Source organism: Prionailurus viverrinus, chromosome B1 (assembly GCF_022837055.1).
Source record: "Prionailurus viverrinus isolate Anna chromosome B1, UM_Priviv_1.0, whole genome shotgun sequence".
Lineage (NCBI taxonomy): Eukaryota > Metazoa > Chordata > Mammalia > Carnivora > Felidae > Prionailurus > Prionailurus viverrinus.
The window spans coordinates 200,017,048-200,302,597 of record NC_062564.1 but is presented as its reverse complement, the minus strand read 5'-3'; the positions used below and the strand labels follow the sequence as shown (position 1 = coordinate 200,302,597).

Here is a 285,550-nt window from a genome sequence, read left to right as displayed (position 1 = left end):
CCTTGCCACCACCATTCTACTGTTTCTATGAGTTTGAGTTTTTTTTTCCTTTTAGATTCCACGTACAAATCGTACCACATGGGATTTGTCTTTCTCTGACTTATTTCACTTAGCAGAATCCCTCTAGGTTCATCCATGTTACCATAAATGACAGACTTCATTTTCATGGCTGAAAACGATTCCATTTTATATATATATACCACATCTTCCTTATCCATTCATCTCTCTCAGACACTGAGGTTGTTTCCATACCTTGGCTACTGAATAATGCTGCAATAAACACGGGAATCCAGGTATCTGATACTCTCTAATTTCATTTCCTTCGGATACATACCTAAAGGTGGGATTTCTGGGTTGTATGATTGGTCTATTGTTAATTTTTTGAGGAACCGCCATACTGTTTTCCATAACAGCTGCCCCAATTTATAGTCCCACCAACAGTGTACAAGCGTTCCATTTTCTCCAGAAAAAAAGGGAGGAAATTCTAACACGCGCTACAACATGAATGAACCTTGAAGATATCACGCTAAGGGAATTACGCCAGTACAAAAGGATAAACCCTGTATGATTCCACTTCCATGAGGTCTCCATAGAGAGGAGAATGGTGGGTGCCAGCAGTGGGGGAATGGGGGGGGGGTTAGTATTTGACGGGCACAAAGTTTGGGTCTGGGGAGACGAACAAGTTCTGGATCATGGTGATGGTGGCACAACAATGCGAGTGTACTTAATGCCACGGAAGTGTATACCGAAAAACAATTAAAGTGGTGAACTCCAATATATACCGATCTGTGACATCTTGTATAGCTACTTAGAGCAATCAGTCCTTAGGAAATATGTCAAAATACAGGAAAAAAATTATGCACGGCTATATTCATCGGCCAACTGTTTATTGGAAACAACTTAAATGTACAAAAATTGGGCACTAGTTAAGAAATGATGGAACATCCACACTAGGGGTTATGCCTCCATTAAGAATGAGATTTACAGGGGCACCTGGGTGGCTCAGTCGGTTACATGTCCCACTCTTGATTTGGGTTCAGGTCATGGTCTCACAGTGGTGAGATCAAGCCCCACTCTGGGGCTCTGCACTGGGTGTGGAGCCTGCTTAAAGTTCTCTCTTCCCCTCTCCCGGTGACCCTCCCTCCACTCTCTCTCTCTCTCAAAAACAATAGAATAATATGTAAGATCATTTATTATACAAACAGGACACAAATTGTATATGTAAACTGCTGCTAAGCTCATAAAGAAAAAAAATAGACTATTATGAAGCAATAGGCCAGGGCACCCGCCCAGCTCAGTCAGTACAGCGCTCTGTTCTTAATCTTGGGGTTGTGAGTTCCAGTCCCACCTTGGGTGTAGAGATTGCTTAAATAAACACATTAAAAAAATAATAATAAAGAAGGAAATAAGCCAAAATATTAACTTCAGCCCTCTGAGTGGTGGAATGATGCAAAGGAACTTTTTGGCATTTTATACGTTTATGTTCTCTCCAAGTTTCCTGCAGTATGAATGTGTTCCTCTGATGACAGTGGGTGGAATGAGGTAATGACGGGAGCAAGAAGTATGGGGAGGCTGCTGTGTCCTGGGGCAAGCCATTTCCAGATTTATCCGGTGGTAAGGGAACTTGGTCTAAATTGGCATCAGGATTTTGTGCGCAGAGAAATACATTACGGGCCACGGGAAAGGAGGCTCCCAAACGTCCACCCAGTGAGTGGAAGATGAGGTGGGCGTGGCCAGGAAGGAGACACGGGCGTGGTCTGGAGGAGGAGGTGGGCACGGCCAGGAATGAGACGTGGGCGTGGTCTGGACGGGGAGGTGGGCGTGGCCAGGAGGGAGACACGGGGGTGGTCTGGAGGTGGTGTGGGCGTGGCCAGGAAGAAGATGTGGGCGTGACCAGGAAGGAGCCATGGGCGTGCTCTGGAAGGGGTGGGCGTGGCCTGGAAGGGGAGGTGGGCGTGGCCAGGAAGGAGGCATGGGAGTGATCTGGCCGGTGAGCGTGGTGGTCAATGCTGGGCCAAAGATGCGCCTTAATGAGCCCTTCTAGGCAATATTCAAAGCGGAAGCACTCCCACAGATACCTTTGTCCTATGGTGGACAGGCCAGGCTGGATACTTATGGAAAGTCAGGAAAGCTGCTGAAGGTAGAGTCGATTAAGAAGGGCTTTTCAGAACTCTGTAAGTTATTGAAATAACCAGTGGGGCTTTTTATGCTGTAGACTCAGGGTTAGGATGAAGAGCAGGTTTTCCAGGGACTGTTGAAAGTGAGAGGGCTGACGTGACCATTCTGGCCATGAAAGCTGCTCAGGAGGTATTATGAACGTTACCTATTAAATCAACAAATATTTACTGAGCGCCTACCGTATATTGACGCTGCTCTAGGCTCCGCAGACACATTCGTGAACAAAACAAACACCCTGCCCCCGGGGAGCTTACATCCCAGTAGGAACAAATGACGGTAAACGTAAGAAATACGTCCAAAGGGAGCTGCACACTGACTGCGGGCCGGGTACCACCCCCGTGACGGAGATGAGGAAACTCGGATGTCTGTCTTCTCCGCTCTGCTTCGCCTCCCCACCTGTCAATACTGTCCTCGCTAGACTCCAACAGCAGCATTCAAATGATAAAGAAAGGGCCTAATGCTTGGAATATTGCCCATGGCCTACTCGAGCACCAGCACACGGCGGGCACATGGCACGCTTTTTATTGAATATATCAATGCACCGAACGCCCACTGATGCAAATGAATGCATCAATCAATCAGTGAAAGGATGAGGATTCTAGAAAGAAAACTGTACCCGGAAGAGGAGCTTGTCAGTATGAGGACCTACTGTGCCCACGTAAGACCCCACCCTAGCCCTGCACATTCAGAGTCACAGAGACAGGTTACCTGCCCTGCCCCTGGGCTCCCTCTGCGCGTAGAGAACCAGGGCTCGTGTCCTGTCTGTCCGCTCCTACCATCCCCTTCTCGGGTGTCCCCGTGGCAGTCCTGAGCGGCCCAGCGAACTGAACCCTGGAGAATTTTCCCAGGGATCCAGGCCTGTCTGTGGCGATGGTGGCTAATGGCGATGCCTCAGACTGGCTTTTTGGGCATCCTTATCTAACAAGACAGAAGTCCCTTCTGATTGGGTTTGTTTATGGGTTTCTACCTGGGCCTACAAATTGCTCTCAAAAAATTCGGGGCCTGATGAGGTCCTAGGGCCCACTGGGTTTAAATCCCGTCTTGGACGGAAGCTGATTAAGAGCGGCCTCAGGTCCTCTGGAGGGGGCTGGAAGGTAAATGGCGGCACAGCAGACCCTCCCCTCACCCCTACCCTGAAGGCACCCCACCTCCTCCCTGCCCAGTTGACAGCACGAATTTAAGCCCTGAGACCTGGCGACGCTGTTCTGCTTACAACAACCCTGACGGCTGGTGAGCCGGTGCTTGGAGGAGTCATAAATTAGGCCTGGAATTCTCAGGATAAATGTCTTCAGGATTTATTCCTGTAGCTGCTCTCATGAGGGCTGGTTTCAGAGTAATCACAAGGCCCAGGGGAAATGATCCTGCACATTTTTTTTTTTCTGGAGACGGGGCGCCGGGAGGAATCTACGCGCACCCTCGCCAAAGCTCACCAGAAAGAAAGGCGCCCTCCCGAAGGGATGGAAACTTCTGATCCGGGGGGCGAGCCCACGTTGGGGAGGCCGATGTGTGGGGTGTTCTGGTCAAGCTCCCTGGCTAAAGCTGTTACTCTGCCAGCTTCCGTTTCAGGACCTTGCTCTGGCCATGACAGATGCAGTCAGTGCAAAGGGCCTGGGGTTTGGAAGTCAGCTGGGGGACCCTGAGCAGCTTCCTCACCTCTCTGAGCCGCAAAGCCTTCACGTGTAAAATGGCAGCTCAATAAATGGGAAGTCAGCCCGCTCATGTTTGCGGGCTTGTACCGGTCTGCTCAGACGGCCTTATCATAATACCAGACGGGAGGTTTAAATAACAGACATGTCTTCTCTCATAGTCTGGAGGCCAGAAGTCTGGATCAGCTGTGGGCAGGTTGGATTCTCCCGAGGCCTCCCTCCCTGGCATGTAGATGCCGTCTTCTCCCCCTGTGTCCTCACACGGTCGTCCTTCCGTGTTTCTGCGTCCTGATCTTCTACAAGGACACCAGTCACGTTGGATCAAAGCTCACAGTAATGACCTCATTTAACCTGAAATACCTCTTGCAATACCCCCTCTTCAAATACAGGCACATTTTGAGGTGTTAGGGGTTCGGACTTCAGCGTACGGGTTTCAGGGGACACCCTTCAGCCCCTAGCAGGTGTTCACTGAATTGTCTCGTCCACTTTCTCGAGGGCCTTAGGCCATTCGCCCGAGCAGCTACACCACCAGATGCTCTGAAAGATGCGTTTCCAGGAAAAGGAAAGAGGACCCGTGTTCGTTGAGCACCTTACTATGTGTCGGACACTGTGTCCCATGCTTCACGTACATGTCTTTGAGGGGAACCCAGTGTGTGAAGGAAGGGCTTTCTCCCCCGTGTCCCACTGGGAGTGGACAACGGAAAGTCCACCACGGGATAGGCGCTTGGTTTTGATGAACTCCCAGGCCCCTAACGCTCTGGGAAAATGGGTTTCCTTTCAAATTATTCATTCATCCAAGAAATATACATTGAGTTCCTACTCTGGCCAGGCATTGTTGTAGGCCAATGGCATGCCAAAATCTCTGCGGTGGGGATTATATTCTAGTGGAAGGAGACAGACTTAGTAAGTGAATCATATGCTAGGGGAGCAGGTGCTAAGGGGGAGAATTGTGTGAGTAAAGGAGATTGGCAGTGACTTCCAGGGCAGCTGAGGGAATTATACCCTAGATATGGGGCACCTGAGGATGACATCTGAGCAGGACTTGGGGTGGGAAGGGAGTTAGCCAAGCAGAAATTCAAAGGAAGAGAGTTTCTGGCACAGGAAATGGCCAGTGCAAAGGCCCTGAGGCCAGGGCCTGCCTGATGTGATCTGGGCAATGGCAGAGAGGCCTGTATGGCTGGGCAGACAGCAACGTGGAGTCACAGGGGGAGGGTGTGGAGAGGCAATGAGGTCCTCGTCAGGCCTTTTGCCTTTCCCCTCAGAGAAATGGAAAAACATCGGAGGGTGAGAATTAATGAGAGGAAGAGTCAGAGTTGGCGAAATTCAGAAAAACGGGATGAAAGATCATGTCAAGAGCTCCCCCACAAGACTGTCTGCTGGCGGATCTCTGAGCAGCGACTGCTTTCAGTGTTAGGTCTCTATCCCATCCGCGGGGAAGCCAGAGGCCAGATTAAACACCGGAATATCAGCATTTAAGATCTTTCCCAATTTAAGCTAGCATCAACGGGTGAGAACGGTGGTATCGGTGTGGATTAACAGAGTCCTGATAAATGGTTTACAGAAAAAAAAAAAAAAAAGTCACGCCACAGCAGATGGGAACCACGGTGGTGGCTAAATGCTGGGTTCCGGGGGCGCCCGGGTGGCTCAGTCGGTTGAGCGACCGACTCCGGCTCAGGTCATGATCTTGCAGTCTGTGGGTTCGAGCCCCGCATTGGGCTCTGTGCTGACAGCTCGGAGCCCGGAGCCTGCTTCCGATTCTGTGTCTCCCTCTCTCTCTGCCCCTCCCCCACTCATGCTCTGTCTCACTCTGTCAAAAATAAATAAACGTTTTTTAAAAAAGTATTAAATGCTGGGTTCTGGAGGCTGACTGCCAGAATCCCTCCCCGTGTAACTTCATGCCATGTGGCTTTGCAGATACGATCTCCTTGTTTATAAAGATAGATTTACACACGTATGTACAGCTCTAGGCATAGAACGAAAGGTCGGGAAGGATGCTCAGCAAACCAGGAAGGTGTTCATCCAGGGTGGAGGGTAACAGGACTGTGCTGCCCTCGGGCCTCCTCTCCGCGAACCCCAGAGCCTTGAGACTAACGAGTTCTTTCGACTCCCAGCCTGAGTCCCCAACCCCCATCCCTGCCCTCCTCCCAGCCCTCCCCCCCCCACACCCTGCACGCCCAGCGGTTCCTCTGCAAACAGATAAGGAGACTGCGTTCTCCAGATGTTTCCAGGGAGCAGTGGGTGGTAAACTGGGTGATTTACAGCAACAGACTTTTCAGATGGCCTAATGAAGGCGTTTGCCCCAAAGGCTGGGCAATAATGAAGGTGAGCAGATCCCGGGCAGTCAGGTGCAGCAGCCCAGCGGTGCAGGAGGTTCGGGAGGTGGCCTCGGTCAAGGCCTCCACACACAGCAGGTAAAGACCCAGCAGGACTGAAGGCTGCCCTCCCGCCCAGCTGCCAGTCGTGCCCACCCCAGGAACCGGGAACCGGCAAACAGCACCCTCGGCCCACAGGAATCGGACTCCTAGGAAAAAGTGGAAAATGGACAGGAGAGTCAGCTCGCGGGAACTAGCCGATTTTGTGCATCTTGGACTTCAGCACCCAGACAAACACGCTCCCGGTGACTCACTTCAGACAGGAGCCCCGGATCCTGGTGTGTGTGTGGCTCAGGCAGGGTTTCCACAAGCATCTGCGTTAGTGGCCATTATGGGCTGAGTTGTGTCCCTGCCCAGGCCCCAAATTCACCTACTGAAGTCTTAACTCTCAGTAAGTACCTCGAGTTTTAAAGAGCTATCTAGGGTCAAATAAGATCTTTGCGGGGGTGGGGGTCCTAATCCAATAGAAGCAGCATTTTGGTTGTTTTTTTCTTTTTTAGCCATTTATTTGTTGTTGATTTATTTTGAGAGACAGAGGGGAGGGGCACAGAGATGGGGACAGAGAGAGGGAGAGAGGGAGAATCCCAAGAAGGCCCTGAGGGAGCGCAGAGACCCACACGGGTCTGGAACCCATGAACCCACGGACCCTTGAGATCATGACCTGAGCCGAAATCAAGAGTTGGTGGCTTAATCGATTGAACCACCCAGGCGCCCCAGGACCGGCATTTAGTTATGGCAGCCCTAGCCAACTCAGATTTTAAGTTTTGGAGATTGCCAAGTAGAGAAATCCAGATTTCCATTTTCTCTTTAAAAATTGGAAGCTCTGGGGCGCCTGGGTGGCGCAGTCGGTTAAGCGTCCGACTTCAGCCAGGTCACGATCTCGCGGTCCGTGAGTTCCAGCCCCGCATCAGGCTCTGGGCTGATGGCTCAGAGCCTGGAGCCTGTTTCCGATGCTGTGTCTCCCTCTCTCTCTGCCCCTCCCCCATTCATGCTCTGTCTCTCTCTGTCCCAAAAATAAATAAAAACATTGAAAAAAAAATTAAAAAAAAAAATTGGAAGCTCTGGGGCACCTGGGTGGGTCAGTCAGCTAAGCGCCTGACTCTTGATCTCAGCTCCAGTCTTGATCTCAGGGTCGTGAGTTCATGCCCAGTGTGGAGCCTACATTAAAACATAATAATAATAGGGGAGCCTGGGTGGCTCAGTCAGTTGAGCCTCCGACTTTGGCTCAGGTCCTGATCTCACACTTTGTGGGTTCAAGCCCCACGTCAGGCTCTGGGCTGACAGCTTGGAGCCCGGAGCCTGCTTCGGATTCTGTGTCTCCCTCTTCTCTCTCTGTCCCTCCCCCTGCTCATGCTCTGTCTCTGTCTCTGTCTCTTTCTCTCTCAAAAATAAACACTAAAAATTTTGTAATTCACATTAAAAAATTGATAATAAAATAATAAAAATTGGAGGTCGTGGACAAAAATCCGAAGTTGTGGCCTCCCTGGGCCGACATTCCCTGCTGGTTGAAACTGGCACGCGCTGTCCGCTGTGGACAGGCCACTGTCCCCACCAGCCTCACTCGCTGACCCTTATTTTCTGGCCCCGGTCTGTACCTGCGTCTGCAACCCTAAATATGAGACAGCGAATCCTGGCCGCAACCCTCGGGACAGAGTCTCCATTAAACACAGGGGCCCCAGGCCGTTCAGCGAGTGAGACATGAGACTTAGTGGCACGGTTTCCTGCCTATCCAAGAGAGTTAGCACTGATAATAATTTCTCTTACGGCTGCTATTTAACACCTGCTATGTGCCCCCCCGCGTTAAGTACTTTGTGCAGATTGTCTTATTTAATCCTGAGAACAACCCAATGAAGGCTTAACGTTATCCCTGTTTTTACAGATGAGGAGACTGAGACCCAGACCTAATCAGTGACCTGCCCAGAGTCACGCAGCTATAAAGAACAGTTAACCGGGGCCACTTTCTCACCATGTTCTTATTTGTAAAGAGATGGGCCTTTGACCTAAGGAAGCGGCCTGAAATGGAGGCAGGAGGCAGAAAGCCTCTACTCCAGGGAGGCCTCGACTCTAAGTTGATGTAGATGTCCGCGAGGCACCTGCCATGCACAAGTGGACACGATGATGGCCTGGGGTGGCTTCTTGCAGGTCCATTGGGAGGATCAAAGAGCACCGGGTATTTCCAACGGGAAAAGTTTACTAAGGAAAGAGACCCCATTCTGCAGCCCCCATGCAAGCAAAACAAACAATAGGAAAAAACCAAGATTAAAAAAAAAATCACACCCCTCCCCCCCCCCCCCCCCCCCCCCCGTCTCTCCGCCCCTCCCCTGCGCGTGCTCTGTCTCTCTCTGTCTCTCAATGATAAATAAATGTTAAAAAAATTAAATATTTTAAAAAGTCAGGGGAGGGTCAGGCCCTTTACTCTGGGGCTTCCGGCTCCACCAACCAGGCTGCGCCTTCCTCGGGGTCTCCGCCACCGGGCTCTTCAAGGGCACGAGTACAGAAGCCGGGGATGGGGCCAGAGAACCGGGGTCTGCGCGTGGCGCAGGGTGCCTCCGTCTGAGCCTCTGTTTCTCGGCTGCAGAAGGGAGCTGGTGGCTCGGGCCCCCCACTGCTCTGACAAGGACCCCCTCTGATCCTGCAGTCTCCGAGGCCCACCTGGGCCAAGACTCTGTGGCTTCTCTCGGGGTTCGAGGAGCCGAAACGAAACGGAGAGTTGTGGGAAGGACTAGAAGCCAAGGGTCCCCACGGGCCACCAGGCGCAGCCCCCGCTTCCGGGTGGGGGGGGCAGGGTGCCCGTGAGGCCCCGTTTCTCGGAGGGAGGGTCCCTCTGTGGTTTGGCAGGACCACCTGTCGCAGGCCCACCCTCAGCCCGGCATTAGGTCTGCACGACCAGCACCCGAAGCCCCCGGATCCCGCCCCTGCTCGCCCCCGCCTCCCCCTCCCCCACAGTGACAACAATAAAGAAGACAGCTGCTAATATTTGCTGTGTGCTTGCGAGGCTGAGCCCCCTGTTACGAACCGGTCCCCTGAGGCACAGCAAGTCTAAGTGACGTGTCCAAGGTCACCCCACGGCGACAGCCAGGATTTGAAGCCAGACATTCTGGCTCTCATGCTGTCTTCTTCCTCCTCTGCCTGGGGACCCTTTCAGTTCACGTTCAAGCTCCATCTCCTCTCGGAGGCCTCTCCCGGACACCTCCAGCCATGGCATGCCTGTTCTCCAGCCCCCACGCTTCGAGCGTCTACGACACCCCGGGGCACTTTACACGTCAGGTCGCTACCCAGCACCCAGAGTCTCCATCATTATCCCCATTTAACGGTGGGGACCTGAGTCTTCGGGACATTTAAGTGACTTGATCGAGGCTGCAGGGCTAATCGATGCTAGAGGCAGGATTGGAAGTCAGGCCCACCTGACTCCAAAGCCCTCGGTCTGCTACCGTTGTGTGTCGCATGCCTCCCCAGTGCTGCAGCCCTCACTTGTCATACTGCGGCACAGCTCACCTCTACGGGACTGCCTTTGGGGGTAGAGCTCATATCTGACCCGTCCTCGGTGCCAGGAGCCAGCCCTGGATCTGGAAAGACCCAGCCTGGGGATCTGGGCACCAGATGCCCATGGCGAGGGTGCCAAGTGAGATGGAGCTCAGCGATGCTCACGTAGCCAGCTTCATTCATTCATTCATTCATTCATTCCACTGGCAAAGGTTCGTTGAGTGCCCACTGTTCTGGACACTGGGAAAAGAGTGGAGAAGAAAACAGAAACATCCCTGCTCCTCAAGGAGCTTGCAGTCTTCTGGGCAGAGTCAGGTAACGAAAAAAGAGAGAGCTATGTCAGCTGGGGGGGGGGGGGGTGGCGGTGAGTTCTGTGAAGCGAAATAAGGCAGCGAGGTGATGGATGCAGGCAGGGGGCTCGCTGTTTCATATCAGGGCCAGAGAAGGCCTTCTGATCAGGGCGTGTTTGAGCAGAGACTTGAAGGGAGTGCCACACGGGGGGATGGGGAATTCTGGCCAGAAAGCAGCAGTGAAACGACATCTGAAGCCAGAGCAGATGTCAGCCGCTGTCGCTGTCGGGTTGGAGAGAGCGGGGACAGTTCCCGGCGATGTGCATCAGCATGGGGTTGGGAAGAAGGTCACCGAGCCTGGAACACACTGAGCTGAGAGGAAGTGGGTCCCTTCTTCACCCAGAGATGTTAGGGGCCTTTTACGGGCTGGTGCACCTTCCAGGCTCAGGAGTGGGGCAGCACACACAGTGCTCCCAAGCGTATCTGACCCCCCAGCTTTGTGGGGAGGAATAACATACCCCGGAGAAACGTTCCTCGGAAAACACATTGGGAGTATGGAAAAGCGATCGTCTGTAGGAGCTGTTTTCCGAGCTAGAAAGGAGGATGTGGCCTCGAACTCGAGAGCTGTGGTCCTGGGGAAACCGACCCCCTCCACAGGTAGGTGCACCTTTCGGCTTCCTGAGCAGCTGCCCTTGAAGGAGCTTGGAGGCCCAACAGCGCCTGTGACCGTGGGCCAGTGCCTCGACTTCCCCAAGCCTCACTGTGACAGCACTTCCTCCACAGGAGCTTTGTGACTCCAGGGACTCAGGCAGTGGGAAGGTGTCAGGGAAATTGTAAGTGCGGAGCAAGTTCGAGGCAGTCCCGCCTCTCGACAGGGGCTTGAGATAGTAACTTTCTCAAAATACATTTGCATGTGACCAGGGAATCTGGAAGGGCAAAAGCTTAGTCAAAAGAGTGACCATAAGGACAAAAAATTGACTGAAGGCAGTCATAACGGTGAATAACAAGAACATTGAAAAACAACAAAAGTGGGGCACCCGGCTGGTTCAGTCCGTAAAGCATGCGACTCTTGGTCTCAGGGGTGTGAGGAAGGAAGGAAGGGAGGGAGGAAGGAAGGAAGGAAGGAAGGGAGGGAGGGAGGAGGAAAGGAAGGAAGGAAGGGAGGAAAGAAGGAAGGAAGGAAGGGAGGAAAGAAGGAAGGAAGGAAGGGAGGGAGGAAGGGAGGGAGAAAAGAGAGAAAGAAATTTTTAAGTGACTCTCCAGGGGCACCTGCGTGGCTCAGTCGGTTGAGCATCCGACTTTGGCTCAGGTCATGATCTCAGTTCCTGAGTTCGAGCCCCATGTTGGGCTCTGCACTGACAGCTCAGAGCTTGGATCCTGCTTCAGATTCTCTCTCTCTCTCTCTCTCTCTGACCCTCCTCTGCTCAAGCTCTGTCTCTCAAAAATAATTAAACGTTAAAAAAATTTTTAAGTGACTCTTCAATAGTCTGCCTGGCCTGTTTACAAATATGTCCCTTATCAGTGACCCTGCAGGGTAACATTAGCATCTTTATTTTACAGATGGGGAAACCAAGCCTCAGAGAGATTAAGTAACCGTCCAAGGACACACAGCAGGCAAGAACACCACTGGGAAGATATTCACTCATTCAAGAAATATCTGCTTCCTGCTTTCCTGTCCTATTCTCTGATGTCCCCCCTCCCAGTGGGGGCCCCACCACTGCCGGGAAGTGGCATGTGTGATGATACCGAGATGGAGAAAGTGCTGACGGGCCAGACTTAGGCCCAGAGGAAAGAAAGGAGAGCTGCCTGGAGGAGGCGAGGCAGACAGCGAGCTTTGAAAAGGAGTAATTCATGAGAGGGAGAAGGGCATCCCAGAGCAAAGGAATGGCTTGACACCCAGGGGAGAGACAGCAGCCTGGGGGCTTCGGGTCACATCTGTCTTCTGTCCTAAAGCACACCCGTTGCTAGTGCCTGGACAGCGAGGGGTCCCTGGGGCAAATGGGCTCACTTTTCCTACCTTTGAAAACGGACTAGAGCTCTCACTCCAGTTCTGCCACACAGGAGCAATGTGACCTCCACACACACACACACACACACACACACACACACCTCATTCTGTGACTCAGTTTCCCCAGAGAAGGCATTGGTTTTGGACGACGGTTTTCAAAGTGCGGCCCCCAGTCCAGCAGCGTCACCCGGGCGCTTATCAGAAACACAGATTCTCAGGCCTCACCCTAGGTCTGCTGTGGAATCAGGAACTCTTGTGTTTTGACAAACCCTGCAGGGGGGCGGGGGGGCGAGGATTCTGATGCCTGCGGGGGGGGGGGGGGGGGTTCTGATGGGAACCACTTGATGCGTGCTACCCCCCCCCCCCAAGGAGGAGCGGGACCCTCCGGGGACAGCAGCAGTAGCCAAGCCAGGGAGCCTGTTAGAAACGCAGAGTCCCAGCACCCCACCCCCACCCCACCGCCCTGGGCTCCCAGCATCAGAATTGCATCTCAGGAGAGTCCCAGGGGGTTCGCGCGCATATTAACATTTGAAAAGTGCAGTCCCAGAGCTAGGGGACACCTCGTGGCAGCTGTAAAACCCCATCAGGCCCTCTTGGGAAAATCTCCCAACCTTTTATTTCTCTTTCTGCGAAAACTTCCAGGCAGGAGGGAAGCCCGTCAGGCTCAATTAGGGCCTCGGGTCCCTTTGATCCTTTCCAATCTCCTGATAAGAACAGGGGGGGCGGGGGAGGGGCAGGAGTGCTGAGGCAACACCCCCCCCACCCCCCACCAAGGGGAAGGCGCTTTCCTCCAGGAGGCAGGAAGCCCAGCAAAGTCTTCTGCCAGCCCCCCCACCCCCAACCCCCGCCCGGAATGTCCCCTGACGGAGCCTCTGGAATTGGGAAGAAATTCGGTGCAAATTCCACGGCCGGTCCCAAGCCAGCGCGAAAACGCCAGAACAGCGCCGTGTGGCGCGGCCCCCGGCTCGAAATCGAGTTCAAAACAATTACCAGCCGACATGTGTTTCCTATGAACAGTGCAAGTGTTAAAACGGATTTAATTTTCTTTTGTAAATAAAGAGGCCCCTCCAGACCGGCCAGTTTATCTCCCTGGGACAGATGAAAGTGTTTCATCAGCCAGTAGCCTCTGCCCGCCGCAGAGGTGGGGGGCAGCTATCTGGACCCCATGTGTTTTCTGTCTTGTAATCCAAAATCATCCTTCCCATGTGGGACTGTTCGGGTGCCGTGGGGCCTTTTCTCCAAGCCTTCCTTCTAGCTATCTAAAAATGCCAGCCCCATTCTTTCTTTTCTCGTCTTTTCTTTTTTGCCTTAAACATATTAGTGATTCATAAACAGTAAAATTAGTCTGCTAGAGGCTAGTGGAGGTATTCATCCCAATGGCGCCTGCTTTCCTGGGTTAGTAGTTAAAATAAATCATTGCTGTCACAATGGAATTCGGGCCTAAAAATCACCTGTAGGAATCCCCACCCCCTCCCGCTCCACCTCCCCCAGGCCCCCCAGAGCATCCAGGATCAAAGCTGCCTTCTCCACTCCAGCTGAGGGGGGTAAAGGAGCCGGGAGGAGGGAGGGGTGGAGAAGGGGAAGACGAGGCACAGGAGGAAAAGCCCCAGAAGTTACACCAAACCAGGAAATGAATGTCTCCGCTCTATTGTTGAAGCTGGAAGGCACAGAAGTGTGAGCCCAATTGATGATATTAGTGTTTCTAAAGCGAAATATGATTAACCACTTCATTATGTAAAGTTATGTTTCCACTTAACCTCCTCGCGCTGGCATCCAGAACTCTCGTTTTGGGTTAGGGTTGTTTTTTTTTTTTTTTAACTGCAAATGTAATAAATTCCAACATGCCCAAACTTCCTGACTTCCACTGTCCGCCGCTGGTGTCTCTGGAAACCTCAGCAGTGGGAGATAAGTCGTCCAGGCAAGTAAGCTTTTCATCTTCGGAGCACTTAAGTTAATTACATGGAGGCTGGTGGGGGCCCCCGAGCCGGTTCTGCGCGCAGCCCTCCCGAAGGCAGACATCATAGGATCCAGATGCAAACCCTTGGCAGCTTAAGCCCAACAAATTTCCTTTGTCAAGAAATGCAAACAGCCAAACATCGCAGCCTAGGCTACTTCAGTGAGCGGGCCCCCTCCTGGGGCGCTGGGCCTGCGGGACAGAGGCCAGAAGCGCCGACAGAAACCATTACAAGAGCTCGAGTGGTCGGGCCCTAGCCGGTTCCCAGGCGTAGGATGACTTTGCTTTATTTTATTTGGGATCAAAGTGGCTCGGGCATCCTCTCATCCGACCCCGGGTATTTTGATGACTTGGGGATCCATCCCAGGAGTGGAAATGCCAGGAGGAGGCATGGGGGCTTCCTCCCCCACCCCGCTGACTTCCCAAGTCAGTTTCTGTACCCTTCTCCTCTTTCTGGAGCCTTCCAGATCTGTCCTGCCTTAAATAGGCCCCTTAAGTAGACACCTCCCACCCTCCTCCCTGTTCCCTGTCCCCTCTGGGCACCGCACACCCCACCCTTATCATTTAGCATCTTTGTTGTGGGGCCAAACTTCTTCCCTGGCTTCAAGGTCTGTGTTCCACCGGAGAGAAATTTGTGATCCTGTGTCCCCTCCTCTGCAGGGTGGCTTGGACAGGGTGGGTAAATCTGTCTGGTTCGGGGGGGGGGGGGTAGTCCAATGGGCAGTGTGAGTAAGCCACGTTCACAAACACCGCTTTTATGAGCTACAAAACTGGTCTTCTGACTTCAGCGGATCCACAGCCCAAGGGCAGAGCAGAGGGGTGGGTTTGATCAGCTTCCTGCTGTGGGTTGCATCGTGTTTCCCAAAAAGGCGCGTTCAAATCCTAACCCCCGGTACCTGTGAATGTGACCTCACTTATCATCACTCAGAAATAAGGTATTTGCAGAGGTAATCAAGGGAAAATGAAAGCATACTGCATTACGGTGGGCTCTAAGCCCGATGGCTGGTGTCCTCAGAAGAGAGAAATTTGGGCACACGGGGAGAAGACCGTGTAAAGATGGAGGCCGAGAGGGGACTGGGGCGGCTACAAGCCAGGAACACCAAAGATTGCTAACAACAACCAAAAGCTGGAAGAGACAGGACAGATTCCCCCGCGGGCGTCTTCAGAGGGAGCGCGGCCCCGACCACACCTTGACTTTGGACGTCCAGCCTCCGGAATAAGGAATAAATGTCTGTCGTTTTAAGCCACGTAGTTTATGGTACTTGGTTACAGTGGGCCCAGGAAGCCAAGACACCTCTTAAAACCTGGCACTAATCACCTGTTTTCCCATCCAGACTCAGAGCACGGTGAGTTGGAGGGCGAGCTGTGTCTTCCTCCGCTTTGCCTGCTCTCTCCCCGGCGCACAGTAGGGCTTTGCCTGCTCTCTCCCCGGCGCACGGTAGGGCTTTGCCTGATCTCTCCCCGGTGCACGGTAAGGTTTTGCCTGCTCTCTCCCTGGCGCACAGTAGGGCTTTGCCTGAGCTCTTCCCCGCCCCCATTGGGCTTTGCCTGCTCTCTTCCTGGCACACAGTAGTGCCTTTCTGTACGAGCAGTGAGGCCTGCAAACACTCAGCTTGTCCTATGGGCTACATCCCTGCCTGGCCGCCCTGCTAGCCTCCCATGTCCCCTCACTGGCCACCCAGGCTCCCTTCTCCGTGCCCCGCCACCCTGCACCCCTGACAGCTCCTGAAACGGGGTCAGGTTTTAGTCTTCCAGAGCTGCTTTCCTTCCCTGCAGCCCACTCCTCTTCAGGCCCGGCCGGCTCCCACCAGCTTTCGAGACTCAACCCAAAGTTCCCTTCCCCAAGGCTCTGAGAGGTTCCCCGATGCCCTGCAGCCCAGCTTGAGGTGTGGGGGGGGGGAACCCCTCTGTGTCCCCACAGCCCCTCCCATGGCACCTGTCACACTTCTGTCACTGCTCATCTGCATTGCCCGTCACTCCCATTACCTGAAGGCAGGTGTCAGGAGTCACACAGCCTCCTCGAGTTGAATGAACAAATGACTGATAAGTAAACCCGGCCCAGCAGCCTTGGCCCAATCTACACGCGAAACCCAGCTTTCCCTCAAAGACCACAGCCCCCCAGCTAGGAACAGAAACAGGAAGGAAACCCCCAGCATGGCCTCTGTCCCCTAAAAGGGCAAAAATAAAGAAAGACCAAAAACCCGTTAGGTTGGCCCATGTAAGCCAGACTCGGAACCTATCGCTTTTAAGCCCCTGCCTTCAGTGTGTGCACATAAGAAATCATATTTTGTCTGTTTGGAGAACATTTCCTCTCTTTATGGGCTTTCAAAGCCGCCTTATCAGCCTGTATTTTTGATGCCTTGCTTTCTTCTGAGGGGACCTTGTTGGCGGCAGGAAAACAGATACGATTAATTAATTCCTTGAAGGGACCCACGCGCTGGAGAATGTCATAACATTGACACTGGGAGGAAACTTCCTGATGCAGCTTGGTGCTGCATTTACAGGAGATCGCCGAGCCCCGGAACGAAGAGTTTTCTAAAATTTCCACAGCCACGAACTTAGCATTTCCCTGATGAGCACAAGCCATCGGAAGGGGAGTCAGAGCGAGCTGTGTTTTCTTGGCACGAAAGTCTTACTCTCACACCGGATTCTTGCCGAGCCCCCAAGAGGCTGCTCTCTGCTGTTCCCTCTGCCTGAAACCCTGCTCCCGACCTGCCTTGGCCGGGACACTGCTTCTGCAGGTCTCAGCTGCCTCTGATCCCATCCTAGCTCAGCTACCCCTGTGGGCTCGTGTGTGAAGGTCCCTTAGGTGAAGTAGGTGTGTCTGCCCTGGCCACCCTGTACCCCAGCACACAGCACAGCGCCTCGCACAGAGGGGGCTGTCAATATCCAGAAAGATGGACAGCTTGAGCTCCCCACAGCCCCCGTTTTAGTGAAGGGCGCAAACCAAGGGCGCAAAGCAGCCATTCAGATTTGGCAGCTCTAACAGAGGCCCGGAATAATAGAAGCTTAGCAAGACTGAGACTCATTTCTCTCTTCTCAGGGATCCAAGCTCCCTCTTATTGCTCCCCCTTACCAGGAAACTCCCACCTCATGGCCCAAGATGGTGCCCCTGGCTCCTGCCCTCACATTCACTCTCCAGCCAGTGAGAAGAAAGGGGCAGAGGAAGGTATGCCCCCACACTTCAGGGCGTGCCCTGGCAGCTGCACACAATGCTCGCACCCCATTGGCCAAGACTTGACCACACGGCCATTCCTGTCTACGAGGGAGTCTGAGAAAGGAATCACTGGGTGGTCACGTGCCCAGCTAAGACCTCAGTTACTATAGAAGAAGGTCAGAGTGGATACAAGGGGACAGTGGGCCAGTTGTGCCTCCCCTAGAACCATCCTGAGCAGCCTCCCTGTCTGGCCTCACAGACACTGCCCATCACTGCATCCTTGACTTTGCCTTTTACCTCCCGGAAGTATTTTTGCTCTGCCTCACCTGCCCCCGACTGTGGCCTCAGACCCGGCCCCTGTACTCCTCGAATGGAATGCTGCAGCGGCCCCTCCCCTCTCCAGCCCACCACCCCCACAGGGCCACACCTGTCCCCAGTCTAGCCTCCAGATCTGAGTAACTGTCTAGTAAAACCCTGTGGTAGACGGTCTGGAAGGATCTATCACAAGTGAAAATTCCCAGAGCGCCTGAGTGGCTCAGTCGGTTGAGCGACCAACTTTGTCTCAGGTCATGATCTCGAGGTTTGTGAGTTCGAGCCCCGCGTCGGGCTCTGTGCTGACAGCTCAGAGCCCGGAACCTACTTGGGATTCTGTGTCTCCTTCTCTCTCTGCCCTCCCCCACTTGCGCTCTCTATCAAAAATAAATAAATGTAAAAAAAAAATTAATAAAAAAAAAAAGTGAAAATTCCTATGGTCTCTCACCCAGCAATTCTCTGTCTGGGAATCGATCCTACCCTTGTCTGCCTCTGCTCTAGCTGCTATGACAAAATGCCATAAACAGGCTTATAAGCAGTACATATTTACTGCTCACAGTTCTGGAGGCTGAAGTCCAGGATCAAGGTGCTAGTAGGGTCGGGTGAGGGACCCTCTTCTGGGCTGCGGACGGATGACTTCTTGCTGTGCCCTCCCATGGTGGAAGGGAGGGAGCTCTGAGCCCCTCTTTTATAAATTGAGATTTACTGATCTCAGTCGTGGGGGCCGTATCCTCATAAACTAAGTATCACCTCCCAAAGGCCCCACCTGCTAATACCATCACCTTGTGGATTAGGATTTCAACATACGAATTGAATTGCGGAGGCAGGGGTTGGGGGAGACGCATTCAGACGGGAGCAACCGTGTTGCTGGTGAATGTATCCCACAGCACAAATGGAATGATGGAAATAACCCAACAGCCACCAATCTGGGATTGTGAATTAATCATGGCACACCAGTACATTGAAACCCCACACTGCGACTTAAAGAGACAGAGACAGAGAGAGAGAGAGACAGAGAGAGAGGGAGAAGCATCTTGTGTTCTGATACGGAAAGATCTTCAAGATATGCTGTTAGAAAATAGGGGCGCCTGGGTGGCTCAGTCAGTTAAGCGTCCGACTTCAGCTCAGGTCATAATCTCACGGTTCTTGGGTTCAAGCCCCGCATCGGGCTCTGGGCTGACAGCCTGGCGCCTGCTTCGGATTCTGTGTCTCCCTCTCTCTCTGCCCCTCCCCTGCTTGCCCTCTGTGTCTCTCTCTCAAAAATAAGTAAACATTAAAAAAATATGGTTTAAAAAGTTATACTATTAGAAAATAGATTCATGGTTGCCAGAGAGTCGGGGGGCAAGAGGCAATGGGAGTAACCGCCAACTGATAGGGGGCTCCTTTCGGGGGTGATGAAAGTCTTCTGGGATTAGACAGCAGTCATGGTTACACATCTAAGTGGATACAGTCGACTCTTAACACGGGGTAACTGCACGGGTTTTTCAGTAAATACGGTACAGCACTATAAATGTGTTTTCTCTTCCTGATGATTTTCTTTTTTCATTTTCCGAGTAACACCTTTTCTGTAGCTTACTTTGTGGCAAGGATACGATATATAATACATATAACATGCAAAACACGTGTTAATAAATGTGTTTATGTTACCAGTAAGGCTTCCGGCAGTTAAGTTTCGGGGGAGTTCAAAGTTATTAGCAAACTTTCAACTGCACGATGGGTCGGTGCCCCTCATCCCCGAGTTGTTTGAGGGTCAGCCTTATACTCAAAACCCACTGGGGGCGGCCGGGTGGCTCAGTTGGTTAAACGTCCCGACTCTTGATTTGGGCTCAGGTCGTGATCTCATAGTTTGTGTGTTCCAGCCCCGCCTCGGGCTCTGTGCCGACGGTGCGGAGCCTGCTTGGGACCGTCTCTTCCCTCCGCCCTCAGAATACGTAAATGTTTAAATAAATAAATAACAAAATAAATACCCCCTAGACTGTACACTTTAAAAGGGTGAGTTTTTCGGTCTCCGATGAAAAAGGCCAGGTACGGATCGGGCCAGAATATTTTGCATGACGAGGGAAAACAGGAATCTTTACTGACAGTTGTCTGTGTGCCTTTCAACCCTGCGAGGCTGCCCAAAACCTAACCCAGGAGACGGACGGGGAAGGGGTGATGACGCTTTGGACTTGGACCTTGCAGTTGACATGGGAACGCGTCGAGACTTTGGGGGGCCTTTGGGATGGAATGAATGCATTTTGCACAAGCGAGGGGCCGGGTGTCATGCTGTGGTCCGAATGTCTGTGTCCCCCCCAGAACTCATATATTGAGACCTAACCCCAAGGGGGTGATATTAAGGGGGGGGGGGGCTTTGGGAGGTGATTAGCTCATGAAGTTGGACCCCCGTGATTGAGATGACTGCCTTCTAGAGATTAGTGGGATGCTGTTATGGGAGCCCCAATAGACTAGGACGGGTAGGGACCACAAGAAGGTACAAGGCAGGGGAGGGGGGAGGTTCTGGGGTGCGGGGTTCACAAGTGTGTTCAAGAAGCAATAATAGCACACTGCATACTTACGTGCACCTTGCAGTCAGATCTCAATAAAAAGTTAAAAAAAAAATAAAGCCTATGTGTATGACCAACATGCTTACACGTACTAAAAACATAAAGTGGACAAGGAGACGGGAAGACAAAGAAAGGAAGCCGGATGCATGGGGTGATGAGGTCCTGGCTGCGGTGTTTTCCTTTCACTATCCTTTTATACCACGAGGATCCCCTTACCTCTTTCGGTATTTAAGAAGGGGCCAGGCCAGAAGGAGGAGGGGCAGTGAGGGATGAGCCACCTCTCCGGCCCGTGGAGTGATGGGCAAAGGGCAGGGATGTCTACTGGGCACGTGTGCTCGCCTGATCACATCCTGTCCGCAGCACGATAGAAGTTGGTTAGCCCCATCTTACAGAGAAGGACACCGAGGCTCAGAGAGAGAAAATAATTTTCCCAAGTTTCAGCAAATGAGTGCAGCTACCAGAATTCAAACCCAGGTCTGTCTGGCCCCCAGGCCAGATTAAAATTAATTTAATTTTATTTTTTATTGGAGAGAGAAAGAAAGAGAGAGAGAGAGAGAGCATGAGCGGGGAAGAGGGGCAGGGTGGGAGGAGAGAGAGAAAATCCCAAGCACTGATCCCAAGCCCTGAGCGCGGAGCCCAACACGGGGCTCGATCCCCAAACCCTGGGATCGTGACCTGAGCTGAAATCAAGAGTCGGCACCCCTGGGGGGCGCTCCTCTATCCAAAGCTAACCCACTTCATCCCCCGCAGCCCATCTCATGTTCCCCTATTCTGCACAAGGCACCCAGGGAAGGGGATGGGATTCTGGGGGTCACACCGCCCACTCAGGGGACCCAGAGCCAGGCTCCTGCTCCTGACTCAACAGCAAACGTTTCTCCTTCAGCAAATATTTTGTGAGCATCTGTTCTAGGTGCTGCTGTAGGTACTGGGGGTGCAGGGTTAAGTCACGCAGACAGACCCCTGCCCTTGGGAGGCTGCCGTTCTAATGTTGAGAGATGAACAGTGGACAAGTGAGCAACCAGAACAGGGAGCAAGCGAAACAGAACCAGTGCTCTGATGGAAAATGGAGCAAGCTTGGGAGGGATGGGGTCCGGCTGTGTCTGTCAGGCGGCCAGGGAAGGCTCCCCTAATGGCTGTGACTTCTAGCAAGGGCCACCATGACAGTAAGCAATGTGGGTCTCTGGGAATGATCATTCTAGACAGATGGAAGAACACGTGCAAAGGCCCTGAGGTGAGAATGGCTTTGATGTGTTTGACGAAGAGCAAAGAAGACAAGGTGGCCAGAGCAGACTGGCAGGAGCTGAGAAAGACGGAGCCAGGGTCTAAATTTGTCACCCTGAGGCCATGGGCGGGATCTTGGATTTTATTACGTGAGACACAGGCCACTGGGTTTAGAGCACAGGAATGACAAGGGTTGAAAGTTGCCTGAAGGGGAGCGTGTTAGTTTCTGGAGGCCAGAAGTCCAAACTCCAGGTGTTGGCTGCGTTCATTCCTTCTGAAGGCTTCTAGGAAGGATCTGTCCCAAGCCTCTCTCCAGCTTCTGGTGGTTTCCCACAGTCCGTCGCATAACCTTGCCTTGTGGACGCATCACTGCAATCTCGACCTCCGCCTTCACATTGACTTTCCCTCTGTGTGTCTTTCCCTTCTTTTCTGTGGATGCCCTTCATTGGCTTTGGAGTATACCTGGATAATCCAGGAAGATCTCATCTCAAGAGCGTTAATTTTTCTTTTTAATTTTAAGTAGGCTCCACGCCAAATATGGGGCTCGAACTCAAGACCTCAGGATCGAGAGTCACGTGCTCTATGGACTGAGCCAGCCAGGTGCCCCGCAAGATCCTTTAATCACATTTAAAAAATATCTTTTGTGATGTTTTTTTCTGGGAGAGAGAGAGGGAGACACAGAATCCGAGGCAGGCTCCAGGCTCTGAGCTGTCGGCCTGACGCAGGGCTCGAACACACAAACCGTGAGATCACGACCTGAGCCAAAGTCGGATGCCTAACTGACTGAGCCACCCAGGCGCCCTTCCTTCAATTACATTTGTAAAGGCCCTTTTCACAAATGAGGCCACATTCACAGGTTTGGGGTAGACATATCTTTTGGGAGGGCACCATTCAACCTCCCCCCAACGGCCAGGGTGCACACAGGGAGACCAGTTAAGGGCACTGATGGTGGCCTGGACTAGACTGGGAAAAGCAGTCACGGCAGGTTTAAGAGGCATCGGGAGGTGGGATTCAAAGCACGTAGAAACGACCAGGTGCAGAGAGTTGAGGAGGATGTTAAGGGGCACCATCAGGTTTTGGCTTACACAACTGAGTGCATCATGATAAAAAAAAAAAAACAAAAAAACCATTTTATCCAATTCCATACTGCAAAACCTACCCTCTTCCCCAGACCCAATCACCCCAGTTCCAAAGAGGAATGAACCCAATCTCTTTAAAGCTGGGTCTGGTCCCCACAGACATTTTCTAAGGCTCCAGGGCTCCGGGAAACACAAGAAGACCTTCATGTGATTGCTAAGTGATTGCTTTCCAACTATGAAAGTAATTAAGAAATGGCACCAATTTCCCTAAGTGTAATGTAATTAAATCCACTGGCTTGGAAAATCATTTGCGATAAACTGAAACAGCGAAAGATCAGACCGTGGGGAATTAGGGAAACATCTGACAGGAGGGACACAGTGTTCTCTGGGGCTTTTCCCCCGGAGGGGTGGCCTTGCGAGGCTCAGAAGGCGGCTGGCAAAGGACGGACGGAGCTGGAGCGTGGGGAAGGCCAGACACCTGGCTGTCAGGGCCCCGTCAGGGCAGAGCCAGGGGTGTGTCACCTGCGGGCCTGATGGTTGGGGGGGGGGGGGGGGCGGGGAGGGTCGAGAGTGGGAGCCCAGGCCACGAAGCATTACCATAGGAAGTGAAGGCAGGTCACGGAGCAGGGTGGTGGGTCGGGCTCAAGGAATGAAGTTGCACCGTGAAGAGAAGCAGGTGAAACAGGGCCAAGAAATGAGATCCGGCTGAGCAGGTCAAGGGTAAGGCTTTGGCCAAAAGGCAGAGGTCAAAGGTCTCTATTTAAATGATTCAGGGGGCACCTGGGTGGTGCAGTCGGTTAAGCATCCGACTTCAGCCAGGTCACGATCTCGCGGTCCGTGGGTTCCAGCCCCGCGTCGGGCTCTGGGCTGATGGCTCAGAGCCTGGAGCCCGCTTCCGATTCTGTGTCTCCCTTTCTCTCTGCTCCTGCCCCGTTCATGTTCTGTCTCTCTCTGTCCCAAAAATAAATAAACGTTGAAAAAAAAATTTTTTAAATGATTCGGCAGGCAGGGATGCCTGGGTGGCTCAGTGGGTTAAGCGTCAGGCTCCCGATTTCAGCTCAAGTCACGATCTCACGGTTCATGAGATCGGGCCCCACGTCAGGCTCTGCGCTGAGCGCGAGGAGCCTGCTTGCGATTCTCTCTTTCCCTCTCCCCCAAAATTAATAGAAAGAGAGAAAATAAATGATTCTACCCACAGGTATGGAGCCTGATGGTTGTGGGAGTCAGAGGGCCCAATGGGCAGATTTCTAATATATACTGTAATTCGTACTCTTCTTTAGTGGTGGGAGGGAAGTTAGAAAGGAGTTTTGAGTCAGGCAGAGAGCTCTGGGTTCTCATCCTAACTCTCCTACTTTCTTATCCCGAGCAGCAGAGAATAAGGCTTATCCTTATTGCTAAGCTCTGGGCCTCTGCCTTCTCTTCCACAAGAGAATAATCATCATTTCTAACGAGCCTGCTATTAGCAAAGTATGTACATGACGTACACGACGTGCTTTAGAAACCGCCAGGCCCTTGCGAGGTCCACTGGGATCCCTGACAAAGAGCCAGCCCTCCCCAGTCCTGGCCACCTGCCTCCAGCTGGGTCATCCCCTCCCTCACCACATCAGCCCCCTGCATCCACTGGTGCCCGCCCCCCCTTGCCTTGACCCAAGCACCTACATTTGGACCCTCGGTGTCCAAATAAAAAAAAAAATTAGAGACCCTCCCTCGTGGGGTATTGTAAGGATCCAAAGAGCTAAGGCATGACACAGCGTTAGGGCAGAGCCCCGCACAGAACTCTGTGAGCCTGAGGCGGTGCGCACCTATTATCATCATTACGGTGCTTGAAACCAGCAAGAGAAAAGAAGTAACAAACACGCCCACCTAACAGTAACTATCGTTCACCCCTGGAGAATAACCTTTAAAAAAAAATGCACTTAGTTCTTCCTGTTGTTGTTCATTTTCAGGGTGCACAGTTTTGGGGACCGATTTGTTGGAGAACAATGTGCCACGAGCGACTTCACATATGCTCCCACGCTTTCTTGCACATCGGCCTCTCCCGTGCGTCCGTCAGGGCTGGTACCATCGCCCCGCTGGGCCACCACAGAGCTACTCCGTGGGTCGCTGGGAAAGCTGGTCTCCACACCTCCTTTCCAACCAGCTCCCACCCCCCGCCCTCTGGCCCGGGTTCCCTGCTCTCCGGTCCTCCCCCCCCCCCCCCAACGGATTTCCAGGAAGGTGAAATACAGTTGTAAACACATCACCTCACTCTGGCTCTCACGCCCCTGGAGGGGCTCCCCAGCGCTTGACAATTGCAATCGGGTCTCCTCACCCTGGCCTGAGAAGCCCTTCGCGAAATGTCACTACAGTGCTGCTGTGGCTCCTGAATCTCCTCGTCCTGTGCTGCATGCCACCGCAAGCGCCCTCCTCACTCTCGCCGTCCCCCGTCCCCACGTGTCTCAGCTCTGCCCGTCTTTCGGAACCCGACCCAAGTTGATTCCCACCCGCTTCCCCCAAAGCCTTGTCTGCTGCCCCACAGCATCGCCCGGGACCACCATCGGCCGGGAGGAAGCCAGACTCCACGGGAACCAAGGTGGCCTAACCAACATAGAAGTTCAGTGGCTGTCGCCTAACAGATGAGCTGAGACGGATGATCCGGGGGTGGGAGCGGAGCCCTTCGGTCTTCTGGCACCGGCTTCTTGGGGCCCCGCCCTGCCAGTCCTGCCGCGGGCACCCCTCTTCAGAGTCTGACGGGGTCACTAGAGCTCCAGGTGCCCACTTCTCCGTTCCCGCAGGAGATGGGAAGACAAGTGCGAGTTTCTGGAAGAACCACACGAGGCTTAGTAGCCAGAACGTGTTTGCTGGGTCACCTAGGTGCGAAGGAGGCTGTACAAGGTAGAAATGTGCCCGTTATTAAGAAGAAGGGAGAAAGGACACTGACAGCTCAGCCTCCCGCGGCCTCCCTGAGCCAGAAAGAACAGCTCCTTCCCCAGAGCTCACCCTGCATCGAGTGCTTACTCCAGGAGGCAGCAGGGGATAAGGAAAGAGACAGGCTTTGGAGTCAAACAGACCTGCATTTAGATCCTGGCTAGTTGCTCTCTGGCTGGCTGATTTAGGGGAGTTGCTTAAACTTTCTCAATCCCTGTGCCTTAGCAGGCAGGCAGGCAGGCAGGAAGGAAGGAAGGAAGGAAGGAAAGAAGGAGGGAGGAAGGAAAGGAAGAAGGGAGGAAAGGAAGGAAGGAAGGGAGGAAGGAGGGAGGGAAGGTGGGAAGGAAGGAGGGAAGGACAAAGGAAGGAAGGACAAAGGAAGGAAGGAGAGAGGGAGGGAGGCAAGAGGGAGGGAGGGAGAGAGGGAGGAAAGAGACAGGCCCCTGAAATATCGTAGAACAGTAGGAGCTTGACTAACAATGACGGATTCCAGGCGCCTCTGGTTTACAGGGTCACCTACACCCGCACGTTCTATCTTCCGAGAGACGTGAGGGCTTCCAAGCCCAGGCACCCGGCATACGGTGAAGGGCTATTATTGATATTTGCTGCGTTCAGTTGAGTCCGTTTGGCCTGCCCCTTCTCCGGGGTTCAGTCTGATCCTGCCTTGGCCAGTGAACCTGTGGCCCCTGGGGTGTTGGGCGAGGCTGACCCAGTGGGTTGTGGGGGGGGGGGGGGGGTTACCTCCCAAGGTTGAGAATGACTGCTCCAGAAATAAAGCCCCTTCCACCTCAGACCTGTAAGCGCTGAACCCAGTGCCGAGCAAGGGCTCGATAAACGTTAGCTCTTACCGCCGTGGTGGTCGTGTTTGCTGGAGCTACTGTTGCTGGTGACGCATGACCTTCTAAGCCACAGTGGCATTCAATCACCATCTTCCTTTACTCATGGTTCGGGGGGTCAGGAATTCGGGCACAGTGGGTCTGTTCCCCAACATCTGGGCCTCGGCCGGGAGACTCGAACAAGGCGGCTTGAAGCCTGGAACCATCTTCCAGGGTCCTCACCTCCCTGTCTGGCCTCTGAAGCTGCCTGTCGCTGTGCTGTTGGCTGGGACACGTGTGGCCTCTCCCCGTGGACCAGGTTGGGCTTCCCGACAGCATGGTGGCCGTTTCCAAGTGACAGTGACCCAGGATAGCGAAGCAGGTGCCCATGGCATTCTTATGCTCTGAGGATCGTCCAGCCCGGGAAGGCAGAGTGTCACTTCCAGCAGGGTCACCAGCCCACCCAGGGTCAGAGGGAGGGAATGGAGACCCCAGCACTCAGCGGGAGGGGTCCCTCGTCAGGACACGTGGGATGGGGGTACTTTTGCAGCCGTCCTCAGCTACTCTATCGGCCACCACAACAACCACAGTCCAGTAGCAACAATAGCAATAGTCCGTAGGTAGCAGTGAGACTCAGTCCCTCCCAAGCCGGTCGTGTGTCAAAGTGACAGAACATACTGGGTTCCCCGGGCCTGGGGCCAGGTCACCCCATGGGGAGGTGCAGATTTTCTGCTGTCGTGCGTCCCGGGGCTCAAGGAGGGCCGGCCTTCCCTGCAGACACTTCTGCACCCGTGCGAGGCATCCGGTCAGGGTCAGGGACCACAGGGGCCAGACCAGCAATGTGTCCGGGCCGTCTTTTTTAACGGACGAGCCAAGGGCCTCTTAAACTTCAGCTTCCTGGATGACTGTCCTTTGAAGCTGCCCACGGCGGTTTGCGTCTCTCTGGGATCCCGTTGCGACTCTCCCCCAGTGAGCTATTTGGTTGGTGATATGGCTGGAAAGAGCCACAGGGAGACGCGCAGTATCTTTCTTCCCTAACTTCCCAGCCCTCGAAGGAAAGACCATGTTTGGTTTGAAAACAGAACAGCTTTATCACCAACCAGGACCCTGGATGAAATCTTTCCCCCTAAAGCTGAATAAACAGCCCCGGGCTCTGCTCACGCCCCGCCCCGTTCTCAGCTTCGAAACCCACTTATCTAGCTCCTGCCTTCTACCCTGGGCCTGCCCTGAGCCCCAGAACAACCCCAGGGGCTGGGGGAACCTGCATTCTGCTCCATTTCCTCCTTATAGGAGGAAAAGAGGGACTGGATTCAAGTCTCCTCCTACCCCAGGGCCTCAGTCTTCTTGTCTGCAAAGTGGGGATGATATTGCTTGCCTCGCCACACTGTACCAGGGTTGAATGAGATCATTTTAGCGGAAAGTGCTGGCATAGTGGAGGCTCAAAGCCCTGCCTGGGTCTGGAGAGACCAGGGCAGTTTGGGATCCAGGGTCAAGCCTGGTTCAAAACCCATGACCACCACCATACGCAAGTACATGCTGGGAACCTTGGGTAAGTTCATCAACCTCTCTGAGACACAGCCACTCGAGCTTGTAAATAATCTTGTGATAAAGACATTGCTGTGGAGATTAACACGGCGCTGAGCACGTGCCCATGCCCAGGCTCTTAATAAATGCTGGTTACTTGTTTCTATTATTTATTTATTTATTTATTTATTTATTTTTAATTTTTTTTTTCAACGTTTATTTATTTTTGGGACAGAGAGAGATAGAGCATGAACGGGGGAAGGGCAGAGAGAGAGGGAGACACAGAATCGGAAACAGGCTCCAGGCTCGGAGCCATCAGCCCAGAGCCCGACGTGGGGCTCGAACTCCCACACCGCGAGATCGTGACCTGGCTGAAGTTGGACGCCTAACCGACTGCACCACCCAGGCGCCCCCTTTTCCTTTTTTTTTTTTTTTTTTAATTTTTTTTATTTCTATTATTTATTAACCCACTACGTTTCCAGGCAAGGACAAGGTCTTATAATTTGTGTATTCCCAACGTTTCAGGTACACACAGCGAAGTTCCTCCTCATCGTGTCTGTAGGCGGTTTTTGGTTCATGTCCCTTTTTTTTTTTTTTTTTCATCGATTGAAATTGTCATTGGAGTCGTCGTAGATTCACATCGGTTGTAAGGAAGAACAGGGAGATCCCTGGTGCATTTCTGCCCCACATTCTACCAAACTATAATATAATGTCATAACTAGGACGTTGACATCGAATCGATGCCACCCACCAATCTTATTCAGATTTTCCAGTTTTACTCACACCCATTTCAGTGTCTGGGTGTGTTAAGTTTTGTATCATTTTATTACCTGTGCAGGTTTACGTATCCACCACCACAGCCAAGATAACACTACCAAACCCACCCACGGGGGGGAATCCCACCATTTGAAAGCTAGAAAGGACCCTAAGTTGGCTTTATGGGTCAACATGGCGTCTGGATTATGAGAGCCCAGTGATCCGCCCTCCTGGGTTCAAATCCCAGCTCTGTCGTTCTTCACCGCAGTATGACCCTGGCCAGGGCGGGGCGGCTCTTTTGTCTCCGTTTTCTCCTCTGTGAAATGGGAAAACAACAGCTCCCAGCAGTCAAGAAAACATTGCGTAAATGCAAGCTGTGAGGATAGCTTTGGGAAGTTGGCGATAGAGGCCCCAGAAGCAAAGATACTTGGCCAAGGTCACACGCCAAGCTGGAGGCATTGCGGCAATATTCTTCAGCTGGACCGGACCAACGGGCTGGCGAGCTTGTATCGTCTGCTCCAGAGCCTTCTTTCCATGGTTGATCACAGGCGGGCAGCGGAGCCCGGGGGGTCCAGCAGCAGGCCCGGGAGGCGGCCTTCCTGGGCAGGCATCCCTGCCATGGCATCAGACCAAGACAAGTGCCCCGGGTTTCCCCGCCTCCCTTGAACCTCATCTGCAGAGTGGGGTAGGGAAGGATTCCAGACCCACAGCCAGTCGGTGTGAGGCTATTCGTGTGCAGCCAGTCCCTTTACTAAGTAGTGGCATCGTCTTAACCATTTTTTTTTTTTTTAATTAAAATAATTGTACAGCACTCTGGGCTAGGATGGTCAGGGCAGCAAGCATGTTGAATCACAAAACTGGGTAAGGGAGTCACTTCTCTTAGAACCTTAATAGTGAAACTAAAGACTCTCGCATGAGGGACCAGGCCGGCACCTTATTCCACGCCCCCCCCTCCTGCCCCCCCACCCCCAGCAGAACTTCCTTCTTTTTGTGGCTGGATTAACTCCTGAATACCAAAAACTTCTGATCCTGTACTTTGAACCTGTTGTTAAAATGTCATTTCCAAACAAACACGGGTTACTATCTTTTCTTCTCTCTCTCTCTCTCTCTCTCTCTTTTTTTTCTTCTCCCCAAGATCAAAGAAGGCATTTGGGCCTTTAAGATAACATTCATCCGAAGAGCGATGGTAATATATGAGATTAATGAAAATTAACATAATCCCTCTGAATAGAAGAGAGCTTGCGTTCAGTCGGTTGTCCTGCCGTTAATTATGCGTTAGGTGGTGATAAATGCTTTAAATCAAGCGATGCCTTAAAAACCATTTAAATGATTTTCACCTAATTAGTTTCCCCGGCCTTGTTCTGAGCCTGGGGGATCCCTCCCTGCAGGGCCTGCCCCCCTCCTTTGGATACGTGACGCGTCAGGGGATCAAGGAACCCTGAGCTCCACAAGGAACATTTTCTGGCTTCCGTCGGCTCTGACCCACCCCGGTGGGCCCAGGGTTGCGATTTATTTTTTTCTTATTGGCTTTGCAGATCCGAGATCAAAAGGCAATTTATCAGTTTCTGTCTTCCTTCAGCCTCTTCCAGCCAGACTTCATGACAAGACCCTATCGGCCTTAGAGTTGAGGAGGCCCCGGCCCCGAGGGGAACACAGAGAAAGAGAGAAGGCCCCACGAACGGTCACTGTCAGATTAGGGGGCGGAAACTGCTGCGTGGCACCCAGCCGGCCTCGGGAGGGCGGCGGGCCTGAGGCTGGACGGGAGGAATGCGGGTCTGTGCAAAGCAGAGCCCCAGGGGTCAGACTCAAGAAAGGCTTCCCCACTCTGCTTCCCCCTCTGAAGTTGAAATATCATCTCTGTCTCTTAAAGAACCTGGTTAAAGAGGGAGAGACTGGAAGGGTGGGAGGGTAGCAAAGCCTGCCGGAGAACCAGGGTCTGTCGCTGGAGGCATGGGTGCACCCAGAGCTCGGCACTGTGGGACAAGCTTGGAAGTCAAATGGCCTCCTCCTCCTGGGAGACCCCGGGATTGAAATGCAGCCTGTTCTAGCTGAAGTTTGTCCCCGCCACCCCAGGTGTATCCTCAGTCACCGCCCCTCTCTCTTGCCAGGAAATAGGACATTGGCACACAATTCAGGGGGAGGCCTGGCCCTCAGCAGCGGGTAGGGGGTAGGCCCCTGGACCTCCGGGAGCCTGCTACCCTCCTCTGGGCAAGAGGAGGTGAGTCACCGTGAAGCACTCAGGCCTGATGCGACTCTCGGATCCAAAGAGCAATCCCAGTCAAGGCCCGGGGTCTCCACCGCATCCGCGCAGGCCCGGGAGCCTTCTGTCTCCACCGGGCCGAAAACCCACCAGGCCGGCCGCCCCCTCCCCCCGAGACTGTAACCTCTTGCCCCCCACTCGGAAGCCAGAAGATAACAAAAAAGAAAATGAAACAAAATACCTTCAATAGATACCCCTTCTGTCTTTAAAAAAAAAAAAAAAAAAAAGTGGGGGGAGGGGGGGAAGCCGGTTCATATTTGAAGTTCGAATCTTGGTGGACACTCCCCTTCTCCCACCCCGAACCGCCCTCCCACGCACAAAGCAGAAGGTTGCAGAACCCCCGAAGTTGCAATTCTTCGGACGTTTTTGGAACACGTCTGTTAATGATTTGTGATCCCGGGGACTTATTTTGAATTAATTCCTTTTTTAAAGGGCAGTTTGGTCTCCCAATAAGGGGCAGACCCCGAATGCCACAGCCGCTGCCTTTGTGCTAAATGAACTTTTTAGAGGTTCCAGATGGCGCCTGGCACAGGCCAGAAGGAAGCCAGCCAGAGAGGTCAATTCCCGGGGACAAGCTCCCTGGATGATCCCACCACGTCCCCGCGGCAGGAAGTGGTGCCCTCCTGAGCGAGGCATTTCAGAAATGCCTTTGAGACGAGAGGCCTGGGCCCCCACGGGAGAAGGCAGAAGGCGACCCAGTCCCTCCGGCTCATCAGACACCCCGCTCTGCAAAGCGAAACGCTTCCCAAAAGGCCCTTCCTTACTCATTCTCCCCCGTCCCCTTTCTTTATGGTGGCAAATCATACGTAACAGCGTTTCCCATTTGAACCGTGAACGAGTGGCCCGAATTGTGGACACACTGTTGTGCAACCATCCCCACCACCCATCGCCAGGACCCCTCGTCGCGGCCAAGCTGGAACTCTCTCCCCATTAAACACGAACCCCCCACACCTGGTGACCACCCTCCTGTTTTCTGCCTCTATGAGTTTTGACAACTCTAGAGACCTCGTGTGAGCAGAATCATACACTGTCTTCCGGTGACCGGCTGATTTCACTCAGCACGATGTCCTCAAGAGTCATCGGTGTTACAGCGTGCGACAGGACTCCCTTCCTTTTTTGAGGCTGAATAGCCTTCCGCAGTATGGAGGGGCCACGCTGAGTCTAGCCACTCATCCATCCACGGACACCTGGGTCATTTCCAGCTTTTGGCTGTGGCGAACCATGCTGCTAGGAACATGGCATACAAATGCCCGTTCAAGTCCCAGCTTTCGATTCTTTAGGGGGTGTACCCAGAAACAGAGTTGCTGGATCATGTAGTAATTCTGTTTGTGATTTTTCTTTCTTTTTTTTTTTTTTTTTTTTTTGAGGAGCCGCCATATTGTCTTCTACAGTGGCGGCACCGTCTTTCATTCCCACCATTGGTGCTCATGGATCCAGTTCCTCCACGTTTTCGCCAACACTTGTTATTTTCTGTGTTGGGGCGTAGTCGCCGTCCTCATGGGAATGGGGTGACCTGTCCTTGTGGTTTCGATTTGCATTTCCCTGGTGGTTGGTGATGTTGAGCATCTTTCCATTGTCCATCGGCCATTTGTGGATCTTTGGCGAGATGTCCCCGTAAGTCCTTTGCACGTTTTTTAATTGAGTTGTGTGTTTTGCTGTTGAGTCATACAAGCTCCTCTATGTATTTGGACATGATCAGTTGCGTGGCTTGCAGATGCTCTCTTCAGTTCACGGGTTGCCTTTTCCCTCTGTGGATAGCGTCCTTTGAGGCACCCAAGTTTCCCATTTTTATGCAATCCAATGTATCCGGTTTTTTTCTCTCGTTTTGTGCGCTCTTCGCTCATTCTTGCTTCCGCGTCTTTACCTGTTTCCGGCCCTAGGATGTTTTTCCGTCACCTCTTAGTCGGGCTAATTCCTGCTGACTGTCAAGTCTCAATGCAAGGGCCACCTTCTCCGGGATCCTTAAGTCACCTCTTGCAGGAGAGCGCCAGGGTGCGACACGTACCAGCGCATGCCCTCACTGGGTCAGGCCCCTGAGATTTCGGGTTGAGGAGTCACCTCGTCACCGCCCAGCCTCGCAGCTGAGTGTGTCTGACTAAGAAGGTCGCTGTGTGCTGGCAGGCTTCAGACTCTTCTCCCAGTTCTACCCAATTTACTTAATGGGAGGCGGGGACGAGTGAAGCCCGGTCCCTGAAGGGGGGGCGGGGTGAGACTGAGAAGCAAGGCGAAGGTTCAGGCAGGGGACACCGGTGAAAAGCCTGAGTTAAGGACACGAGTGACAAAGCAGGGGGTGACGAGCAGGGCCCACTCTCTTCACAAGAAAGGTAAGTTGTAAGTGACAAAGTGGCAGGAGAAAAGACAGAAAAAAACTTACTTGGTTCCGGAGTCAGACACGTCTGGGTTCAATTCCTCCCTTGGCCACCTGAAGAAGTCACTTCATTTCTCGGGGCCTTGGTTTCTTCACTTGGAAAGCAGGAAACTAATAACTACCAAAAATGAATGAATGAACCAACGAACAAGTGAATGAATGAACAACCTTGCTGGAAGAACAGAATGAAACCTGTTGCCCCCACAGTAATGGATGTTATTATTATTACCACTGTTTTAAACAAGCTCTATAAATTCTGAAGTTCTGTATGTGGTCATCTTGGTCCATTCAAGCTGCTATAACAAAATACTACCCACTGGGCGGCTTATAAATAGTAAACATTTCTTTCTTTTTTAAATTTTTTTTATTTAAAAATTTTTTTAATGCTTTTATTTATTTTTGAGACAGAGAGGAACAGAGCATGAACGGGGGAGGGGCAGAGAGAGAGAGGGAGACACAGAATCGGAAGCAGGCTCCAGGCTCTGAGCCATCAGCCCAGAGCCCGACGCGGGGCTCGAACTCATGGACTGCGTGATCGTGACCTGAGCCAAAATCAGATGCTCAACCGACTGAGCCACCCAGGCGCCCCAGTAAACATTTCTTTCTCACAGTGCTGGAAGTCAGCAAAGCCAAGATCAAGGCTCTGGCAGATTCAGTGTCTGGTGAGACCCACTTCCTGGTCTCTCCCTGCGTCCACATGTGGCGGGAGGGGGCTCTCTACCCCTCACCTCCCTCATATACAATATGTTGTGCTAGTTTTGGTCTACTTTCTGCTTTCCTGTCCTGCCATTTCAATATAAGCACCATCAGAGTGCAGATTTCTGGTGTTATATTCACTATTCCCCCAATATATAGAAGAGCTCCCAATATGCAGTAGACATGCAGTAAATATCTTTTGAATGAATGGACGAGTGGGTCAAATAAAGAACGAATGAACCATTCGAGAAAGACGCTTGTCATTGGGCAGATCCTGAGCTGCCTTCTCTGGAAAGCAACGACACAGAAAAGCTATGAATTGACACAGGTGAAGCCTCTGTTCAAAAGAACACCAGAAATTCATCCTCTGGATGTGGCGAACACGTTGGACCTTCTGGCTGGCCCAATCCCATTGCCTGTGGGTGGTGATTTGGGGTCCTAGGTCCATCGGATGGCTCATCCCCAACTGACCTGCTTAATTCTCCTCTTTTAGAGCATGACAGTAGCACCCCCAAAGTGCTGAGCCGTCCTGGGTCAAGAAACTAGGTGGGCACTGTATTTGGACACGGATATGCTTAGAGGCATTGTTTTATACTCCCTACAACCCAGAAGGAGAAGCACTAGGTGTAAGGATCCAACATTTTCTGAGAAGAATGTACTTATCATGGACATTCAGTTGATTTGAGGACAGCAGTTGAGGACAGCAGTTGATAGGAGGCCGGTGAGTCTCTCTCTATAATGTACATCCCCTGCAATAAAACAGTAGCTTAATGTGCAAATAAAACACTTAACAACTCAATGTGCAGTGAGGGGCATGCCTCGAGGTTGACCGTGACATTCTGGAGAGGTTTCGTAGGAATTCTATATTTAACAATGACGAAAATCCAGAAAGAACTTGTAGTTCACCGTTTTTCCAGGTTTTCGCCGCATCTCAGAAAACATGGGCAGGAGGGCTTCTGTAGAATTTCCCCTTCCTGCCTGGGAAAACTCTTCCTTCCTGGCTTCCTTTGCCTCGCCTTGCAGAGCAAGACACTTTGAACTTGAAAAGTGCTCATCAGAATCAAATTCTTCTGTGCCAAATTTGTCCAGGTCAGTTATGACGCAGTTTCTTTCCATTTAAATCAAAGCTGAATCGACGTGTTGGTGCTTAACTTCAACTGACGCCTTTGAGGACATCATTGTCACCCATGCTGGGGAGTACGCAGTTAGTCCTTCAACAGACCCAAGGGCCAGGCCCCTTTCGCAACAACACATGGATACAAGGCTTTCGTGATCGTCACAGTCACGGACATTCTCGTGGGACTTGACCGGCGGCACGGAGCTCTCTCTTGCAATGCCGCCTGGGATGTCCACACGCCCAGAGGGAAGCCAGGCAGAAGCTAGCTCTGCCCATTTTGCAATTAGTAATTCAAGCTGATTCAGGTTTACCATGCACCTGCTACATGCCAGGTAGGTCCCTGCCTCAAGGAGTTCACTCGTGGTCCAGAACAAACATGGCGACGTGGAAAATGGCGAGGCAGTGCCATAGAGAAGAGCCAGCATTGGCTGAGCACTTGTGTGCGTGGGCACCGTTCCAAGCACGGTACCCAGATCCTCTCATTTAATCCTCATGACAGACTTGAGAGCTGGGTTCCGTTAGGACCATCTCCACCTGGCAGCTGAGGAGAGAGACTCAGTGAAGTCACTTGAAAGTCACTATTCAACTTCTGGAGGTCAGATCTGGAGCCCACACTCCCCTGGACTCTAGCAACACCTCTGATGTGGGAAGCGCTGGATGGTGTGGCCTCCGAAAAGGCAGCTACCCCAGCATCAGTAGGAGACTGGGATCCTACTGGGACTGGGAGGGGACATTAAGGGAAGCCTCCTGGAGGTGGGAGTCCTGAGCAGAATTATGGGGACGGAGGAGGGGTCGAGGGAGGAAAGCCACTTGGCATCTGCACCGCGTCAGGGTTCCACGGAGAAACAGAACCAACGGCAGACACACAGAGGGAGAGAGAGAAGAAGATTTATTCTGAGAAATTGGCTTTGGTGACCGAGAAGTCTCACTGTCTCCCATCTTTGAGCTGGAGACCCAGGAAAGCTGGTGGCAGAATTCAGTCCTCGTCCAAAGGCACAAGAAGCAGGCGAGCCAAAGGCATAAACCCTAGTCCAAGGGCAGGAGAAGATGGGCTGAGATGTCTGTCCTAGGTCAGTGAGCCAGGAGAGAAAGCCAGGGGTGAATTCTTTCGTCCTCTTCCATTTTGGTCGATTCAAGCCCTCAAGGGAGCGGATGATACCCACTCACACTGGGGACTGGGATCTGCTTTACTTAGTCACTGATTCACACACTTAACCTCACCTGGAAACGCGCTCATAGACATCCCAGAAACAATGTTTAATCCAGGCTCCTCCTGGTCCACTCAAGTGGACACTTACAAGTAACCATCACATTGGGGCGCCTGGGTGGCTCAGTGGGCTCAGCGTCCAGCTTCAGCTCAGGTCATGATCTCGTGGTTCGTGAGTTCGAGCCCCACATCGGGTTCGCTGCTGTCAGTGCAGAACCCGCTTCGGGTCCTCCGTCCCCGTCTCTGCCCCTCCCCGGCTTGTGCTCTCCCCAAAATAAAGAAATATTTAAAAAAAAAAAAAAGTAACTATCCCCACATGGTTGTCACCCTTTCTACTGTAAACCCTACTGCTCAGAGGCAGATAGGGGCAGAGGGATAACATGTGCCTGGGTCTGTTCTCCGGAATTTTCCCACTCCTTAGTTATGTGACTTCGGGCTAATGGCCCAAGGCTAATCGTGGCCTTGGATTAGGCAACAGTTGCTTAGAGAGAACACCACAAACAACCAGAGGAAAAAATAAATGGACTTCCCCCCAGTTAAAATTTTGGTCTCAAAGGACACTAATGACAAAGGGGAATGAGAATGGAAGAAAATACTTGCAAATCATTTAGGGGCTAAGAGTCCAGTGTCCGGAATACACAGGGAACTCTTGTAACTCAACAGGGAAAAACGACCACCTTTTAGAAACAAACTAACTGTTGCAGTAGGAAAAGACACATTCAGGAAGACGCCTGCCCTGATGAATCAGAAAATGCCAGAAGTGTGAGACTATTACTTCTGCCCTCATTATAATGTTAAAATCCCCCTCCGGGGCTCTGGAGATGAATCCTCAGGATCTTCTTATTTGTACAAATAATGTGACCTTGTGAGGCTATCCCCCCCCCCCCCCCCCCCCCGTGTAGTCTCCCTTCTAGAACTCACCAGTGAGCAGCCCCCTTACGATCTGGTAACAATCGTACACTTTATTTTTTTTATGTTTATTTATTTCTGAGAGAGAGAGAGAGTAGGAGCCGCTGGGGATGGGGGGAGCAAAGAGAGAGGGAGAGAGAGAATCTCCAGCAGGCTCCAGGCTCTGAGCTGTCAGCACAGAGCCTGATGCGGGGCTCGAACTCACCACCTGTGAGATCACGACCTGAGCCAAGGTCGGATGCTTAACCGACTGAGCCACCCAGGCGCCCCAACAATTGTACACTCTAAAATGGGGAAGTTCATGTTTTGTGAATTCTATCTCAATAAAGCTTCCTCTAAAAACAAATGTGAGAAACGGACGTGAAAGACAGGTCAATTACGACGAAGTTTTGGGATGACGGTGGGGTGGTCCGGAGCCGACAACCAAGAAAGAATTCTCGAAGACGTCTTTGATGCAAAAAGCACACGGACAGGACCCGTGGGCAGGACGGGCTGCCCTGGGGTCGTGACAGGTAACTCATTATATCCCCTCAGTTGGGAGGGGGTCAGGGATAGAGTCTGTAAGGAGTTTTGGAAACAAGGTTTCCAGGACCTTGAGGGGCCAGCTGTTGCCAGGGAATCGCCGCCATTCGTTACCATTTAAGGAAACCTCAGTCATGAGCCCCCTCAGATGTATATCAGGGGGCCAGAAGCTTGGAGTAGAATTGCCAGTGTGTATCTTGGGGGAGTTGAGATAAAGGAAGTCGACTTACAGATCTTCAAGGTTGGGACAACGTGAAGCCAAGATTTTCTTCTGCCACTAGCAAAGTTCATCGTTGAGGCAGCTGAGCCCCTAGAGGCAGGTCACTCTGCGGGTCTCAAGGACTTGTCAATGGGCGGCAGGAAGTAAGGGAATTTTTCATTAGTTTCCCACATCACCATGGGAAGCACTTCAGCCCCCTTCCGGAAGTGTCCGAGGGATATCACACATATTCCACCTGGGGTGGGGGTGGGGGTGGGGGTGCCAGCCCGTATTTTGCCCTCAGCTTGCCCCACGCCCCCTCATCAAATTACAATCTAGTGTCATCAGGGCAATGGCAAGTCACACAGGGGAAGGGACAGTGGAGTGTAGGGCCAGCAAGAGGACGGGGAGCATGTCTTGAGTGGGTGATGCCCGGGATGAATGTCAAACGACGTGCAGGCGGCTGTCCCGTGGCGGGAACAGCCTAAGCCAAGACGTGGCCAGCTGTGTAGTGTGGCCAGAGTGGGGAGGCTACACCAGGAAAGCCAGAATGAGGCTCTCAAGGGGGCTGCCCCTCTGCTGAGACCAGAAACGTATCGTCCAGCCACTGATCTATCTATCCTCTTACTCGTGATTTGCATTCAATTATTTGGGTGACTTTGCAACCAGGGGGTTTCCTGCTTGACTACGGCTCCAGGCGGCAGCGGACGGGCCCAGCGGCCAGGCCAGCACATGCTCGGAGGGGGTTTCTGGAACTTTCGTTGCCGTCTTAACCGTGGTTTAGGCTCTCGCCGGTTGCCCTGCAGCCCAGGGCACCGCACACAGCAGATCTGGATATGCCCCACGGAGCATCATTAAAGCCCCATCAAGGGGGACGCTCATTCAAATGCAGGAATCCAGCCACAGATGCCCAGGGCTCCCAAATGTAGAGGCAGGAAGTGAAATGCAAATGAGATGTAATCACAATGCAGATGCAGAATTCTCTAATTCAAGCCGACTGCCTCTCCAAGGTCAAGATTCCTCTGTCCCTAGACTGTATAGCCACCTCCTGTAGAGCCAGTTGAGGGGGGAGCAGGGGGCGGTGAAATACCCGGGACCTGTTCATGCAGAACAGATCTGTCTCCTAAACAAACACCAATCAGCAGAACAGCCCAAAGTCAAGTAGACTGACCTCACAATAAACTTAAATAAATTGTTGTGTTTGGGCGCGTGGGTGGGGGGCTCTCCCCGCGCTGTTTCTTTCCGGAGGAAGAAAAGGCAGCCCAGGAAGGTCCCGCCTTACTGGATTTTTGGCCAAGGCCACCGTCCATAGCCTGAACTTCCGGTTGAGGGACCCCGTGGTCTGACAACCCCAGGAAGCCGCCCTCTGCCTCCGCCCTGGGGAGCAGCCAAGGTGCTGGGCTTAGTTCAGAAAAACGGGGCACAGTCACCTGCTTTGGCCCATCCCCTCCCACTCAGGTGTCTTGAGGGCTGTCCAGTGCGGCCGGACATCCAAGGCTGCAAGAATCTGGCCCTGGTCGTAGCATTCAGCCCTTGCCGAGTGCACGTCCCCAGTGTGGTCAGGGGAGAGCACCCACGGGGTAGCCGGGGCCCTGTGGGCTGGGGTGGGGTTTGAGGAGAGACAGGCTCAGGAAGAGGTTTAAGGGGCTGGGCGTGGCTCCACAGGGCCCCCCTGCACCCCACACAGACTTCACCTAATACTGGAAATAGTGCCACCTTTCTACACGTTTTCTTCTAGAATCCTCATACCCACCCAGGAAGTGGCTGCAAGGAGATTCCAACCCGGGTCTGTCTAACCCTATAGCCCGTCTCCTAGCCATTAATGTGATGCCACCTGTTTGCGTGGCCGACAGGCCCAGTCTGCGTGGGCCTCGGGGGATTTCCAGGGCTAAAACTGGTTGTCCCGGACAAACTGGGTGGCAGTTCACTGTGACAGGTGAGCTCCCTCCGCCCAAAGATGTCCACACTCTAATCCCAGGAATCCGTGAACGGCCCACAGGGACTTTGCAGATGTGATTAAGCTCAAGGTCTTGAGATGGGGAGGTCCTCCCAGATTTTCAGGGCGGACCCAATGGAATCACAAGTGTCCTTATAAATGGGAGGCCAGAGGTTAGTGAGAAAAAGGCAATGCAGCAACAGAAGTGTGGGAGTGTGGAGTGATGTAATTGTGGCTTTGAGGGAGGGAGGGGCCCCGAGCCGAGGAATGGGGGTGGCCTCCAGGACCTGGCAAAGGCAAGGAACAGATTCTCCCCCAGGAACCTCCAGGAAGGAACTAACCCTGCCCTCAGCTTGACTTGAACCCAATGAGACCCGCGTCGCCCTTCTGACATCCAGAACTGCGAGAGAGTAAATCCGTGGTCATCTTTTAACAGGAAGCTAACAGTCACCCCGGCAGCCTCCAGGCACTGGCTTTGCCACCGCGTTTTATTCTCTTTTTCCAGGAGGAGGGACAAATATTTGCTAAGCCTGTACAGTGTCAGGCCCCAGGAGAGACCTCACTCTTCTCTCTCACGTCGGCTCATAAGTTCCTCGGGACAACGGGTGTGGCACGTATTACTGTTCTGAATCTCCATTTACAGACAGAGAAATGAGGCAGGAACCATTGAAGCGAGCCTCAGGCCCAGCTCCCCAATTCCGCTCCTGAGCCCAACCCTAGAACTTGGGGCCCTGCTCCTCGCGGACCTGTCCTGTCCATTCATTCATTCATTCATTCATTCAACAAACACCAGGTGAGCAACTTCCCAGTGTCAGAAAGGCCCCAGACACTGGGGATTCAGAGATGAACAGGACGTGAGCTTCGTCCCCAGGAAGCGTATGGTGTAAGAGGCAGGTGGTCTCCAAAGTGGCAACGAAGCAATGTAAGAAAAATGCCTAAGAATTTCTCCTTTGATGTATTGTTATCTAACAGCAGGACCTGGGAAATCAGGCCAGCCTGTGTCTGCTGTCTGGGTTGATGGCAGTGCCCAGGAGCTCACGGAGTCTGGTGAGTCCACGCGAGCATGCAGCTGAGAAGGGAGAGTCTCACCCGGCGGGAGGTGGGGGGTCCAAACAGTCCCCACTCCCCCACTAGCCTGTTCAGTGTCCCCACGCTCTTCTCTCCCCGGTAAAGCGTGTTTGTGTTACGGAACCAGGCTGGTACGCTGTGGGAAAAGTCAAGCGGCACTCGGAGATCTTGGTGGATCGGAGATTTATTTAACACCAGCGGGCTCAGAGGAGACCGCTTCTCCAAAGATCTGAGCCTCGAATGCCCGTGGGGAGGGTAATTTATAGTCGTCAGCTTCCATATCTGTGGGGGGCTCGCATGCGCAGCAAACAAAGGAAGAAGAACACGGAAGAGGGGTCTCTAAGCTGGAGGCCGGACCTGGTTTTAGCCCCATCAGCCATCTTCGGCGAGCTTTATTCACTTCTCCAACATTCGCAACTTTATGTTACCTCACTAGTTACGTGAACGCTTATGGACACATGGCTGAACCAAATTTCTGCAAAGCAACCACGGATTAAAGGAAATACTAAGCATGTAAACTTCTCCTCCTCCAAGTGTGAGCTGTTTGTCATTTCTTCAGTAAAAATCCTGACATCTCATCCGAAGCAATGGCACTGAGAGAGAAAGAGAGACAGAGAGAGACACAGAGACAGAGAATTCATCGAGAAAGTGAGCTAAGTATGGATTCGCCCCCACTATCATTAACGACAAACTTCCTTGAATGGTAACGTATTGTGCCTGGAGATGTTAGCTACAGATCATCTGAAATAAGAGATCTTTTTAAAAAAAATTTTTTTTTAAATTTATTTATTTGAGAGAGAGAGAGCAAGCAAAGTATGGTCAGAGAGAGAGGGGGGAGAGAGAGAATCCCAAGCAGGCTCTGCACTGTCAGTGCAGAGCCTGACATGGGGCTTGAACTTACCAACAGTGAGATCACGACCTGAGCCAAAATCAAGAGTCAGACGCTTAATCGACTGAGCCACCCAGGCACCCCACGAGATCTTTTTTTTTTTTTAAAGCACTCAAAAGATTATCATTAATTTTCATTTGGGTACTGTGGATGAGTCAAATAAATATGTATATTTTTAAAATCTTGTTTGGTATTTTCAAAACCCCATTTTGAGAAGCCTATTATGTGTAAGCTTTATAGCATTTGCTATATTTATAGTCATTACACATGTATAATTTATAAATATACATATGAACTGCATGCTGTATGACTGTGGAGTACATTCTTTGGGGGGTAAACAATAATAAGAGAGAGAGAGAGAGAGAGAGAGAGAGATAACAGTGATAGGGGATAAACGACCTGTCAACCATGAAGCTGACAGACTGTTACAGGTGCCGGTTTCGCATTGCCAGTTGCCTTCTCTCTACCTGTCTTTTCTTCCTTACTGAGAGAACACATTTTCTATTTCCAGGTGATAGTGTGGCTGCTAGAGACACACACGGCCTCTTTTGCCTTTAGAGGTGACCGTGCGACACCCTTCTGGCCAACGGCCTGTGCTCTGGGTATCTATCTCAGAGCAGAAAACCAACCCCAAACCTAGTGACTTCATACACCAACCATCATCTATCTCCTTTATAAACTGCATGTGGGTCAGGCTCATGTTGTAGCAGCTCAGTGGGGCTGGGGGATCCATTTCCAAGATGGCTTGCTCCCATGGCTGGCAAGTTGGTGCCGGCTGTGTCTGGCGACTATAGGCTGGAGGCTTCTCTGCCTCCTCCCAGCCTGGGGGCTAGGTTCCAAGACCTAGGGTTCCAAGAGAAAGGGAATAAGAGCCATCACTTCCTTAAAGTCTCAATCTGGAAGATAGAAGCCTCCTTTGAGAGCTCAAGTGGCCCTGAGCTCACTCAGAGTTAAGGGAAGAGGACACAGGCCCTTCATTTCAATGAGGAGAGTGACAAAGAATTCCTGGCCATCTTTAATCTGCCATTATGTGTGAAGAGCGCTGGCCAGGGATTTCTGGGGAAGCTTCTACTTCCTTCTCTACTGATGCTTCCTTCTTCCTTTTCCTGCACTTCACCTGGGAGATTGGGGCTGGACCTCACAGCCCGTAACCAGGAAGCGACTGCTTGTAACCAGGAAGCGACTGCCTGTAACCAGGAAGCAACCAGCCTGTAACCAGAAAGTGGCAGCCTGTAACCAGGAAGTGACCATCCCACAACCAGGAAGTGACCAGACCAGAACCAGGAAGCGACCATCCCACAACCAGGAAGCGACCAGCCCGCAACCAGGAAGTGACAGCCTGTAACCAAGAAGCAACCAGCCTGCAACCAGGAAGTGACCAGCCCGGAACCAGGAAGTGAGTGGGTGAATGGCGGCCGCACACTAGAAGTGGGAAGCAGGAAGACAGAAGGAGCCAGAATGCCCCAGAGCATCACTGAGCCGCTGCACCAGCCGGGACCACCCATTTCTAGACTCCCCGTGAGATGAAAAAGCATCAAGCAGTCCTTGGTTGAGCCCCTCTAGTGACATTCTGTTACAGACAGCCAAACAGGATTCCTAAGTCAGGGCTCAGGCCTCGAGGGGCACAGGCATGAAGGGATGTGTGAGTCCGGACAGGTGGCAAGAATGGCAGCGATTTCCAGTGTGAGAATCTCCACAGCCAGAGCGTCCGTACCTGAGAGTACAGCCCTGTGACAGCCACCTGCCAGGACCCCTTGCCACTTGGTCCCCAAGAGCCTGCACGTCGGCCGACGAAGTGATGCATCATCGCCTGCACCCCCGTGGTGCCCCTGCCCCCGTGGTCCCCACCCCAGCCCATTTTAGCGGAATATGCGCTGGGCCAGGAGCCACTAGGGAAAGGGAAAGAATGGGAACTAGGCACCGACCAGGAACCAGACCTGGGGCTCTGTGTTTCATGCTTGTTATCATCTCATTTAACTCTTGAAACCTCCCTGAGATACGGATACATGTCCCTACTTCGCAGGGGCGGGGGGTGGGCTGGGAGGAGGGAGGGGAGGCTCAGGGAGGTGAGCAGCGTAGCCAAGGTCACATAGCCGGTGGGGGAGGTAGCTTGGCATGGAATTGAGGCCGGTCTGTGTCCCTTCAAAGTGTGTGGTCAGTCCACTCACCCAATCTGCGCCCAGGAGCCTCGCATTCAACCCCCAGCCCAGACACCCGCACTCCAGGAGGCTTAAATAATTTCTTTCATTCCCCGAGCCTCAGTTAATGCATCCCTGAGATGGGAGCATTCTGCAGGATGAAGAGGAGCTCTCAAAGGAGGCCTCTATCTTCAGCATCCTTGGATCTTATGCAACTTTGGATAACATCAAGGTTCATAAAAACAAAACATCATCAAATGAGCTTGTAATAAAATTCCAGAGCAGTATGTCGTGGGGCAAGGACTGTAAATCCACAGGATGTTAAGGCCAAGTTGAATACGATTTACAAGAATATGGTTCAAATATCACAAGGTCAAAACAATTTCGAGCTTTCCAGTATTTACAAACATACCTCACTTCATAAACCTTTCCAATCCACGCTGCACAATATATACAGGACCGTTTTAAAATGACTCTATTTAATTTGATGTGGCTTTAAGTGAGGTCTGTTAGAAATGTGCTACTAATTTTGGACTTTTGTGTTTAGGGGAAAATGCGATTGAAGCTTAATCCAATTTTCTAACACCCGAAAACAGCTACAAGGAAATAGACAGGCACGAAGGAACAATGGCAGAGTTTGCCTCAGTAAAGGCTTGACTTGCCACTAACTTGCCCTGCTGGAATGTTCCATACCAATAAAAGGTTAGCCCTGCAGGCATGAGGGGAAGTCAAGCCATGAAGGTAACTCCTATTGGGGCCGGGAGCTTAGGAAGAAAACTCATCGTAGTTTTTACGGCTGCATCAGGCTCCTGACCCGCTTGCCCAGGCACAGCCAGAGGAGGCTATGAGCTTCTAGGAGAATCTTGCCGCACGTTGCATGTGGTGCAGCAGCAACCATGGCGGCCAAGGGCAAGAGGAAATGGACAGAGGAGATGTCTAGATACATGGCCCTAAGGAGACACTGCTCATTCTCCAAGATCAACAGAGCATTCGAAGGTTCCCACGAACCTGAGGGAATCTGAGGGAACACGGAGAGGCCCCAGTCAGAAGGAAGAGGCCACAGAATGCAGGGTCTTTGAGAACAGAGGGAAATAGTCAAGACCGTTTGCCACGAGTGCCCAGACGATGCCCCAGAAGGCCAACAGGGCCCAGCTGCCCCTCATTAGATCCCCCACAGGAGCCCAGGGGCCAGGTCAGGCCAAAGTGGACATGTCTATCGCAGAGCCAAGCACGACGGGGTCATGGAAACCTCATCCCATCCTTGTGGATGCCAAGAGAAAAGGATGAACCCTGAAAGTTTGAGCACTCACCTCAAAGAGACTCTGTGACCCCAGGAGACTTAATTGTGGGAGAGACTGAGATGCCGTGACTATCAGACTATAGGTTCCTCTCTTTTTTCTGTTGGTGCCCAGCCTCACAGGTTGGGTCATTCACAGAAAATGCAGAAGGTACCTTCTCTTACCTGTTTGAGGTGTGGGGCGTAAGTATGCGACCCTAGTCTACTTAGTATTATTATCGATCTATCTTAGTAGCTCCGTTCTGTTAAAAAGTCCTCTCTCCAAAAGGACGACTCCTATGAAAACTCATTTTTAATTTTTTTTTTTTTTGAGAGAGAGAGAGAGAGAGCAGGGGAAGGCGCAGAGAGAAAGAATCCCAAGCAGGCTCCTTGCTGTCAGCGTGGAGCCTGACACGGGGCTCGATCTCACAAACCGTGAGATCATGATAATGGAGGAAAGAATTCTAGCTGACAAACTGAATTTTCTCTCAAGGCCAGAGACTCATTGTCTCTAGAGTGTCTCTAGAGTGGAGACTCATTGGTGTTCTAAGCAGGGGGGTGGCTGAAGGGATTTGTGATTGAGGAAAATCTGGAGGTAGGAAGGGGAAGGGACGAGAATCGAGGCCCGGAGCCTAGGGTGTAAAATGGTCCAGAAGAACCATGGCCAGGATGTGGCCTCGGGCAGCAGCCATGCAGAAGACAGCGAAGAAGGAGGGCACGATGTAGTCAAACACCAGTCTTGCCTCTGTCACTTGCTTAGCAACTGCCCTGGGGCAGGAACTGTAACCTCTCTGAACCTTGTCTCTTCTTCTGTCCAGTGGGGGTAGTAATCCTACCTAGGGGTGCTAGGAGCATTGAATGAGGTCACAGCTAACGCGCCCAGCATGATGGGCCCCCGGCCACGAGCCCCCCCACCTAAGCAGTGACCTGGCTTTCAAACAGCTAGGATGGCTAAGAGAGGTACACCTGTCTCCACTGCTGTTAGGAAAACAACCAGAAAGCCTCCAACTTCCGGTTGGAGGTGGGATTACATTTGAAAGGGCAAGGCCAGGCTCTGCAAAGCACAAGAGAATTTCATTACACGTCTATAAAAAGGCACTCCAAAACAAAATCCTCGGCACGAGGGGCCACGGCCAACCACATCCAGATGTGTCGTGAGAATGTGCCTCTGAGGGATTAGGTGACAGCCAACGTCATTACTGTCCCCCTCCACTTACTGTGAGAAGTCAGGCCGCCTCCCAGGCCCTCACCTGGAGGGAATAGACACCCCTGATGTGACAGGGCTGCTGGGAGGAAGGGTAGGAAAGGGTAGGAATCCCGGTGTGGAGGCGCCCAGATGACCTTGGCAGGTAATCATCCGAAGCCTCCATTTTCTCACCTGATACACGGGCATAGTCCTCCCCGAGTCACAAAATCTATTCATCCTTTCAAGTCTGAAGAATGGAACCTGTCTCTGCCAGGTATCAGTCTCAGCACTAGCTACTAGGAGTGGGCAACCGAAACACAACAGACGCAGTGACAGTGGCCCCCGTCATGGATCTCGAGATCATCCACGAGAAGAGTGCTGCCTCCCCGGTACGGAGTCTGGTTAGGACGACTGACTGAATGCGTGACCTTTAGCAAGTCACTTTACTTCATCTTTCACCCCTCAATTTCCTCATCGGTACAGGAAGGATAACACTAGTTCATCCGCTGGTAAGAACTCCTAGAGGTTAAATGTGGAAGGCTCTTGGAACAGGTGTCTATGTGTCCTTTCTCTGGGTCTTACTTTTTCGTTGGGGGAGGGTGTCTACACAGCCTGGCCCCAGTCTCCTTTTCTAGTATTTCCCCACCGTGTACAGTCACCCCAAATCTAGCGACACCAGGCTACTCCCAGGCACTAACCCTGCCCACACCCTGATCTCAGACTTTGAGTCTCCAAAACTGAGAAAATAATATTTCTGTTCTTTAAGCCTCCCAGACTGTGATACTTTGTTAGGGCAGTCCAAGCAAATTAATATAAATCCACATATAGAACTTTTTAATTATTTTTTATGGTATTGCATCATTCACATCACTGGCCAACTTGGAGGGTTGTTTTTTTTTTTTTTTTGCATGTTTGTCTTTTGTTTTTTACTTAGCAATGTATCATGGACAGCACTCCAGATAATTACATAAAAATCTAATTTTTAAAAGGTCGATGTCCCCCAAAGGCGTGTATCATAACCTATTCAACCTTATTCCAGTGCTGATGGACTTTCAGATTGCTTGCAGGTTTTTGCCACCACAAACATGCGACAGTAAACATCCTGTTCCTATAGCCTTACATTCTAGGGTTTTCATTTCTGCGGGACGGATTCCCAGAAGTGGGATTGCAGGATCAAAGACAACATATGTTTCCAAATGTTAATAGATACTTACAGATTACATTCCCAAGAGGCTTTGGCAACTCGCAGGGACCCGAATGTTAACTCCTGGCCCAGCGAACAAAATGCCATATCAGAAAAGACTTTCCTCCCCCTCCGTCCTAACTGAGTTAACCCAGCCAGCTGTCTGGAGAGGAGCCCTCCTCCTCTGAGGCCAGCTGGTCAGGTTTCCAGACGGTACGGAGGCAGGCTGATGGGGCCTGAGTCTCCGCTGAGTGCCATGGGCAGGCCACTCAACTTTACCGAACCTGGTTCCTGTTCCGTAACGGACAGGATCCTTGCCTAACTCGCTCTGCAAGCACTCGGCGGGAGACAGCAGATGCAGACGGGCCATGTCGTGCGTTGGGAACAGTCGTTCCGCTCACTGAGCTGAAGGACTGCAGAGGCCATCCACGTCTTGGACCATTTGAGGGCCTGGCGTTGTAGGGGCCAGGCCCCATCCGTCCTCCCTCCCCACTCATTGGGCACACCCTGCCGTTCCTGCGAGGCCGAGGCCCTCCCGTGTCCCTCCGTGTCCTCTCCGCCTCCTTCTCCCTTCCCACCTACACCTCATGGAATCCTCCTGAAGCCTGGGCTGCCATGCTGGGCGCTGGTCTGTACAAACCAAACAGCTCTCCTCCCGGTTACAGAGTTGGGGATTCTGCCTCATTAGTTCAGCAAAATCGTGGTAACAATGGCTCATATTTGTTGAGTGCTTACCAGGTGCCAGGTACTTGAGCTTGGTGTGTGTTTTTTTATGTGTTCCTCACAATAACCGTTGATATCTTAATTTACAGGCGAGGAAACTGGGGGCTTAGCAACAGGCTTGGCATCCTTTACCTCCCGCTGCCTTGGTTAATGTCCTGTGAATTTCACCAGCCAGGGGACCTGCTGAAGCCTAGGCATCTGTGTGCCTGGGGACCAGGCAGCTCCTTTCTGGCCACCAAGTTCCAAACAGAATCTCTGGCTGTCCTCCAGAGAGGAGGTGATGAGGGGAATGGCCCTGCCCCGGGGGCGGTCAGGGAAAACTTCCAAGGAAAGTGAGACTCAAGGGACAAGGTAGCAGGAACATTGTTTCTAGAAGAGTTGGGCAAGAGCAAAGGCCCAGAGGTCCTCAGGAGAGGCCCACGACCCCGCGGCTGCCCGGGCACACACTAAAACCGCCCCAGCGTTCCTAGAAGGCTGTTCTGATTCCTCGGAATCCCACTCCTGGAGCCTGGAATTAGAATTATGGTCACGGCTGAGTCTGACATCTGCTCAAGCCAATTCGTTATCATTAGGAAATGAATCCCTAATGAATTTCTGCCACCATTAAGTCTGATTTACAGTAACGGTAATCACCCTTGGAAACACACGCTTTATCCCTTTAATTAATAATCCCCACTTATCAGCAAACCTAATGATCACGGGCCAAAAAAATGGAGGACAGCCTCCCACCTCCAGCGCGGCTTCCCTGTCGCACCTTTGGGAAGGGGAGAAGGGTCGGGTCCCTGGAGAGGGCCTGGGAACCCCGTGGCTGCTCGTTTCTCTGCAGCCTCATCCCTGCCCAGACATTTCTATGCTGCACTCAGGGTTCCTGCCTGGACTTCAGCAGAGCCTCTCTGCTCAAAACCCTACAGCGTTGCACCTGTGTGCTTGGGACAGTGCCCCAGCTCTCTGCACCCCTGTTCACCCTAAAACCTCCCCCTGCGCCTTTCTCCCACACAGCTGGCACCCCTGCTCGCCCTCTGCCTCTTCTCCCAGGCACCCCGGGGGGAACCTTGTGCTACCTGTTAACCTCTTTCTGAAACGACCTTCCTCCCTTCTGTCGCCTCACACGTGCCCACGGCCCTCCCCCATCCTCCTGCTACACCTGGAGGCAGTCTGTACCCAAAGGATCCGTCTGTGCTTCTGGGGAGGCAGGTGGATAAGTCAGGGAGCAGTCTGAACATAACAGAAGAAGCCACCATCAACACGTGTGACATACACAGGCAACTGAGGGGAGGAACCAGGGAGAGTCTCCAAGATGAGGGAGGCCTGAACTAGGTATTGAAAAGCGAATTTTAGGGACGCCTGGATGGCTCAGTCGGTTGAGCATCCTACTTCGGTTCAAGTCACGATCTCACGGTTCATGAGTTCGCGCCCCTCGCTGGGCTCCGCGCTGACCGTGCGGAGCCTGCTTGTGATCCTCGTTCTCTCCCTCTCTCTCTCTCTCTGACTCTCCTCCCCCTCCCCCACCAAAATAAATACACTTAAAAGAAAGAGGGGCGCCTGGGTGGCGCAGTCGGTTAAGCGTCCGACTTCAGCCAGGTCACGATCTCGCGGTCCGTGAGTTCGAGCCCCACGTCGGGCTCTGGGCTGATGGCTCAGAGCCTGGAGCCTGTTTCCGATTCTGTGTCTCCCTCTCTCTCTGCCCCTCCCCCGTTCATGCTCTGTCTCTCTCTCTGTCCCAAAAATAAATAAACGTTGAAAAAAAAAATTAAAAAAAAAAAAAAAAAAAGAAAGAAAAGCAAATTTTACATTGACATCGTACCCACCATTTATCACGCGTTCGCAGGCGCTGAGCCTACAGGATCCCATATAAATGTCACATCCGTGCTGAGAGGCGTTACCACCCTCATTGCACAGCGACAAGACCGAAGTCCAGAACCATACAATGGGCCTGTGAGTGACAGAGCTGGATCCTGGCCCCGGAGTGCCCATCCCAAGGCGCACACTTCTGACAGAGCTACGTTTCACAGCGTATGAACGGCGCCCTTCATTCCGAAGCAGGACGTGGTTCCGCACTGCCTTCCTCCCCCCGTGGCTCACACACACGCAGATCGCATCAGATGGCTCACTGGGGTCCACCAGGAAGCCAGAGCCACCAGCAGCCATGTGCCCCCACCCGCTCCGAGGGCCACTACAGATTCCGTATCTTGGTTGACTTGGTCTTAGTCTGCTCTGGCTACCATGAGAATACCATAGTCTGGAGCACTTTAACCACAGACTTTTATGTCTCACAGTTCTGGAAGCCCGACATTAGGGGGCCATCACGGTGGGATTTGGGGTAAGGACTCTTTCTTTGGCTTGTAGGCAGCCTCCTCCTCTCTCACTCCTCACATGGCAGAGAAAGAGGGGAAAGCGAGCTGTGTGGCGCTCCTGTAATAAATACACTCATCGAACCTTAATTGCTTCCGAAGGCCCCATGTCCAAATGCCATCACACCGGGGGTGAGGGCTTCAACACAGCAATTTGGGGGTGGCGGGCGCGGGGCAGGGGGACACAGGTCAGTCCACAGCCCGCCCGTGGCCAGTGACCGTGTGGCTCACCCCTGGGAAAAAATTCATGAGTTGAAGAATGGTGGGCCTGGACTGGAGAGCCATTTGCCTGGTTCAAATGCGGGCTCAACGCCTTCCAGCCCCGAGATGCTGAGGAAAGTCCCCCGTGCCTCGGACTGTCCCCAGCTGTGGGACAGCAGCTGTGTCTACCTCGTAGAGTCCCGGTGGGGACTAGATGAGTGGAAACATGGATGATGTTTGCACGGTGTTTGGTATTTGAGAAGCATTCAGACAAGCCGGCTGTTACGACAGCAAAAACATCCTGCTTTCAGCGAAAAGCCTGGTAAGACTGAGGGGCGCCTGGGTGGCTCCGTCGGCTAAGCATCCGACCTCGGCTCAGGCCGTGATCTCACGGGGTCCGTGAGTTCGAGCCCCGCGTCGGGCTCTGTGCTGACAGTTCGGAGCCTGGAGCCTGTTTCGGATTCTGTGTCTCCCTCTCTCTCTCTGCCCCTCCCCGACTGATGCTCCGCCTCTGTCTCTTTCAAAAATAAATAAACACTAAAAAACTTAAACCAAAACAAAGAAAAGCCTGGTAAGACTCAAACCTGTGGGGCTGAGAGCTGAAATGGATACAAATATATCTAATGAGAGAGAGAAACAGCAGCCTGGATGGAATTTTAAAATAGTATTGTATTTTTCCCCCTTTCAAAACATTTTTTTTATTTGAGAGACAGAACAAAAGCGAGTGGGGGAGGGGCAGAGAGCAAGGGAGACCGACAGAATCCCAAGCAGGCTCCACGCTCAGCACAGAGCCCCACACGGGGCTCAATCCCGTGACGCTGAGATCGTGACCTGAGCCAAAATGAAGAGTCAGACGCTCAACCGACGGAACCACCCAGGCACCCCCGTATTTTTTCGCTCCGTATTCCGTTTTTCTCCCGGTCCCCAAATGAGCACCCCATGCTGTGTCCTGAAATACTCCAGTTACGGTGGGGAAACCTATTAGGATTCTGTGGGCATGCAAAGCGCTTAGAACGGTGCCCAACACGTGCCCGGCCAAGAGCGCACTGTTCTTTACGAAGCTGTACCCCCAGTAAGGTTATCCGCGAATCCCCACTGCCCAGCACAGTGAGTGAGATCTAGTAGGCGCTCACTAAATACTTGTTGAGCTGAATTACCCCACAAAATGAAAACACAGCTTGGCTCACAAAGGAGGCAATCACTCATATTACATATTAGGCGATTTTTCCAGAGTGCATCATGCCAAATAGTGTACATTCTTTATTATAGCGAGGGCGGCAATGTTCATTAAAGGGTAGCACAGTTTCATTAGAAACCCTTACTTTCAGAATTTTATAACTCAGCCACAAAAATTCACTCCGGGCAAAATGCTAACTTTCGTCTGGAAGTAAATGGGTTTATTTTATAAATTTTTATGCATTTTCCACACATAAACAAATGGCCAGATAAACCATTCTTTAATGGAAGGATTGCAAGAGGAAAACTTGATATTCTGGCGTAAAAAAAGACAAAGACTCAAAAGACCGGCTGGTGGGGGGGGGAGGGGGGGAGGCTGGACTGGAATGTTTCACTGGGTATTTTCATACGATCTTTCCTCTGAGTCTTTTCTTTTCTTTTTTTTTTTTTTAAATTTTTTTTCAACATTTATTTATTTTTGGGACAGAGAGAGACAGAGCATGAACGGGGGAGGGGCCGAGAGAGAGGGAGACACAGCATCGGGAACAGGCTCCAGGCTCCGAGCCATCAGCCCAGAGCCCGACGCGGGGCTCGAACTCACGCGAGATCACTCGAGATCTCGCGAGATCGTGAACTCACGGACCGCGAGATCGTGACCTGGCTGAAGTCGGACGCTCAACCGACTGCGCCACCCAGGCGCCCCTCCTCTGAGTCTTTTCAAACGCCCCTTGCATTATAATGACCACCAGTATGAGGGCTTCATTGGGCCAGCTGCTTTTCTCTTTTCTTTTTTTTTTTTTAATTTTTATTAATGTTCATTCTTGAGAAAGAGAGAGAGAGCGCATGCGCGCGTGCATGAGTGGGGGAGGGGCAGAGAGAGAGGGAGACACAGAATCCGAACCAGGCTCCAGGCTCCGAGCTGTCAGCACCGTTCCCGACGCGGGGCTTGAACTCACAGACCGTGAGATCATGACCTGAGCCGAAGTCAGACACTCAACCTACTGAGCCACCCAGGCGCCCTACAGGCGCCCCGCTTTTAGAGCATTTTAATCATCCCTAACAAGAAGCCCAGTATCTCCTGTCACCTCCAATCTCCTTTTCCCACTTTCCAGCCCCAGCAACCACTAATCCACTTTCTGCACCTGTATATTAGTCTATTCCGGGCATTGTACATAAATGGGAATCATACAATATGTGGGATTTGTTTCTTTCACTTAGCATGATGCTTTCACACACACACCCTTTTTTTTTTTAGGATGCTAGGATGCCATGTTGGGCTATGTTCCGTAGATGTACCTGTAGGTGTGAACCCTCGCCCCTGTGTGGACACCAACTCATCTGGCTTCCTGGAAAAGCAGTCCTGTTTCTCAATCAGAACCTTGGGCCCTGGGGCACCTGGGTGGCTCAGTGGGTTAAGCGTCCGACTTCGGCTCAGGTCATGATCTCACAGCTTGTGGGTTTGAGCCTCGTGACGGGCTCTGTGCTGACAGCTCAGAGCCTGGAGCCTGCCCGGGTTTTCTGTGTCTCCCCCTCTCTCTCTGCCCCTCCCCCACTCATGCTCTGTCTCTCTCGCCTCTCAAAAATAAAGAAACATAATAATAAAAAAAATTTTTTTAAAAAAAATAAAAACTTCGGGCCCTAGCAGGAATGCCTGAACAAGAGTGATAAGCAGACAGTCTCTTTGGTCTAGAGTCTGGGAAAGCACGTGTGCCCTGAGAGCTAACCTACTGTACATAGTCGTCTTAAGTATGTGTATGTTTCATACCCAGGAACCCTCGGGACACCCCAGAGAAATTCTCACTCAGAACTAAAGGACAAGGGATTCTCTGAAGCACCACTGTGGCAGGGGAATTGGAGGTGATCTGAGTGTCCACCCTTCACTGGAAGGATGGGTGAGTGAAATGTGGCAGAAACGTAGCTTGGAGTAGATGGGTGCTCGATGAACCGAATGAGATACAAAGCAATATCCATATTTAGTCCAGTAAGAGCCATGAAAATAAAAAGTCGATAAATGCACCAAACAACACTACATATTTTCCAAATATGCATAAATACAAGGATACCCATTGATTTGGACTGGATGTTTTGGATGTTTGTGTCCCCCTCAAAAAAATCTATACGTTGAAGCCCTAACCCCCAGGGTGATGGTATTTGGAGGCAGGACATTGGGAGGTGATTAGATTTGGATGAGGTCATGAGCATGGATGGGGTCTCATGATGGGACTAGTGTCCTTATAAGAGGAAGAGAGACCAGAGCTCTCTCTCTCTCACTCCACCATGTGAGGTGACATCAAGAAGGCAGTCATCCGCAAGGCAGGAAGGAAGAAGGTCCTCACCAAGAACGCAATCTGCTGGCACCTGGATCCTGGACCCTCCGATTTCCAGAACAGTGAGAAATAAAGGTGTATTGTTTAAGCCACCCCAGTGTGTGGCATTTGTAAAAGCAGCCTGAGCCAACCCAACCCAGACCCCCATCATACATTTATTTGTTTGTTTATATTATTTTTTAAAATATTTTTTTAAAGTTTATTTTATTTTTTGAGAGAGAGAGAGAGAGCATGAGTGGGGAAGGGGCAGAGAAAGAGGGAAAGAGAATCCCAAGCAGGTTCTGCACTGTCAGTGCAGAGCCCCATGTGGGGCTCGAACTCATGAAACTGTGGAGATCATGTCCTGAGCCAAAACCAAAAGCTGGACGCTTATCTGACTGAGCCACCCAGGTGCCCCATCCCATTATACGTTTTAAATTTTTTTTTTTAACGTTTATTTATTTTTGAGACAGAGAGAGACAGAGCATGAACAGGGGAGGGTCAGAGAGAGAGGGAGACACAGAATCTGAAACAGGCTCCAGGCTCTGAGCCGTCAGCACAGAGCCCGACGCGGGGCTCGAACTCACAGACCGTGAGATCATGACCTGAGCCGAAGTCGGACGCTTAACCGACTGAGCCACCCAGGCGCCCCCCATTATACGTTTTAAAGTGATTGTCTGTCATAGGCACGGGGAAGTGGGTGTCAAGGACAGAGCATAGGCACGGAATGAAGATAAAACGAATATGTAGATAAGGCAAGAAAGGAACCTCACATGGAACATGATGAAAGTAAACCACGGATTGAGGAGTGGGATTAACTAAATTCTCTACTTCTGAAGTCTAAAGATAAAACTGGAAGGGGCATTCTTGGCAAGTTGGTGCTTGACCTCTGGCTATGGGTGAAGCCAAAAAATTAAGATCCCCAAAAGCTTCTTCTCATAGAGAAGCTCATGGAATGGGACAGCCCCGTAAGTCCTAGAGATGGGTTCTTGTGGCAGCCCACGTCCAACATAGCCCGTTGGTGGTCCATTCCCTCCCCCACATTCATGCCCCTGGGAGGTCATCTCCCACACAGAATCACAGATGACCCTTTGTAACTAATAGAACACCAAGGCAATGGAAGTGTGTGCTTCCTAAGCTTAGCTAGAAGGCACCACAGCTCCTGCAACGAACGCTCGCTGTCGGGAAAGCCAGCCGCCATGCCATGAGGATGTTCAAGCAGTCCTCTGGAGAGGCCCGCTGGCAGAGGAGCCAGTAGCCAGAAAGAGCGTGCCAGCCGAGCAAGTGAACCACCTTGGAAGCGGACCCTCCAGCCCCACTCGGGCCTTCAGATGATGCAGCCCAGCCAATGCGTAAGTGCAACCACACGGGATCTCAGGGGAGAGCCGTCCCTGGAAGGCCTTCCCGAATTCCCAACCACAGAAGCCCTGAATATAGTAAATGAGTGAGTTATGCCACCCCGTCTGGAGGTAATTTGTTACACAGCCATAACTCGCACACCTCTCCCAGTTCAACCTTGCAAGCCACGCTGTTTACCTTCTGTGGTCTCACTGAGCTTACACCCCTTGTGTTTTTCCTTGTACGTAGTCACATCTTCAGAAGGCTCCTTCTCGTCTCTGGTTCGGAAAGCCAAGGAGAAAGGATTTGTTTGCTGTTAGGCCAGAGATTTGCAAGAAAACCAGGCCCCTCTGATGTGCCCCAGAGAAGGGGGAGCAGAAAAGAAAGGAAAACCCAGGCAGGGACCACAGGGCTAGCTGTCCCTCCCCCCCCCCCCCCCCCCCACCCAGGTCGATCTCCTGTCACCGCTAACCTGGGAAGCTCTCGTTTTATTTAAGGGGGATAGCATTGCCTTCGCCGATCTCTGGGCTTACGTAACGGTAGAAACCGCAGGACTAGATAAAGGAACACCAGGAAGACAGTGTTTCCAGTGAGCAGAAACAGAGCTGAGCCCTGGGGAACCAGGGCCATCAAGGAATTACCTCTGGAGGAGGATCCGGGGAAGGAGACAGGACAGGCCAAGAGGTAGGAACAGGGCCAGCATCCCGGAGGGTCTCGGAACCAAAGGGAAAAGTTTTAAGGAGGATCACCGTGTCACCAACAGGCAAACGAGGAAGAGAACGTATAAAAAAGGAAAGAAGGAGAGTGTGGAGAAGACGACACATGGGGGAACAGATGAGACCCTTCGCAGCTCTGGACCCTAACGACCAGGTCTGTCTCCAACATGAGTCACGCAGGCACCTACCGCCCCGAGGGCGGCAGTCATTTCCCTGGGCCCGTTTCCCATCTTCACTCGCGACGCATCTCTAGAAATTGCTAGGCACGTGGTCCTGTCCGCAGCCTCCATCTCCTCAATTGATGCTCCCTTTTGTTTCTGCCCACTCTGCCTTCGTGTGAACACTGAGATCCCATTGAACAGCCCCCACAAGAGGGATTGCAGGGCGAGTCCGCACAGCACGCTGAGACGTCCCGGAGGAAATGCACAATCATCATCAGCGAGTCGGGGACAATGAGGAGGTGTCCTGTTACATAATTGAGGAGACAATGTCTTTTCTACTCCGTCGGGTTCCCTTTTCACACTAGATTAATCTCAATAAGCATCTGCTTTGAGTAAAGGAAGTTTTGTGATAATTCAACCATGACCTCTGTAAAAAATCCAAATGATTCCACTTTAGTCCCTCGGCCCCGGGATCCTATTGAGATGGTGGTCTTTAGATCACCGTCATCAGCATGTTAACATGAGCTGATTAATCCCATCAACCTAACTACACAGATCGGACACAGCCCAGGGCGATGACATCATTAGCTTCGGACCGCGAGCGCACAGGATCACAGGCCGGGCGGGTCAGCTGGTCCCGCGGGTTATTTGATCCAGTCTCCTTGTTTTGGAGAATTAAAAGCAGACTCCCCCTCCGGCTCCTTCTCTCAGTCCAGGAGACAGGTAAACCTGTCCCCGCTGGGGCGTCGCTGGAACCTCATTTGCAGGGGCCCACGGAGCCTGCATCCTCTGTGACAGCGCGTGGGGCAAGCCACCACACCTCCAGCCGGGAGGTAGGACCCACCACCTCTGGGTCCCCGTGACCAGCGCGATCTCTGCCAGCCTCTCTTTCGCCCCAGTGATTTCCGAACGCGCCGTTCTCACCGGCTGCAATCACACGCTTTGTCCAGAGCAGGAACCGTGAACTAACAACCCGGACACACGGGCCCCTGCCACCAGGCAGCCACCTCTCCCAGCTCCTGGGCCCCAGTGATCTTTTAGGAGTTTAGTCTTCCCATCAGAGATAGACCGGGTGAGGAGGACGATCCAGGAACTCTGCCTTCCCTTACTTGGCCCAGCGGCTCTCAAAGCGGGATTCCGGGACCAGCGGATCACCTCGGAGTTTGTAAGAAACGCCAAGTTCCCAGGCCCCTCCCCAGACCCGCCGACTGAGAGAGCCCGGGGCTGGGGCCCGGCGAGCTGTGTTTCAGTACCCTTCTCAGTACACCTGACCCGTGCCGTTGCCCAAGCGGTGCACAAAGTCCATGGTTACAGGAGGGGCTTAGTGGCACACATTCTGTGGGGTTTGACAAACATGGAATGACGTGCATCCACCGCGGTTGGATCATCCGGAGCTGCGTCCCCGTGGTGATGCGTTACAACAGCCGTGGAAACCCACGCGGGGTCCCCCCGCCCCGCCCCCGCACTGCGGATTGGAAACGGACAGGGCGACACGGCACCGGGCCGGGACCCACACACCCCCTCCTGGGTTTAGAGCTGCTCTGCGCTGCTCCTCGGCCCCCTGCGCCCCACGAGTGCCCTGATTCCTGCCCTCCCAGAGCCTGCGCTCGGCCTTCCTGGGGACCCCGAGAGCTACGACACTCATCTCGGAGGTCACCTTCCTGCTGAAGGAGGCCAGAGTCAGAGTCCCGCGCTGGGGACCAGAGGCCTTCCCTTCCAACGTGCAGATGTAAAGACCCACGGCAACAGTGCGTGGAGACGAGTCGCTGTCGTGTGAGGAGGGACCCGCCAACAAGGGGGAATCCGTCTGTGATCGAACAAACCCATGCAGATGAGAAACCACAGCCCAGAGCCCACTGGGGACGTGCCACACACCAGCCAGCCTGGGCGGCAAGGTCGGAGGCCCTCTCTCAGCCCCGCTCAGCCCCTCTCAGCGCCCCCTCAGGAGGTTCAAGGAGCTTTCTTGGCGACTTTGACCACCAATTAGGGATCTCCTCTTTTCCATGGAAAGTTGTTCACTTTCATTTATGATTTTAAATTATAACTTGGATAGGAAGACAAGAGCTAATTTGGCTTTCCTTTCATTTGGTTTAAGGGGGCTGGAAAACTGTAGCATTAAATGCAGAGACATGGTCCAATTTTCCAACTACACACACACACGCACACACCAGTGTCACAAGACGAGGTGGGGGTTGTGGGGAGACAATCAGGAGGATAAGCAGATCTGCCCCCCCCCCACCCCCCCAGGATGACCCTGCCTCCCAGCCCGGGCCTCGCTACCTCCCCAGCCCTTTCGGAATGCCGTGAGCCCGCTACACACACGTGGCTTAGATTTCTCTTCCTCTGTCTGGTGCAGAGATTTGAACAGAAATATCCCGTGAGAGGAGACGGGTCGGTGCCTACTCCCCCGACTCACGGTTTGCTCCCTTTTCTCCGATTCTAGCAGGGGCCGATGGAGTGGAAGAGGCCCACCTGGGTGTAGGGACAAAACACACTGACTTGGAGGCAGGAGTGCTGGGCTGTAGCCACCAACTTGCTGTGTGATCGAGGGCAAACCGCTTGCCCTCTCTGGGCCTGAGAAGTTTTACATTAGGGAAGGAGAAACTGTATTGTGCTGATAGAACAGTCTGGGTCTGCTCCATAAGATATTCATTCAGCACCCACCACGTGAGGCCCCGAGGCCTGAGACCAGATGTGCTCTTCCAATGAGGACTCATCCTGGGGGGTCAGGGAGGCACCAGGGATGTCTCAGCTTCAGTCTCAGCTTTACCACAGGCCATAATCTTGGGGAGCCCTGTTAAGACTGAAGTATCCGCCCCCCAAATTCATATGTCAAAGTCCTAACTCCCAGAACCTCAGAATGGGATTGTCTTTGGAGACAGGGCCTTAAAGGATGTAACCAAGGTTGAATGAGGTTATAAGGTTACAAGATGCCAGAGAACAGGGATCACGGAGAAGTTTGCGTTCCATTTCTCCCCAAGAAATACACCATCGCGGGGAGAGACACAGAACCCAATAGAACACAATGGCTAGGAGACCGAGCACGTGATTCGGCAGTCCCGTGGCGCTGGGGAAGCAAAAATTGGGGTTCAGGGGAAATCGAGGACGAAGTTTCCTAATACACACCTCAGGCTTCCAGCTGAGACCTTAAAATGTGCCCACGAAAGTAGAGGAAATGACGGAGAAAAATCACCAGAAGGTGGCACCTAGTTTAAAAGGAATCGATTGGATGTTCTCAAATTGGGAAAATATATATAATAGAAAATAAAAGTCTGATAGTTAGGCTAATAAATCTGTCAAAAGACAGAACTGTTGAGCTGGAAAATAGGAGTATACAAATATTCAAACTAAAGCTGATAAAACAAAAAAAAGAATACCCCCCCCCCCCAGAAAACTAAATGTGTATGAGATCGTGCAGAAAATATTTAACTTGTAATTGCAGTCCCAAGAATAGAGGAGGGAAAGAAAACCATTTGATGGTTAACTTAATGTGTCAACTTGACTGGACTCGGGTGACCCACTGTCTGGCCATACGCTGCCCAGGTGTTGGTGGAAAGGTATTTTAACACTTATAGTCGGTTGACTTTGAGTAAAACTGATTGCCCTACATAATGTGGGTGGGCCTCATCCAATCAGTTGAAGGACTTAAGAGCAAAGACTGAGGTCTCCTGAAGAAGGAATGCTGCCTCAAGACTGCAACAAAGAACTTCTGCCTGGAGGCACCTCAATGGCTCAGTCGGTGGAGCATGAGACTCTTGATCTTGAGGTCATGAGTTCAAGCCCCATGTTGGGAGTAGAGTTTACTTAATAAAATGAATATTTTATAAATGTTTTATTTATTTTTGAGAGAGGGAGAGTAAGAGAGTGGGAGGGTCAGAGGGAGAGGGGGACAGAAGATCTGAAGCAGGTTCTGTGCTGACAGCAGTGAGCCCAATACGGGGCCTGAACTCACAAACCGTGAGATCGTGACCTGAGCTGAAGTTGGATGCTCAACTGACTGAGCCACCCAGGCTCCCCCAATATATATATATTATATATATAACATATATATAATATATATATAATATACATACATATATATGTATGTATGTATATATACATACATGTGTATATATATAATATATATTTATTTTATTTATTATATTATATATAAATATATAATATATATAATATATACTATTATATATAATATACTATATATATAATAGTATATATATATATATATATTTTTTTTTTTAAAGGAATTCTGCCTGAGTTTTCAGCCTTTGGACTCAAGACTGCAATATCAACTCTTAACCTAAATCTCCATCCTGCTGGTTGGCCCTACAAATTGTGGACTCATCGGCTCTCACAATCATGCGAGTTAATTCCTTAAAATAAATCCTTTTAAGTACATCTCTATCTATCCATCTAGATAATGAATGTGTGTGTGTGTATGTGTGTGCGTGCATGAAAGACCTACCGATTTTCACTGATCAGAAAAAAAAAAATCCAAAGGGGATTTTTAATTTTATGAAAAAGCTGTTACCATAGTAACATAGGTCTTTCATAAAGAGAAGTGACGTTATACGAACTTTCAAAGGCAACCCATACTCTTCACTTTACACCATTTTGGTTTATGAACGGTTTCACAGAAAGGCTCGACTCTTGGATAGTTGGGGAAGCCTGTGCATACGTAGACTTGTGTTCCCCCCACAGATGGGAGCGGATTCCTTGCCACTATCCACCCACTTAAAATTTGGTTCAGATGTTGAGGCTCACGATGTTACACATTCGCCAGTAGGGAAGAAAAAGGTTTATTAATCACATAATGAGGCTTTGGGGACAGCAGGGCCGGCTCCCCCTAGCAGGTCCAAAAAAGATTGAGAGAGCCAGGAAAAGAGATTGTTTTTGGGTTTTGATGGTGATTAGGGAACAGAGCTGGGATGAGGATTCCCACACATGACTCAGCCTTGTGTGGTTTGAATTTCCCGTCAGCACAGGTGGAGGGAGCAGCCAGACTTTGTTGGCCTGCCCAGAGGTGGGGGCGGAGGGGGGGAAGCGGGGCGGGGGACAGGAAGGGGTGGGACCTGAAGGCTGTGGCCATCAAACACTGTCACCATCAAATGTCGAAACAGGGAGTCAGACTCAAGGACAGCAAATCACAGTCAAACTGAAAAGGCAAAGAGTATAAGCCAAGTAAATAAAATAAACTTCTGGTAACTAAAGGGCAAGAAACTGTATCTTCAAAGGAGCAACAGTAAGACTGACATCGGATTTCTCAACAGAAATGATGGAAGCCAGATGATGGAATGCCATTTTTTAAGTGGCCAACCAAAATTCCACACCCAGTGAAAATGCCACTTTTAAAATGAAGGTAAGCCAATGTTTACAGCAGCGCTATCGACAATGGCCAAATTATGGAAATAGCCCAAGTGTCCACCGACTGATGAATGGATAAAGAAGGCGTGGCATAGATATGTACAATGGAATACTACTTGGCAATGAGAAAGAATGAAATCTTGCCATTTGCAACAACGTGGATGGAACTAGAGTGTATGATGCTGAGTGAAATAAGTCAGTCGGAGAAAGACAGATATCATCTGTTTTCACTCCTATGTGGAATTTAAGAAACACAACCGATGAAGGAATAGAGGAAGGAATAGAGGAAGGGAAGGAAAAATAAGATAAAAACAGAGAGGGAGACAAACCATAAGAGACTCTTAAATACAGAGAACAACCTGAGGGTTGCTGTACGGGAGATGGGCAGGGGGGATGGGCTAAATGCGTGATGGGCATTAAAGAGGGCACTTGTTGGGATGAGCCCTGGGTGTCATATGTAAGAGATAAATCACTGGGTTCCACTCCTGAAGCCAAGACTACACTGTATGTTAGCTAACGTGAAGTTAAATAAATCAAAAATAAATAAAATGAAGGTAAGGGTCACGTGGGTGGCTCAGTCTTGATTTCGACTCAGGTCATGATCTCACGGGTGGTGAGATCGAGCCCCGTCATCAGGCTCCACTGACAGCAAGGAGTCTGCTTGGGATTCTCTCTCTCTGCCTCTCCCTGCCTCGTGCACCCGCTTGCCTAATTGCGCGTATGAGCTCACTTTCAAAAATAAAAAGTAAACATAAAAAAATGACAATATATTCTTCAAGGCAAGATTTATTACTTGAGATATTTCACAATATTAAAGAACCAATTTAACAAAATGATATAAATGATATAAAAAATTGTCTTTATTGCGTGTATTAAGGTTTCTTTTCTCTTAGAAGATGGGTTTCAGAGAGTTCTGCTAATTCTTTTTTTTTAATTTTTTAATGTTGGGGCACCTGGGTGGCTCAGTTGGTTGGGCGTCCGATTTCAGCTCAGGTCGTGATCTCATGGTTTATGAGTTCGAGCCCTGCGTCGGGCTCTGTGCTGACGGCTCAGAGCCTGGAGCCTGTTTCAGATTCTGTGTCTCCCTCTCTCTTTGCCCCTCCCCCACTCACGCTCTGTCTCTCAAAAATAAATAAACATTAAAAAATTTATTTATTTTAATTTTTTAATGTTTATTTATTTTTGAGAGAGAGACAGAGAGAGGAAGAGAGAGTATGAGCAGCGAGGGGCAGAGAAAGAGGGAGACACAGAATCCGAAGCAGGCTCCAGGCTCTGAACTCTCAGCACAGAGCCTGATGTGGGGCCTGAACTCACGAACCGTGAGATCGTGATCTGAGCCGAAGTCAGATGCTTAACTGACTGAGCCACCCAGGTGCCCCAGGTTCTGCTAATTCTAAGTCAAATACAATTACTTCTTCACTGTGAAAATGGTGCCCCCACCCTGGTGTGTTTAGGGTTAAGTTATTGTTAACTTTTCTTTGAATTGTTTGGATATTCCAATAATGAGCCCTTAGTGCTTCATAGAATAGTACTTAGTTGTATCTGGAAAGTACTGGATGAAAGGCTTAATGTAAGGCAGAGCATCTATAAAGGCAATGTAAATTTAAACAGGGTATGGCAGAGTAGGCTTAAACTAAATTAGTGACATTTATGACCCTGCACGGCCAGCCCACTAGTCCACCTGGGTCACAGCCCCCAATCCCCATCACACCCCCAGGCTAGAATTTGGTACTCTTGGACAGTACTCTAATGACCAATCTACGAAAAGCTGACTTAAAATTAGCTATAGATTGTTGTCCCATACTTGGGACAGCTGGCAGCTGGCCAGGAGCATGACTGGAGAGAAAGGACACTTTCTCTGGGAGCGAGTCAGTCCTCAGGGAGCTCTGTTCAAAAGTAGTTTCGGTTTAATCTCCTGATTTCTGCTTCACCACAATAAATACCCTTTTTTAAAAATTGAGGAATAATTGAAATATTACATTGTATCAGTTTCAGGTGTGTAACATAATGACCTGATAGATGTATATATTACAAAATGGTTATCACAATAAGTCTAGTTAACATCTGTCACCATATGTAGTTAAAATTTTCCTTTTCATTTTTTAAAAATATTTATTTATTTATTTATTTAGAGACAGAGACAATGGGGGAGGGGCAGAGAGAGAGAGGGAGAGAAGAATCCTGAGCAGGCTCCGTACTGTCAGCCCAAAGCCTGATGCGGGGCTCGGTCCCATGAACCGTGAGATCATGACCTGAGCCAAAATCAAGAGTCAGATGCTTAACTGACTGAGCCACCCAGGCGCCCCCAAAATTTCCTTTTCTTGTGGTGAGAACTTTTTAAAAAAAATTTTTTTTTAATGTTCATTTATTTTATTTTTGAGAGACAGAGCACAGGTTGGGGAGGGGCAGAGAGAGAGGGAGACACAGAATCCGAAGCAGGCTCCAGGCTCCGAGCTGTCAGCACAGAGTCCGACGCAGGGCTCAAACTCACGAACCGTGAGATCATGACCCGAGCTGAAGTCGGACGCTCAGCCAACTGAGCCACCCAGGTGCCCCGGTGAGAACTTTTAAGATTTACTCTCTTAGCGACTTTCACAAATGCGTACAATATTATTAACTATGGTCACCATACGTACTACGTCCTCATGATTGATTTATTTTATAACTGAAAGTTTGTACCTTTTAATCCCCTTCACTGACTTTGCAACACCACCCCCCACCCCACCCCATGTCCTGCCTCCTTAGCAACCGCCAGTCTGACCTTGTATCTATGAGCTGGATTTTTTTTCTTTTTTATATTCCACATATAAGTGAGATCATACAGTATTTGTCTGTCTCTGACTTATTTCACTTAGCATAATGCCCTCGAGGTCCATCCATGTTGTCATAAATGGCAAGATTTCATTCTTTTTTTATGGCTGAATAATATTTCACTATATATAACATCCTTATCCATTCATCCCTCATTGGACACATGTTGTTCTCAAATCTTGGCTATCGTAAATAATGAAGCAATGCACAAGGAGGTGTATATATGTTTTTGAGTTGGTGTTCTCATCTTCTTCAGGTAAAGTCCTAGGAGCAGACTTCTATTTTTAAATTCTTTGAGGAAGCTCCATACCATTTTCCCTAGTGGCTGTACCAATTTGCATTCCCACCAACCGTGTACAAAGTTTCTTTTTCTTTCCACACCCTTGCCAACACCTATTATTTAAAAATTTTAAATTCGTACACAGATAATGACACAGCCTCAAAATAACAAAACAGAAACTGAAAGAAAGGAGAATCTTGAACAACATGATGGGCGAACATGAGCCAACGAAAATATACAAAGCACTGTAACCATCAACTTCCTGGTACATATTCTTTTCAAGAGCACATGGGATGTTTATAGAAATAAAGCACACGCTGTGCAATAAAGCAAGTCTCAATGAATTCGAAAGGATTATCATCGTACAGATATATTCTCTGACCTCGGTGGAATTAAAGTAGAAATGAAAAACATGCCTGGGAAATCCCTAAATGTTTGGAAATTAAGGTACACTCTTCTGAATAATGCATGAGCCAAAACATAATGGAAATTTTAAAATACATTGAGCTAACGGATAATAAAAAATGACACATTATAAACTTGTAGGGTACAACTCATAGAGTTTACGAGGAAACTTCTAAACTTAGGTACAAATGTTAGAAAAGAAGAAAAAGCTGAAAGTCAACGATCTGAATCAGAAAACAGTTAGCAAACTATCGTGCATCAGGCAAATCTAACCTCCCCCCCAACAAATCTGGTTTTATGAACAAAGTTGGATTGGAACAGAGCGATACTCATTTGCTTCTGTATTATCTGTGGCTGCTTTTTACTATAATGCTACAATTGAATACTTGTAATGGAGACTGTATGGCCTTCAAAGTCTAAAATATTCGTTATCTGGCCCTTTACTGAAAAAATGTGCTGACCTCTAATCTAAGTTTTCGGATCCAAACCTGGAAAGTGAGCAGAAAACTAACCCCCAAGAAAATAAAACAATAAAGACAGAAGCAGAAATTAATTAAATGGAAAGCCAGCATGCAGGAGAAATCAACAAATCCTAAAGTTGATTTTTTCAGATTAATAATACCGATAAATATTGATGAGGAAAAAAGGATAGAAGACACACATTTCCAATATCAAAAAGATAAGGACAAGGCACCACTATGAGAGTATAAGGCAAGCTGCTGAATGGCAAGCAATACATATATTTAAATATATATGTGTATATATATATATATATATATATATATATATATCCTGTAAAATACTCTTCAAAATATATGGATAAATTATTAAGAAAAAGATATCTCCATTTCTTTTATTTTTTTAAATGTTTTTATTTATTTTTGACAAAGAGAGAGAGAGAGACACAGAGCACAGGAAGGGGAGGGGCAGAGAGAGAGGGAGACACAGAATCCGAAGCAGGCTCCAGGCTGTGAGCTGTCAGCACAGACCCCAACGTGAGGCTCGAACTCATGAACTCCAAGATCATGACCTGAGCTGAAGTCGGACACTTAACTGACTGAACCCCCCAGGCTTTTAAAAGGGGAATACATCCAAATGGCCAGTATGCATACATAAAAGTGTTCAACGTCATAAACCATTAAAGAAACGCAACTAAAACCATGGGTTACCAGATACATCCACCAGCATGGCTAAAATGTAAAAAGTGATCATACAAAGTGTGGGCGAGGCTATGGAGAAATTGAAATTCTCTTTAAACAGCTGATGGGAGCGTAAGTTGGTACAAATAATTTGGAAAACTGTTTAATAGAATCGATGCAAGCACACCGTAAGATCAAGCTGTTCACTCCTAAGTATCGACCCAACAGAAATGTGTACGTATGGGCACCAACAGACATTGTCAGGAGTATTTATGGCAGCCTTAACCAGGTGGCCCCAAACTGTGAAAGCACATCTTTCAACCGGAGAAGAGATATACAAGCGTTGGGGTGGCAGAGCCAAACGATAGAATACAGAACAGTAGGAAGAAATAATCAACTATGCCTATACACAGCTACCTAGATGAGTCTCACACATGACGGTAAGTGAAGGAAGCCAGATACCAAAAGAGAACACACGGAATGTTTTCATGTATACACGATTCAGAAGCTAGCAAAACTGACTCTATGGTGACAGAAGTCTGAATAGTGGTTCCCTTTCGTGGGAGATAATGATTGGGAGCAGGCATGGGGGAGACATCTGGGCATCACTTATGCTCTGTATCTTGGGATGAGTGGTGGTTCCAAGGGGGTATGCATTATTTTGTAAAACTTCATACAGCCATGTATTTAAGGCATGTGAAAGTGCTGGGCATATGTTTTTCTCCCATAAAAGTCTGCCAGAAAAGAAATTCAATTCTTAGAAAGGTAGGGTAGTGCTGAAAGAGAAAGATCTGGAGTGGATAGCCCGAGTTCAAATTCTTCCTTGGCCATTTACGACCTGTCTGTCCTTGGACCATAGAGCCTCTCTGCACCTCAGTTTCCTCATCTGTAAAATAGGGATAATACTAGTGTCTAGGCTTAAGGTCATTCTGAGGACTCATGAGTTGATCCATGCAAAATATTTACGATAGTGCAAAATACCTAGCAATATCTCAATAAATATTCCTTTCTCGTTGGTGGTGTTATTATCTTTGTTATTTATCTGATCTGGAGGGCCACACAAAGTTGGGGTGAAAAACAAAGACCCTCATAGGTTTGAGCTCCGCATCAGGCTCTGTGCTGACAGCTCAGAGCCTGAAGCCTGCTTCGGATGCTGTGTCTCTCTCTTTCTGCCCGCCTGCCCCCACCCCCCCGCTCACTCACTCTCTCTCTCTCTCTCAAAAATAAATAAATGTTAAAAAAAAATTTTTTTTTAAAGCAAAGACCTATACTCTTGGGCATTTGTTCCAGAAAAATGAAAACTTACGTTCACACAGACTCCTGTACACAAATGTTCATAGCAGCCTCGTTCATGATAGATAGAATCTAGAAAGTAGATGAAAGTTCCTCCACCTTCAGTGGATGAATATGAATTTGGGGCACCCCCACCTCATGGACCAGCGCTCTGCAGCGAATAGGAACAAGCCGAGGAGGTACACAACAACTTGGGTGAATCTCAAGGAAATCCAGCGGAGTGAGAAAAGCCAACCCCCAATGCATATAAATGTATGTTCCCATTTGCAGAACATTCTCGAAAGGACAAAACTAGAGAGATGGAGAACAGAGTTAGTGGTTGAAGGGGTTAGGGATGGGGGGTGGGGGTAGGAACAAGTGCTCATGTTTGGGTAACATGATGGGTCATTCTGGTGTTGGAGCCAGACTTTATCTTGACTGGGGGTAAATGCACAGACCTGCACATGTGCTACAATTGCACAGAACTACACACACACACACACACACACACACACACGTAAAACTGAGGAAATCTAGATAAAGTTGGTGGATTACATCAATGTCAATGTTCTGGTTGCAACACCTTACACTTGTTTTGCAAGATGTTCCCCCTAGGGAAGACTGGGTAAAGGGTCACGAGATCTCTTTGTATTATTATTATTATTATTATTATTATTTAATTGCTTTAATGTGTATTTATTTTTGACAAAGACAGAGCGTGAGGGGGGCAGGGGCAGAGAGAGAGAGGGAGATACCGAATCCGAAGCAGGCTCCAGGCTCCCAGCTGTCAGCACAGAGCCCCATGTGGGGCTCGAACTCACCGCGAGATCATGACCTGAGCCGAGGTTGGATGCTTAACCCAGGTGCCCCTGTAATATTTTTTTTACAACTGTATGTGAATCTACAGTGATCTCTGATGTCTGTCAGCCAAGCTGTGATGTCCTGCCTCCATCACCCACCAGCTGGGGGGCTTTGGGCAGGTAAACTCCCCAGAGCCTCAGTTTCCCCGTCCGCTAAGTGGAGACAGTCATAGCCAGTCATAGTCACCCCCTAGCATTGTGGTAAAGATACAGTCACTGAGCACAGCGTCTCAAACAACGGATCCTCAACAAACGCCACCTTGCGTAAAATTATCGTTGTTATAAATGAGACGCGTGGGACCAACAGATGAACTGATTTGCCCCAGGTCACCCCCCAATGGGCCACGATTCTGGTCTCTGAAGCTGGGCTCCACTTGGTCACAGGGGAGAGGATCAAAAGTGGGAAATCTGGGGGTGGACACACTGGTTTTCTCCCCCTGACTCTGTGTGTGTGTGTGTTGGGGGAGGGGAGAATTAGGAAAGGGGAGGAGGTGTGTCGGGAGACAAATAGAGGAAGGGGTCAGAGAGCAGGCACCAAAAAATTGCTAAGAAAATCAAAGGGCCGCTGGGAAACAATAGCTTAAGGGGCTATTGTTCTCCTGCCCAAATCCTCTGGCTTGGGCTGAATAGATTTCCCCAGCCATGCACTCCCCTCCCACCAGGGTGCATGCAGGGGTCATCTGGGTTCAAGGATGTGACGGCTGCTCAGGACAGCAAAGAGCACTGCACAAATGTTTGTTGTTGTTGATGAGGAGGAGGAGGACTACGACAACGATTTTGGTGACTGTTGGTTGAAAGGACCCCGTGGCACCATTCCGCATTCGCTACTGCCCTAGCTGGCCCCAACCTGGGCGACTGTCACTCTTCTTGGGACTCCTGTTCCAGGTAAAAAGAAAAAGAGAAGAGAGTCCGTCCAGGATGCCGACACACGAGCTCCCGCCGCTTCCGGGGAAAGTCGTGCAGAAACAACACAGCAGGTGGATTGTTTTCGACGTGGCTGCTTCCTCTCCGATCTCCCTGCGCCTCAGTTTCCTCGCCTGGAAAAGATGCTCTTCCCCGACAACCACGCACTGAGCACCTGCCACGCCTCAGGCTTGGTGCCAGGCTCGCCGCAAAGAGTCCCATGTCCTTACGGCCCGGTGGTCACGTGTCACAAGACACAGGAAGGCTGTGCGGTGTCTGCTGAGGATTCCAGAAACGTCGGGAGCCACAGGGGGAATGCACCCAGAAGGAAATGCAGAAAATCGCAAGCCACCGCTGCCGGAACTTGTATGGACTCCAGTTGCCAAAGCCAACCTTTGAAGACTTACCTTGTCATACTGCTCATTAGGATGAAACCAAATCGCTTCTCCGTGAACCCATAGCTGCTCAGAAACGTAGTAGCACCAAACGGGGCAACAGAATAGAAGTCTCTTAGTCTAGCTTCATGTTCCAGAATGGGAAACTGAGAAGCAGAGAGGGGCAGAGACCTCGGTGGGGACACACAGCATTACCGGTAGCCCCAGGACTCCCCCACCCCTCTCCTGATATGCTTCCTGCTGCACATCTTTCCCCCATTGCTATGATAAAGTCACGATTCAACCAACATTGGTGAGTCTCCTCCCTCCATCGGGGAGGAGGGTAATTGAGGCACGGTCACAGCTTAGCAGGGGCTTGGCTAAAGTAGGTTGTGCTTCCTTAAAAGCCACAACAGTAGAATGGTGGGAGCTGACGTCCCCCCTTCTCGTGGGGCCGGGGCTGGAGTGGATGGGACCATTCTAGGGGCCAGCTACCCTAGGGGAAGTGCAAGGACTTGCAGGCTGCTAAGAAGACTTTCCAACAAAAATGTTGGCGACCCGGAAAAGTCATTTTTGGCTCCCCGCGAGAAAAGCAAACTGCAAAGTCAAAACGAGTGAATGTTTAATTAAATGTCTGCAGAAGGTAGCACCGTGTCAACATCATTAACCTGCTAAATTAATTATTCCTAAAAGTTTCATTACATGGGAAAAATGATTTGGATGTTCTCACTTGGCAAGAATTTCCCAGTGTGCCCAACCAGTCCTAAGAAATCGCAACCGTTTGTAAATCAGGGCCTGGCAGCCAAGTAAAAGCAAAATTAAAATTATGAAAACCCCTTCCAAAATAATGTAATAAAAAGGCTGCATGTAATGTTTGTGACGTTCACCCTTCTTAAGAGTTGGCCATGACCAGGGCCGGGCCCACCAAAACAGAGGTCCCTAACCTCATCGCCTACAAGTTACCGCAACTTGGTACCTTAACTAGCTCGGGGCTGGCGTCAGACCTGCCTGCCAGAAATCCTGGGACAAGTCACTTAGCAACTTTGAGCTTCGGCTTTTCCCCTTCTGAAACACCCAGGGGAGTAATCCCAGTTGCTGGGAGCAGGGAGGAATGCAAAACCCTGCAGGGCCAGGCAGAGAGAGAGGAGTGGGTACTGGCTGGGCATTATCCTACTAGCTTGGCACGCAAAATTTAAGACGGTGCAAAAAAAAACACCCTCAGTATCCAAGATAAATAATATTTTAATGCATTTTTTTTTTTTTTAAGTAAAGTAAGTGGGGAAGAAAAAAGGCAGATGAGCAAAACACCACATCTAAAAGCATGATCTGTCAGGGACTCCGGAGCCAGCCAGCCTGGCGGCACCGTTTCTGCCTCTGGAATCTGGAGCCTCAGTCCGTGGCTGGGTTCCTTCCTCCGTGCTACGGGGCTAGCCATCCCACCCAGCTGGCAGGGTTACAGGACACGGAAATGGGTTCCTAAGGGCTAAAGGATTTAATTTTTTTTTCAACGTTTATTTATTATTGGGACAGAGAGAGACAGAGCATGAACGGGGGAGGGGCAGAGAGAGAGGGAGACACAGAATCGGAAGCAGGCTCCAAGCCATCAGCCCAGAGCCCGACGCGGGGCTCGAGCTCACGGACCGCGAGATCGGGGCTCGAGCTCACGGACCGCGAGATCGTGACCTGGTTGAAGTCGGACGCTTAACCGACTGTGCCACCCAGGCGCCCCAAGGGCTAAGGGATTTAGAAGAGCGCCTAGCCACTAGGCGCTTGCAGTCTATTACGGTGCAAAGAACGTGTGGGAACTTCTCACATTGTAGGAGAAACCCCAGGTCGCACAGTCACAAACAAAAATTGCGTTGGCGCCGGGACCGGGCAAAGGTGCGTTCGGGTTGCGGCCGCAGTGGCCTGCGCTTCAGTCCGGGGACAGCTCACCGGGCGCCGGGGAGTGGGGCCTGGAGAGGCGCGGGGAGCCGGCAGGTGCGCGGAGGGCGCGGAGGGTGGGACGAGGCGGGGCGCCGGGGGCCCGGGCGCAGCGAGGCATCCGGGGCGCGGGGGGCCGGAGTGCGGAGAACCAAACGGGGCGCCGGGGGTCGCTACGCGGGGAAACGGACGGGGCGCTGGGGGGCCAGATGTGGCTCGGGGAGCAGGGGCGCAGGGGGCCAAGGGCGCGGGGGACCAGACGTGGCGCGGGGAGCCAGGAGGAGAGCAGGGGACCAGGAAGGACGCTGGGGACCAGGCGGGGCGCGGGGAACCCGGCGGGGAACCCGGCGGGGAGCCGGGCGGGCGCCGGGGCGCGGGGTTGACGCGTCTTCCCGGGACCCCGCCGCGCGCCCGTCTCCGCCTGTGTCGCGCCCTCGAGGCCGGGCGGCCGAGCGCCCTTCGTCTGCCCTGCGGCGCCTCTCGGCGGCGCTGCCTCTTGATCCCGCGGCCCAGCTCGCCCCCCGCCCGGCCCCCGCCTCACTTCAAAGTGTGCGCGGCCGTCCCGCTCCGGAGGCGGCCCGGTGGGGTCCGTCCCTGCCCCTCCGCGCCCGACATCGAGGGGCCGCGGTTGACCCGGCGGCGGCGGCTGCGGCGGGAGGTGGGGGGACGCCCTCCCCGGAGCCGCGGCACCGAAACGCTGCTGGTCGATTTCAGTCAAGCCGGGCGCGGACCGTCTTCCGTCTCTTCTGGCTGTTTCGGCGCCGGACGGAGTCCTGAGACTGAGCAGAGAGGTTACCCAGTGGGAGTAGATCACCGCACAAACCCTGGCCTGGGCCTGGCTCACAGTTTCAGGGCAGCTGATGTGTGTATGTGGTGTGAGGTGTGTGTAGTGTGTGTGTGTGTGTGTGTGTGTGTGTGTGTGTGTGTGTGTGTTGGGGCACGGGGTTACTGTTCTTTCTCAATGGAGACACGATGGAGCCGAGAGGTGTGGGGCCCAAGCCAGCACCCATGCCCTTCACCTTTTCCAGCCTTTTCCCAACACACTGACCTCCTCTGGGTTCCTCCATCTTTCACATCAGCCCCAATGCTATTCGGTCCCCTGGAAAGCCTCTTCCCTCTGTTTGCTACCTCCTGAGCTCTCATCTCCCCTGAGGCCCCGCCGGCCTCACCCAGAAGGCCTCTGCCTTCCGCCCTTTCTTGGTTCAGCACAGGAGCCCTGGAGCCAGAGTCAGCCGCGCGCGCGCGCGCGCGGAGTCCTAGCCGCGCCCTGCGAACGGGGCCGGAGGGAGGGTAGGGATTGGGTGGGCGATGCGTTGGACCAGGTTCCCCAGATGCGGACCCTGGGGAGAGTTAGTGGGCTAGGGATTGATGAAGGAAGTGGTCCCAGGAGAAAGCACTAGGGGAGTGGAGGAAGCGGAACAGAGCGGAGGAAGAGGGCAGGCAGGGCTCAAGGTCGGGTGAAGGCCGGTCTCAGCCTGATTCTGCCGGGAGACAAGGAAGATGAACCCTCCCGCTCTCCTACCGGGGCATCAGTCTCTGGCTACTTGGGGGGGGGGGGGGGGGGGGCGGGCTGCGCCAGCGGGGGCAGGGCTGGGACAGACGCGTCCTTCTAGGAACTACCTTGGCTGTCACTGCCAGCGGGGAAGTGTCCTCAGCAGTTCAAGGTAGTCCTCGGCAGTGTGACTCTTTAAGCGCGGAGCACACAGAAGCTTGGCTGGGGGGCACACAGAGGCAGTAAAGGGCATCTGGGGAGGAGGGCTCTGGGCAGAGCACCCTCAGCCTCCACCGCAGCAGCTCACAGCTGGTGAGCCACGCCACCGCCCAGAAAACACTGTATCATTGCGGTTTTTAAGGTTTATTTATTTAGTTTGAGAGACAGAGAGGGAGAGCACGAACGGGGAAGGGGCAGAGAGAGGGAGAGAAAATCCCAAGCAGACTCCGTGCCATCAGCCCAGAGCCCCACACAGGGCTTGCTCTCATGAACCGTGAGATCGCAGCCTGAGCCAAAATCAAGGGTCAGACACTCCACAGACTGAGCCACCCTGGCATCCCTATATCGTTCTTTTTATTTCTGTGTCTGCCTCATCCAGCAAACAACTGGCTCCTTGCTATCCAGGGCGGTACTTTATTCCTCGGAGTATCACCAGCCCCGGCACGTAGTAGGTGCTCAGTAAAGGTTGTTGAATGTCACGTGAATGATGCTAGACGGCGATGAGAAAGACTGGAGGGCGGTGTCGTGTTTCAGAGCTCAGCTCTGGAGTTAGACTGCCCTGGAGGGAACTGAGTCACCTTGAGTTACCTGGCCTCTGTGAGCCTCAGTTTCCTCATCCGAAAACAAGAAAGTAATAGAAGCCCGGAGCCTCTTCTTGAAAAGCATTAGGACAGATGCTCAGAATTCTGTTTCCCTGTTTGCAGAAACATAGTACACTCTTGCTACATACACCTCCGGCAGGGGCCGGGACAGCATCCGGTAGTCAACCAAATACTATAATGTGTCTGCAAAGAATCATGTGCATGATCACAGAAAGTAAGAAAAACAAGGGACCACAAATAACCTCACACGAGTTCTGGTAAGATTTTGCCACCAGGGGCGCCTGGGTGGCTCCGTCGGTTGGGCGGCCGGCTTCGGCTCAGGTCATGATCTCGCAGTCCGCGAGTTCGAGCCCCACGTCAGGCTCTGTGCTGACAGCTCGGAGCCTGGAGCCTGCTTCCGATTCTGCATCTCCCTCTCTCTCTGACCCTCCCCTGTTCATGCTCTGTCTCTCTCTGTCTCAAAAATAAATAAACTTAAAAAAAAAAAAAAGAGTATTTGAGAAAGCCAATGGTAAGCATTTTAGCACGGTGCTCAATATACAGTAAGCCCTGGATAGATATTATTAGATGTTACTGGTGATATCATCATTATCATTGGAAAGAATAAACTATCACTGGAAAGAGAAGACTCTAGAGGACCATATTCTGTACTCTTAACCACACCAGTCTTAATACATTTCAATAAACATGCATTGAACATCTACCATCCATCCGGCCCTGTGCCCACACTGTGGATTATGATTGCTCAGTTACTTATTGAGTAGATTGCAAGCTCTTTGAGGGAAGAGCTGTTATCTTGTTTTCCATTTTCTTTCTTAGCATCCAGCACAGAGCCTAGCACAGAGCCTCAATACATATTTGATGAATGGATGAGGAAGGACTTATCTCAGGGAGTTGGAATTCACAACCTAGTAGGAAAAGTGGACAGTGTATTAAATAAATAAAAAGCAGCCGCTAAGTATGAAACTAGCAGCAGGGCGAAAAATGATGAATTAAATTTGGGGTCAAGTTTAGGGATCAAACAAAGTTTCACAGAGTCAAAACGCTTTGACGTGGAGGGATTTGTGAAGCCTTAGGAAATTTTCAAGCGGAAGGCACAGTATGTGCAAAACCAAAGAGATGTGAAAGAACCAGGCAGGTTCTGGGAATGGGGTCCTTCGGGCTCCAACAACAAATAGCAACCTGAGGAAAATTAGTAATGACATAATGATTTCAGGGAGGACCAAAGACACGGGTGCTTTTTGTGGCTTTCGAAAAAGGCAGAGCTACGGACTACGATAATAGATAGGTACAACTTTTCCACAGCTACAAAGAGGGTTGGTCTACCCTATTCCCAAAGCCTTGCAGCCATGTGCGGGTTCCAGACCATTCAACCCTCGAGGCAGCATGATGCTGCAGGAGGAGAGACAGGAGCCTAAGCGGTGGGCCAGCGCCTGCGTTCTGTGGACGTCAGCAGAAGTCCAGGTTCTGGCTGTTACTGGCTGCATGCCCTTGGACAGGCACCCGCCTCTGAACCTCAGTGTCCCCACAATACTTACTGAGCATTGCCTGCGTGCTGACCTTTTATTTCTAGGTACTTAGGACACAGTAGTGAGTGAAACAAAGATCCTTGTCTTCAAGAACCTGAGTTCAGTGAAAGAAAAAAAAATAAACATTATAGATAAGTGGAGTATGTAGTATGCCAAAAAAGCACTACATTTAGGATGTCTAAATTACAAAAAAAGGAAGAAGGAAACAGAAGATAAGAAGCGTTGGAGAGAACGTAGGGTAGGAACCCTTGTGCACTGTTGGTGGGAATGCAAAGCATTGTGTAGGAAACAGTCTGGTGGCTCCTCAAAAAGCTGAGCACAGACTGACCGTCTGATCCAGCAGTTTCATTTTAGGGTAAATACCTAAAATAATTCAAAGAGGGGATTGCAACGTAGTTGCGTAACCATGTTCATAGCAGCCTAACTCACCAAACCCAGCAGATGGAGGCAAGCCAAATGTCGCTAAACATGAATGGATAAACAAAACGTGGTTGGCCCATCCATACAATGGAATATTATTCCGGCTGAAGAAGGAAGGAAATTCTGACACCTGTTACAACATGGGGAACCTTGAAGACGTTGTGCTGAGCGAAATGAGTCCATCACAAGAGGACAAATAGCATATGGTTCCACGTATAGGAGGGACCTAGAGTCATCGCATGTATAGAGGCCGAAAGTCGATGGCGATCACCAGGGGTTGGGCAGGAGAGCAGGGAATGGGAAAGGGAGTGTTGAATAGGGACAGAGTTTCAATTTTGCGAGACAAGGATGCGGACGGTAGTGATGCTTACGTAACAATGTGAATGTACTTAACGCTACTGAAAAGCTGGTTTTCAGAGCACAGATGAGGGCTCGCTGTCTCCTCCACTGGTGTGCTCGAAGGTCTGTGAGGCCCATTCTCAAGCCTGCCACGCATCCCTTAGAATGCAGTAAGCCGTGGCCCAGTGTGGGGCATGGGGACCCCAGGAGAGCGCCGTGTGTGAAGGCCACCCAGTGTGAGTGTTGGGGCTCTGGCTGGATGAGAAAGGCCTCCACCAAAAGGGGGCAGCTCAGTGCCAAGTGTTGGATCCAGGGTGTGAAGGGTAACCCTGTGGAGATGCCAGAGCCCAAGCAGGGAGACGGTCCATGCAGGGAGAATGCCTACCACCAGGTAGCGGAGCCTCGGTGGAGAGAAAAAACATCCTCGAAAGGGAAGGGGTGGCCATGGAGAGGAGGATTCTTTATACACAAGGGGATTGATCAGAGAGGCAAACAATATTAAAGGGAGAAAGATTTCTCACTGTTGGAGAATCAAGTTGTAGATATGGGAAGATCCCTGTGGGTTGCATTGTAGTTCGAGGTGCCGATGTAGTTCGAGGTGTTGAAGTATGGTTTTCAATAGCTACTTAGATACAGAAATAGTTACAGTTGACCCTTGAAAAACGCAGGGGTCAGGGACGCTAACCTTCCCCCTCTGCCGCCTAGTTGAAAACTCCGTGTGTAACTTTTGTCTCCCCCAAACTTAACTACTAATAGCCTACTGTTTACTGGAAGACTTACTAACAACATAAACAATTAACACATATTTTGTAAGCTGTACGCATTATATACCGTATTCTTATACTAAAGTAAGCTAGAAAAAAGAAGATGTTAAGAAAATCATAAGGAAAATACATTTATGGGTACTGTACTATATTTATTTAAAAAAACAAAACAAACAAACGGGGACATTTGGGTGGCTCAGTCGGTTAAGCCTCCGACTTCAGCTCAGGTCATGATCTCATGGTTTGTGGGTTCGAGCCCCGCGTCGGGCTCTGTGCTGACAGCTCGGAGCCTGGAGCCTGCTTCGGATTCTGTGTCTCCCTCTCTCTCTGCCCCTCCCCCTTCACGCTCTGTCTCTCTCTCCTTCAAAAGTAAATAAACATCAAAAAGAATTTTTAAAGATTAAACTAAAAATAAATCACGTATTTAAAAAAAAACAAAACAAAAAACGGCTGTCAGTGGACCCTCACAGTTGTTCAAGGATCAACAGTAAATATAGTAAAATATGTCTGCATACCTGTGTTTGTTATACACACGTATTCCATGCCGCTAAGAGAATGTGAAAGTAATACTACTCCAAAAGCAGCAGACATACAAAACACCCAGATTTTGGCTTCTAAATACCATTTTCAACAAAAGGAAGCAGGGACCCTTGGAGAAATGGGTGATTCCAGGGCGGTGGACTCTGTTTTGTTTTTCCTTCCACCCAGGGCCTGATGGTTGGTCAGTGTGGAGCCCTCTGTAAACCCCCCATCACGGCGTATGGTCACAGTTACTCCTCGGGAAGTGGGAAGATTTGTAAGAAATACATCCTTGACCAGGTCATGCGATTGACCACCCAAGTCCGGGAGCTAGAGATTCCAAGCGGTGAAAGATCAGGAAGATAGAACACAGCCTCTGCCTGAAGCTCAGAGAGGGAAAACCCTGGTGACAGAGGCTGGGTTCCCCCAAGCTTCCTCTTTGGTGCCAGCCACTGTGGCCTCCTTCATCTAAGACTTCCCCAGCCCCTGGGGGCTCAGCTAAGTCTCACAGGGGTGGTGTGTTCCCCTCCAGCTCCAGCTCAGTCATTGCTTCAAAGGCCTTCCTGGAGGGGCGCCTGGGTGGCTCAGTTGGTTAAGCTTCGGACTCTTGGTTTCGGCTCAGGTTGTATCTCACAGTTTGTGAGTTCGAGCTCCACGTCAGGCTCCGTGCTAAAAGTGCCGAGCCTGCTTGGGATTCTCCCTTTCTCTCTCTGACCCTTCCTCGCTTCTCTCTCTGTCTCTCAAAAATAAATAAATAAACTTAAAAAAAAAACAAAACACCTTCCTGGAGATGGGCTTTCTCTCTTGGCCAAGGTGGCCGATGCCACTTGAGCACTCTCCAGTCCCCAGGCTGTTGGCTCCATCCTGAGAACACAAAGCAGTCTTAAAATGTGACTTTTCGGTTCTTGATTTTGCTCGTCTATAAATGTACACCATAAGCAAGATCTCCCATCTCCCCCAATCCAATCCCTTCCTTAGCATCTAAGTACCTTCAGAGCATTAACACCAACAACAAAAAGATGCTTTTCCCCTAGAGCAACTGGAAACATTTGATATCCTTTTAGCCATCGAGAATGGATAGGGTGCAGAGCTTATGAAATAAGTACATGTCACATTTTAAAAATAGTCCTTGTGGGGCGCCTGGGTGGCTCAGTCGGCTGGGCGTCCGACTTCGGCTCAGGTCATGATCTCACGGTTCGTGAGTTCGAGCCCCGCGTCGGGCTCTGTGCTGACGGCTCAGAGCCCGGAGCCTGCTTCCGATTCTGTGTCTCCCTCTCTCTGCCCCTCCCCTGCTTGTGCTCTGTCTCTCTCTCTCAAAAATAAATAAACATTGGGGCGCCTGGGTGGCTCAGTTGGTTAAGTGGCCGACTTCGGCTCAGGTCATGATCTCGCGGTCCGTGAGTTCAAGCCCCGAGTCGGGCTCTGTGCTGACCGCTCAGAGCCTGGAGCCTGTTTCATATTCTGTGTCTCCCTCTCTCTCTGACCCTCCCCCGTTCATGCTCTGTCTCTCTCTGTCTCAAAAGTAAATAAACGTTAAAAAATTTAAAAAAAATAAATAAATAAATAAATAAACATTAAAAAAACTTAAACAATGTTTAAAAAATAAGAATCCTTGTGCCAAGCTAGGAATAAGAGTTCCATTTTGCCAGGTCCTGCCAGGTTACCATTCATTTGGTCGACAAATATTTATTGAGCACTTTCCCTACGGCAGGCACAACTCTAGACACTCAGGGCGTATGTCAGCGAACACAACAGACAATGATCCTGGCATTGACATCCTTGCACAGGTGGTGTGCCTGGTACGCCTTTCTTCTCCCTCTACCTGTGAATTTCTACTTATCCTCCAAGATTCAGTTCAAACCCACCTCCTCTGGAAAGGGTTCCGCATGTGCTCAGGGAAAGTGAATCATTGCTTTCTCTGTGCTGTCGTTACACTTTGTTTATATCTCTTCTAGCACGTTATCACCTTTGTATTCTAAGTAGATTGCATGGGGGGGGGGCAGTTTTAGGTTCACATTTTTAAAAAGTGAGCAGAGGGGCGCCCGGGTGGCTCAGCCGGTCAAGCGTCCGACTTCAGCTCAGGTTAGATCTCACGGCACGATCTCGCGAGATCTCGCGTGATCTCGCGTGAGCTCGAGCCCCGCCGTGCTGACAGCTCAGAGCCTGGAGCCTGCTTCGGATTCTGCGTCTCCCTCTCTCTCTGACCCTCCCCCGTTCATGCTCTGTCTCTCTCTGTCTCAAAAATAAATACCACTTTCCCCTGTTATTAATATCTTACGTTCATGTGGTATGCTAATTGATGCATGAATATAGATGCGTTATTATTAACTAAAGTCTATAGTTTACATTAGGGTTCGCTCTTGGTGTTGTTCATTCCATGGGTTTGAACAAATGTATAATGACATGTATCCATCATGATAGTATCACACAGAGTAGTTTCAGTGCCCTCAACAGCCCCTGTGCTCCACCTGCTCCCCTCTCCCTCCTCCTAACCCCTGTCAACCACTCATCTCCTTCCTGCCTCCATAGTTTTCCAGAATGTCATGTAGCTGGAATCATAGCAGCTCAGCCTTTGCAGATTGGTTTCTTGCACTTGGTAATGTGCATTTAAGGTTCCTTTGGGTGTTTTTGTGCCTTGATAGTTTGTTTCTTTGCAGTGCTGAATAATATTCCATTGTCTGGGATGGACCGTTTCTTTTTCCATTCGCGTACTGAAGGACGTCTTGGTTGCTTCCGTTTTTAGCAATTTTTGAAAACAATCTTTTTGAATGTGTCTTTATTTATTTTGACAGAGAGAGTGTGTGTGCAAGCGGGGGAAGGGCAGAGAAAGAGGCAGAGAGAGAATCCCGAGCGGGTTCCTCGCTGTCAGCGCAGAGCCGGACACAGGGCTCGATCCCACGAGCTGTGAGATCATGACCCGAGCTAACATCAAGAGTGTGATGCCGAACCGACTGAGCCACCCAGGCGCCCCCCAATTTTAGCGATCTTGAACAAAGCTGCTATAAGCATCTGCAGGCTTTTGCGTGGACATAAATTTTCAGCACCTCTGGATAAACACCAAGAAGCACGATTGCTGGGTCATATGGTAAGAGGGTGCGTGGTTTTGTAAGAAGCTGCCAAACTGTCCTCCTAAACGGCTCCACTGTCCTGCGTTCCCGCCAGTGATAAACAGAAGTTCCTTTCTACTCCTTTTAGTTCGTCTGTTAACTCCTCTGTTCCCCACCACTGTTCACCGTCCCCAGACCAGGAGCTACCTGAGCCCAGCGGCCGCGTCTTTGTCCCTGTCCTCAGTGCTTGGTGTGCTGGAATGGTCATGAAATGAATTATTTGTTGAACTTTTTAATTACAGGGCAATCCCTGAAAAGAAGGGTGCGTTCTTCTAGATGCTACTTTGGCAGCGGGGGGGGGGGGGGGTGGGGACTTAAAGACGTATGACGTTGTAGCCTGTGGAAGACTGGACCTCTGTTCTGTATTCTGGGGATACCTTATTAGCTTCACCATGCTACTAAAATCACGTTAAAGTAGTGTTGGGAACTGGAGTCTGATCATAGCGTTCAAGTAACTTACGCTTCATGTTCATTTCCTTTTTCTTTTTGAACTTTAGATCATTACTGGTTTGCTGAAAAACTATTAAGTAATTGACCACCGTGACCAAGGCAGTCACACTTCCCACCTCTCACCTGGATGCCACAACAGTTCCCTAACACGTTTCGGCACCACGAATCCTTTTGCAACCAAAATCTGTTCCCGTTACTCCCTCAGGCCAGAATGAACCCCATCTGGGTCCCTGCTGCCTCCCCCATGAAGCCCCAACCAGTGTCACCTGGGGCCCTACCACAGTATGGCTTCTTTAAGTCTCTAAAGGTGGCACTCGCCTCCATGCACACACTCCCCCCCACCCCAAGAAACTTGGCCCGTGTTGCACCCTCCTACCATCCTGCTGGCACAGAGGTGGGCAAGACAAGCCCCCAGTCCTCTGGGAGTTCTGTCTAGTCTAGCAGAGAAGATAGACACCTGAGCAGATAAGGCCAGCGAAGAGTGATAAGCTGGAACACAAAGACGCACTGGGGACCACAGGTGTCCCAGGAAGACTCCGAACCCACCTTTGAATGGGGAGCGCAAGACAGATTAGACCCCCATTCAGCGAATGTCAGCTTTCCCCTCTCTGTCTGTGGGAGGAAGAATCCTCCCCGCTGGACTTGGCCTTCTGACTGACAATGGAGTATGAGCAGTCGCCATGCTAGCAGAAGCTGTGAATGTGCTCGCCTCCTTCGGTCTCCTGCTTTTCGGCCCCACCGCGAGGAGAACGTCCATCAAGCAGGAGCTGTTCCTTCAGGCAGGGGCCTGGAATGAGACACACAAGCAGACCCGAGCCCACATCCTGGACCAGAGCCTCTTCCACCAACCTGTTGTGAGCACGAAACAAATGTTATTGCTACCTGGGGGTTTGTGATAGTCAGGATTCTCCAGAGAAACAGAATTAGTTAGGATACAGCTATATGTAGATATAGACGTAGATACAGATGAGAGATTTATTATAGGAATTGGCTCACGTGGTTATGGAGGTGAGAAGTCCCAAAATTTGCTACCTGCAAGCGGGACAACCGAGAAAGCTGGTGGGGTCATTCAGTCCAAGTCCAAAGGCCTGAGAACTTGGGAGCTGCTGGTGTAAGTTCCGGACTTCAAAGACCCAAGACCCGGGAGCTCCAAGAGCTGGAAAGATGGACCTCCCAACTCAAGAAGAGAGGGTAAGAACTCGGTCTCCCTTTGCTTTTGTTTTTTTAAGTTTATTTATTTATTTTTGAGAGAGAGAGAGAGAGGGAGAGAGAGAGAGTCCCAAGCAGGCTCCATGCTGTCACCAGACCCTGACGTGGGGCTCGAACCCACAAACCATGAGGCCACATCAAGAGTCAGACGCTCAACTGACTGAGCCACCCAGGCGCCCCCTTCCTTTGCCTGTCTGTTCTATTCAGGCCTTCAGTGGATTGGATGGTGCCTGCCCGCATCAGTGAGGGCAGATCTTTACTCCGTCTACCCAATCAAATGGTAATTTCTTCCAGAGACACCCTCACAGACACATCTAGAAATAATGTTTTACCGGCTATCTGGCATCTCTGAGCCCGGTCAAATTGACACACAAAATTAGCCATCCTGGGGCTGTTTGTTACACGGCATCATCAGCCATTGTGACCAGTACAGAAACCTTCCTAGGGAATGAGGATGGCAGGAAGCGGTATCCAGTTGAAGGTGAAGGAGGGAGTGAGGAGTTTAAGAGAAAACCTGGTCTAGAGCACAGAACTGCAAGTACACTGAATAATTTTCATAACTGACACAGGGTGACTCAACAACTCACTACCAATGAAGGGCACGTGAATGGGAAGGCAGGCTTAAGCTGGTAATGATCAATGTGGTAATCACCCTTAGTATCCAAACCCCCTACTTCTTCCTGGTGATGGCTCATTGCTGGTAGGCCAGTCATGAGTATCCCGTCCCCTAGATTTGTAGCGAGGGAGCTTCCATGTGATCCGGTTCTGGCACTGGAGACCTAATCAGAAATCTTCTCACGGGTTTCTTGGGGGAATCTTTCTCTTTCCTGATAAAAGAAATCAGATGTGGTTAGCGTAGTCTTTCCTTTTCTCTTGGCTTAAACGAGGATGCGATTGCTGGAGTTACAGCAGCCCCCTTGTATCCATGAGGGAATGGCCAAAACATTTCAGAGACATTGGCCCCATTATCTCTGAGCTGCTGAACCAATGCCTTTCACTACTGTAGACATTTTACTATATGAGGAAAATACCTCTCATCTCTGTTTAAGCTACGATAAGGAGGGGTTTGTGTTAAGTATTATGTTCTGTATTTTCTTAGCTAATAAATAGTTAGAGACATTTGCCATAAGCCTGGCACTGTGCTAAGCATTTTATAGCCATTGGGCCACTTAATCTTTGTTTAAAAAAAAAAAAACAGGGGCGCCTGGGTGGCGCAGTCGGTTAAGTGTCCGACTTCAGCCAGGTCACGATCTCGCGGTCCGGTCCGTGGGTTCGAGCCCCGCGTCGGGCTCTGGGCTGATGGCTCAGAGCCTGGAGCCTGTTTCCGATTCTGTGTCTCCCTCTCTCTCTGCTCCTCGCCCGTTCATGCTCTGTCTCTCTCTGTCCCAAAAATAAATAAACGTTGAAAAAAAAATTAAAAAAAAAAAAAAAAAACATGAGAAAGTGGTATTATTGCCAAACTAGAATTTACCCAAAGGCTCGATCTGCTAAATCTCTAGTACTCATTTCTATCCAGACTCCTGAGTGCAAAGCCTAGTCCGTTGGCACTCACCCCAACATGGGAAAACACAAAGTTTTACTCTACTTACGTATGGTCTGGACAAGAAAGTGCCTTGAGAAACAGAATTGGACCCAAGTTCGTCATCTCCCTCCAATAACAAGGGAGAAAGTTAAGAGTTGAAGCTGGAGACAGATTTGAGGATCTTGGGGTTCTGGGGTAATCAACGCATTTCTGAGCTCAATGCAGTTTATGAGCAGATAACTGGGATGAACAGAAGGATTCCCCAAAGGATTCTTGAGGATTCTTCAAGCCTTTCTAGACCCTGAGGGTAGCCAGCCACCTTCTCTAGAAGCCCCAACAGCGGAGAGGGTCAGGTATTACATTGAAAGATCTCTTTGTCACAGTTAGCTAACTGACAACAGTTTAAAACAAATCTCTCCTTAGTGCTGCTATTACCGTCTGCCATTTCACCAGTAAGGTTTTCACCTGTGTTAACAAGCAGACACGCGGGGGGCAGTCTAAGAAGGGGACGAATACTATCAATCATTCACTCCCTTGTGTGGATTAATCTGCTTCCGTCTTCTTTCTAATACTTATGCAAAAAATTGTCAAAGAATGAAAGTTTTATTAGGGGATGCTGAAGAAACGTTGCAGAGTGAGTAAATCTGGGTATGAATGAGCTGTATTCACGGAGGAGTATTCCGAATCCTATGGGTGGGCTTCTCAGAGCTGTACCCAGGTGTGTGCATGCAAACACACACACACACACACACACACACACACACACACACACACACTTTAGGAGACGCAGAGCTTCTGAGGTCCTCTGGGGTAACAAACAAGATTCAGAAGTTCAAGGAGCTAGAACAAGGGGACTAATGTAGCAAGACCAAGTTTAATAAGGGCAGGTGTCAGATGCTGAACATTTGTCCAGAACTGCCCCACACAGGGAGGCGATGGGGGAGGCAAGGCTTAACAGCATCACATGCAACAGAGGCAGGGGCACCTGTGGTCGCCAGCTCTTGTGAGTCAGGAGTAGGCATGGCAGCCAAAAACATTAACGAGCTTCTGAGCCACTTTCATACAAGAACGGTCTTCAGCCCGGGAGACCCAAGAGGCCCATGTGCCAGACCACACCTGAAGTCTGGGGCTCAGTTCCGTGAAGAGACACGGGCGCATGGTGACCGGACAAAAAGCCACGCCACGGGCGAGGGAACGGGGAGAAGGCAGGGCAGAGGTGGGGGCCTCAAAGGAGCAAGAAGGTTGGCAGCCGCTAGAGAGCAGCGAGTGGGTCTGATTCATCTTGGTATTCCTGGTGCCGGGTCCAGAACCAGGGACACATCGGGGGCTGTGTTAAGTATTTGCTCAGTGAACAAACTGGGGCATCCCCAAATGTGAAGGGCTTTCCCAGAAAGGAGAGAGCTCCTCATGCATGGGAGTATCTATGTACAACATGGGAGTCCCTCGTTGGAGATCTTCCAGGAGAGACCCAAGCATCCAATGAGGGCTTCGGAACAGGTGCCAAATTCTTCCACGTCTCTAGAATTTGATTCCGTTAGTCTAGATGTTAAAGCCCTCCCCACGTCTGCCTCTCAGACGTTTATTTCTCTTTTACTACTGGTTTCCAAGGAGAAGGGAGGGAGGAAAGGCAGAAGGAAGATGGCAGAAGCTGCATCTGTGTATCTCCAGAACAGTCATTATTTTCCAGAAGGCGTGTTTCCTGTCTCTGTGGGTAGAAGCCTCTCTTCCCTGACACCTGCGTCGATTCGTTTTGTACCATTTTGTCCCCAAGAGGTACAGAGTCCTCGCCGAACCTCACCTGTCAATAAACACCGGTCGAATGAATGAATGAACGAATGAATGAATCCTGGGTTCTTTATTTAGGCTTTGTCGGGGCTGTGTTTTCTACCCTGGCATGTATTTCTTACAATATTCTCAGGTAGAGTTTGTTTATATTATTCCCTTGGAGGAAAAAGGAAGGCAGATGGGGGTGGGGGTTGGTGGAGGGACCTTCTGGAGAAGAAAAAACTACCCTTGTGGGTCTCAGAAATGTCTGGAGCTTTATGCCTGAAGCTGAAACGCGAGGCCCTATTTACTTTTTCTTTTCTATAAACAGCTATAGGTTTCCTAAAAAACAAACAATACACAGCAAAGCCTCTTGTTAATTTTTAGGGATGAAGTCACATGAGCACGTGTCTGGGATTCTGGGTCTTGATATCTTTTCTTTTACTTGCTTTAGTTCCCAAGGCTTCGGAAAATTATATATTGACCTTGTACCCGGTGTGAGCATTTTTGTTGAGGAAGAGGCCCCTGAGTACTTGAAGAAACTTCCATGAGGGCAGATCTATCCTATTCCCTATCATGATTCTTGCAGCTGGAGCAGTGCCTGACACATAGTGAATACTCGGTAAATACTTGGAGAATGAACAAAATAGTTGCTGTCCGCCTCGATGACGGATATCACATAACGAGCATATTAACGGTATTACTTCATCTACTAACACCCCAGTGATTAAAGTGTTTTTTAAAAATTTTAAAAATTAAAAAAAAATTTTTTTTGATTTTTTAAAAAAATTCTTTTTTAAAAAATTTTAAAAATTGTTTATTTATTTTTTATTTTATTTTATTTTTTTTCAACGTTTATTTATTTTTGGGACAGAGAGAGACAGAGCATGAACGGGGGAGGGGCAGAGAGAGAGGGAGACACAGAATCGGAAACAGGCTCCAGGCTGTCAGCCATTAGCCCAGAGCCCGATGCAGGGCTCGAACTCACGGACCGCGAGATCATGACCTGGCTGAAGTCGGACGCTTAACCGACTGCGCCACCCAGGTGCCCCAAAAATTGTTTATTTATTTTTGAGAGAGAAAGAGAGAGAGAGAGAGAGAGCAGTGGAGGGGCAGAGAGAGAGGGAGACACAGAATCCAAGGCAGGCGTCAGGCTCTGAGCTGTCAGCACAGAGCCCAACACGGGGCTCGAACTCATGAACCATGAGATCACGACCTGAGCCCAATTCGGACGCTTAACCGACTGAGCCACCCAGGTGCCCTGACTTTTTTTTTTTAATGGTTTTTTTTTTTTTTAATTTTTTTTTCAACGTTTATTTTATTTTTGGGACAGAGAGAGACAGAGCATGAACGGGGGCGGGGCAGAGAGAGAGGGAGACACAGAATCGGAAACAGGCTCCAGGCTCTGAGCCATCAGCCCAGAGCCTGACGCGGGGCTCGAACTCACGGGCCGCGAGATCGTGACCTGGCTGAAGTCGGACGCCTAACCGACTGCGCCACCCAGGCGCCCCAATGGTTATTTTATTTTTGAGAGAGAGAGAGAGAATTTGGGGGGAGGGGCAGAGGGCAAGAGGGAGACAGAGGATCTGAAGGGGGCTCTAGGCTGACAGCAGAGAGACCGATGTGGGGCTCGAACTCACGAACTAGGAGATCATGACCCGAGGCGAAGTTGGATGCGTAACTGACGAGCCACCCAGGAGCCCCTGAAGTGTGATTCTGATCTTGAAGACAAAGAAATCAGGTGAAGGAACTGGATAATGGTGGTAGCTGAGTGAGTCAAGAATCAAAACGAGCAGTGCCTGCCTCCAAAGCCAGTGCTCAGTCTTTGTCACAAACTACTTAGGGGACAGTGGCCTGTGGTCGTAGCAAAGCTCATATTGGAGATTTCCTGCTCCCTGTGCAACCCATTCTTGCCTCAGTTGTCGGCTCCAGGTCTCTGGCTACCTTTTCAAATGCTTTTGCGAACCTGGTAGGATCTGAGTGTTAAATAGATGGGTGGACAGAAAGTTAGCTAGCTGAGAGCTGGATGATGGACAGTAAAATCGGAAGGGGGGATAGCTAGGGGTGTAACAAACACAGGGTTCTTCTGTACTTACAGAATCAGCCTGTTTCAGTCCGGCAACACATCCTAACAAAGCAGATTGGCCTCTAAGGGCCAATTCTGCCCCCGCCGCGGCCCCACCCAGGATGCTCAATGCCCTGAAGTCTTGAAAGCGGAGCGTCCTTGCCCACTACAGGTTTTGCCCAGACCTCACTAATTCGGGAAGATGATGCTTCAGCCAGTGGAAAGATACCGAATCCGAGCAAAAACTCCTTCATCGTGCGTTTCCTTTTGCTGTCCGCTCCCTCCCTAAATTTGGAAACTGTTTTGTGTAATTTACAGAATGTGTAGGGGGCCATCGCATGTTCTTGCACCCTGAGCAGGAGCAGAGGTGAGGCAGAGCAGAATGGAGGGGGGAAAAAAAACCCCACCTGTGTATAAATGTGAGCTTTGGGATGCTGGTGTGAAAGGGAGCCAGAAGTGTGATGGGCGGGCAACAGAAGAACGGGGAGACAGGACTCTAGGCGCCAGAGTAACTCCAGCGGCACAAAACGTAAACTGAGCCTGGAGATGCCGGGGTGGGATTGGGGGGCCAAACAGGAGGGGGTGTGGGCGAGAGTGAGTGAAATGGAGAAAAGGAGAGGATGTTGATCTAGCCGGCAAGGCAGACCCGGAAGGGCAGCCCGGTGGGGAGGGCTAGCCAGGCCAGGTGCCCAAGGCGGGGAGAGTCAGGTGCCCCTAAGTCTGTCTCTGGATCCACTTCCGGTCTCGAAGGCAGACTTCTTGCAGTTGCATTCCGTTTCCGGCCGGCCGGCTGGCCCACAGACGCTTCTGGCATGAAGGCTCTTTCCGTGGGGGGGCATTCCAGACAGTGGGGTCGGGCTGCCTGGATTCCATTCTGCTCTACTCCTTGCTAGCTGTGTGACCTTAGGCAAGTGTCTTAACCATTCTGTACCTTGGCTTCTCGTATCTACAACACGGGACTGAGATTACCTACCTCAGAGGGTTGTGTGACTTATGGTCCCTAGAGCGCTTCAAATGGCGTTTGTGAGGAAGGAAGCCATTAAGTGCTCTGTAAGGACTGGTTATTATTGTCATCGTCGTCTTCCGTCTCTAGTAAAGTCGACTAGTCACCCAAGCCAGAAACTTGAGCTGATCTCCTCGTGGGGAATGGGTGCTCCCCTCCCCTCCCACCCTCCATTTCCTGGAACCTACAATCCCCAAGGCTAAGCCAGGCGAAGGGACTAGAACTCAACAGGGAGGAGGCGGTGGGAGCCCAGGGAAGGGGAGGCTAAGGTCTCGCTCTGGAATGATGCTGGGTGAAAGAGCCTCTCCTCCCTTGGTCCGCCCCGCGTGGGTAAGAAGCTGAAGCAAAGGGACCATTTGCACATTTTTCTGGACTCTGTGGGGGATTAACCGGATAAAAGTACGTTCCGTTATGGGGACCATGATGCCTTCCATCTCTAACAGGGGACGGAGCGCTGGTCTGCGCTCATCCGAAATCACCAACAGCGTCCTGCGTGTCCATAGGAGGCATCAGACATATGAAAGTCCTTTGGTTACAATTAGGGAATCTCTTCGGTTAAACGAACACGTTGTTGTAACATATTTGACATTTCCAACGAAACACTTTGGGGCCTGTCGGGGGATATTTGGTAGCCGCTGAATGATTGATATACAGGTTCTTTGTTAAAAACCTTGTGTCGGTTACAGCCACTCCACTTTAAATCTATTTAAAAGAAAAAAAAAAACCCAAAAACCTAACCCACCACAGGCTACTTTGGGGGGGAAAAAAACTTGAAACTGTTCCCACTGATACTTACAATGAGACTTTCATGTTCAAGTTTGAACTTCGAGCTATAAATTGCCTGCCCTTTTAATGAACAATTATTAAAACCAGTGACTGGCTTAAAGGATTCCTAAATTAACCACGAGAAACTTGGCTTTCTTGGGAGGGTCGGGTAGGGTTCCAGGAGGGCGGCCAATTCCTGGTTATTGATAACTTTTGGAATCCCGCTACGCTGGCCTGCCTTATGCCCACGAAGCAAAGCGAGGTGCAGACAAGGAATAGTGGAGACCTAAAAATATATCAACGAGAAGAAATGCGTTGTGAGGAAATTCCAAGCTTTATTAAATGCACTTTCGGTGAAAGAAGCCGTACAGAGAATTTCTTAATAAATTTCGAAGAGGGGAGGTGCTCGGTCGCTGGAGTAGCCTACACAAGCAATTGTGGTATTTGTGGAATGTCAGACCGCAGATTGCCCGAGGTAATCATCCAGCTAGCATCACAATCGTTTCTTAGGATAGACCAAAGTCTAGGACAGCGGTTTGGGGGTGGCTGAGCCTCGCGTCCTTGTGTTGGAGGACGGTGTTAGTGTCCCGGGCTCTCCGGTTTGGAAAGAGCTTGAGCGTGTATCCAACGCTCCCACCCACCAAGATCTGTGGCCCAGAAGAGACACTGTCTTGATATTAAACACCTCAGTGGCTCATTCCGAGGTCCAGTAACACCCACATCCAGGAAATTCTTCTTCAAGTTTAGCCTAAATCCTTCATGCTTCAATGTAAGCTCATTTCCTCTCGTTCTGTCCAAAACAGAAATAGAGAACGGCTGCTTTCCATCCACCGGTTCACACACTTGAGGACTTTATTTCAACCGTCCCCCTGACTCTTCTTCTCTCCTCCAGAATAAATACGCCAGCTCCCAGAAACATTCTCTGAGGCTGACCCAAACCAGGGTAGCCAATTATTTTCTAAAGGCTTCCTTCAGTTCCGACATCGATCCAAGGTACCGTCTCAGCTTTCGCTCTCGAACAGCACACTTTCACTGGTGAGGCCGAGACCCAAAAGTAAAGAAGGCTCCTGCCAATATTTGAAGAGGGCTTTCTAGCACCTACGGCTATCCCAGCACCACCAGCTGTGGAGTTTAATCTATCACCAACCTCAACCTCCTCGCTGCTGCAAGGGCTATATTTGCATCAGTAGCTCTGTGCCACATGCTGTGTTACGCATTTCATATAGATCTTCTCATTTAACGCTTACAACAACCCTGTTGGATGGATATTTTTATCTTTAATTCATAGATACAGAAATATCTTCCAAAGACCTCACTGCTAATAAGTAACCGACTGGGATTTGAACCTGGGGCTCTCTGACTCCGCCTACTTCCTGCTGATCTTGTCTTGTCCCCGGAGAGGAGGCTAATAATACATAAAGTTTAAAACATTGTGTTCTCCGGCGACGTCATTTAAAAACAACACGTGCGGCTCCTGGGTGGCTGAGGTGGTTGCGTTTCTGACTTTTGATTTTGGCTCAGGTCATGATCCCAGGGTCATGGGATTAAGCCCTCACTGGGCTCCATGCTGAGTGTGGAGCCTGCTTGAGATTGTCTCTCTCTCCCTCTGCCCCTCTCCCCTGCTCGTGCTTTCTCTCTTGAAGACAAACAAACAAACAAAATAATAAAAATAAATAAATAAAAGCAGCGAACGCCATTATTGGACTTACTACGTTTACTTATAATTTTCTATGTCAATATGTCTGTGCCGTTAGGCTTTGACCTGTTCCAGGGTAGGGACCTCAGACTGGTTTGTGTCTTTTCAGCATTAAACACAGTGTCACTTACTGAGTAGACACTCAAAAGATGTTTGGAATAGGGCTGCATGACTGGATGGATGGATGGATGGATGGACGGGTGGATGAGACATACACAGATCCACACTTACTCATTACCCCAGTTGTCAAATTCAAAAGTACTTACAGATTCATATGTGAGCCTTTGTATAAATGCCACTCTCCTACCTCTATCCCCACTCTCACAACAAAATTGGTTGTATCCAACGCAGGGGATAGTTGACAGACAAAGACTCTAACCTCACTTTACCCACCAGCTTAATGTGTGATCTTGGACAAGTCACTTGCTTTCCCATCTGAAGTATGGGGAGAGTTGGCCTGGATGATATTTGAGGCCCTTTTCAGTCCTAAATTCCCATAATTCTATGCTATCTACCTACCTCAATCAGACTTATCTAAATAATCGCCAAAACACCACTTCATGCTAGAGAAACACAGTCATAATAAACTAAGCAAAACCAAATGCCCTTCAATATCCTGTTGTGAACTATAAAATGTCCCCCTAAAATCACATTTTCCCCTTGAAACAGGATGTAGGAAAAATATTTTCCTATTAAATCCTTTTAAAGTGCAGGGCAAAGCATTTATTCTGCGATTTGCTGTCCAACCCAATAAAAAGGAGAGGATTCAGTCTTCTTAATTACAGAAGATACTGTCAGAAAAGCGAAGACGGGAGAAATTCAGGTTGGGCACCAAGATGCCATGCCCGTAAAACGGATGCATACGTTTTCTAGAAGAGGTTTCCGAGGCTGCACCGAGCAGTTTCGTTTTGCCATTATGTCGGGGAAGCCAGTAAATGAGTTTTTATGAGGTGATTTATGAAACTCCTGGGGTGGGTGAAGAGAGGGCTGGGGAGGGGTGGCACCAATTTCCAAACCTGGGGTGGGGGTGAGGGAAAAGAGGACTTCGGTGCTGGTAACTGTCGGTTGCACCGCTGTAAGTTGAGTCCCCGGAAACCAGTTAGGCAGAGGGCTAGAAAGGGCTAGGTTTCAGAGGAAAGTTAGCCTGTACTGAGGCTATCTGAAGGGTTGCTACTCGAGTCCGTCCTTTAAGGGCGGCAGGTATGTTTCCCTTATTTCTGTAGAACCTGAGAGTGTTCGTTCTAAGGAGCAGGCCTAGAAACATCGTTTGAGAAATAGGAAAGAACAGGTGTGTCTGTTCATCCAGGAAGACAGCAGGGGGCATCTGCCCAGTTCAACAGCCCCCCCACCTTTCTGTCAGAGCTACCCCCATCCCCGGAGGGGGCAGGATAATGGCCCCCCCAGAGGTGTCCAGACCCTAGTACCTGGTATCCGTGAGTATATCATGCGTGTTACCTCCCATGGCAAGGGGAAATGACTTTGCAGATAGAGCTAAGGCTGTTAATCGGCTGGCCTTCAGATAAAGATGTCATCCTGGGTTATCTGGGCGGGCCCGATGTGATCACTAGGGTCCTTATATCAGATGAGGGACAGGGTACCTGGATGGCTCAGTCGGTGAAGCCTCCGACTTCGGCTCAGGTCATGATCTTGCGGTTCGTGGGCTCGGGCCCTGCGTTGGGCTCTGTGCTGACAGCTCAGAGCCTGGAGCCTGTTTCAGATTCTGTGTCTCCCTCTTTCTGCTCACCACCCCCCAACCCCACTCTCACTCTGTCTCTCTCTCAAAAATAAATAAGCATTAAAAAAAAATTAAATTGGACGAGGGAGGCAGGAGGATCACTGTCAGACTGAGGCAGAATGAGAAAGACCCCACGAGCCATCGCTGGCTCTGAAGATGGAGGAAGGGGCCACCAGCCAAGGAATGTGAGCAGCTTCTAGAAGCTGGAGAAGGCAGAGAATTGGACTATCCCCTGGGACCTTCAAAAAGAAATGCAGCCCTGTCCACACCTTGGCTTTAGTCCAGTGAGACCCGTTTTGGAATTTTGACCTCTAGAACTGTAACACAGCAAATTTGCATTGTTTTAAGCTAGTGAGGTTGTGATGATTTGTTACAGCAGCCGCAGGAAACTATTATACCCCCCAAAGTCTCCAACCAGTGGAGCCTGTCCTGATAACCATGTCTGAACCATGTGACCCTGGGTGCTGAGTCTCAGATGATTGAACCAGGGGTAGATGTGTGTCCCAAGCTGGACTCGTTTCTGTTTGCATGCTCAGAATCTGGGTTGGGGATTGATACAGCTGTGACTAGAAGCACGACATATAAAACTCAGCTGGGGGTGAGGGAGACCCACGATCGGTCACATGAACTAAGAAGCAGAGAAAGATGGTTTGCAGAGATAATTAGACTGAGGGAGAGAGAGGCAGAGAGAGATGGAAAGAGGTCTGGTAGCATTCTGATTTCTAGCTCTCCTCTGAGACGAGGCCCAAGTTTGCAGAACAGACCCCTCACCCAGTCTCCGCGCCCCACAGACATTTGCGAAGGAGCCAACGTCCTCAGCTCAGAAACATCGACAGATCAGCTCCAAACAACTGAAAAATTGTGGACTGGTGGCTGTTACCCAACAACCGGATGACTCATACTGGTTCCACGGGGAGGTGTAAAAGGGATGTAGGAGGAAATCCCTGCTCATAGAATCAGCAGTGGGTAATAGGTTGTCGCGTTCCTCCATTTTTCAGACAAGGCTCAGAGAGGTGATGTAACTTGCCCCAGATTACTTGTGCTCTACTTGTTGCTCCCTGGACTTTTTTTTTTTTTTAAATAGAAATCACTCAGATCTGATAAGGGCCCCTCACGTACCCTACAAAAATTCCTCAGGTGTTAAAACATTCACAGTTATCACTGTCCAGAGAGGCGCACGATGAATGTGTGATGTAGTTGAGGCTGGGGCAGGCCTTACGGCGTCCGGGGGCTACAGGTCAGATACTGATGAGGGTTAACAGAGCACTAACTTCCCATGCTCTCTTCCGACGCCTTTTGTTCATGTGTGTGCACATCTGTGTGGTTCCTGGGGTTCCGGTGGAGGGGCGTCTGTCTCTGCCTGCTGTCCGGGCTCGCCATTCCCACCCAGACTGTGACTCTCAGCTTCAACGATCTTTAGGTAGCCGAGGACCATCCTGAAGAAATAGAGTAAAGGGATCCTGACAGGGGAGTCTTAACTCAGTCTCGGGAAGCTTACTGCTTCCAACGTCAGACTCGACGCACATCACGTTCGGCACTCACTGCCAGCTGCACGGAGTATTCCTGTAGCAGGAAACTATGAGAGCCTCCTGGGAGATCAGAAGGGGAGGGGTCTTTCCCAAGACGCTTGCTGATGGTGGGAAAGACCACAAAGTGAGATCCAGTCAGGTAACCCATGGATCTCACTAGCCCCCAAACACAGAGATCTCTGCCTCCGTCTTCCCACGACTTCCTCATTTCTGTGTGTCTCTTATAAGGAAACTTGCCATTAGATTTAGGGCTGGCCTGGATAATTTAGGATGATTCCCCCCATCTCAAGATCCTTGATTACATCCGCAAAGATGTATCTTTTTCCAGATAATGTAATCATTCAGGGGTTCTGGAAATCAGGATGTGGACTTGTCTTTTGGGGGCCAACATTTAGCTCATCACGGCAGGGGGAGATGATAGAAAGTAGGAGGAAACAGGCCAGTGGGTCAGGGCGAGGGGCTCAGAACCCAAGCCAGTAATTAATTGGGTGGGAATGAGGAATGTGGTCCCTCTTTTTCTATACACTCTGGTTGGGGGAGGGGGGACAGAGGCTGCCCCTAGAAGGGCTGGACCACAACAGCGTTCGGTATTTGCCTCCTGCCTGCCCTCCCTCTTTTTTCTCTCCTGGGAGAGTGTAGAGGGCAAGATGGAGTCCCTCATGTCAAGCAGGGGCCTGCGTCAAGCAATGACACAGCGGCTAAGGGCATCGCGGTTACCAGATGACGCCGAGACGGACACCAGCTGATGACACGCTCAGAACTGATAACCAGCAGAAGCAGAGGAAGTCTGCAGAGGCCCAAGACTGATTAAATCCCTTTAAAAAGAGAGGATTTCGGCAGCGAACTGTCAGACTCCTCAGACACTGACCCCTCAATGTCTGACCACTTCAAACAGGCAGCTGCCCCTGAAGGCTCTGCCTGATTGATCTCTGAAAAGAACAGAGATCCTCGGCTGCTGGGACATAATAAGCAATAAATGCAGACAGCTGACCCCGGACCAGACGGAGCCCTCATTCAACCGCACGCTCACAGACTGACTTGGAGTTTTGGTTCGTTAACTTCCTGCCCACCTCCCGTTCTATCTTGTGTGTCGTGCGACGCGCAAGAAGCGGAGTTGAACGCGCGGCGAAACGCCACCGAGTTTGGAATCCCGAAGCGGCTTTATTGATTATGTTGGCCTTGCTTTATGATTGCATAAAGGCTGCATTGTGGGAAGACCCAACTGGTGGGTGTGCCTTCACAGCACGCTCGTGACAGAGAGCTCCTGGGAGAAATGCTCCTTTGTTGTTGTTGTTGTTGTTGTTGTTGTTGTTGAAATTAATTTTCCTTTTATTGTGGTAAGAATGTTTAACATGAGACGTAGTCACTTAACAGATTCTTAAGTGTAAGCACAGCAGTGTTCACCTTAGGCACGATGTTGTACAGCAGATCCCCAGAATTTACTCATCTTGCTTGACTGAAACTTTATATCCATCAATCAGCAATTCCCCATTCCTTCCCCTCCCCCCGCCCCCCCTCCCCGCTGTCCATGGCAACCATTTTTCTTCTCTTCCCTTCTTTTTAACTATTGTAGATTCCTCATACAAGTGGAATCATGCAGTATTTGTCTTTCTGCAAATGGCTTACTTTGCATCACACAATGTCCTCTAGGTTAATCCCTGTTCTTGCATATCGCAGGTTTTCCTTCCAGTATAAGGCTGAAGAATATTCCAGTGGACATATATACCACATGTTTTGATCCATTCATCCATCAGTGGACATTTAGGTTGCTTCCAAATCTGGGCGATTGTAAATAATGCTGCTATGAATGTGGTAGTACAGTTAGCTCTCTGAGCTCCTGATCTCAATCCTTTTGGATACATACCCAGGAATGGGATCGCTGGATTATATGGTGGCTCTATTTTTAATTTTTTGAGGACCCTCCATACTGTTTTCCATAGTGGTTTCACCAATTTACATCCCCATCGATACCGTACGAGGGTTCCAACTTCTCCATCACCCTGATTTATTAGCTAGGTTCTTCTCTCTTTTTTTAATGTTTATTTTGGAGAGAGACAGAGCATGAGTGGGAGAGGGGCAGAGAGAGAGAGAGAGGGAGACGCAGAATCCGAAGCAGGCCCCAGGCTCTGAGCTGTCAGCACAGAGCCCCACGTGGGGCTCAAACCCACGAGCTGTGAGATCATGACCTGACTCGAAGTCAGATGCTTAACCGACTGAGCCACCCAGGTGCCCCAGCTAGGTTCTTTCTTGAGAACAAAAGTTTATTCTTTGAGCTTCCCATCCCTAGAGTCATGGTCCTTTCTAGAACCCATGAGAAAAAACTTTTTCCAATGAATAATGACGTTCTTTTAAAGTACACTTCCGGGGCACCTGGGTGGCTCAGGCGGTTAAGTGTCCGACTTCTGCTCAGGTCCTGATCTCTCGGTTTGTGGGTTTAAGCCCCGCATCGGGCTCTATGCTGACAGCTCAGAGCCTGGAGCCTGCTTCCGATTCTGTGTCTCCCTCTTTCTCTGCACCCCACCCCCCGTCTCTCTCTCTTTCTGCCTCTCAAAAATGAATAAACATTAAAAATAAATAAATAAAATAAAGTCCACTTCCTAATTTGAAGTTCTCCAAATGCTCTCTTCAGTGTGAATTCTACTGTGGCATGGTGACTCCTCCAGGGTTTCTGTTACTCTAACGCTATTGATTAGATTTAGGCGTAATCTAGAAGTCCTTTCTCTCCACCTTTTACCCACTGGGAGATAACTTTGTAAAATGCATCCAACAGACTTGTTTGGGCAGAGTCTGGATACGGGTTGTATCAATCAGGATAGGCTAATTATTCTGTATGAACAACAAACCACAAATCTCCATCGACAATAAGAACAAAAGTTGACTTCTCAAAGCCAGCACACTTCCTTGGCTGGCTGTGCCCCAGTGTCATCTTTACCCAGGGACCTAGGCTGATGAAACATTGAAACGTCATGGGTCATCATGGCAGAGGGGAAAGAGAGCACGGTGAACCACACGTTATCTCCTAAATTTGTAACACGTGTCACTTGAAATGGCAAAATGGAATCACTTGGCCAAGATAGTCATCAATAAATAGGTCAAGGAGCTGTAATCCTCCCCTAGGGAGGGGCCATGAATATGAGTGAACCATAAAACAAACTTCCACAGAGGGTCTTCAGTTACTGTATGATTGTGGCAAGTCCGTGATCCGATGAACCCAGAAAACTCTGGTCTCCCCATAGTACCCTGCAAGAATTCACACTCCATACGACAAATGCCTACTTACCATCTTTCCTCAGGTAGTGGGGCTTTAAAACCAACCTCTCTAGAGGATGTCACAATGACAAAATCCCAGTGGCTAACAACAGAAGTCTATTTTCTCACACACAGCACGTCTATCATGGGGTGGGCATTTGGATGTGCAATATCCCCCGCACTTGATGGAAGCTGCATTTAATGACTTCTATGAGTCCTTAGATGATTCTAAGATTGTCTACATCTATCCGATTGCGTGGAGGGTGCTGTTATAGGAAGCTGCATTCAAGGATTCCAATATGTCTCACTGTTTGTTGTTGTTGTTGTTTTTTAAGACAAAAGTGCCTTGGGTCGCCTGGGTGGCTCAGTCGGTTGAGCGTCCGACTTTGGCTCAGGCCATGATCTCACAGTCGGTGAGTTTAAGCCCCACGTCGGGCTCTGCGCTGACAGTTCTGAGCCTGGAGCCTGCTTCGGATTCTGTGTCTCCCTCTGTCTCTGCCCCTCCCCCCTCATGCTCTGTCTCTCTCACTCTCAAAAATGAATAAATGTTAAAAAAATTTTTTTAAAAAAAGAAAAAGGTGCCTGGCCTAATGAATGAACCATTACTACTTATGAGACATAATGTACGTACTACATCAAACTGGACAACTTGCGGTTTATTCCCATGACATTCTGTTCTTCCTTTTTTCCCTCTCAGCTTGCCTCTCAGCTTCTCGTTATTGTCAACCTGAAGTCACCTTGCTCTTTGAGGTTAAAAGAGAAAAAAGCACCCCCCCCAAAACGAAAACACGTCAGTGAAATCTCATTATCCCATAAGCCCCATAGCCTCAAGATCACTGTGACTTTTCTATGAATTTTATGCACTTGTAGTCACTTGTGGTTTTAGTGCCTGATGTTTTGAGCTCATTTGGGTGTCATCTCCGCAATCTTCTCTGCTCTTGCAGGTGCAGACAGAAAACTTAGACCTTTGTCCCCACCTTCCCTGCCCCCACAAAAGCCAACTGTCCCCAACTTACTACTCATACAAGGCACTGCTCACTGAAGGTTTGATGTAGCCCAGCCCCTCCCACTGGAAAATCCCTCCCAAGGAACCACTTTTTCCTTTCCAGGCCTCCCCCTAGGATTCTGGCTTCCCCAGCTTTCCCTTAATTCAATCCCGTTCACTTTATTATGCAGAGCGATTTAATTCTCTTTCCTTCTACTCTGCCCCAGGCTTGCCTTTGCATAGCCAAAGATTCATTAATGTCTCCATAAAACAAAGGGCCATTTATGCAATATAGAATCATTGGCAGAGATTTAGTAATTTCTCATTTTCTCCTACTACGTGGGTGTAAGAAAGCTCTATGGAAATTTATTTTCCTCATACAGGAAGGCTGAAATGGCTACAGTTGGGGTTTTAAATAACATTTTCCCTCCTCCTTTCAGGTACACATGACATCGATTTCTCACAAACTTATTTGAAACAAGCTTTTGGTCTCAGAAAGCCTTTCCACACTTAAACATTATTGCGAACCCTAAATAAACTTTGTTTCCATGGGCTTTATCGGTATTTACCACGTTAGAAATTAAAACAAAAACCTATACCATTCTTTGAAACAAAAACAAATCCATTCCATATTAGCATAAATGAGATCCTTTTGCGAAAGAATACATTTCAGAAACAAAAAACCTGAGTGGGAACGGCACGGTTTTGTTTTTTGCAAGCCTCTTTAAAGTCTGGCTTAATACAAGGCAGCTGTTGAGCATTCAACGTTTTCGCCATATGACAAGTCCCACCGCTTCTGGAAAACCCAACCGTGGGCCACGTGTGAGGGAAGGATAGTGGAAAGAGCAGCTTGGTGTCCCAAAGCTAATTTCTACCTTGCTGACCCTGCTGTGTCAACCACTGTTTTCATGCATTCTAGTTGGGCATCGTCTTCAGAAAGCAAACAAACGAACAAAGCAATGAGCCGGTGAATGAAATCTCAACCTTGAGCCTGGATGTAGGATGAACTCATTGGTTAACTTGCATTTAAATTAAATTACTATGGGGGCACCTGGGTGGCTCAGTGGGTTAAGCACCAGACTTCAGCTCAGGTCGTGATCTCACCGTTAGTGGGTTTGAGACCCCCCCTGCCGCCTCTGTGCTGACAGCTCAGAGCCTGGATGGAGCCTGCCTGGGTTTCTGTGTCTCCCTCTCTCTCTGTCCTTCCCCCACTCACGCTCTCTCTCAAAAATAAACATTAACATTTTTTTTTAAAAAAATAACTATGATTTAAGAGGGTATTTAAAAACCGTGCATCAAGGATGCACAGAAACTGGGGACACTTCCGCCCTGGTCTCTATCTGATAAAGTTCCTTCCCGTCCTTCAAATCGACCTGCTCTGAATGACACCTCCTCTACCATAATAATAACATACCTACCATAAATAATACCTACCATAAATAATAACAAGAATGAAAACAGCATTAACAGCATTGATAACTTTTATTGCCGAATCCTAGCCAAGCCACGCCAAAACTTTACACGTGTTACCTCCTTCGATGGTCACAGTAACACTGAGCAAGGTGCTGCCCTGTAATTTTACGGATCAGGAGGCTGCAGGCTGAAAAATAAAGGCCTTTGGCCTCTGGCTGTATGCCTTGCACACCTGCTCTACCCTAGCACTCATTGCATCCGGTAAGTCACCATGCACGTGCTTCTGTCCCCCGCAAGGTGAGTCCTTGAGGTCAAGGGTCAGGCTGGGTTGCCTCCAGGGCTCCCCAGACCCAGGTCCCCCCCCCCCCCCCCCCCCGCGCGCGCGCGCGCGCGCGCGGCCGGCCCAGCCAGTGGAAGAGCCCAGAGAGGGGAGCCAGTCTTCTGGCTTCTCGATCCTCTCGCTCCCTCGGCCCGTCCGCCCCAAGCGGGACCTCTCCCTGCGGCCAAGCCCTTCGAGCTTTGCCGGGAGGCGAAGAGGGCGCGGGGGCGCGCGCCGCAGGATCCGGGCCGCCGCGGTCGCGCGCGGGCAGAGCCCGGAACCTTTCTCCTCTCGCCGCGGTCACCCCGCGGAGGCCGGAACCTTTCTTCTCGCGTCGCGCTGGCGCCGGGCGTGGGGGGGAGGCGTGCGGAGCCGGACCGGTCCCCCGGCGGCCGGGAGGGCGCACGCCGCCGTCGCAAACTGCTGACGTGGGCCGGCCGGGAAGGGGGTCGGGGGTGTGGGTCGCCATGGCGGTGGATATCACGCTGCTGTTCCGGGCCAGCGTCAAGACCGTGAAGACGCGCAACAAAGCCCTGGGAGTGGCGGTGGGCGGCGGGGCTGACGGCAGCCGCGACGAGCTGTTCCGCCGGAGCCCCCGGCCCAAGAGCGACTTCTCCAGCCGGGCGCGGGAAGTGGTGAGCTGGTTGCTATGGAAACGGCGGGCTGGCGAGGGGGGCGGACCCGCGACGTGGACCCCAGACCCCAAACCGGCCCCTGGCCGGTAGTCGCTGTGTGAAGGAGTAGCTTGGAGAAAGTGGTCTGGAGTGGGGGACCGGAGAGCCGACAGCTGTCTTGGGAAAGGAACAGCCTCGTTTCGAGGGATGGGAAGGCATGTTGGGGAACTCGAAAATCTCTTGTCCGCAGAGTTCTCGGGCTGCCTTGCGAGGTATTGAGCCCGCCGTCTCTGCGGACTTGGACTCCGGAGACACTTCCCCACAGGCCTTTGCTTTTCTGTCGCAGCACCGACCCCAGTGTAGTCGCCTCTTCAGTTTGCTCGTCTAGTCCCTCTCTCCTTCCCCTTTCCCCTCCTCTTCCCCTTCCCGGCTCAGTGAGATCAAAGATCACATTCACCTGACCCCCCTCTTCGTCTTGCCTCCCGCTATGGGTTAAGGGCCCAAGCTAGGGATCAGTAGGGACCAGTCTTGATACTGTTTAGGATAGGATACTGTTTAGGTTTAGGATAATCTTTCACAAACACTCTGTTACAGTCCTCTAAACTCCTTTCTCTTTCCTGGACACAGCAGGCTTTCCTTCAGGCGAGGGGAAAACTTCTTGAGGGCGGGAGCAGTGACCTCAGAATCTCCAGTGCCGGACTCCTAGCACTGTTGAGTAAATGGTTTTTGAATAAATGAATGAGTGGACAAATGGTTGTCTTGTCTTCCACACTGAACAGGAAACTCTCTAAGTGGAGAGAGAATATTTTGCCCTGTTCACTGTTGTATCGTTGGCACCAAACTGGATCTGGTGTACGTGGAGCTTGAAGCTTGTACGATTCTGTCTGTCCCCTTTAAGAAATAAAAATACCGAAGCACAAGAAGAGGTTCAGAGCTTTGGAAGGGGCAGGTGAGGGGTCCTGAAAGTTAAACTTCATGAATTTCACGGTGAATCCACTTCTCTTTGGCATGCAGTCCGATCAGATCGATGCCTGGTCCTTTGTAGACACTCAGATAGTTTTAAATGAATCTCTATATGCATGAATTAATGTGTGGCAGCTTAATCAAGGGTCAGAAGGGGGATTGGGCCAGGTGAATACAGGTAGTCCATCAGTAAACATCTACTAAGCACCTGCTTTGTTACAGTGACACAATTTAAAAGGAATGGTGGAGGAGACGGTCACAAAACAAGTATCCTACAGCCTCATAGATACTGTGCAGGGTACAGAGGAGGATGTGGTCCGTTCTCCCTGAGGGCAAAGAAAGGCTTTGGAGAGTTGATGATGCCTGAAACAAATCTTGAAAGAGGAGTAGATGGTTCCAGTGTCAGAAGGTGGAGAATGGCATCTCAAGAGAAGAGATGCACAAAGATGTGGAAATAGGGAACTTTTATGCTCAGTGTATGTGTACTCAGTGCGCGTCTATGTATTAAATCACATAGAAATTAGGCGGTAATGACATTTCAGATTTTTTTTGGAGGAACTTATACTGTCTGACCTCCAGTGAGTGAGGAATATGCCACTTTGCAATGCTATTGAATTGTTTTGATAAGCATGTGAGTGTGGCTGGAATGTGGGAACTTTGCTCTGCAGACAGACAGATGTTATGCAGTAGAGAGTACTAGAGAAGGAGCCAAGAGACCAGGTGGTTGTCTTAACGCTGCAACTATTAGCTGTACGAGGTTATGAAGCAAATTTTGTGGCTTTAGTTTATTTACCTGTAAATGTTCCCCCTTTTTTCCCCTTCAAACGGCAGAAGACTTTTAAACTGCATTGACCCCCTATTTATAGCAGATCAGAAGAGGGGCTTCTCAGGTTGAAATGAGAGGAAAGGACACTAGGACATTCTCCCTCTGCCTCCCCCCAGTTTGGTCCAGGCTCTTCCTGAGGTTCCTCATGTGGAGTTGTTATCTGTGAAGGTCACCGTTTTGGGTGTTGGGCGGGTCCTTTCTAACTCTGAAATCACTGATTTATTAACACCGTGCTGATTTTGGATCGTGTTCAGGAGTAGGAGATACGCAGGTGGTGGGGACAAGACGCACAGTTAGGATGGAACCCTTATTGAGGTTAGGCCTTAGGCCTTTTCCCCGAGGTATAGGAATGTGCTTTAGGCTTTTGAATTAATGAGCCTCAGGGACAGTAACAGGACCCCGGGCTGCTGAATTTCCTGTCCCTGGAGGTAATTAAACAGAGGGATGACTGCTTGTCAGAGATGTTTGAGAGGGTTTGGTTGCACGCCATTGGAAGTTCCATTTCTGAGATTTGAAGATGTGAGTAGGTGTTAAGGCTTGGAGAGTCAGTTAAGTGGGGACATAGGCTGCATTGTTCAGGACTCTTGCCCTTCCTGACATAGGGAAAACATGCTTTTTTTTTTTTTTTTTTTGCATTCTTTTGAGGAATTTTGATTTTATGTTGTAGTTGCTTGGTGTATTACCTCCTGTTCTTGCAACCATTCCCCCTACACCCTCTTCCCCCCAGATTTAGTATAGAGCAGGCGAGGGGGTGTCCTGTGCTCCTGCCACAGTCAGATGTGTCAGAAGGCCGGCTGTTGTTTTGTTTGTCCTGGATTGTTTATACGTCAAAGTCCGGTCAATACCAGGAGCACGTACTCTGGTTCGGGGTTAGCTCTGGTCGTCAGACCTAAGGAACAGTAGCAGGTGATAGTAACATCTCTCATTGAATGCCTTCCTCGAAGCACTCGTGATCGTTTCTAAGATGCACGTTGCCGGCCAATTCTAGTTCTTCTCATTCCTGATGTCAGTTTTCCATCTCTCTGAGTTGTCCTAGAGGTATTATCAAGATCAGTAAAACTGTATTGAAACTAGATTTTTAATTTACCCCATAGGCTGGTTTCGTCATCATTCCTTTAAGTATTTAACTTTTATGCTCAATTTTGTTGAATTCATGTATACTCAATGCCTGTCTACCCATTAAATTACAGACAGTAGTAATAACATTCCTATCTCGGGATGTGGTACTTGTTGTAGCTGAAAAACTCTCAATAATGATGAGTGTGCCACTTTGCGGGGGGAACCTCGCTAACTCATTTAGATTGTGAGGCGAGTGCGGGGGACCTTGGGAGTGGACAGAGCTCTGGGGCTTGGATTCAGAAGACGTAGCTTCAGATCTGGGTTCTGCTACGTAGAACTGGGTGACTTGGGCAAGTCCTCTTACCTGAGTCTCATTTTTCACTTCTATCACATGGGTACGATCATACCCTTCTGAACTCACAGGCTAATTACTGGCATCTTCTGAGACTATGTATCATAGGGAACCATACTGATCATTAGTTCCCCCTTTGCCCCCCCGCCTTCACCCCATGTAGGCCATTCAGATGTTTTCATCAGTGGCTCTAAGCTATATTCCCCAAACCGTTTAGCTTTCCTGTACTTGCCTTTCTTTCTCACAAAAGGGAACCAAGAAAGTTCACAGAGGAATCCGTGAAAATCCTGTGCAGGTACTGAGAGCATCGGTGGTGGAGACAGCAGCATTGCTGGTTAAGGTGGCACTCTTATCAGCAACGGCACATGTGTGGCAAGCAGGCATCCGTTCCTCTCTCTTCCTCCCTGTGACCGTGGAGGCCAGTGCTAATTTCCTAGTAGATCTTAGGGCTCAGAATCCTTTGCAGCACTGTGGCCGAGGCAGCCAATTGTTAGGCCTGACATTCAACTTGAAATCTGCTTGGCCTCCTGCCTGATACAGAGTAAAAACAGAATCTGTATGCTTAAAGCAGAACCATGGACTTTGTCGCTAAGTACTTAAAAGGATCTTGCGTTCACGTTATTCGGGCTTCTCATTTTGTCGGTGAGAGAAGTAATGCCCAGGCAAGTGACATGACTGGCTCAGAGTGATGGTAGCTGAGTCATAGGACTGAGCCAGAGGCAGAAGCCAGGTCCTTTGACCCTCGTGTGACGCTGTTTCCCACACTACATCCCAGCCAGTGGGAAGCACGGACCAGACCCTCAGAAAACCTGTGCTGTTTACTACCAGGTCTGTAGTACAAGCAGGCAGGCCGCAGGCTCTTTCTGGGCCTCAGTTTCCACTGGTTACACTGAGAGCTCAGACTACATGACTGCGATTTCTTGTAAAGCAAAGATGTTGTGATTCCATATAAGTAATAGCGACCCCGGGGCGCCTGGGTGGCTCAGTCGGTTGAGCGTCCGACTTCCGCCAGGTCACGATCTCGCGGTCCGTGAGTTCACGATCTCGCGAGATCTCGAGTGATCTCGCGTGAGTTCGAGCCCCGCGTCGGGCTCTGGGCTGATGGCTCAGAGCCTGGAGCCTGCTTCCAATTCTGTGTCTCCCTCTCTCTCTGCCCCTCCCCCGTTCATGCTCTGTCTCTGTCTCAAAAATAAATAAACAAACAAACAAAAAAATAGCGACCCTGAGCTCTGGAAATTCTGTTTTCAGATAAGGCACGCAGATGAAGTTTTCTTTGTTGATTACATATTGCTTTTGTGAAAGCTACATGTCTTGTTTTCATTTAGAGTTTTTAAGGAACTGATTATCTTGAGTTTCTGGCTGAAAGTCAAAGTTCTTATAGTGGCCCAGAGCCGGCTGCTCTGGTCCCTGCTCCCTCTCTGACCTCACCTCTTCCTCCTCCCCCCTTCCTCTTGCTCACTGTGCTCCAGCTCCCCTGACCCCTTCGCTTTTCTCACTTGAACTGATGGGTTGCTACCTTAGGGCCTTTGTGTTTGTCGTTCCCTCCGTGTGGAACACTTTTCCCCTGGTTCTATGTGGTTTGATCTTCAGGTCTCTGTTCAAATGTTGCCTCAGTGAGACCTTCCTTGACTGCCCTGTATAAAGTAGCTTCCTTCTCCTGTCCCTCACTGTGCTTTATTCTTTTTGTTATCTAATGTGTTGTATCCATTTATTTATTGTGCATCCACTGGAATATAAGCCTCCTGAGAACAAGGACTTTGTGTCGTCTACCCCTGAATCCATGGTTCTAGACAGTACAGGAACACCGGTACTCAATAAATATTTCTTGAATGAATGAAGAAGTGTTAATCTACTGTGTCGCTTTGCTTTCAGTTTTGGAGCTGGTTGATCTCTGTGCACATTCCAGTTCTAGAAATGTGTGATCCGAATATGATCCCTTCATATTACACAATATATATTCACACTTACTCCAGTATCTGGAGTAAACATTAAATAGTTTCTTTTATTATGACTACGATTCAGTTCCTATCTCAAGAAGTTTATAGTCTAGTGGAGAAGCAGACACGTACATAGTACAACAGCTCAGGTATGAGTCACACCTGTAACTTGCTCAGCATTGATTCCCCAGGTTCTCCTTGAGTCCTTTGAAATCACACAGTTGGTCTTGTGTGCCAGTGTAGGGACCCAGACCTTGAGCTGGGAGGGACCACCTGGATTATTATCCAGAGTAGCTGGAAATAGACATTATTCCAAGGATTGCGTGTAATACTTCCTAAACTGGGGATTTCAGTCAAGGGAACATTCTTCTAAGAAGCAGTGTCAGGCAACAGGTGCCGGGGTCATTGGGAACCAGAGATACTGGAGATATGGCGAAACAGGACAGGAATATATCAGGAAACAGTACAGGTTTAGAATGGAGGCTGTAAACAGAACATGCGTTTTTAGAATCCTCTAGATTTTTTTCTTTTTTAGTACAGAAACCTTTTTGCGGATGAAATAAGGAACAGCTTGGGCTGAGGCTGGAGTCAGGGGCTAGGAAGAGAATGGTTTATTAGCCAGCCTGTCACTCTCCCACCCTTTTCTCTTCTCCTTGAGGAGCCCCTTGGGGAGCAAGCCTAACACCCAGCGACACACTGGTTAAAACCACCGCATTGATGTTCTCCAAGGCCTCTTCTAGCTTCAGGATACTGTGCTTTTATGGATCGTGTTAACCGAGTGTGTACTGTAAGCAGAGCTCCGTGCTGGAGACCTGTGGTATTGAGAGCCCCCGTGGGTTGCACCTCTGAGTTTTTTCCAGAACTTAGGACGACTGCAGCTTTTGGAATTCCCTTTATTCAATAATTCATCTACTCCCTCGTCCTCCCTCAACATTGAACACCTAATATGTGTCAGGAATTGTGAGGACACAAAAAGCTCTGGGACCCGTGTCTCAGGCCTTCAGAAATACAGATGAAGGAAAACTAAATCTCCTTGAGGGGCAGTTAGCGGAAGACCAGCCTGGACCTTGAAGGACAAGACCTGTTCCGCCAGACAAAGGAAGGGTGATAAATCACATTCCAGGCAGAGGGAAGAGTGTGAGCAGAGGCACAGAGGCACAACAGCAGGGTGATGGGAGAGCAGAGGCAAGACTGCGGTGGAGGGGCTCTTCCCTGGAAGAGCCCTGGGTGAGGGTCAGGGTGGCGGGAGATGACGCTTCACTGGACTGGATAGAGCAGGGGGGCCGGTTTGGCCCACGGGCCTCATCTGGCCTGCTGCCAGTTTTTTAAATGAAGTTCATGTGTTTATTGTGAGAGAGAGAGAGTGAGAGGGAGCACGGGCACATGGGGGAGGAGCAGAGAGAGGGAGAGAGAGAATCCTGAGCAGGCTCCACACTGTCAGCCCGAGGCCAGATGTGGGGCTCGATGTCATGAGCCATGAGATCACGACCTGAGTGGAAACCAGGAGTACGAGGCTTGCCCGACTGAGCCCCCCGGGCACACCCCCGCCCCCTCTTGCCACCTGTTTTGGCAAATGAGGTTTTATTGCAGTGTGACCACGTGCATTGTGTACATGGAGGCCGTGGATGCTTTGGGGCTAGAGTGCAGGGTTGTAGTGTATATAGGCCTGCAAAGCCCAAAACGTCTTCTCTCTGGCCCTTTAAGGAGAAGTTGGCCCCTCTTGGGTGAGAGCACTGTCAGCCGTGCTGCAAAGTTTGAACTTCGTGCTCTGAGCTACGCAAGCAGGGGCCTGACGTGATCATATTTGTGTTTTAAAATACCCGGCCATATTGAGGATGGGTTTGGAATGTAACAGGACTGACCTAGAAGGGCTAATTAGGTTGCAGGACGTCAGGAGAAAGTGGGGAAGCCAGTGGCAGTAGGATGGACGGACGTGGATGCATAAAGCAGATGCGTAGGAGGTAGTAAGGAGTGGGGTTAGAAAGAGGAAGAAGTCGAATAATTCCCAGCTTTCTGGTTGAAAAGTTAATAGACATCACAGTAATTTTGTGTTGTTTTCAAAGAGTGGAATGCCAGTCATTCAGTTCTAAACAAGAGAGACTACATCCAAGGAGCCTAATGGACTTGGGAGTTTTGTTGAAACAGCAAGTGGTAGATAGGTCCTCAATGGCAGTGCTTTCTGATAAATCTGGGTTGGAGAGCATAGCTGGAACCCAGCGGGGTCCTCCCGCTTCGTCATGTTTCGATCTTGGAGATTATTGAGTCTACAAAATAGGCACCCGGTACTTATGGTCGGTCAGCTGTATTGAGGTGTGCAGTCGACCTCAGACCCAGCAAACGCTGGGCTGGGCCTTGTCGTGGTGAGAAGTGGGAGAAGGCGGGCCAGCCTCACGGGCTGCAGGTGGGAGCCGAGACTTGGTTGGGCTCCTTTCGATGCCAAGTTCTTATGCAGAGTTCTGTTCCTCCCAGTTGTGCCTTCTTCGTTCTTTGAAGAAATTAATCTTGGTGGTGATGATCATATCACATATTACAGAAGCATGGTTCTCAGGGATAGTCAGTTGCTTTTCTCCTTCATCCCAAGAAAACTCTAGAATGGGTTCCCTCTTTCCTCAGTTTCTAGTTGGCAGGTCACCGATAGTTTAGTGTACCTACAAGGACAGGACTGCTGAAACGGGTCCCCTGAGGATGACTTTTTAAAAAATGTTTTATTTATTTTTCGAGACAGAGAGCGCAGGCGGGAAAGGGGCAGAGAGAGAAGGGGACAGAGGATCTGAAGCAGGATCTACACTGACAGGGAGATAGCAAGGAGCCCGATGCCGGGCTTGAACTTGCGAACTACGAGATCATGACCCGAGCTGAAGTTGGACGTTTAACCGACTGAGCCACCCAAATGAGGATGACATTTTTTTTTTTTTAATTTTTTTTTTCAACGTTTATTTATTTTTGGGACAGAGAGAGACAGAGCACGAACGGGGGAGGGGCAGAGAGAGAGGGAGACACAGAATCGGAAACAGGCTCCAGGCTCTGAGCCATCAGCCCAGAGCCTGACGCGGGGCTCGAACTCACGGACCGCGAGATCGTGACCTGGCTGAAGTCGGACGCTTAACCGACTGCGCCACCCAGGCGCCCCGAGGATGACATTTTTAATGAATTCTCCTTTCCAGGTTCTGGCTGTCTTTTATAGGCTTGAGAACTACATCTGTCAATATATTGAGGGCGGAACCGTGTATCAGGACAGGTATCAACCAAGCTCACATCAACTTGTGTAAAAAGTTAATTTGCTAATTTATTTTGACTACTGTAACTAGTACTCAGGAGGATACAAATTTTGGAAAATCAATCCTTTTGGGGCTTCTGCTTTAGGTTAGGAACTCTGTTAAGGACTTTACATGCCTCACCTCATTTATCTTTTATCTTTTGGGGAGGATAGAAATACAATATTATTAAGTGAGTTTGCAATATTGATACATGAATAATATTCTAGAATTCATATAAACTTCGTGTTTGAGGTTTCTTATTACATGGAAATCTACATGGGCTCCCTCTGGTGGGCAGAGTATCAGTGAAATCGACAGTGGTTAATTACAGATTGTATATGAAAAACTTACTCTGTTTAAGACATACAAGGTTTAAAATTGACTTAAAAAGAGGTCCCTTAAGAACCAGTCTAAAAGAAAGTGAATACACCAGAGGAAGGGAAGGGTGGTGGATTGAATGAGCTCCTAGAACTCAGGTAGGAAAAGCCCGCAGCCCAGTTGCAATTTTAAATTCAGTAGTAGTTTTTTCTTCCTGACCTCAAAGTGTGTAAATACTAGACTTTGCTAGCTCCTGCTTGCCACAATCTAATGTTTGGCTATTTGTCAAAGCTTTCTGTTAGAGCACAGAAGCTCTCCTTAACCAAGAGAGTAAATCTTCATTTCACAGTATTGTACACATTCTTGTTCACTTTTTAGTTAGATGATAAGAAACCCCTGGTAAACGAACATTTGCCTTTTATACTCTAAATAGAAGTGACAGGCTGCAGCATATCTTTCTCCAGAATTGAGAAAGGAATCAAAAAGCATAGGTTTTGAATTATAAATACTTTCGGACTTTGTCATTAGTTAACTTTGAGATCTTCGAGAACTCACCTAACCTCTTTTTTTGTTTTTGTTTTTTCTCATTTTTCTTATTTGTTTAATGGGAGTTCTGGCTAGATAATCCTTAAGGACCTTTTTGACAGGATGGTTCCAGGATTCAGTACTCTTCTTTCTGTAAGTCCCAGGATATATCTTAAAATGCAAAAATTTTGCAGTGACAACTGCTCAATCAATGCCTTGTGTTACTTTCCTCTTGAGTTCCTACCTACTCACAATTTTTCATTTCGATGAGAAGATGAGTTTTGTTTTTCACAGCTGGCATTTGGTATGTTTCTACAAATACATTTGATTTGATAGTGATTATATACTCTTCTTATAATGGGATGCTATCAGCAAGATATGTTTTTGACGTTCACTAATTATTTTAAAATCTGACTATGAAAGTAGTAAGTGCTTGGGGCGCCTGGCTGGTGGTGGAGCCTGTGACTCCTGATCTCGGTGTTGTGAATATGAGCCCCGTGTTGGGTGTACAGATTACTTAAACATAAAATCTTTAACAACGAAAAGTAGTACTTGCTCATTAAACAGAATAAAGAAGAGAATAAAGTTCACAGATAATACTCCTGGCCAGGAGTAATAGCCCCTATTACAGTCTTGTATATTTTTCCAGATATTTTTCCCATTAAACAAAAAGAATTTTTCTATACTGGTGTTAGTCTTTTTTGCCCCTTTCTTGCCTTTTTTCCTTAACAGTATTGTGAACATTTTTCTTTTTTTTTTTTTTTAATTTTTTTTTCAACGTTTATTTATTTTTGGGACAGAGAGAGACAGAGCATGAACGGGGGAGGGGCAGAGAGAGAGGGAGACACAGAATCGGAAACAGGCTCCAGGCTCCGAGCCATCAGCCCAGAGCCTGACGCGGGGCTCGAACTCACGGACCGCGAGATCGTGACCTGGCTGAAGTCGGACGCTTAACCGACTGCGCCACCAGGTGCCCCGTGAACATTTTTCTATGTCAGTGTAGATTGTGTTCAATTTATTTGACTGCATAGCCATTAAAAGTAGTTTCACATAACTTACTTACCTGAACCCCTACTGAAATATTTGAGCCACTTTTAGTTTATCATCATTTTATTTTTTATTTTTTTAAACGTTTATTTATTTTGTGCGCACACGTGAGAGAGAGCGAGAGAGAGAGAGAGAGAGAGAGAGAGAGAGCGCGAGAGAGAGAAGGAGCAGGGGAAGGGCAGAGAGGGGGAAAGAGAGAATCCCAAGCAGGCTCCATGCTGTCAGCACAGAGCCCAGTGTGGGGCTTGAACTCATGAACTGTGAGATCTAGACCTGAGCCCAAATTAAGAGTCGATCACTTAACTGACTGAGCCACCCAAGTGCCCCCAGTTTATAACTATATTAAACAAATAGTGTATTTTTACCAAATTTGTTTCAAATTTATAATCTCTTAAAAAGGTAAAAAATACAGGGACACCAGGGTCGCTCAATCGGTTAAGTGTCCAACTCTTTATTTTAGCTCAGGTCATGATCTCACAGTTTGTGGGATTGAGCCCCGTCCACACTGACAGTGGCACCTGCTGGGGATTCTCTCTTCCCCTCTGTCTGCCCCTCCCCTGCTAGCTCCCAAGCACGCTCCATCATTCTTCCTTTCGAAATAAATAAGCAAACATGAAAAAGGTAAAAACTATGTCAATTCACTTGTTGTCTGCTTAATCTTTTCTCAAATAGAAAAAATTCAGTGTCATTTAATGTTTGAATGTCCTAATATTGATACAAGGAATATTAGAGTTTATTATCAGTGCTGGGGAATATAGAAGGGGGTAGCTGATAGGGGTAGTAGGAAAAGCTTTTAAGTGGGAGCAGAGCCATGGAGAACAAGTGAAATTGAGTAGGTGGTGGGTGTGAGCACGTTGTACGTCAGTGACGGGAAACTGGCTGATTGGGCCAGTGGGGCTGCTTTGTCTGGCTGTGAAACAAGCTGGGGGAGGAGGCACTTTCTGGCCCTACCACAGAGGCCCCCAGTGCTTCTGTGCACCACAAACGTACTAAATCAATGGCCAGCCTGTATCTAGTTAATGACCACTTAAAATCCAATGGAAACATGTACAGAAGTAACAAAAAGCATTTCTAGAAGCAATCTTAATGAGAAATGGAAATGTCCCATTTGAAGAAAACTTCAAAATTTTGGGGAGAGATACAGAAGACTTGAATAAACAGAAACACATATTGTGTACTGGAAGAGAAGAAAAAGTGTTATAAAGACATCAATTATTCCTAAATTAATTGGTAGGTTTAGTGCAGCTTTCAACAAAATTCCAACAGAACTGTTTTGAGAGGAGCCTGTAAGTGGTCCTGAAATGCACCTAGAAAAAAAGATGTGAGAATAATTTTGAAGAAGAGTAGGGGTGTGTGTGTGTGTGTGTGTGTGTGTGTGTGTGTGTGTGTGTTGGGGTGGGGATACTGGTTTTGCCAGATAATAAAACATTTTAGAGACAAAAAAATAATATATGTGTTTGTAGATTGATCAGTGAAGCATATTAGGCTAGATGTATAACCTTTGATAAAAGAGGTATTGTAAATCAGTAAGAAAAAGGAGGTTTATTCAGTGATGATTCAGGATAATTGATTAGCACTTTGAAAACAAAGAAAGATTTTTTGTTGTTGTTTTTTGGTCCTTATCTCTTATTGTACATACAATACGTTAAGATATATTTCTAGGGGCGCCTGGGTGGCGCAGTCGGTTAAGTGTCTGACTTCAGCCAGGTCATGATCTCACGGTCCGTGGGTTCGAGCCCCGCGTCGGGCTCTGGGCTGATGGCTCAGAGCCTGGAGCCTGTTTCTGATTCTGTGTCTCCCTCTCTCTCTGCCCCTCCCCCGTTCATGCTCTGTCTCTCTCTGTCCCAAAAATAAATAAACGTTGAGAAAAAAAAAAATTAAAAAAAAAAAGATATATTTCTAGGTGAACTAAAGATTTCATTGTAAAAGCAAAACTGAAGAAAATAAAAATGAGAATGAGGGGCGCCTGGATGGCTCAGTCAGTTAAACATCCAACTTCGGCTTGGGTCACGATCTCATGGCTCGCGGGGTTCGCGTCCCACATCGTGCTCTGTGCTGACAGTGCGGAGCCTGGAGCCTGCTTTGGAGTCTGTGTCGTCCCCCCCTCCCCGCTCGTCCCCTGCTCTCTCTCTCTCAAAAATAAATATTAAAAAAAACTTTTTTTTTTAATGAATGAATATGTTGTCTTCTAGAAGTGTGAGGTCTTTGAGTTTAAAAATTGCCAGCAATAGTTTCAATAATAATAAAGGTGACGATTGTGAAGATGATTGTGATGGCAACTGTCACAAGTACTTTATAAAAGAGACACCGTGGCAGTATTCCCAAGCACAGGGAAGTTATTAGGGAAATACGGCACACTGCAGAGCAGGCCATGCCATGAGTGAAACTGCTGACCATTTTAGGTTAAAAGAGTTACTGCCCAAACCAGATGTAATTAAAACTATGTATATAGAATTAAAAAAAATCCTCTAGGTATGGAAATAGTGATCAGAAGGGAACACACAAAAGGTAACCATGGCTGTTTCTGGGAGACGGGACTCCAGGTGACTTCTTCTGCTTCTATCATCCCGGATTTCTTTAATGAGCACATATTTCTTCTGAAATGAAAAGGAAAGGGCGCCTGGGTGGCTCCGTCGGTTAAGCCTCCAGCTTCAGCTCAGGTCATGATCTCACGGCTCGGCTCGTGGGTTTGAGCCCCACGTCAGGCTCTGTGCTCACAGCTCAGGGCCCGGAGCCTGCTTCCGATTGTGTGTCTTCGTCCTCTCTCTCTGCCCCTCCCCACGCGCACTCTGTCTCTTTCAAAAATAAACATTAAAAAAAGGAGATTAAAAAAGTAAAACAGAAAAAGCAAAATTCCCTGCAGATTAATTTTATTTGCTGTGGTAGGAAATGGAGAAAAATTAGTATCTTTTGATTAGAAAAATCATGAATAAGCAGTATCTGATTATATATTAAATGCAGAGCGGAGGGGGCCCCTATTTAAAGGAAGTCTGCAGTAAAACCTTTTGTAAAGGGAGTAATTTTCCTGTAAGTCAGCTGGATTTTCGATCGGACTTTCTTAACCTGTACGAGAAAATCATCCACAAATGTTGCATTGATGTTTTACCTTTCTGGTTGTCATTCTACAAACTCAGAAGCGGTAATAATAGCTACCACTTGTCGAGCACCTATTCTACCTGGCGCTGTGCTCCCAGGGCTACAGCGTAGTCGACTGTCCTTAAGTTAGGCTCCTTTACTCCTGGAGAGACCAAGGTTCACAAGGTTAAGTGGCCTGCCCAGGATGGTGTCAGCATGTGCGCCGGGTCCCTGGGACTCCCTGCTACGTCTCCAGGCTCTGAATGCTCGGCCGGCTGTGCACACAGGGAGTGCTGTTCCAGGCCTTGGCCTTCCGCAGGTCCGCTCTCCGGAGGTTTTCTCCTTGGCGTGTTGTCATATCATCTGCTGTCTTTAGGAGCACATTTTGGTGCATAAATCATATATATTTGAAAGTCCCTGACTCCCTTGTGGGGGAAATACAGCTGCCTCCAAACCCAACTTTTTTGTTGTTGTTAATTGACAATTACCCAGTGACCATACATCTCTTCTAAGGCAGTGTTGAGGTACGTTTTGGGGGAAAAGAGTAGAAGGTTTATGGTTTTAAATAGTAAAGTCACTGAGAAGGAAGGAGACCCAGTTTTTCCATTACAGATACTTGAAAAATTGCTAATTCCGTTCTTTGGTCTGAGGCACTAGTTAGTGATTTTGTTTCTTCATTCAGTAGTTAGTCCTGTGGAGGACTCCAGAGCTGAGATGGCCTCAGAATTACCCCGGTGAGGCAGGGGGTGAGGCCTCTAAAACCACGGTAGTGGTCAGCCGTTGGATGTGGGCTTGCCCCGGGGAGGCCCCCTAAGGGTGAAGCAGCTTCCTTCTGCTGAGGGCAGTTCCTTAGAGAGACTTAGCTGTGAGCCATCAGCAGGCAGTTCTGGAAGTTGGGGGAATGAGGGCCTCGATCCTGGAGGCACACTTCTGCCACACCATCTTTTAGGGTTGTTGTGAGGAGTGAATGAGATACTGTGTGTTAAGCTGCTCGCAGTGTATCTGGTACCTCATAGATCCTCATTCAAATAAAGCAACTACTTTATGACCAGCTTATATTTGTTGAGTATCTGCCTGTGAGTTAGGAAGGCGTTGAGATTGCTGTTTAGGATAGAAGATGAAAGAGACTTCCATTTGGCCCTCAAATGCTTACACTCTGGAAGGGGGCATTCGAGTCATTCATTCAGTGAATATTTATTGAGCATCTGTTACAGGCTGCACACTGTCTTTCGCACTAGGGATGGAGCAAAGATGAGACGGAATCGCTGCTTTCATGGAGGTTATGTTCTCGTGGGAAACTTACAGTAAACAAGTAAACATATCTAAAATACCTGGGTAGCGATAGGTACACACGTAAGTGTAAGACGCGTTCATAATTCTAGAAGTCCTCAGTTGAGGAACTTCAAGAATTAAAAGGACAGAGATGACTACTTCTGGGTAGGGTTGAGGAGAGACTTCGTGGAGGAGGTGACCTTTAGGTGGGCCTCGAAGGTTTTGCACACGCAGAGGTGGAGAAAGGCAGGACAGAACATGTGACAGAGGCCCCAAGGGAGGGAAAGCACAGGATGGTAAAATCCCCTAGAAAAGCTGAGTTTAACCGAAGGAGTGAGAAATCGGGAATGCAGTGTGCCCTGTCTTGTCCTTTGGCCCTTCCAGATCCATTCTCTACCTTTTCCATGCTGTTCTTGCCCGAGGAGGCTGATTTTTATGGAGTGCTTGGCTGGGCTTCCTTGTTCTCTGGCTTCTGATTGGGTTCAGCCAGGGGGCGGTCCAGCAAGAGATTGGAGGGCTAGGAGAGAGAAGGCTTGACTTTGGATCCATAGTCCTGACTCGGTTTAGGTGTCTGCCCGACAGCCCTAGAATTTTCTCCTTGTGTGTATCAGGCATCTGTGGGGTAGGATGGGGTTAGTCACTAGGCTGGTACCAGCCAGCAACAGACAGGATCGCACTGCAGCCCCACTCAGGGCTGGCCCTGAAAGACAGCGACAAAGGGCATTCCTTCCCCATGGGCAGAACCTTGTACAATTCATCTCTACCTTTCAATTTAAGGTGGTTTTCCTGGGAGATACAGTTTTCTCTCTCTCTCTTCCCCTTTGTAGCTCAACACCGCAGTAGGGAGCAGGCAAGAATTTTAGACTCAGACGCATTTTCTCTTAGTGATTTGGCAGTTCGTACTTCTCTTCCAAATATGACCTGAAAGGTTAGAGGTGGTAAATGGCTCTTATGGCATTTTGACTATAAATCTGAACTGGAAGAGAATCTGTAACCCATTATCAGATTCTGAATCAAGCTGCCTTGTCCTTCTCCTGTTTCGGTTTCAGTGGAAATGTGTGTTTTTATTCTGTCAATGGACAGTTTACATACCTAATATACCTGATATTTAAAGGGAATTATACAATGAATACTTGATGTGAAAGGGACCAGTTAAATACTTTAACTCCAAGGGATTTCATTAAAGTAATAAGGAAATTACATTTAATTTTAAATGGTAGAAAGATTTTTTAATGTTATTGCTATTAAGCATCTATTACGCACACTCAGCCCTTTTTTTTTTTTTTTTTTTTTGCAAATGAATTCCCAAAGCACAATTCATCTTTATACAGGTGGGAAGGAAATACTCTTGCAAAATATGTAGTTTGATGTTGTCTTCTTAGCTGTGGAGAGAAGCATACTTTTCCAAAGAATAGAATGTGATGGTTGATTGGAAACTTTTGGAGTTACAGGCTCTTAGTTCTACCTCTTGAAATAAGAAAATATATATAAATGGGTCCCCAGATGAAGGCGTGGTGGGGTATTTTATAGCCCTAATTGACTCCAGACATAGAGGCTGTGATTTGTAAGCAAGCAGTGACAAGAGGAAGTTAAATCAAAATTAAATTAAGGGAAAGGAGGAAAAAAAAGAGATATCAAGGAGAGGTGATGAATTTTCTGAAAGCTTCTAAATACCTATCTGTGGGTAAGTGGGAAATCTGTGACTATATCTCAGTTATGTCAAAAGATGAAATCTGGAAACATTTCAGTCCTAAAAAAGATCTTTTCTCTTTTTAAAAAGCCTTTTTTCTCTTCATTGCTTGGTACCGTTCACTCAGTACGGGCATATTTGCTTCTATACTTTTCCATGACTCAAACCGGCAACACAAATCAGTGTCTCCCATGATACACATGAAGTGATATTTTGGGAGGATTGGTTTTTCTTTGTTTACATTTTGGGATTTTATTGTTGTTCCAGCTTGTGTAAATAAAATTCTCGGAATGAGAGCCCACCAGACACTGGTCCACGCCGAGCACCATTTTTGCAGCTGTGTCTGTCGGTACCGCCTTTCCTAGCCTCCCCAGCCAGTTAATTCTCAGCCCGAGAGAGGACGGGCGCTGGCTTCTAGTCCCCATCACAGCGCAGAGCGCCGTGTGGAGTTTCACACATATTTGCGAAATGGATGAAGTGAGTAAACGCCTGGTGCTTCCCGCGCTCTCGTCCATTCTCCTCCATGTGGGTTCAGACCCTCGCCAGTTTGAGCCTGAGCCGAGATGATGCAACCATTCTGAGCCCCCCATCTCTCTTGCAGCCCAGCCGCTGTGCAGAGAACGCTGCTTTCATCAGGTTACTTTGCTCAGAAGCATTCAGTACTGCTCACTCCCCACACAGTGAATTTGGTTATTTGGCCAGCGTTCAAAGGCCCTTATAAAGCTGGTACTACCCACTTTTCCATTTTTACACCCTACACTTCCTCGGTCATCCCGCCGGCTTTAAACCAGCCTCCTCCGCTTTCTTGCCTCCTTTTTTGGCTCCTGCTGTTTCTCTTGCTTGGATGGCTCACCCCCCTTCACTTACTCAGATTCTACCCATCTTCAAAGGCACATTCTCTCCTCTCCTAGTCTCTTTCTTCTGAAATCAAAGCATTTGCTCATTAAGCAAGGCACTCTGGCCGTGGCACCTTCGCCGTACCGTTTTGGGTTCTCATTTAATGATCGCATCGTTGCCTAACCTCCCAAGTGCTGTTGCGCCGTCTCCGAACCCTATTGCTTGCTTTTGGGTGTGGGGGATGGAGAAGGAGAGGTGGGACTCTGATTTGACGCTTCTCGGCATTTCACCTCGTGGCACCGCAGCCTTGAGAGGGGGCAGTGACTCGGTCATTGGTTTTGTGTTCCGGGGCCTAGGTCCGTGCCTGGCCCGCAGTGGGGATTCGGTACGTGGAATGTGAGTAAACGCATAGAAGGCATTCTCGAATACGCGTTTACTACTTTGACTGAAAACTAAAGTAATCAACGTAGGTGATTTTCCATCTTTTAAAAGCCATAAAAAACCCAGTTTTTAATTTAGCTTTTTTTTTTTTCGTCATTAACAGTTCTCCCTCCAGCACTTCTTCCTTTTGCCTGCCTCAGCTTTGGACTGAAATGTAAATCAATTTCCTCTAATTCTTTTCCCTGTGAAATTGGAGAGCAGCTGTTTAGTCACCTCCTTATAAATAACCCTTCACCAAGTTAAATTGCCTCTAGGACTTGCTTTCTCCAGATTAAATTATCCCACAGCCTTTTCTTTTTCTCATAAAGGCCTTTTTAAAAAGAAACATTTGTTATTTTTTTATTTCTTTTTCTAGCTCTTTATAAAACTTTATTCTTTTCATAAGGGGCTCACAGGCAACCCCTTACGAGGGCCTGGTGGCTGCCGCCTGGCATGGCGGGCACCCTGAGTCTCTCTCTTAGCTGTGTGTGGGGCACCGTGTTGACGGTTCCCATCGCCTGTCAGGTTTAACTTGCTGCCACTCTCACCCTTTGTTCTGCCTCGTTTTCCTGTGCATTCCTTCAAATGTGCCGCTTGATTTTCTTCCCAGAATCCCTAGCTTACTGTATCAGCAGCCTTATGGCTCCAAGTTACAGACAACCCAGTGCGGATTTGCTTAAACGATCATGGGAGTGTATTGATTTATACACAACACTCGAAAAGTCTCGTGGTATGACCTCACCTCCGGCATGGCTGGACCCAGGGGACACGACAGTGTCACCAAAGGCCTGGCTTTTCTCACCCTCTCTGTTCTGCCGTTCATGGTGTTAGCATCTCGCTTGGGGCACCTCCCAGCTCTTGCTTCACACTGGCCAGAAAGCTGCAGCCCTTGCAGACTTTGCTTCCCGTACTGCTCTACCCCGGGAAGGAGAGGGGCCCGGTCCGTGTAGTATCCGTCAGGATCTTGGAATTGGCTCGCAAGCCTATTTTTAAATCCATCCCTGTCCCCAAGGGGAGAGGACATACTGTTAGTTTGGCTTTTACTTAGGACCCAGCCCTGCAGCTGGAGCAGTGTCCCTTCCACCCGGTTCGTATAGCTGAGAGTAGGGGAAGAATGATTTCCAAGGCAATTCGGGGAGCTCTTTCCAGGAGGAGGAGAGCGGCGGATATGGGTGGCCAACAATAAAGGTACTTGCTCTCGAGATTGTGCCCTTTCACTCCGCCTTAGATTTTTAATATCGCTTGAAATGGAGGGTATCTCTGAGAATGAATTCTTTCATTTCCTCACTCGCTACTTATCGAGCCTCCAGCATACATCACGGATGCAGCCAGGTATCAGGCAGGCAAACGTGAGTGAGACTGGGAGAAACTCATAGTCTAGTGAAAAGAGAGCCCCAGGGGCAAATAATTACAGCACGTGGTGATAATTGCTGTTCTCAAAGTATGTATGGATCTGGAGGTGGAAGTGAAGACCGCTTCACTTGGGAGGGGCTGAAGGGGGAAGGGCTTCCCAGGAGAGGTGAGTCTTGAGCTGAGCCTTGAAGGAGAATAGAACGGGAAGGGAGGGGCATTATCCCGAAGGCCGTGGTGAACTAGAAAAGGTTGGGGCCGGGGACGGACGCGGTCAGGTACGGATTTTGGAAGGATCCTACTGCTGGCCATTGGTGGACTCGGCAGAGGTGAGGAGGAAGACCGCTTGAGCTGGCACCGCCTCCGCGTGTCCTCGAGACGCAGTGAAGGCCCGAGCCGAGCCGGTGACTGTGAGGACAGAGGACAGATCCAAGGTCTGTTTGACAGGATTTGGGACTTGTTAGATGTAGGAGATGAAAACCAGTGGGTCCTAGACTACTTCGAGGTTTTAATTGTGGGTGACTAGGCGGGTGGCCAGAATGAGTGCGGTTTTATAGTTATTTGAGGTGCCTGCTTAAAAGCCAAGGGACACATATTTGGCAGTTGTAAATACAGAAGTGGACCCTGGGGGGGGGGGGGGGAGGTTTCTGAGCCCGAGATGCAGATGGGGAGGCATCAGAGCGTAGGCGGAGGTTGAGGCCTTAAGGAAGGAGCAGAATTGCCGGAGGGGATTTTCATAACGAGAAGAGGGCCCCAGGGGAGTCAGGGAAGTTAGACACGTGGGTCCCTCCAGTAATGGACCTCTTCTTACCTTGGTAAAGGTAGTGTCACCTGAGATGGCTCGTGGCGTGGTGGCTTTGAGCATGGACTCTGGGCTCCCCTACCTACTGGTGGGTGACTTGTGGGTAATGGGAGTAAAGTGGTACCTAATTTTGGAAGATTAAAGGAGCGAAGCACGTTGAAAGTGGTTGGCATGTAGGAAGTGTGATAAAGTATTTGATAAACGCAGAAACTAATAAACGTTGTACATGCTGTGCATTGTGTATCCCTCTCTGTCTCTCCGAGGCAGTTCATCCGAAATCGAAAATTAGTTTGTTTGGACTTAAATCATTTCCTTGTCTGAAAACTCTGGTGGTTCCAGTACAATGATGCAAGTATCAGACTTCTTGAAGATTTTCCAGATTATTTATTGGATTATTTTTTCCATTGGCTGTTAATTTTACCTCTGACTTTGAAGCAGCTTTGTTTCTTCCACACTTGACATATTTTTAAATTGTTCCTGATACCTCATAGCGTACAACTCTCTCTTTCTCTCTCTCTCTCTCTCTCTCTCTCTCTCTCTCTCTCTCTCTAATTTCCTTCCTCAGAGTCTTTGCTAAAGTTCTGGAATGCTCTGTTAGTTGCTCCCCCGCATTTTGGTCAGTTACTGGCATGATACTTTTAATCAGGCTGCTTTTCTCATCCGTCTGTAGGAATTGGCAGTATTTTCAACTCCTCTCCATTATGGTCAGGAATATGAACTTGCTGTCTTTTCTTTTTCCTCTTCCATTTTCCCACGTAAATGTCTTGAACCACTGATTAGATCTGTGTGCCCACAATAACATAAGCAGGCATGAAGCTGAAACCTGATTTAAAGGAGTATGTACACAGTCTGTTACTCTATGAAAGTTTTTTAGAGTCCAGATGAAAATAGAACACTATTCAGGGTGTGAGTATGTTGCCGAATCTCTAACACTCGTTGAACCAGACATCGTGTGTGTTCATTTTTAAATAACCGGGTGGGTCACTTTTTTATTTATTATGAACACAAACACTGATGCTAACAGCCGGCATGTGAAAGGAAAACAGGCAATAGTGATGAAAACCATTTAATGATTAGTGAGGAAACAAATATTGTTTAATGAAAATAAAAACCATGTCTAAAGGGCCTAATGCTGACTTTTGGAAATATAACCGTGTTGCGGTCTGTTGTGTACCCTCTGTCCTGTACAGTAGATATTGTTTAAAATTGCTTGGGAACTGGAGCTTGCAATTGTGAGCCTGGAATGTCCTGCAGATAATTAAGTTGTGGTCAGGCTTTGGAAAAATAAAAAGTTCTCGAACTATGATTTTATAAACATGCTACAATAACATTTCTTTATATTTAACAGTTTCTTATAGAAAGCTGATACTCTCATGAGGCATTGATTAAAGGTAAAACATCAAGAAAGAAAAAATATTAAATTAAAACTTCACTTAGGATGTTGACAGTTGGCTTGTAATATTAAACAGATGTGTATGTTCCTGGGGATATTCTTCTTTCTGAACTGAATTGCTAAGTTGTATTTTTTTTTTAATGACAACTACAAATTTTTGATCAGTTAATAATTTTAAATGCCCTCTCTACAATCTTCTGTATTCTAACTTCATCTGTAGTTTGAGCCCTCTCAATGATATAATGATTGGTGAAACCTTTGCTGCCGCTTCTAAAGTCTTTCATTTTCTTTCTTTCTTCTTTTTCCCCCCTCTTAAAGCTTAACTGGGCTCTTCTGATTTCATGATGCATTCTTGGAGATTGATTCCTTGAAATAATTTTAGGATCATTGGGTGGAATTCTACCCTTTCAGATTTATGTCTATACTTTACTTCCATATAAGTTTCACATTGGTATTTGAGTGCACAAGTTGACCTACATTGTGGTATTGTGTTTGTGTGGTCAATTGTAAACGCTTCGTGAAATGTCCGTATAGCCAGCCCTGCAGATCGGCTTGTACCCCCATGCTGTGGGGCCAAAGAAATGTCAGTGAGGTGGACCGAAAGGAAACCAGGCCATGGAGCCAAAAGAGATCCAGTGAATCTCTTTTTGCTTGTAAGGATTTTGCCATGTTAGACAAATAGCATAGCGTCCAGTAAAGGCAGCGGAGTGGGGTGGGCAGAGTGGAGGGGTGGCTCCAGTGGGTAGGTCGACTTTGGTGAACAGAGGAGGAGTCAGATCGGATTTTGTAGGATGAGTTGAATGTATTTTACATCTTCCAAGATTCTTTAAATCTATGTGTACAACTAGATAAACTGTTCATTGTTGTGTTTGGGCTGATGAAAAAATTTAAATTCTGAAGATCATTTTAATTGTAAGCCTTTGACGTGCGGACATCTTATGTTCTCTGGAAGATATACTTCGCTGGGCAGGAGTCTTTGATTAACCTGGAAGAACAGTGTAGTTGGTTTGGATAGATTTATTTATCTTGGAACTGTGTATTGTTTGCACAGTCTTCTTTTTGGAATCAGTGTTTTTTCTCTGCAGATTCCATTTGGGAAGCTCTGATTTGGAGCCTCAGAATATGGAAGGCATTTCCAATAAACACAAACAAAGGCTCACTGCATTGTCTGAACAAGTACAATGACATATTTTATCATACAAAATTTTATGTAAGCTCAAGAGTAATGAATTCATTTTTAATAGCACATTATTTAAATGTGACTATTTGTTCTTTGTATCTAATAGTATAAATATTTTTAAGTGTCCTATTAAAGTTTGATTTAGGAGCAAAAATATTTTTTCATATAAAAATGTCCACTTTTATATGACAGGATTTGACAAGTATATGTTTCAGTGTATGGTTTTGTTCTCTAACTCATTGTCTTGTTCTTATTTATATTTTGTGTGGTTGTGGAAGGAGGAACAGATTTCTGTGTTCAGTGTCTTAGCAGTTAATGGAATCCCTGCCATATTCTCCTAGAAATTTGAAATTCAAATTATAGTGGCCTTTTGGAAAGAGTTGGGAGCTTGGAGCTATGTGCAAAAATACTGGATAAAGTTTAGCATCATTTGTTACTCTAGAAAGAGCCATCCATTTTAGCTAAGAATCTAAAAAGCAGTAAAATAGATCTACTAAGGTTTGTATCTGTTTTTTTTTTTTTCAGGGCTTTATAATATTTCATTCCAGTTCTCTCCCAAGGTTTTGCTCTAAAGGAGTGTTGTAAATATGTTAAATAGTTCTCTCTAACCAGAATTAATCATAACAGATTGAAGTAGAAAATGCTGTTTCTTCTTACCGTGGTTATTGCATCATAAGATAACTCTCTGTAAATGAGATTCTTTTGTAGATATTTTGGCTTGACTTACCGATCCTAATTTCAGTACTATGCCTGATTTAGCAATAAGCTGCTGTGATCAGCGCCAGTGAATTGTATTAGGCAGGCTTTATTTTCTGTATCAGTGTGGCATTACCATCTTTCCCACCCCCAGGTCAGAAAAGCATGGTTTTATATTCTTTTTCAGTTTCAATGTTTAATAATTCCACCATGGGAAAAGGGACCTTGGGAAGTTTTTCAGGGTAGGTGGTGATTAACAAATGGCACCATTTGGACAACTTTCATCTTTTAAAACCCTCATTCGTTCAGCCCATTTTTCTCTATCCAGTGTTCAGGTCTCCTCTGCTTTACAGATAGTGAGTGTGGTTCTGTTAGGGAGGGGGTTCTGCTGCTCACGGTTGCAGGGTGTTAGTTCTAACAACTGTGAAGTTACTCCTTTGGGAATGGAAGACACTTATTGGTCCCTAGTGGTCTGAAATGGGAAATGCATCTCCTCAAAATTTCCTTAGAACTTGCCATAAAGTTTAACTTTTGATTAGAAACAAAAATGTTAATAATTTAGGTAGGTAGGTTGGCTTATTTAAAGTGTTCCTTGAGCTGCAGTTGAAGTTACTTATTTTCTTAATCTCATTGGAAACAGATGAACGACACATAAAAACTTGAGTACTAGATTAGCACCTGTATTTCAAGCCATTTAGGAAATGGAGGAAAATTCTGTAAACGCTGTGTAAGTACTAAGTAGATTGAGGAAAAGCCGTCAGAAGTTTTCTTCTTTGTCATCTCTTTGTTAGCTTTATCATGCTTAATTTTCATGAAAATAATGTGTTTGTTACTGTGGTCACACCGTGATTTAGCTTTGGCGTATGTATGATATTTTATTGTCCCTGTCCTGGAAAATTATAGCAGTTTTTATGAGGAGTGGTTTGTGGGTTCACACAACCCACTTGGAGTGCCATTTACTATAATTCTCTTCTAAAAGGACCATAAAACATCATGTAAATTGTTTAAAAAAGGAAAGACCTTTTTTGAGAAAGCCTAGGAAGAAATCTTTCCAGGCTTTTGTTCTTATAGTCAGTTTCATGATTTTAAGCTCGCAATTTATTTGAAACATTAATGTCAAAAAGTAAAGTGCATGTGTATGTGAGCAAAATGCTTGTGAGCTAGAGTCGGGAAACTCGGGCATCAACGCAGAATCACACACATCAAATTCAACACGCTATAAGTTTTCAGAATATATTTTCTGTGGCTTTGGAAATGAAATTATGGCAGAAAGGAAGAGAAGGAGGGAGGAACGGAAGAAGAACGGAATTAATTTATAGCATGTCTATCTTGTTTTCAAAAAACCTCTTAAGTTGTTGCGTGTTTATAATCTACATTAAAGCACGGTTTTTGGTAACCGGTCTCGTGAAAGTCATGTTTAAGTTCACAAATAGATTTACCTAAAGAAACTTCCCTCCTTGGCAGTTTTTACCATTTTGGTTGACTTGTTGCTCTCAGTTTTTATATACACCCTTAGGAAGGAAAGTATAAAACACACAGTAACGACGCCGAGTTCTGTCATGGTGTTTTGTACAAGTGCCTTATTCTGATATTATCTTGGTTTTGTGTGTGAGCTCTATGGGGAAAACGACGGAAATTGTTAATAATTTTCTACAGCATTTACGTTGTACTCTGAGCTTCTAGTCATTTAAATACAAATGTATCTTACGGTTAGCAAATTGTTATAAGAAAATCCAAATATATGTGAAATATAAAGGAGAAGCAGCTTTACATAAGCAGCAGTTTTATATAAGGATGTAACAAATATATAATAGATTTCATTTTTTTATTAACCCACTTCTTTAGTACATGTGAGATCGTGGTATTTGCAACAACATTTTATAGGACCACTTGTAGATGATAGCCGTATTCACGTAAATAGTGATATAAACATTTGTCTGTGCAGTTTTCCCTTTTCAAATTAGCGTGTTTTTAAAAACACAAGCCCGTCTGTGTGATTTAGAAACTCCTTGGTTTTTGAGAAGAGGAGGTTATAAGTAGATCGCATTCAGGTCACCTGGCCGGCACAGTCAGTAGAGCGTGTGACTCTTGATCTCGGGGTTGTGAGTTCAAGCCCCCCGTTGGGCGTGGAGATGACTTAAAAGTAGATCACGTTCATGCATCTTACAGAGGGTCAGTAAATTTACTACATGACTGTAAATCTTTTTCTGAGGATACGGACTTCTTGCTTACATACGTAATTTCATGAATTTCAACTTAAGGTTTTAAAAAAATTTTTATTATTAAATTCCTCCTTATCTGTTAAAACACACAAAACTGACTTCCTAAAACATAAAAAAAAAAAAAAAACTTTATGGAATTATTCCTTATCCTACACTGTCGTCTTAATTTTTTGGATATTAGGGTGTTTCTATTGTCATGGGACCACAGGGTAGCTACCTGAAGTGAATTTGGGGAGTAGAAAATGAAGCTGTAATCGGAAAGGAGATTTAAAAAGGTAGAATGTGATACCATACCGTGACGTTACGAAAAGTAGGAATGAAATGAAGAATGTGCTGGCAGCCTGGCTACCGCCGGTCCAGAGCCGTCCTTGGAATATTCTACAGCTTTTCCTGGGGGCAGTGTGGTGGAGTTGGGGGCTCCTTTGACTGAGTCTTGAGCCTGAGAAGCTGCTTTCTGTGGCTAAGTACACGAAGCAAAGAAGACTTTTTGTGGCATTTCAACCCAAGCTGTTGGGTATGCCACAGATTTTCACAATTAAAAATTTCATGTCTAGCTCTACTGAATAAATTGTTTTAATATGAGATGTTTGGAAATAGGGTAGGCACTGCCCTAAAGGGACCTAAAGGGACTCATTTCTCCAAGTTAGGTATTATTTTCCACTCTGAATTTATAATACATTGCTATATAACGACATCGCCAATTGTAAGTGATATAGAATGCTATGTTTAGGTATTTTCCTCTTTTAGATTAGGAAATAGTTTTCCTTTTTGTGTTAGCACGGACAATATATGTCCTAGGCATTTATAGTTATTATATAAAAATGCATAGAATTTGAGTCACGCATGTGTTCTCATGTTTTATACATTATTCAGTTGTAAGAAATCTAAACTTTATGCCTAACAATTTTTGTCCAAAAGTTGATGTTTCCTTGTTTCTGTTTTTCGCTTGAGTCAGGTAGAAAATATTTTTCATCGTCTTTAGATGACCCTAAATCATTTATTATCAAATACCTAAGTTGTTTTTTTTTTCCCCCTGCTTTGGAAATCTCCACCAACATAATCAATTCCTGTCGGAAAAGGGGTACAGTTTTTCAGTTTTTCCCCCAAAACTGCAACTTCAGAAAATATGTAAGAGATGTAGCAATTAACCTACATGCACATTTATAATACTAGAAAATGGGCAGCTAGTTACATTCAAAGACAGGATCTGATAGGCCCAAATTGCTTAAAACATCACAGTTATTGAAGATATACCCCAGGGAATTTGAGAAACCATTTAACAGATGAAAGTACATTTTGAAAAGTCTGACCTTACAGGCAATCATAAAATGAATCAAAACAGTGCTTTTTTCCCCCTGAAATGTACAGAGCCCATCTGTGTCTAATCCAGTAATTATAGACTGTGTTCAATTACCTTTTCAAACTTGGAGCAGACTGGAGACTAGGCAGTGAACAAACATAGGGTTTTGTCTAGACCTCAATTGACCACAGTCTAAAACTTGAATTTATATCTAATTTTATTTTTTGTTTGGCTTGATAGTTCTTAAAGGATTCATTTTTGCTACTTGGTGTTTTACCTTCTTAGATTTGAGATCTTGCATTTTCTCATCACAAAAGCTTTTGTATCAGCAATACCTTATGCTATAATCAGATGTTTGTTTTCTGAATACTAATGCCTGCAAATCAATAATTTGCACTGGAGACAAGACTGCGGGGTGTGGGAGGGGATTATACCCTGAGTAGATTTTTTTTTTTTTTTTTTTTTTTGTAAGTAGCCCTTAAAATATTGCTGCTGACTAGAACTCTTCTTTATGTGCTAGGAAAAATAATTTATTTTCCTCTTCAGCTTAGAAAACTATAGTTAAGGTAATTTTCAGTTGCTTTGCACACTGGATAGGATGTTTTTAAAAATGCATGTAGACTGCTGCTAAAACATCTCTCTTTTATCAAATATGTCTTACAGGTTTTTTTCTCCTTACACATTTTTATTACATTTGCTCATCAGGCTGGTATCCATGGTGAGATTCAGTGCATAGTGTTAAAAACCCCCTTCAAACCATTTCTCTTAATAAGTTTGCTTATGATTTGATGAATCTTTGAGAATTTGAAATGCCATGGCCAGTTCAAAACATTGACATTTTATCTAGGAATCTTGGCCATTCAAGATTCTCTTAAAACACACGATGAACAGAAAGATGAGCAGTTTTGAGAGTGCTTGTGCAGTCGTCAGTGCTCCTTTCCCCCACTACTTGGTATTAAGGTCAGTCACCTTCCAGTGAGCATTGGAAGCACACATTTTGAAGTATTTATTGGATTGTAATCATTGCATATTAGAGCATGAATCTTTCTAGGAACTTTATGGCCATTCCCAGTATGCCACATTCTTTTTTTTTTTTTTTTTTTTTTTTTTTTTAAGTTGTGTTCATTGAGGTTTTGCTGTCCTTGGACGTTTTAAGGAATCTGTCATGGGGGAGAGAAGTAGTTTTACCTGGTGGCCTGGATGTACTTTCTGAGAATTACACTGGGAAAGTGAAACCCAAAGATTACAGACACCTTATGCTTTGTAGATCTAGGAGACCATTGCTCAAGAACAGTAAGTAGGACAGCAACTGCCTCCTTCCCATCCCCATGCTTCTTAGGGTCTTCACAGAAAAGGTGAAAGATTAGTCTTCTTAAGTACGGAATTGAGAGGCCCCTTGGGTCCTCTCATTTACTCCCTCACCCGATTTCAGTAAAAACATTCTTGCTTCTTTGTCTACCCAGTTCCTAGACCTTCATTCCCTCCTAGGTCCTCCTTTCGTACATAACATGTGGGCCCCTGATGCTACTTTCTTCATGGTGCTTAGCGCGGTTTGGATTTTTGTATTTTTTTTTTAAACCTGTTTATGCCATTCCCACTGGACTATGAGCCTCTTCAGATCAAAGGCTGAACGTGTGTTATGTTCTCCCATTGTATTCCAGCATCAGACACAATGCCTGGCTTGTGGCAAGCACTTGCTCCTTGTTGGCTGAATGATAGACTCTCTGCCTTTTGCCCTTTCTCCCTGGCTTGGTCACTGTATCCCTTTTTTTTTTCTTTTTAAGATCATCCAAGCCCCCCCCCCCTTTTTTTTTTTAATTTTAGAGAGAGGGAGGAAGAGAGAGAACCTCAAGGGCTCCACACTCAGCATGGAGCTTGACGCAGGGCTCGATCCCATGACCCTGGGATCATGACCTGAGCCAAAATCAAGAGTGGGATGCTCAACCGACTGAGCCACCTAGGCACCCCACTGCTAGTCTTTCTCTCCCTTTCCTTTTCCTTTTATGCCATTTCATCATATAGGTCTTATTTCCCTAGATGACTCTAGGCGTGGTGATGCCCTGCCCTCCACACCCTCCATTTTCCTTTCAGCCAGCCAATTACTCTTCTTTTAAAAAAATGATCCATTCCTTTGAAACCTTACTGCTCCAAACTACACCTTCTTTTTTATATACTTGCACTTGCCCGGTATTTGTACTTAACCGAACGTAGTCTTGGAGAAATCATGTTTTTTATATTTGAGGACATTGCTTTCTGCTCTGTTGACAAAGGGTTGTGCTATTATGGGGCTCATGTGAGGTCTCAGTATGTGTATAATAGCCAGCGTTTCTTAAAAATGTTCCATTTTGCCATTTTCACTTGATTTTAACAGTCCTTTTAGGAAAGCCTCCCTGTTTTATAGATGAGTAAGAGACATGAGCTTCAGAGAACCCAACTTGACTTGACTGGAACCATAAACCCCAAAGTGGCAGGACAATAATTCAGATCAGGGTTTTGTCACCCTACCCCCCGGTACAGCAAAGTTCTTTGTAAATATTTTGTAAGTTTTATTTTTATATACATTCTGGACCCATAGAAAATTGTGCTAGTTTGTTCATTGGCCAAAATGACACAGCCTGTAATCATGTCTGTTATAACTGCAATGTTGACTGTTAGTTTTCCCTACTTCTTGAGGGCACTGGCCATATCCTGTTTGGTTTTCAGTCTATAGCACGTGGTCATAATAGAAATGCAAAAAAACGTTTGTTGAATGAATATAGTGAATCAAGTGAAAGAAATAAAAGAAATGCAGTCAAAGTATAAATCCTTAACTCGTGTAGTTAACATACCTTATTTTTGTCCGAGTGCTCTACTGGGCACTGGGAGAATAGTTGGGAAGAAAATAGTGCTTGCCTTTGACAAGTATATCATCTACATTTGTTAAAATATTTATTTTTGAGAGAGAGAGAGAGAGAGAGACAGACAGGCAGATAGACAGAACATGAGCAGGGGAGGGGCAGAGAGAGAGGGAGACACAGAATCGGAAGCAGGCTGCAGGCTCTGAGCTCAGCACAGAGCCCGATGTGGGGCTCAAACTCACGAACCTTGAGATCATGACCTGAGCCGAAGTTGGACCCTTAACTGAGCCACCCAGGTGCCCCAACAAGTACATCATCTAAAAGAAAACAATGGGCCAATGTAAAGACATACAGTGAGTGTGGCATACAGAGATGCTGGTCTCTAGTCTGCCTCGATTTCAAGCCCCAGCTTTGGCCCTTTCCGGCCGTGCAACTCAGGCAAGTCATTTCACCTTTGTGTGTGTCAGTCTTCTCCTTGGTAAAATGGGGGTTTTAAGTGCCTGCCTCATAGGGTTGTTACAAAAATAGTTAGGAGTATTGTCCGTTCATAGTAAATGTTCAATAAATATTAGCTTTTATTAATATAGGCCACAGAAGGCCGCTGGGCCACAAAGATAGGCATCCACAAATAAACACATGTAAACATACCTGATTATATATAACAATAATGGCAAAAGTAGTAGAAAACACTAAGGAGTTGCTGGGGTAATTTGGGTGGCCGAAGCTGAGTGAGGTCATTGAATACTGAACAGTGAGTATGGGAGGAGAACATTCCTAAGACAACAGTGCATTCACCCAACAAAACATATGCCGTGTTTCCTGCTTATGCTGCCTTGTGGACGTTTGTGAATTCCACAGGTCAAATTTAGGGAGAAAGGTGCTAAAAAGAGCTCCTTTGGCCAGGTGCCAGGACTCTTCCTGGGGTGCGCCTTCAGAGGGTAAAGGATACAGATTAGAATACCATGGATCGATCCCAAGGAAGAGGGAGTTTTGATTAAATAATCGGTTAAAAATCACACAACAGAGGAAAGACCAGCCGGTTATCATGTAGAGAATAGTTTCAGTGAAGAGTTGAGAAGCCATTTCCTAAGGTATTAAGATTAAATAAAAGGCATTAACATTAAATAAATGGTTGTGTTGAAAAATAGAGACAAAGTGGATCATCCATTCAGGGTCCTTAGTATTGAAAGGTTGGGAGTGAAGGATCCTTAAAAGTTAATAGAAATCGCACCTCAACAACACTTCAGTGTTCTCTCTCTCTCTGTCTCTTTTTACCATAACCAAATAGCTGAAAGAAAGAACATTTTTATTTCTTACTGTAAATCTTTAAAAATGAGAACAATGATAAAATGAATTTGACTCACGAAGTCTGTTTTCCATTGAAGTTGTACTATCTGTTGCCAAGCTTGACAAGTTGATTGCTTAACTTGCGATATTATTTATGCAACTGCTTTCCCATCTGTAGTGAGAAGATTGAGGAACATTGCTCTGATTTGTGTATCTACGAGTCTTCCTGACTCATGGAGAAGCCTTGCAGAAGTAATCGCTCGGTGTACATTTGTGGAACACTTTCGGGGTGCTGCTTGATGCAGTGAAGTCATAGTGTACAGGTCTTGGCCTCGTGGTTTTTGAACTCTGAGGGTTGCCCATCGTTTCTCTTTAGGCTGGATTGTCCCCCGCGGTGGAAGGTGGAATCTTACAGTTTTCCCTCCAGTACTGACTCACATATTTGCATGCTTTTCTCCAAGGTGGAGAGAAATCATGTCATTTGTAAAAGCAATGATTGAACATCAGTCTTTTATAAGAAAAGATAGAACTTTATGGTTGTTTGATCACAGCCAACTGGCACATTATTACTGCATTAGCCAGGAGACCTCCTGACCTCCGGCTTGGCAGTGAAGCTGTTAAGTGTGGGGCCACTTTTTCCCCATTGGAGGATGAAGAATCTTGGTTATTCCTTTTTGTTGGGTGTCTGTTTAAAATGAAGAAATGTGATTTTTAGTAACCGTGGGATTTTGGAGATTTCCAGGGTGCCGTATTTAAGTAATCCAGTGATGGGCTTCGAAAATACTACGAATTCTTTATGTTGCTCCCTGGGGTGTGTCGCCCCAAAAACCAACTATAGCCCAGAGCCAAGAACAGAGAGGGCTGTGACCATTAGGCCCAACTCCCATCAAGCTGACTGAAAGGACTCCTCTACACCTTTAGACTGTTTTCTCCGTCCTTCCTTTAATTGTGGCCCAATAAAGGGTGCTTCCTCCGAGATAAGGTTCTAATCAGGTGTTCGAGCCTACTTCTGTGGAGATCACAGATGCATGCAAAGCCCCTTAGGAGTTCTGGCCACCTAGGCAAAGCTGAGATTTGCGATCCAGGCTAGCGTACCCACGCCCCGCCCCGCCCCGCCCCGCCCCGCCCCCGCCCGCTCTCTACTCAAGGGGCAGGTGCTTCTTGAATGAACACAGAACATAATTTCTGGGAGTTGCTAATGAGAGAAGCAGGAAGGATTTCCTCTGTCCTATCTCCTCTTAGTCTTTGGGAGGCTCTTAAAAATTTTTAACTTAGACTGTTTTCTTCATTTAATTCTGAATTGAATGCATTATGTCCTTTTGATGTGTATATTATCTTATTCCTGGGTTTTATTCTTGAACCCAATTGGAAAGTTTCAAGGCAAACATTTGGTTTTCTGTTAGCCCACAAATTGGGCAATGGTTGTTCAATTATGGTCTTCCGTTGACTTAGGCAGAGTCACATGTTAAAGTATATTTTGTTAGTAGCCCACAAAGCATACCAACCGTCAGTCCTTTGTCATGTCTGACTGTGGGCAGTAATATTATAGTAATAGTAATATTCCCAGATTTCATCTGTGGATTTCTTAAATGTACCGTCCAGAAATTCACTTTAAAATACATCAGTGACAAAACAGCCGAGCATAGAATAGATATTATGTCCTCTGCCCACTTATCCAAAAATTAATAATGGTCTCCCAGTAGACTCAAATGCTTCCCAGAGTACCTTACTCACAAACACGCCCCAAATCTAGAAAAACAAATCCAGTTCAATATTGTGAAGAACTGTTAATAACCGTGGCTGTTTGTAGTGGTTATGCTGATTATCCAATATTAAATGGTTGTGGTACATACCTGTTATTTTTTCTTTGTCCTCAAACCCACCTTTTATCACCAATAGCACCTTCTTCCTTTTGGGAACTGATCCCGCCTCTGACTTCAAACTGGTGGTTTCAGCGGATGCTGCCGTGTTGCCAGGTAACACCCCCTCACCCCCTCCCCTCCAGGTCCCAGACCAGGTTCAAATCAGAGCAGTCGGAATCCCTCCCTAGGAGTTTTTAAAAATTGGAATTAGGAAAGAGACTCATTTTTTGTTCAGAGGCCTAGATTTTAACGAACAAAACTCAGGAGCTGTTTGGTGGCCATGTGTCCATTGCTGAGAATGGAGCTAAAATGCAGAGAAAAAGGACTTAGAAATCAAAGGTGTTTTCAGTCTCTGCTTCCAGTGGTTTCAGAGGCCCGGCTCAGTCGTTGCCTTTCCCGTGTTTTTTTTCATTAAACCAGGGCTTCTCAACTGGGGGCCGTTTTATCTCCTCCTGGGGTTATTTGGTCACGTCTGGAGACATTTTTGGTTGTCCCAGCTAGAGAGCTGTAGCTGGCATCTAGTGGGTAGAGGCCAGGGAGGCTGCTAAACCATCCTGCAGTGTCTGGGACAGCTCCCGTATCACACAGAATTATCTGGCTCAAAAGGTCAGGGGGGCTTACGTTGATAATCCCTGAATTTTAATCCGTCTTGCCAACATGTTGAATAACCTTAGCATCCATTCAGTACCTCTCTCCCCTTCTGCACTTTTTGAAAGTTAGCTAGAATTAGTTTCCTTTCAAGAGAACCTGAACTAACCTGGTGGTATACATAAACCGTGAGTGTAGTTTGGTTATTGTCACACATTTCAGTCCCACATTGAACAGAGTTTCCAGCACATAGCTGACCTCATGTACAGATATCCCATCCCCTGGGCTTAGAGGGACTGTTAATTCAGCTGCCACCCAGGTTCGGATGGACATTATGTTGTCTCTTGGGTTCCTAAACAACATATTCCAAACTCAAACTTTTGAAGCAAAGCCCATTCACTCATGAGTCGCTGTTAGTATTGCATCAAAATTATGCTGCCTTCTCTAAAATACCTCTTGAGGGGCCTCTGGGTGGCTCAGTCGGTTAAGCGTCCGACTTTGGCTCAGGTCACGATCTCATGGTCTGTGGATTCGAGCCCCGTGTCGGGGTCTGTGCTGACAGCTCAGAGCCTGGAGCCTGCTTCGGATTCTGTGTCTCCCTCTCTCTCTCTGCTCCTCCCCCGTTCATGCTCTGTCTCTCTCTGTCTCAAAAATAAATAAACATTTAAAAAACAATAAAATAAAATACCTCTTGAGGTCCACATTCGGCTCATACAGGAGGAATGAAATACCCATTTTTATGAACAGCTATGATGAAAAGAAAAGTTCAGATATGTGGAACTAAACCTAACGCTGTCTTGGAACAGCCTTGATCTAGCATTGCTGGCGGGAGGAACAGCCAGCATCTGTATTTACGTGGGTTGGGCAGCCAAAGTTCCTCTTTGAAACTTTCAGAAAGAAGGTACATTCCGACTCCCGTTCATGGATTTCTCAATGAACAGGCTGATGAGCAGTGTCAGCGATGATCTGAGACTTTGCGCATAGAGAGCCCTGCAGCTTAACACCGAGATTAAGAATCAGATTTAGTAATGGGGCGCCTGGGTGGCTCAGTCGGTTGACCGACTTTGGCTCAGGTCATGATCTTGCAGTTTGTGAGTTCGCGCCCCGGGTCGGGCTCTGTGCTGAGGGCTCAGAGCCTGGAGACTGCCTCGGATTCTGTTGTCTCTTTCTGTCTGCCTCTTCCCCCGCTCATGCTCTGCCTCTCTCTGTCTCTCAAAAACGAATAAATGTTAAAAAAAATTTTTTTTTAAGAATCAGATTTAGTATTAACCTACATTTTACACTAAATCTTTCTTTAAATTTTCTTTGGCCTTTTTTTTTTTTTTTTAAACCATGACTGGGGATTATCTCTCTGTTTCTTTCCCCCTGGCCTCCCCTCAATTGCTCTGTTTAAACTAGAGTTGAACCGTAGAGTATTTTGTGAGGCTGAGTTTCTTTCTCTCTCTTTCCCCTCTCTTTGGCACAGAGTTGACACACAGGCACTCATTAAATATTTGTTCAAAGAATGATGATGATGATCTCATCCAGCCTCGCAGCACTATTATCTGAATTCCAGTAACTCTCCAGTTTTTATTCCCAGCTTAGACTTCTCTTCCCAACTCTCTATTTGATTACCTGCCTGACATCTCTGCTTGGAGGTTTCTAGTAGACACATGCTAGGAATATCCCTGTCTTTGGGCCTTTAGGGAACTTCAGGGGACTTGCTCCCTGGACTTGAAATGCTTTCCCCAGATATCTGTGTGGCTAACTCTGTGGCTAACCTCCCCTCCTTCAAACGTGTCCTTACACATCATCTTCTCAATGCGACCATCCTGACCACCCCGTTACAATTATAATTCACCTCTTTCCCCACGTTCAACCTAGATTTTCCCCATATTCTACCTGATTTCCCTTCACTTACTCTACTACTTTTTTTTTCTCCCCATAACACTTATCACCATTTAACATACCTTATTAACACTGTTTATTATGTTATTTTTAACATACTATGATTATTTATTATCTGTTTGGAGTCTGACTAGATTATAAGCAAAACCATGATCATTCAAATTGGTCTTTTGACTCCCAAGTTCAATTCAGTTTTTGTTACAAACCAGCTCCTCCTTGTTGATTAAAAATTTTTTTTAACGTTTATTCATTTTTCAGAGACAGAGACAGAGCGTGAGCGGGCAAGGGGCAGAGAGAGAGGGAGGCACAGAATCCGAAGCAGGCTCCAGGCTTGGAGCTGTACAGCACAGAGCCCGATGCAGGGCTCGAACTCACGAACCGTGAGATCATGACCTGAGCCAAAGTCAGACGTCTAACTGACTGAGCCACCCGTGTGCCCCAACTCCTTCTTGTTGATTTTAGAATAATGATCCTGACATTTTGGGGTGCACTACTCCCCCCTTCTGTCCCCCCACCCCCACCACCTCCTGAAGTTTTGGACTCAGTCTTTGCTTCAGAGTAATAAACTTCATATATAAAATCTACATAATTAAAGTGATGTTTCATTGTGTTTCTCACTGTAACCCAAAACCCTGGATTTTCAAACTTGGAAGTTGTTTGGTATCATCTAAAGTTAAATATAGGCTATGTAGCATAAACAAGAGGCAAGAAGGGGGGTGGGGGGGGGGTCCAAAGAGAGGCTGTTTTCTTCCAAAGCAGCTTAAATGGGAAGAATGGAAAGGCCACATGACAGACTTAAGACATCTTGAACACACAGAAAACAAAAATCAGTAGTGGTTTAGGATATGAGCTCTGGGTTAAAAGTCCTGAAATCAGGTGCTTTTCCACCTAGGCATTCCTGTGTCTTAAACTCTAGGTGGGGTGTTATTGTGATTGATTTATTTAGTAATGATTCATAATTATCCCAAGCAGTTATGGGAGGCATGCTAGTATTTAAGTGCAAAAACACCCACATTTGGATTCAGAATACCTTGTCTGTCTGTGTTAGGATGGCCAAAGTCATTTGTTCTGAGATCAGCTCTCTGGCACGGTGACTGATGGGTGATGATGGGCATTGCAGTTAAGGAAAGCTTACTATCCAAAGCTGGAGCGTAAGGTGCTGGGAGAGTCCATGTGTGTCTTTCCATTAGTTTCTTTTTTTATTAACCATAGCTTTAAATTTTTCACGTAAAATTGTAAAAATTAACAGAAAGTAAAATTGACCTTTCTGCTATATAGTTCTGTGGATTTTTAACATTACACACACACACACATGCACGCATTCTCTTTTGATGTAACCATTTCATAATCAGGATCCAGGACAGTTTCATCACTCCCCCAAAGCTCCCTCATGTTATCCCTTTGTAGCCACACCTGTCTCCCTGTCCCCCTCTGCCCAACCTGGTCTCCCTTGCTGTAGTTTTGTGTTTGCAAGCATGTTGTGTAAGTGGAATCACATAGTATCTAACTCTTCTAAAATGGGCTTCTTTCAGTTAGCACAGTCCTTTTGAGATTCATTCAAGATGTATGTGTATCTGTCAATAGTTCTTTCTTTATTACTGAGTAGTATTCTATCATATGGAGGTACTGTGGCCATCCATCACCTGTTCAAGGACATTTGGGCTGTTTCTTGTCTTTGGTAATTATGAATAGAGCTGCTACAAATAATTTGTGTACAGGTTTTGGGGTGAGCATAAATTTCATTTTTCTAGGGCAAGTACCCAAAAGTGGGAATGGTAAGTATATGCTTAACGTTATAAGAAAACTACCTGTACGCAAATGTTCTTAGCTGCATTATTCATAATGGTCAAAAAGCGAAAACAATCCAAATGTCCATCAACTGATGAATAGATAAATAAGATACAATTGATATTATTGGCAAGGAAAAGAAATGAAACATTGACCCTTACTACAAAATGGGTGAACCATGAAAACATGCCAGGTGAACGAAGCTGGTCACAAAGGGCCACATATAGTATGATTTCATTCGTAAGAAATGTCCAGAATGGGCAAATCCACAGGGACATAGATTGGTAGACGTTGGGGAGGTAGATTGGTTGCCTGAGGCTGGGAGGGTTTGGGGAGGCATGGGGAGTGACTGCTAATGGGTATGGGGAAAACAAAACACATTTATTGGGGTGATGGTTGTACAACTTGTAAACATACTGGAAACCACTGAACAGCCTACTTTAAATGGGGGAATTATATGCCCTATGAATTCTATCTCGATAGACTGTTACTGAAAACAGTTAACTCCGATCTTGTTTTTCACGGTGGCGATACCGTTTTGTATTATCACCAGCAGTTGTGGGAGTGCCAGGTGTTCCGTATCCTCACCAGCACTTGGTATTTTGGCAGCATTTTTTATTTTAGCAATTTCAGAAAGCGTGTAGTGATAATTCATGTTAATTTGCCTTTCCCTAATGGCTAATGACGCAATACATCTTTCATGTGCCTATTTGCCATCTTTAGTGAGGTGTCTGTACAAGTCTTTTGCCCATTCTAAAATTGAGTACTGTTTTCTTAGTATTAGGCGTGAGAGAGGTCTTTATATGTTCTGGGCACAAGTCCTGTGTCAGATCCATGATTTGCAAGTACGTGTTTTCTCTTAGTCTCCCAATTAGCTTCTCTTTTCACTCTTTTAACGTAAATCCTTTTTGATACATTGCAAGTTCTAGCAGGGCTTCCTTGTCTGTTTACTCCTATATCCTAGTGCCCAATATAATGTCTGACACAAATACCACTCAGTTAATATTTGATGAATGAATGAATGACTACTTTCTTCCTGATTAGCAACAGATATTTTTTTCCTGAGAGATAATAAATATATAAAAAAATAAACCTGATTATATCACTTCCCTGATTAAAAAATTTCCAGTTACCTCTTTAGGAAAAAAAAAAATCTCTAATATAGATTGTGAGCCTGATATGATTCAGCTTGGTTCCTTGAACATTTCATGTTCTCTGCCGCATAGCTTTTACGTATGCTGTTCCCTCTGTCTGAAACACCTTTCCTTCCACTGTCTTTGCCAGGCCAATTCCTTATTTTTATTTATTTCTTAGCACAAACATTGCCTTCAGTCGTTTATTCTAGACCCTGGGAATATAAAAGTGAGTAAGACAGGTGCAATCCTTGTCCTCTTGAGGCTTACTTTTCATGGCCCTCCCCCACCCCAGACTAGGTTGGGCACTTCTATTTTATGCTCAGAGTCTCCCTATGAGTTTGTAGAATTTTAATCGTCTGTAATTATATATGTTCAGTGTTCTTCACCCCACCAGACCATAAACCTTTATGCATTTTTGTTCATTTATCCTTTAAAAGAAATTTGAAAAATTCTTTCCCACAAAAATATGTACACACACACACACACACCTGTATTTCAAGGTGACATCTATAAGTTGTCATTGTAAGTTTAGTTGAAAGGTTATGGTTTCCAGGATATTATAAAACTTGACATTTTAAAGTGAAACTTTGATCACTCGTTTGATCACTCTCTCATACCTCTGTGCAATAAAAATGGGCATGTAAGGGGCGCCTGGGTGGCTCAGTCGGTTAAGCCACCGACTTCGGCTCAGGTCATGATCTCGCGGTCTGTGAGTTCCAGCCCCGCGTCGGGCGCTGTGCTGATGGCTCAGGGCCTGGAGCCCACTTCGGATTCTGTGTCCCTCTGTCTCTGCCCATCCCCTGCTGATGCTCTGTCTCTTTCAAAAATAAATAAAAATTCTTAAAAAAAGCTCTTAAGGCAACAGATGTTTTTAACTAGATCATGTGCAAGTGGGTGAATATAGCTCTTTTCTAGGCTATGACGGTGTCCAGTATCCACTACGTTCTTCCTTTTCATCTCCTACAACATGAGAGCTAAGAAACGTCGCTTGCATAAATAAATGGACAAGAATGGAAGGAGTTTGTTAGGGCACAGCCACTGCACGCAGTTCTTTGAACTTCCTCTGAGTGACATGCCCAGATGCCCCCGGAACTTTAAAAAATAACCTGTCAGATGACAGCTCAGTGCGATCCTTCCTTCATCGAGTTTAGTGAGAAAAGTCGGGTGCCCGGAGAGCTGCAGCGGGTTTTTCGTCTGGTCAGCAGAGCCGCTCCCGGTCTCAGCTCACCCGGCACGTCCGAGTTTCCTCCGCTAGACGTGTTTATGTGCGTGTAGGACGGTGTCCCGTGGTCAGATTCAGGTGCGGTGACGGCTGCGTCCTTCTTGTACGACGTGGGAGAGGTGCTTGTGGGGGGCGCATGGGAAAGCAGAGCCGGGGGCCGTGGGTTTCAGCAGACCCCCAGGCAGGGCCGCCGCGGGAGCGAGTGTGTGCGGACGCCGAGGGCCTGGACACGGGTCCCCCATACAGGTGTGTGCGGGCGTGCCCTGGCAAGTCCCGCCCGTACCCCCAGGGGTGGCCGCCCCCGGCCTCCGGGGACTCGTGTGTGAGCACGTGAGCTGTTTTGTCAGTCATGGTTTCCTCGACTCCGGGCATCTAGTAAAAGAGCCGTATTTTTCTCTCCTGATCCAGGCGAGAGCTTTCATGTAAAATGTTTATGTAAAACTTGACTTCAAATCTGTTAACCTTTCCAGTTTCCTTTGAAAGGACACAAAAGGGACAATGTTTTCGTTCCTGAACAGTATTCTATGCTATGAAATTAATTTTTAGTTTTCAAGAATGAAAATAGTGGTGTTTCCATGTAAGGTTTTTGACCTAGTAAGCTTGAATTTGCTGCTGAAATAATACTTAAGGTATTTTTAGTACTTTTCAACCTAACGTAATTTTCACAGGATTAAAAGCAATAGTGTTGTCATTTGTGTTCTTTGTACGTGCAGTGATTTTGAGTTACCCTGCGGATACTTTGAGGCCTGTTACGGCTGGAGGGTAAGAGCTGTATGTGCGCGCATCAAATAAGTTCGCTGTATCGCTGCTAAGGAACGTGACCTGCAGGTTGGCGGCTTCATCTTTCTGTTAATGTGCAGATTCTTAATGCTCAGTAGTGTCTTGGAGGTTTCTGTTTTTCTGAAGAAAATCTCATACAGATTTTTGATGGCCTCTAACAATGCTACACTTCTCCAGGAAACCTTATCTTCCGTGGAGCGTCTGGTTTTCCGTGAAGTCGTAATTTTGAATCAGAATTTCCAGCTGTTGCATCTAGTTTTATAGAGCCTGAGTTGAGAATCAAAAGCTAGGTTGTGTATTTAAATACCACAAGTAAATGCTATCTTTCTTTTTATAAAACAGTATGGCAATTGTATTTAAGTATTTCCAATTGGCAGAGTTATTGTTCATGATTTGCTCCAGGAAAAACAAGATGAGTAACAGCTGAACAGCTTTAAGGAGCTACGTTACATTGTAATCCTCTGTCAGTGCCCCGTGGCCCCTGCACCCAGGGTGTCGGCACTATGACAGGTAAGATATAAAACGTTAGGACTCAGCAGAGCCTTACAGGCCAATTAACCTGACTCTCCTCTTTCCAGATGAGGAAACTGAAGGCTCACTTCACCCGGTATTACAGCAAATTATCCCTAGGTTGAGCCAAAAAATTGGGATTAGTGATACCACGATAATCGTGTTGTTTACTGTTTTAAATGCAGTCGTTCTGCACAGGCACACAAAGTGAGGCGGGGGGGGGGGGGGGCGAGTACTAATTGGCAGCACTCTTGCTCGACCCCGCCCAGTGCCGGGGCCTGGGGGGCCAGTGAGGGTGAGGCAGAGAGATCCCCTCCTGTCTGGGAGACAGTTTGGCGATGCAGGTCAGGATTTAAAGCTGTTGGTAACTTTTTGCCTTGCCATTCCTCTTTATCTCAGGAATCAGAATCAGATAAAGTTTTGGTATGCAAAAATATTCTGGTATGGTTTAGCAAAAAGATGTTCATTACAGCTTAATTTATCCTTGTGACAAATTAGAGGAAACAGCCTAGTCATTCAGCAATAGAGGAAGTCAAATTATGGTAAATTTAAACAATGAGATGTATATAGCCATGAAAGTAATTTTTAGAAGAAATTTTAATTACATGGGAAAGTGCTCATTATGGTGTCAATTAAAATAAATAGAATATAGACTTGTATACATAATGGTTTCAGTTATAGAAAGGATATGTGCACAAAATGGGTCATAATATATCAAAGCGGTAAAAGCTTATTTCTAGGTGATGATATTATGGGTTGATTTTTTTTTCTTCTTTATATTTTGCATATTTCATAAACCATCCACAACAAGCAGAAAATAAAGTTACAAAACAAGAAATTTGAAATATGGTTGAAGAGGCACATTTTTTTGTAATACCAAGTGATGAAGAACCCACTTTAAAATCCCTTTGAGGATAGGATCATAGGATCGCTGAGGCGGCTGCCCCACCTCTGTCCCTGGGGGCGTGAATCCTAATGGTGGAGGACAGTGCCCCTTCTGGACCATGGACAGCCAGGTGAAATCCACAATAACTGCTGTTTAAATCAACAGTCATTTTATTTGGAAAAAAATAAATTTGAAGAGCCATTTTCCCCCATTGAACGAATATTCCTTTAGTCTTTGATTTAGCAAATGTTTTTGAGTGCCTGGTGCTTGGTTAGTTCTTCTGACTTCACGGTGATGTTCTGCTGCTCGTGATTCTTTTGCTTAGTGATTGTTGAAATTTTCATAAACCTGCTTGCCATAATAGTCTGTTTCACAGGTAACTTGACACGGTTCCTGTTCTCACCTGGCTCAGGTTTAATAATTAAATTGGATTAGCTATGAAATAACGAATGTGTGTGTGTAGAAGCCAGTCGGTGTAATACCTGTGAAGCTGAAAATTCCACTTGAATCGGTGCTGGGCTTGGGGGGATGCAGATTATTGTTACTCTGCAGTACACGGTCAAGCAACTGTGCAAAGTAAATGTTGTTTTTCTGAAAGGTAAGCTTTTCCAGAGCATGATATGGTTTTCTCTGCTTTCAAAAGTCTTTGGAAAAAAAAAAAAATCTATGAATATTTTGAAGTCCTCAATTCCACTTCATAATTTCAAATTAATAACTTCTTAGTATGTAATTTCATACGTTTTATACTACCCCCTAGGAAAAAAAAAGTGTTTACTTCAGATATTTTACATTGATTTCAGTTGGTCTCATTCCACATTACAATTATGGCTTTCCATTCCACAAGGTATGGCTTAGAGTTGTGTTTCAAATTTGAAATGGGTTGTGCATTAATAAAGCTACTGTTTTTAATTTAAAAGAAAAGATCTTTTAAGGAAAGTTTGTTAGGCACTGGGGTAAATTTTTGAAATGTTTGTTTTATGTAAATTCAGGAGAGCCTCAGATTGTCCCCTGGCTGAGCAGTGGCACCTTTTTTCTTCATTTGCGGGTTTGGCCCGGTTGTGCGTTCTGTTTCACATGCTGTATAACCAAGGAATTCTAGAGCTGGTATATGCCGTCTAGGTGAGCTTTCTGTCTTCTTGCAGAAATAGCCCCAGGCCCTGTGAAATAAATGATGTCTGTGGTCAGAGGCCCTCAGAGAGGGAGATTCCCGTCTCCCCGGTGTTCAGCATCTCTCATTGTCCACATCTTTTTCTCTCTTTTTTCCTCATCTGTTATGAAACCAAGATCTTTATCTTAAGACTTAAACTGCCTTGTTATTTGCCTGATATTTGGGAATACTAGCCTATACCTATTTGGACATAAGCTAACTGTTACTGTACTTCCTAAATATCCTGATTGCCTGTGCTGTGTTAGCTGATTGTTTTGTCCCAACAATGGTGTTATGTACTAGTGAATTAACGTTACAGAACTGGATTCCTTGGAGAGATTATTAAGTCTTTGATTTTGGATTGGACCAATGACACGAACAGTCCAAACACATGGACTTACTTTTGTTTAGCAGTACAGTAAATATTAATGGACGATTGGGACTGTGCCAGTCATTGCCGGTCATTGCTGAGCATTGAAGATAAAATAAATGGGTGAGATTGTTTCAAAGTACAGGGAGTCTAGTAGGGAACTTTGCTGATACATTGGCAGTAGTCGGCCATGTGGGGTTTATTATTATTGGGCTTGTTATCTTACTTTGCAAGGAAGTAAGAGAGTTGCTTCAAATCCGTTTGCTTTTTTTTTTTTTTTTTTTTTTTTTTACTCTACGTGATTCCCTCCACTTTTTATTCTTAAAAACAAACAACTTCGAAATTTAGAGAAGATGTGTATAAATAAGTTGTAACTTTATAACGACAAGCAGTATTCACTGAGGTTCTGTGGAGCGAGAGTTAAGTTTGATTTTCCTCGTTAATATCATTAACGTCTTAAGTGACTTTTTCTAACAAGTAGAAAAAAACCCGCAGCATCTGTCCAGTGACAGTAATTAGTAACCATACCTCTTTTTTGACACATATCATATACCTTCAGATGTAAACACCCAGAAATACTTTCTCTGGCTGGGATAGTGTATTGTCTCTCTCTATTCTTGTGTCTCAGAAGGTAGAGTTCATCTTAGTTGACCTCAGTAGGCACAATACGAATTTTGTCCTGGGCATAGTAGATGTATCACAGGACGGTATGACAAGGTGATTCTGAGGACCGGTGGACACATCTTTTACCGGCAGATTTTGTAAGTTCTAGCATGTTAGGCAGTATAGACAGCACTTAAGAACAAAGATTCTGGAGCCACATTCACTGGGTTTTAATCCAGTTACGCTACATGTTAGCTGACTGACATTGGGCACAGTATTTTACTTGTCTGTGCTTCAGTTTCCTCATATGTAAAATAGGGATAATATTATACCTCATAAGGTTGTTGTTGATGAGAATTAACTGAGTTGATATTTTTACGACAGTGTATTTTTATTTTTTATTTGGTTTTTTAAAGTTATTTGGAGAGAGAGAGAGAGAGAGAGAGAGAGAGAGAGAGAGAGAGAGAGAGCATGCATGCATGTGTGCGGGGCGCAGGGAGGGCCAGAGAGAGAGAGAGAATCTCAAGCAGGTTCTGTGCTACCAGTGCAGAGCCTGATGCAGGGCTCAATCTCATGAACCGTGAGATCATGACCTGAGCCCAAATCAAGAGTCAGATGGTTAACCAGCTGAGCCACCCAGGTGCCCCTCCCTATTTGTTTGTTTATTTATTTTTAGGGTTTCTTTTGAGAGAGAGCGCAAGTGAGCATGAGTGGCTGAGGGTAGGGGGGAGAGAGAGAGAGAGAGAGCGCGCGAGGCAAAGAAAGAGAAAGAATCCCAAGCAGGCTCTGTGCTGTCAGTGCAGAGCCGGACTTGGAGCTTGAACACACGAACGGTGAGATCACGACCTGAGCGGAAATCAAGAGTCTGACGCTTAACCAATTGAGCCCCCCGGGCTCCCCTTCGTAGGACAGGTTAAAACTGCCCGGTGCATCATGTTCTGTGAGTGCCGGTGAATGAGTAAATAGATGTTCAATCACCTGTTGATGTTTTTGGTATTTATGACAGAATAATGAAGCAACATTTCTAGTTCTGGGGCCTGGTCAGTCATTGCCGAATAAGTTGAATGATGACTTCATTTTTGTCTAGTTTTCCTTCCCCAACCTCCACGCCCCCCCCCCCCAAAAGTTTTGCTTCATTGATGGTGCATAATAAACATCTTGGAAACTGGAAGTCTGTGCTCTTTGTTGGCATGTTGTCTGATGATCCTGGCACTCCAGCCTGAGCCTCAGAGCTGAGTCAGAGGTCACCCTGTCCTAAACCTGCACCACAGAGGCCTTCTTGTGTCCATCCTGGGGGGCGAGGAGGGGAGTGCCCTGTCTTTCCCGGCTGCCGGGGCTCTCTGGAGCCCGAGGGGGAATCTGGGCCATTATCCTCTTGCGGGTCTGCGATTATCCATTCCTGCAGCCAGTCTGGGTGGTGGCGCAGGGGTGGCGGGCCCAACCGCAGTCCTCAGAAAGTACGCGGCTTGAAACGCTGGCTTTATGGAATTCGTTTCTGTGTAAACCATGAAGAAGCCAGCTCTTAACGTTGGCTAGGCGTCCGCGAAGCGCCCTCAGACACAGGCCGGTTTGCCTCGGCTGGCGGCTGGCGCGGGAGGGAACCTCCTCCCTGCGTCCTGCGCGGGGCGTGTGAGTCCTTGCTCCGCACGGCCTCCCTGCGCCTGTCCTCTCTGCATGCCCCGAGCGCTTCGGCCTCAGAGCACCGCAGTCTGCACACGGCCCCGCGGTTTGCTGTGGCTGGCGACAGGCCTTTCCGGATTCCAGAACCCACGGCGCGGCGGTTGCCGAGCACGGCAAGGGTGAGAAGGCCAGAGTTTCTGCCCGCTGTTGTGTAGGCAGCATCATGGGAGGCTTGGGAGGACACGCCAAGCTGCTGATTGTCAAACAGCACGCTTCTCCCAGGCCCGGCGGCTGCTGCTGCTGCTGCTGCTGCTGCTGCTGCTCCTCCTCCTCCTCCTCCTCCTCCTCCTCCTCCCCCCCTCCTCCCCCTCCCTTCCTCCTCCTCCTCCTCCCCCTCCCCCTCTCCTCCCCCTCCCCCTCTCCTCCCCTCCCCCTCCTCCTCTTCCTCCTCCCCCCTCCCCCTCCTCCCACTCCTCCTCCTCCTCCTCCTCCCACTCCTCCTCCCCCTCCTCCCCCTCCTCCTCCTCCCTCTCCTCCTCCTCCCCCTCCTCCTCCTCCTCCTCCCCCTCCTCCTCCTCCCCCTCCCCCTCCCCCTCCTCCTCCTCCTCCTTCTCCTCCTCCTCCTCCTCCGGAGCGCGGGTTAGCACGGTGGGCCGCGTGGGAGCGTGGACCCTGGATTGGGGACGGGCGAGGCTGCCCAGGGCCAGCAGCGATCACTGGCCACGGGCGAGGCCGCCAGGATGAGCAGAGGGGCCTGCGCCCAGGAGCCACGCAGGCCGCAGAGACTGCCGGCCGAGCCGGCCGATCGGCTGGCGTAGCTCGGTGGGCGGCAGGGAGCAGCATGCAGCGACTGGGCCTCTGGCACCGGGCCTCCTGGTCGAGCCCCGGCTCCCATCGCTGACGCAGCGGCGGCCGCCACGGTATCTGCCCGCGCCGGGTTCCCACGCGGGGACTGACCTGGAGGGGAGAGGCCTCTGCGGGCTTTGGACGCCGCTTCGCCTCGCTGCCCAGGCCGCTGCGTTTCCCCTGACCTCCCTGCTGGCGCTGCTGTTTAAGAAATCGGGCTTCACCTCATCGGTGGCCTTGGGCAGGCCTTCTGACTCTCTGTGTCTTCATTTTGGAATTGAGGATCTTAGCGCTATCTGCTTTACCTTTGTCTCGGGAAGGTAAAGAAGAAACGGAAAAAAAAGGGGGGGGGGAAGAAATCTTGTTTTTGAAAGTGCATATGACAAAGAGGTTTTGGCGAAGCCACGCTTATTTAAAGAGATGTAATTCGGGGCGTCTGGGTGGTTTAGTCGTTGGAGCATCTCACTTGGGCTCAGGTCATGAACTTGTGGATCCCGAGTTCGAGCCCCTTGTAGGGCTCTGTGCCAACAGCTCGGAGCCTGGAGCCTGCTTCTGCTTCTGTGTCTCCCTCTGTCTCTGTTGCTCCCCCACTTACTCTCTCTCTCTCTCTCTCAAAAATAAAGATTAAAAAAAATGTAATTAATCTACAGGATTTCTTGAAATGACGTAATGTGATGGTCACTGATGTTCTCGTTCACCAGCCCAGTGTTTCAGATTTGGGCAGTTTTTAGGTAGCACCACTGTGCTCTGTCATTTTGTTTTGAACTCTTTCATCCATCCATTTTAACTTGTTCTATTCTTTCCGCTAGGGTACTGTGAGACCCTCCTTTAAAATGAAAAATCTTCCTTGTTATAGTAACTCAACAGATTACTTTCCCTAAAAATGAACTTTATTATTGTTTTTTCCTGCTTGTAAATTCACACACGGGTGGGGAAGCTGGAGGTGAACTGGCATGAGGTTACCATTTATTTTTTGCATTTAAATACAGAGTTAAATATACAGGGAAGAAAGACCACAAGAAAGAAGGGCTGTCATCTGTCACGTCTGCGTAAGAGAACATTTAACACCGTTGGCCTGCGGAAAGCCCTTTCCTGGGCATTCGAGGCCTTCGGCTGTTTGCATAGTGCTTGTTGTGTGCCAGGCATTTCTCTGAGCCCTTTGTGGAAAACACCCATTTCATCTTCCCACACCCAGTGAGGTATGTGCTATTAGCTTTTCCCATTTTACAAACGGAGAAACTGAGGCAAAGATAGGTTAAGTATTTGGGAAACAGCTAGTGACTGACTCCAGAGTCCTCTTTCCTGTGCCCTCGTCATCGGTGGTTCTCAGCCCTGCTTCTGGCTTGAAATCCTCTGGAAGCTCGTAGAGGAGGCCAGCGGGGAGAGAAGTACCTCGTACCCTCTTTTCCTGTTTCCGAGGTCCAAGGTCACGCTCCCTCCCTGTTTGTCCAGTCTACCATTCCCCCTTTCCCCCAATTTCATGGCAGATGCAGATGTTTAATGACCTGTTGCGGTTAAGGGCGGACCACTTTATGGTTTAGCTGTGTACAGTGGGGCGCACGGAGGGATGGTACGTCCCACCCGGCACGGCATCTCCCACTCACAAGCACTGGATCGGCAGTTTCTCAGCGGTGATGCAGCGTATCGTTATTCTGCATCAGGGGAGAGCCCGTGTGTGTGCAAAGAGCATGAATAGCTCATTGGACACATGTAATTTTGCATCTGGGGCTAATCTGAGCCTTAGTTTGCTCACCTATAAAATGGGAAGGGGGGTAATATTGTTGTGAAACTACGGAGTGTGCTCTGTCCCGTAGTAGGTTGTTGGAAATAAATGCTCTGTTCTTTTCGTCGTAAATTAAATTCTAGTCACCCATAAAACCGAGATACGAAAGACCGCTTGAAAATACACTGTTCGTTTTCCGTCAGATACAAAAACTCATGGAGCTTCTGGAGCTCAGATGGGCCTCAGGGATCAGGGAATGCAGTCTCGTCCTTTCACAAGCAAGGAAACGAAGCGAGAAGAAGTGACTTGACCAGGAGCACAGTGTGAGCCCAGACGCACGCACGCTTCTTCTGTACCGCATACGTGTACGAGCAGTTGGTTGACAAACGCTTTCTGTTGCCTTGATTGTTGCTACTTTTTACTTCATCACAGTCTGTGTTCTGTGACCTTTCGGAAAAACACTTGGGGCCTGGAATATCTGACCCCCAGGGCGCACTTTCGCCTGTTAGGTAAAGTCCTAAAGGAAGCCACCACGGGACATGGGGTTAAGGAAGTAGGAGAAAGAGTTTATGTTTACCTTGTCAGTTTTTCCTGCAGGAGACAGGGAGGCACCAAGAAAGTACCGGCAGAACCGTGGTGAAAAGCCCACGAGCCTCTTTCCGGTTCTTGTGTTTGCTGTGAAAACGGTGTTGTTACCTCATAAGGTCTCGCTTGTGTGTGGTGAAGAGCAGAGGGGAAAGGGAGGCGTTGCCACTCAAGCGGACACTGGCGTTTTGTTTCTGCTGAACGTCATGTTGTTAAAGCTTCAGAAACGGCATTATGCGCTGAGATGACTTTACGACTGAACATCATTTTCTACCGATACTTGACAATAGATTTGTAGATTTCTGTCCTTGGGGATTACTCGAATTTGAATGAAAAGCGAACCAGTTCATTGCCATGTAACACGTATGTCGAATTTGGGGCCTGCTTGCTAGGGGCGTGTGCAGTCTGCGATGAAGACGCTAAGGTGTGCCGCTTCCTAATGTCAGAATCAAAGTTCCTGATTCCTGTGTCCCATCTCCCCTGCCCGGCCCAGAGCAATCCCCGCTCCCCCCCCCCACCCCCGAAAGAGTTTTTAGAATCACTAAGGTGACCACAATCTGGAGTCCGGTACGGTGGAGACTACCTATTCTTACCATTTATAATTCCTCATCATTTTCTGTCCCATATACAAGACGTCTCGATTCGCTCAAACCCTGGGGAAATTTTTCCTCTGGAGGACTGTGAAATTAGCTATGGACAGTGTGGGGGTAAATGCCTGTGTCTTTTCCCAAAAAGCGGGTTTCTTAGAGAAGATGATAACTGTCTAGCCGGCTTAGCAGAGCCTAAATTCGCATGGAGAAACACCTCTCCAGACCTCGTCAAAGACTTGGATGGTCTGAAAGCAGGAACATTTGTAGTTTGCACTTTACTTGGTGTTCACGATATACTGTACGAGCACTTTGCAGATATTTAATATTGGTTTTTGACATGGCCATCACGATCTTTGTTTCCTGATTCTACACTGAGCTCTTGACCTTTTTTGTGTTTATCTCAACTTTTCCAAAATGCAAAGTCCAAATTAGCATGTTTTAAAAAGTATAGTGGGAACAGAATGTGACTTAACTTTAAAAAATATTCATTATGCAGAAAAAACCTGAAGCCGTGAAATTTAAGTCTCGTGAGAGTTCACCAGATTTCTTCGGAACCTGAGTTTCATAAGCCTTGAAAACTTTGACATCTTACAAACGTTTGAGGGGCTTGTCTTGACCGTCCCTCAGATGCACACATTCTGTCAGGCTGCTGGGGAAGAGAGTGGCTAGGGAGAACGCTGCCCCCTCCCCAGACGTCCCCCACTGGCTTCTAAATCTGAGCGAAACTTCACAGTCAGATGGGGAGAGGAGAATTCAGAATATGTCTCTGTTTTAGTGCGTGAAGTAGAAAGTGATAGTCATCACGGGATGAAGTCTGAGTTCTGATGTGTTGATGGGTCTTCGTATTAAGGCACGGTGAATAGTATTTCCAGTTTCCTAGTGGAAACAAAGTGAGTTCTGCTGGGAGTGGTTCTCCTCATTGTTACTGTTAAATTCTTTGCTCTTTTTATACCGCCTAGATAATGTACAAACACGGTTTGGGTCCTGTGTGTTTCACTTTCTTTTCTTACCAGAAGTGTTCGGTGAGTGTTTTCCCTGAGCAAATCCTTTCCAACAAAGTGTTTAACTTCGTGTGCACACAAATTCAAGAGTCAACTAAACATGTGTTTGATTACTTTATCACAAAGAATGCTACCTCGACTTAAAACAATTCTACTCTGTGGAGAGGGTTCTTTCTGTTCAAAAGAGGGTCCTTATTTCTAAAGAGCAGAGCTCTGATTTTAATTAAATAAGGAGCATTTTATGCAATTTTTTTCTAAAGCTTAAGATTAATTTCTATGGTTACTAGGGATATAAATCTCTAGATTGCTTTAAAACAAAGATTTTTGTTCAGGAGAGAGTTGACAGCTCTTTTTAAGAGAAGCTATTACTTAATTTTACTTTCCTAAGTTTAAACACATAAAAATATTTGTAATGATACCCCAAAGGCATCATAAAAATGTAAAATAATTGTACTCTAAAATATCTAAAATTACAGGAAATAGACCTCATTTTAAAAAATGAACTGGGATTCGTGGCCTGGGAACTGGGGTGTGGCATACTTCAAACCCAGAATCTCTTGTCAGGAGACTTTTTTTTTTTTTTTTTTTAAATAGTAGAAAAGTCTTTTCTGTTGTCAGTCATACAAACTTTAAAATATATTCATTCTATTAGGAAATATTTCCTTGTCATTTTAATACAAATGTAATACTGTATTACAAATATGGGTATTCTTAGATCCCCTTTGAGAGACAGATTTCTGTCTCTAGAATTAGATGGCATCAGTTGACTGTGGATTAACTATATCACAGTTACCCTTTAGACTGTTTTTAATGATTATTTTAAAAGTACATAGCCCAGTTTTCTAAGCAGCTCTGAACAAGGACAGCATAAATGGTTTCTAGTGTTTTACTTACCGAGAGTATACTTTCTCTCTGAGTAGATAACTGTTAACTGATAAATTGTTTCTAGGCTAAAAGTACGTAGTATTTTAATAAACGTAGTGCAACACCTATGGAAGTGCAAATCCCCAACTTTTTAAGTAAATGAATTAATACCCTCTTTCCTACTTTAGTACTGTAGTGTCTGTTTGTTTGTTCGTTTTGCTATTTTCATTTACTAAAGTTGTAATTGGGTCTTGTGTAGTAAAACGTCTTCTGTTTATTAGGAAAAGTAAAATTAGATTCACAAAATATTCAGACTGAAGTTTTGAAAGAAATGGCGTTTTGTATGTAACATGAATGCTGTTGAGACTAGATATGCTTGTAGTTTAAAACATGCCTGATGCAGGAATGCTTTGCATTAAATGAGTTTATATTTTAAGAGCAAAACGGGGGAGAGAGAAAACTACTTTCCCTCCTTTTTTTTTTTTTTTTTTAAGAGAGGAGAAAATTCAGTTGAATGCAGATACTGAAAGTGCTGTAAGCTGTGTGAGCAACGAAAGTAAACACTGATTATTGCAAATGTACATTTGGACCAGTTTACTTTTATCTTTCAAGCGAAACATTTCCCACAGTTTTTGTGGGTTTTTATTTAAGTTGGGAAAACTTTGGAAGTTTGTGTGAAAGTATAAATAAGTTTGTGAAAGTCATGATTAGAGTTTGATAATAAACATGCAAGAAGCAAATTGGGGATCTGTGAAAGTCAGATGTGACATTTAATCATGTTTTCTTCTAAAACACACTGCAGTGAGAGGGGTGTCCATTTCTGTGGGTCTGGAACAAAGACTTTGGCTGTAACTGAAAATAAGGGTTAAGCGTGAGTTTTGCAATATGGATGAAGTTTAACAATTCTTTTAAGAGCCTTAGTGATTGCTATAGGAATCCCAAAGGGTGCCTCTTTCCAACTATAGGCAGAGAAGTTATATATTTATTTATAGACTCCATTTAAAGAACAAAATGCATACTTGTTTGCCAGGAAAATGTAAACAAGTTTTTACAAAATAAGCATTAAATTTTAGCAGATAGTGAGATTCTTAATTTTGCAAGGAGGAAAGAGTTTTTAGTTGGTTTGATGATTGAAATAGACCACAAGCAGAGAGTATAAATAAATAAAAATAATATGTAAAAGCCTTAACCTAAAATATGTTTTCAATGTCCTTGTTAGGGCATTAACCCCACAACTGCAAATTGACATTTTAATTTTAGTTGCTCACACTCCAATTCTTGGGGAAATTTGTTCACTTTTTACTGTAGGGACACTGTAAGTGTAGAAGAATATCACTTTACTAATTATTACATCCAGGCGCTTTTGAAATAGTAATCATCAGATATCGACTAACATGTACTGTAGACTTTTTGAAAGATTCCTTGAACGTTGTAAAGTTTTACTTTCCTTTTCTTCAGGACACTGCCACCCGGGTCCCTTGAAAGTGCGTATGTATGTGTTTGGGTGGACAGTGTTACGTTTTGATGACAATTTTATTGCTTACAAATTGACATGTGGCTTTCACTGAAATTTGTTTCTATGATAAGAAAGGAAATTTTTACGTAGTGGTGTTTCAGATGCTTTTACCTAATGATAAAAACTATTAAGACAGATTTAAATTGTATATACTGGTTTTACTTTTAAAGCATTCACACTGAGTTCTGAATATAATATTCGAATATAAGGCTTAAAAATTTTTGTGTCTAAGTAAAACAGTACATCTTAAAAGCAGGATGAAGAGAGAGGCTTTGATTCTCAAAATCAAGATCTGTATGTAACATATAGCTCGGGATCTAACCATTACTTTTCTAGTTTATTTTATACACAGATTTTTCTCTGGCAAATGATTTATTAGCAACTAATTATGTTATGCCATTTTGAACAGTTATGTAAGAATCAATTTTTATCAGGCTAGTCCCTATTTTATAAAACTTAGCAGTCAGAGATTTTTAGTCTTGTTCTAAATCCAAGAAACCAGTCAATCTTATTTTCGTTTTTTTCAAGCAGAGGATGTTGGAATGTTTTGTGACATTCCTTGAAATGATATTTTCTGCCCTTTTTTTTTTTTTTTTTTGCACATGTACGGAAGTACTTATTCATTCCAAAGGAGATCGTAATGAAGGAAAGGGATCTGTACTTTCTTGGAGGACAGGGAACGATGAAACAACGCCTGGACTGTGCTCGGAACTTGAACGTTTGTATTCCTGCTTGAGGCCAGCACGCTTTGCGTTTTATTCCCATTCACTCCGTTGAAGGATGACTTTGGAGGAAAGGCTGGTGTCTTGTTACCAAGCCGTCTTTCTCAGACCTTCATGATAAAATGCACCCTGAGTCCTTTGCTTTTGTTTTTGCCAGCAGAGAAAAATACATGTTTTAGTGAAGCAAAGCTCTTCCACTTTTGGGGCTTGAGTCTTATCAAGCAGTGTTTTCTGTTGAATGTAAATCATCGGCCTCCATCAGGTGGTATGGAAGTTGAATGTGTGTTCTCCCTTTGTACTGCCCGTCGTTGGTTTCACTCTTCTCCTTGCTGATGTGAAGCAGAAACTGGACGAGGTAGCAGTTTTGATGATGAGATTAGAAGTAGCCAGGCTGACTGTCTCCTGGCTTTTAGAGAACCTTATAAGCTCAGGGCCACCCCTTCCCCTTGTTTAGATATTACTTGCTCTTTTGAGTTTCAGATTACAGGAGCAATTGATCTGCATGACCTATCTTAAGAACTCTAACTTTGCAGTGGAAACTTAAACCAAATGTATATCCTCAAGAGACAAATCATCTTAAAACCAGGCTGTTGTCATTTTGATGTCCTGTACGGCTTGTGGAAGAACAGTGTGGTGCAGGGCACCACCTGGTGGACGGGAACGGTACTTGCTGCCGTGGGTGGAAGATTGGGAGAACTAGCCTGTGCCCCGGGCTTGCGCGTGAGAGGATTTGTGTTGTTCCCGGCTCCTAATTTCTACCCAGGGCCAGGATCCCAGGAGAATGAGAGCGGGAGCAGCTGGTGGGATGTCAGTTTTATGTGCGGTCTTCCCACTCCTGTAGGTGTACGTGCTGGTCCTTGTCATCCTCGCAAACGTTTCCTTCTTATGGTTGATATTATAATTCAAATAAGAAGATGGTTTAAAAAATGTCAGTGGGGCAGCATTTCCTGTTTTTGAGTGCATTTATTTAACCTTCCTAGTAAGAATCTACCTTTGGGCGGGGCCCCTGGGTGGCTCAGTAGGTGAAGCGTCCGACTTTGGCTCCCGTCATGATCTCGCGGTCCGTGAGTTCAAGCCCCGCGTCGGACACCTCGGAGCCTGCTTCGGATTCTGTGGCTCCCTCTCTCTCTGCCCCTCCCCTGCTGATGCTCTGTCTCTCTCTGTCTCAAAATAAATTAAAAAATTTAAAAAAGAAAGCTGCCTTTGGGCTAGAACCTGTTTGTGGCCACACACTTGATGCCCTTCACCTTACGCAGGGAGGGTTGCTTTGATCACCAGCTGTGTGCAGTCGTTGGCTGCTTGTTACACGGGGAGTGTGCCTTTGGTATACACTGAGACATTTGCAAAACCCGTGTGAGAAAACTCCGTAGTTTTTTAAACTTTTAATACATCGTAACCACCTGTTTTAGGAACGGCTGTTCCTTCATGTGTATTTTAGAATGACACATTCTTGATAAAATATATCACTGATTCAGCAGCATTTGCGGAGCTAGGAACCCTGCCAGGCTTTGGGAATCCAAAACGAATCTGACGCAGTTCTTCTTGGACACACGCTTCTAAAAAAGCCTTTTAGGGGCGCCTGGGTGGCGCAGTCGGTTAAGCGTCCGACTTCAGCCAGGTCACGATCTCGCCGTCCGTGAGTTCGAGCCCCGCGTCGGGCTCTGGGCTGATGGCTCGGAGCCTGGAGCCTGCTTCCGATTCTGTGTCTCCCTCTCTCTCTGCCCCTCCCCGTTCATGCTCTGTCTCTCTCTGTCCGAAAAGTAAATAAACGTTGAAAAAAAAAATGTTAAAAAAGCCTTTTAATTTTCACCGCAAAAAGGAGCGAACGTATTCCTGGGATACGGAAGGCACCGCCGTGGAGTGGAGGTGTGTTTTACGTGCTTAGTATTTTCTAGCACGGACTGGCCGGCTTTAGAAGACATTTAGCACGGGCTTTTGGAGCTGCTGATAAGCGAAGCGGACTGCTCCGTCTCGGTGAGTTTGGCGTGGGGCAGGCGGTAAAGGGCTCCCTGGAAGCTCTCCTCCGGTCCTCAGCTCAGGTGTTCACGTCGAAGGGCCCGAGTTTGGGGGCGCAGGCCGGCGAAGTTAAGAGCGGAGGCTTTGGAGTGTCTTTTGGAACACGGACCTCGGCTTTTCACCTTGCTGGCGGTAGGACCTTGGGCAGGTTCCTCGACGACTCTGTGCCTCGGTTTCCTCGGCCGTTCCCCTCTGTTACGCAAATGCAAGGGCTTCACGCGGCGCCTGACACGTGGTAAACACCAAACGTTTAGGACGCTGATGACACGTTGTAAGGCGGGCGTGTGGTGGCCGTCGTGCCGGTGGTCCGTCCCCGGCCCTGGGGGCCCTGGGGCCCGCGCTTCTCCACCCATCCCTCGGTGTGACTGGTCAGCGTTCCCGTGCTGACGACTCCGCAGACGGGCGGCCGGCTGCTGTCTCTGGGCGCCGAGCTGAAATGCTGCCTTCCGCCCGGAAGTCTGCAGAAAGCTTGTACCCTCCGGTGCTTGTGTCTGTTGGTTGAACCGTGTTTCAACACCAGAGGTTCTTGACCTGAGTTCCTGTGGTTCCGAGTTCCTTAACCGAGTTCCTCTGACTCTCAGAATGGAAAGCAGAAAATGGTTTTGTGCCTGTGGGAATATTTATTTCCTTTAGGGAAGAGATCAGATACAGAGCTTCTGCCAGAGTCTCCGAGGCGTCTGTGCCCTTGAGAAAGGTAAGGAGCCATAAAATATTTCATGATTCTTTCTGGAAGGTGGCTCAAGAAGTTAAGAATATAACCCCCCTGCCTGGAAAATGAAACTCGAATTTGAATTTCACAGTTTGTTTTGTAAGCTGTCTGAATAATTTTAGAGATAGGGCTGGGGTTTTAATTCGAGGAACTAAAATATAAACGGAGTGCGTTTTCCTCTTACCCTCTTGTCAAAGTTCTGAAGGGCACAGTGAGAGCCAGGAGAGGTAGGAGTACAGCTCTCCCACTTGCGACGAAGACCTTGAGCCCGTTATTTTGCCCCTCCCCTCTAGAGAGAGGGAACAATAGTGCCCCCCCCCCCCCAGGGTTCTGATGAAGGTCAGGTGGCATCCTTTGCACAAAGTCCTGATAGCTCTTCTCTAATAGCAGGCATTGCATGTGTGTCGTCACCACTTTTGTTGCAAGTTTACCCAGCAACATTTAGGATACGTACAAGCCAGGTACCTCTTTTGTTTCTGGTTTACCTAAATGTTCCTAATTTCTTATGACCAGACTTTCCAAGGTTCTATGCTGAAATCCCTGAGCCAGAAATAGCAATAACCCTAATGAATGAGGATCCCAAGTACATATGCCCTTAGACTCCTGCTGAGCACCCAGGAAAGCATAAAAGGATTGAAAAGAAGCAGGGTTTGGTCATAAGGAACTTTGAAGTTGATCGAGCACCAAAAGGTATCTCCGTGTTTGAGTCAAAAGGACGTTGTCGTCTAACCTTCGCAGCGTGTGGGTGAGGAACCGAGGCCCAGAGCAGTGACCCTGAGGTCCTAGAGCTGGCTCCGGAGCAGGGTCCCCCACCCTGCCCGTCCAGCACACCTGCCCAGAAGCACTCTGTGTTCTCCAAAGGAGCCGAATGGGCACGGGCGGCCTGTGGGGTGCAGGTGTGAACGGCGGTGGCGGCGAAAGCGTGCGGCGAGTCTGGAGACAGCTCTTTGGAAGAGAGCACCTGCACTGAGAAAAAGGAGGAAAGATGCGGAGGAGAGCGTGCTGGGGTGCCGGGGAGGGACACTGGAGGCGCACCCCGCCAGGACACAGGACGGACAGGAAGCTGAGTGCTTGCCAGGACAGAAATGCCGTTTCAGCGGTGCCCGTCGTCCGCTCCGCACCCGGCTGGCGAGGGCTGAGGGTGAGGGGGCTGGCTCCCTGCGCCGGGCCTCTTCTCGTACGGGTGTCTCGCTCACCGCCTGTGATTCTAGCATCTGGCATCCAGTTTGCGCTCTCTTCGTGGCCCCTGAGCTCGAACCAGTCACTTCCTCTGATGCACAGCTGAGGACTCAGCATTCCGTTCTGACTCTGGGGGGACTTGGTGCGAGAAGGTGTGTTCGAACCCGGTGTGGCCTTTTGTGTCGTGTAGGTGTCATGTGCTTTTCACCTCGTGCGCTGGTGTTAGGCTGGACGTGGAGGGGGCCAGAGTCCCGAGGGACGGCGGCACGAGGCCAAGTTCAGCCCTTTTCCCGAGTGGGTTGTGCCCAGGTGAGCTGCCCCTGAGCTGCTTTCCAGAAAGGCTTCTCCAGATGCCCCGCCCTCGTGGAACGGACCCTGGGTCGGGTTGCCTCTGCCACTGCCCTTTGCTCTTTGCCCTGTGTCCCCTTGGCTGCCTTTGCTCCTGCCCGCGGAGGCTGTGGGCGCCGCCCATCACCATGGAGGCGGTTCTCGTTGGCTCTGCGGCCAGACTGTCTGGGACCGCGTTGTGCTATGTCAGCGACCTTTTGTGGAGCCGCGAGCAGTGTGTGCGGCTTCTCTCTGGGCCTCAGTTTCTTTCTCTTTCTTTCACAGGGGGGCAGCCCCCCCCACCCCGAGCGGTGGTACGAGGGTTAAGCAAGTCAGCATGTGCGTCGCAGGCTCCGAGCCTGGTGCCTGGCACAGAGCACGCACCCAGTAAGTGTTAGTTACTAGTCCTCCGATTGTGCTGGGTTTGCACCAAATCCAGGTTTTTTCTTCTTCTGACTCTGCAACTTCCCACTCTCCTTGGTGCTGCAACTTGGTGAGAGGCCATAGCCGTTTAGCGTGGCCCAGGTCTCTACAGCTCCCCTTCCCTTCGCTGCCCCACGCGGTCCCCAGTGCACACCGGCCTGGCCTCGTGGGTGGGACTCAAGCAGGGATGAAGGGGAAGCAGGAGAAGAAAACTTACGACGTTTGGGCAGGTGCTACGTGCCAGACGTGGTGTCAGACCCTCCACGGGCATTACTTTCGTCGATGGCTTGTGGTGGCCTTCAGAGTCCTTCTCTCGTTTGTACGGAGGTCAGGGCCCGAGAAGTAACGTAAGCGCAGCAAGACCGTGTATCGCCAGCGTCAGAGCTGGATGAGAACTCACCTCTGTAGAGTCTGTGCTTGAATTACCGGGACTGGGAGCAACGCAGCACCCGTGCACCCTGCACGCCCTGTCTCTGCACACAGGTCTGTCTGCACACACAAAATACCAGCTCTACACATTGTTTCTCTGCACGCATTGTACGCACACAGTCTCTGAATACGTGCTCTGTGCATAATCTCCGGACCAGACAGGGCTTGGAGGGGATCTGAAAAGCAGTGTGAGGTCATGTAGGAACCTTGGGTTGGAACCCCTCCTGTGTTCGTCGTCCTCCCTCCCTCTCTTCTTTATTACCTCCTTTCTTCCTGTGCCTGGCCCGTTCTGGGTCTTACATATTTGTCAAGGGAACAAATAAAAGAAAGGTTTCCAGGCATACAGAGAAGAAAGTAGTGATGATTAACCAGCACAGGCTTACAAAGCAGGAGCCATACTGCTCCCCGCACCCCCCCCTCCTCCCAGCCTCATTAGTGTCAGTTGCTAGGCAGGTAGGTGAGGAGATCTGCTTTCAGAAGGCACTTAACAAGGTCTCCATGATATTTTGTAGAGGAAACTTTTTTTTTTTTTTTTTTTAATGGACTGAGGATTTGGACTGTTGGGGCATGTGTGACTGGTTGAGCTGGTTGTCCAGCTCAGGGAGCTGGAGGAGACTATAATAATTCCATGCTTTTCCAGCCCCATTTTCATCCCATTTTTAAAATTATTTTTAATTACAGGTGTCTTTAATGGCAGAATGGTCAAGTGGCAAATAACAGGAAGCCAGGGGAAAATAGGAATATAGCGAAGGTGGAGATTAGCAGCACCAGTCGTGAAAGAAATAATGTTAGCTATTAAGTCGTCCTGACCCGGTGACATGAAAGTGAGTACACTCTTCGGTGGTATTAATAGAAACCTAAAGGCTAGAATAAGGGAGGTGATGTTTCTGCTTTCCCCTGCATTTCCTGCTGACACACAGAATATCAAGTCCGTTCTGTGAACTGCATTTGAGTTTTGAGGCCCGTAATTTGCAGCATTCAGAGGAGACTAAAGAAAGCTTGAGCGTCTTGACTACGTTTAGCTTAGAGAAGAGAGAAGACTCACGTAGGGAGTGGAGGGGGGCCCCACGAGCTGAACCTGACTCCGAGGGACAAAAAACTTTGTACTGTTCCAACTAGAACGGGCAACCTGGGAGAGATGGTGAGCCCCCCACCATCAAAGCAGTAAGCGCCTGCCAGGCCCCTTCTGGTCTTGAGAATCCAGGAAGAGAAGAGAGATTTACCTGTTTCGCGCTCTGTGTATCACGTAGCACGCGCGAGGCACAGAGCAAAGCCAGACCGGCCGGGAGTGGACAGTTTGGAAATGGGAATGTTCTAGCAATGCCAAGTGAGTGCAGTTTGGGGCACCGGAAGAGTGAGGATGAGAATGTCTAATTAGATTAAGGTGTGATCGAGAAGATAAGGAGCTGGAGAGAGAAGGTTGGGGCCAGAGGAGTGAGGGGGGAAAGGCTGAGCACGTGATAAGCTGCTGCTGCTGCTGGAGGTTGAAGAGGTCCGAGACCTGTTTACAAGTGAAAGTTGCATTGAGGCCCGTGGGTCATTCAACGTGGTATGGGCTCTTCACGTTCCGACATTAGGTCCTGAGTTCTTCGATGATCTCGCTAACACTAAGAACCTAAGATTTTCTTTTCTTTTTCTTTTTCTTTTTCTTTTCTTGGTTTCTAAATTTCTTAAAGGGATAGAAGCTTAATATTTATCAGAAGCGGTACTTTTCAGGTTGCTAATATGGGAAGTTGGGCCGCCAAATTCATCCCAACAAATGTTAATCATCCTTGTCTCCTTGTTTAACCATCCCTCCCGTCTGCTACTCAGGACCGACAGTAGAACTAGGAACACCAGTCTCTCTCATCTTTCGCGCACACATTTCTCATTCTCCCACTCCCCACGTGTCTGTCTGTCTGTCTGTCTGTGTGTCAACACATGCCGAATTCTGGAAACTACAGTCCAGGGTGGCACTGGTTCTTAGCAAATATCCAGAGTAGGTTATTTAGCTACTGAAGACAGTTTTCTGTAGGTCACAATCGCCTTGAGTCTTCTCAGGAAGTTACCAGACTGGGGATACACAGCACTTTATTTATGGAGCTGACATTTGTATGTTTACAAGTATATATTTATACATGCATATACAATGTATGTAATGTATATAACGTCCAACTAACAGATACAGCATGCCTCAAGGAAGGCTTTTTGCAGAGAAAGTGGGAGCGAACCCAGAATGCCATGTTAATTCCTCCTTGGGCCCAGCACATTTGAGTAGAAGACAGATGAGAAAGAAGACATTCCAGGCAGAGGGAACAGTAGGTGCCAAAGTGCAGAGGCAGAAGAGGAGGCTGCTTCAGGGAAAGGCTTTTTGCCTCCGGAATGTGGGGGTGGTGGTGCAGGAAGTGCCGAGGAGAGGGTGGCCCGTGGTTCAATTCCTTTGGCGGATGTTGAGCAAGTTGAATGGATAGGCCTGCCTGACCGGTTTAATTTGTGGGGTAGAAAACAGGGCAGCCCTGAGACTTTCTATCTTGAGGAAGGAAGAGAGAGGCTCTTTCTCCTTGGGGGAACAGGAAGGGGACCAGAAGGGACCGAGTGGCCAGGAGGGTTGAATGTGAGTGGTTGGATAATTAACACTCCATGTTGCTCTTGAGGCACCAGCGGACCCGCAGGAGGGGTTGGATGCGCTCACTTGGAACACAGGAGCAGGGCAGAGGCTGGGTGGGAGTGTTCTGTAGATGGTAAATGAAGCTGGGGGTGGGGGTGAGTGAGTCTAGCCTGAGTAAGTTTCACGGGTTAGCAAAGGCAGAGGAAGCGATGAAGGAAGGCAAAGGAAAGTTTGCCAGAGGCTTAAGAAGAGAACCCGGAGAGAGGGAGAGAGCGTGGGGTCCCAGGAAGCAGAGGGAGACTGCTGGTTCCTTGGAGAAGGGCAGGGGCAGGGGCAGGGAGCTTCCTCAGGAGTTTGTGAGGACAGGTAGAGAGTGGCCAGCACTCCCGCGGTGACTGTCACCCCGCAGTACCCTGCCTTCATCCAAGGGTGGTGTCACGCAATAGAAATTAGGGGGGAAGTGCTGGGAGGGGCCCAGCCCGTGGCGCTTGCTTCCCAAACAGTTGCCGGAGAAAAGAAGGAAGCAAGAAAGGGCCACTTCATGTATGCAGTCCCTTCACAGACCAGCTGCTGCGACCTGGCACCAGTGGAATTTCTGTGGCGTTGCCAGGCTCTTTTGTGGGTGACAAGTCAGCGGGGAGCCTCTCTGGCACAGGGACCCACAGCGTGACTGCAGCAGGGTCGCCATGCTCCAGAGGCGCCTTGCTTCTGAACTTGTAGCTGTAATTGGTATCGATGCATTTTCAATTATGGCTGAAGGGAGTGGATTCAGATTTAGTTAGTGGGCCTCCAAATTAAACTGGGGAACACAGTCCTTGTGAAAAATCATGTTAGCTTATCAGTAGTTGGCAAACACTTACACAACGGTGGTTCTGGCTGTGCCTTTGGCTGCATACTAAACTGAACAGCAAGCTGTGTCCACTGATTGAATGAAACAAAAATAATGATTTTGTGTTACAGGGAACTTTTTACAATATGCCAGAGGGACCTACTGGAGTCTCTTTAATCTTGAACAATGGTTGTTTCTTGCAGAGGCAAATTATGCAAATCGGTACTTAGTGTTTCATAATCAATCAGGTCTTTGTTGGAAGTGTTGTGAGTGCCAGCAGAACAGAATTCCTAGCGTGGGGGGGGGGGGAGGGGAGTGTGGGGGGTGGCTTGCAAGTCAAACCACTGCTGTGACCAGCAAAGGACACTTGTGACCGCTTTGAACTCTCCCCACTTAAAAGGCAGCCATCCTTTGAGAAGAATCCCACCGTTTCGTACCAGGCTTTTTGTTTTACGGTGTATCTCGCTTTGGGTAATTTACAAAGTCCCCGGGAAGGAGCAGCTCGCAGGACTGTTCTGTGGGCGACCCACCCAGACAGAGCTGGGCCTGCCGCCTGGGATGGCAGATGGCAGCCATGCTCCTGCCCCTGGAGCTCCCTTTGTGCCCAACCTGCCTCCAGCGCGGTCTTTGCACGTCGTCGACTTGGGCTCATCCGAGCGCACGTGTAGATGTCCAAACAATGGCGTCTCAGCTTCGGCCTGCACAGAACAGTTAACCTTTGATAATGCTTTGATTCTAGATCAGAAAACAAAGAACCAGAGAAATTTTAAAAGCCCTTGGGAAAACGTGGTGATGTGTTTTAGAGTTCCTGTTAGTACTACAGCTGTAAGACTTGGGTCGCCATCTAGTGGATAACGGGAAGTATGAGCCGCCGCGCCAGGGGGTTGAACCCTACTCTTAGTTGTTGAAAGGGGTAGAAGATGGGTTTGGTTCGGAACACGGAATCACCCTCGGGGAACCGCGTTGGGCTAGGCGTGCGCCTGAGCAGCTTACGTCAGATAGACCCGAAAACATTTCACAAGATGCTAATGTCTCTGAAAGAGATCCACGTGCAGGAGAGGGCCTTGACCTGGCCTGGGAGTGGCAGAGAAGGCTTTTAGGAGGCATCAGACTTGAGCAGAGGGCTTGGGGCAAGAAGACTGGGATCGGGTGGGGGGTGGGCTTCGAATCTGGAGATGTCCACAGGGAGAGGGACACCCAGGGCCTCGGGCTCAAGGAATCAGGCCTGATTTGTCGGTAACGGGGAGTCCCTGTGCACTTTGTCAGGAAGTATGTGGGAAGATTTGCCTTTTTGTCCAGAAGTATTTTTTGTCTGGCTGCAAAGATTATACGTGCTGATTATAGAAAAATGTTAAAGTACAAAAAGGTTTTAAGAAAAAAGCAAAATCTCCAAATCTCACCACCCAGACGACCATCAGTATTTTGAAGAACAGTGTTCCGACTTCCTCTCTGTGTATGTGTACAACCTTAGGTATGATTTCGTATCTTTTGCATAAGTGCATCATGCAGTATGTGCTTTGGGCGACCTTGCTTTCCCCTCCGTGCTCAACAATATGCTTGTGGGAAACCATCCATGTCTGCGGCCCAGGCTCACCCAGAATACACCAGGCTCACCCAGGTACAATCCTGTGTACCTCACAGGATTTCATTGGTGTGCACGCTGGGATGTTAGGGGTTTAGTTTGGTCCCTCCTGGTAAAACCTTGTATGTACAAGGACGGTGATGTGACAGTCTTTTTTTTTTTCTCCTGTCAAATGCATCTGGATTAGGAAGCACACTTTTTATGGTAGATGGGTTATAGAGAATTTCAACGTCTTGATGATTTTGGGAATTAGTCTTATTTAAATATAGCCACTTAAAAGTGAATTTATGTTCAGAGAAAGAAAGGAACGGGTCACATGAATACCTGTAGTTTCAGAATGCAGTTCAAATCACTTGTTTGATTAAGTATCAACTTCCTAAAGAGGCCAGATCCTGGCCGACCCTGGAGTGTGGCTGTTAGCTTTGTGCTGTCCCATAGCTGGAGACCAGGCCTTGAACCGGAACAGCTCGGCTCAGCTTTGGGTACTTCTGATCTCAAAATGTTCCTTCTACACTCGTGGTAAAAGCAAGCCGCACAGACCTGCCGTGCTCGGATGGGACGGCGGGGTCATCTTTTGGGTGGACTTGGGAGAGCACTTGCTTTGGGAGTCACAGTCTCCCATTGGTTTTGAACCACTTACGTGGGATGTGTACCCTCCATGTCCTCTCATCTGTGACCTGGGGTTATAATGGAGCCTACCCACAGGGCCGTCGGGAGCAAATGAGATAATGGACGGGTAGTACTGACACTGGTAAAAGCTGGCAGGTAGCTCGTGCTGCTGCTGTTTTCTAAAAATTGCATTCACCACCCTGTCTTTGTAGTGAAGCCCAGGGAGATTAAGCGACTTGCTCAAAACTTCAGTTGGCAAAGGTTAAGAGTTTAGGGGAGCCTATAAAAGCACCCCTTTCTTCTCAGCCCAATTTTGGAACCACCTGAAAGAGAAATACAGGAGTTAGAACATGAAAATCCACACAGGGAGCCTGGCTTTAGGTTTGTACTGAAATATGGGGGAAGCTTGGGTCAGAATATACCCCCTCCGCTGGCTGGCTGGCTGATGGGAAAAACGGAGAGGGCGAGAAGGAGCCGAGCATGCCCATTCTCCTTTCTCCAAATCATAAACCAGTTAAGTGGCTCCTCTTCCCTCTGAGGCCAGGATATTGGTCCCGCTCAAGTCTCCCTGCACCTGAAGCCTCAGGAGTGGGGGAGCAGGGTCTCCTTCAGCAGGGGGTGGCAAAGCAGAGGTCAGAACCCAGGAGTCTCTGCCAAACCCCCTGGGTTTCTTGCCCTTCTCTCTCTTGCCCGCCCTGCTCCCCGCAGACCCGCAGTCATGTGCCCAGAGTCGGCTCCTTTGCCCATGTCCGCCCAGGGCTAGAGGTGGCTGCAGGGGAACTCAAACGCAGGGAAGAAAAGCCGTTGGGGAAATTGCCTTCATTGTTCGTTTAAGCCATATTTTGAGGCTGTTTAAGGATTGAAGGAAGCTCAGGATGAGCTGAGCATCAGGAAGACTGCTGTTCTTCCTGACCGCCCTGTTTCCTTGCTCGTGGCTGTGGGCCTTCCCCCCGACATCCAGGTGGCCTTGCCAACTCCAAGCCTGCCGTGTCGCAGAACGCGAGACCCAGCAGCCGACCCGGGAGGAGACGGCTGGAGCCAGTGGCGACATTCTCTTCCGATATGTGAATATTCCTACTGTAACATATAGGTGACTTTTAAAACGAGTGCTGTGTGTGGAAGCTTTTCTTGCAGATCTTTCTGTATCCGCTGTAGTTAAACACGTTTTTTAAGATCAACATTGTACACAAATACTCTCACACAAAACCCAGCTTCTATTACTGGAAAGAAGGATGTCAAACTTCATTAAGTTAAATATTAGTAGTCTTTTGACAGAATAATACAGGATAAGTGACTTCGCCTTTGAGTCACAGAGACCTGTGATCAGTCTCAGTTCTGTGTCTTTTTTTTTTTTTTAAGTTTATTTATTTATTTTAAGAGAGAGAGTGCGAGTTGGGGAGGGGCAGGGAGATGAGAGACAGAATCCCAAGCAGGACTCAAACCCAGGAACCGTGAGATCACGACCTGAGCTGAAAACAAGAGTCAGACGCTTAACCGACTGAGCCACCCAGGTGCCACCCCCCCCCCCCCCACCCCGTTCTGCATCTTACTAGCCTTGTAACCTTGCATGGCCTCAATTTTCATGTTGCTTAAATGGGAACGGGGGTCATGTCTAACTCATCCGGCTGCTCTGGGGAGAGTAAAGGGCAGCCCGTGCCGGGCAGTTTCTGCACTGCCTGCTGCACATGGCTGGTGCTCGGTGAGTGACGGTCGCCGTCGGCTGTAATCACGTGTGTGGTGCTTTGCTGAACACGGGATATGAGAAGAAAGGAACAGCTGGACGTTACTCGCTCGGATGCTCTTCTCGGTTCCCAGTCATCCCTTTGTGGATACTGTGCTGGAAAACTGCAGTTGTGGCCTGTCCACAATGTGTGCTTTAATTTGGAGGCTGAGAACGCAAGCCTGATACTTAGAACGCCAGGGCTCCAGCCAGACTTCACCCCGAGGTGTCCCTCAGCACGTGGTCTGTCCCGTCTCTGACTCCGTGTTGTGACCTGTAAAATGGGCGTGATGCTGTCCCCTGTGGTCACGCCTGGGAGAATTAGGTGAGCCAGTGCACGCAGCTCTGGGAATGGGAAGAGCTCTGGGAAAAGCCTGGTACACCGTCTTTTCTCGGTGACGGTTTTGGGTTTTGAAAGGGGCGTCCACCCTGATAAATGGAATTCTAAGCAAAGATTGCAAGTACTTAGAAATAAAGCCGGTAGAGATTGTGTGTGGAATTTAGTTGTTGGTTCAAGCGTGGACAGCAGAAAATCTGCACACAAAATGACTAAAAGTGTTAAGGGAAGAAAGCGCTAAATGGGAGATGTGTCAAAATGTTTTTTTATCAAGGGAGATTTCGATTTCAGATACTCCCTCAAGCAGACAGGACGGATGACGAAGCCGCAGGTACACGTGTGCCCATCCTCAACTCGTACCGGCCCGCGGCCCGTCCTGCCTCGTCTGATGCTCCCCTCTTCTCCATGTGGTTTTGAAGCAAATCCCAGGTGTCCTATTTGATTGGTAAATTTTCAGTGTATGTCTCTAAAAGAGAAGGATTTTAAAAACAGGGAAGTGAATCATAATGCTTCAGATATTAAATACCTCCTGCGTTCCTTTTCTCTCTCAGCCTGCAGTTCACGTCTCATTTTAAACTATGTTTTATGTTAGAGACGGTGGACGCTTCTCATATAATGTAGCAGTGTAGTCAGGCCACAGCCGGTGGGCATAAAAACTCTTCCTCCCGTGGTGGGCCGGCCATCAGTCAGCTGGAAGGTGACGGGCTTTGTGAGAGCAGACCGGCTCCTGTGAAGCGGGCCAGGTTGTGCATCCTCGGACCTTAGTGCTCGCGCTGCCCCCTCTGGGCGCACGTGCTGACTCTAGGAGAAACACGCACAGACGGCCGGTGTGCTCCTCTTTCTTTGTGGGTTCACTCGGTTGTGTAGGTACAATCTTGTGACAGGTCTGATACCTTTTTGACCCAACTCGTACGTCAGGACTTCTCAGATCTTGAAGCTCTTTCTGTTGGATTTCCAACCCCCCACAAACTACCCCCCCCCCACCTTTTCCTTTTCCAACATTTAATCTCTACTGGAGATACAAAAATGAACAGGGCATAGATCCTGACCTCACGGGGCTCAGTTGAAGTCTAGTGGGGGGTCACAGATAAATACTTGTTATGTTCAATGGAAAGTGCTAACAGGTATCTGTAAAACACTAAGAAAGGTGTTCAGGAAGGCTTCACGGAGGAGGTGACATTTAAGTGCAACCTGGAAGGACGAGCAGGGATTCTTCTGGTGGCATGGGGTTGGGGTGAAGAGAGCTGCTCTAGGCAGAGCAAGGGCAGTCACGAAGGCACAGAGCTGTGAAGATGGGGTGTCCCTCACCTGCCCAAGGCTGTGATGTGCCCCACGACATGGTTCAGTCCCCAGAATACTCCCTGTTTTCAACCCTTGCGTTTGTCACTCACCTGGTCCCACAGAGACCTTTCCAGTGACCTGTTCCTTCCCCCGAGACTCTTCCTCACCCCCTCCATGTCGTTCAGTGATACCAAGACTAAGACACTAGTTTAGATCTTTATGGGGCAATAAAATTTCCATTTTACTCCGATTTCCTTGTCAAACTTGACACCGGAATGGCCTTTCTCCTTTTAAAAGTGAGGGGCGTTCTCTTTGGACACACACATAAGTGATTCTTTTAAAGTTACCACTAGATGTGGAAACATTCACAATTCAAAGCGTACAAGTGCTCACACCCCTGCAAATTTGAAAATACAAGAGCCATAATAGAATTGTTGAAATATAATAAGCTGTCTTTGGCAGTGACACCTCCCCACCACGTGAGGGTGCATTAAGAAGGCAGCTCTCTGCGCCGTGGGAAGAGGGCTCTCACCAGACCACGTCTGCTGGTACCTTGATCCAGGACTTCCCAGCCCCCAATACTGTGAGACCGTGTTGTCGTTTAAGCCACGCAGCCTATGGTATTTTGTTATGGCAGCTTACATTAGGACACATTGTATTAGTTTCTTACTGCTGTTGTAACAATTTACCATAAACCCGGTGACTTAAAGCAACAAGAATGTATTATCTTATGGTTTTGTGGTCTGAGGTCCAAGACGGGACTTTGTAGGTTGAAATCAAGGTTGGGCAGGGAAGCGTTCTTTCTTGGAGAGACTTAAGGGAGAATCTGTCTCCTTACCTTTCCCAGCTTGTAGAGGCCAACTGCATCCTCAGCTCCCTCCTCTGTCTCCAGAGCAACCAGGCCTCCTCCCACTGCATCACTCTGCCCTCCCTCCTGCCCTTCCTCTTCGACACTTAAGGACCCTTGTGATTATATGGGGCCTTCCTACTGGGTGAGCCAGGATAATCTCCCTATTTTAAGGTCAACTGATGAGAACCTGAATTCCATGTGCTATGTTAATTCTCCTCTGCCTTCTAACGAATGTATTCACGGGACTTGGAAGCCTTTGCAGGGGGAGGGTGGCATTTTTGTACCTGCAACAGCAAACACAGTTCTTTAGGGCTTCTCCGGTACCCACTGTTTTGTCAACATTCAGTAACAGTTTTTGAGGCTCTGCTTTGCTCCAGGAACTGTGCCTGATAAGCACAGGAAAGGGAAAGGGACCCATCACCCTCTAGGGGCTTGCCATCTACTGAAGGGAAATTGGTCTGAAATTAGTCACTGTGGTCATGAAGGGAGGTCATGAAGGAAGGGCTGAGGTCGAGGTGCCACATTTTGTGGGTGAGTGGGGTCTGACTGTGCCCGGGGGTGTGGAGCAGATACAGGGAGGGAAAGAGGAGAAGTCTGTGCAGGAGGGAAGGTGGGTAGGGCATTCCAGGGAAAAGGAGAACCATATGGGTGTGCGTGCTGGGCATCTCTGGGACTTGGAGCCTGGCGCCTACTGGGAGTGTGGCAGGGACTGAGGCCACACGGGACTTGTGGAGCTGGACTGTGAAGGGCCTTGAGTGCTTTATGGGAGTTTGGACTTGACTCCATTGTTTAGGCCCGGAGGTTACTTGTTGGCTGCCCTTTGGCAAATCAGCCTTGGAACTGCTGCTTTTGGCTGCAGTGTATTTAAATGTTTGTTTGTTTTTGAGAGGGAGGGAAGGGGAGAGAGAGAGAAGGAGCAGGGGTTGGGGCAGAGAGAGAAGGAGAGAGAATCCCAAGCAGGCTCCAAGCTGTCGGCAAAGAGCCTGACGTGGGGCTCAATCTCATGAACCGTGAAATCGTGACCTGAGCCACAATCAAGAGCCGGCTGCCCGACTGAGCCACGCGGGTGCCCCTGGCTGCAGTGTGTTTTAAATCCAGAAGTCACCACCGCCAGATGTCCTGTAGCATCCGCTGTTCACCTCGCCTCTTGTGGGCAGTGGCCGGGCAAGGGGACAGAAACCGTTGTAAGTTTGAAAACAGGACGGTAACGTGATCAGTTCTTAACGTGTGGTGCAGTAAACGCTTCGTTTGTACTTCTCTTGAGTATTTTCCCCAACAGTCCTAAAAGGCATATTTTGTAAGGCAGCTTAGGTGGAAAATAGGAATAAGAGTGTGAGGAAGGGAGCTGTGTTGTACAGGAAAATAGGTCGGACGTGGACTCCGGTGGTCCTACGTTTGACTGTAAGCCTGGCCACGCGCTGACGTGCTAAGTGGGTAACAGTGGGTGAGTCCCTTAGCTTCCGTGAGGTTCACTTTGCCACACTGGTTCCCGTCGGAGAGCGGTGCTGCGAGTGCCCACAGCAGGACAGCAGGGAAGAGAACGAGGTGGTGTGAGTGAAAATACCTAGCAGGGCAGGGCTAGCGGACAGACTCTCAACCCTGGTTCGTTACCCGGCAAATAAGCGAGTGCCGTGGCCACGCTTCATCTTCAGTGTGATTCCTGCTCTTCACGTGCCTGAAGGAAGGTCCTTTTCCGAACCAGATTTATTATTTATCTAGACCCTGTGGGAAACCGAACCGATCCCCTGTTGACCTGTCTCCAGACAAACGCGGAATGTTTTCTTTGTGATAAATACTATCTTCGTATTTAGACATACCCTCGTTTCACAGATACTCGTCGACCACCCCTGTGCCCCATATGGCGCTGAGACCTGCGTGGGGGCTGCACGGCCCCCGCCCGTGCGGTTCGCCGACAGGGAAGCAGAGGCCGTGGCCGTGAGTGACTCGGTGCCACGTGGGTGGCATGCAGAAGTGCTTTTAGGTTGAGAGCAGAGCGAGAGACAGGCTGAGTTGGCCTTGGCAGAAAAACTGTCGTGGAAGAGATGAAAGTTCAGCGGACCCTTCAAGGCCGGGGTTGTGTGTGTCTGGAAGGGGTAGCAGGGGCATTAGGAAAACAAACGAGCGCTGGTCAGAGGACAGAGCAGGCCACCAGCCTGGTTAATCAGTCTCTCCTTCTGGAAACACTTTTGTCCCTGTCGACCATGATCCTAGACTTCTTCCCACCTCTTTTTACTTCATTCTACTTAGTTTTTAATCCCTAGCTCCACACGCAGTACCTGGGCACATGGTAGGTGCTTCAGAGTAGGGTTTGCTTATGCTAGTTCCCAGCCGTCACAGAGGCAGTCCTTTGTACCTGGTGTCCTTTCGGTTCGTCCGTGGAAGTCGGCCATCGGGAAGATGGAGGTTTGCTGTGTGGGAATCTGCCGTTGCCTCTGAAGCTTTTAAATCTGCTGCTCTGCAGGACCCCACCTGTAAACCTGGTATCTCCAGCCTTAGACTCCGTCCCCAGAACACTTGGAAGATGCAGTTTTTGTCTGTAGTTTTAGAAGACACATAAGGAAAGGAATTGGCCTTTGTTGAGCATGTGTTGCGTAGATGTTAGACGTGCATGATCTTATTTAATCTGGAAGTTCCTTAGAGATCATCTCTTCATAACATTCTAGATCTATCACAACACTTACAGGTTCAGGGGCGACTTTGGGAAAGTTAACCAACAAGTCAATGACAACAGATGACCCTTGACCAACCTGGGTTTGGGTTGCCTGGGTTCACTTATGTGCAGATTGTTTTTCTGGATAAATGCAGTATAGTCCTGTAAGTGGGTTTTCTCTTTCTTATGGTTTTCTTTAATTTTTTTTTAATCTTTATTTATTTTTGAGAGAGAGACAGAGTGTGAGCAGGGGAGGAGCAGGGAGAGAGGGAGCCACAGAATCCGAAGCAGGCTCCAGGCTCTGAGCTGTCAGCACACAGCCCGACGCAGGGCCCGAACCCAGGAACCATGAGATCATGACCTGAGCCAAAGTCGGACGCTCAACCGACTGAGCCACCCAGGCGCCCCATCTTTCTTATGATTTTCTTAATAACATTTTCTTTCCTCTAGCTTGGTTTTTGGTATGAATTTAGTATATGATATAACATACAAAATACGTGTGAACTGACCATTTATGTTATTGGTAAGGCTTCTTGCCAACAGTAAGCTACTAGTAGTTAAGTTTTTGGGGAGTCCAAAGTTATATATAGATTTTCTGTGTGGGGGTTGGCGCCCCTCACCCCGCATTGTTCAAGGCTCAGCTACATATTAGAATCCAAACCAAAGTCGTCCCGTTTGTGGCTTCAAAATTTTTCTATAACCTGCATTCCATCCTCTATTAATTTAAATTACACGTGAGTGTAACATATCCATATCTCTCTCTCTCTCTCCCCCCCCCCCCCCCCCATGTTAACAGTTTGCTTTCTTTTCATTCTAGATTTCACACATTGGCAAACTGAGAGATTTTCTCCTGGAACACAGGAAAGATTACATTAATGCTTATAGGTAAGTGCATACTTCTTACCATGGCTTTGGTGACTGAATTCTTTTCCATACCTATATTCCTTTTGAGGCGTTTGCCCTTACTTTTTACTCACTCACCCAGAGTCGCCGTGGGGAAGATCGGTTCGGCCGTGGTGTCGGTGGCAGAAAGGACCGCCCGTCCCCAAGATAGGCTCTTCTCTACCCTCCAAGTCCCCGTGCCCCCCACGGCACGATCTTCAGGATCGATGCTGCCACACGTTTGCATCTGTGTTGGTGCCACACACGTTGGGAAACACGTAGACACACACGAGACCCACCCTCTCAGCACGGACTTACTGAACCCACGATGGAACGCTGCCGGTCACGTAAACATGTCATGTCGGTGCGTTTCTTGCATCTAGAGAGGGTTTGGTTAGCTTGCTTTTTTAAAAGAGAGAAGGCATTTTGATTGAGCCTTCCAAAATGGTTTCTGGAATGGACTCCGGCTCTCAACAGATACAGGAGCGTTGCAGGGCAGACACCTTGTCTCCTGTGCTTCCTGACCTCCATTCATACCTGGCGGTGGGGTGGACTGTCTGCCATGGGACTCCGCTTCAGGCCTACTGTGTGAATTCACGAGAAGGTTGGATGGGATGTGCGAAATGACATCATAAGTAATTTTATACCTTTAAATGTGCTTTGTTCGTATGGTTTTGGAATGTCGTAAAATTCTCACTCTTAGTGCATAGTACCAAGAAGAGCTTCTTTTTAAGCTCTCCGTTAAAGTAACAGCTCAACACTAGATGGCAGTGCAAATCTCATTTCCCGAGGTGTGTGTGTGTCTCCAGTACTGATTTGATAGTTCACAAGGGTGGAAGCTGCAGCCATTTTGGGAAACCCAACCAAACTGGCATAAACCTCTCTGTCTAGCTCCTCCCTTTGTACCTGACCCCTTAGGTCACATAAGTGGCTATAGAGGCCTTGCCTGGAAATCCATTGTTAACTTCCCTTTGCCTTGAAAAGGCATCCAACAAGGCAGATGTTTTAAATGTCGGTTTAGTTCAAGCCACCCCCCCTCCCTTATTAGCACTGTGAACCTGAGAAAGTCATTTAATCTGTGAAACCCTGTCTTTCTCCAAACCGGGACTTAGCGAACTACCGCCTGTAGGCCAAGTCCACCCAGCTGCCTGTTCTCGTACAGCTTGTGAGCTAAGAATAGTTTTCGCATTTTTAAACAGCTTGGAGAAAAGACTAAGATCTCACCACATATGAAAATGATACGAGATTCACATTTCAGTGTCCACAAATAGAGTTTATTGGAATACCACCAAACCCATTCATTTACACATTATCTTTGGCTGCTTCCGCGCCACAACAGCAGAAGTGAAGGGCTGCGGCAGACCGTGCAACTTGCAAAGCCTAATGTATTTACTCTCCGGCCCTTTTCAAAGCGTTTGCAGAGCCCTGCTCTAAACACAGGGGTTGATGATCCCTCACCAGCTGGTCGAGAGATTCATACAAGACAGTATAATGGAAATGCAGTGCATTTCCATGCATTTATGAGATGATTGTAAAGGGTGCTGCTCTATAACTTGGCAATCGTTTTCACCTTTTCTTAAAAAAACGTGTTTATTTATTTTTGACAGAGCGCGTGCGCGAGCGTGAGTCGGGGAAGGGTAGAGAGAGCCGAGGGGACAGAGGATCTGAAGTGGGCTCTGTGCTGACAGCGGTGAGCCTGATGCAGGGCCCAAATTCAGGAACCGCGAGATCATGAGCTGAGCCAAAGTCAGACGCTCAATCGACTGAGCCCCCCAGACGCCCCTCAACTTCTGACGATAAAAGTGATGTTAAAGGCATTTATTTCTGCTCAGCTCCCACACAGTGTGCATCCATGTTCCCAGACGGCTCCGAGCCCTCTCCCTTTGTCGCCCAGTAGAGCCAGCTGCTGGCCCACGGCTTCCCCCTTCCCAGCTGCTCTGCGGCAGATGCACAGATGGACATCCCAGATCTCTGGGGGCCGGTCCCGCTCTGCCACTTACTGGTTGGGTGGCTTGAGTGTCGGAGCTCTGGCCCCTGAGGCTTCTTGGTCCCGACTCATCCGTCTCCCCTTTGTGGAAACTCAGTCTTTTACTCATTTTCCCCGCTGCAGCTGCTCTTTGCCACCACGTGCATCCTGAGCTCCAATCCTACCCGTTTGCGTCCCTTCGAAAGAACGTGGGCTCAGGGGGTCAGGCACACCCAAGTTCAGTCCCACGGGCGCCCAGTGTTAATCGTGTGAGTGTCTAGAGCTCGCTTCACGTCTTTGTGCTTGTTTTCTTTTTTGTAAAATGTGGATAATGTTCTCGTGAGGATTACATGAGATGCGCAAGCTCCTGGCACATAGAAGTCCCCTGGGGAACGGCAATAGGGTTGGAACCCCGTGGGACCTACCTATAATGAACTTGTGGGGGGGGTGGTCAGTTAATAAAAAACACACGTCTCCTTCCTGCCCGACAACGGTGGGAGGGAAGGAGAAGAGAGATGGCATGCAGGAGTCAGGTGAACGTGCTGAGATGGGCGAGTTACCAGCTTTATGACCGGTAAAAATCCAGGGGGGCGGGCAGAGCTTAGGTCTGAGGGCGGGCCGCCTTGTTGAAGGCTCCTGAATTAGACTCGCTCAGCCATGACCGCCACTGAACGGTCACAGGCGCTGGAGCACAGAGAGCGGGGCAGGCCCCTTTATAGCACAGGAGAGAGAGGAAGACAGCAGGACATCTGTTCTCTGTAAGCAAGCAGATCCCGGAGAGGAGAGAGAGAACAGAGCCGTGGCTAGATGCGTGTGCGTGTTCGTGCCCGCGCCCAGTGAAGTGCCCTCCCGCATGAGGGCAACAAAACTATACCACTTGGGGGGAAAACTTCCTTGGTTTCTGTTGTTCTTAATAGAACCTAGGACTAGGGGGTAGGCATCCCCTCAGTGACATGCGTTCTCTCCCGATAGAGAAGGGCTGCCCTTGTCGTCCCCCAGCAGGTCCCCCCTCCTGACGGTGTAGACCGTCCACGGCCTGCCTTTGACCACTTCTGCCTCCCAGTGTGCTGGCCTTGGCCAGGAACATTTTAGATGAAGTATGATCATGGAATGAAAAGAAAAATTGCCTTCAGACCCATAAAGCTATGTTAGTTTGACATAATTAGGAAGCTGTAATTTTTTCCATAATGTAGAGCTCAGACTTTATTGACCCATTTAATTTTTTTTTTTTTTTTTTTTTTTTTTTAGTAATGACATTTTACTAGAGCAGAGCAGCACGCAATGAGGTGGCCTCTGGCTGGATCTCTTGAATGATTTTAATTAAAAATAATGTTTCCACTTCTGGTAGATGTACCTTTTCTGCAATGTCTTGGCAACAAAACAATACCACTTGGGGGGAAAACTTCCTTGGTTTCTGTTGTTACTAATAGAATAACCATACTGTCAATTTCCAACTCGAAAGGTTAACGGGTAATGTTCCTAAAGGAACATCACCTTTTAATTGAGTAATCAGTCTTATCAAATTAACCTTTAGACCTTTTCAGTTTCCCTGAGCCGAGTTTCCATTAAATCAAAATAGAGAGTAGGAGGATGTTAATCTAATGTTCTTGGAATTAGTCATTTATAGATCCGCTCCACCCACGGGGTGCGTGTTCACTTGGAGGTATCTTTCTTGTTTATTTGTCCGTGACCCCTTTTCGCCTCCGTTTCTGATGAGAGTGTTTCTAGTTTCTATTGGGGAGGAGCACAAGACCAGAGGCCCCCCTGCTCCTGTTTTCCCTTCCCTGCTCTGCCTGAGGGGCTGGGGGGATGGAGTGCACCTTCCATAGGGCACATTCTGTTAGCATTACCTGGTGTGACCTTGGTTAAACCAAACTAGCTAAGAAAATGAGATGCCAGGGAGGTCCAGGTTCCGCTGAGAGTAGGACCATCTGTTTTCCAAGAACCGAGGGGTTTCCTTCTGTCCTTCCAACTCTACCCCAGAAAGTGAGGGGCTGGGGTCAGGGGGTGGGAAGGTGCCTCGCGCAGGGAGGAGAGAGGAGACTCACCCGACGCCCGGGACCGAGAGGCCCAGGCTCACTACTCCCTTCTCTCCCATCATCTAGGATGGATGCAGTCGCTGCCTTTGCCCCTGAAGTTTTCCAGGGAAGGCTCTGGAAGGGCTCTGCAGGGGGCCTCCTGAGGAGCACAGATGCAGCTGTATATCAAGCCTGTTCTGCCATCAGCCTCACGCACCGAGTCGGGTCGTTCAAAAAGTATTTGATTGTGATGCGCCGATCTATCGGCTTGCCAGATCCTAAGCATTGCTCTTGATGACGCAGATAACAGCAGTGAACAGGCAAAAAGTCCTTGCCTTTGGGGAACTTAGATTTTTGTGGGGGAAGACAGATAAACAAAATTAAAAAGTAAACGATACAGAGTGTTAGAGCAGGATAAGTGCTTTTAGGAGGAGGGGGAGGGGAAAGTGGCTAGAAAACGTCAGAAAGGGTACAGTCTTATTAGGGTAGGTCAAGGCAGGCCTTATTAAGAGGGGGACGTTCAGTAAACACCTAAAAGACGGGATCAGTTTATGTAAATATCTGGGGAAAGAACATTCCAGAAGAGGGCAGCCAGCAAATATAAAGGTCCCGGTGTAGGAGCATGTCTGGAACGTTGCAGGAGCAGCAAGGGGGCTGGTGTGATGGGGCAGGAGGGTTGGGGCCTAGGTGAGGATGAGCTCAGAGAGGCAGCAGGAGCCAGATCTTACAGGCCATCTTAAGGATCTTGTAGCTTTTGCACGGACCTTGGCTTCTATTCTAAGTGGGGGGGGAGGCCACTGGAAGGTCTTGTAAGGACGAGTGATAGGACACGACTCACTTTGTAATAGCATCAGTATGGCTGCTGTGTTAGGAGAGGCCAGAACAGCAGACCTGCAAGGAGGTTCCAGTTAAATCCAGGCGAGGGATGTCATGGCATCGGGGACCAGAGACAGAGCAGTGGGTGTGATAACAAGAGGTCAGATTCTGGAAATAGTCTGAAGGTCGAGTCAAGGAGCGGGTTTGAGAAGAGCAGGCAGGGGCTCAAGGTGGGGCACATTCGTGTCACAAATTCAACATCTGATTGGACGGTTAGATATTCGTGCCTCAAGTTCTCGGAGAGGTTCGGGCTGAGATAGAAGTTTGGGACTTGTGGGCATAAAGCTGGTATTTGCACTGCTAAAGCCACAAGACCAGACCAACTCACCCAGCGGGCAGTGTGGAGAGATTTCAGGGACTGGGCCATGAAATGTCCATCTTTAAGTGTTCAGGGGGCTAAGAGGTGTCCACAGAAAGCCTGAAAACGAGCAGTGGGTGAGGTAGGAGGAAATCAGGAGGGTGGTGTCGTGGAGGCCAGAGGAAGAAAACTTGAGTCAGGGAGGGGAAGCCCCGGGTTCCTTCCAGTGTGTGCAGTGTAACTGGGTAAGGGCTGAGCCCCTGTGGGGGCCGCTGGTGCCCTGGGAGCGAGGAGGGTAAAGTCTCCTTGGATTGGGGTCAAGAAACAGTGGTCCAGATGCTGGGGACCTGGGTGCAAACTTACTGGAGAAGTTTCACCTTTAAGAAGAGAGAAATTAGCAGTCGTTCTTAGGAGACATGGAATTGAGAGGTTTTGTTTCATTTTATTTGTTTAAAATGGGAGAATAATGCCACATTTGGGGGAAAGATCCAGTAGATGGGGGAAAAATGCTATTGGTAACTAACATAGGTAGCGTTCGCTCTGTGCTGGCCCCGACTAGGCGCTGCGCGCACATGGTCGATGGTGCAGGGGCGAGAAGGAGCATTGCGGGGGCTGCCCTGGTGTCCGGTGGGGCAGAGCTGGTAGGTGGACATCCACCCTGGACGCGGAGTGAAGGTAGTGTCCGCGGGCCCAGCGGAGGAGGCCGGGAGGAGTGGGGGAGCCTGGGGGCATTCTCCAAAACCGGGAAGCAGTTATCGCTCACCCTGAGGACGGCTTGAGGAGCACTGGTGGAGGCGGGGGGGGGGGGGGGGGGGGCGGAGAAGGAGCGAGGGAAGGCACGTGGAGCACACCTGCCCGGCACCGTTTGGGACCCACCCGATGGAGCCAATCTTGTGATGTCTGTCTGTCTGATTTCCACTTGTTCCTAAACTCAGCTAAACAGTGTGCAGTTAACTGTTGGTCTTACCACTGGCCACCGCCGTCCTCGGTCTCGTTCCCACTCCCCGGCCTCCTTCTTGGAGCCAGACTTTGCTGAGTGGCCCTCTGGAGGTTAGGATTAAAATAGTCAGATCAGTTCGACAAGACCCGGGCAAGCAGGTGGTTTTTGAGTGCCCGTCACGGGAAAGCGGCCTGTTGCCGCAGCGTCTAGATGGCACCGTGTCTTCTGCCCTTTCAGTTGGTCGGCCGTGGCTTGTGGCCTCCGGCCTGCCGCAGTCTGTGGCCATGATACTGAATGTCACAGTGACTTTTCCCTTTTCCTTAAAACAAGAGCATAGAACTTCAGAAAGCCGTCCTTTGTTACTTAAAATCTCCTTTAGTTTCCTCAGATTTTATCATCAAATGATTCTAAAAGCCCATTTGCCCTGGTTCCTTTTTTCAAAACAAAGTGTCGGTCATGGAACATTTGGTCTCCAGATCAGTACTTCTGTCCTTTTCAACTGCATTATAAGGACGAGCCTTAACGGCGGTTTCTTTCTTCCTTACTTCCAGCTCTTTCACTCCTCTGTGTTTTCTACTAATGTCTGCTGCTCACCCAGGCCCCAGATCCCTGGAGCTGATGAGGCTGTGCCTCCAACATCTCTTCCGTCCCTGACAGCTTTATGTCTCAGATCCGTCACCTCTTCCCAGTCCCTGCCATCACCCACACCCTGCCCAGTGCCCCTTTCTTAAATTTCAGCCCAGCAGAAATGTACTAGCACCTGCCTCTTACACAGCGTAGGGAGACAGAGATGAATAAGGCAGGATTCTCTGTCTAGTTTCGATAACCCGTTGACTGATCTTCCCCCTCTGTTCCACCTAATGAGATACTGCCACATTGATCTTCACGAGGCTGAGCCCTTCGATGGGCTGCAGAATGCAGCTCCTTCCGCTGGCACTGGAGACCCACCAAGAGCTCGTAGCTCTACCTGTTCTGTGCTCTGGCCAAATCGAACCGCTGACTGTTCTCCAGATAGCCTCGCTCTCTCCTGATTCCACCCCGTGACTTAGGAAGAGTGTCCACTCTGGTCTCCCCATGGCCACATCCTGCCTTTCAAGATTTGGTTCATAGATCGCCTTCCTCCCCGTCAACTAGTGGGAAAAAAGCGTCCTGTCTTCTGAACTCTTTCCTTTTGTGGCACGAGAGACCCCCTGGGTGGTGGTTAAGAGCCAGGATGCCTTGGTTCAAATTCCAGCTCTGCTAATTGCTAGTTGTGTGACCTTGGCAAGTTACTTAACCCCTCTGTGCCTCAGTTGCTTCGTGTGTAAAATGAAAAGTGTCATAGTTCCCACCTCGTAGAGTTTTGAGAAATAAATGGGGAAACATATGCGAAGCACTTAACACAATGAGTTGCATTCATGCGCAGAAGGCGTTACAGAACCGTTCGCCTCTGTGATGTGCGAGCATATATGTGAGCCCGTGGATGTTGCCCATCATGATGTAGTTTACTGAGAGCAGGGTCTGTGTTCACATCTGAAGCCCAGACATTAACGGGGTAATTCCGTGCCGTCTGTTGGGCGTATACTGTGGACAGGGTTCTGTACTTGCCCCTATGTAATATTTATAGCAAAAATAAGACTGTAGCCTTTAACGTTTGTCCGTACCTTTCCAGTAACCTTTGAAACAGAGTAGAAAATCATTTACACTCTTCTCTCTCTTCCTTACCCTCAGGAAGCATTTAACTGCATATTAAAGTAATGGGCAGAGTGCCAGCGGTATTCTGTGATTTTGAACTTGCCCCTTTTTAACATACAGAGCAAGCAAATAATTTTAAAAAATACATATATTCTTTTAGATTTCTAAACCTGTAAATAAACTTCCCAGTTTCTTCTTCCTTTCCCCCTGAAGTAAATTGACTAGTCCAGACCTATATACCTAACATGGTTTCCTTTCATTGAATCTAATATTTCGGTAAATTGAGGTCTGTAATGAAATTACCCCGCTGTACCTCGTAAAGGAAGTAAATAAAATTAAAGTTTGATGAATTTCTATATACGTGTCCTATGAGAATATATATTTTTTGGAATTTATTTGCCAGATAGTTAACCTTTTCAAAATAGTAATAATTTTGTTACTGTGATACTTAACGTGTCACCAGCAAGCCTTCATCACTTTTGACAGACATGTTTCAAATGGCCATTATGTAGCTGGTGCTCTTTTTAAATTATCACAGAGAAACAGGAGTTTGAACTTTCTTCCAAGTTGGCTCTGTGTCCTCACCTGTCATGTCCTCAGGTCCGCGTGCCGCCTACACATCTGTTCCCCCCCCCCCCCCCCCCCCCCCGCCCCCATGCCTGCTGTGCTGGGCGCCCTGGGCTTCGCCACATCCCTGCACATCCAGTCAGTCCTCAGCCTGTTCGGTCTTTCTAGGACCTGCTGTGCCTCCTTCCCACCAACGTGGCCTCAGCCCGGGGTCTCTTCATGTCTTCCCATAGCCATGACCAGGCCACCCGGTTCTGCTCTCATCTGCCTCCAGGCCAGCCACCGCAGAGGGCCCCGCACAAAGTGCAGATTCCTCTGTTTAACATCCTCCTTGGGCACCTGGGTGGCTCAGCTGGTTGAGGATCTAATTCCTGATCTTGGCTCAGGTCGTGATCCCCGGGTCGTGGGATTGAGCCCCACGTCAGGCTCTGTGCTGACCATGGAGCCTGCTTAAGCTTCTCTCTCTCTCTCTCTCTCTCTCTCTCTCTGCACCCTGTCCCCTGCTTGTGTGCTCGCTCTCTCTTTCTCTAGAATAAAAAAAAAAAAAAAAAAACCACATCCTCCCGTGACTGCACCAGCAGGCCCCAACCTCTGTATCCCAAGGGCTCCTCTGCAGCTGACAGCGGTTGGAGTATTTGTGTGGTCTTTGTGTTTGGGGGGAAACCTATCGATGCTGGAGAAGTAGCTGTTGCAGGTTCAGCACAGTTTTAAGTGAACGTGTATTTATCGAAACACTGTCCGTGTTCCTTTGAGAAATAGTGTCGACATTGCTCTACATTCACCGTGGAGACACCGACCGTGCACGTGTCCCTGCAGCGACTCGAGGCCCCGAGAGCCCCATAGCGTGGACGCTCAGTTTGTGGGGACCGCCCGGTGTATTCCTGTTTTCCCTTCCACACTCAGATTAGCCTTGCGTAGACCGTCTGTCGTGTGGTGATCCGGGCACTGACCGGCGGGCTGGGGATTTGTAGCAGGTCTTTTTCGCCGTCCCCTGTGGGAGTGTCCCCCGCCGTGCCGGCCTGGCACCGCCCTGCGCAAACTGACCTCTCCCGCCTTGGGCCCCACTGTCCACTTGCAGACCGACACCATCCAGCGCAGTTTCTCGTGCCCCTTCCTCCTCCCCAGGTACCTGTGGCCTGGTGCCTGCCCTGTGCGGGGATCAGAAATAAGCCTTGTTCAGCTTTGGACCCCTGACCCCTGCCGCAGTGCCAGCCTATGGGGTTTAGTATAAAAGTGAACGAATGGATGAATCGCAAGGATCAAATAAGTAAACGAAATACGCGTAAGGCGTTGAGAGTAGAGTCTGGCGCAAAACCACCTGTTCAGCTACCGTGTGCGGGACACCGTTTTAGGTCTTGGGGAAACAGAAAGGAAAAAGATGAAATCCCCGCTTTCGTGAAGCTGACGTTCTCCTGGGAGGAGAGAGACGTCACTGCTTCGGGGAGAAGTAAGTGCGTGAGGCCAAGGAAGCCGGTGAGGAGGAGATGGCAGGGGAGGAGCAGTGCGGTCCGGAGTGTCCCAGCCTGTGTCACAAAGCGGAGCAGAAGGTGACTCTGGAGCTCAGAGACAGCAGCGTAATCCCCAGCACAGGCGCTGAGAAGCGGTGACGGGGCCGGTGCCGGGGGCGAGCCAGGGGGTGGTCGCGGAAGCTGGCTGTGATCAGAGATCCGAATGCGGAGGAGGCGCGCGTGCACGGCTGCGGGAAGACCACCCGCCGGATGCGGAAGTGGCAGGCCGCGCAGGGTCGGGGGCGCGCGTGGTTGATCGGGGGCAACAAAGCAGCCGGTGCAGGCGGGGTGCAGGGCAGGAGGGTGAGTGTCGGGAAGTAGGTCACACGTCAGGCCGGGCCGATCGGGACTTGGTGTTTCATCCCCGGTGAGGATGAGTGGCTGGCAGGGCTAGCGGATGGGGACGGAATGAACTGAGTCTGCACATTATCCGAGGTCCCTTCTGACCTGATATTTTGTGACCCTAAATTCAGTGATAATGTCTCGAGTGTTTCATTCGAGTGTTAATAATAATGCTGCCACCCCTGCCCGGCTCTTAGGAAGACGAGCGAGGTACTAGAATTACAACGTTTTGAGTTTCACGGCGCTGCGTTATCGCAAGCCAGCGCCCTCGCCAGCTCAGTCACGTTTGAGGTCTTTAACTTAGTATCAGGGGGAAATGAAATGGTCTGAAAGCCCTTTAATTGTGAGTTTCCGAGACGGTGTGTGGAAAGACAGCAGCCTGACACCTTTTCACACGCACCCGCAGGGCCTCCACGGCACAGGCCTCCTGACGTTCGTCAACTTCTGCCCTCGTGTTATGGGAAAGCCTTCAGTAGCTGCCCCTGTTCTTAAAGCGAGAGCCCACATGCCTGCCAAGGCCTGCTCGCCTCGCCCTGGCCGGACTGGCGGCTGCAGGTGGGTCTCTGCAGGAAGCTCTGCCTACCTAGCGGCCTTCGCCGGTGTTGGCTCCGCTATTTAGCCCCTGTTTCTCCCACCTCACAGCCTGGTTGGTTCCTCTTCCCCACCTCCGGTCTCAGCGTAAACGTAACGTCCGCAGGGAAGCTCTCTCTTCCCTTCCCGCCCCGTCCACACAGCAGTGGTGGTCATTTGCTGCTGCTCTAACATTTTGTCTCCCCTCCCCACCTTTTTTTTTTTTTTTTTTCTCTTTTTAGCCACATCATGTCTGAGTACGGGAGGATGACAGACACAGAGCGAGACCAGATAGACCAGGACGCTCAGACGTTCATGAGGACCTGCTCTGAAGCGATTCAGCAACTGCGAACACAAGGTGAGGTGCTCTGAGCCGCCAGCGCGACTGATCGGATGAGGCTCGTGCGCACAGCCGGCTGACGCTCTGTCTTGTGTCCCTGCTCAAGTGTAGGTTTCAGGACTTTAAAATTCTTCTTTTCTTGATCAGCGTGTTAACCTAAGCCGTTAAAAGTAGGGAAGAGGCCGTGGTTCGGGTTACGCGGGTCGGGGAGGGGGTAGCAAGGACCTCTCCAGGCACAACCAAACATTTCGTAAGGGTGCCGGGGCACAGCGGACGGATGGTGTGTGCGTGCCTGTGTTGTGTGTGGCGTTCAGGGGGCCGTTGTCGAGGCACGTGGATGAGGACGGAAGAGGGTCATCTCCGCGCTCTAGCTGTAGTATTGGACTTTGGGATCCAGCTGTCGTGCCGAAGAGGAGGGCTGTGGAGCCAGGGGGGGCTGATGTGCCCACCCCAGCCCCACCACATTCTGCCCAGACGGCTTTGGCAAGTCACTTAACCGCCTTAGGCCTCAGTTTCTTCGTCTATAAAATGGAGACAGTGCCAGGGCGTATCTCTTTGGGTTGTTACGAGAATTCAGTTGAATTCAGCCCATGCTTAGAGCCGTAGTTGGCACTTGGGCTATCAGTCACTTGCTTCCACTGATGTTTCACTTTTATCGAGGCAGTGAGATAGCTTCCCAAATCGTATATCCTCCTGGATTCTTTCGTAGCGTGCTTAGACGGATACAGATTGCGTGAAATAGCCCAAAGTTCAGAGTGGGCAGATGGCTGCTGTGTTCTTGACACTGACTTCTACCTGGGAAGCTTCCATCACAGCCCTGAAGGGCCATTGGAGCCTGATGACAGCTATGGGCATTCTTGCCCGAGAAATACACGTACCTACAAAATTTTGTGTGCAGTCTCACAGATCCGCTGAATCGCTCAGGGGAATCTCAGGTTACGCAGCCGTATAATAAAAACGTGATTCATGTCCTGTCCCCCTAAGGGCCTGTACATTCATTGAAATCACCTAGAAAATACATGATTGTGAATAAAATCAGCAATTAGGTACCAAACCGTGTGAGCTTGGGCTTCTTGTTGACTGAACCGTGGCAGTCTCTTTGTGTGTACAACAGGGCTCCAAATTGCCTTTGGGATTAGCAGTAATATATGCTAAGTGCTGCCAGAGGGCCTGCCCGCCGCAGGCACCCGGTCTCCCAGTGAGTGGGAGCTGTCCTGCCACAACGGATGGCATGGACTCGAAGACAGCGTGATAGTTGCGGAAGCCGGGCATCCTTGTGGCTAAGACAGTCCAGGAAGGTTTCCTTGAGAAGGAAGGCTTACCTCCAGGTCTGAGGGGCGCTTGGAACGTGAATGGCGGAGGGGGAGGACGGAGCATTCCAAGCCGGAAAACAGCACCGACCGGCCGGCTGGTGTGTGGTTTGAGTTTGATTTAAACATGTTCCTTGAAGGTCAGCTTGAGCCTTGGATGCTGTCAGTACCGACGGGGTTAGCTCTCCAGAAGTGAGCCACATCGAGTACGAGCCCTGCATGCTGTAATAAACCATAAATTCTTTGACTGTGGTTTTTCTACAGGTTTAATCTCTTGCTCGTGTGAAGAAGCCCAGTAAATCTTACTCTTTTGCAAATGGAATGGCACTTGACAGAAGGCTTGTTTTACAGCCGTATTTTTAAAAATACTTTCAATAGGGAAACTGTTCTAAGGAAGCTGATGGATTGTTCTTCAGTGTAATTGAATACGGAGACCTGACTGTTGTCCTTTTCTGTTCCAGCCCACAAGGAGATACACTCCCAGCAAGTGAAGGAGCACAGGAGTGCCGTTTTGGATTTCATTGAAGATTACTTGAAAAGTATTTCATTTTATCTTAAGGGTCAAATGTGGCATTGCACGATAGACGTGATGCAAGATGTAGCTTTGCTAGCTGAAGACCATAGTGTCTCGTTATGTTTCGTGACACCCTTGCCTGACAAGCGGTTTTAAATGGTCTCTGTTCTGGTGTTTTCCCTACAACAGGAGTTTGTAAACTTTACTCAGAACAAAGAGCCATCCGAGTTAAGCGAGTGGTGGATAAGAAGAGACTGTAAGTATTGTCTCTGTTGGTGTTCCATAATTAATAATGGTAATAACGACAACGGACGTTTGTAGAGTCTTCATACTTTACAATGTACGGAGCTCGGGTGTCCTCGGAAAATGCCATAGCCAGGCCTTACTGAGCCCTGACTGTGCTGGGCACGGTACCAGATTCGTCGCGAGCTCGCAGCTGCCCTACGGGGCAGGTACTGTTGTTATTCCCGATTTCCGGACAGGGCGGCCGCTGTGGGGCGGCTGTGGGGAACTCAGGAGGTAGCAGCTCTGCGGTTTGAGCCCAGGCTGTGTGGTTCAGAATTCACACTCACACCCATCCTGTGTAGATAACCCTGTGAGGCTCGCACGGTTTTAGCCATCTCACCTCTTTCTCTTTGCGCCCCCCCCTTCCCCGCCGCCTCCCCCGTGCCGCTCCTCGTGGTCTCTCAGAGTGTTTTCCTGAGGCCGGAGCTGGGGCGCAGCAGCCAGTGAGGCCCCCCCCACCCAGCTCACCCGCGGCACGCACCTCCCTTCTAACAAGGCACCCGCTCGGTGCTGGGCGCTGTCACGAACCCTCTTTGGCAGGTGAGGACATTAGATCCCCAGCAGGTTAAATGACTTGCCCAAGGCCACACAGCCAGGAAGCAGCAGAGCCACGCTTCGGTATCTCCCGTGGCACATGTCTGTCCCCCCGAGCTGTCCTCCCTGGGGGAGCACGTGCTGGCTTGTGGGGCACAGGGACTCAAGACTGCTTCCCCTCTAGCTGCCCAGCCTGAGACAGGGTTCTTAAATGAGCGAGGAGCAAAGGTCTGGGCTTCAACTCTTGACCACCTCTGAACTGGTCTTGAGAAGACTGGAGGGTGTTCTTTCAGAAGGTAACAGTGCGTACTATTGGGCGGCAGCTTTTCTTAATTCCAATTGTGTCGAGACCCCCAGCGCCAGCCCCGGTTTGGTGCTGCACTAGCAGGGCCTGTGGGACTCAGGGCCGAGATCATCTGCGGTGAGAGGGCACGGAGCAGACGGCGACGGGAAAGGGCACCCAGGCGAGGTGCAGAGGAAGCCAGGAGTGGGCTTCTAAGGGTCCCCTCCAGTGGAGTCACACAGGATGTGACTTGTGACCACTTGTGTGAACTGGCCACTGGGGAAGCTTATTAGAAGCTCACTGGCCCAAGGATTTTACTGGGGGGCTGCTCACAAAGGCGCCTTCTGCTTGGCACTTACCAAAATTCCAGACTCCCAGAAGGAAAGCCTGTGTTCCGCATGAACCACACTGTTTGCACAACGGTTCAAGCACAGGGAGCCACTCTTAGCAGTTAGGGTTGCGGGAACCCTCCCGAAGTCCCAGTTCCCAGACACCAGCCCGGGGCTGGTGCACAGGTCTTTCCAGAGAGCAGTCTCGGGCCTGCACAGATACTTGTCCCCATGCTGGTGAGACGCATTTGAAATTATAAATGCCAACAAGTGGAAGCATTTGCAGGGGATACTAAGTGGATACGTTAATGTGTTACCTGTCGGCAAATAATTACTTGTTTATTACACAAGGCAATGAGGAGAGGCAAGGGGAGAGAGAGAGAGAGAGAGAGAGAGAGAGAGTCTGCCCTCAAGGAGCTAAGACTCAGGCTGGTTGCTATGGAAACATGAAAAGGTAGCCAGTTTCATCAGGATGTCTCATAACTAATTAGCAAGTTCAGAAGGGGAAACGGTGCCATCGAGTAGCACAGCATCGTGCCTCAGAGCTCAGACTCTACGCCAGACAGCCTGTGTTCCTGTCCCCCCTCTGCCACTTACCAGCTGTGTGACTTTGGGACGATTGCTTGACTTCTCTACGCCTTCGTTTCCTCACTCGTAAAGTGGAGAAATTCAAAATACCTACGTTGGTGGGTTGTGAGAACAAAATGCATGGGTGTATGTAGGGCAAGCGTTCGCATGTGTTCATTTGGACTGTTACCTCCGGTGAAGCGTTTACCGCGTCTTTACCAGTGTGTCAGCTTTTTTCATCCGATCCCCGACATTTGATCCTCCCTGTAATATTAAGTATGAGCATCTGGTTTTGTAGAGGAAATTGAGGCCCGGGGAATCTGGGTGACTTGCCCCGCCCCCCACACCCGCAGCAAGGTTTGAACACCGGGGCAACGTGGCGGATTTCTCAGCAGGCTTTGCGTTGGATCCCAGAAAGGGACGACAGAGAAGGCAGGCAGTCCAGGCTTGGGGAGGGGTGTGGGAGGAGGGGTGCCCAGAGCCGGCCCTGAAGAAGAAGAGTGGGCTCTGGCCGCGTGTGACTTACCGTCCACACGGGGTGGCGGTCACTCTGCCTCCCAGCCACCAGCCGGAGAGGCACCCGTTTCTGCTTCCCCAGCCAAGCGGACCCCGGCACTTGAGACTCAACAGGCACCCCGGGTCAAGTGAGAACGGGCTTTTGCTGCCACCGCCTCAGTTCTTGGTTCTCAGCGGAGGTTTTGACCAATTAACGTCAGTCAGATGGGAGTTGTTCTCATTTCCACAAGTCAAGTACAGCCTCGTCTCCTGCCGGATAGCTGCCCTGTGCCAGTTACTTTGAGCAAAAGACCTTGAGGGAAATAACTGTGTGACCCTCACAGTGTAGTCCAGCCTCCTTCTAGCTCTTTCCTCACCTTGTCCCAGAAGACATTGCCCAAAACATGCATGAAATTTTACCACTCTCTTGCTCCCCATGTCTTACCAAAGCAGAGCTTCGTAGCATGGCATTCAAGGCTCGTGATTGGACAGCGGCCTTTGCCTCTTGGTCGGTCCCTGTGGATCTCTGCTCTGACCATACGTGACTCCGTCCGTGTTCTGAAGAGGCCTTGTGCTTTGAAGCCCTCATGCCTTAATGCTCGCTGACTTCTCTGCCCAGAACGCCTTTCACGGAACCCTACATCTTCTGTCCTCCCTTCCCTCCTCTGGCAAGCAAACTGATTTATCCTTCCAGCCCCAGTTAGGATGCTGCTTGCTCTCCAGAGACTCCCTGGCTCCCGCAGGCCGTGCTGGTGGCTCCTTTCTGTGTGGGTCCCCTGCTCACCGTCATGGCCCGTGTCACCCACATGCTCTCTGAGGGCTGCCGTCGCACCACCCGAGCCCATTACGTGGCACCATGCCTGGCCTGGCCTGGGGAGGCCACTCACTGAGGGCTCTCGAGTGAAAGAGTGACAGGGTGCCTGAAGATAAGTTGCCTGTGAGGGTTTTTATCGTCAAGTCGGATCTGTGGGAACTTTGCGTTTGTATTTTTTTTTTTTAATTTTTTTTTTCAACGTTTTTTATTTATTTTTGGGACAGAGAGAGACAGAGCATGAACGGGGGAGGGGCAGAGAGAGAGGGAGACACAGAATCGGAAACAGGCTCCAGGCTCCGAGCCGTCAGCCCAGAGCCCGACGCGGGGCTCGAACTCACGGACCGCGAGATCGTGACCTGGCTGAAGTCGGACGCTTAACCGACTGCGCCACCCAGGCGCCCCATGTATTATTTTGTTTTGATTGGTGATGGTTATTGATAAAAAATCATCCTCATAAAACGGATTCGAAAAACCCAAGGGCTCATGTTTTATGGCAGTGTTGTTACTATCATGTTTCTTTCGTTCTTGGCAAAAGTAAAGCCTATTTATTAGTTAAGGAACTGCTTGTTTTCAATCTGTCATAGTATAGGATAAAAGATACTCTATGCTGGTATTTTTTTCAGACAAGGTGATGGCACACTAATCTCTCCTATCAAAGGGCACTTACTTGGATGAGATGTTTGCTCACGTAGCCAGAAGTAGTCTCAGCTGACCTTTCTGCAGTTCCCTGTCTATGACTGTTTTCTTAGAAGGGTAGCACCCTTGTTAAATGTGACTTTTTTCTTCCATTCCCCTGGCAACTGTACAGCAAAAGGAAAAAAACAAATACGAGATAGAGATCATGGATGTTCTACAAAGCCTGAAATATTTACCATCTGGCCCTTTACAGAAAAAGTGTGCCGACCCCTGGCTTACAACAGGCTTTCTGAGGTGAAGGACCGCTTTTTTGTTGTTGTTTGTTCTTTGCCATCCATCGTGGATGGAGGTGTATTCCACTGCGCAGGTCGGGTTCACAGCTTGGGGCGCGGGCGACCCTGCCACCATAGTTTGAGCTGAACTGATGAGCAGGATGTGTTTCTGATGAAGGGGCAACGTCAGATCGCCGTAAATGTCTCTGTGTGTTTACTCTGTGTTTTTATCCTCGTCTTGCAGCAGACCAGTAGCAAACAGTCAGTAGCCTGGTGCTGGTCTGCGGAGCCCCCTTTGTGCGGCCCTGGCTTGCTGCCCAGTAGATACCTGTGTGGGTGTGGAGATGACTTGCTCAAGGTGGCGTGAGGTTCTCCTGCTGTGGGAGCGCACGGTGCCTGTGCCAGAGGAGATACCTTCGTCTGAAAGTCACTTTTGAAATGGTGGAACGATACTGAAAATATCTTTTTTCTACCTAGAGCCTTTGTTGGGGGCAGAAAAGAAGTGTAAGAGCCATACTTAACTCTGGAACATGGATCACTTTTCTCTAACTTTTGTATCAGGGCAAGAAGTTGTTCCACACGTTTTCTTGTTTCAAAACTGAAAAATCTGTTTCTCTCCCTCTTTCTGCTCTTCTCAAAATTTTTTTTGTTTTTGTTTTTTGAGAAAGAGTGAGGCTGCAGAGGGAGGGAGGGAGGGAAGGGGGCGAGAGAGAGAGAAAGAGAGAGAGAGAGAGAGGGAGGGAAAGAAAATGAACGAATGGAAATATGTCACGTAGGCCCAGCGTGCGTGGGGCTCCATCATCATGACCTGAGCTGAAATCAAGAGTTGGATGCTCAAATGACGAAGCTACCCAGGCACCCCTGTTTTTCTCAGATTTTAAATAGAATCCCAAGGTTTTCAAATAAGGGATTTGGAAACAGATGTTGGCCAGGTGGAAACTGTGTTGATTGCAGTTAGGAAATGAGCAGCCTTCAGTTAGAGAAATCAATTTAAATAAATCATGGGGTATAAACTGATCATTCTGATGACTTTTTAAAAATTGCTTTTTTCAAAGTGCCTTCAACTAGTTAATTTGTAATTTCCCTGAGGATTGCAAGAGACATTCTGTGTATAATGAGATCTGTTTTTATCACTGTTAAAAAAAAAAAAAAAGGGCTCTCAGCTTTGTCTACTGCATTGTAATCTTTTATTCATTTTAAATTGAAAACTGGCACATTAGCATACTCTCCACACAAAGGATCACAGACATTCCCAGAGCCCTTTATTTAAAAGTCAGTTAATGGGGTGCCTGGGTGGCGCAGTCGGTTAAGCGTCAGACTTCAGCCAGGTCACGATCTCGCGGTCCGTGAGTTCGAGCCCCGCCGTCGGGCTCTGGGCTGATGGCTCAGAGCCTGGAGCCTGTTTCCGATTCTGTGTCTCCCTCTCTCTCTGCCCCTCCCCCGTTCATGCTCTGTCTCTCTCTATCCCAAAAATAAAATAAACGTTGAAAAAAAAATTTTTTTTAAAAATAAAAAAATAAAAAATAAAAGTCAGTTAAGCCCTTCTTCCTCAACAATTCAGTCCTGCAGCCCCGGGGTGGGGCAGGGTCAGGTGGGTGTGTAAAGCGGTGGGGGCCACAGCTCGGAAGGGTAGGTCAGGTCCTGAGCCTGAGTGGGGGGCGGGGGGGGGGTGCGCCCTTGCGGGGGGGAAGAGTGGCAGTGGAGGTGACCCCTTGGTTATATAATAGGATTGGTCAAACAAGTGAATACATAAGGATGATGGAAGCCAGTTTTGCACATTCCGGGAAGTGAAAGGGCTAAAACCAGAATGAACCCTGTGGTGTTAGATTGGAATGAAAGGTACGGGTGCGAACTCATGGTTTGCAGTTTGCATAGATAGATGCGGAACTAACTATGGTTGTAAGTGAGTATGTGTAGGTGTGCAAATGGCCTGGAAGCAGGGACACCCCAGTAGTGATAAGCATACTTAGCATTCAGATCTTGGCTTCTAAGTAGCAATTTCAGCTTCCAGGAACCAGAGCTCCTTGCAGAAATGGCTCCGTCTGGGGCCAGAGGAGGGAAAAGTATAAAATGAGCCTGGAACCTTTGTCATAGCAGGCAGCAGGGAAGGGCTCAGAGGGTGATGGGGACATGGGAAAAGGACAGTCTGAAGGGGCTTCGACTGGCCAAACTTGAGACAGTTTGAGCATCAAATCAATGCGAGTAGCAGAAGATAACCTGAATAAAATAGGACATCTTGCATCCATCTAGATAGGAATCCGTGAGTGAGTACATTGAAGGTTTGGCATTGATAACTCCATCGCATCAAAGCACTCCTTCCCCCAGTACTCAGACTTACAAAGCGGGAAGAGTAACTTCTGCAGTGGGGAAGCCTGGCAGCCACGACCTTAACCAAGTGACGGAGGGAAATCTGGGACAACCTGCTAGGAGGCCCTGGGGAGAACGTAGGTGAGTGTCACTCTTTTATGCCAAAGATGCATAATCTGTCTCCAACCGTGGGGAACAGCAGACAAACGCAAGCTGAGGGGCTTCTTAGAGGATAGCTGGCACGTTATTGTGTCTCAAGGTCATGAAACTCGGGGAAAGACTGAAGAACTGTTTACGCCAGAGGAGCCTAACAAAAAATGACCACTGGATGCACTGTGTGATTTCGTTCTAAAGGATGTCCGCGAGACAGCTAGTCCAGTTAGAATGGGGTCCAGGGAAAGGCTGGAAGTCACGTGTCGACGCGAAATTCCCGATTTTTGATGGTTGTATTCTGGTTGTATCAAAGAATGCTCTTGTTTTCAGGGAATCCTGAAATACTCAGAGGGAAAAGGGCATCAGGTTGGCAATTTACTGTCTGATGGTTCAGGAGAAAGCGTTCTTTGTACTCAAGATTTTTGTGCATGTGATTGTTTCGCGACAAAATGAAAGCCTACAAGATCCCACGTCACATTTATTAGAATAGCCAAAATAAAAGTGACAGGTGTTGGGGGCGGGGGTGTGTGTGCAGCAGCTGGAACTCTCACCCACGGCTTCTGGGAGTATAAAAGAATTCTTTGTTAAATAGCCAAATAGTTCTCCAGAGGGCAGGGCCGTCCTTGACCCAGAGGTCCCACTGCTGGCTTCCCTGTGCCTCCATACCCTTGTGCCCTTACGTGCTTGGCCGAATATCACTCCTCTCTCAAGAGTGTGCCCAAGTGACTGCTCTGCGAAGCCCCTCGTAATTTCTACGCTCGGAGTTGGCAGTAGAAGGAATTTGTAAAATACTTACATTTTACATGGTACTTTTTTCATCTACCGTTTCATTTAGCCTTTGCAACAGCTTTGAGGTGCAATGTTACTTCTGGAAGCCAGGTTTCTCATTGTCACACACGTGAGGAGGGGAAAACCAGGATGAAGATCTGTTTCCTTGGGTTGGAACGAAAGCTACTGAAAGCCACTTTACAGATAAGGCAACTGAGGTCCAGCACTTAGAAGAGTAGCCAGGAGAGTATCGATTGTGTGCCGGCCTCCCCTGCTGGGTACGGCCTCGCGGATGGTCCCAGTCTTGGCGAGAACACTTTTAGAAGGCGCTGTCTTCTCCATCTTGCAGATGAACAAAACTCAAAGAGGATTGGGGAGAAAATGGTCACACTGCCAATAAGCGGCAGGCTAGAATTCAGGCTCCCTCTCCTCTCCAAACCCCAGTTCTAAATGTACCTTTCTCGGTCAGCCAGACAGTGAGGTAAGGACCGTGCCTCTGACCGCCGGGCGACTTGTGGAGCCTGCCAGCCTGGAGGGTCTTCTTAGAAGGGCGGCAGGTTGGCGCTGCTGAGCAAACCGCCGAGGAGAAGGCCGCCATCGCTCACACATGCGGCTACCACCCCCCTCCCCACCCTCTCCCCTGCCGGTCTGTCGGGCCTCCTTAAATCATCCCGCACTTCCCACGCAACACCGACCTGGAAGAGCAGCCCTGGCTGGGCCAGCAGTCGGAGGCCGCACGGGGGCCCTTGCGCAGACTAGAGAGGGGTGGCCCCTCCCCCGGAGTTTTAAAACTGTTGATGGATTGTGTCAGCTGGTTTCTTCTGTCCCCATTGGTCTGCACCTTGGTAGAAGAAAAAGTGCATGTAGCCTTGGGATTGCACAAGACGTCTTCTTTATGAAACCACTCTGCCTTTTCTTACTGCGCCGTCATGATAGCCGTCGCGGTGGTGGTTAGGGTGGTAGGAACAGCCAGCTTGTGCAGCTCTTCGCATATGCTGTGCAGTGTGCTCAGCATTTGCATACTCGGCATTTGCATACAAGCCAGTGGAAGGTACCATGTTGAACAGAAGTAGTCAGAACTGGGGAGCCCCTGGGGGGGCTCCGTCGGTTCAGCATCTGACTCCTGATTTGATTTCGGCTCAGGTCACGATCTAACTGTTCATGAGACCGAGCCCCACACCGGGCTCTGTGCTGACAGCATGGCGCCTGCTTGGGATTCTCTCTCCCCCTCTCTCTGCCCCTACTTTGCTTGTGTTCTTTCTCTCTCTCAAGTAAACTTAAAAAAAAAAAAAAAAAGTAGAATGGCCATCCTTGCCTTGTCTGTTTAAGGGGCAAGGATTTAGTACGATGCTAGCTGTAGGTATTCTGATATATTCTGATATAGCTGCTCTATATCAGGTTAAGGAAATGCCCTTCTTTGTCACGCGTTCCCAAGACTCCCCTCTGGTTCCGTGATTTGCTAGGAGGACTCCTAGAAATGCTGCTGGACTCATGGTTAAAGCATACAGATTAAAAGCAGCAAGGCTAAATAACAGGCATGTAAGACAAAGTCCCGGAGAAACCTAGATGAAGCTTCCAGTTGTCCTCTGAAAACCGCACCTAATTCTCCCGGCAATGAAAATGTGTGATGTCTGGCAACACGTACGGAGTATTGTCAACCGGGGAAGCTCGCTAGAGCCTTGGCACGCAGGGTTTTCACTGGGAGTCAGTCATGTAGGCACGGAGCACCCAAATAGCCGACCTTCGTTACTCCGTCTCCAGTCCCTCCAGAGGTCAGGTCCGCACAGTCTGGTCCGAGGCCCCCATCAGAGATCACATGGTTGGCATAAACTCTCTGGTGTGGTCCAAGGCTCCAGGTATACAAAAACATTGCTTATCAGGCAGGATATTCCAGGAGCATGGAGGTTTTCTTCCAGGAACTGGTCCAGGGCCAGCTTCTTTCTAATGGGCAGAGTTGGCACACCCCAAACCTGCTGAGTCAACCTTTTCCTGCACACCTTCTAGTCCTAGTTTGTGAACGGTTTTTATCTTGAAGGGATCTTGAATTTTTCAAATGCTCTTTCTGCATCTAATGAGATGATATTGTGGTTTTCTTCTTTTCTTTTAATGTAGTGTATTACATTGATTTAAAAATGTGAAACCAACTTTGCATACCTGGGGTAAACCCCCCCTTGGTCATGATGCATGGTTGTGTTTATATATTGTTAAATTCGGTTCGCTTATATTTTGTTAAGGAGATGTACATTTATGTTCGTGAAGGCGTTTGTCTGGTTTTCCTTTCTTGTAATGTCTTTGCTGGGTTTCCATACCAGAAACTCACAAAGTCTGTAATTGTTCTCTGTCCACTGGTGTTCAGGTCTACCGTATCCTGGCCTTTCTTCTCATTTTAGGGAGAAACACGGAGTCCCTCACCACAAAGTATGCGGTGAGCTGTGGGTTTTATGTCAGCATCTTAGCAGGTGCAGGACGTTCTCTCCTGCGCACAGTTCTTCCTCTTGTGTGCTTTGCCCCACAGCTGTGCGTGCACACGTTTTCGTGACGTCTTTCCACGTCGGCGTAGCACTCCCAACGTGATACAGCCAGTGCCACAGCGATGGGCGTTCGGATTGTTTCCAGGCTTTGACTGTACTACAGTTGAATTACATAATTGTTACAATGAATGGCCTTGTACAAACCGTTTCATATTGTTGCTGTGTCTTTGGGATAGATTCACACAAGTAAGATTGTTGCATTAGAGAGTAATAGGTCTGTACGTTTTTTTTTAAATGTTTTATTTAGTTGAGAGAGAGAGAGAGAGAGAACAAGCAGGGGAGGGGCAGAGGGAGGGCAGAGACAGAGCGGGGTGCAGAAGTTTGGAAGCGGGCCCTGCGCTGATAACAGCGAGCCCATGTGGGACCCAGACTCACGAACTGCGAGATCACGACCTGAGCTGAAGTCAGACGCCCAACCGGCTGAGCTGCCCGGGTGCCCCCATATACATCACTAGATGTTACCACATTTCCCTCCATGGAACTTAACACCATTTGGCATTCATACCCATCAGTCTGTGAAAGTGTCTGCTTCTCCACAAACTGACCAACCCGCTAGTCTTGTGATTTTTTGCCAGTCTTCCAGAGCAAGAAATTATGTCCTGGTGTAGTTTTTAATATGCGTTATCTTTTTAAAATATGTTTTTAATATATTTTAATGTTAAATTTTAATATATTTTAATTTGAATATATTTAATACATTTTTTTTGAGAGAGAGTGCCTGCATGTGTGTATGGGCGGAGGAGGGGCAGAGGGAGAGAGTGAGAGAGAGGGAGGGAGAATGAATGTTAAGCAGGCTCCACACTCAGCACAGAGCCCAACTCGGGGCTTGATCCCACAAGCACGAGATCACGCATGACCTGAGCCAAAATCAAGAGTCGAACCCTTAACCAACTGAGGCACCCAGGCGCCGCATGCATTATCTTATTTTGAGTGAGAGCAAGCATCTTTTCATATGTTTAACAGTTTTGGGTTCATAGCAAAATTGAGCCGAAAGTACAGGGAGGCTCTGTGCACCCCTCCCTGGTCCCGCTCACTCACATCCCCTGCTGTCGGCATCCCCCACCACTTCTGGTGTGTTTTTGCCGGGCAACAAAATATATCAAAAAATTTTTATGTAGTTAAATTCATCATTTTTTCCCTTCTTGCTTCTGGATTTTGAGTCATACGAACTTTTTTCCACACCTAGCTTAGAGAAGCATTCCCCCGTGTGTTTCTCCCTCGTGTACGATTTATTATGTCTGTATCACTTGTGCATTTGGACTTGATCTTGGTGCGCAAAGTGAGGAAACTTTGATCCTTCAGCCCCCTTACTAAGCTTGTATCGTGTGCTAAATATCTACATGCATTTGAGCCTCTTTTTGAATTTTCTGTCAGTGGTTTGTCAGCCTTTCCAGGCCATGATACCGCTCTCTCGTGTAGGGTTTTTCTGGGCACGTTTTGCTGGAAACATTCTCACGTCTATAGCACAGTTGAGTTTACAGTGAACACCACCTACCTGCCGTCAGTCATACCCTTTACGTTTTACTGCACGGTGCTTAGTCCTCTTACCTTCTTTATGTCTTTGACAGGGAGTTGTGAGCATCAGCAGCTCTGTCGTTAAGTACAGTTCGATATTTATTTACAGTTTTTCCTAACATCCTTGCATGTTTCCGAGTGAATTTCATAATTGATTTGGTCTGGCTTCAGGATGGGGGAGGGGAACCTGCTGATATTTCTATTCGGATCGGTATGCTTACATTTATAAATTAACTTAGGGAGAACCGACATCTTTTTTTTTTTTTATGGCTAAAATAAATTTGTTATTTATTTATTTGTGTTTGTTTCCAGTTTTTATGTAAATTGCAGTTAGTCATCAAGCCCCGCGTTGGGTTCTGCACTGACAACGTGGAGCCTGCTTGGGATTCTCTCTCTTCTCTCTCTCTCCCTCTCCCCCCACCCCCCCGCCAAAAACAAATAAACATTAAATAAATCCCAGTTTACATACAGTGTATTGTTAGTTTCAGGTGTAGAATTCAGTGATTCAGCACTTGCATATCACACCTGGTGCTCATCAGAAGTGCCCTCCTTAACCCCCATCACCTGTGTAACCCATTCCCCCTGTCCTCCCCCCGTCCTCACCCCCACCTCCACTCCAGCAACCCTCCGTGTGTTCTCCATAGTTGAGAGTCTGTTTTATGCTTCGCCTCTCTCTTCCCATCACCCATGTTCATCTGTTTTGTTTCTTAAATTCCACGAGAACTGACATCTCTATGATATTTTCTTTTTCCAATCCAAGAACATGATATCTCTTTCCATTTGTTATAGGATATTTTTATATCTTTGAAGAAAATCTTTTAGTTTTTCACACATAGGCTTTGGGCTTTTCTTGTTCAGTTTATGCTGTGATACTTGTTGTCATTGTTAGTTGTTTATCTATTGTTTTGGCTATTGCAAATGGGGTCTTTTCCCCCTGAATCTTCTCACCGTAAGCCTGGCACTTTTTGACGAACATTTAAGCCATTGTTACTACAAGCCGTGCTGTGATGGATATGTCTCTGTGTGTATTTGTGATGCTTGGAATAGCCGATAGATTTTCCAAAGGTGGCTGCATCCAAACATCGCATCCCACATGGTCTTACTACAATCGACCTCGCCACTGCTCCATTGAGAGGGAGATGTGAGGTCCGTGTCCCTCTCCTTGAGCCCGAGTGGACCATTGTCACTGCCTGGGCCGTGGTGTAGGACAGCAATGACGGTGTGACTCCTGCGGCTGTTATAAAAGGCACTGCTGCTTCTGCCATTGGCTCAGACGCTCCTTGCGCTGGGGAGACAACGTGGCCCCTGACAGGGAGACGCGGCTCCGGGCCGGCACCCACCTGTAGGGGAGCCTTGTGAGGGAGCCTCGTCCCGATGAACCCGCCAGCCTCTGGCAAGCCTTTGGGTGACGCGGACCCAGCTGCCGTCGGGCTGCACCCCGTGAAGGACCGGGACTCGGAACCGCCCCGCCGAGCCACTCCCACATTTGTGGCCCCAGGCAAGCTGATGGACGGTACCGATGATTGCTGTTTCAAGGCACTGAGCTTTAGGGTGATTTGTTTCCCAGCCGTAGTAGCTGGATGTTTAGGACGGTTGATACTACTGTTATTTTTGAGAATTCTTTTATGAATGTTGTAGCGGAGCAGTTCCTAAACAGCTTTTCTCAGAACCCTTGTCTTTTCCCAAAACTCCATGAAAATGGTCTCTGCAGCCAGGTTTTTTGGAAGAGACGTCCTTTTGGGAAATTCACAATGTATATTAGGATATTAAAGGCTGAAAATGTGTAGAGTAAAATACCCATCCAGTAAAATAGCCACCCAGCTTCCTCAATTCGCTTGACCACAAGTCCTTCTCATGGGTCCTGATGGGTAGGATCCTCTTGATGGACTTGTTAGGAGCGTGGCCTTGGAGGCAGGTTCCCTGAGGTCACGTTCCGGCCCAGCCATTTACTGACCGTGTGACCTGGGAGAGTTTCCTAACTTCCATATACCTCGGTTTCCTCTTCTGTAAAAAGGTCATTAATACCATTACCTACCTCATAGGGACGTATGGCATTCAGTAAGTGTGTCCACACAGCATACTTAGAAAAATGCCCCGTACATAATAAGCCCTTAGTAAATGTTAGCTGGCATTGGCAAGATCATCCTTACACGTATTTACATTGTTCTTTTTATTTATATGCTTTCTGGCTGGTCATACAGAACTCCTCATAGATCATTCTGGCAGTCTGCCTGTCATTGCCGTAGTGCTGTGTGGATTCCAGTGAAGCTATTACAAGGCTTGTTTCATAATCAAGTTTTTTCCCTTACTAGCTAATTACTGATGTTGTAAGGTATCCATTCAGGCAACCTGTATTTCCTTTTTTTTTTTTTTTTTAATGTTTATTTTTGAGCGAGGGTGTGCAATTGAGGAAGGGGCAGAAGAGAGGGGGACGGAGGATCCGAAGCAGGCTGCATGCTGACAGCAGTGAGCCTGATGTGGGGCTCAAACCAACGAACCACAAGGTCATGACCTGGGCCAAAGTTGGATGCTCAACCACCTAAGCCACTCAGGCGCCCACAAGCTGTATTTCTTAAACACTGAATCCCGGGTACTCATCTGGGACCTTGGGCTGTGAAGCAACCACGGCTTACGGCCCAGACCCCTGCTCCGAGAGCACACACCCCTGGGGAGTGGGGTAGGCAGTAAACAAGTGAACTGGGCCATTCCAGACCGGTGGCCGCTGTGAAGACAAGGGCTGTGGCACAGGGGGACGTGGGGGAGCCTGTCTGAGACCACAGGGTCGGAGAAGGCCTCTCTGGGTGAGTGCGATGAAGCCTGGCCCCCAGGTGAGGCCGTGCGGCCACAGGAGGAGACCTGGGGCGGCTGCCACGTGCAGAGGCCATGGCTCCTGAGACCAGTCGCTTCCATCCGGTGGATATTTTAAAGACTTGTGCTTTTACAGTTAACTCGTCTAAGATATTCCTTACATACACTACATAACGTGTGTGCCCGTGTGTGCATGTGTATGTATTTAGCCACACTTTTGCATTGGTGGGAACAGCTCCTGGATTGAACAGTCAGCTTTTGCCACGCAGCTGACTGCACTCGCCCCCCACCCCCACCCCGACCACGTGCAGGCAGTGACGCTGGCACCTTGTAGTGAGTGTCCCGCGGGGGGGTGCGTTGGGATGGCTGCTGGTTAGCAACTCTGCTCTCTGGCGGAGAGCACAGAACAAGTGTGTGGGGGTCACGTGTGACTGCGTGTGTTGTCAGGACAGAATCTTGTACTTGTAGAAGCAACTTATGTGATTGCTAATTATTTATTTAGATCTAAGCTGGAACCGGAACCAAGGACAAAGACCAGGGCATCCGTGTCTTCTGAGAAAGTTTCACGGGATCATTCGCAAGACTCTGAAGAAAAATCTGTCACTGAAGAATATCCAGGTATGCGTCAGAATCTTCCTTATGACATGTTGGCACAAATACAAAGCAGACAAAGAAGGAACACAGTCCTAGACAGCTTGTGGTGTTTGTATTTGCATAAAGCTAGGGAAACACAGAAGGGCCAGCTCTTTTCTGTCCCGGTTGGAGCTAGTGACTATCGGGCTGGCACAGGGGGCTGCTGCAGTCACCTGGGAGCTGGCGGGGTCCAGGGAAGGGGCCTGAGTTGTGGTGCACCACGAGGGTGGGGACTGGAGACTGAGAACCAGGAAGAAAAGAAGAGCTCTCTGCCCGAGGAATAGTGCACGCCAGTCTCAGGGGCCCAGGCACCGACGTGCTGCGCCGTCCCCGTGATCTCGGCATACTGTTAGCGTTGACCCTGCCTGGCCGCCGTGTGTGGACAGCGTGTGCCTGGTTTGCTGTATCTCAGATGTGGCGGCCGTGGAATTTTGCTTTGCGTGAATCCCGGGATGCTGGTGATCCAGGGGCCGAGAGGAAGTCCCCTCTTCCGTATTGTCACAGTGGCTCTCATTTACCGCACGTCTCCCAGATGCCAGGCACTGCCCTGAATCTTTACGGACATCACCACCACCCTTAGAGCAGGCCTCTGGAATGCGTTTCATGAGCCTGTTTCTCAGATGAGCCTTCTGAAAGGCTCCGAGAGGCTGGGAAACTGAAAAGCTCATAAATGGTGGACCCAGGATTTATATGCCTCCCCATCTGATTTATTCCCTGCTTTTTACAAGAGAGGGGATTCAGAATGCAGCGTAGGAATGAGCTCCTGAAAGATGCCAGAGGCCCTTTCCGTGGTTGGGAACCGTGTCGGGGGGCAGGGAGACTGGTGTCTTGCCAGCCCCTTCACTGTGCTGGGTTCCTGCTGGGGCATCAACAGGTCGAGTCTCCTTGGGTCTTTGAGGTGGTGCTGTCGTCATGTATGTGTGAGGAAACCGAGAAACCAAGGAAGGGGCAGCACCTGAGTCACTCTTTGTAGAGCCCGAGCCCGTCCTCTCTGGTGGTTGCCTTGACCCCGTGGGCCAGAGGCTTTGCACACCTCCGTGTCCACTGGTCCCTAACGAGGGAGAACATCACGCGTGAACTCACGGGGCCTGCCCTTCCTAAGACAATACACAGGGATACCGTGTTTGCATTTACTCAAACCAGACACAGCATACTCGTTTAATCATTCATTCATGCAAGAAGTATTGTTGGGGCTGACGAGAGTGGGGAGAAACCAGTGCAGATTCTTGGGGCCCAGCTGAGGGTAGATCTCACGTGAAGAGACGCAGCCAGTCTGCCCTCGCGGAGCCGGGTGACAGGAGAGATTGGGCCTGTCAGAGAGGTCAGAGACCTTGATATTTCAGTAAAGACCCAAGGGCAGTGAGGAGCGAGCCCCGTGTCTCCTGGGGGGAGAGTGTCACAGGCAGAGGACATTGGAAGTGCAGAGGCCCCGAGACGGGGGCCTGCCTCATGGTGGGGGAGCAGCCTGGAGGCTGGAGAGCAAGGGAGAGGGCAGGGGGCCACCCAGCCGGGAAATACCCAGGCACCAAAGTCACGGAGTCGAGGACTGTGTTACGTTTTTTTTCTTAAATTTTTTTTTAATGTTTGTTTATTTTTGAGAGACAGCGTGAGCAGGGGAGGCGCAGAGAGGGAGGGAGAAATGAAATCCAAAGCAGTCTCCAGGCTCTGGGCTGTCAGCACAGAGCCTGACGTGGGGCTCGAACTCACAAACCGTGAGATCACGACCTGAGCTGACATCGGACACTCAACTGCCAGGGCCACCCAAGTGCCCTGGGGACTGTGGGTTTGACTCTGAAGGAGGTGGGAAGCTGTGGGGAGGTTTGCACAGAGCACTGTCAAACCCAGTTTGAGCAGGGCCCCTGTGGTTGCTCTGTTGAAGAGAAATAGTGATGTTAAGAGCCTGCCGCAGTCACCCGGAACAAGGTATTGGTGAGCACACACACATGGTGGCAGGGGAGTGGGGGGACGTGGTGGAGTTCTGGGTTCGTTCTGAAAGTAGAGCCACAGAAATCGCTTCCTGTACGTAGACGTGAGAGGCAGGAGGGGTGGAGGAAGGCTGTGGCGGTTTTGACGAGGGACAGGTTTGCTGTCCTTCCCTGAGATGCGGAGATGGGTTTGATCAGGAGCTCAGTGACTTTGAGATGCTTGGCAGAGAGGTTGGTCGGGAGTTGGGTTTTTGAGTCTAGAGGTCAGGGGACAGGTCTGTAGGCAGCACCGATCCCCTGAGACAGGCTGGGGTCCCCCCAGAAGGAGGATGGGTAAAGGGAAGATGAAGGACCGAGGCCTCCCAGCACCTCCCGTCTTCCCTGCTTTATCCTTCTCCCCGGCACGTACCGCTAGCCTTCTGTTTGTTGCAGTCATTTATATTCTTCAGGACCTGTCTCTCCTACTAAAACGTAGCTCCCACGAGGACAGGAATGTCTGTGTTTTGTTCACTGTTCTCACGCTGGCACCCAGAACAGTGCCTGACACCGAGGAAGTCCGTAAGTCTTCGTTGAGGAAAGCGGAGGAAGACGGGGAGGGAGGGAGGTGATTTGGAAGGCTGATTGCCTTTAGTTGCTGTGGAAGTGTTTCCGCGTGTAAAAGGAACTAATGCCTCTGGGCAATAGAAAGTAAAGGGTCAGAGTAAAAGAACACTCCCTCACAGTTTATGTTGTTATTGTAAAGTCAGCATTTGTTGTTTTATAATCACAAGTTATCACGAGTTATTCGCCCACCATATATTAAAATGGGAAAACTCTCCAGTTTAGCTTCTGACCCCTGCTTAGGACCCAGAATGGTTTGAAGACTGTCTCTTCTGGGGCATCGTGATCCCAGCTCCAACACCTACTGGCACTGCTGAGCACCAGCTCCCCCATTTAAAAAATAATTTTTTTTTGAGAGACAGAGAGACAGGGCGTGAGTGGGGGAGGGGCAGAGAGAGAGGGAGACACAGAATCCGGAGCAGGTTCCAGGCTCCGAGCTTTCAGCACAGAGCCCGACGCGGGGCTCAAACCCACGAACTGTGAGATCATGACCCGAACTAAAGTAGGACCCCTAACCGACTGAGCCACCCAGGCGCCCCACCAGTTCCCCCATCTTTAAAATGGGAGTGATGATATCTACCTTTCGGGGGTACAGGGGGGAGGGTGTGAGGTTGTCATTGGTGCTGCCTTTGCTTACTGCTCTCTTTGTGTGTTGAGACACTCCCCCACTCCCGTCTTGGTCCTAGGAGGTCTTTCTGAGCTGCCCTACGGCCAGTCCTCTCCTGCCTTTTCCCCTTCAGCCTGGCACTTGCCTGCTTCTGCTGGCTCAGCCTCACTGTCCCCTCAACTCCACAGGCCACCCTTTCCTTCAAGGTCATTTGGTGATGCTTGTTATGCAGGCCTCTCTTCCTTGGTTACATGGAATCCCAAGGAATAGTAATATCTGAACTGGCTCTTATTAAAAATGTACACAATGTACTGTATGTATAAATCCCTGCATATATAACAGATTTCTAAATACTTCGTATTGTTTTTTGCCAAAAGAAAGCTATTACCATACTGTAGCCCACCTTTATCTAGTTCCTGTTTGCAGGGGAAGAAAAAAAAACATGGCTGCAGCATGGTGTCATGGAAGGGCTTACAGACTAGGCTGGTTTCACAGCCTGGCCTCTGTCCTGGGCTATGACCTGGACAATTTATTTAAACTCTGAGTCTGCACTTTCTTGTGGTACGGTGTAGCCGTGGTTTGTTGTGAGCATTATGTGAGCTAGCTTACCAAACCGCACATCTTACATTAGCGTGTGGATCCATCGCTCAACACCAAGGACTGGGCCGTATCCTTCTTCAGATTTAGCACTGGGTGGCAATTAGGTTGGCTCAGATACCAAATGAAATTAAAATGTAGATTAGGAAGGAAGTTTTTTCTATTCACCAACTACCTGATGTTGTATACAGAAAATTTCAAGGCATCTACCAAAATAAAGTAGTAAATTGGTTTGCCCAGGTTGCAGGATACAAAATCAATACACAAAACTCAGTTTAATTTTTATATATTCTCCGTGAACAATCTGAAAATGAAATTTAAGAGGCAACAATTCCCTTATAGCATCAAAAGGAATAAAGTACTTAGGGAGTAAATTCAACCACAGTGTAAAACTTCTACTTTGAAAATTATAAAACATTGTTGAAAGAAATTAAAGGTGACCCAAATAAATGGAAAAACTTCCCAAGGTCGTGTCAATATACCCCAAACTGATCTACAGTTTTAGTGCATTCTTCATCAGAGTGCCAGCTGGCTTCTCTGTGGAAATTAACAGGTCGATTCTGAAATCCATGAGGGATGTACGAGGAACTCAAGATAGCCAGAACGGCCTTGAAAAAGAACACGTAAGAGGACTCACACTTCCCAACTTCAGAACTCACAACAGAGCAGCCGTAACACAGGGTGCGTATAGGATAGGTGTACAGAGCAGCGGGATTGAACTGAGAGCCCAGAACTAAAACCGTGTATGTGCGGCCAGCCGATTTCCGACAGGCGGGCCAGGACGCCTCACTGGGGTGGGAGCAGTCCCCTCAGGTGGTGCCGGGAGGAGGGGACAACCACACGCACAAGGGCGGCTCCACACTTAACCTCACCTTATACAAAAGTTAACTCAAAACAGACCAAAAACCTAAACGGATCTGGGACCTAAAAGCTCTTTGGGCCGAATCTTCCCGACCTCAGATCTGACCAAGGATTACTGAGGACAGGGCACCCAAAGCACAGGTGGCAACAGGAAAAGCCGAACAAATGGGCTCTCGTCAAAGTGAAACCCTTTTCTGCTGCTTCGACGGGCAGTGAAGCTAGAAAGTGAAAAGATCGCCCATAGAGTGGGAGCAGGTGTGTGTGGATCCCACACCCGATAAAGGGTCTGCGTCCAGAATGCACAAAGGATGCTTTAGACCCAACAACAAGACGATAAATCAAAAGCGGGCAGAGGATCTGAACAGAAATTTCTCCAAGGAAGACATACAGGTGGCCAGTGCACATGAAAAGATGCACATCGTTGGTCCTCAGGGAAATGGACATCAAAACCACAACGAGATGCCATCTCACACCCACCAGGACAACTACGCAGAGACAGGCACACCTCAGAGTCGCCGTGGATTCGGTTCCAGACCACCACACGGAAGGGAGTCAGAGGAAACTGTTGGCTTCCCAGTGCGTATGAAAGTCATGCGTACGCTTTATGGGGTCTGTTATGTGTGCAGCAGCATACGCGTAAAAGGACGGTGTGCATACCTTCATCAAAAAATACTGCTAAAAAAATAAAAAATAATAAAAAAATACTGCTAAAAAAAATGCTGTCACGTGAGCTTTCAGTGAGTCATAGTCACTGATCACAGATCACCCTAACAGGTGCAGCAATCATGAAACGGTTTGAGATACTGTGAGAATTACCAAAATGCGACACAGAGACACGAAGTAAACAAACGCTGTTGGAAAAATGGTGCCAGCACACTGGCTTGACGCGGGGTTGCCGCGCACCTTGCATTTGGAAAACCAGCGCAGTGCACGAAAGTGAAGTCCGAGTCCAAGGTGAAGTCCAAGGTATGCCTGTGATAACGAGCGTGGACAAGGATGTGGCGAAATCAGAGCCTTCGTTCAGGTGGAAGCTCTCCAGGCAGAGGATCCAGCCAGTGGAAGGGTCGAGGGGGAAAGGGGGCCCGGCACATGGAAGCACACGCACACACGCACGGTGGGGAGGCACAGGAGGAGACAAGATGGAGGCAGAAGCCGCGTGGACAGGCCGTCCGGGCCGCAGTGAAGGTTTCCCTCTGATTCTGTGTCTGGACGTGTTCAGGCTGAGGATGGCAGGTCCGGCATGCAGTCCAAGCCTCTCTGCTGCATGGAGTGGGACGGAGTGAGGAAGAGGTGGCAGCTGTGGGCCTGTCCGGACAGATTGCGATGTGGGCGCTGGGTGACAGGTGCAGGTCAGGGCAGTGGTGGAGACGAGGTGGTGGGCGGGAGGAATGCTCCAATTCCAGCCATAGTTTGCAGCTGCAGACGAGTGAGTAGGTGGGGTGGGACATGTGAGGGACAGAGCACCAAGGCTGGGGGCTTGAGCAGCAGGGTGGGGGGACTGCCGGGAGGAGAGAGGGAGGAAGAGGAGCCTGACAGCAAGACTGGGAAGAGCGGGGGGTGGGGGTGGGAGGCTGGGGGAGAGGGCGACACCAGGATTCTCGTCTACGCATGCTAGGTCTGAGCTGGCTGGTGGATTTTCAGGTGGAAACAGCCCGTTGTGGGAGTGAGCCTAGAACTCGGGGAGAGCCTCAGGCCTGGAGACGCTTGGGAGTCATGGGGAGGGGTCACGTGGAGCCCCAGGCTTGCGTCCCCCCCACCCCACCCCGAGAGCCCGTGGGGAAGGGGACAAGCCGTGCCCACCTCTGTGCGGCCCTGTTGTCTGGAGGCCCGTGACATTTCATCTCCATCCCGACCTTGATGCTGGGGGGGGGGGGGTCATTCTTGTTCCCCCAACTGTCCCCCACTTAGGGCCCACACATCTGCCCATGGACGTCATACTAAGTGGATCTACGGGTAGAAGAAGGGCTTTTTAGGTTCGGGCTACAGGGAATCTTTTTGTCTCATCTTTTCGGTGTTTCATTTCTCCTCTGAAACATGAGCTGTATTCTCAATAATACTTTAGTGTAGGACTAGGCGGTGTAGTTCTAGGCAGAGGGTGCCTTCTTGCTTGCCACACTCCCGACTTTTAAAAAGCCACTAGCTTTGTGACTTTTTATTTAGTCTGGCATATCGGGGACCTCTGGTCAGGCAGACCTTCCGTCCACGTCTGAGGTTCAGGCCTCTTCCATATTCTTACTGTGCCAGGATGAGACTTTGACATACCCGTTTGTAATTTGTTTGCTCACGTCGGTTTCCCCTGGTGCTAAGATGGGTGTGGCTATTTGTGAATACTGCCTGCACTTCTCAAATGAGCTCTGGTTCCTGCCTTCAGGGAACTCACAATTGATTGACGGGAGTGACCAGCTTCCAGCCCCTGAGAAAGTGACGCGTGTCCTGAGAGAGGGCACAGGTGGGAAGAACAGGGTCCACTCAGAGGGGACTTCAGGAGGCAGTGTCCTGAGAAATGAGTCTGGACCGAAAATGGAAGCTTTATCCTAGGCAGAGGGAACGGCATGTGAAATACTACAAGGCCAGAAAGCGTGGAGCCGTGTGGGACGCGGTTAGTGCAGCGCGTGCAAAGGGGAGGGTTCTGTGGGGACTGAGGCTGGGCCGTGCGAGGGCCTGTTGGGCCGAGAGCTTGCACGTGAGTCTTGGGGCTGGGCCACTGGAGGTCTGCATCGAGGACGGCGTGAAGAGCACCGTGCTTCAGGCCAGTTTTTATGACAGCAGGTCAGGGTGGCCCCCGGTGGCTGTCCACGTGAGCATGTTGTAGAGCGCGTGTCCTCTTAGCAACTTCTGTGTCCCAGCTCAGAGCTCCTGATGTGAATGGACGCTTCTCATCTTGGTGTTCTTCTCCGGAAGCAACATCAGAGGAGAAGCTTGACTCGGCTCCCATAACGAGGTCAAGCAGGAAACACAGGGCCCTTGGGGTGGGGGTGGGGTGAGTGAAATGTGCAGAGGTTCCTGCCTGAAGATGGCCTCTCAGAAAAACACCCGCCAGTTTCTGAAGGTGCTTTCAGCCTACGTTTTATGTATAAATTCTCCACGTTTATTATATTTACATGTATATTTAGTATATATACATCATATATAAACTTTATAAATACAGTTCTGGCAAAAACAGCCATTTTTTTTTTTTTTTTAAACGTGCACAATGTTCTGGATACATGGAGGCTTTTTGTGATGATGTATCTGGAATAATGATACCTAAATTGGTGCTATCATACATTCTTTTCTCGTATCATAGTCTCAAAACCAACACTCTGGACTTTCGCCCATCTCACGGGGCCGAGACCAACTATGGGAAAGTTACTGAGGTTGAGGGAGGAAAGAAAAAGAAGCCGTACCCAGCGCCCTGCTCACGAGCCTAGAGGCACCGCTGACACACCAGACACAGTCATCTTTAGAAAGAGAGACCCCACAGGGTGCCTGGGTGGCTCAGTCAGTTCAGCATTCAGCTCTTGGTTGCTGCTCAGGTCGTGATGTCACGGTTCATGAGATCGAGCCCCATGTCGGGCTCTGCATGGACAGCGTGGATGGAGCCTGCTTGGGATTCTCTCTCTCCCTCTCTTTGCCCCTCCTCTGCTAGCTCTCTCATAAAATAAGTAAATTAACTTAAAAAAAAAAAGACCCCATTACAGTCTCCCATCAAGGATGGGTCACTTCCGTCCACTGCCCTGTTCCCACTGCACACTCCTTTTGACCTCGCGGGCCTCTCTAACGTGCTGGTGCAGCCCTTCCTAGGAGCCCGAGCCATTGGTGCACTTCATCAAGCATCCATCACGCATTTGTGATTGCAGTTAAAAAGTTCTCTAAAAGGTCCAGTCAACAACAGTTGATGCGCGGGCATCCGTCCCGGGGTACACCCGGAGCCTCCAAGTACGGACTGGCACACGGAGCGATTGTACCACGGAGAGATCCAGATGAGCGAAGGGTTATCCATGGGGTGACGGGACATGAAGAACCATGTATCCTTGCAGTGGAATATCCTGCAGCATTTCAAGAGAATGAGGCAGATCTATGTGACGGATTCGGGATAATCTCCCAAATACAGTGAAGTCCTACACGGCAAGTTTTATAAGCCACTGTGTACACACACTGGATTGAAGTGGGGGTGGTGGTGCAGAGAATTACATAGGTGTTTGTATGCGAACACACTGGGTAAGGTCTGTGAGGCCACACCAAATGCTAACAGTGGTTCCTTCTGGGGGAGGAATAGGATTAGGGAGTGGTAGGTCCTGGCTTGGCGTTTTTTTTTTTTTTTGTAATTTTTTAACGTTTATTTATTTTTGAGACAGAGAGAGACAGAGCATGAACGGGGGGAGGGTCAGAGAGAGGGAGACACAGAATCTGAAGCAGGCTCCAGGCTCTGAGCTGTCAGCACAGAGCCCGACGAGGGGCTCAAACTCACAGACCCCGAGATCGTGACCTGAGCCAAAGTAGGAGGCTTAACCGACTGAGTCACCCAGGCACCCCTGTCCCGGCGGGTTTTTTTAGTGAAAATACCCTTATATTGCAGTGTTTAAACAGTAGAGGGAGGGCATGCGTGAGCTTGTGTTTTGTGGTAAAACACACTTGAAGACTGGCCCTTTGGTTTGCAGCCATTGCTGAAGTCACTGTGGCACTGAGACTGTGCAGGGGGCGCCTTCTGCCCACACGCGTGGGCACACGCACATGCACATAATGCACATAATGCACGCACAAGCTTAAACAGTGTAGAAGGGTCATGGTACAGCGCCTGAGTATGAGCCAGCAGATGACCGAGTGTGGACAAGCTGTAAGAGCTCATGCTTGCAGTGTGCCTGCATCCCAAGCCAGCATCAGCACCGTCTAAAAGGAAGTATTTTGCCTTCTGTTTCTCTTTTCTTTCTTTTCTTCTTCCTCTTCTTCTTCTTTTTTTTTTTTTTTTCTTTAACAGAAAAGATTCCGGCTGAATCCCAACCCGAATTGGGCACGTGGGGAGACGGCAAAGGTGAAGACGAATTATCCCCAGAAGAAATACAGATGGTAAGGCTGCTCTCTGCCCAGTCGGGTGTTGTTAACTAGTGTTGGTAAGACTGTTTCGCCAAGTAGGAGGTCATCCTAAACGCCTTTGCCCTGATTGTTATAGCGAGTTTTCAAAATTATAAACACATATTGTGGATACAACTTTTCCACCTGATTTCCTAGGTCTTCATATGCTTTTCATAAGTTTTAAATTTGCCGTAGCATAATTAAGGAAGAAATTGCCTTGGAATGATTGTACTAATATTAGATTCCTTTTCAGCTGCAGTAAAATAGTCCTCCAGACTAAATGGGTCTTTTATAATTACCGCTGTGCTGCTTTTTAATTGTTTGAACTGCCGACGCTATGCTAACGCGGAGAGAGCAGAAGTAATGCCTGAAAAATGTAGTCACACCTTGACTGCTAAGGTCCAGTTGCCAATTGTAGGTTGTCCGCTCTGGGTGAGTTTCAAAAGGAAACTGACAGGTTTGGCAGGAGCCCCCGCCAGCTCCTTGAGAGCAGTGTCTGCCCACAGTGCGTCTGGACGTTGGCGTGACGGAGCCCAAGGGAATACGCCGTCTGTGGTTGGGAGCAGACGTTTCCTAGCGCTGCCCTGGCGGAAGGCTGTCCTCGGCCTGAAGAGCGGGGAAGCTGGTTCCCACGCGGCGTGCTTTCAGTGGCTGTCCCTGACAAATGACAGCAACTCACTTCACACCGTGGTTGACAGTGGACAGAACTTTTCCAGGGCTCGTTTTCTCCCTGGTCCTGTTCACGATCGTGTTCAGAGGTGGTGGGGCATTACCGTCTCCTTTCAACTTTGGCAGAATCAGTAGAGTGTCTGGCCCAAGGTCCCCCGGTTGTTAATAAGCGGTAGAGCTTATGACTGATCGGTTCACACATTTCTAACCCAAGTCGCCTGTGGAAGAAGAGAAGTAGAGCTCTGAGCCGAAGCCCTGTCACGTCAGAACAGGGTCCGGGCGTGTCCCAGCCTCGAGCCTCTCCGACTGAGGCACTCGTGTTGCCAGCCTCTTCCTCTTCACTGCTGTCTTCGTGTCTTGCACGTCCCAGGTGGTACGTCCTCAGAGAGGCCTTCCCGGCCACCCAGTCTGCGGCAGCCCCCGGCCACTCTGTCCCCGTACCCCACTTTATTCCCTCATCCCTCCCCTAGAACACAAGTGCCACGAGAGCAGGAACTTTTCCGCTTTCGTTGCCGTATTCCCAGAGCCTAGAGTGGTTTTTGAGTGGGTGAGTGCCTTTGATGAGTATAAACTACAGGCAGGATTACCAGTAAGAACTCTGAGATATGCAAGCTTTAAGTTATTACTATTATTATGTACACTTATGAATGCTCCCTAAATGCCAAGCCGGTATGCATGTTGTCTTACTTGATCTTTATAACAGTCCAGTGAAGTAGGAATTATCCCTGTGTACACATGAAAAAGAATAAGGCACAAAACCTCGAAAGCCCTCCACGGTCACTGAGCCAGTAGAACAGGCAAGCCGCATCCTGTGCCCTGAGCCCTGCACTTTTCCCCTGTGTCATAGTTCACGGGAGTCCCCGGTGGGATCTGGGAGCGTAAGGGAGTGTAGCCTGTGTAGGAGCCTCGGGGAAAACTGACACGGATAGGCTGGCAGAGGAGCGAGCCACGCCGGGCCCACTGAGAGATGTCACATGCACAAGTCTGCAGGCAGGGCCCCTCGAGGGTGGCCAGGTGCGCGTGCCTGTTCCCTTGAACGCTGGCTGCCGAGGGCAGAGAACTGGCTCAGAACCTTCTTGCTCTCCAGACTTCCTGTTTCTTCTCCAAGCCTGACCCACTTGGTGTGGTTGCTGTTGTTTGTTGTTGTTTTTTTCGTTTTTATATTATTATTTATTTTCGAGAGAGCGCAAGTGGGGAGGGGCATAGAAAGAGGGGGAGACAGAATCCGAAGCAGGCTCCAGGCTCTGAACTCTCAGCACAGAGCCCAGTGCGGGGCTTGAACTCATGGACCGCGAGATCATGACCTGAGCTGAAGTCGGATGCTTCACCGACTGAGCCACCTGGCCACCCCAGGCCTGACCCACTTGTGGCCCCCTCACCGTTGCACTAGTGACTGAGTGAGCTGACCGGGAGGTTCTTGCATCGCGGTGCCAGGCACACGGCAGGTGCTCACAGGCTCCCTCAGCCTTTCCCCTTCGGTGTGGCAGGCGGTGAGGAGACACAGGCAGGCTCTCCCTTGAACAGGATGGATGGGACTGGGCAGAGCTCGGGCTCCTGGGTCACAGCTGCGCGTGTGCAGAGAGGACGGTGGTGTGCGTGCCACACTCACAGCAGCGTGAAAGGTCATGCAGGGGGCAGTGGCAGCTCGATGTGTATTTTATACACAGCACAGTTTCACATTTATCCCCCCCCCCTCCCCCCCCCCCCCCAGGTTGAGTGGTTTCCTGTCCGGGCTCCGAAGCACAAAACTGATTGCAGTGATGGTACTCTTAGCCGTGACTTTCCTGGGACTTCCTTGGGGTGTCCCCTCAGAACCTGTGGTACTTTGTCTGGAATAATCAGCAGGGCTATCTTTGTTCATTACAGACAAAAATAGCTGTCTTAACGGACTAAAACAACTTCAAACGGCTCACCAGGCCCCTGCCATTCTCCAGATTCTCCCGGGTTCCAGAGTGCACCCTCTGACCTTGAGTAGGTGCTCACTGCTCCCCAGACTCAGATGTGGGAGCCAGAGGCCTCGAGAGTGGAGGGTGGCCGGGGAAAGGCTGCAGTGGGGATCCTAGTTAGTCAGGAGGTGATGAGGGGCTGGCCAGGGCATGGCAGTGGAGGCAGAAAGGAGAGGTGCAGGGGACTGAGCTGGGCTGGGCTGGGAGGAGAAGGAGCCTGGAGCTTTCTGACTTGGGAAGACAATGCAGGCAGTCAGAAGGGAGAGGCGGCTGGGTGGGGCAGGGATGCTGAATTCCATTTGAGACCCGTGGGTGTTCGAGGCGCCTCTGGGACATCCAGGGCAAGTGTCTGGTGGGCAGTGGCCTGGATGCTCAGGCTGGAGACGTGAATGTGGGAGGCATCCTACTGCTGATGTCCGAAACTGTGCGTGCTGGGGAGAGAGGGGAGAGGCCGAGGACGCCCCCTGGGGACTCTCCACTGGGAGGCAGGTGGAGGCAGAGAAGCCAACAAGTCAAAGTAAAGGACAGTTAGGTCACACCCCCTTCTTATAGCCAAATGATGGCAAGTTTCTTAAAATCTCACCTTTTTTTCTTCAGTTTGTACAAAATAATTTTCTTAATGGAAATAATGGCTTAATATTTCCCTCAAATAATGTAACAGGACCACATCTCTTCGCTAGAGAAAAAAATATGTGTAACTCTGCTTCTTGAATGCATTTGTACGTAAGCAGAGTATACTTCATAAAGGAAGTAGCTAGAATAAGTCAGCTGTTTGCCAGAGAAGTTTGCCTTTCTCCTGTTGGTCGTGGTGAGCATAGGCAGTTTGTTAACCTTGCTGATGCGCGACCTTTGGAAGCCTCCGGGCACGTGGTGGGGTGGACCAGACGAAGGCGCGTGGCAGGGGCGCCTCGTCCACTGATGCTCCGTCCCACTGAGAGATGATGAATGAGCGTGGGCTCAGGGACCTGGCAGAGTTGCTTACCAATCCTCTGTATCACTTCCTGTCTGTGTAGTTTGGGGCAAGAAAACTAGCCTTCCTGCACTTCAGTATGGCAAGAATCAGCACCCCATGGAATGGTCGGGAATGCAGTAGCGGATAGAGGGTGCCTCGTGGAGTGTGGGGCACATAGTAATGTCTGCTCGGCCGGCGGTGGCCCCCACGCTGGGACGCTGGCTCTGTCCCTGTGCACACCTGCGTTCACTGCACATGTCCGGGATGTGGTTGGAGCTAATGCAGGTGAAGAAGAAAGGTTCACGTCATAAAGCTTTTCTGTGCATAATGACTGTTGACGCCCCATGTTCCCTCTTCTGTGTCCTGTCCTGAGTGGCGGTCTAAAAACATGTTACTGACCATTCCCAGTGATGCGGGTTATTTCAGGGTCCCAGTCTCAGTGACTAAAGCAGTCAGAACCGGCAAGAGTTCCCTCATTTGTGTTGTTTTACTGCCAGTGGGTGGGCAGAAGGCTGTAACGTTCAGAACTTCCATGGCAAGCTCTTAAGTGTTCACTTAACTTCTCTTGTAATTGGGAACAATAGCCAAGTACCACATCTTACGGGCTGACTAACCCAAATCTTACTTAATAGGCTCAAGCCTGAAAATGAAGAGAAATAAATACGACACTATTGGTTTTAAATTGGAAAGTGTTGTAGCAAATTGTGGTCATAATTCATAATCACTGTTTTGGAATTTTTCCTCAGGGTAAAATAATGAATTAAGCCCTATAATATCAATTTAATTCATTATTTCACCCACAGGAGCAGTTGTTACGTGTCCCAAAATGGTTGCTGAGTGTTATGTGATTTGCACACTGAATTTCCATTTATAACTCCTGATGCAGGTATATTAACGTTTGAGTTACCATAAGCAGATGTTTTGCGGTCAGGCTGAGTGGGACCAGATTGTTTTCTGATGTTACATAGAGAAAATACCTCCTTTGTAAGCCTGTATTCAGTTTACTCGCCTCAAGTGAAACCACCTGCATTTATTGATGTATCCCTTAGGATAATTTTTAAAGCCATGCGCATGACTTCTGTTCCTAAATCTGCATGAAAGGTGTCCCTAGCCCTCGTCCTCTGTGGTAGGCCGCTGGAAGCACCAGGTGGGTGGCTGGCAGGGCTCGTGATCTGGGCCCAAACTCAGCTCCTGGCAAGAACTGTTGGTAGAATCTGGGCACCACGCAGCCGAGGGCTGAGGTCCACACCCTGGGGAGGTTTCAGGTTCGCAGGGGTAGCGGTGGGGATGGAGGTGAGGGTCACAGAGCCATGTGAACGCAGGCGTTTGGCATAGATGAGGCGCATCTGAAGAACCGGAGAGGTCCTGGGCCATGGTGGTGGGGGCAGACTGCTCTCTAGGCCGAGCCCCTGTGGGTCCCAGCCCCTGTGGGTTCCTAGTCTTTGGTCCAGTTAGCTGCTCTTGCCTCTTTGCAATGCAAACAACTTCTTGTGGCTTCATCTTGTACCCAAAGGCCTTTTGTAGGAGTGATTTTCTTTTTAAAACTATAGTAAAGAGGATTAGATTAGAAAAGGATTTCTGTAACAGTGTATTCACAGTGTGGATTTGTATCCCTTAAAGGAGATAATAAGCCCTTTTGGGGCCCTCTGTTTGGAAATCTGACTTCTAAATGGAATGAGGCAGTTAATACTGCCTAACACGCATGTAACACACAACACATGCCAAGTACGGCCCTGACCGCTTGAGTGTTTATTAATGTCGCCACCCCGTGTGGTAGGGACTGTCGCTGGCCCCATTTTACAGCGAGCTCCCAGGTCCTAGGCCTTTAAATGTGGTGCCTGCCGCCATGCTTGAGCGGTCAGGGGAACTTGCTCCAGACATCCGTCTGTGTTGAGCGAAAGCACTGCATTTTGGTGGGAGACCAAACAGTATGGAGTGGAAGGAGCCACGGCAGGAGGCCCACACAGACAGGCTGGCTGCTGTCATGCCTCTCGGGCCCTGCTTGTCCACCTTCCTTGTCCACCTTCCTTGTCCTGCAGGCCTCGTGTCCCGCTTTCCAGTGCCTCACAGAACCGGGGGCCCTGTGACAGGCAGGCCGGTCTTCCCCGGGCGGGGGGGTGCGGCGGCGGGGTTCCCCACCCCTGTCCTTGGTGCTGACTGTGGAGACCAGGCCTCCTTGGCTACTGCACCTTGTGAGGTCCCTGTCCCTCTGGGGGACGGATGCCACGCCAGCCAGCTGCCAGCGAGCCCCAGTGAATGCTGTGTGAGTGCCCCAGATCCCGCTCAAGTCACAGTGCCCTCTAAAATTTGAAACCAGAGAGGTGGAAGGGGCCTTCAGAATATTTCATGACTCATTTTGCGTATCTGGAATCTCAGTCCCAGGAGATTAATAATAGTTAACATTTAGTGGGGGCTTTGTATGTGCCACGCACTCTGTACGCAACTTTACATGCACTATTAGCGCGTCTTTCTCTAGTAAGTACTGTCTCCGTCCCATTTTAGTGACAAAGACAGAGGCACAGAAAAGTTACCTGCCCAAGGGCATATAGCTTTGAAGGTAAAGGAGCCATCATCATCCCTCCCCACCCTCGGCATCAGGCAGGAAAGGATAAGAATCACCACGTCTGTTCACAAAGAGGCCCTGTCACGTGACAGGCCGGACAGAAGCCAGTGACTGGTCCAGGGGTCAGTCACCCCAGGAGTTCCCATTGAGGGAGGCCACAGGGGCTGGCTCGCTGAAGTCCCGGGCGTGTCCACCAACTGCCCCTGCCGGCCGGCACCTGCCTCTCCCTGCCTTCCTCTGCAGAGGAGGAGTGAGGTGTACAGGTCGGCCATCAAGACAGCATCGGAAACCACCCTGAAATGTGGCACAGGTGAATGTTGTCAGCGGCCTGGCCATTACCTGATCTGCCTGAGCCCTGCCACACCCCATTAAGTGGGTCCCTCGCACCTGGCTATGGGAAAAACAGGTGGTGTTTTTGAAGACACAGCTCCATTGTAACCCCCGCCCCCAAATGGGGGCCGCTTTCCGTAAAGGTCCTGGGCACGCCAAACTCTCCCCTCAGCCCTGTCACCGCTTGATCCCTCGAGGCATTTGTTTCTTTTGCTCCGCCCCCCTTTGCTCCCCCCCCCCCAATGGGTACTTCTCAGGTGGCATTAAGAACCCATAGGTTGAAAGGAAATCAGAGCCAGAATCTGATCCTGCTGCTGACAGGAGTCCTTCAGAAGTAACAGCTCCCCAGAACCCCGAGAGGGGGGGGTGGGTGCCTCATGCCCAGAGCTGGGGAGGGGACAGAGAGGGCTTTGTTCCGGGGGACATTCCCACAATAAACCACCTCAAACCCCTAGTCTTGCTTAGGAGTAGTTTAGAAAGCATAAAAGGTCTGAGGATTTAAAAGGACAGGGCCGTATTTTGTCATTAAAAAAATAAGAAAATGCCCCCTATCCCAGCCTCCCGAGAAAAACCCTGAGTAATACCTGGGAGAATTAGTGAAAGTAAATGAGCACCTACATGCTGAAGTAATTGTTTTTTTCCTTAAATTACTGGGCTCTGAAGTAACTGTTGAGTTGACAGCTAACAGGGCTGATAGTTTCAAACTCAAGAGTGAAGTTTTTATTCCCTTAAATAGCCTGATTTCATAATTAGAAGGGCCGTCCTGGTACCGTGTCAGCATCCTGCCCGTGCTTGAGGCGGCCCAGCAGAGCGCCCCCCGCCGGCCCTTCTGGAAACTGTGCCGGCCCACCCATTTTCTGACCCAGTAGGTCTGGGGTGCAGTGGAGGCCCCTTTGTGATTTGACAAGCAGGGGGACTGACAACCGGTGCCCTGCAGTGTGGTAGGCCCTGCATTGTGCTGGGGCCAGAGGAGAAAGCCCCACCCCAGGCGGGAAGACGGCCCCCCAACAGGGGCAAGAAGTGTAGCGATGGATCAAGTGCAGGGGAGTTTTATATTATAAAGGACAGGAGATGGTAGAAGGTGATTAAACCTGCCTTGGTGCGTCTGGTCACTAGGAAGGTGCCTCGGCTGGGTTTCGAGGAAACAGTCGGAGCCCCGCCGCGGGGTGGGGGGTTGGTGCGCGGCGGCCTCCATCAGCTCTCAGCTAGTCTGCGCGGGGGTGAGGCAGTGGGCTGCAGGAGAAGGCTGCACCTCAGCGCTGGTCTACAGGGCCACGGACAGGGCCGGCCTGGTGCGGTGTGACGTGACTGGCATCTTACATCACTCTGATGGAGGGGTGGGGGGAAGATTGGAGGAGAGTGAGAGGTGATGAGGGCAGAGCACAGGCACCAGGGAGGGAATGGATGCAGCAAGGGTGCGGGTGAACTGGCAGACAGGACGGGAGGGTGCCCGCGTGGAGGGCTGGGGGGGGGGGGGGTGCTGGGAGGGGAGGGGGGCAGACGGAGCAGAGAGTGAGCACAGCACATGCCCTCCCTGTGAAGTCAGGGGGCGACTGGGCAGGGAGAACGTGAGTCCCTGCACGTGACCTGCTCAGCACGGTGTCTGCTGTGACTTCCCTAACCGTTGTTTTCCCTCCATTGTTGTTTTACTGAGCAAGTCTGGCTGGAGCCTCGGTTGGATCGCAGAGCCTGGGAGGCCCAGAGCTCACCTCCACCCGTCCCCCCACACAGCGCCTGGCGCAGACCGCGCCTCCGAAAACAGCTGTGGACGGGACTGCCGCTTTAGTAGATGTGAAGGAAAGAACACGCGTGAGGCCTTCTCGGACTTGGGTTTGACGCGTTCCCACCCTCAGGCAGCTCCTAGTCAAGGGGGAGTTTGGGACATGCACAGCTTATTACCGGGCTGAAAATGGCTAATGTCCTGAGAGATCTTCACGAGGTTTCACAAGGTGCTAGGCCAAGGTTAGAAACTGGAGAAAGAAGTTCCAGCTCGGGGGCCGGGATAGGTCACGGAGAAGGTGGCGTTCGAGCTGGGGCTGTGGGACGTGGGCCCCCGCCCGGGGCTGAGTACACGCTCAGGCAGTGGAGTGGGCGTCCGAAGGCGGGGTTGCGGGTCCCGCAGTGAGGAGGAGATCTGGCCCCGCGGCACGGCGAACCCTCAGACATGCCATCCTCTTGTGGGGCTGGTGTCAAGTTGGCAGGAACGGTGGGGGCAGCAGCTGTCTGCTCCGAGTTTACGCGGCTCCAGTGGGCTCCCGGGTGTCAGGGTGGCGCCCTCACCCAGACTGAGTCCTGAAGCCCGATCGCCAGCCTGAGCCCAGGAACACAGCGCTTCGGGCTGCTGGGCCTGTGTTCCTGTCACGGTGGACTGGCCAAGGCGTGGCTCTGAAATGAGACTGCCCTGCCCTCAGCTGAGCCGCTGGAGCTCAGCGCCCCACTTAAGACAGTGCCAGAGGGAGACAGAGCAGTGGGAAGGACGGCAGGCGACCCGCCCCGCCCCGCCCGCACCTTCCCAGGCGTCCCGTCGGCTCACAGGCAGGGAGAAGTCTGGGCACAGGGATGTTTTCACACTGATGCCGCATCCTTCCACGCCAGAAGGAGGGACTCGGTGGCCACCCTCGGAGGGCAGATCGAAGATTTCCGAACAGACGCCTTGCTAGACTCTTGCCTTTGACCGTGTTGCTTTTGAGTATGACGTCACCCTTAGTGTGTTTGTCTCCTCACAGTTTGAACAAGAGAACCAGCGCCTAATTGGTGAGATGAACAGCCTGTTTGATGAAGTGAGGTATGTATGTGGTTCCTAGGAGCTGATGGCCTCAGCTTTTCTAGGAACTGGGAACTTTTCATTTACTTCGATGGCCAGGCATCCCCTTGTGGCCCTGGCCACGTGCACCCCCCTCAGCCATTCGGGGTCAAGGCAGCTGCCCAACTTCAGTGACTCCCCTTAACCTGCGGGCCCTTGGGAGGTCACCCCCTCTGTGCTGCCTTCAGGCTTCCAGTGACCGCAAGTTGCATGGTTAGGGGCTGTTAATTTCATCGCTCCCGGGTAAGGGGGCGGGCCTTGTGAGGGATGGCTGGCCAGGTGCAGCCTCCTGCATATGGCTCCGCTGGGGTCCGTCTGCCCCCTCAGCAAAGGGGTCGGCAGCGTGGAAGGAGAGTGGCCGTGCCCACGTGAGCCATCGCTGGCCCGCCCTCTAGGGGAGGCACGTGGGTGGGGCCTGTTTCCCCGAGAGTGTCTGGAGCATCTGGAAGGAAGGCCTGGGCTTTGGCAGGGAAATTAAACCCGCTGTGCTGTGGGCTCATCCAAAAGAAAGTGCGTCCTGACGCCGTACCCACAGCCCCCGGGGACTCTGATGGCACCTGTGCTCCTCTGCGGCCTCTGCCCTCGCTCTGTGGGCCTTGCGGGCCTTGCTCCGAGATTCAGTCCCCGCCCGCCTCACTTTTCCTTCCCACACCCGGAAACACGGGAGGAGCGGCCGCCGGCTGCCCCGACACGGCTCAGCCCCTGCCGCCCCCATTTCTAGACCCGTGCCACCCCCCAGCCCACGCCCGGGGCGCCCTTGCTGGCCCTGAAACAGCGAGAAGCTCAGATGGTTGCTGAACCCAGATACGTTTTCAGACAGAACCGGAGGACTTTTCCTTTCCCCGGGAAGTTGGTTTGGGTGGCAGCACCCTGCCCCTCGACCTCCTGGGCGGTAACGACGTTGAGTGGTCGGCACACGCTGGCGTTCTGAGTCTCCGCCGCGTTACCGTGGTTACCGGGCCGGGTACGGGCCTTAGCATTCGAAGGCTGCCTGTTGCAACCAGGGGTGCAGACTCCGAGGCAGGGGCACCACAGGTCAGCTTGCAGGGGAGGGCTGGTTCCGCAGTGCAGCGCGCCCCCTAAGTGAGAGACTTCAGAGGAGAGCCAGGAAGTGCAATGCCGGCCTCCTCCTTCCTGAGCCTGACGTGGTGCCCCCCCCTCCCCCCCCACGAATGATGTGGTGTCCCCTCCCTCTCTGGAGGCTGTGGTGGTGTTCCCTCCCATTTCTCACTTACGTGGTCCATTTAGAAATGTGTAACACTCCTGCTAGGACCACCACCTACTAATAGTTGTATGTAATTTTTTTTTTCTTTAATGAAGGCAAATCGAAGGGAGAGTGGTTGAAATTTCCAGGCTCCAAGAAATATTCACAGAGAAGGTTTTACAACAGGTAAGAAAAAAAAAATTACGATTTAAGGTTTAGCTAAAAAGAATCTACTGTGACATCTACTGTGACATCAGGGTGCTTGTTCTGAGGTTGCCTGATCCCTGCAGCCATGGCCCCGAGCCACGTGGGTTAGTACAGCTCCTCACATGAGGGCCTCCTGACCCCCCGGTGCAGCCTCTGTGCGGGGCAGGGAGCTCTCTGCACCTGACCCACTGCTGGCTGGCCCAGGCCGGACTGGGTGGGAGTCCAATGCCCACAGAGGAGGGAGTTGGGTAGATCTTCCTTCCGGGTGCCTCTGAGCTAGTTTTCCCGTCTGCAAACGGAGTGGCCCTCGCAGGGCCGTCGTGAGGCTCGGAGATAACCCACAGGAAGCACCCAGCACACCTGGCGGGTCGACAGTGTGACTTAGGGCTCACACTTGGCCCTCTCGGAACGCCAGGTCCGTGCCACCTCAGGTGTCCCGTCCACACAGGAAATAGGGTTGTTCTCTGAAGGGGATTTTCATGTTATTTCTTCCTGCCTCCAGTTCTGAAACTCATCCGGCCAGTAACTGGCAAAACTTTTAGGGACCCGATAAATTTATCCTTCTTTTTAGCATCCACAGACCGTGGAATGGTTTCAGAGTCAAAATCATTTCTGCTGCATTGTGTTAAACTGGCCCAGTTGGCCTAAGACCCTCCCGCCCCCACAAAACCTGCCCGAAACCTCACAACCAGAGTCGAATCGCTGTAAATTTAGGTATGTGCAGTCTGACGGAAAGTTCGGGTTCACGAGTTCCCTTTCTAACTACATTGAAGGACCAATTTAAGCGTGTATGTGCTAAGCCTCCACTTAGAAGCCTGATGGCTGTCACTTCAGCCTCCTGACCCATAAAACAGCTAAGTGAGCTGTCCCTGTCAGAGCACACGACTTGCTTCCAGGGACAGCTCAGCGTGGCAGGAGAGCTCAGAGGCCACGTTGGGTCACACACACTGGCTCCGATCCAATCCTGACTTCCAGTGTGTCGGGTGACCTGGGCACCCCAGCCACACTGCCCTCTTCAGACTGGGCACATGTCCCCCCCACACTCTCAGGGCTGGGGCTCGAGGTTCCTGACGCACTTCCAGCTCGTGGCAGGCTCTCAGTACACGGGAGCTGTTTTTACGGTTTAGTTTTTTTTGTTTTTTTGTTTTTTTTTTAAGAGAGACACAGATGGTGAGACACGAAGTGCTCCCCTGAAGCTAGCGTGCATGTCTGAAAGCACACACATCTGGAAGCTCATGTCTCTGGATTTCATAAATACGCGGGGGACCAGAGGGAAGCCCCTGGCATGCGGTGGCTGCTACGTGTTGGCAGCTCTCGCGTTTGTCCCTTCTGGCCGGCAAGTGGCACAGGAGGTAGCAGCTGGGGGTGGAAGGGCGACAGGCACTGGGTTCTGGTCCCAGTCCTGCCACGTGGTTGCTGCGTGACTCTTGGCAAATTACTAAACTTCTCTGAACCCTGACTTTCCCTTTTGTAAAACGGGGCTGTGCCTGCCCCTCGGGACCCGGCAAGGACCCACAGGCTCCCGCTTGTAAAGCCCTGGCTGCTGCTGGCTCCTGATGTCCGGATGCTCGGGGAAGGAGATGGTGGTCGGGTCTACCTGTCTCTCCTCTTCCATAGGAAGCCGAGATCGACAGCATTCACCAGTTAGTTGTGGGGGCGACTGAGAATATCAAGGAGGGCAACGAAGACATCAGAGAGGTGAGTACCCTTGGGCCCCCCAGGCCCCACCGGCCTCCCCGTCCGGGCAGTCAGGGCTGCGTGAGAGCCTTGCCGGGGCCCAGCCTGCAGGGCTGACCTCCTAACCGTGCTGACCTCTAAGACAGTCACATTTCTGTCCTCGCCAAACCCGGGGCACCTGCTATTACCAAGACACAGGACTCACCGCCCTCCAAAGGAGCGATCGGAGGCACACGAGGTCACTCTTGGCAAGGGTTGGATCAGCCACCTGCACCAGGGGTGGGCGCCACCGGAGAAGCTTGTTGGACCCCCCACCCCGAGGGCCAGAGCCCTGGTCCCTGTTTATCGAGGCCACCACAGTGGACTCTGTTGAGTGGACGTGGTCTTCTGAGTGTGGTCCTTGGTTTGTGTTGACGTGGGACCATTCCTGGGCCACTACCGCTGCCGGGCCAGCCGAGGGGCTCTTTTTAACCCTGGGCCCCACGTGGGCCGTTTCCAGGTGTTTGCTGGGAGAAGGGTGTAGGACGTCTGAATAAGGGGGAGACACCTGTTTTCTGGTGGATTCTAACCACTGTTTGGCTCTGCTTACTAATTAAGGTAAGCATAAGCTCCAGGGTAGGGAGTGCGTGCGGACACACGGAGGGCGTGAGCACTCCTCAACCCAAAATCCTGTGCTCCTGCCCTTCCCGCCCCCCAGGCCATCAAAAACAACGCCGGCTTCCGAGTGTGGGTGCTCTTCTTCCTGGTGATGTGCTCCTTCTCCTTGCTCTTCCTGGACTGGTACGACAGCTAGTCTGCCCTGCACGCCCTGGCGCATGGGGCGCTGTCAAGGGTCTCCGGCATCGGACCAGGGCTGTGCCCAGATCCTACCACGTTGGGGGGAGGGGGCGGTGGCAGAGCTACGTGCTCCCACAAAAGGGACACCCAGACCTGTGGTCTTAGCCCGTTTAGTAGCTGAAAAAGAAACTAATGAACACAAATTGACAGTGGACTGCGTGGCACTCCTGAGGCAGGGTGGAAGAGAGGGGGGTCGTTACTGGCTGCACCCAAACTGGTGGCCCACGTGGAGGGGCTGCCCGGAGGCGGGGCTCAGGGAGGCACCGACCTGGCCCTTCCAGTGGCTTAGGGAAGAGTGCTGGGTGATAACTTCTCACGGCAAGCGACCATCACTTAGTTTCCTGTAGCTTCTTGTCTGCCTGAGCCAAGTGCTGCAGAGTCGCTACGTTGTAGAAAACTCGCCTTTGCCTCACAAATATAATAAATGCAACTACGGTTACTTCGTGTAGTATCAGTGGGTCCAGATACAGAAGGTCAGCAGACGCCTGCCTGCCCGTGGGGGAAGGGGCTGCTGGGGCCCAAGGAGCACTTGTCTGCCCTTGGGCCCGTGCACCTGTCCCTCTAGAACAGGTGTTCCTGTTTGCAGTGGGAACCACATCTGTGCAGAGAGCATGCTGGTGTTCACGGGGCCCCACCTCGGTGTGGGTGCCGATGGCTCTGCGTTGCCCCCTTGCAAAATCATGTGCTGTGTATGCAAAATCGAGAGTCTGTGGTGCAGCCACAGGGACCCTTGTGTTCTTTCTCTGCACAGAGTGAAAATGTCAAAAGTTACGTGTGAATGGATTTACAGTCAATAAAACGTCTACTAGAAAATACAAAGGGGTGATGCCTTAGCAGTGCGTTTACGTGGGCTAGAGCTTTCATGGATGTATCTGTGCGGGAGAGTTTGGCACGTAGTCAGTGCTTCTCGTGCGTGCTCACATCACACCCTCACAGCACGCAGCTCTAGAACACGCGCCCCGGCTCCAAGGCCACGGTCATGGTTGCGAAACACCCTCCGTAATAAAATCCGGTTCTGGAAGCATATTTCAGAAAGCAGTGATGGAGCTGGCCGTGGCCACCACGCTTGTTTGCAACAGATCTCAAACTCATTGCCATTTATTTTTGACCTACTGAAAACAGTGAAACTTCTGACATGTCCACCAGAAACAGCACAGATAACATGGAAGAAAATGTCTGCGGATGCCTTGTTTCCATTTAATGGTTTTACACACGTAGCTTAGCTAACTGGCAATTTTGTAAACATATCCTTTAATGTCAAGATTCAGCTTGAAATGTAACTTCTTTACAAAGATCGTGAATTGAAATGTCCTCAGTGGATCTGCAAGTTGCCACGCCAGCCCCTCCCAGCCTCCCCTGCCTGCTCCTTACATGAAAAGATTTCTAGTTCACAAAATAAAAATCAGTCTTGGCTTCCCAGCAATTACATTTTGACTTTGCCAACACAAATAAGGTCTTAAAAACTAACTCGCTAACAGGGCTGTTGGTGCAAATTTATTCATTAACAGGACAGAACAAAAAAGACCAAAGGGTGTCGCTCCTATTCAACACGTCACAGAGCAGACGGACTACCTACAGGGGCCCGGACTTCCTCAGGCCCGTGGCCCAGGGTCCTCCCACAGCCCCTCACCACACGTGCTGGGACACTGGACCCGGTCTACATGCGCCGGCCTGAAGCACGGTGCTCTCCGCACCAAGGTGCCAGCCAGCTCCAGGGGGCGGAATAGAGCCTCCCGAGCGGGCCCTCCTGCGGACACTCGGCCGCTTCGGAGTGGGCGTGGGGAAGGGAAGGGCGCACCCGCTACCGGACGTCCCATTTCCTTCCTTCTCTGCACCTCTCACTGCCACACATCATGGTGATGGCCCGGCTGCCGCCTGATTGAAGGTGGGAAGAAATCCGAAGTACAGCTTGCTCTTAACCAAGTGGGGACCCGTCTAAATATGGCTGTGGAGTAAGGTTTGCCAACAGCAGTGCGGTGGGGAGGGGGAGGGCGATAAAAAAAATCGATTCCACGAAACGCATTATTTATCTGAATCCAAACCCCGTGCATATCCAGTGTAAATTTACTTTCTGATGGCATCCCATAAATCCCAGTAAAGCAGCTAAATTAAGATTCCTTAACATGGAACGTGGTGTCACAGCTCTTTAAGCAATGCTGATATGCACTTGATCTTATGCCCATGAGCGGTCGGCAGCAAGTTTTATTGGCAAAGCAGCATTAGCAAACAGAAGCGGTTGCACCATAAATGAGTAACCTCTAAATTATCGGTAATTATATTTAACGAAACGTCCCTCCAAGTCCCTTTGTTACCTTCGAGTGACACATTGTGAGGAACCTGCCCGTCTCACTGAGCTGACTTGTCAGCGGCTTCGGTCTCCTGCTCGGACAGCTTCTCTTCCGACAGAACCGACATCCAGGGTGAGACGGAGCGTGTGATGCTCTGCTTGGCCAGGTTGTAGTGGTTGATGACGGTGTAAAACTTCTCCCGGGCACTGGAGTCTTGCTCCGCGTAGTAGCTCTCCAAGCCTTCTGGAATGCACTGGGTGTTCTGAAAGACAAGGGGCCGTGGAGACGCACGTCTCGATGCTGCGGGGATGCCGGAGGGTCTCCGGTGAACACCCCCCAGGTGTTTACGGGGACCTTCCCTGGGCTTAGAGGAGAAACGCAGCCCAGCCACCGCCTGCACTGGTCCCACCGCGACAGGACAGACATCTTTAGCGAGGCCATGACACAGCGGGGCTTGGGCTGCAGGGGCACGATGAGCTGTCCTGCTTTGCTAAAGATCTTCCGCTAGTTGTCATTTACGTTACATCTACTAGAAGATACTTTGGACCTGTCTGCTGGAAACACAGATAGTAAAAGAAGGGAAGTCAGGAAAACCTCCTGGGAGCTGGATCTTTAGTAGGCCTTCTCCAGAGGAGGGGGTCGGAGGAGGGCGCGCCCTCGAGGCAGAGGAGATGGGCCTCACAGACAGGACAGTGCCAGCAGGGTGAGGAGGGCACTGGGAAGGACGACCGGGGTCAGACGGCCACACAAGGGCCTCCCGTCGGGGAGCTGGTGTGACCTTGTGACCCAGAAAGCAGGAGCCCAGACAGCAATACGGTGCGGGGGGGGGGGGGGGGGGGGGCAAGGGAGTGGGCTATCCCAGGCAGCTGTCCACGAAGGAAGAGGCTTCATCCCTACAGGCCACAGAACATTAAAGGGGCCTGGGGTGGGGGAGTCCAGTCCATAGCTCTCATCAGCTGGTAAAACGTCCAGGACCCCAGAGAGATCCTGCACCCAAGGCTGCCTTTCCTGGTGGGTCCAGGAGCCGACCCAGGCCACTGGGCCACCACAGCTGACGTGGCCCGAGCACACCATACACGTGCAGCTCACCGGGCCCACGAGCCAGGTGGGCGGGGCTGCGGATGATCGGCTTCCACGGCGCATTCTCCTGAGTCAAGCAGGCACTTGGTGCTGAGCTAACTATGCTTCCCAGCTCCTGGCAGCCAGGCCAGAGGGACGGGCGTGGATGCCCACCCTCCACCTCTCCCGCGGCCCTTTCTCGCTGGCTTCGACTGCCCGGAGGCGGAGAATGCCCTGAGGGGCTGGCAGGGCAGCACAAGACAGAATCGGGGCTCCAGGATGATCTCACAGAACTGCCTCCACCCCCCCCCCCCCCCCCCCCCGCCACCCGCCTTCTGCCTGGAGCCTTCATGTGAGAGAGACGGACCTCCCGCCTCGTGGAAGCCACGTTACCTGTGTGTCTGAACAACCAAAGCAATACACGAACGCCACGGCCTCTTCCTCAGTGAGGGGAGACCTCAGCAAAGACGGGTGCCTGGCCTTGGCCACCTCCACACTCACCAGGAAGAGTCTGAGGACCCAGGCTCTCTGCCTACCGCTAAGGGTCTGACTCAGCACCTTTGTATCCTTAAACCTCCCCAGACGATTCTGAGGCTCCGCATGCTGCACGCGGTGTCTCGGCCAAGGCCGCCCCGCTGGCGGGTGCACCGCCCGGATCTGAAGCCCAGGCACCATCCATGGCACTCTGACCAGTTAACTCCTGGGGCTTCGCAAGACACCCAGCGGCGCAGACCATCCGTTTACCTCTCCTGGGCAAGCGCCTAGTGGAGAAGGTGACAGGATCTTTGATGACATCATCTCTGGCCACCTCGGGCCATCGCCAGGCCGGCCGGCCAGCCACAGCTGCTGCACCTCAGACGTGGGCGCTGGGAGACACGAGTGCCGGCCCGGGATGCACCAGGGGAGCCTCCCCCGGGCCTGGGCCCAGCTCTTCCTCGGTCTCTAAAACCCAACGGCAGGTGAAGAAGGCTGCTCCTTGAGATCTGCCCGCAGACGCAACGCCCACCTGCCACTTCCCCGGCAGCAGAGAAAATGGGACTGGGGTTCCGCCACCCATGCTTCCTCCTCCTGACCTCCTTCCTCCTCCCGACCTTCTCTCTGCACCTGACAGCTGGCCAGGCGCTTCCTATGCACGTTCTCTCGCTGCGAGGCAGGTGCCGTTAGCCCCGTTTTCCAGCCGGGGCAGGTGAGACCCGGAGACGCAAAGGCACAGCAGAGTGCCCAGCGCCCCACGTGGTGTCGCCGTGGGAAGCCGCCAACAGGTGACCCGCTGGACTCCCGAGTCGAGCAGAGTGAGAAGTGAAACAGTCTGCCCCAGGGCCGGCGGGGCAGAACGTTCTTTTCCCGGAGCCCCGGCAGTGTCTGGTTCAGCCAGAGCTCAAGCCCCAGCTCGGGCCCACACAGGCCTCGGGAACGCGGCTCGGCTCCCCGCGCCCTGCCTGCCCTACCGGCTCAGCCTTCGGCACCTTCACAGGCGAGCGACACACTGTGACGTCGCCCTCTGAACCCCGAGGCCTCCGCAGTGGGCGGCTCCACACAGCCCGGCCCCTGCTCGGTGCCAGAAACAGCAACACAGGGCAGAGCACACGACTTGTGCAGAGAGAGCAGGGATGACGCCCCCGTCACAGAAAAGCGCCCGCCGCTCAGACGTAGTGGCCGCTCGTGCCCGGGGTCCCTCTCTGCCCGGATGGCTCTCCTGGGATGCCGGCCTCGTGTCTAGGACGAGGATGGCTGGGGGTCGGCTCTCCCTCGGGTGGGCTGTCCAGCAGGGTCAGGAGCTGTGCCAGGCAGCAGGATCACCGAAAGGAACACGCCAGAGCCCGGGCCACGGGCCCTACGCTACCTACTAGCCCCCGTGCCCGTCCCCGGGGCCTTCACTCAGGAGACCTGGGCTATGCTCCTCCGACACCGAGAAGTGGCGGGTCTGGCCCCTCAGCGGAGCGAGGTCGGGGCCTCCTCGGTGTGGCTGCTGACGGATGGAGGCTGTCGTGCCTGGTCGGGTGCCCGGCCCACGAGCTACCGTTTCATCACTGCTGGGTCTGGGAAGACAGCGAAGGGGTACAGACAGCACCGGGGTCTTGCAGGAGTGGACGACATGTCCACACGCCTCTGTTCCCCAGGACGGACCCGGCATGCCAGGCGGGTGCCATGGGTACTTCCCTGTTGGGTAACCCAGAGACGAGTGACCGCCGCGGACAGCGGAAAGGGGACGGAATGAACGCATGCTCTCCCCTCAACCCGGTCCTGCCCCGCCAGCGGAGAACAGTCCTCCTCTGGTCAAAGGATCAGAACCACCTTCCGGGAGCACGGAGGACTATTTCCAGAAGAGAAAGGACAAAGGACTACGGCATGCCCCACACCCCGCTCTGCCTGTCCAGCCCGTCGGTGGGCCAGGCGGCGGCTTCAGAGTCGGTCCACGCTGCAGGCCAAGTTCACCGCAGTTCCTCCCGCTCTGAGCCTCGGCGCCCCCCGTCTACGAGATGGGGCCAAGGGGCCCGCATGCTGGGTGTCCATGAGGACTGTGGTCCGCGATGGGCAGCTCGGGCAAGAAGACAGGATGTGTCCACGCTCACCCACGCCCACATCCGGGTGTCAGGAAGCAGCCGCCCCCGTCCGGCAAGGCAGGTGGCCCCCCCCCCTCTAGCCGCACTGCCACCTGTGCTCCATCCTCTCCCCCTGCCACTCGCCAGCACCCACCGGGCAGTGTGGGACTCCACTCCGGTCCGGGACAGGGCCTCCAGGCCTAAGAGAGTGGCCCTGCCCTCGGGGCACCAGGCCAGGACGATGGGCGGTTCTGCCACTGCCCGCACGCGGGCCACAGGAAGCAAATGCGGGGCAAGCACCACGGTGGGCAGGTGGCAGGTGAGAACCCCAGTTGTGAAGTAGCATGGGGCCAGGGGCTCCCCAGTATGTTCTGACCCGGCCCCCATCAGGACAGAATCACAGCCACACGTCCCCCTGAGGGGGCCCTGCCCCTCATCTCTCAGCCATGAAAGCAAATGACCGTCACACCAACGAGGTAATCCGAGGAAGCGTGTTCCAGCCCTGGCACACGGTCAGCACTGGCAAGTGTTCCTCGGGCACGAACTCCACCGAGAGAACTGGCGTGTCTGACCGTCTGCGTCAACATGCAGGGCCGGGCAGTTTCCCAGTACGTGGAAACCCTCCCGTGAAACTCCTATGACGACTTCACGGTTTCAAGAAAAAGGCAGGAGGGGCGCCTGGGTGGCGCAGTCGGTTAAGCGTCCGACTTCAGCCAGGTCACGATCTCGCGGTCCGTGAGTTCGAGCCCCACGTCGGGCTCTGGGCTGATGGCTCAGAACTTGGAGCCTGTTTCCGATTCTGTGTCTCCCTCTCTCTCTGCCCCTCCCCCGTTCATGCTCTGTCTCTCTCTGTCCCAAAAATAAATAAACGTTGAAAAAAAAAATTTAAAAAAAAAAAAAAAAAAAAAAAAGAAAAAGGCAGGAACTTAGCACCCGCCCCTGCCCACCCGTCAGGACGGGACACTCTGGCGGGGAGGCCTGGCCACAAGGAGCCTCCCCTCACCCGCAGCGCAGGTGCCTGCCTTCTGCTTTGTGCCAGGACCTCTGCGGCACCCGTGCCCATCAGCCCTTCCCACGGGCCCCCCTCCGGCTCTGGGGTCAGCAGGACCCAGCCCAGTCTGTGGCCTCAGTCCAGGAGCAGGCCCTCGCCACCGCGGACAAAATGGACTCCTCACTCAGACTGCACCCTAGGTGACCTGGAAGCAGTGACCCCGGGCACGCACAGTCACCCTGGCCGCCTCTCTGCCTGGCACTGGGTATCTGCCTGTCTGCTTGCCACTTGTCTCCCCACCGGAACACCGGCCCCACGGGCAGGACCTGGACTCCTCCCGTCCTGCACCACACGCCCAGCACCCAGCAGGGCTCCCCACAGGAAGCACTGAATATATATGTACGAAGGACCCATGGGGGGTGACCTTGGGGCACAAGGAAGATCGTGTCCATGCTGCATCTAACCACCGATACAAGGGGGATCTACTGGTACCTACCCAGGTTTTGGGGAGCATTCAGAAATCCCCGTGTGAAAACCCCTGTGAACCGTCAGGTCTGTGTGTGACGTGTACAATCGCAAAACAGGCGGAAAGGCAGGGAGGGGACTTCGGCACACATCGCACTTCTCCCCCCTCCAGCTTCAGCCAAGGGCTCTTGGACCCAGACTAGCAGTTCTCCAGCCCTCCAGCTGTGTTTTCCAGGAAGGACATCTGCCCCCAATTAGGTGGAAACGCCAGTGGAAGATGCCCAAGTCCCAAGGGACGCAGCTACAGAACACTCACTTGGTGCCGGCTGGGCACCAGGATCACCCGTCCCGGCCTCTGAACGCACAGGCACCTGCCCCCTTCCCTGCCAGGACTCTCAGAACCAGGCCTTCATCTCTGACTCCACCTGCCTGCACCAGCAGAACTTGGCCTTGCAGGGAGGGTGGGGCAGCTTCAGGCTGCACCCTCCTCCTCCGTGCAGGACGCGTGCCCCGGGCCCAGAGAAAGAGCCAAGACGCGGACCCTGCGTCCTCCTGATGGAGCCGCTGGCCCCTGTTCTTTGTGAGCAGCCCGTCTAGTCCCAGGAAGCTGTCCTCTGCACACGTGGGTCCCGTCAGGGCACCGTGCCCACATCTGCTCTGCTTCCTCCCCATGACCTCGGCCCCCCTGCGTCACCCAGCCCTGGACCAGGCTCTCCCCTGCATCCCAGAGTCACTCTTCAGCCTTATGTCATGTGGGTGTCCTCTCCATCCCCAGCACCCTGCCGAGTCTCTTCCCAGGCTCCCTGCGGCAGCCTGCTGGGCCATCTCGCCAACCCTCCAGCCTCCCTGGGCCACTGAGTTCACACCCACCCCCCTCCACTCCGGAGGCCCCTGCCTGGCACCAGAGGTGGTGCACAGACTGGCCACAGCTGGCTCATCCCCCGCTGCCTCCAGGCCGACCCTGCCTGCGTTCTGCCATCAACCGTGTTTGCCACTCCCCTAGCCCACCTGGTCCAGCCCGGCCGGCCTCCGGAGTCTGCTGATGTACGTACTCGGTCAAGGCCAGCCCTGCCCTCCTCCAAGCCCCCCCAAGGCCTCTGGGCTGGTCTCCTCTAAACCGTGGTGCCTCCTGAGCCTCCAGATAGCCTGGCCCAGGGTGTGGATGGGTCTGCTGAAAGGGTGGGGTGTGGGGGGGGTTCCCCGGGCCCCCACACAGCTCCCTCACTGGCCTCCTAGAGGCAACCTGACCACCCCTCTAGAAACTGCAGTGCCCGACCCTGCCTTGCTCTTTGGTTTTCCAGGGCTCATACCCTAACTCAGAATACAACCGATTCCACGCGTCTTTTGAGGAGGGCAGGGAGCTTCCCAAAGGTGGGGGTCTCTACCCGATGGGCCCCGGCTGTGCTGCACCCGGAATACCAGCGGCAGCCACTGTACGTGGCACGCACAAAATGCGTACCTGCCGGCCGGGGGAGGGCCGCAGGGTCAGAGCACTGCGCACGGGCGACATGCCGGGAAGCGGGAGGTCTGTTGAGCCTGCTGCCCCGTGCGAGCCTTCTGCTCCCTCACGGCCTCGAGACCCAAAGCAAAGCCACCCAGTGACACGACAGACCAAGCCTGTCTGTGTACGTGCTCAGCACGGGCTTCTCCGGCTTTGATTTCGGCAACACCGGCCCCTGGAAATGGTAGCTTTTCCCTTCATGCTGGCTCTCGAGAGGTCAGAACCAAACGTGGGGGGTCGGGGTGGGGGGCCAGATGCCGCGCTGTGGGAACTGGGAGCAAGTCCACTGGGAGTACATCTTGCCTCCTCCTGCCTTCCCTCCTCCCCTCCATCTTCTCCACTCCTCCCCTGCGTAACCCTCTGTGCCACTTTCAGGCTTTCTGGAACAAGGCCGCGTCGCATAAGCAGAGCAGGCATTTCAGCAGAGCAGGCATTTCCGCCAGCGTGGAGAGCTGGCCAAGCAGGTGCCGGAGGGACAAGGACAGGCACGGGCGGGAGGTGGGGCGTGCCCAGCTCTGCTCCCCTTCCCTCTGGGCCTCTGCGCACGCCGCCCCCCCCCCCCCCCAGCGGAGGTCCGTTCCCAGAAGCTGCCTTGTTTACAGCTCCACCCTGCCTTCTCCCCCTGCCCCTCTGCCTCCCTCCCCTGCTCCCTTCCACAGGGGCCCCATCGCAGGCCACCCGAGGCCAGAGCAGGGCTGTGTCCCTCGGAGAAGGCACGGGGTGGGGGGTGGGGGACCGGGGGCGGGGCCTTACCTTGAGGACGAAGCCGTCGGGGCAGGCACGGTCATATTTGTACACCTTGTAGACGACCAGGAAGACGACGCAGGTGAGGAAGGCCAGGGCAAAGAGGACCAGCACGGAGACCTGTGGGCAGAGGGGGGCCCGTCAGGGTGGCTGCGAGGACCACATGTGGGGCGGCCGGACAGACGAGAGACGGTCTCTGGAGGGACGCAGCTGGAAAAGCCCCAGGAAGGCTTCAGCTGCATCACGTTTCACTGGACGTTTGGTACCGTCTGCGTTTTTCACGATCTCCACATGCCACCGTTATTTTAAGTGACCCGTTTTTAGGATTCCAGGCCCTGTGGGGAGAGCTCGGGTACAGGGATGATCAAGCGTCACGGACACTGTCTGCCTGCTGCCAGTTACTGAGGTGACGCGGCAGCCACCAGCTGTTCAGATGTCTCCTGCGCCCGGGGCCCCAGCCCTGCCCTCTCGAGCTGGGACCAGCTAGGCAGGAAAGACAGGATCTCGGGGGCCCCCATCACCTCTGCCTTCAAGTTTCCCGCATGTTCGGTTAATTGTGTCCCTCCCCAGAGGGCAGTCCCCACAAGCCCAGGTGTGGTGCTCGCCGTCACGGAGCGTGTGCTCCTCTGACATTTGCGGATCAACGTGTGACAGAACAGCGGGCGATCCGGCCCCCGCGGGAGGACACAGGGCATAGGGGACGACGCGACACCAGGTCCGGGCACCGGAGGTGCTCACCTGGCTGCTGGGAGCCCCCTGGCAGGGGCAGAGCACATCCAGAGGCTAAAAGGATGTGCAAAGGCACGGCCGGTCAGCTCGGGGGAGCGGGAGCCTTCCTGCTGACGGGCTGCCCCTCCCCACCCGGTTACAGAGGGCTCTGAGGCTCCTGAGGAGGGGGACAGGTTCAGAGCCACACGGCCCTGGGTGCTGGCACAGAGCAGCCCCCCTCCCCCCGGGGGCAGGGAGGGCACAGCTGTGCCACTTCCTGAGGCTGCACAAGAGGCCCAGGGGCGAGCCCTGTCCTGGCCTCAGGGGACCCGTGCCCGGGTCCCCCGACACTGCGGGGCCTCAGTTACCGTACGAGCTCTCCATCTGGGAAAGCGGAGGGTGGCGCTGGGCCTCACGGGATGTGTGGGGGAAGTTGGTACGCACTGCCCGCTCACCTGGAGGACAGACGGACACTGGCCCCGCTGTGAACCGAAGTCACCAGCCCCGTGCGGCCCCCTACACCCGCCCCAGGCACCACGGCCCTGGTCTGACCGCTGGGCTGTGCCGTGCCACGTGGAAGCCCCTGAACCTCTCTGGTCCCCAGGCCCCTCGCCTGTGACACAAGATGACACTTCCCCACCTCCCAGTTGCCATGAGGATACGAGGGAGGAATGAACTGGACAGACACCCACGAGGAACGGTAGGAACTACCACGGCGAGCGTTTCCCCATCGCTGGGCCCTGCCTCCATTTCCCGGGCTCTCCATCCCCAGCCTTCAGAGTCCTTCTGAGGCCTGCAACTCGGCCTTGGCCGGACCCGGCCCAGTCCAGCGCTGGGCGGCACGGAGGTGAAGGGTGCAGCCCACTGTGCCTTCCTGGCGCGGTGCTGACACTCGTCACGCTCCAGGCAGCTCCCACGCCCTGGGGCCCAGGGGCACCCAGACTTCTCCCTTCTCCCGCACGCCCAGCCCGGCCACCGCCTCCCCACCGCTCCCACCTCCCACTCACTGCAGCCGGGACACTTGTCCCGTGTCCCCTTGTCCAGGGAACAGCCCCTCAAGCCCCAGGCAGCCAAGAAGTCTCCGCATCCCCTTCCCTGAGGCCCTTCCTGCCCATCCCTAAGTCCCACCCGTCCCCATTCTCTGCCCCCCAAGTCCCTTCTTCCCTTCCCGTGACCTCGCAACCCCCTCATCTGGACCGTCAGGGCTGTCACCCTAAGGGTCAGAGGCCCTCCGCCTGCCTGGACAGCCTGTGTTGCACGTGGAGCCCGTGCCTGACACAGGGACGGGAGATGAAGTCACAGGTGCTTCGGGGCTCAAAGCGCCTGCGGGAAAGGCCACTGAGTTCCAGTGGTGACTGCACTACACGGCAAGAACGCAGCCTCAGACCCCAGACGGCCCAGGGAGGCCAGAGGCGGCAGGGCGCGGAGCTGAAGGAGGTCAGATCTGCGCGGGGGGGGGGGGGGGGGGGGGGGGGGCGGCGGCCGGGATACCCAGGCTTTCCGGCAAGAGCCGCCTTGCCTCTGGCGACACCTGGGACGGGCTCCTGCCCACCAGGGGCAACGAGAGGACCCGGCTCCCAGGCCCGGCGGGAGGGCTGCAGACGCGCGCGGTGCTTCTGAGGACGGCGGGCGCTGCGGAAGGACGCGTCTGCCCTGGCCGCTGCCCCCTGTCCCCACCGTCGCGCCCGCGCGGGTGGCCCAGCTCACGGTCCAGGCCACAGAGCCCCCCTCGCACCCGCGCCCTGTCCTTCCCGAGGGCCCCCCCACCCCCTGCCCCACACTCACCCAGGCTGCTGCTCAGCCGCACCTGCCCTGCCCGGGACCCAGCCATCTGCTGGCAGCCCCTGGGGGCAGCTCGGGGGGCTCCGCGAGGTCGAGAGCAGCTGCTGCTTCTGCCAGGGTGGTCGGTGAGAAGAGCTGTGTTTGACAGAACTGGTTTCCTTCACAAGCCTTCGTGTTTTATTTTGGGCATTTGAAAACATCGTTCCAAGAAGTCCAGAGCACAGCACACAAGAGGTTAAGAGGCCCTGTTAAAATGTTATCTCCTCGGGGCACCCGGGAGGGGGGGGGGCTCAGTCGGTTGAGCGTCTTGACTTCAGCTCAGGTCACGATCTCACAGTTCGCGGGTTCAAACCCCATGTTGGGCTCTGTACTGACAGTGTGGAGCCTGCTTCCAATTCTCCCTCCCTCGCTCCCTGCCCTTTCCGCAGTCATGCTCACTCTCTGATAAATAAACAAACAAACAAACCCTTTAAAAAGTAAAATAAAATCGGGGTACCTGGGTGGCTCAGCGGGTTGAGCATCCAACTTCGGCTCAGGTCATGATCTCATGGTTCATGAGTTCGAGCCCTGCGTCGGGCTCTGTGCTGACAGCTCAGAGCCTGGGGCCTGCTTCGGATTCTCTGTCTCCCTCTCTCTCTGCCCCTCCCTAACTCACACTTACTCTCTCTCTCAAAAATAAACATTAAAAATTTTTTTTAAAAAGAGTATTATCTGCTCAACAAAGTATTAGACTGAATTCAATAATGCATTAAAAGGATCACACAGCATAAGAGGGTACACCGATTCCAGGGAGGCAGGCACCTTCAGCACCCACGATGTGATACATCACATGAATAAAACGAAGGATAAAAAACACATGATCATCTCAGCAGATGGAGAAAAAGCATTTGACAAAATTCAATATCCACTTACGATAAAAAACTCAACACGGTGGGTATAGAGGGAACACGCCTCAACGTAATAAAGGCCACGTAGGACAAGCCCACAGCTAACGTCATAATGGTGTAAAGCTAAAAGCTTTCCCTCTAAGATCAGGAATGAGACAAGGATGTTGACTCTCACCACTTCTGTTCAACATAGTATTGAAGTCCTCACCACAGCACCTGAGAAAAATAAAAGGCACCCAGATTGGAAAGGAAGAAGTAAAACTGTCACCCTTTGTATGACATGACATTATACATAGAAAACCTTAAGGACTCCACCAAATCACTCTCAGAACGAATCAACAATTCAACAAATTTGTAGGACACAAAATCAATACACAGAAAGCTGTAGTGTTTCTATACATAAATAGCAAACTACCTAAAAAAGAAAACAATCTCATCTGTATTTCCATTTAAAAGAATCAAATACCTTGGGATAGATTTAACAAGGAGGTGAAAGACCTGTGCCTTGAAAACTTTAAGACACTAATGAAAGAATCTGAAGACACAAATAGTGGAAAGGTAGTCTGTGTTCATGGTTGGGGAGAATTAATATTGTTCAAATTGCACAGAGCAATCTACAGATTCAATGCAATCCCCTGTCAACATCCCAGTGGCATTTTTCACAGAAATAGAACAATCTTCAAATCTGGACGGAACCACAAAAGACCCCAAATAAGCAAAGCAATCTTGAGAAAGAAGAACAAATCTGGACGTATCCTGCTCCCTGATTTCAAACTATATTACAAGGCAACAGCAGTCAAAACAGTCCGGTACTGGCATAAAAACAGAACAGAGAACCCAGACATAAACCCACACATAGTCAACTGACTTACAACAAAGGAGGCAAGAACATACACCGGAGAAAGGACAGTCTCTTCAATAAATGGTGTTGGGAAAATTGGAGAGCCACATGCAAAAGAATGCAACTGGACCGCTTTCTTACATAATATACAAAAACTAACTCAAAAGCAATTAAAGACATATGACCTGTAACCATAAAACTCCTAGAAGGTTAAGGCTCCTTGACATTGGTCTTGGCGATGATTTTTTAAATCTGACCCCAAAAGCAAAGGCAAACACAGGCAACAATAAATGAGTGGGACTAGATCACACCAAAAAGCTTCTGCACAGCAAAGGACACCATCAACAAAATGGAAACGCCAACCTCCTGTGTGGGAGAAAATACTTACAAGTCATATATCTGACAAGGGGCAAGAATCCAAAATATATAAAGAACTCCTACAATCTAATGGCCAAAACCCAAACAATCTAACTTTTTAAATGGGCAGAGCATCCGAACAGACATTTTTCCAAAGGAGACCTGTGGATGGACCACAGGACCGTGAAAAGGTGCTCGACGTCGATCATCAGGGAACCAAAACCGCAGGGAGCGACCCCTCACACCTGTTTGAATGGCTGTTACAAAAAAGATAAGAGACAGCAAGTGCCAGAGAGGATGCAGAGAAACAGGAAGCCTTGAGCACTGGTAGAAAAGCAAACCGGTCCGGCCACTCTGGAGACAGTATGGCATCTCCTCCGCCAGTTAACACCAGAATTACTGTGTGACCCAGCAATTCTGTTTCGGGGTATATACCCTAAAGAAGTGAAAGCACGGACTCAAACAGTCAGTACGAATACACCGTTTTCATATCCGCCTCATCCACAGCAGTCAAGACGTGGAAGCAACCTAAGTGTCCATGGATGGACGAGAGGGTGAAGAAAAGGTGGTGTGTGTGTGTGTGAGCGTGTTGCACACACACACACACACACACACACACAATGGAGTAGTATTCAGCCAGAAAAAGAAGGAAATCCTGTCCTTTGCGACCACAAGGATGGACCTTGAGGGCATTATGCTAAATGAAGAGAAAGACAAGTACCTTATGAGCTCACCTCTGTGTGGAATCTAAAACAAAAAAAACAAGCTCGGGTGGGGCCCCTGGGTGGCTCAGTTGGTTGGGCCTCCCACTTCGCCTCAGGTCATGACCTCACAGTTCATGGGTTCGAGCCCTGCATCGGGCTCTGTGCTGATGGCTCAGCGCCTGGAGCCTGCTTCAGATTCCATGTCTCCCTCTCTCTCTGCCCCTCCCCTCTTCGCACTCTCTCAAAAAATAAACAAACAGGGGCGCCTGGGTGGCTCAGTCGGTTAAGCGTCCGACTTCAGCCAGGTCACGATCTCGCGGTCCGTGAGTTCGAGCCCCGCGTCAGGCTCTGGGCGGATGGCTCGGAGCCTGGAGCCTGTTTCCGATTCTGTGTCTCCCTCTCTCTCTGCCCCTCCCCCGTTCATGCTCTGTCTCTCTCTGTCCCAAAAAAATAAATAAAAAACGTTGAAAAAAAAAAATTTAAAAAAAAAAAAAAAAAAAAAAAAAAAAATAAACAAACATTTTAAAAAAATGTTTGAAAAAAATTAAAAACAAAACAAAAAAAAGCTCGGAGATACAGCGACCACATCGGTGGGGTAAGTGAAATGGGTGAAGGTGGTCAAAGGTACAAACTTCTAGTTTTAAGGTAAGTAAGTCCTGGGGGTACGATAGAGAAGAAGAATACTGTGTTGTGTGTTTGAAAGTGGCTAAGAAATTACACCTTGAAAGTTCTCATCACATGCACAAACTGTAGCTGTGTGGTGATGGTTTTCCCTGGACTCCATTTTGGTGATCATTTCACGACACGTACAAATACGGAGTCTCTGTGTCTCACTCCTGAAACTAATGGTGTGTGTACAACAGTTCTCAATTAAAATCCATACGCACGCACACAGATCTCACGTCCTAGGGCAGTCTTTAACCTGTCCCTTGAATTTGGAAGCCGCGACTGTGTTTGGTTCACGGCGCCCCATCTGTTTAGGTTTAAAAATAAGCCCCATCTCTCGGCGGGGCTGTGGGGAACCACTCTCCTCCTGGAACCCGGCCTGGGCCTTGCAACCAGGATTCCCAGGCCTGATGACCGAGGAGCCCACGGAACCAAGGAAAGCGAATGTGACGGTTCCCGGAGGACTCAAAGGAGGGAGGCAGAGAAATCCAGGGACAGTCGGGAGGCGGCGCCTGGTGTAGCAAAGCCCTTCCCCTGCGGGTTGTCCCGCTCTTTCCCCCACACCTCTGCAAACTCCAAGCCTCTCCTGGGCCCCAGGGTCTGCACAAACCTGGGAAGTGCCCCATGGTCGGAAGAGAAATGTGGGTTTCCTACTCACCACCTGGCATAGGGCACCCCTGCGGTTATCGTGGCCTGAGGAGAGCCCCGGGCCTTTCCAGAAAGATCCCCAGCCGGCTCAGAATTGGCTCCTGGCTCTGCCACCTGCCAGCTGTGTGCCTAAGCAGGTCACCTGCGTATCTTATGTCTGCAGGTGGGGAACAAAGCCTCGTGCTCTTCCACGTTCATCAGGAGAATGACTAGGGATCAGGGCTCTGAAGAGATGTCAGCCTCATGTGCTAGGCCCATTATGGGTTAAACTGTGTCTTCCCCTCCCCAAAATACAGAAGTTCTACACCCTGCTACCTTTGAATGTGGCCTTATTTGGAAATAGGGTCTTTGCAGATGTGATTAAGTTGAGGTCATTAGGGTGGGGCCTAACCCAATTTGACAGTGTCCTTATGAAAGGGGAGACAGGACACAGAGACCAAACGCAGGGAGAAGCTCGAGAAGATAGAGGGTGGGAGGGACGTGTCTGTAAGCCGAGGGCCGCCAGGAGCCACCAGAAACTGGGAAGAGGCAAGGAAGGACTCCCCTCCAGCCTTCAGAGGGAGCATGTCCCCGCCGATACCCGTATCTGGGCTTCTGACCCTCGGATCGGAGACACGCCCCGTCTGCTGGCTAAGCCCCCAGCGGTGAACATGCCACGGCGGCCCCGAGGGCTGGAGCTGTTTCTGGGGGGGCCAGGGATGGCTCGCGTCCCCTGAGGTGTTCTCTGTCTGCTGCCATCCCTGTCCCTTCCCCAGCACACCAGGTGGGGTCACCTGCTCTCCTCCTCACCCTTTGAAGCCCTGGCTGGGCCCCTGCCTCCCCTCCAGGAAGGCTCTGGAACATCCCAGCATCTCCCAGCACCAGCAGCACAAGCATGGACACCGCACAGCCCAGCATCTACTGTTTCCGTGCTTCAAGTGAAACGAAACTGTGTCCCAGTTCGGAGAGTCTCACCAACCTCCCCGCTCCCGTGAGACAGCTAGGCACATTCTAGAAAGAAGCGTGAAATTACTTAGAGCCGTTTCATGGGAGTACCCTTTAGGCTGTTTCCTACGTCGACACACCCTGACCAGAAGCATCCTGGGGAGCCCCCAGCTGCCAGCGGCCCCACCTTTCAACCAGTTCCAGAATAGTCTGACTAGAAGACAAAATGGCCACTCGCTGCCCAACACGTGTCAAGAGCCCTGGGTTCCAGGCCCACACGCATCGTGACTCCGGAAAGGGCACGTGACCCCTCTCTGCCGGGAAGTGGCCATGCCAGCCCAGCCCCCGGTTTTACGGTGGGGAGCCCAGGAGACCCCAGCTGGGCAGTCGGGGGTGGGCAGGGCGAGCCCTTGCTTCACAAAGCCCATTCCCTCACGGTGTTGCAGCACCGGGACACGGAAGATGCTCAGAGACCATCGCATCTGGCACCTTGATGTGTGACGGAGGCCCGGTCGCTGAAAAGGCAGCACCTTCGAGTCGAGCCAACGAGACCCCCAGGTAGTCCGACGAGCCCAGGGACACACACAGGCAGCGAAGCAGCAGCCACGTGCAGTGGCCCAGCCTGAGCACAAAAACAGGGGCGGAACCATGGCTGTGTTAGAATCCCAGGAGCCTCTGAGGATCCCAACACCAGGACCCCACCCAGAGCGAGGGAGAAGACGGTGGGGGGAGGGGGGGGACAACGACTAGGCCTCAGTAGCATTTAAAACTTCCCAGACACTTCCCGTGCACGATCTAAGCTGAGGACAGGGGGTAAACGGAGGAACCCCTTCTGCATGGGATTCCTGGAGCCTGAGGGCTGCTGAGCTCCCCTCCCCCCCACCCAGCCTGGGCACTCCTGTGCCCAAACACCACTATTAAGGGTAGCTCCAGAGACTGCCACCACACTCTGCGCTCTAGCAGACGGTTAACCACAGCTCGTGGACTCCTCCTGACAGCTCCCGAAGGCAACACCATGGGCTGCGTTTTACCCTCGGGGGCGCTGAGGCTCAGACGCATAGGTGACCGGCCCAGGGCACACCGGCTGGGTAAGCTGAGTGGTGTCTCCCAAGGACATCCAGGTCCTAACCCCTGGAACCTGTGCACATCATCTTCTACGCAAAAAGTGACTCTGCCCCTGCGAGGAGACCTCCTGGAATATCTGGGTGGGTGTGAGCGAAGTCCCAGGTGTCCTTACGGGAGGGAGCAGAGGAGACAGAGCAGGGACTGGAGGATGCTGGGCCAGGTGGAAGAAGGGGCCACGAGCCAAGAAGCATGGGGGCCATGGCTCTGGTGGCTCCAAAAGCCCAAGAGACTGAGCCCCCCAGTGGGAGCCCCCCAGCGGGAGCACCTGCCAACACCCAGATGCAGCCCAGTGACACTGACTCGGGGCTTCTGACCCCCAGGACCGTAAGAGAATCCGTGCGTGTTGTCCTGAGCCACCCAGGTGGTGGCACTTTGTTACAGACGCCCCTGGGAGCTCATTCACCTCCTCCGGAGCACAAGGCCCCTGCGTGCGCCGAGGGAGACAGGGAGTCACTGGACCCAGCTGGCCGGCGGCCCATCTTCTCAGCGAGTGCTTGCACCCGGAACCAACCCCAAGCATCCCCACGTCAAATGGAGCACAAGTTCAGTTTCTAGAGGTGCCAGTCGGTCTGGGTTTTGTGAAGCAAATGATCACACACAGGAAGGAGGGGGGCCCTGGGGCTGCTGTGCCCCCCACGGGCTCCTGGAGGCCTGGAGAGCCTGGGCTGCCAGACAGACGGCGCCTGCTGTCGCCTGCGCTTGGGCGGGGCTGTGGGCAGGGGTAGGGGGCAGGGAGCCCCCACGCTGGAGAAGCACCTTTCCTTAGAAGCAGGGCTGTTCTTTCAGAGCCGTCATCTCTGCCGGGCACCCCGGGGCCCAGTGCTGGCAACAGACGCTCTCCCTGGCCCACAAAAATGATTTTCAGTTTTGTTGTAAAACCAGGAAGAAAACAACTGTATGATGATAATGGGTCCAGCCTGGATTATATTCTTCAGACCGAGACAGTCATATGCTAACGTCCTGTTTTCTTTTCCTAAGGACGAAGGGGCTTGCAAAGGCAAAAAAGGGCCCCAGGGCCCTGCCTTCTTCCACCTACGGAATCCCAGGTGGCTGGTGGACATTCTCAAGAAGGTGGCTACCTTGACCTGTCCTTGGCCCCACCGCATCAGCCCTGCTCTCCGCTGCGTGGTGTGAACTCATCACGACTCGGGGGGCGGGGGGGCAGGAGGAGGGGAATCCCTACTGTGCCTGGGGAAGACGTGGGGGCGGGGGGGTCTGGGTCTCGGAGGAGGAGCTCATGAGGGCAGCAAGGGTGGAAGGTATGTCTGCAGAGGAAAAAGGCTGTGCCAAAGCCCAGAGCATCAAGGGATGCAGTGCGTTCGGCCAGTGTGGCTGGCACATCACATGTCCTGCAGGAGGGGACCCAAGCCAGGTGACACAGGTCCCTGTCTGCCACATCAAGAAGCAGGAACCCAGACGGTTCCTGGGCACTTGCAGAACTCCAGGAGGCAGCCGCCTCTTTGTGACAAGTTACCATTTCTCACAACACTAGGAGGCTCCAAGTTAGCTGAAGAACACGTTCGCCACCGATGTGTGCGTGCGTGTGAGCGAGAGTGAGTGAGAGGAAGCAGATTCTACATCACCCCCAAATGTGTATCACTTCTGTGCAGCTGTCAGAAAGCTCCAGAGCAGGAGACTGTGGGAGGCAATCACAGCTGTTCTACCGGAGCTGGACTCCTGGCCGTGTCCACCGGCACTTGCCGCGTGGGGGCCCAGGCCGTGCCTTGGGCCGCGGCCTTCAAGGGACCAGGGGCCAGCCCAGCACAGGGTGTCCGCTGTGTTTGTGCCACTGACGCTCCGGGAGCCAGAAAAGGCTACAGATCCCTCTCCGAATCATGCCCGAGATACGCACAACACCATACCTGGGACGGCGCGGAAAACCCATCGTGCCGAAACACTGTTGTCAGAAGACCGCAAAAGATATAAACTGATGATACATATATACTTGTTTCTTTATTAACATCAAGCAAGATCTGAGAAATACCGTGACTTCAAAGAAAGGAGGGGACCCGGGCACCAGCTACGGCGTGACACAAAAATGCCAGTGCTCTGCACCGGTGAGGGTCACAGGCAGCACTCGCCCTGCTGTCGTTGACTGCCTGCGGCCAAAGGGAAAAAGGACTTGAACTCTGCAAACGGAAAAACACTGCTAAAAGAAATCAGGGAAGACGCAAAAAAAACAGGGATCCCAAACAGCCGAAAGCAATCTTGAAAGCAAAGAGTAAGTGGGAGGACTCATCTTCCCCAATTTCAAAACTTACTGCAAAGCTACAGTAATTAGGACAGTGCGGTACTGGCATAAGAATAACCATATAAACGGGATGGCACAGAGAGTCTAGAAATTAAACCCTACGTCAAGATCAACTGGTTTCTGAATCGAGTCGCCATGCCCATTCAGGGAGGCAAGAACAGTCTCTTCAACAACTGGTGTTGGGACAACTGGCTTTCTACAGACAGAAGAAGCTCGAAGCTCGACACCTACCCCACACCATCCACAAAAATTAACTCCAAATGGAATAAAGACCTAAATGTGAAAGCTAAAGCCATAAAACTCTTCGAAGAAAACACAGAGGTAAATCTTCATGACCTCAGACTTGGCAGGTGGCACACCTCTCCTGCTGGGGGCCCCCGGGAGAGGTCAGTGGTGTCTTAGAAGTACCACCGAAAGCACAAGCAGCGAAAGAAAAAATAAATCGTACCTCAAAACGTTTAAATTTTGTGCCAGATTATGTTTTTGTGCAAAGACATGAAAAGGCGACCCACAGATAGTAGCAAACATCTGCAAATGACAGATCTGATGAGGAGCTGGTGTCCAGAATGCAACTCAACAGCACAAAAGCAACCCAGTTCGAAATGGGAAAGGACTTGAACAGACACCTCTCCAGACAAGATGCATGAACGGCCAGCCAGCACGGGGGGGAAAAGCACTCAGCGTCATCAGCCCCCCGGGAAATGCAGATCAAAACCACAGTGAGACACTGCCTTGCAGCCGCTAGGACGGCTAGAATTGAAGGGACGGAGGATGACAGGTGCCGGCGGGATGTGCAGAAACCGGAAGCCTTGCACACGTTGCTGCGGGGGCTGGGGGGCGGTGCAGCTGCCAGAGAAAACAGCAGCTCCTCGGTGTGTCAGACACAAGATCACCGCGCGAACCGGCAGCTCCGCTCCCGGGTGCAAACCCAGAAGAACGGAAAACAGGTGTTCAAACAAAAGTTGCATGTGAACGTTCACAGCGACACTGTTCCCGCCAGCCAAGAGGAGGAAACGGCCCCAGTGCCCATCCGTGGATGAAGGGATAAACCAGACGGTCTAGCCATACTACCCAGTATTAGTCATAAAAAGGAACGAGGCGGGCGCCTGGGTGGCTCAGTCAGTTAAGTGCCCAACTTCGGCTCAGGTCATGATCTCACGGTTCGTGGGTTCGAGCCCTGTGTCGGGCTCTGTGCTGACAGCTCGGAGTCTGGAGCCTGCTTCGGATTCTGTGCCTCCCATCCTCTCTCTCTGCCTCTCGTGTGCGCGCTCTCTCTCTCTCTCTCTCTCTCTCTCTCTCTCTCAAAAAATAAATCAACGTTAAAAAAAATTAGAAAAGAAAAGAAGAAGAAATGAGGCACCCATCTGCTACGACAGGGATGATCGGTGAAAACACACTGGTGACAGAAGCCGGTCACAGAGGGCCATGTGTTGTATGGTTCTATCCATGTGAAATGTCCAGAACAGGCACATCCGGAGACAGAATGTACATTGGTGACTGCCCAGGGCCGACAGGGCGAGGAAACGGGGTGACTGCTAATGGGCAGGGGGTCTCCTATCGGGGTGATGAAATGTTCTGGAACTACACAGTGGTGATGGCTGGGCAACAATGCAGATCACATGTCACTGAACTGAACACTTTGAAGTATAAAATTTACGTTACGTAGATTTGACCGCACTAAGGAAAGATGGGCCAGGGAGAGAGACAGGAGGCAGGCAAGACACAGGCTGGGGCAGAGGTCCCGGCAGCCCAGCCCCAGAGGCAAGACGGAGCTGAGGGATGTTTTCTGGAAAGAACAGCCAGGAATGGATGGCAAACAAGATGTGGGCCTCAGGGCAAACTTTATAAGGAGGGGACCACGTACCCTGGATTCTTAGGACAGTCCTGGCTGCTGGTTACCGCCCTGGCATCCCCAATGTGCACTGTCCACGGTCACTCTCAAAAGCATCCCAATCTGGGCCATAAGTTATATAGCCACTCAACTTACAAGACCCTGGTCCACACCCTAGTTCTCTAAGGATCAGTGGGGAACGGGGCAGCACCCCCATTTTACAGGTGGGGCTTCCTCTCCTGCTGGGGGCCCCTGGGAGAGGTCACTGCTCGGGGGGGGGGGGGTGGGACTGGGACATCCAAAGTGGGGGAGAGCCGGCCCGCAGGTCCTGTGCAGCTGCCGGTGTGGGAGACAGAGCTTGGTGGGCTTTGGGGTGGCAGGTGGATGTGGGTCTGAATCCTGTTTCCACCCCTGGTTAGCTGGCTGCCCGTCCGCCTGCTCCTTAACCTCTCTGACCTTCGTTCCCCACCTACAAAGTCAAGCCAGCGAGATCAACCTTCAAGACTGTTACTAACACAAAAAGGAATGACACTCATAAAACTCAGCGCCTGAGTCGGCTCTGGGTCGATGGCTGCTAGGTTCTCCCTCCTCCGCTCCCTCTGCCCTCCCCCCTCAGGGGGGAGGGGAAAGGAAACGTGTTTTCTGCTGAGTAATGCAGAAAAAAAAAAAAAAAAAAAAAAAAAAAAAACTTGGAAAAATAGGATGAATCCTGACATCTTCAAGCATGTGCAACACTAAATATTTTAGGTAACCGACAAAAAAGTGAACACACAGACACCCCCTCTCCAAGATGACTCAAACCACTTATTACCCGATTCTGGATGAAGCCCCCACTCGACAGCTGGGCCAGAAAACCGTGGGCTCTGCCACCGCAGAACCTGGCATCCGAGTCCCGCGGGACGCTCGGCTGAAGGTTACGGGGGTGTCCAAACAATTCTGGGATCTCCAGTGCCACTGCTTGGAGACCTCCCCCACTGCCGAACACCAAGGAAATGGTGTTGCCGCTCATAAATATTTAACAAATGCGTCTCGAAACACACCGGGGGATCACTGGAGAGTGTGGAAAACAAGCCGGGTGCACAGGAAGCTCAAGGTCATTAAGGAGGTGAGAAGAAGGTACCAACCACCCACAGAATCATTTGTGACGGGATGCAAAGGGATGCCCCCACCGTAGGATCCACCACCAACACAGGGGGCCATTTAGACGAACTCGGTCTCTCCTCCTAGGACATCCTCCCAGCTCTGCACGGACCACGAAAGGCATTCACGTGCAAGGCTGACCTTGGAATCTCACGGAGCCCCAGAGGAAACACGGCCCCAGGGGAGGGGGTGCAGGTTGCTCACCCAAACCCTTAACTCACAAAGAGAAGGCATGTGGGTCTCAGAAATGTCAACAGCTCTCCGTCGTGGCAGCCACAGAGCATAAAGGGCTCAGGAGAGCCCCGACGGAGCCTTCCTTTAATCTGCCTAATTACGGTCCCTCCATCTTCCAAGATGGGAGGGGGGCGTTAAGCAAGCAGCCCCAGTTGCACCCTGACACCCCGCCCTGCGTGGGTGAGTGGGAACACGAGACTGAAAAGATGTTTAGGTTTACTTAATTTGAGAACCATCTCAGCCTGTGTTTATTCTCCGCATAAATACACCTCCAATTAATTAAACGAGCACTTCCCTCCTTGACTAACCTCTTCACAAGCCTAGGCTTTTGGCCGCTGCTGGGTGATTCATCCAGCAATCCCAGTGTGGCAGAGTCTTACAAAACCCTCTCCCCATCAGCGGTTACCTAGCAACCAGCCTAGCAACCTGGGAGCCAAGAGATTCATCCCCGAGCGATAACCATAAAGTAACATCCAAAAAGACATCTCGTCTCAAGGATGCCGCCCAAAGGTATATAAAAGCGGAGGCGCAAAGCAGCCGGCTTCCCCGCTCCCGAACCGCACACATTAGAGACAAAGGGGGACACGTTATTTACTTGTTGCTCCAACAGCTGAAAAGACGCAGTTCCATTCCCGCAATTCACACAGGGAGACGAAAAGAACGGAGGCGGTGGCTGGGCTGGGAGCCACACAGAAGCCGCCCAGTCACCGAAAGGATGAGAAAGAGGTTCTGTCCAAAGCAAAGCTGTGACGGAGCCCCCAGCACGGCCCAGGGTGGAGGCCGAACCTTCCATCACAGATCCGTCTCCGGGTCAACCTTCCCCCCCGCCCCAAGTTCCCCAACCCTCGGCTAGCTGATGCGTCGCAGGAGGAGCGTGCCTTATTGTGGGCTCCACTCAGAGACGCCAGACACCTAATTGGGCAAGAAGAGGCTGGGAGAACATTCCAGAACGGTGAACACCATCAGCACTTCAGAAAGGTGCCGGCCCTCCTGAGCCTGCCCTGCCCTTGTGCTAGAATGCACCTCCAGCCACGAAGGGCCACGGGAGAGCTCATTGTCACAAGGCACATTCCCAGGGTCCAGGTCCCTCTGCTAGAATCAAACTTCGGGTGATTCTACCGCAGGCGGCCCCCGACCACACTTAGAGGAACGGTGCACTGGGGGCCTCCCCTCACACGCAGACCCCACAGCAGACGCGCGGGGAACCAGGTTAACTCTCCCTCCCTGTTGAGAATGGTGTCGGGGCACAAGCCCGAGGTGCCCACAGAACGCAGGTCCTTCAGCTGTGAGCGTCTGGCCCACAGGCCTCCAGGTCAAGCTGGCCAGGCCACACGGTTCAGGTCGCAATCTGCCCCTGACGGTGACATCTGCCTGGCCGGGAGGGAACCGGTGACACGTGGAAAGGACTTACATCCACATACAGCCCAGAGAGAGGGCTCCATGGGGAGCTGCCTTACTCAACAAGCAAGGGTCCGGCGGGAAAACCCTGGAAATCTCCCCAAGTCCCCATGCACTCTGGGGCCCCCAGCATGGCTAGTCACCCAGTGATTCATCAAGCTGTTCCCGTGCCTATATATAGCCCCAAAGAGGAGGGGCTGTCATCCTGGCTGGCAGAGAGAGGCCACACTGCTGGACCTCGCCAGGACATCTGGTCACACCTAGAGAAGCATGGCCCAAGAATGGCCCCTCAGAGGAGGGCCCGGGGCGGAAGGGAGCCTGGACAACGTGACACGAAAGGAAGAGACCAGAGAAAAACGATGCTCGCCCTGGAGAACGCTCGGGGGTACGTGGCCCACCACACATCCCGAGGCTGCCAGCGAGGAAGGTGACTTGTTGGCCCAGAGTGCGGCTCCCTGTTTAGATGCTGCTACTGTCTCCTAACATTTGGCAATGGGAACCCCAGGAGGGTCAGGTTAATCCCCGGAGGCTGCATGGCGGAGCTGGTCTCTGAGCCGGGACTGGAAGGAGCTGGAAGGCGGAGCCCAATGGGGAGGTGTGCCTAGCAGGCCGTGTGGTGGAAAGGCACTGGCCTCGGAGACACGGACTAGTCCGAAGGACCCCAGCCCCCTGGTGACCACCTGGGACTCGAAAACCTCATCTGTGAAACGGGTGAGCACCGCCCCCTCCGGGGTGGTCGTGAACCTTAAGGAGGAGGCAGGTTAAGCATACAGACTTGCCTGGACTGTTTATGTGGAAAACCGGGGAGACAGGCTCACTGCAGTGCAGTGCTCTACTGAGTGCCTGCTGTATACATCACCTTCTCAGACATCCCCCAGCAGGAGGAGGCAGAGGTGAGACAGGATCCTGCCACCACAGCCCAGTCCACAGGGACGGGTTCAGATCTTCTGAGCCCTCGGGTTCTGGGCAACGGGCACCAGGTAACCACACAGATGCTCGGCTGTGGCTGCCCAAAGCCCTCGTGGCCAATGTGCGTCACCCGTGCCTTAAACAGGGAACCTGGGGACCTACAGCAGGTAAGCATGTGGGGAAAGCACCGGAGTTGGGGGACAGAGCCTGCACCCAATGGACCACAAGAGACGATGGGCAGCCGTTCAGGTGCCACGCTGCACCCCACTCCGCGGGGACCTAAAATGCCAGGGCTGAGAAGGGCAAAGGTCAAATCCAGAATGAGAAACCCAGATATCCAGGTGGTGTCAGCCATCAGAATGATGGATATGATGACCTTGAAACCGAGGTCATTTCTGCCTGGGCCGGCAGGCGGCAAATCCCCAGGGCACGCACCGCGCAGGTCACGTGAGTGGACGCAGATGAGGCACCTGCTAAGCCGGCTGGCCAGAGTGGAAAAAGACGTCGACCTTGAGTCAGTCCAACCCGGTCCCGGTCATGAGCTTAAAGCCACAGATACACTGCCAAGCCGGGAGCCACCGGACGAGCTTCTCAGCCCACGTACCGTCCTTATGGCACCAGCGGGAACCACAGACGTGGGCCTCTCTGCGCCTCAACGTTCCCGCCGGAAAGGGGCTCTCCTAGAAGTACCCACCTCTCGGGGCAGACAAATAACACGGGCGAACACCCCGGGGACGCAGCAGATCGTGACTCTGACGGGTCCGCGGGCCAGGCAGGCCCGGCACGGTGTCCCTCCAGCCCACGAGGCAGGCCAGAGCGATGGGAAGGAGGGACTCAAGGTCACAGCGCACCCCGGCTTCGCCAGTCACCCCGCGGAGCCGCCTCACCTCTGCGGGCTTCGCTCGCACCTAGCGACCGACCCACGGGGTTTCGTGAGCTAGAACTGCACACGGTGCGTGAGGTGCTGTGGGAACTGCTGGGAGTGTGGGTGTGCGAGCATCTGTGCACCCAGACACGAGCAGACTGCTCACACAGCCACACGGGGTGAACGGAGAGGCAGCCACAGCCCCTCTGCAGGGTCTGGGCCACCCAGTGGCGTCTCTCAAATCACCCCTTTGAATCTGGGTGACGGGCACCGTTTTACCACGTCTTGTTTCCCAAAGAACAAGTCCCCAGAAGATCAGTGTCTTAACTTCCTCCTCAAGCAGCCCAGCTGTTCCCACCCTCAGAGACCACCCAGCCTGTGGGGGAGGCTCCACCCCGCCCCCCACTTGGCTGGAACCCCGCCCCTTCCAACAGCTCTTCCCCCCTAGAGAACCGTCCAGAGAGAGGCCTCCCCCCTCCACGAGTGAGCGCTTCCAACGGCCCGTGCATAGACCGTGCCTCCGCACACTGCCGGGGCCAGTGAAGGACGGAGGCTGACCCCCAGACAGCTGGGACTGCCCCAGCCCTCAACTTCCGCACCTGCAAGATGGGTTATAGACCTGCCCTCTGGGGAGGAGGGTCACTGAGCTCGGCTGGCACAAGTAAGGGGCCCGGAACCGGGTCTTGCACGTGGGGAGTAGGCCGCCTTATCTTTGTTAGTCTCCTTCCTCCCTGGAACTTCGGAGGTAAAGACTTCAAGTCTGGAAAGTGATTTTCCCCACGTGGGTGACCGCTGTCTAAAAGAAGGTTTAGGGGTGGGTTTTCCCCTTGGACTCACGGCTATAGAGAAGGATCCGGTGGCGGCCAGAGGGGCGGTGGCAGGTGGTGAAGTCGGGGAAGCGGGTGGAGAGCACTTACCGTGAGGAGCACCGAGTAACGGACAGAGCTGTTCAACCACTACGCTGCACCCGTATACCCGCGACTAACAGAACACGGTGTTAGTTATGCTGGAATTTTTTTTAAAAAGTCATTTGTTAAAATTGAAAAACGTAAACACTAAAAAAAACCCAAAAAGCCCAACAACACTAAGTTACGTGTGGTCATTCTGGAAAAGCAAGGAAATGAAGAAAACTTAAGAGCCACAGGGCTGGTTTGGCACAGCGGGGGTCAGCCAGATGAACCGTGTCTTGTCCCGACCCCCGTCACTTCGTGGGTCAGCTCGGCGGTTCCCTCCTGGACACAAAGGCAGTGTAGTCCCCATCGGGGGCCACTCACCTTAAACCTCTCGGTGACCCCCTCGGTGATGCTGACGGTGAACTCGGCTATCTTGGGAGGGCGCACTTTGCCCTTCTTGCGATCGGGTTCGTACTGGGTCTTAGTTTTCACCACCACCTTGTTGGGGAAACGGAGAAGCAGAGCGTCAGGGGTGCGGCCAGATACATCCAGACACAAAGAGGGCAGTCGAGTCGCTGTTTGGCCGCCAAGTGTTTGGCAAAAAGAATGGGGACAGCCCCCATTTATGGGAAATCTCGATGCCGGGGCCTTCTAAGAAACTCCCCGTTAATAACCCTGACAGCAGCCCCAGGAGGGACGTAGGATAACTCGGGGCAGAGGAGTTAAGCCGATAGGTGGCAGGGTGGACTCCTCATTCCACTCATATCGCAAGCCCAGTGGTCGGGAGAGAGCGCCTGGTTTCCTTCCCTTGGTCTCTACGCCGTGGGTAAAGTGAGGCAACAGGGGATTAACCGTTTCCCTCCAGGCACAGGAAGGAGCAGGAGCCAGCTCGCAAGGAAATCAACCTCGTGGCTGTCTCCACCCCACGATCCTCGCCCTCTTCTGCCCCTGCCACGGCCCCCAGAGGGTCTCCCTCCTCTTCTTCCCCTCTGCCCCCTGTGAAGTGGGAGAGGCGTTTGCACCCAGGAAACCGGCCCTACCCTGCCCCGTACACCCCCTGCCCCTGTGGTCCCCCCCCAGCTTCACATGAGCCCCGGCCCGCCCTCCAGCCTCCTCCCTCAGGCTCCCGGCCCCCTCTTCCTCACACCTGCGGCCGGGACCGTTTCCTCTCCTGTCCCCACCGGGCAGGGAGGCGTCAAGAGCTCACACGTCTCCAGCCCCTGGTCCCCCACTTCCGGAAGCCAACAAGCGGCCGCTGGACTGCGGAGAGCCAGCGACCCCCACGCTCTTCCTCCCCCAGAGAGGGCGGCACACAGCTTGGGGGAGACACTCGGGCAGACCTAGGAAGACCCAGCGAGTCAGGAGCTGGAGACGCTGTCCGAGGGAGCCGGGACCCTGGAGCCAGCCTCCAGGAAAGAATTGGGAGAGAAAGCGGCCCGTGCCAGCCGCCACCGAAAAGTGACCCAAGGGCCACACTCCTGCTTCTTTGTTCCTTTCTGTGCGCGCAGCTCTCCAGACATTGAGAGGGAGGGTGTGCCTGGAGTGACAGCCTGGGCGCCCACGTGGGGAGGGGCAGCCGGCTCCGAGGCAGTGTCTGCGCATCACCCTACTGTCCTCAAGTCCCAACCGCACCTGACTGGCTGTGACCTTGAGCACGTGCCTGACTGCTCAGAACCTCAGGGTCCTGGCCCGCGAGCGGGAACAAGGCGCCTCCGACTGGGCTGCAGTAAGGAGGAGGAGGGAGCCCGGTCGGTATTCTATCAGCCCGGATCCCTCTGCATCTTCCACTGACACTAGGCGACCTTGGATAAGACCCTCTATTTCCACATCTGTACCACAGGGGCAGCAACGGTAGTTCCCCCCTAACATCAGCTCGTTAAAGAAACGTAAGCCCGTCCAGCACGCAGACAAGTGCCTGGCCCCTGACGAGCGTTCATCAGACGTCCGGTGAGATGCCCCGACGTTGCTGCCACGTGACTGCTGTCCCTGGGGCACCTCAGCACTCAGTACACATGCTCAGGACAGATTCCACCTGGAACCCTGACAGCGTTCCCTGATCCCATAAGCCATGTCACCTGGGACAGGTGACATCGCCCCCCTGAACCCTGGCTGTGAGCATCACAGCGCTGTTGTTCAGGTTAAGTGAGGTCTTGAGTGACACATGTCTGGTCCCGAGCAGGGCGGGGCATGAGGGCCTGCCAGAAGCTTCTGTATCCGGGAGGAGTGTGGCCTTCGGCCACGTGACCTTGGGCACATCTCATGAACTCTTTGAGAGTCAGTCTACTCATCCGTGACCTCTGAAATCTTCCAGCCTAATCATTGGTTCCTGCTAGAATTCCTGTCCCTGGAGCATTGTTGCCAGCTCCCTCTCTTTGTCTGAACACCCCCAGGGACGGGAGGCTCGTTCTCTTTCAGACCTACCTGGGCCACTTCTGGACGGCACAGCAGGTTGGCCAATGGATTGCACACCTGCCTGAAATCCCCCTCCCTGGTATAAGTCAACTGAATGCCAGACAGTTCTGGAATGGAACAGACTGAGGGGCCAAGAGGAGGCTCAGGCTGAGCAGCGGGAGTCACCTGACAGAGGTGCTGCCTCAGGACGCAGCGTTCCTGGCACAGGCTGCCACCACTCTTGGGCTGAGCTGGGAGGGCAAGGTGGGGGCGGTGGGGCCGGGCTGAGCTGGCCTGCAAGTCCAAGTCCCCCGCCCAGCTGAGGCAGCCTGGCCCCACCCCTCCCCCAAGCTCCTCGGGACCATCGGTGCCCCAGAGTGGCCCCACGTGGCCTGGGTGCACAGGTGCGACGAGCTGATCCTCTTGAACTCAAGACACCTGCTGCCAGCCACGATCCTGCCCCTGCCCCCCACCCAAAACACAGACAATAAAGTTGGGGGGACAGAACCCACTCCAGAGAGCTGAGTAGGTCAAAGAGTCCACATGGGAATGAAGGAATCTTCCAGAAAGGAAGGACCCACCGCTGCAGAGATATTCCCCCCTCCCGGTCCCCACCTGGTGGTCAGCAATCCCCAACGTGCGGGAATAAAAGACAAAGACCTGAGTCAGACCGTCCTCACCAGGGCTAAATGAGACAATACGAGGAAACGCACTTTGGGGAATAGAATGAGCTTAGTCGCGGCCAGGGTGGTTTTTAAGCAGCGGCAAGGTGGTCAGAACGGATGCCGTTTATTACCGTTTCAGGTTTGAGCTTTACAATACAATTGTGGAGACTTTCAAACATCGTATGTTTACCTTTTTAAGTGTTAGCTCTTGAAAATATTCTCCTTGATGTACAGAAACTACTTGATTGGATACTGTATTGAAGAAAAGAAGGGACTCTTCAAACCCAGCAAAGAAAACCCACTTTGGGGAAAGGATGACGAATGATTGATTGTCCCCGGCTACACTAACACACACTAATACCCGGGCGAGCAGAGAGCGCCCTGACTTGAAGATTTCACAAAAGGAACAAAGAGAGGCGGGAGGCTCCCTGTAAGAAGGGACACCTTGCAGCATCCACAACCAGTCTGGGAGGGGCGGGCGGAGAGGATGCGGACGGGAATTCAGCCCCTGAGGAGGGTCCGTCTGGCCAAAGAGAGGGGCCTCCCCACCGCGAGGGGGCAAGTCAGGCTGACACCGCGCCACCTGGGGAGGCACGCGGGGCAGCCGCGCCCCTAGACTCACCCCAGACCCACGGCCCCCTGCTACCCTGAGGCAGGGCTGGGGCGGCGGCTGTGGCGCCAGGGACCTCTCTCGGACAAGACGCCCACGAAAATCAAGAAGGGACCTTTCCCTCACCGCGCTCCCCGGTCAGGACGGAGCTGTCACCCAAGGCTGGGGGCGGGGGGCGGGGGGGGGGGAGCACGTCTCCCGATCCGGAATCCCGCGCGGGCACGTCGTCCTCCCGGGGGGCTTCCTCCCTCCGCCCGGGCTCGCCCCCACTTCGCGTCGCCAGCGCACCGCCGCGCGTCTCTTTTGTTGCGGCCGCCGCCCGAGACTTGGGGGTGCGCACCCGGCGGCGCGGGGGTGCCGGGGGGGCTCTCACCTTGTCCGGGGGCGGGAACTGCAGCTGATTGACATCGAGGGGCGTCATCAGGGGGATGGTGTCGAAGCCATCCTCCAGCAGCGGCTGCTTGGTGCCCTTCTCCGCGAAATTGTTCCCCAACTTCACCATCGTTCCGGGAGACCCGAGGCTAGCGCCTGCGAGGGAGGGCCGGGCGGGAGTCACCGCGAGCTCGCCCGCCCCCGGGGAGGAGTCGGGAGGACGCCGACCCGGCGGGGCTGGGGAGGGGGGGGGGGGGTCCCGGCCCCTCCCCCCGCGGGACCCGAGCGCAGGGGCGCACCGCGGCCGGGGAGGGGGCGCGCCCCGTCCCGGAGCCCCGCACGGAGCCTTCCCACCCACCCGTCCCCCGCGCGCCGTCCCCGTCCACCCGCCGGGGAGTCCGGCGGCCGTGGACCCCGCCCCGGGCGGAAGGGTCGGGCCCGCCGGCCGCACTCACCCACGCCGGCTCGCAGGTCTGGCTCCGAGCGCGCCGCGAGCCTCCGCGTCGGCCGCTCCCGCGCGCAGCAATGGCGGAGGCGGCGCCGCGCGGGGCCGGGCGGGGGAGCCGAGCGATTGGGCTCGCGGCCGCTCCCTCCTCCCGCTCGCCGCCTCCCTTCCCGCCGCCCCCGGGGCCGCCCGTGCGCCGGCGAGTGCGCGGGCGGCGGCGGCGGCAACTCCGCCCTGACGCAGCGCGCGGGGCCGCACAAAGGAGCGCTCCCCGGGGACCCGCGGCCGCTCGGCGGCGGGGGACGCCCCGGGAACGCGGGCGGGGGCGCGCGCGGCGCTGGGAGGCGCGAAGGGGGGGGCAGCCCCCAAAGTGGGGGGAGGGGCGGGGGCCGTGCGCGGCGGCGGGCACCCGGGAGGGGGGAGGGGGCGTCCCCGCGGCCAGGAGGCGCGGGTGGGAACGGAGCGGGGCCGGGCTGGGGGTGGGGGGGGGACCTCGGGCCGTGCGGGGAGCGCCCTCCGGAGCTGGGGACGGCGCCCTGGCTGGGAGGACGCCCGGGCGGAGCCGGAGGGCTAGGTGCGCGGGGCAGGGAGAGCGCTTCGCGCGCCGCGTCGGAGAGACAGGGAACGGTTTCTCGGGTCCCCTCGGAAGAGAAAGTGGGGGGTCCCTTCCCTGCAGCCGCAGCCCGGAGCGTCCGGGTCACAGAGGAGGACGCTCGGGAATGAAAGGGGGGGGGGGGGTTCGGCCGCTGTCGCAGCTGCCCGGACTAGGGCGTCATTTTGCAGACCTGGAGCCAGCCCTGGCTGCGGGCCTCCCCAGACGAGCCACCGCGCGAGGTGCGGCGGCAAGACCAGCAGCTGGAGGCGGGCGGCGGCAGGGGAATCGGTACCTTCCAGGCACCTGTCTGCTTGGGGCCCAGCGTCGGTGTCCCCAAAGTCCTTCTGTCACACCCCAGTCGCGCGGCCGAAGGCTGAGGCCGGGCCTTTTGCATCAGCCAACGGAGAACCACTGGGACCTGCCTCCCCTCCCCCCAGAACCGCAGGGAACGCATGGAGACAGCGGGAACAGCCCAGGCTAGGAACCCCACTTCCAAATCCCCAGGAGGGCCCCACCCCCTCTTACCCCCGGAGGTAATTAGATTCCTGCGCTGGCCCCAGTCCCCAACAGCGTCCAAGTGGGTCTTTGACCACAGGGCAGACACTACCCCCAGCCAGCCTGCGGAAGACTGGTGGTGTCCCAGGCCCCCGCCCCTGCCACAGGGCTGGCGCCTTGCCACCAGCCTCCTTCTGGCAAAGGCCCTGAAGCCACAGGGCTGATGCAGCGATACCGCATGTCTGTGTGGGGTTCTGGTTTCTTATGTGGAACCCCAGGAGCCTCCCCCCTGACGCTTGGACACTCCCTGCAGCAGGTGAGGAAGGGAGTTAGAATCCCCTCAGGTGCCGGGCTGGGTCAGTCCCTGGTGTGGCTCAACTCAGCGGTCAGGAGAGACCACGTGTGCCTCATGGGGGGGGGGGGGTGACTTTGATCCCATCTCAGGTGCCAGCACTTTACAGACCCCAGCACAGGGCACACACACACACACTCTGGTTGGGATCCCACACAGGCAGCTGCAGGGCAGGCCCCCCGGGACCCCATGTGTACCCCCTCCTTCCCTCAAAGGCTCTGCCAGCTGAGGAGGACGGGGACAGGGAGGACCCACGGTTCTACAGAGACAGCAGAGGACAGCCGATGCCGCTTGCTCCCTTTTGTGTGCCGTCCCGGGTGTTCACTGGGGGCCGGTCACTGGGACTTTGTCGGTTTCAGTGGGGGGTGGGGGCGGTCCGAATTGGGCCTGGCCCTGAAGGATGCCGGGAATGCAGGTGCGCAAACCCACAGCCCACCCACCAGAAGCCGACGGAAGAGGGAAATGAAATGGCAGGTCCTTAGGTGGAGAGCATGGGAGACTCTGGATCAAGTGTGTGATCACCCGGAGCCAGACAGCGCTCTTGCGCGGGGAGGAAAAGAATGTGCCAGAAAATGTGTTTCCTGTAGCTGCCCTAACAGCTTACCACAAACTGGGGCTTAAAACTACAGAAATGTGGGGGCGCCTGGGTGGCGCAGTCGGTTAAGCGTCCGACTTCAGCCAGGTCACGATCTCGCAGTCCGTGAGTTCGAGCCCCGCGTCAGGCTCTGGGCTGATGGCTCGGAGCCTGGAGCCTGTTTCCGATTCTGTGTCTCCCTCTCTCTCTGCCCCTCCCCCGTTCATGCTCTGTCTCTCTCTGTCCCAAAAAAAATAAATAAACGTTGAAAAAAAAAAAAACCACTACAGAAATGTGTAGCCTCGCCAAGCCGGAAGCTAGAAGTCCTGAGGCCAGGGGTCAACAGGGCCACGCTCCCTGCTGAGGCTGCAGGGGCGAACGTTCCTGCTTCCAGCGTCTGGGCCCCAGGCATTCCTAGGCTTGTCCACGTCAGTCCGCTGTCTGTCCCCGCGGTCACTCTGCCTCCTCCTCTCCTCTGTGTGTCCCCCGTGACGGCCCCGGTCATTGGATTTCCGGCCCACTCGGTGACCCCGGATAAGGTGATCCTCTCGAAATCCTTCACTGGGTTCCCGGAGGACACGTTCACAGGTCCTGGGGATCCTGGGGGTGGGGGGGCACCGTTGGGTTCACCTAGGCCTCTGGGAGGGGCGGGGTCTCCGCAAGATATTAGCTTGAAGAGGCCGGAGTCACAGAACAGGGGACAGCTGCCCGCCGAGGGTGCTTGTGGACAGGTGTTAAGGTGTTTTGAAGCATATACGCAGTAAAACCAGCAGGACTTGCTCTCCACCCTAGACCCCCTTGCGAGGTCTTTGGCCAGTATTTGGTTTTTCTAAATGACTCTTTGTAGGATACTTTAGGGCTGCCCCAGGAGACAGACCTGCCACCTCTTGGACAATGGCAGCAACCCTGCCTCATCTGCCCTCGGGGTGGGGGGGGGGGCAGGACTGCCCCCTGCTGCTGCCACCACTTCCAAGTTCAAGCCTCGCAGTGACGCCCCTAGACTGTATTGTGGGGGGGGGGGAGTGGATTTCCAGTGTTTCCTGCTTCCTTGTTGTGTGTGTGACTTTAAACAAATTGCATAACTTCTTTATGCCTCAGTTTCCCCATCCAGAAGGCAGAGATGATAGCAATAATACCTCCATCACAGTGACGCTGTAAGAATCACATGAGCGGGGCGCCTGGGTGGCTCAGTCGGTGGAGCGCCCGACTTCGGCTCAGGTCATGATCTCACGGCTCGTGAGTTCGAGCCCCGCGTCGGGCTCTGTGCTGACAGCTCGGAGCCTGCTTCCGATTCTGTGTCTCCTTCTTTCTCTGCCCCTAACCCGCTCGCATTCTGTCTCTGTCTCTCTCAAAAATAAACAAACATTAAAAAAAATAAAAAAGAATCACATGAGCTATAAAAAGCAGCACCTGCTTCGGCTATTGTTACGGCTTTGAGTGCTGCGGGCCACTCGGTATCCCTGTGGTCTCTATTCTTGGTGGCTTATGTGGAGCCAGGATGAGGTGCTGGCTAGATGCTTGCTGTGGGCACAGGATCAGTGCTCCGAGTGACTGAGGAGACACCCTCCCCGCCAGAGTCCTGGTGAGCCTGTCTGTAGCTCAGGGAGGGAAATGCCGGGTCCCAGGCCACGAAGTGCCCGGCAGAGCAGAGCAGTGAATTCCTGAGATGCTTTGGCCACATGTCTTTTTGTCTAATGGCGAACTAATTCCCATACTGTGAATTTCACCGTTTTGAAGGGCACACGTCGTTTGGCTTTTTAGTATGTTCCAGGTTGGGCAGCCATCAGCACTAATTCCAGAACACTTGGGTCACCCCAAAAAGAAATCCTGTCCCCATTATCAGTCGCTACCCACTCTCCCCTCCCCCACCCCAGCCTCCCCGGCAACTGCTAATCCACCTTCTTTAACCTACTGACAATTACAAGACGCTGTATTTTTAAAAAGTTTTCCCAGCTTGACACAGATAGAAGTGTGTACGTTTAAGGCGTCCACGCTGATGATGCCATAGGCATGTAGATGGTGAAGTTATTTCTACAATGAGGTTAGTTAACACGTCTATCAGCTTACGTTGTTTTGCGCGCGTGTGCGGTTATTTTTGATGGTGAGACACTTAAGACCTTATGACTTTTTGTGGACTTGCCTATTCTGTGTCCATCCTCCTTTCTGATGGGTTTCAAGTTTTTCTGTCCCGGCTCCTTAATCCTCTGTGGGTCAGGACGCTGACAGGGACGAGGGAGAGAAATGGGGCTTCTGGATGTTTCTGCAGATGGGGAGAGTCAGTCCACCTGAGCATTCCTCCCCGTCTCTCCTTGAACCTTACACTCCAGCCACACCAACCTCCCCATTCCCAAAGCACCTGCCTCCAAGCCTGGGCAAATGCGGTTTCCTCGGCGTGGAAAGTGTCCCCATCCCCTGTCCGTTTGGCAAACTCCTACTCACCCTTCAAAGCCCGGATCCCGCGTTACCTCCTCCTTGAGGCTTTCCTGGAGCTTCTTTATGCTTCTTTCCTGCTGGGTTTGGGTATTTATACCTTTTCCTGGAGTGTGAGCCAATCCTGGCGGAACAGCTTAATCGTTCATCTCTGCATCCCCTGAGACTAGAACAGAGTCTGGGGAACAGCAGATACTCCGAGAGCGTCCGTTAAATGGCATAGGCATCCACTCATTTCACACTTAAACGTCAGGTGTGTAAAGCCAAGTTCAAGGGTATAGTAAGAAAATTCATGGTCTCATTCAGGCCAAAGGCAGGTCTGCCCGTGACGTCACCGAGACCTGCCCCCTCCCGGATTCAACCTGATTGCAAACGCGCGTTTCTGGACAACTCCAACCCTTATATAAAAATACGTAAGGTATAGGGGCGCCTGGGTGGCTCAGTCGGTTAAGCGTCCGCCTTCGGCTCAGGTCACGATCTCACAGATCATGAGTCCGAGCCCCGCGTCGGGTTCTGTGGCTCCCTCTCTCGCTGCCCCTCCCCCACTCACGCTCTGTCTCTCTCTCTCTGCCTCTCAAAAATAAAGAAATGTAAGAAAAAAAAATTTTTAAATACATAAGGTATAGGCAAAATCATAAGTCCACTTCCCTGGCGGCCCTTGGTTGTTTCACCATCGTATTCCGACCCCAGCACTTAACACACGCTGAGTACTCAGTAAATGGTTAAAAAATGAATGAACGAAATTGTTGTTTCTTCGTCCTTGGAGAACCTGAGCAAATAGTGTGGGGCTCACAGTCAGCTGGTGACTCACTATGTTATTGTTTTGAATTTGGGGAGTTTTTGTGTGTCGTTCGATCTGTGTAGTCTTAATGACCCACACGGTGACACCCCTTGGCCAACAATTCCCTTGACATAAAACCGCCTCAGGGGATCCCTTTCGCCACCGTCTTGAGGAGCCATCGTGACCGGTGGAAATGACCGCGTGAATAAGAGCTCACGTGCAGTGAGCAGTCAGGTGCGCCCCAGGTGCCGGCGCTCGACGTCCTCAAAGCGCCTGTGAGGTTCTGTTCTTCGTTTTTCGGACGAGGCCGCAGAGACAGAGGTGACATATGGTCATCAAGACGATGCTGGGGGGGGGGGGGGGGGCGGGGGTGCCTGCGCGGCTCAATGGGTTAAGCCTCCGACTCTTGATTTCGGCTCAGGTCACGGTCTCACAGTTCGTGAGATCGAGCCCCACGTCGGGCTCGGTGCTGCAGCCCAGAGCCTGCTTGGGATTCTTTCTCTCTCTCCCTCTCTCTCTGCCCCTCCCCTGCTTGTGCGTGCGTGCTCTCTCTTAATGAATTAAAATTTTAAAAAAAGACTTAAAAAGAAGATGTTTGGAAGACGCATCGGCAGAAGAAGGGAGAAAAGCAGACACTTAGGTGTGGACTCTCGACAAAAATGCCACCCCTCCGCCTGCCCCAAGCCCAGCCCCACGCTGGGACCAGACTGGGACTCCCCATGCCGGGAGTCAGACCAGAGGACCTGACTACGCCTCAGATCCAGGGTCCACGTAGGCCCCAAAACAGGGGGAGGAAGATACCCCTGAATGGTACCCCCAGGGCCTGCGTTCGTGAGCCACTGTCCCTCCCTTGATCACCGGCAACGAGTCGCTCTAGCGGTGTGGACTTGGGCAGAGCAAGGGCCTTCCCGGGCCTCAGTTTCCCCTTCTACAAAATGAGGGGCTTGGGCTAGAATGATAACTTAACCTCCCCCAGTTTAGAAGTCCCCGTCTCATTGGCCAGTCATCCTGAAAAGTGTGACCGGGGTGAATCAGAGTCCAAGTAATGGAGGGCCCGGGGAGGTCAAGGCACCGCGCACGGCCTGGGGCGTCCACTCCCCGGGCCACGAAAGCTCCTCGGGCTCTTCCCCTGCTTTGTCCCGAGGGCTTCCAATACCACCAGCACGAGCCCCGCACCAGGTTCCCAGCGTGGGGCAATAACTCGTATTGAATTATTTAGCTGGTAAATGATCATAAAAGCACTCTGCCAAAGTAAAGAACCACAGAAGGGCCAAATTCTAATAACAATAACCCCACCAGACGCTTGAATTAATTCTTGAATTTTTGAAAAGCCCACAGATGGATGAGTGCAATTCATTCCACGCTCTGCGGAGCCAGGGTCCCCGAGAGAGTGTCTAAAATTCACAGGATCCCTGGAGTGTGCTGGAGACAGCACCGGGCAAGGCCGAGCGGCATCGCAGGCAGCTTGACGATGACCTGATGGGGCTTTTCCGTCCGCCGTGTCTCCGTTCCGCAGCTGGGCTGGGCTTGGGGGGTGGCAGCGAGGGACATTAGCGCACACGGCTGGGCCACAGGCTCTGAGCGGACCCAGGACTTCGGGCTGTGGCACGCTTTTTTTTTTTTTTTGAACATTTATAATTTATAACCTTTTCTCTGTCGGGCAGGCTCCGCTGTTTCTCCCGTCCAGATGGGGAACGGGAATGGGTTCCTCAGGAGTGGGTTTCCCAGAAGACCGAAATGTCACGTCTCTGGGTCCAATTTGCCTCATTTCGGACCACAGCTATTCTAAAACGCGAGGCACGTTGCCCTGTCTTCCGAAGCAGAGGACGTGGAAAAGAATCTTCTCTCTTCTTTAAGAATCGGGTCAGCTTTCTGCGCAGAGCTGGGAGCCCTCACATGCTGCGTGTGCCCAGGCTCCTGGGCTCAGGCAGTGCTGATTCGGCTTTTGGGATGCCTGTGACCTTCATCTCTGTCAAGGGACTGCCCGTGACCATCCGCACCACTCACTCCATCACCCATATGTGCTGTGAGCAGGGAATCCAAATCGCCACACTTATTAAAATGACATCAAAAAAATAAAAAGGAGTAAGGAGGCTGAAGTGGGTTGAATAGTGTCCCCTAAAACTTCATGTCCACCTGGAACCTCAGAATGTAATCTTACTTGAAAATAGGGTCTTGGGGCGCCTGGGTGGCTCAGTCGGTTAAGCGTCGGACTTTGGCTCAGGTCATGATCTCACAGCTCGTGGGTTCGAACCCCGTGTCTGGCTCTGGGCTGACAGCTCGGAGCCTGGAGCCTGCTTCAGAGTCTGTGTCTCCCTCTCTCTCTATCCCTCCCCTACTCACAGTATCTCTCTAAAAAAAAAAAAAACATTAAAAAAATTTTTTTTGAATTTTCCTGCCCCGTATTCCCAAAGAAACTTGTAAAAATAAAGGGGGCGGGGGGTCTTTTCAGATGTAATTGGGATGAAATTGTCCTGGATTTAGGGTTGGCCCTAAGTCCAGTGACGGGTGTCTTTATAAGACGAGAGGACACAGGGAGACACAGAGAGGAGACAGCCAGGTGATGTCAGGCAGGGACCCCAGCCATGTGCTGTACAAGCCAAGAGACAACGGGGAGTGTCACCAGCCCCCGGAAGCTGAGAGAGGATCGTGCCAGAGATCCCGCCATAGAGCTTTCTGGAGAGCACAGCCCTACTGACACCTTGACTTTGGACCTCTACGCTCCAGAGCTGGGAAAGAATAGATTTCTGTTGCGTTAAGCCCCCCAGTTTGTAGTGTAGGGGCCAAGGGCAGGATGCCCCTGAAATATGCCACTTTGGCCTTGATTATTTTCAATAAAAGTTGCTTAGGAGACAGACGGTGCAGCAAGGACACTCAGACCCTCCTCTGTCCCCTGAAAATAGGAATAAATCTCCCCTGTGAAACCTCCCCTCCCTGCACCGGGAGAGATGGAGACATCCTTACCGCCAGAGATGGGACATTGAGAGCCGAGAGGGCTGTATAAATAAACCTGATCACTTTTCAGTACCTTACGACCCTGGCCCAAATGCTGTTTCGAATTCCTTACTAACGGAAGCCCCCAAGGTCGTTCGCTTCACCCCGTCAATTCCTCACAGAGGTATCGTCTCAGCCTAAAAAGTGTAACAACTGCTTGCGTGGTCATTTTTTTCTGGTCTCGGTTTCATTATGGGTCCTCCGTGCGCATGCCGTTAAACTTTGTTTTTCCCTCCTGTTAATCGGCCTCGTGTCAATTTCATTCTTGGTGCAGCTGGAAGACCTTGAAGGGTAGGGGGAAATTTTTTCCTTGCCAACGTGGTGCTCCGTCACGACAGGCGTACGAAAGGAATACAAAAACCCTACAGCCCGAAGAGCTTACTTAACGCTCTTAAGTTTTATGTCACAATCTGCTGAATATTTGGACGTCAGATGCAGTTTTAAAACAGCCCCTTAGAGTTTCAAAGCACTTCACAGGCGTGAATTTCCACGACTGAGGCTCACGTGGCATGAAGGTACACCTGCTTGCTAATGCCAGCCTCTGCCGGGTGGTCGTCCACACCCCATCCAGGAGGTGGTGCTTCTTCCCCCCCAGTGGAGGACCCGCACCGTGGGTTTGAGAATCCTGACCCTTCAGGGCGCCTGGGTGGCTCCGTCGGCTGGGCGTCCGACCTCGGCTCAGGTCACCATCTCGCGGTTTGTGGGTTCGAGCCCCGCGTCGGGCTCTGTGCTGACGGCTCGGAGCCTGGCGCCTGCTTCGGATTCTGTGTCCCCCTCTCTCTCTGCCCCTCCCCTGCTCATGCTCTGTCTCTGTCTCTCTCTCTCAAAACTAAACAAACATTAGAAATTTTTTAAATAAAAAAATAAGATAAAAATCGCTTTTATTGGGCATACTGGAAAACAGGGAGCTTTCACAAAACATCCGGGCTTCCTACTTTCTTTTCAAAAACTGAGTGATCTAACGCCAAGGCTATTCCCATGTGGCAAAAATCAGCTGTGTAACGATAATGGCTGCCTTCCCCCCCCCCCCGCCCCCCCTCTGCCTTACCCTTGCCTTAGAGGGTTTGTGCCTTACTCCCCTGGGCTACCTAACCTGCTTGGCACCTGCAGGCACTTGAATTTGAGACCCTCATCTGATCCGATACCTCATTTTACAGGTGGGGAGACTGAGGGACAGACAGAGGAAGGAGCACATTCTTGGGCCATGCGATGGAACTCACACGCCTGCCAGGTGAGTCGGCAGCTCAGAAGTCTCTGCTGGGACTTGGGGCAAACCCAGGAAGCTCATCGGAGGCCCCCGGGAAACCCGCAACCCCGAGGAGGTCAGCCCTGAAATCAGAAGCCCTCGGTGGTGCCACGGGCCACGAGGAAGGGGAGGCTGGAGCGGGGCGAGGTGGGGGGGGGGAGGGAGACACAGGGGATGTCCAAGGGCCCTGTGACAACAATGACCATAGGACAATAACAAGTGTTGACAGGGACGTGGGGAAAAGGGAAGGCCCACGCGTGGGTGATGGGAACCGGAAATGGCACAGCCACTGCGGACAGCAGAGCGGTGTCGCCTCGGACAGTTGACCACAGATTTATCGTTCGATCTGGCAATTCCACCCCTAGACAAGCGCCCCGCACACGTCCACACAGAAGCGAGGACACGAATGTTTATAACAGCGCGGCTCATAAAAGCCAAAGGGTGAAACGACCTCCATGCCCACCAACTGACGCAGGATGTGCAACACGTGGTCTGGCCACACCACGGACTATTGCTCGGCCACGGGAAGGAATGAAGCTCTGACGCGGGCCATGTGGACGGACCGTGACCGCATTCTGCTGGGTGGAAGGAATCGGTCACAAAAGGCCACACACGGTGGGTGCTTCCGTTTGTACGAAATGTCCTGAAGAGGCAGGTTCTCGCAGACCGAAAAGATTAGTGGTGGCCAGGGGCCGGGGGTGGGGGGAGCATGGGGGTGACCACCAGCAGACAGGCAGTGATGAAAACATTCTAGAATTAGATGCGGGTGCTGGTTGCCCTGCTCCACGAGTATACTAAAAACCAGTGAATGGTAAACGCGATGGTATTTGAATTAGGTCTGTCTGGGGGAAAAACGGTCAGGTCATAAAATAGCTGGAACATGAGCAGTTGGGGACGCGGCAGAACGCGAGGGAGGGCGGGGACCGCATGGTTCCGAGGCACAATAGTACTAACTGCTAACGTTTTATAGCGTTTACGCGACCGGCACCGTATTAAGACTTTGCACGTGTAACTTCTTCGAGCCCTGTGCCTGCAGTGAGCATGTGCGGGAGGTGTCATTGTTGGCACCGTTTGAGACAGACCTGTGCGAGGGGAACAGCCCCTCACCCCCAAGGAGCCACCTGCCCTGCCACCATGGTGGCCAGCTTGCATGACGCTGTGTGTGTGTGCGTGCGTGTGTGTGCCTGTGTGTATGTTTTGCGTGTGCACACGCGTGGATGGTGCGTGCATGAGCGTGTGTGCGTGGACGTGTGTGTGCACACGTGTACTGTGTTTGTGCATGCGTGTGCATGTCTTGCACGCCCACACCTTTGGCCGCCCCTCCTAACTTGAGGTTCCGGGTCAGCCCGAGGTGGGGCTCCTCAGACAAACCCAAGCTCCCCAGGCTGACTCAGCCCGCATCCCTAGGGCTCCCCGTGTTCTTTTGCTCAGCCACTTAACAAAGCACCCCAGACCAGGCGGCTTAGACAACACAGATGTGTTTCCTCACAGCCCGGAGGCTGCAAGTCCAAGATCCATCGTGGGCAACACTGGATCCTTCTGAGGCTTCTCTCCTTGGCGTGTAGATGGCCGTCTCCTCCCTGTGTCCTCACGTGGTCATCCCTCCGTCTGTGCACTGATCTCCGTTCCTGATACGGGCACCTGTCATGCTGGATCAGGGCCCACCCAGATGACCCCATTGCAACTTAATCACCTCTTCAAAAACCCCATCTCCAAATACAGTCACATTCTGAGGGCCTGGGGACTAGGGCTTCAGCACATGAGATGTGGGGGTGACATCATTCCGCTCACAGCTGTCCCGTAGAGCAATGTCTCATAAGAGAGCTTGGGCTTCAAAGCCAGACGGGCCAGGGTTCCAACGTGCATCTGGTCACTTTCCAGCGAGGAGGGAGTCAGTTACCTTCTCTGAGCCCCAGTTCCCGCCTCTGGGAAGTGAGGGTCACCTCGGAACTCAGTGTGATGCCCTCCTGTCTTCTGCAGCTAAGGGTACCGGGTGAACAGCATGCATTCTTTAAATAACACCCCCTCCACGGAAGTCACCCGCCTTCCGATTCCTGCCCTGAGCGGGGGCTCTGCAGACTTTCGTCTCATCCGTCCCCACCCAGCCCTGGGAATGCGGGAGGCGCCCTTACGCATGGTCCCCATGAGAAAGGGGAAGTCCTCTGGCCTGTGAGCTCTGGGAGGTCACAGTCGGGGACTCGCTCCTCCCGCCATCCAGGCCCAGCGCGGAGCCCCTGTGCTATGTGTTCTGGTAAGCCGGGGATGCTCCGGTTGCATGAAAGTGACTTGAAATAGACAAGAAGTGGGGGTGTGACGATGGACACCCACAGCGACGGTTTTGTTCTCTGGGTCATCCTGGCTTCCGGAGATTGTTTTTAACCTCTAACAATGTCCCTTGAATGTGAAATGGCAATATTTTCCCAGCAAAAGACCCATCCGTCCACGTGCGATGGAGGCTGGACCGTGAACGGCTCGGGCGCGAGCCCCTCCCCGCTTCACCCCACACGGGAGGAGAGGAGATCCATAAATGATACAGCTAATTGTGTTTTTCTACAAGATTAATTTTATCGTCCCATCATCTGCTCCTTCGGAATCCATTCAGGGGTGGATTATGTCTTCGTTTGCAGCTCTGGAGCGTTCATTAATAATTAGGTCACCTTTCAGCCAGGAGCCCCGGATGGCTCATGGCTCAGGCCAGGGAAACTTCCAGCTGGAACAGAAACCCTGAGCATTGTTACAGTGTTGTTGCCGCTAAATGTCAGGACGCCTCCGAGTCAGGGGAATGTGCGTCCTCCAACATCTGTTGTCAGGAGTGAGGAACCGGCTTTGTTTGGGGTGTTACCAGATCACAGACGCTGTCCCGGGGCGCTTTTTCCCGTGAAACCTCACAACAGCCCATCGTCCAGAAGAGGGGCCGAGGGTCACTCCGCAGGGTGGTAGAGTGGGGAGTCACCTAACACCAACCCGATCCAGGGACAGCCTGCCCCACCCCATCGCAGGGCAACCCTCCCTCCTGAGTTTAGCAAGCGGGAGGAGAGAGTTTCCCTCTCCTGAGATCTAAAAGATAAACCACACGGACACAGGCTAGTTCTCCAGTGTAGGTTCACGTGCCTTACCGCTAAGCACCAGCTGTATGCCAGACAGCTGTTTCTTATCTCCGTTGTCTCCCGTCTTCCCCATAACCCCAAAAGGTGCATCGTATATTCTTCCGTTTTCCAGACAAAGTAGTAGAGATGCTGGGGCCAGACGCGGAATGACTGACTCACGGGCTGGGACCCAAACGACACGTTGAACATGCAGGCTGTTTCTGATTTTCCACACGGACAAGTCGCACTGTAACGAACATCTCTGGGCGGATGCCATTCACCATGCGCAACCCTGACGATAACCGTTGGTACGGAAATTCCCAGAAATGAAATCAGTGGTCAAATCAGTGTCAATCAGTACGTATTTTTGATGTACTATCTCATCGAAGGCTAGAAAGCGAAATACTTGGTTTCCCGGACTTGCCTGCAGCTAGAGAGGCCTTGAGGCAAGGAGAGCATGTAGAAGTCTTGTGGGAGCGTCTCGCTTTCCTGTCGAGGAGGGACATACCGGCTGGCCATACTCTCCATCCTTCCTCCTGGCCTGACCGCAAAGATGATGGTTGAGCCTCAGCAGCCCTTTTCTGCCCATGAGGCTCCACGTCTGAGGATGGAAACCAGCCCTCAAAGTGTGGTCACCTTCGAAACGGCCACACTCCATCAGCAAGCAAACGCTGCTCGTTTGCTGAGAAAACAAGAGGCTTATTGGCTTAGGCCCTATGGAGGCAGGACTTCCGTTCCTCGAAGCTGAGCGATTTCTAACTGACGTAGGCTCCAACAGGTTACGTGTACCAGAAATGTGGACTGGTCCCCAACATCCGTTCTCCCCTTCTTCTTTTGTAGTAAAAAAAATCTCCTCCTGGCACGTGTCCGTTTAGATTAAAAATGCCCTTGCAGTGCGGTGTGGCCCAGTAAGTTCTGGAGAGAGAAGTGTTCCTTCTGGAGCCCCTAGTCACCATCTGTGAGGGACAGTTGGTGCCCACTCCTTGCTCCTGTCCTCTTTGTCCCTTCCGCCCACCTGTGCCCCCTGCTGCCTGCTGTGTGGATACCGCCTTCCTGACCCTGCTGATTACGGGAGGCCAACCGGCCAATCCAGGATGCTTGCCCGTCTCAGCGCTCGACTCGATCTCCTCAGCATTGTCCTTTTCCCATACGAGGCGACACCCACGGGCCCCAGGGATGCAGACAGAGACCGATTTGGAAGACCGTTGTTCAGTCTACCACACTTTTATGACCGACCGTTGTGTCCCCCACACTCACGGGCTGTACAGCTGTGAGATGAGGAGGTAAGGAGGCTGGGGCCCTCATCCGATAGGGCTGGTGCCCCGGCAGGAAGGGGGAGAGACCCCAGGGAGCTGGTGCTCTCTCCGCCACGTGGAGTTCACAGCGAGAGGTTGCTGCCTGTCAGTCAGGAAGATCCTTGCCAGATGCTGACCTCGCGGGGCCTTGAGCTAGGACGCTGGGCTCCCAAACTGCGAGAACCTGCGTTCTCCTACCGGACTCTGAGCCCCCAGACTGTGTTATTGGTTACGGTAGCCCTCGGAAGTAATTTTACTGAGAAATTAAAAAAAAAAAAAAAGTATGGGTAGTTATAACTTTGATAAAAATAGCATGAATGTTGATGGGTCCCAAGAGTTGAAAGACTGCAGCTGTCCAGAAGACAGGATCTGGACTCGGGAGTCTACGAACACCCACCGGACGACTCTCTGGGGTGTCTGGAGGTGGGGCGGGGGTCAGGCAGGCCTGAATTCAACCCCGGCTTACCCTCACCTGCCTTGTGATGGTGGGGAGGTTGCCTGACCTCTCTGAGTGTGTCCCCCCCCCCCCCCCGCCTGTAAACGGGACCACCACTCACCACGGCACTTTGGGGCAGAGAAAGCATTCTTTACTCAAGAGAATTCTCATTCCTTTGACTGGGGATGTGACCCTCCCTGTCTTATCAGAGGCACCATCGAAAATTAGCGCCATCGATCCTAACAGGGACTTACGGAGAAGGAAAGCTCCTCTCTCAAAGTCCTGAAGGGCGGAAGTCCCAAACCAGGATGTCACCAGGGCCACGCCCTGTCACAGTAGAACCCTTCCCTGCCTCCTGCTAACTTCTGCTCAGTGGTGGATCCTTGGTGCCCCTCTGCTCACAGATACGTCCCTCCAATCTCTGTCTCTGTTGTCACACGCCTTCTCCTGCGTGTGTCTGTGTCCCTTCTCATGAGGACACCAGTCACATTAGATCAGGGTCCATGCACCCCAATGACCTCATCTCTACTTGATTATACCTGCAAAGACCTCGTTTTGAAATAAGATCGCAGTCACATGTTGTGGGGGTTAGGACTTGAACATCTCTTCTGGAGCAACACAGTTCAGCCCCTAACACTAGCCCTGGACATCAAATGCAAAGTATCTAAACAACTCTCAATTTCCAGTCTCCACCCCCACAATCTGCTTGTGTCCAAAATAGACGATCTGACTCAGCCTCTGTCCTAACTCCCTTCTCGCACACTGCTCCTTGGACAGCTTTAGAAAGACTCTAGACAGCTTCAAAAAAAGTCTACATTTACCAGACTTCCTTCAACTGGGGTTCCAGATGTGATTCATATTCCACCAGTGTTATGGACTGAATCATGTCCCCTCTAAAAACTCCTGTATTCCAGTCCTAGCCCCCAGGACCTCAGAATGTGACGGTATGCAGAGACAAGCCCTTTACAAAGGTAACTGGGTTAAAACAAGGTCACTAGGGCTGGTCCGATCCAATATGATTGCTGTCTTTATAAGAAGAGATCAGGGGGCGCCTGGGTGGCTCCGTCGGTTAAGCGTCCAACTTCGGCTCAGGTCATGGTCTTGAGGTTCGTGAGTTCGAGCCCTACGTCGGGCTCTGCACTGTGTTTGGGATTCTCTCTCTTTCCCTCTCTCTCTCTGCCCCTACCCAACCTGTGCATGCTCTCTCTCTCTCTCAAAAATAAACTTAAAAACAAAAGAGGAGATCAGGACGCAGACACGCACAGAGGGATGCCCACGTGAGACCGGGAGACGATACGATGGTCATCTACAAGCCATGGAGAGAAGCTTCGGAAGGAACCAACTCTACCCACACCCTGAACTTGGACTTCTAACCTCCAGAACTGTGGGAAGATGTGCCCGCACGAGTCTTGGGTTTGGAAGGAAATGAGCCGACAAGGAGCCGCAGCGCCCTCGGGCTTCATTCTGTGGGGTGGCGTGTTCCTGGAGCCTCAGTGGGACAGAGCTCTTCAGCGGCCTTCTTCCTGACCGTGGCTAAGCAGCAGATTTCTTGATGACCCAGTTCAGGGGTGCGGCCCTGGAAATCACTTGGGCTCCTTCAACTGCACAGACAACCGTGTGGACACCTACTCCCCTGCTCTGAACTGCTTTCTGCCAAAGTAGCAGGAGGGACTCCTCATCCGGCACCTGGGTCCTGGTGGATGCTCGGCTCCTCCTGCTCTCCTCCGTCAGGGAGGGAGATGCTCAACTGATACCCAGACCACATTGCCGATTGTTCTCCTCCCTCCATGGCCCCATGGAGCCCATCAACAACTCTTGTCGATTCCGCCTCCACACACAGTCCCGTCTGACCAGCCCAACCCCTCCCTGGCACCTGGCTACACCGTCGCCATCTTGGTCGGCCTCACAGATGCCTGGCGTCCTCCCTGCTCCCACTCTTCCCCATCAAGTCCTTCCTCCAAACAACAGCCAGAGGTGGTGGGCGGGGAGGGGTTCCTGTGACATAAAATATACTTTCGTTTCTTTGTAAATTTATATACAGCAGAATTCACTTAAAAAAAAATTTTTTTTTACATTTATTTATATTTGAGAGACAGAGCATGAGCAGGGGAGGGGCAGAGGGAGAGGGAGACCCAGAATCCAAAGCAGGCTCCAGGCTCCGAGCTGTCGGCACAGAGCCCGACGCGGGGCTCGAACTCACGGACCGCGAGATCACGGCCTGAGCCGAAGTCGGACGCTTCACCGACTGAGCCACCCAGCCGCCCCAGAATTCACTCTTTGAAGAGGTCCAGTGCCGTGTAACCACCATCAGGATCAGAATATAGAGAATAGCTCCACCACCCCACCCCCACCAAATCCCCTCTGTCCCTTTGTAGCTAAATCCTCCTGTCTCTAGCCCCGTGAAAACCACTGGTCTGTTCTCCGTCTGTACAGCTTTACCTTTTCCAGAAGGCCATGCTAAATGAAATCGCAGAGAACAGATACCCAACTGGAGCTGCATTAACAAAAATACCACAGGCTGCAGGCTTACGCGGCATACCTGTGTTTTCTCACGGGTCTGGAGGCTGGTGCCCGGGATCAAGGTGCCGGCACGCTGCGGACTGAATGTCCGCGTCTCCTCAAAATCCATGGGTTGAGACCTAATTCCCAATGCGATGGTACCAGGAGGTGGGGCCTCTGGGAGAAGGTGATTAGTCATGAGGACGTGAATAGGATTAGCGCCCTCATAAAAGTGACCCCAGAGAGTTCCCTTGTCGCCCCAGCCCGTGAGGTTACAGCTAGGAGGTACCACCCATAAAGCGGGAAGCAGGTCCTCCAGACCCCGAATCTGCCAGCACCCTGGTCTTGGACTTTCCAGCCTCCAGAACCGGGAGAGACAAACGTCCATCGTTGATAAGCCCCCACCCCCACCCCAGCCTCCGGTATTTTGTTGCAGCGGCTCAAACTAACACATGGCCCCCTCTGCTTCTCGGGAGACCTGTCTTCCTGGCTTTCTGGCTGTGTCCTCACGTAATGGAGAGAGCGAGCGAGCTCTCTGGCGTCCTTCTTGTAAGGACACTAACCGTATCAGCTGAGGGCCCCACCCATATGACTTCATTTAACCGTAGTTCCCCCCTAAGGACCCTGTCTCCAAATACAGTCACACTGGGGGGGTAGGGCTTCAACATACAAGTCTGGGGAGGACAGAGCTCCGTCCATAGCAAAGAGTATGTGGCTTTGAGTCTGGCTCCTCTCTCTTAACGCAGTGGATTTCAGGCGCGTTCACGTGGTTGGGCACGCCAGTAGCTGGGGGGGTTTATTGCCAAGTAGCATCTACTGGGTGGACACATCAGTCTCGGTGTTAGCCATTCGAATGGGATTTTAGTGGCATCTCATTGTTTTGTTTTGTTTCTAAGTGGGCTTCATGCCCAGCACAGAGCCCAACTCGGGGCTTGAACTCACGACCCCAAAATCAAGACCTGAGCTGAGGTCAAGAGTCTGATCCTTGATCAACTGAGCCACCAAGACGCCCCTCATTATGGTTTTGATTTACATTTCTTTAATGACTTCATATGCTGAGGATCTTTTCATGTGTTTACCATTCATGTAGCTTCCTTGGCAAGGTGTCCACTCAAATTTTTGCCTATTTAAAACATTAGGTGGCTCGTTTTGTCATTGTTAATCTTTGAGGAGTCTTTTGTATCCTGCATTCAAGTCCTCTGTTCGATGTGGGATTTGCAAATATTTTCTTCCAGTCTGTGGTTTTTCTTTTCATGTTCTTAAAAGTGTCTTTCAAAGAGCAAAAGTTTCTAATTGTGATAAAGTGAAATCGATCAATGCTTTTTCTCTTATTGGTGTGTGGCTACCTAAGAATTCACTGGCGAACTGAGACCACAAAGATTTTTATCCTATGCTTTCTTCTAGCCATTTGCTAGTTCTACATTGTACATTTAGGCCCACGATCCATTTGGAGTTAATTTTTTTGTATAAGATGTAAGGTAAAGGTGGAGGCTTGTTTTGTTTTTGTTTTTGTTTTAACATGGATGTCCAGTTATTCTAATCATTTGCTGAAAAGATTATTTCTTCTCTACTGAATTGCCTTTGTACTTTTGTCAAAGATCAGTTAAATATCTGATAAGGGATTTGTATTTAGAATATATAAAGAACGCTTACAACTCAATTATAAAAGACAACCCAATTAAAAATGTGGAAAAGATCTGCATAGAAATTTCTCCAAACAAGATGTACAAATGGCCAATAAGCACATGAAAAGAGGCTCAGCACCACTAGTCATCGGGGGAAATGCAAATTAAAACCACAATGAGATGCCACTCACTCTACACCCTCGAGGATGGTTGGAATTAAAAAGGCAGTTAATGACTAGCGTTGGCCCAAATGTGGGGACATTGGACTCTCATACTCTGCAGGTAGGGATGGAAAGTGGTGTAGCTTCTATAGGAAACAGTCTGACAGTTCTTTAAAATGTTAAACTGTGGGGCGCCTGGGTGGCGCAGTCAGTTAAGCGTCCGACTTCAGCCAGGTCACGATCTTGCGGTCCGGGAGTTCGAGCCCCGCGTCAGGCTCTGGGCTGATGGCTCAGAGCCTGGAGCCTGTTTCCGATTCTGTGTCTCCCTCTCTCTCTGCCCCTCGCCCGTTCATGCTCTGTCTCTCTCTGTCCCAAAAATAAATAAACGTTGAAAAAAAAAATTTTAAATGTTAAACTGAGTTACCATACAACCCAGCAATTGTAATCCGTGGTGTATACCCAAGAGACAGCAACATAGGTCTCCACAAAAACTTGTACGTGAATGCTCACAGCGGCACTGTTCATAATATCCAAAAAGTATAAACAACTCAAATGTCCATCGACGCATCAACCGATAAGTAAAATATGGTATAGCCACACAACAGAATATTATTCACCAATAAACAGGAACAAGTCACTGACATAGACCACAACATGGATGAATCTTGAAAACATGGTGCTAAGTGAAGGAAGCCATTCATGGAGGACCACCTGGATTCCATTTCTAGGAAATGTCCAGAATAGGCAAATCTTTAGAAATTTGTAGATTAGGAGCTGCCTACGACATGGGTTAAGGGGGAGACAGGATGATGGCTAAAGAGTCCAGAGTGTCTTTGGGGGGTGATGAAAATGTTCGAAAACTGATTGTGGTGATGGCCGCACAACTCTGAGAATATACCAAAAAACACTGGATTTTACTATGCTTTAAACGGGTAAATTGTATGATATGGAGTTAAATCTCAATAAGGCATTTACAAGAAACCCAAATCAAGGGGCCATATATTTGTGGACCTACTTCTGAACCCTGTTCTGTTCCACTGATCTATGTGCCTGTCTTTCCACCAATACTACAATATTTTGACTACTGTGACTTTGTATTCAGTCTTTAAATCAGGTAGTGTCAGCCTCCAGCCTTGTTCTTCTATTGCAATGTTGTTTGGGCTATTTTAGTTCCTTTGCTTTTCCATTGGAATTGTTTTTCTTTCTCCATGTGAATTTTAAATCAGCTTGTTAATAACTACAAAGCAAATCCTGCCCAGATTTTGGTTGGGATGAATTATGTATCAATTTGGAGGAAATTGGCATCGTAACGGTATGGGATCTTCCAATCCATGAATATAGTATATCTCTCCACTCATTTAGATATTCTTTGTTTTCTTTCATGAGTGTTTTTGCAGTTTTCACACACTGGTCATGCACATATTTTGTTGTGTTACTACCTAATTATTTATTTGGGGGGAGAGTAATTATAAATAGTACTGTTTGTTTTTGTTTTTGTTTTTAAAGTAGGCTCCATGCCCAGCATGGAGCCCAATGCAGGGCTTGAACTCACAACCCTGAGATCAAGACCTGAGCTGAGATCAAGAGCTGGACACTTAACTGAATAGTATTGTTTTTTAAATCTTAGTTTCAAATAGTTTATTTTTAGTATATAGAAATACAGCTGAGTTTTTAATACTGACTTTGTATTCTGTGGCCTTGCTAAGTATACTTGTTATTTCTAGAAGCTTTTTCTAAGTAATCATGTCATCTGCAAATGGTGATAGTTTTATTTCTTCCTTCCCAATCTACGTGCCTTTTATTTCTTTCTCTCTCCTTATTGCACTGTCTAGGACTTCCATTATGATGTTGACTAGAAGGGATGAATATATCTATATCTATATCTATAACTATATCTATGTCTATATCTTTACCTTTTTCTTATTCTGAACATGGAAAGCAGTAATTTTTCTACCATTAAGTGTGAGTTAGCTGTAGAATTTTTGGAGATGTCTTTTCTCCCCATTAAGGGAGTTATATTCTATCTTAGGTTGCTAAGATTTTTTGGTTTGGGGATTTTTTATTTATTTATTTTTTTAATTTTTTTTTTCAACATTTTTTATTTATTTTTGGGACAGAGAGAGACAGAGCATGAACGGGGGAGGGGCAGAGAGAGAGGGAGACACAGAATCAGAAACAGGCTCCAGGCTCTGAGCCATCAGCTCAGAGCCCGACGCGGGGCTCGAACTCACGGACCGCGAGATCGTGACCTGGCTGAAGTCGGACGCTTAACCGACTGCGCCACCCAGGCGCCCCAAGGGATTTTTTTTTTTACCATGAATGGATATTGATTTTCATCAAATGATTTTTCTAAATCTGTTTATGTGATATTGTAGCTTTTCTTCTTTAGTCTCTAACACTGTGAGTTATAGCGGTCAGTTTCAAAATAGTCAACAAGCCTTGAATTCTCCAGATAAACCCCACTTGGTCATGATACAGTATTATTCTTTTTATATGCTCCTGGAATTGATTTGCTAATGTTTTGCTGATCTTTATATCTATGTCCATGACAGATCTTGGTCTATAGTTTTTTGCTTTCCGTTTTTAACTTGTAGTGTGATCTGGTTTTTATATTAGGTCATGCTGATCCCATAAAACGAATCCGGAAGTGTTTCCTCCCTCAATTTTCTTCAAGAATAGTTGTTTCATCCTTCTGGTTTAGTAAAATAGGCCAATGAAACCTTCTGGGTCTGGAATCTTCTTTGTTCAACATTTTAAACATTGAATGTGTGTAATAAATTTAAGACTTGGGTGATTTAGTTCCTCATGCATGAGGTGGTAGTTTGCAGATCTCGAGGAGTTGGTCTATTTCATCCATGTTGGTGAATTTATGAGACTAGAGTTGTTTGTTTCATCCTGTTAACGTCTGTCTGATTGCATGACACCCCGTCTTTCATTCTGCATAGTGATAATGCATCTTCTCTCTTTTTTCTCGGTCAGCCTGCTTAAAAGCTTCCCTCTCTCTCCCCCAACCAGTAGTGCTCCAGCCGCCAGGCCTTCCTTCTCCTGAAACACAGTAATGCTCCTCTGAGCTCAGCACTTGCGGGCACCTCTGCGTACGTCCCACAAAGTTGGGGATCCTTGAGCTGGAAGGGCCCCCAAGTGACCTCTGGTTGTGCTCCTTCCTAGGGGATGACCTCGACTGCCTGGGTATGGGTCTCCCTGGGGACGGAGCTCACCCTTCATGTCGTGTTTCCTGCTGTTGCCACCTGTGCTCGTCAAGGGCAGTACTAACCGCTGCTCACCAACAGCGATCACGTGGCTGGATCGCGTGGCCAGCTGGGGGAGAACCCACATCTGTTGGCTCCAGCAGCCGCTTCCAGGGCCCTCCCTTCTGCTGACCCCTGGCTTCTGCCTGGGTCGGTGCCCTGGAGCTCCAGGCTTATCGGCATACCGTCTTCTCTGTGACATCATGCCAGACGAGGTCAGCATCAGAGCCAGATGGCCCAGAGCCCAGCTCTGCCCTAGGTCGCTGGCTGTGTGACCTTGTGGAAATGACTGAAACTCTCTGTGCCTCCTTGTCCTCATCTACAAAGCGGACCCGGTCACAGTTTCTCTCTCTTAGAGATGTTGTGAGGACCATGTTGGAGCCGTCTTGTGGCTGGGACGTGGTGAGACCTCAGTCGGTGCTCCAAGTTTTCGTCACCACCGGAAAGTACACTTCCTCTGCCCCTGACACGTATGTGTCTGTTCTGGGCACTCACAGCATCTCTAGCTGCTCTCACCTGAACCTGTCCTTTTCTTTCTCACCTCCTACCTTCAAGGTCATGTGCTTGTTCGAGGTGTGTCCCTCCCATCGTGGGTCCAGAACCGACCTGGGATTCAGATGCTGCGAGTGAGGGGGTGCAGATGCGCTGCTTTGGGGGCACCGGGGAGGGGCAGCCAGGGAAGTGCCACAGGGAAGGTTACCCCTGGGGTCTCCAGAAGGAGGAACGCTGTGGAAGGGCAGGGAGAACATTCCAGAAGAAGCAGGTCACTGGCACATCGGAGCGGGGCTTGGTGGTCCTTGTGGGCAGGTGAGGAGCTAAAGCTGGTGGGGTGGGGTGGGGGGAGCAGGAGCCAAAGCAGGAGGGACCTATAAGGGCAGGGGTGGGCGGCTGAATAGTGGCCCCGGCATCCTGGTCCTGATCCCAGAAACCCATGCGTGTCACCATGTATGGGAAGGGGACATGCAGATGTGATTACCCGGGGGATCCTGGGTGGGAAGATTCTCCTAGATTAGGCAAGCTGACCCCGAGTGAAATTGCAGGTGTCCTTTGAAGAGGAGGCCGGGGGAGGTTTGACACCCAAGGCAGTGAGCTTCTGGTTTTGCAGATGGAGGAAGGGGCCACCAGCCAAGGAAAGCGAGCAGTGTAGCTCCGGAAGCTGGGAAAGGAAGGGCTTACTCCCCTGGAGCCCCCAGATGGAGCGCTGAGGCCCCAGTTTGGGCCCGTTGACACTGATTTCGGATTTCTGACCTCCAGAATCATAAGGAAATTCATTTCTGTTATTTTAAGCCACCCAGTCTGGGGTAATCCGTTAGAGCAGACCCGGGAAACGCACACCTGAGGCTAAAGCCTTCCTAGGCTTTCTCCCAGGGTCACGTGCCCCAGGGAGGGGCGTGAGCGGGGACGTGGCGCTCCTGACAGCACAGAAGAGAGGCTCCCTTTGGGCGCAGAGCAGGTGCAAAGGGCTCCGTACTCACCCCTGCACCGCTCTGCCCAGGTGAGCTGCCCCGGTCCTCTCCCAGCACCTGACAAAGCCACCATTTCCCTCCCTGCCCCCCCCCCTCCTGGGGGTGTCCCCCCCCAGCAGCCCCATTCTCTCCGTATGAGCTCCTAGCCACCCCTCGGAGCCCAGCGTGAATGTCACTTCACCCCCTGCCGTGGGCCCTGCCTGCCCCAGTGGATGTGTCACCTCCCCTTGCCCTGGGGGTGTGTCCCCAGGTTTGCTGAGCACTTGCCGCATGCCAGACACGGCTCCAAGCTCTCTGCACAGATCAGTAGTCGACTCACAACCCGAAGTTGCCAACTTCCAATTATTTCGCACTTGCTTGCATGAACGGCCAATTTAATAGGACTCAGCCTAAATACTTCGCTTTGTCCTCAAAATCACTGTGTTAATGAGGTGCTGCTTACCAGTGGGGAAGAGTCGGGGCTTCACGGGCCGCAGGAAGCTGGGGTACCGGCCTCCCGAGGCTGCCGGATCGAAGTCCGCAAGCGGAGGCTTAGATGGACGCGAATCGATTCTCTCAGAGAGTGAGGGCCAGCGCCCAGAATTGGGGAGCCTACGGGGCCGTGCTCCCTCCGAAAGCCCCAGCGGAGGGTCCTTCCCGCTGGCCCAGCCGCGGGGGCGGCCCCCACACTCCAGCTCTGCCTCCATTTCCACGCGCCCTTCTCCCTGTCGTCTCCCTCCCAAGAGCACGCTTGTTACCGGATTCAGGATCCACCTGGATGCTCTCGCGTGGAGAGTCTCAACTCAGTCCCACCTGCAAAGACCATTTTGCCAAATAAGGCAGAGGATGCAGGGCTTGGGACGTGGCCACCATCCAGCCCATGACACGCTCCTAAGTGGTGTCCCCCACCGCAAGTGGGGTGCTGCGCCCACGCGCTCGGCCGTGACCCTGGGGCGTGGTGAGCACCTGCTCTCCCGCCACCTGCCCCTGGGGCGGCTGGGCTGCGCTCCCAGAGCCGGACACCCCATAATCCGCAGCTTCCCCCCCCCAACACCTCCTCCCGGGGGCCCTCCATGGTTTCTCTTACTCCTTTCATCTCTCTGCCCGGAACCAGTCTAAAGACAAACATTCGCTGCTTCTTGTTAAAGGGTTGTAAAGACCACGAGTGGGAGGAGCCCACGCTGACCAGCGTGTGCTTAACTGTCTGATCAGGGAGCATTCACGGGGCACAGCAGGGGGTGGGGACACACGGACAAGGCTGGCTGAGCTCTGAAGCAGAGACCTCACTAGCAGGCGGGAGGCGCGCCCCCGCAGAGTTAGCCATGGTCTGGGGTGGAGGTGACCCTCACGGCTGAAGAGGACCGGAGGAAACCATTTCTGAGAAGGAACCGGCACTCTGTGTCCTCCCTGAGCTCACTGAATCCCCCGGTGCTCCCTTTTGGACAGCATCTTTATCCCCACTTTGAGGAAGACATTGTCCAGAGAGGTCAAGGTCACACAGCAGCAAGCCACACAAGTGGGGTTTGAAGCCACGTCCCCTCGACTCTTTTCTTTATGCTAATGGGAGTGGATGGGATCTAGGAGAACTCTGTCACGGAGAAGGGGACAGGAGTACAGAGCCTGAACTTTCGGGGTGCTCGGGGTGTGTGGTGGGGGTGCAGCCCCTGTCAGAAGATTCCCCCCTCAGTGCTCGGTGCCCACCCTCTTGCACGTGCACCTGCCAGGCCGAGGCTGCAAGTCCTGTGGTCCCCAGTCAGACCCGTCCTCGGCCCCGGGCAGTACCCCTGTGTTATTTCCCTAAGGGCAATACGTGGAGCCATAAACCCTAAACTTGGCATTTGAACTCTCTAGCCATGTGTGAAGGGCTCGGCCCCCTTCTGCGAGCTGCGGAGCAAAGTCCTCCATACAAATAGCCAGGTCCTGCCCTTCCCAGGGGGGCAGGCGGGACCCGTGGAGGAGTCCAAACCCGGAAGACAAAGTCCTGGGGAAGGAGGTGGAGGGGTGGGGGGCGGGGGGGCTCCTCCCAGCAGGCACCCCTGCAGGATGTATGGAGCAGCACTTGGCATGGCTTCCAAACAGGTGCTGTTGTGTGCCGCTTTAATCTTTCCTTCCATCCCTAAGATGGGCTCATTCGGTTCTCGGCCACCTGCCCAGGAGGAGCCATTGTCAACCCCATTTTGCCCAGAAGAACTAAAGCTCGCCGAAGTTCTCTCCCTGCGATCGGCCAGCGCAGGAAGTGCCAGCCTGGCTCCAGGGTCCCTGCTCTTAACCCTGGCTAAACAGCCTCTTCGTCTGGTGACCTTTTTATAGGACATTACAACATGCCTCAACTCTTTGCACAGAGCGGGGACCGACCCTCAGCTCGGCTCTGTAGCCAGCCGACCCTAGGAGAAGGGGTCCCTGTGCCCATTTCTCAGATGGAGAAAACAGAGGCTTGCAGGGGTGAAGCCACGGATGGACGTCCGCAGAGTCAACAGCAGGGCTGGCATTCCGACTCCGGCCCAGGGCGGCTCCAAAGTCTCTTATCTGCTTGTGACACCAGTGCCTTCACCCACACACTCATCCGGCAATTAGCGAATGTCTGGGGGTGGGGGTGGGGGGCGGTTCCGGGCATGGCTTCCGGGTTGTGCGGATACAGAGATTGGCCCTGTTTTCTAGGCCCTCGGTGCCTGGGGGAACGTATTTCAGTGTGTTCTCGGAGGAGACCAGGAACCGTGAATGCCTGAGTCAGGGAAAATTTCAGACAGGAAGTACGCATGGGTGGCTATCGCAGATGAATGGGGTTAGTCAGGCGCCTCGGCGTGGGGGGGGAGCTGGAGGGCATCCAGGGGGAGGAGGAGACGTGGGCCAGCGCTAAGGGAGTTGGAACAACGATTCTTTCAGAGTGCCCCCGGGAGGGCGTAGTACCAGAGCCCCCAGGCATTCCCGGATGTGGGGATGTTGAGACCAGAGAGGGCAGAGGCCTGGTCCCCGAAGGCTTCCCCACCTGCCTTGCAGAGCTCAGAGCCTATCCCGGGCGGCCAGCGAGGCTCCTGGAGCAGGGTGTCGTGCAGGCCTCTCGGCCCAAGTCCCAGGGAGCTTCCAAAACCTACAGGCGCCCCATCAGTTTCTCAGAGTCTTTGTCGACCTCCGGGTGGCTTCGGGACACCGACAGGCAGCATTCTGGCTTAAAATGATTGCCGCCCTAGGTGTTGGGAAGGCGCTTTGCCGTTGCTCAGTGACAGATTCCACAGTGACCCGACGCGTGGCGGCAGAGGCAAGGAGGACCGCGGTGCACCTCACCGCATCCCAGCGAGACCGACCCTGTTTGGCAAAGCGTCCGGTCCCGGCTGCCTCGCGGCCGGTGGGGGGCAGGGGGGCGGGGCAGTCAGCCGCACACAGCAGGCCTTCCTGGTGGAGATATTCATGCCGAGGAGCCCAGAGAATTTCTGTGCATCCACTAAAGCAGCAGCACCCCCCTGCTTTGCTAGCTGTGCCTCCCCTGGCATCTCTAACAGGACACTGAGGGCCCCTGAGCCCTGCTTGCTGATGGGGCTGGGGACGCCAGCCCTGACCTTCAGCTGCAGGGAGCCCACCCTCCGGGCCGCGTCACGGCTGGACCACAGGAGAGCAAGAGACCGTCCCGGCTGCCTGCCTGGAAAGGAAAGAAAATGCTCCGCCCCTGGCTGGACCATGGGGGTGGGGGGAAGGGGAGAAGGAGCTCATCTTCTTTTTCTAGCTTGTCTCCCGCCCAGTGTCCCTAGCCGGGCTCTCTGCACTCAGACCAGCCTCTTGGGCATCTAGGGTACCAGCGCCCGGAGGTCAAAGTGTAGGCGCTGGAGCCGGCTGCCCGGGCTCGAATCTCAGCACCGCTGTTTATTAGTTCTGTGACCTTGGCAAGTGAATTCACCTCTCTGTGCTTCTGCGCCCTCCTTTCTCAAGCAGGGATGATCGTAAAATCCTGCACTTCCTGCGGTTGTGGGAGGGATGAGTGGGTACGGACACACGAGACGGTAGCGTCCTGCCTGCGGGTAACGAAAACTCCAGAAATGGTCACAGTCACCCCTGCGCAGCTGTTGGAGGCCGGGACCCCAGCACCCTGTTCATGGGCCTCGGGCGTCAAGAGGACAAAGGCTTTTTCTGAGGAGCTGGGGGGCCGTGTCCGCAAAGCCGTGTCACCAAACTGTTGTGTCTGTTTGGGAAGCTCAGACCCAGAATCTTTCTCGTTCTTTCTTTTTGGCAAACTCTGGTTCGTCGGTGGGGTTCCCTGGGTGAGTGAGGTGCTCCTCTGTGTGCCCCAGTGTGCAGGTGCGTGCGTGCTAAAGGGACACCTGGCCTTGTACTCCTGAGGGCGGGCGGACAGCGGGCCCACGGGGCTGTGTGCATCTCTGCGGGCTCCGGGGGTAGCAGTCCCAGGATGGGGAGGAGTCCCCCTCACTAGCCCATCTGATGAGGGGGCTGTCCAGACAGGAGGTCATGCCCATGACCTCTGATGCCCACAAGGTCTCAGCAGGTGCTGCATGAGCCTCGGAGAAGCCAGGCCACCTTCCTAAGGCCTCAGGGCAGCTCCCTGCTCCAAGCCTCCCAGGAGGCCGCCTCTCTGCCCAGCCCCACACGTGGGAGGGGACCTCTGACTGGAGCCTGCCAACGGCCGCACAGGTATTCGTTCACTCGTTCACTCACCGAACTCACTCGTGATGGAGGGCTTTGGGACGGAAGGACCAGACGCAGTGGGAGCTTCGGGCAGAGTAAAGAGATGGACAAGGTCTCCCGGGTCCCAGGGCTGGGGTTTGAGGCCTCCTTCCTCCTTCCTGTACGTCTCAGACCCTCAGGGATTCGCCACAAGGCCACGAGGGCACTTACGTGAGTCTGGACAACCAGGAAGTCTCCCTGTAGGAGGTGGCACATAACTGATGCTCAAAGCAGGTGGCTGGGGGGCGGGGCACACAATTGATGCTCAAAGCAGGTGGATGGGGGGCGGGGCAGAGGAACCAGCACAAACCAAGACTCAAGGCTCCTTGAAGAAGTCCCAGTCAAGGGCACCCAGCAGAGCCTGCGTCAGGGGGAGCCAGGGCAGGAGAAGGCGCTGGGGTGGCTGGAGAGGCCAGGCTGAGGCGGCCCTGGAGGCAAGTGGAGGAACTCGGCTCCACCCTGGGGGACGGGGAGCCCCGGGAGACGCTGACATGCGTCTCCTTGTATCCTCGCCGAGGGCTGCTCTCCCTGCCGATTCAATTCTCACCGAAAACCCTACGGGGGAGAAGGAGAAACGGGGCAGCCGCTGTGGGAAACAGTCTGGCCTGTTTCTCAAAAAGGGAAACACGGAGTCATCGTATGATCCAGTAATGCCACCTCTGGATACGGATTCAACTCTACTTGTGGGAACATACTCAAAAGAACTGAGAGCAGGGACCCAAACGACCCCCATGTCCATCGATAGGTGAACGAAGGACACGAGTTGTGGTCCATCCATATGATGGAACGTTGCTCAGCCTTGAAAAGCAAGTTGTGACGCGCACTGTGACATCGGTGAACCTTGACGCCAGTCACTACAGGACAAACCCTGTATGAATCTGCTCACGTGAGGTCCCCAGAGCGGTCGAATTCACAGACACGGGAAGTAGAGGGTGGGTGCCAGGGGCTCGGGAAGTGAGTACTTAACGGGCACAGAGTTTCAATTCCGGGAGATGAGAAGGTTCTGGATGGTAGCAACGGCTGCACAAGAGCGTGAAAGTACTTGTTTCGTGGAACCGTACGCTTAAAGAAATGGTTGAAATGGTAAATTCGATGTTATGTATATTTTCCCTCAATGAAAAAAACCCAGGGGAGTAAAGGATACACTGTCACCATTTTACAGGTGAGCCAGGGGACACGCGGGAGGAAGAGGGAGAGCCGGAGCACAGAGCCCCGCGGGACGCACCTGTCGGGCTCCGGAAGGCGCTTGGCGTGGGCGCCTGAAGCAGGGGGGCTGCAGGCTGGGGCCAGCGTGGAAGGACAGGGTAAAGCAAGTGTGTGTGTGGGGGGGGTGGTTGCCTTCCAGCAACCCTCAGTGTGGCCTCCCCGGTGGAGGGGGTGGGAGAGAGGGTCCCAGAGAACTTCATGCTCTCGGAAGAGCCACAGTTCTGCTCAGGGAATGTGTCCTGAGAGATGGGATTCACCCAAAGGCAGGGAGATACTTAGGCGTTCACCCTTCACCTTATTGGATGGTCTTTTCTGGATCACAGAGGCTCAGGGAGGGAAGGGGGACGAAGAGAAGAACGGAAAAGACCTTTAAAATAGTTCACACATTAGGGGTGCCTGGGAGGTACGATCGGTTAAACATCCAACGCTTGGTCTCCGCTCAGGTCACCATCTCATGGTTTGCGAGATCGAGTCCCGTTTCGGGTTCTGGGCCGACGGTGTGGAGCCTGCTTGGGATTCTGTCTCTCCCGCTCTCTGCCCCTCCCCCGATTGTGCGCGCGTGCACTCTCTCTCTGTCTCTGTCTCTGTCTCTCTCTCTCTCTGCTAAAGAAGGCCAGTGGGAGCAGGCATTGAGCACCTCTGCGGCTGGGCAGTGGTTCGTCTTCACTGGAAAGAGAGCCCGGTGTCGTAGACCCAGGGAGGCTCCCAGGACCCCACCAGGCAGCCACTGGCCAGACTTCCTCTAGAACAAGAGAAAGGGAAGCTGGGCTTGCAGAGCGCTGGGTCCCGGGGACCCTTGGTCGGGGAGGGAAGGGTGGGGAGCCCTCCGAGGCCCTGGGGGTGCTTGGTCCACTTTGCAGAGCCCAGCTCCCGGGAGCCCGGGGGGCCCTCTGTGACCAGGGCGCCTGCCACCTCCTTCCGCACCCCCACAGCAGGCCGACTGGGAGAATTGGCTGTCCCGTCCGGCAGCCCCCCTTCAGTAGAGTGGGGACGCTGCATGGGGAGGCGCATTCCTGGAATTGTCAGGCCTGGCGCATGGCAGGCATGGGATCATCACTGACAGGACTGAACTGGGTTAAAATGAAACCTATTGCATGGAAACGAATCGAATTAAAACAAATCATACATATTGTGACTGTAGGTAAGTGTTATGAATTGCGAGTTGACCCCCCCCCCCCAAAGAGCCATCCCTGCCCCAACCTTCGGGAGCCTGGGCATGCGACCTTCTTCGGAAAAAGGGGCTTTGCAGATGTAATCACCTGGGTGGGCGCGTCCTCATAGGAGACACTCGGGGGGGAAAGAGAGACGAGGCCACGCAAAATGGAGGCCGAGACGGGAGTGATGTGGCCACGAGCCAAGGAACACCGGGAGCCGCCAGGAGC

General features: G+C 50.8%; 2 protein-coding genes across 8 annotated transcripts; one reads left to right on the top strand and one right to left on the bottom strand.

Moving 5' to 3' along the window:
• The first annotated feature begins 100,571 nt into the window (after positions 1-100,571).
• On the top strand, positions 100,572-223,231 carry STX18 (syntaxin 18). 5 transcript variants are annotated; one of them, XM_047857678.1, is made up of 11 exons: positions 100,572-100,829; positions 172,045-172,112; positions 183,111-183,226; positions 184,980-185,057; positions 185,222-185,288; positions 199,832-199,947; positions 209,510-209,598; positions 218,791-218,849; positions 220,188-220,257; positions 221,896-221,976; positions 222,653-223,231. In XM_047857678.1, the coding sequence occupies exons 1-11, from the start codon at positions 100,662-100,664 to the stop codon at positions 222,746-222,748; spliced, it is 1,008 nt and encodes a 335-aa protein (XP_047713634.1). In that variant the 5' UTR covers positions 100,572-100,661; the 3' UTR covers positions 222,749-223,231. The 5 variants fall into 5 exon arrangements, with proteins under 5 accessions (XP_047713634.1, XP_047713636.1, XP_047713635.1 ...); XM_047857680.1 differs by lacking the exon at positions 172,045-172,112 and having other exon boundaries at positions 100,714-100,829; XM_047857679.1 differs by lacking the exons at positions 100,572-100,829; positions 172,045-172,112 and adding an exon at positions 176,227-176,413.
• Positions 223,232-224,273: 1,042 nt separating this feature from the next.
• NSG1 (neuronal vesicle trafficking associated 1) lies at positions 224,274-256,201 on the bottom strand. Of its 3 annotated transcripts, XM_047857684.1 has the most exons (6): positions 255,040-255,151; positions 254,586-254,740; positions 250,928-251,044; positions 232,393-232,503; positions 225,105-225,342; positions 224,274-224,737 (listed from the first exon to the last, which is right to left on the bottom strand). In XM_047857684.1, exons 2-5 carry the CDS (start codon positions 254,712-254,714, stop codon positions 225,139-225,141), a joined length of 561 nt encoding a protein of 186 aa, XP_047713640.1. In that variant the 5' UTR covers positions 254,715-254,740; positions 255,040-255,151; the 3' UTR covers positions 224,274-224,737; positions 225,105-225,138. The 3 variants fall into 3 exon arrangements, with proteins under 3 accessions (XP_047713640.1, XP_047713639.1, XP_047713638.1); XM_047857683.1 differs by lacking the exon at positions 255,040-255,151 and adding an exon at positions 256,150-256,201 and having other exon boundaries at positions 224,274-225,342; XM_047857682.1 differs by having other exon boundaries at positions 224,274-225,342.
• Between the last annotated feature and the right edge of the window lie 29,349 nt (positions 256,202-285,550).

Bases quoted from the DNA above. Each gene is read 5' to 3' on its own strand.
- STX18 (XM_047857678.1), top strand. From the start codon at position 100,662: ATGGCGGTGGATATCACGCTGCTGTTCCGGGCCAGCGTCAAGACCGTG. The intron at 218,850-220,187 runs GTATGTATGTGG...TCTTTAATGAAG, and splicing joins AGCCTGTTTGATGAAGTGAG to GCAAATCGAAGGGAGAGTGG. The intron at 221,977-222,652 runs GTGAGTACCCTT...CCCGCCCCCCAG, and splicing joins GCAACGAAGACATCAGAGAG to GCCATCAAAAACAACGCCGG.
- NSG1 (XM_047857683.1), bottom strand. From the start codon at position 254,714: ATGGTGAAGTTGGGGAACAATTTCGCGGAGAAGGGCACCAAGCAGCCG. The intron at 251,045-254,585 runs GTGAGAGCCCCC...TTCCCCAACAAG, and splicing joins AGTTCCCGCCCCCGGACAAG to GTGGTGGTGAAAACTAAGAC. The intron at 232,504-250,927 runs GTGAGTGGCCCC...CTCTGCCCACAG, and splicing joins GGGTCACCGAGAGGTTTAAG to GTCTCCGTGCTGGTCCTCTT.